Source organism: Sceloporus occidentalis, unplaced genomic scaffold (assembly GCF_023333645.1).
Source record: "Sceloporus occidentalis isolate IW3139 unplaced genomic scaffold, rSceOcc1.0.p SCAF_1, whole genome shotgun sequence".
Taxonomy (NCBI): Eukaryota; Metazoa; Chordata; class Lepidosauria; order Squamata; family Phrynosomatidae; genus Sceloporus; species Sceloporus occidentalis.
Window position 1 is genome coordinate 279,607,791 of NW_028316981.1, and position 264,927 is coordinate 279,872,717.

At 41.3% G+C, this 264,927-nt stretch overlaps 2 protein-coding genes across 5 annotated transcripts; one reads left to right on the top strand and one right to left on the bottom strand.

Annotated features, from left to right (window-relative positions):
* Positions 1 to 33,158: 33,158 nt before the first annotated feature.
* On the top strand, positions 33,159 to 94,600 carry JMY (junction mediating and regulatory protein, p53 cofactor). Of its 3 annotated transcripts, none has more exons than XR_016277747.1 (12): positions 33,159 to 35,002; positions 53,755 to 53,928; positions 58,515 to 58,665; positions 61,929 to 62,098; positions 67,472 to 67,637; positions 68,341 to 68,528; positions 72,608 to 72,688; positions 78,979 to 79,074; positions 79,882 to 80,419; positions 81,842 to 82,150; positions 87,619 to 87,949; positions 90,853 to 94,599. XR_016277747.1 is itself a non-coding variant. In XM_089494710.1 (12 exons), exons 1-12 carry the CDS (start codon positions 34,136 to 34,138, stop codon positions 87,658 to 87,660), a joined length of 2,700 nt encoding a protein of 899 aa, XP_089350836.1. In that variant the 5' UTR covers positions 33,159 to 34,135; the 3' UTR covers positions 87,661 to 94,600. The 3 variants fall into 3 exon arrangements, 2 of the variants coding, with proteins under 2 accessions (XP_089350836.1, XP_089350825.1); XM_089494710.1 differs by having other exon boundaries at positions 81,842 to 81,976; positions 82,059 to 82,150; positions 87,619 to 94,600; XM_089494699.1 differs by having other exon boundaries at positions 87,619 to 94,600.
* A 5,673-nt stretch (positions 94,601 to 100,273) lies between these two features.
* Positions 100,274 to 205,219, bottom strand: HOMER1 (homer scaffold protein 1). Of its 2 annotated transcripts, XM_089494728.1 has the most exons (9): positions 204,385 to 205,219; positions 170,917 to 171,073; positions 166,922 to 167,053; positions 164,306 to 164,398; positions 157,690 to 157,829; positions 135,385 to 135,541; positions 113,606 to 113,716; positions 109,770 to 109,850; positions 100,274 to 104,848 (listed from the first exon to the last, which is right to left on the bottom strand). In XM_089494728.1, exons 1-9 carry the CDS (start codon positions 204,387 to 204,389, stop codon positions 104,660 to 104,662), a joined length of 1,065 nt encoding a protein of 354 aa, XP_089350854.1. In that variant the 5' UTR covers positions 204,390 to 205,219; the 3' UTR covers positions 100,274 to 104,659. The 2 variants fall into 2 exon arrangements, with proteins under 2 accessions (XP_089350854.1, XP_089350848.1); XM_089494722.1 differs by lacking the exon at positions 204,385 to 205,219 and having other exon boundaries at positions 170,917 to 171,180.
* Positions 205,220 to 264,927: the final 59,708 nt, after the last annotated feature.

The following is a 264,927-nucleotide window of genomic DNA, read 5'->3' on the forward strand; positions in this document are numbered from 1 at the left end:
CACCACTTGGAACCTAATATATGTGACAGGTTCACTGTTCAGATTTCTCTCTTTTGACTACAGCCTTTGGGCTCCTATTCTTCTCTTGAACTTTTACCATTAAAAACGCTTCCTGGTACTGGTTCTGAGGCCCCCAAAATGATTCTTAAAATGGACAAGCAAATGTATTGATCACTGAATTCAGTATGATAATGTATGGCCCGTCCTCAGTGTTGTTGTGTGCCTTCAAGTCATTTCCAGCTTATGGCGACCCTAAGGGGAAAATTATCATTGGGTTTTCTGGGGCTGCGAATGTGTGACTTGCCCAAGGTCACCCAATGGGTTTTTGTGGCTGAAAGCAGAATCAAGCCCTAGTCTCTACAATTGCAGTCCAATGCTCAAGCAGCTGCACTGGCTCCTCCTTATTTATAAATAAGTGCTCCTTATTTATTCTTAATTATTTATTTATTCTTAACTTAAAACACCCAGCCAGAGATGCAGAAAGTAAAGATGTAAAGACTGTACAGTAACATGTTAAAAAAATCTTATACAAAGATTAATTATATGCATATTTTACATATATTATTATACACACATATGAAACTATATCTGATAGAGAAACAAACGTATGCTGCGAGGGAGGCAGCACACTTAGATGGGATGTAAGCCTTGGATCTTGTATAAGGAGAAAAGCAGTATACGTATAACGTAAATAAATAAGAACCAGTAGAACTGAGAAAAAAGTCTGGTGGCTTCCAGGTCCCCATGTCAAAGTGAATCCATTTCAAATTTGCATCTGAATTTTTAAGAAGGGATGTGCAACTGTGGAGGACTAGGGGATTGCATTAGACCCACCAGAAAACCTTGGAAGGCTGCATCTGCTCCCACCAGAAAACAAACAAACAAACAAACAAACAAAAAAAACAAACATACATACACACACACACACACACACACACACCAAAAAAACATATTTTTGTCCCCAAATGTCCTTTAGAGGACATAGGTGGCATTTTCACCATATTTGTGGGGCATCCTGGGCCATTTTAGATGGAGGGGGACTTTTTTAAACAATAAGAAGTGAGCAAAAATCAATTCCTGCCCATTTCCTGTGTGAAAAATGCCTCTCACAGGCTTAAATTTGCCTGGGATGTGTGCAAAGCATGATGGAATCCCTGACACACCTCTGGAGGGTATGGGTTGGGAGGAGAGATTTGGAAATATTTTGGGTTTTTTTAGGTTCTGAGAAGGATGCAAACTAGCAAGAAGAGATTTTCAGCAGCCAAGCTGCATAAGAACAAACTCATTTCAAGAGAAGGAAGAATGTGTGAACAAATGTTACCAACATTACAGGAAAAGCTGGCTAAACATAAATTTGTTCTAGTTTAAAGAAAAAAGAAATTAGAGACTTTAGACCCAAAATATGTGAAGTGACTGATAATATTTAACAACAACAATATTTAGGATGAATTATCCTAAAAATAGGCCTCAGCTAGGATTTAGATTGCTCTGCTTCCCAGCTTCTAGTTAGTGACTAATTTCATTCCGCTAAACAGGGACATAGCCAGGATTTTGGGAAGGGGGGTGTCCAGACTAAGTGCCACCATTATAATGGGGCTTGGGCACAGCAGCGTACACCGTTCATTGTATTTAATGGAAGGGGGTCTGGACCCCATGGAACCCCCCAGATACATCACTGTGCTAAAGGTTCCTGAGATGACAGCCAGTGTAGCATAGTAGTTTGAATGTTGGACAGTAAGTTGGGAGACAAGGGTTCAGTACCAAGCTCGGCCATGTAAATCCACTGAGTGACCTTGGGCAAGTCACATGCTCTCAGCCAAAGAGGAAGGTAATGGCAAACCTCCTCTAGACTAAACTTGCCAAGAAACCCCACAATGGGGCTGCCATAGGGTCATCATAAGTCGGAAACAACGTGAAGGCACACAACACATACAAAGATCCCTGACAGCCAGCACATCATAGTAGCAGTTTGAGTTTTGGATTATGCCTCTGGATAACAGGGTTTGAATCCCCACTTGGCCATGGAGACCCCCTGGATAACCTCGGGCCAATCACACTCTCTCAGTTTCAGAGGAAGGCAGAGGCAAGCCACCTCTGAACAAATCTTGCCAAGAACCACCCCCCCCCCCCAATAGGTTTGCTGTCAGAAACATCTTGAAGGCACACAAGAAAGTCCCCAGGGAACTGGTCTTAAAACAGCAGTATTATATACTTCAGCCAATGGTATCAAAGGCTGAAAGAATATAAAAAGAACAGAACATTGGCTATGTTATTTAGTAAAGAACTGTTCATTGAGAGTGTAACTAATACCAGACTCATTGCAATCACATGAATGAAAACTAGATTTAAAGTTGTCTGGTGATGAATTAGAGGGGAATGGGAGGTGGGGATGAAGAAGCCAAGTAAGAAAAGTGATTAAATTTCAGTGTGGATGGTAGGTAGAAAGAGAGCTGTAACTAGAGAAGGAAAGAGTGCCAATAGAAACCTCTTTCAGGAAAACAGTAGGGACAGTCGTATCCTTAACCAAAGTGAGGTCAACTGTAGCAGGCAATAGATTTTCAGTGCCACAGAAGAGCAACAAACTGTTGACTGTTACTGTATTTTTACTGCCATGATACTGAGATGTTTCTTGTCTAGTTTCAAGCCATTTCTGACTTGTGACAAACCTAAGGTGAACAGAGAGTGTTTACCATTGTTCTTCATTGAGAATGAGAGAGTATAACCCATGTCACTCAGTGAGTTTTCATGGCTGAGCAGGGATCTGAGCCCTGGTCTCCAGAGTTGTAGTCCAATGCTCAAACCACAAGACCAATGATTCTCAAACTGTGGAGCAAAACCCCAAGGGATGTGTGAGAGTTGCTCAAGGGGAGCACAAGATGTGAAAGTACTGACCTTTCCTCCTCTTCCTCCTAATTTACACTCTTCATTTCTTTTTTACACACTCGCATATACACAAGACAAGAAAATGACTTTTTCTATGTGGCTGTATATGTGGATGAAAAAAAAGAAAGAATGAAAGAGCATGCCTGAGTGTGTACATATTTGTGAGCACTGGTGCATGTGAGTGTGGCTGTGTATGAGACACTTACATGTAAAATTTAAACATGTTGAGTTAGGTATTGAATTTATTTAGATAAAACTGTTCTAATTTCATTTATATTTTTCCTTATAAAATGTTAAAATATATACATACAAGTGTGGACAAAAATACTAAAGAAATATTTTTTTCATATACTATGTTGTGTGTGTGTGGGGTGTGTGTGTGTTCTGACATCTGCATACAGGTGTGAAGGTAAAAAGTTTAAGAACCGCTGTACTACACCATGCTGGCTGAGAGATACTTATGAGGTTTCTTCCCGCTCAAGTAGCAAAGTAATTCAGCTGGCTTTTGATACTATACACCTTGAATTTGGTGGATGGGAGTTTGTTTTACTGTTTTGCCTCAGACAACAAGAAGCCTTGGCCTGATCCCAGACAGCAGACTAATCACAAGAGTAATAAATATTAGAATTAAATGAGAGGCTGAAAGTCAGATCCTGGGAAAAATACTTTAAAGTAGTAATTAGATATAGATACAGTTACAGTTACTGCTTCAGGAGCTCCTCAAAATAGTTGGAGGAGGGCTTGCAATTATAATTTCTGCAATTAAGAATGTAGCAATCTGCAATTTCTAAAAAAGGAATACTTACGCATTTCTCAAAAGTAACTAATAATTGTTACCTAAAACCCAGTCTAATACTATAAGCCTGCCATATTGTGAGATAAAGCTTTCTTCTCCTATCCATCTCAATATCAGTTCTGTACCTACAGCAGAGAATGGAGCTGTAGAACAAGGCACAGCACAAGGCAATACTTGAAACATGTAGGTATCCTCTTGCACCACATAAGGATAAAGTTATCCTTTCTTGCATTGTAATTGCAATACAACGGCATTACAATTACTACTGGGAAAAGTAAGCAATCGCAATACGTAGTTGATTGTAACTAGTTACATCAAAGCTCTTGTCAAAATATACACAATAGAAAAGGCAAAACAGTGAGATGGAGGAGAAGTACATAAGTAGGTAGTTCAGAAAAAGTGAAAGGGTAAATAAATGAACATTTTGCTGCCTGAGGCAAAGTACAAGACAAACACCCCAGTTCACTCATTTTTCAAAATCTAACCAGCAGTTTTACTCTTATTTCAACACTGCTGGGATGGGATAGGACAAACATTATTATTTGCATCCATGAATGAATCAAAAATGATTCAGGAATAAAAATAAATAATAAGGTTTGGATAGTAACCCATGGACATACTACTTCACTGATGCATGGTGCATCATATGTAGCTAATTACTGCTTCCTAATAATTGCATTTGTTCATAACAACAAGAATGTGGAAATATGGATGAGGCAGCATACTCATTAACACTAATAGCTTGTTCCTGCTGCAAGTGGAAGCAACTAAACAGGATGAAAGCAACAGGGAATAAATGAAGAAAATTATATTGAAGCCAAAGAAGGTTGTCCAAGATAGTTATTAGATAGTTCCTGAGGAACCAACAGGAACAGGAATTTTCACAACAAAAAACAGATCACAATGAACTCTGAACCAAAATAAAGAGGACATGCAAAAGAAACAGACATAATGAATTTAAAGTGGGAAACAGAACCAGAGTAAGGAAGGGTAGGATTGAGCAACTTTAACAAAACCAGACTTGCGTAGCAGAGACAAAAATAAGCAAAAGAATGCTAATAATAAAAGAACAGCATCCTAACCAAACATGGGAAAGTTGTAGTGGAAACAAATGCTAAGCCAAGGAGAGGGAGGGGAAAACAAAGTTGAACCCCCACCATAGCCTCAAAGCAATCCAGATGAAAATACTATCTCCTGCCTGATTCTTCCATTACTCTCAGCATCAGACTGGAATCTTTTTGCTTTACAAATATACTAACTAGACATTATAAACATAAATAAAAATTCATAAGGTGCTCTTGTGAAAATCCACTGGGAACATGTTACTGGACTTCTTCACTCCTCATCATAAGAATTGTAGGTTACCCACTTTTCCAAAAGACCTTCATGTCTTTTCAGAGCTTAGAAGAAACTTTTTACAAGTAATGACATTATCTGTAACATAAGACTGATAAGGCAAATGTATCACAAAACATGGCAGCAAGTAACACTTACATTTTGGATGCAATAAGTAATATTTACTCAACACTCCTTAAAATTGCTTTGGGGAAGTCATTTGAGATTATTTTTATATTTTTAACCTATACTTTTGATGTTTTCTACCAGGGTTCATGTAAAGATTTCTTTAAACATTTCTGCCTTCAGTCAGTGCCTTCAGCAGCTGTTTTGAAAAACCAGCCTTGTGAACCAGGATTTTTGCTTCATGTACAATTTGACAGTATATCCAGTTATCAGTTCTAAAGTCTATGAGTCATTTTTGGTATGGCACTTTTAATTTCTTCCAGTATTTTGAGGAATCAATACCCTCCAACATTTCATTGATAAAGACCAGTACATGTGAGGTCAAGCAACATCAGAGTGGGGTCAAATGGCAAAAGTTGTTAATGGGGACAAACACACAAACTAGGAGAGGCTTCAGCAGTTTGGTTTTGTCTGAATCTACTTGGTAGGGCAAAACTTGGTCTCCTCCTCTTCTTCCATTGAGATAACTCATTTTTACATATAGCATATGGAAATACCAGATGGTGATGTCTGATGATGTGTTAGGAAGACAACCTGCTCTCTCGATCCCTGTCCCTCTTGGCTAGCAGCTCAGGGGGGTGCAGCTGTAACTACTATGTTGCGCCGCATAATTAATTCATCTTTTAGGGATGGGCGCTTTCCATCCAGCTTAAAATTGGCCATTGTAAAACCGCTGATAAAAAAGCCCTCCCTAGACCCCCTGATTCACAATAATTATCGGCCTATCTCTCTGCTGCCATTCTTGGGGAAGGTGATCGAGAGGGCGGTTGCCATTCAACTTCAATTGGTCTTGGATGATACTGATTTTCTAGCCCCATTTCAAACTGGCTTTCGGGCGGGCTATGGAGTTGAGACTGCCATGGTCGCCTTGGTCGATGATCTCCGTCTCAGCCTGGATAGGGGAAGCGTGTCCCTGTTAGTGCTGTTAGATATCTCAGCGGCTTTCGATACCATTGACCATGGTATCCTTCTGGAATGCCTGAGAGAGTTAGGAATCGGGGGCACTGTGCTCCAGTGGTTCTGTTCCTACCTCTCGGGTAGATTCCAGATGGTGCAGCTGGGGGACGTGTGCTCTGATAAGAGGGCCCTTACATCTGGTGTCCCTCAAGGAGCCATTCTGTCCCCCATGCTATTCAACATTTACATGAAACCGCTGGGAGAGATCATCCGGAGACACGGGGCGCGGTGTTATCAGTACGCTGATGACACCCAAATATGTTTCTCTGTGTCTCCGACTGATGCAGGGACCAAGGATGGCATCTCTCCTCTAGATGCCTGTCTGGAGTCAGTAATGGGCTGGATGAGGAAAAACAGACTCAGCCTGAATCCAGAGAAAACGGAAGTACTTGTGATAGGTTCCCCGGGTCCAGGTTTGGAGATTTGTCCACCTGTCCTGAACGGGGTCACGCTTCCCCTGAAGGACTCTGTTCGCAGTCTGGGGGTGCTCTTGGACTCGTCGCTCCACCTTACATCTCAGGTGAGTGCGACAGTCAGGAGTACCTTTTATCAGCTTCGGCTGATATGCCAGCTGCGACCCTACCTGGGCCGGGGGGACCTTGAAACGGTGGTACATGCTCTGGTAACCTCTCAGTTGGATTTCTGTAATGCGCTCTACATGGGGCAACCCTTGTACCAAACCCGGAAGCTTCAGTTAGTGCAGAACATGGCAGCCAGACTTGTCACTGGATGTTCCTGGTCCAGCCATATAACACCTGTTCTGCGAGAGCTACATTGGCTGCCTATTCGCTTCCGGGCACAATACAAGGTGTTGGTTATAACCTATAAAGCCCTAAATGGCTTGGGCCCAGGGTACTTGGAGGACCGCCTCTCCCCATATAGTCCGCCCCGCACACTCAGGTCAACCAGGAAGCAATTTCTGAGGGTTCCACCCTCAAAACACTCTACAACTGCACAGAGGGCATTTTCTATCTCAGCCCCGCAGTTATGGAATTCGCTTCCCGAAGAGCTCCGCTCGACCCCCTCCCACGACCAATTCAGGAAGAGACTCAAAACCTTTCTCTTCGAACAAGCTTTCCCCCAGTTGTAATCACTTTTTCTCCCCCCCCCCTCCTTTTGCACCTGCACTTTGGCTAGTTTTTGTAAGGTTTTTAATCTGTATTTTTAATTCCTTGTTTTAATCTCTGATTTTTTTTTATATTGTATTGTTGATATTTATCGTTTGTTGCTCTATGATGTTGTAACCCGCCTTGATCTCATGGAAAGGCGGGCTAGAAATAAACGATTTATTATTATTATTATTATTATTATTATTATTATTATTATGCCCCATCAGGAAGACAGAGAGGAGGAGGAGGAGGAGGAGGAGGAGATCCTACGAAATCTATAACTTGTCTCTAAACAAGATCTATCTATCTATCGCTCGATCTATCATTTTCTTTGTAAAATGTTTACACAATGCTTTAGTGGTTTCTGGAAGAAACAGCAGGACAATTCTATCAGCAATTAGAGAGTGGCTAAGGAATGGCTGGTCAGTTCAAAACAAAACCAGTTTGCTAGCCAATATGTTTGGTAGTCATTTATTGCCAAAGCTTGGAATGTTACTTGGAATGCAAAAATAGCTCATTGCATTTATCATTTATTACAACAGAGGTCTATCAAAAAACACTTTGCTGCCTGAGGAAAAATACAAGATAAACACCCCAGCCCATTCAGCCTACAAAAGCTAACTGTACCAGCAGTTTGAATATTACTTCAACACTGGTGGGACAGGATAAACCTTTGTAATTCTCAACCATCAAAAATTGTTCTGAAATAAAAACAGGACAGATTTTGATGGTACCCACAGACATAATACTGCATTAGTGCATCATACATAGTTAATTGTTGCGCCTTCAAGTCATTTCCAACTTATAGCGACCCTAAAGTGACCGTATCATGAGGTTGTCTTAGCATGTTTCTTCAGAGGGGGATTGCCAGTGCCATCCTCTGAGAGAGTTTGACTTGTCCAAGGTCACCAAGTGAGCTTACATGGCTGAGCTGGGATTTGAACCCTAGTCTCTAAAGTCATAGTCCAATGCTCAAACCACTACACAAAGCTGGCTCTCTACATAGTCACTTGCTATCTCCTAACAACTGCTTTTGCAGTTAACATCACAAAAGGATGTGTTAAGTAAGCCTAACCTATTTATCCCTGTTGTAGCCATTGCTTGTCAATGTTATTATTTTAAGCTGTGTTTTATATTGTAAATTGTTTAATTGTATCTGTATGTTATGGGGAGTGGGTGAGTTTGCGGGATGTGGATTGTATGTTTTAAAGTTGAAAGCCACCCCGGTTGCATTGCACAGAGGGTGGGGTAAAAATAATAATAATAAGTATTATTATTAATGAGGAAATATGGATGAGGTAATGTATTCATTAACACTAGCTACTTGTTCCAGCTGCAAGTGGGACAACTATACAAATATTGACCTTCCATATTGCTTATTGTGATATCCATGTTTGACAAACTGTCTTGTCTTTCCCCAACAAATCAGAGAAATAAACCAAGAGCAATCTGGTTTGTTAAGGGAAGGAGAAGTCAAATTGTGTGGTTTGTACACCATAATAAACAGTCTATGGGTGGGAAGTCCACAGTTTGCCTATCTGCTTTTTCATGTAGCAAGTGTCAACAGGCAGCATGCATGATCATACATCCATATCCACCATTAGCCAGAATTGTTGTTCTGTCCAAAGGTAATAGGAATTCTGATAATAATAATACTTTATACATGGCTGACATAGCTAACCGTGAATATGTTATCTTTGACAAAAAAGTATTCAAGAGGAAAGACCCTACTTGAAGGTTTGTAGGGAAAGACCCTACAGAGAAGAGGGCTCCATCTTTGTCCAAGAGCTTAGAGTTTTTGAAGAAAGTGCCTGACACCTACTTCAGGAAGACTCTTGCTCAATCAGTTCTTCTTCTTCTTCTTCTTCTTCTTCTTCTTCTTCTTCTTCTTCTTCTTCCATTCTATCCCATATTTTCCCCAATAGTGGGACAGCAAGGAGGTTATTCCAAAGCCCGAGAGCAGCCGCTAAGAAGGTCCTGTCTACTTAGCTCTCAGGATTTTATCACACACAACATTTAAATCACCATTAAAGTTGAAACGTAACACCTTTGGTGATAGTCTTGGTCTCATCACTGCCTTGCTCTCAAAGTGTTGTTAGAGCACACATTATCATTGACAGGAAAACTTACTAATAAGCTCCAAAGGTGTTGCTGTAACATTAGTCCTCAGGTGCGATAAGTTCTTCATACAGCAGTTCCAATATTGGGCAGTTATGTGGTGTCAGTATCTCCTCCTCTCCCTCCTCCCCTTTCCTCCTCTCTATTCCAGAGCTGGCTGTTTTTTTAATTATTATTATTTTATTTTATCCCTGCCCATCCACTGCCAAAGAAGAAATGACAGGCTTCTGCTTTGAGAAAGGACTCTCATTTCTTCTTTGGTGTGGGCAGCTGGCTTTCTCATGCCTTCCCATGAAAGAAGAAATGGCAGTCCTCTCCTCCAAGAGGAATTGCAAAATTATGTCAAAGACAACTAAAAAATTTAAAAAACTGAAGGGCATGCATGTGCAGGGTAGAGCATACAGGGGCCAGAAGGAGGCATAATAATACTAACAATTATTATTATTATTATTATTATTTGTATCCCGCCTCTCCCTGTATTGGATCGAGGCGGGTAACAACAAACATAAGAACAATAAAAATAGAACACAACAAACCACAAGTAAAAAAAAAACATTGCAAAGCATATAAAATCCAATTTCCTATCTCCCTACCACCTTAAAATAGCATTAAAAACAATAATTCCCAACTGGAGAGTGAACATTCCAAGGAGGTCAATTTGGGAATGCCTGCCGGAAGAGATCTGTTTTTATTGACTTCTTAAAGGCCTCCAAAGATGTTATATGGTGGATCTCTTCCGGCAGGTCATTCCAGATTTTGGGAGCGGCAACAGAAAACGTCCTCTGGGAACGTCTGGTTTTCTTGGACTGCAAGAGATTCTTCCCAGAGGACCTGAGAGTGCAGGAAGGATTGTATGGGAGGACTACCCAAATCAGATCACCCATGGATCATCAAAGCAGAGCTAAAGCACTAATGCAGAGAATATCTGATAAAGATAGATGCAAACCCAGTATGCATCTGTTGCTAAACTAATGTGATTGTGGTAGGACAGCAGGCACATATTATCAGTCTATTCAACCTGAGAGATTCTTAAAATCCCAAGTATCCAGGATTTTGCCCACAAAGTCATATAACTTAGGGCCCTTACAGACGGGCCAAAAAAAAAAAAAAGCTACTTTGGGTCACTTTGGAGGTATGCTGTTTCAACGATGCATGTGTGTCCTAAGTGGCCAGAAGCATGCCAAAGCCATGCTTTGGTGCAACTTTTGGCCTCTTAGGGCACATGCATCATTGAAACAGCATACCTCCAAAGTGACCCAAAGCAGCTTTATTTTGGCCTGACTGTACGGGCCCTTATTCTCTTTCTTAAAACCCTAATCTGTTTTGGTTAGCTTGCCCTCTTCTTTGTACTGCTCCAACCAGGAGTACAACAAACCCAGTGTCTTTCCCAGAAGCCCAACAGAACCAGAGAGAGGTAACTTTTGTCACCCCTAAAATCTATCTTTTCTCCCCCACCTGTAAGTAACTCCTGGATCATAGAATCATAGAATCGTAGAGTTGGAAGAGACTGCAAGGGCCATCCAGTCCAACCCCCTGCCATGCAGGAAATCTAAATCAAAGCATCCCCGACAGATGGCCATCCAGCCTCTGTTTTAATTTTAGATTAAAGGTAAAGGTTTCCCCTCAACATGAATGTCTAGTATTTTCTTTTCTCCCCCACCACTAAGTAATCCCTAAATTTTAGATTAAAGGTAAAGGTTTTCCCTTGACATGAATGTCTAGTCGTAACCAGCTGTAGGGGGATGGTGCTCATCTCCATTGCTAAGCCAAAGAGCAAGCATTGTCTGAAGATGACTTCGGTGGTTATGTGGCCAGCATGGCTGGATGGAATGTTGTTACCTTCCCATCGAAGTAGTACCTATTTATCTACTTGCACTTTTACATTCTTTTCAACTGCTAGGTTGGCAGAAACTGAGAATAGTGATGGGAACTCACACCATAATGTGGCACTTGGGACTTGAACCACCAACCTTCAGACCTTACGATCAACAGAACTGGCATCTTAACCACTAAGCCACTGCTTCCCTGGATTTTTTATTATTCAGCCACAAATTTTCTCAGCCTTGTGAGTCAGATTTTCAGCATTCTAGAAATGCTGTGGCTAGTTATATGTGTTATTTATATGCTCTATGTGCTGTTTATGAAGGGCTATTATAGTATTTGCTAATCTCCAATGCAAAATTCCTTTTTAGATTGGTCTGTGAGGATGCAGCTTATTGACTCCAACCTGCCCCTATCACAAATAAGCTCTGTCTGTATGAAATGACTAATTGTTCCTTATGCTTTTAATTTATTTTTTATGTTGTGAATTTGATTTTATGGGGTCTCTGGACTGTAATAAAAAATTGATTGAATCAGACTTCTACTGCTAAAGTGACAAGATTCCATATGCATGTTTACACTCAGAACATGTATGATTTATACATATGCTCTTGAGAACATACCTATTATTATTATTATTATTATTATTAGTTATTTTGTTGTTTTTGAGTTTCTTCAAGTTTTTTTCAAAATAGAAACCCTATGGTGAATCAATCATAAGATTTTCTTGGCATGTTTTTTCATAGGAGGTTTTCCATTGCCATCCTTTGAGCCCGAGACCATGCAACTTGCCCAGGGTCATTCAGTAGGTTTCCATGGTTGAGCTGAGATTTGAACCCTGGTCTCCAGAGTCATAATCATATGCTCAAACCACTATGCCACATTGGCTCACAATAAGATATATATTGCCAGACTATTGTACAGCTAGTTCCTGGGTGTAAAATGCTTCTAGGTATTTATCTAACAACATGAGACATCTTATGAGGAAACTTTCTTCTGTACTAGTAACAGGAACATTTATGGTGAGCCAATGAATTGGTTGACACTTATGGCAATGCAAGGTTGATGCAGAATATTCAACGTATTGTCATAAAAGGTACACAGTCATAGCTGTCCTTTCCTACAGCATGATTCCGTTTTCCCCCTAATAATAATAATAATAATAATAATAATAATAATAATACATTTTATTTATAGACCGCTATTCCGCAATGATCATAGCGGTGTACAGTGAAAATTGAATACAATACAAATACAATGTGACAATTAAAGCAGGGAGAAGTCTCGTCCTTCAGACAGTCCCTGATGTTGCTGGGTCTGCCTGATGGCTCCCTCTGAGGCCGAGATGACAGTTGAGGAGGGAGGGGCCTCTTCCTTCAGGCAGTCCAAGATGTTGCTGGTCTGCCTGATGGCTCCCTCTGAGGCCAAGATGACAGTTGAGGAGGGAGGGGCCTCTTCCTTCAGACAGTCCCTGATGTTGCTGGGTCTGCCTGATGGCTCCCTCTGAGGCCAAGATGACAGTTGAGGAGGGAGGGGCCTCTTCCTTCAGGCAGTCCAAGATGTTGCTGGGTCTGCCTGATGGCTTCCTCTGAGGCCGAGATGACAGTTGAGGAGGGAGGGGCCTCTTCCTTCAGGCAGTCCAAGATGTTGCTGGTCTGCCTGATGGCTCCCTCTGAGGCCAAGATGACAGTTGAGGAGGGAGGGGCCTCTTCCTTCAGGCAGTCCAAGATGTTGCTGGTCTGCCTGATGGCTCCCTCTGAGGCCAAGATGACAGTTGAGGAGGGAGGGGCCTCTTCCTTCAGGCAGTCCAAGATGTTGCTGGTCTGCCTGATGGCTCCCTCTGAGGCCGAGATGACAGTTGAGGAGGGAGGGGCCTCTTCCTTCAGGCAGTCCAAGATGTTGCTGGTCTGCCTGATGGCTCCCTCTGAGGCCGAGATGACAGTTGAGGAGGGAGGGGCCTCTTCCTTCAGGCAGTCCAAGATGTTGCTGGTCTGCCTGATGGCTCCCTCTGAGGCCGAGATGACAGTTGAGGAGGGAGGGGCCTCTTCCTTCAGACAGTCCCTGATGTTGCTGGGTCTGCCTGATGGCTCCCTCTGAGGCCGAGATGACAGTTGAGGAGGGAGGGGCCTCTTCCTTCAGGCAGTCCAAGATGTTGCTGGGTCTGCCTGATGGCTCCCTCTGAGGCCGAGATGACAGTTGAGGAGGGAGGGGCCTCTTCCTTCAGGCAGTCCAAGATGTTGCTGGTCTGCCTGATGGCTCCCTCTGAGGCCGAGATGACAGTTGAGGAGGGAGGGGCCTCTTCCTTCAGGCAGTCCAAGATGTTGCTGGGTCTGCCTGATGGCTCCCTCTGAGGCCGAGATGACAGTTGAGGAGGGAGGGGCCTCTTCCTTCAGGCAGACCTTGATGTTGCTGGGTCTGCCTGATGGCTCCCTCTGAGGCCGAGATGACAGTTGAGGAGGGAGGGGCCTCTTCCTTCAGGCAGTCCAAGATGTTGCTGCTATGCCTGATGGCTCCCTCTGAGGCCGAGATGACAGTTGAGGAGGGAGGGGCCTCTTCCTTCAGGCAGTCCAAGATGTTGCTGGTCTGCCTGATGGCTCCCTCTGAGGCCGAGATGACAGTTGAGGAGGGAGGGGCCTCTTCCTTCAGGCAGTCCAAGATGTTGCTGGTCTGCCTGATGGCTCCCTCTGAGGCCGAGATGACAGTTGAGGAGGGAGGGGCCTCTTCCTTCAGGCAGTCCAAGATGTTGCTGGGTCTGCCTGATGGCTCCCTCTGAGGCCGAGATGACAGTTGAAGAGGGAGGGGCCTCTTCCTTCAGGCAGTCCCTGATGTTGCTGGGTCTGCCTGATGGCTCCCTCTGAGGCCGAGATGACAGTTGAGGAGGGAGGGGCCTCTTCCTTCAGGCAGTCCCTGATGTTGCTGGTCTGCCTGATGGCTCCCTCTGAGGCCGAGATGACAGTTGAGGAGGGAGGGGCCTCTTCCTTCAGGCAGTCCCTGATGTTGCTGGGTCTGCCTGATGGCTCCCTCTGAGGCCGAGATGACAGTTGAGGAGGGAGGGGCCTCTTCCTTCAGGCAGTCCAAGATGTTGCTGGTCTGCCTGATGGCTCCCTCTGAGGCCGAGATGACAGTTGAGGAGGGAGGGGCCTCTTCCTACAGGCAGTCCAAGATGTCGCTGGTCTGCCTGATGGCTCCCTCTGAGGCCAAGATGACAGTTGAGGAGAGAGGGGCCTCTTCTTTCAGGCAGTCCAAGATGTTGCTGGTCTGCCTGATGGCTCCCTCTGAGGCCGAGATGACAGTTGAGGAGGGAGAGGCCTCTTCCTTCAGGCAGTCCAAGATGTTGCTGGTCTGCCTGATGGCTCCCTCTGAGGCCAAGATGACAGTTGAGGAGGGAGGGGCCTCTTCCTTCAGGCAGTCCAAGATGTTGCTGGGTCTGCCTGATGACTCCCTCTGAGGCCGAGATGACAGTTGAGGAGGGAGGGGCCTCTTCCTTCAGGCAGTCCAAGATGTTGCTGGTCTGCCTGATGGCTCCCTCTGAGGCCGAGATGACAGTTGAGGAGGGAGGGGCCTCTTCCTTCAGGCAGTCCAAGATGTTGCTGGTCTGCCTGATGGCTCCCTCTGAGGCCGAGATGACAGTTTAGGAGGGAGGGGCCTCTTCCTTCAGACAGTCCCTGATGTTGCTGGGTCTGCCTGATGGCTCCCTCTGAGGCCGAGATGACAGTTGAGGAGGGAGGGGCCTCTTCCTTCAGGCAGTCCAAGATGTTGCTGGGTCTGCCTGATGACTCCCTCTGAGGCCGAGATGACAGTTTAGGAGGGAGGGGCCTCTTCCTTCAGGCAGTCCAAGATGTTGCTGGGTCTGCCTGATGGCTCCCTCTGAGGCCGAGATGACAGTTGAGGAGGGAGGGGCCTCTTCCTTCAGGCAGTCCAAGATGTTGCTGGTCTGCCTGATGGCTCCCTCTGAGGCCGAGATGACAGTTGAGGAGGGAGGGGCCTCTTCCTTCAGGCAGTCCAAGATGTTGCTGGTCTGCCTGATGGCTCCCTCTGAGGCCAAGATGACAGTTGAGGAGGGAGGGGCCTCTTCCTTCAGGCAGACCTTGATGTTGCTGGGTCTGCCTGATGGCTCCCTCTGAGGCCGAGATGACAGTTGAGGAGGGAGGGGCCTCTTCCTTCAGGCAGTCCAAGATGTTGCTGGTCTGCCTGATGGCTCCCTCTGAGGCCGAGATGACAGTTGAGGAGGGAGGGGCCTCTTCTTTCAGGCAGTCCAAGATGTTGCTGGTCTGCCTGATGGCTCCCTCTGAGGCCGAGATGACAGTTGAGGAGGGAGGGGCCTCTTCCTTCAGGCAGTCCAAGATGTTGCTGGTCTGCCTGATGGCTCCCTCTGAGGCCGAGATGACAGTTGAGGAGGGAGGGGCCTCTTCCTTCAGGCAGTCCAAGATGTTGCTGGTCTGCCTGATGGCTCCCTCTGAGGCCAAGATGACAGTTGAGGAGGGAGGGGCCTCTTCCTTCAGACAGTCCCTGATGTTGCTGGGTCTGCCTGATGGCTCCCTCTGAGGCCGAGATGACAGTTGAGGAGGGAGGGGCCTCTTCCTTCAGGCAGTCCAAGATGTTGCTGGTCTGCCTGATGGCTCCCTCTGAGGCCAAGATGACAGTTGAGGAGGGAGGGGCCTCTTCCTTCAGACAGTCCCTGATGTTGCTGGGTCTGCCTGATGGCTCCCTCTGAGGCCAAGATGACAGTTGAGGAGGGAGGGGCCTCTTCCTTCAGGCAGTCCAAGATGATTCAGCTTCATTCTCTGACCTGCTTTCTCCATTTAATAGAGCTTCATGTTAATCTATTCTATGCTGAAAATAATTATAATTGAGGGGAATTATGCATAAGCTTTTGTTGCATTCAATTTAGGCTGAATCAAAGCTATGCATCTGATCATTATCTATACCTTAAGAAGTTTCAGATTTAACTTTGGATATGAAAAAATCTCTGGCTTTCTCTTTGTACCATGTGTTACATTGTTAATAAGTATCATTGCATAATTATACAAATACAGTATATCAAGGTTTGTAGAATGCCATATTTTGCAGGCAAAGGTGGGGGGGGATAACTTTTCCTTGGGGGGAAAATAAGTTTTTTTTTAAATGCAGTGACATCACAGTATTTTAAAGATGTAACTTCATTCCTTTAATACTGCTACAGTACAGCTTCATAGAGTTTAGTCGAACACAGTTTTCCTAATTACATTTTTTAAAAATTGGCAACCTCAGCTGAAAACACAACAAAGGCTCTTTGTGCTATTGGTAAGGAGAGCCAAAAAGTTCTTGAAGCAAAGCTTGTTTACAAGGGCAGCAAATGTAGTACTTCTGTACAACAAACTGTCATTTCATACAATGGAAAATATAGTTCATTATACAGTATAAGGAAGGCAGAAGTATTGTGTACTAATGATGAAAAAGTACACTAATATAACCTTGTTGACAGTTCTGTCTTCAACTCAGCACAACAGTCCAATAGCTATTTTCAGAACCTTCCTTTACTATCTAGAAATGAATCTCCAGGTACTAACCAGAAGCAACACTGCAGGCATTTCCAGGTAGAGAGACTTCCAGATGACTCAGTACACCTGACACCTGCAGTTCTCATGCTGAAAGCTGCTGATCCAAACAGATTAAAAGGATCAGTGTGGGTGGCACAAAAATGGCTGCATTTCAACTATGTTAGCAGCAAATGTAGCTTTGAAATTAGGGTTGACATATCACCCAAGACTAAGAGCCAATATGGTGTAGTCCTTTTAGCATTGGACTATGACCATGGAGACCAGGGTTTGAATCCCCACTTGGCTATGGAAGCCCACTGAGTGACCTTGGGCAAGTCACAATCTCATAGCCTCAGAGGAAGGCCATAGAAAACTCCCTCTGAAAAAATCTTGTTAAGAAAATGACTTGAAGGCACACAGTAACAACAGCAACACCCAGATAACTGAGTTTCACCTAGATCCTAGGCATGCCATGTAGTGCCAATTTGAACCATCATTTGGCCCAGATTCCAAGCTCTCGTTTTAAAAAGTGTATCTCTATTCTTTGTAGAAGATGCAATGTGAGGCAAAATATGGAGGCACTCTTTTATCAAATTGCTCTGCAAAACACATGTTCACTCTGCTTTTTAGGGAAGCTAGAGAGGCAAGAGAGGGAATGGGAGAAATGGGAAAGCAAGTGGTGAGATTAGTGAAGTGCAAGAAGCAAGAGAGGGCCACAAGAGAGGTATGTACTCCAAGGGCACAAGGAGAGGTGAGACAGGAGAGTGGTGCAGTACAAGAAGCAAGGAGGCACATTGCAAGGTTTGAAGCAGGGCAAGATGAGAGAGGGAATGGGGAGGGAACAGGACAGATGGAAGAGTGAGTGGTGTGAGTGACAAAGAGTAAGAAAGAAGAGAAAAATGCATTGTGAGAGAGTGAAATGAAGTTAGGAAGAGAGAAAGAGAAATGGGTATGAGTGGAGGAAGTCCTTTGTTTATTGTTTATCCATCTCCTAGAGATAAACAGAGAAAGTATTCTTCATCTATTCCTCCTTAGCCTCCTTCCTATTCCATAGCTCTTTTATTACAGAAGAACACCTGTCTCTCAGAAGTGGGATTTGGTGTGGCTGGGGGTGTTGTGTAGAAAAACCACCTTCTTGCTACTTTTGTCATTGATTCTTTGGACACAAGCCTATTTCATAGCAAAAAATTAGCTCTTTCTGAGGCAGAGCTGTTCAGGGTGGTTAAAGAGCTAACTAGCTGGCTCCCTCCCTGAACCCTCTTTTAGAACCATCAAAAGCCTGCTGTGACTTGTTCAACAAAGTTTTTGCGGATAAAAGCTCTCAGATACGTATAAAGCCGGGCTGCCTGGTCTCCTCCTTCGCCATGCCCTCCCTTTGCCACCGGACTGCTGCTGTGAGCTGCATTTGCTGCCGGGTGGTCCTCCCGGGTTGTAGAGAGGTGTGCAACTGCCCACCGGCCCGGGAGCTGCCCACGGACTGTGAACTGGACTTGTACATCTCCAGCGTCTTTGCAGCGGCTTGTTTGGTGAGCGGACTGGGAACACCTGGGGGAAGGCAGAGAGAGGGGCGTGTCGGGGCAGCGGCACGTATAAAGCCGGGCTGCCTGGTCTCCTCCTTTGCCACCAGACTGCTGCTGTGAGCTGCATTTGCTGCCGGGCGGTCCTCCCGGGTTGTAGAGAGGTGCGCAACTGCACACCGGCCCGGGAACTGCCCACGGACTGTGAACTGGACTTGTACATCTCCAGCGTCTTTGCAGCGGCTTGTTTGGTGAGCGGACTGGGAACACCTGGGGGAAGGCAGAGAGAGGGGCGTGTCGGGGCAGCGGCACGTATAAAGCCGGGCTGCCTGGTCTCCTCCTTCGCCACGCCCTTCCTTTGCCACCAGACTGCTGCTGTGAGCTGCTTTTGCTGCCGGGCGGTCCTCCCGGGTTGTAGAGAGGTGCGCAACTGCACACCAGCCTGGGAGCCGCCCACGGACTGTGAACCGGACTTGTACATCTCCAGCGTCTTTGCAGCGGCTTGTTTGGTGAGCAGACTGGGAACACCTGGGGGAAGGCGGAGAGAGGGGCGTGTCGGGGCAGCGGCACGTATAAAGCCGGGCTGCCTGGTCTCCTCCTTCGCCACGCCCTCCCTTTGCCAGCGGACTGCTGCTGTGAGCTGCATTTGCTGCCGGGCGGTCCTCCCGGGTTGTAGAGAGGTGCGCAACTGCGCACCGGCCCGGGAGCCGCCCACGGACTGTGAACCGGACTTGTACATCTCTGCAGCTGCGCAGCTGAGCAGTTGCGTTAGTCGTGACTGCGCCAATGCAGGGGAGAGGCACCCTTGCCAGCCATCGGCAGAGAATGACTGAGGTGTCTTCTCTCTGCCTCTGGTGCTGTATTGTAGAGGGAGGAGGAGGTTATGGATGTGCGGAATGTTTTGGGTGGGGAGGCAGAGGGTAATCTCCCTGGCTCGGGCGGGGCTCCTATTGGAGTAGTGTGGGGCAGGGGGAGGTATAGCGGTAGGAGAGTGGATCAGCGTTCCAGGGGAAGGTGAGATCGATGCTTAATATCTATCTCCCCTTCCCATCCCTCTCCTAACCAAAAAGATCTGAGGGTCACTCCAACCATACCACAAACCCTGTCTCTGCTCCTGTGCAATGCCAGGTCCATCAAAAATAAGACCCACATTATCCACGGCTTGCTCGAAGACAACAACTGTGACCTGGCTTGCATTACTGAGACCTGGTTAGGGCCTGAAGGGGAAGCTGTGTGGGCTCAGGCCCTACCTGCCAGGTACTCAGTGAAGGACCAGACCAGGTTAGGTGGGCGGGGGGGGTGTTGCCTTGGTGCATAAGAACACCTTCTCTCTGACCAGAAACCATGTCCGTCAAACCTCCTATATCGAGTGTATTTACTTGACCCTGAAGGCCAGAGACAGTCTAGGGATTCTGTTGGTCTATCGGCCACCCCGTGCGCTAACAGACTCCCTTAACGAGCTGACACAGTTGGTCTCGGAGCTGATGCTGGAGTCCCCCAGGCTTTTGGTCCTGGGAGACTTCAACATCTCCCTCGCGGCCAACTATATTCCACCCGGTGCGGCTTGGGAATTCATGGATACCATGACATCCATGGGCCTGTCACAACTGGTGCTGGGGCCTACGCATTCCGCGGGTAATACACTTGATATGGTCTTTTGTTCAGACATGGAAATTCCGTGGGCGGAAATATCTAATATTTCCCCCCTGTCATGGACGGATCATTTTCTGGTAGAGGCAAAAATCAAGGCATCTACCCAGATCCCTCCCGAGGGTGGCGGACCTATTCGAATGATCCACCCTCGAAGGCTGATGGAACCCAGAAGGTTCCAGGAAGCCCTAGAGGGGTATATGGTTGGAAATGACGGCGATTCTGTTGATGCCCTGACTAACATCTGGGACACTGATCTCTCCAGGGCTATACACAGTATCGCTCCCAAGCGTCCTCTCAGGCCTGCTTCCAAAAAGAAGCCTTGGTACATGGAAGATCTCCGGGCAAGGAAGCGGGTGCTGCGACGGCTAGAGTGTGTCTGGTGGAAACACCAGCGCTTATCCGACAAGGCTCTCCTAGACCGTCTTTTTGACGACTATGGAGAGGCGGTAGATGCGGCAAAGGAATCGTTCTTTGGCGCACGTATCGCGTCCGCGGAGTCGCGTCCAGCAGAGTTGTTCAGGGTGGTGAGGGAACTAACTCAGCTCCCTCCTGCCCCGAACCCGATCCTTGAACCAACTAAGGCCTGCTGTGACCAATTTAACAACTTCTTCACGGATAAAACCTCTCGGATAAGGGAAGGTCTCGATGCCAGCGTTAGAGCAGAAACCAGAATAGAGGTGTCCAGAGCCTCCGTGGTCTCGGTTATACTGGATCATTTTGAGTCGGTGAGTACCGAGGATGTGGACAAGATCCTTAGAAGTGTTAGGAAGACAACCTGCTCCCTCGATCCCTGTCCCTCATGGCTAGCGGCTCGGGGGGACCGGTAGTAACTCAAATGTTACACCGGATTATTAATACATCTCTGAGCGATGGGCAATTTCCATTGAGCTTAAAATTGGCCACAGTAAAACCTCTGCTCAAAAAGCCATCCCTTGACCCCCTGATGCATAACAATTATCGGCCAGTTTCACTATTGCCATTTTTAGGGAAGGTGATCGAGAGGGTGGTTGCAATCCAGCTTCAATCGATCTTGGATGAAAGGGATTATCTAGACCCATTTCAAACCGGCTTTCGGGCGGGTTACGGGGTTGAGACTGCTATGGTCGCCTTGGTCGATGATCTCTGTCTGGGCATGGACAGGGGGAGCGTGTCCCTGTTAGTGCTCTTAGACATCTCAGCGGCTTTCGATACCATTGACCATGGTATCCTTCTGGAGCGCCTGGCAGAGTTGGGAATCGGGGGCACTGCGCTCCAGTGGTTCCTATCCTACCTCTCTGGGAGGTTTCAGATGGTGCAGCTGGGGGACGTGTGCTCCGACAGGAGGGCTCTTACATCTGTGGTCCCTGAAGGAGCCATTCTGTCTCCCATGCTTTTCAACATTTACATGAAACCGCTGGGAGAGATCATCCGGAGACATGGGGCGCGGGGTTATCAGTACGCTGATGACACCCAAATAGTCTTCTCTATGTCTCTGACTGATGCAGTGACCGGGGATGGCATCTCTCCTCTCGTGGCCTGTCTGGAGTCGGTAATGGGCTGGATGAGGGAAAACAGACTCAGCCTGAATCCAGAGAAAACGGAAGTACTCGTGATAGGTTCCCCTGGTCCAGGAATGGCGGTGGTTCCACCTGTCCTAAACGGGATCACGCTTCCTGTGAAGGACTCGGTACGCAGTTTGGGGGTGCTCCTTGACTCGTCGCTTCACCTTACATCTCAGGTGAGTGCGACGGTCAGGAGCACCTGTTATCAGCTTTGGCTGATACGCCAACTGCGTCCCTACCTGGGCCGGGCTGACCTAGAAACGGTGGTACATGCTCTGGTAACCTCTCGCTTGGACTTCTGCAATGCGCTCTACATGGGGCTACCCTTGTACCATACCCAGAAGCTACAATTAGTACAGAACATGGCAGCAAGGCTGGTTATTAATACACCTAGAACCAGCCATATAACACCAGTCTTAAAAGACCTCCATTGACTGCCTATTCACTTCCGGGCGCAATACAAGGTGTTGGTTGTTACCTATACAGCCCTAAATGGCTTGGGCCCAGGGTACTTAGATGACCGCCTCTCCCCGTACAATCCGCCCCGCACACTCAGATCAGCTGGGCAGCAATTGTTAAGGGTTCCAGAGGCCAGATTAGTTGCCACCACTAAGAGGGCCTTCTCCATCTCGGCCCCCAGCCTCTGGAACGCACTGCCCTTTGAGCTCCGCTCAGCCGCCTCCCTTACCCAGTTCAGGAAGGGGTTAAAAACATTCTTGTTCGAGCAAGCTTACCCCTGACTCCCTGACCCCTAAAGTATTCTCTCCTCGCCCCCTTCGTCAGCATGTCAAGCTGGCACGAATTGTGGCGCTTATTGTTTTATTGTAAAAGGTTTTTAATGCTATGTTTTGATGTTTTTATATTGCTGTATTGTTGTATGTATGTTGGAAACCGCCTTGTTCTTATAAAGGCGGTATATAAATAAACTTTTACTTACTTACTTACTAGATAAGGGATGGTCTTGATGCCAGTATTACAATAGAAACTATGAGAGAGATGTCCAGTGACTCCGTGGACTATGTTAGACTGGATCACTTTGAGCTTGTAAATACTGATGAAGTGGACAAGCTCCTTGGCTGTGTAAGGAAGACAACATGCCCCCTCGATCCCTGCCCATCTTGGTTGACCACTCAAGGAGGGGACGCAGTAACAACTTTGCTTCAGGTTATAATTAACGCATCCTTCAGGGAGGGGAAATTTCCATCCAAGCTTAAACAAGCGGTGGTTAAGCCACTTTTGAAAAAACCCTCCCTGGACCCTCTGATCAGAAACAACTACAGACTGGTCTCCTTATTACCATTACTGGCCTAGGTGATCGAGAAGGTGGTCGCCTTCCAACTCCAGGTTGTCTTGGATGAAGCCAATTATCTGGACCCATTTCAAACCGACGTCAGGGAGGGCTATGGAATTGAGACTGCCATGGTCGCCTTGGTCAATGATCTCCGTCTGGGCATCGACATGGGAAGTGTGACCTTGTTGGTGCTCTTGGACATCTCAATGGCATTCGATATCATAGAGCATGGTATCCTTCGGGAACGCCTGAGGGAGTTAGGTATCGGGGCCCTGTGCTTCATTGGTTTCGTTCCTACCTCTGAGGTAAATCCCAGCTGGTGAGGCTGGAGGATAGTTGCTCCTCTAAGAGAGAACTGACATCTGGTGTCCCTCATGGCGCCATCCTGTCCCCCAAGCTATTTAACATTTACATGAAGCCGCTGGGAGAGATCATCTGGAGGCATGGAGCGTGGTGTTATCAGTACATTGATGACACCCAAATTAAGGAAATGGTAGGGCTGCTGCGTGCAGAAGATGGCAAAATGCTAACAGGGGACAGAGAAAAGGCAGAATTACTCAACACCTTTTTTGCCTCAGTCTTCTCAAAAAAGGCAAAGGGTGCTCAACCTGAAGATAATGGAGCAGAGGACAGAATAGAGGAATTTCAGCACAGAATAAATAAAGAGATAGTACAGGAATACCTGTTTAACCTGAACGAATATAAGTCTCCAGGACCAGATGAACTACATCCAAGGGTATTAAAAGAATTGGCTAATGTAATATCGGAGCCATTGGCAATGATCTTTGAGAACTCCTGGAGAACAGGAGAAGTCCCAGCAGACTGGAAGACGGCAAACATTGTTCCCATCTTCAAAAAGGGAAAAAAGAAGATCCCAACAATTATCGTCAGTTAGTCTGACATAACCAGGAAAGATTCTGGAACAGATCATTAAACAGAGAGACTGTGAACATCTAGAAAGCAATGCCATAATCACAAAAAGTCAACACGGGTTTCAGAGAAAGAAGTCATGCCAGACAAACCTGATCTCTTTTTTTGATAAAATTACCAGCTTGGTAGATGAAACGAATGCTGTGGATATTGTATATCTTGATTTCAGTAAGGCCTTTGACAAAGTTCCCCATTACATTCTTGCAAACAAGCTTGTAGAATGTGGGCTAGACAAGGCAACTGTTACATGGATTAGTAATTGGTTGACTGGCCGAACCCAAAGGGTGCTCAACAATGGCTCCTTTTCATCCTGGAGAGAAGTGACCAGTGGGGTTCCACAGGGGTCTGTCCTGGGCCCAGTGCTATTCAACATCTTTATCAATGACTTGGAGGACAGAATTGGGGGCATACTTATCAAATTTGCAGATGACACCAAATTAGGAGGAGTAGCTAATACCCCAGAGGACAGGATCAAGATTCAAAATGACCTGAATAGACTAGAAAACTAGGCCAAAGCTAACAAAATGAAATTCAACACGGAGAAATGTAAGTTAGTTAGGGTGGAAAAATGAAATGTACAGATATAGGATGGGGGACACCTGGCTGAATGAAACTATGGGTGAAAGGGTTCTAGGAGTCTAAGTAGACCACAAGTTGAACATGAGTCAACAGTGTGATGCGGCATCTAACAAGGCCAATGCGATTTTAGGTTGCATCAATAGACGTATAGTGTGTAGATCAAGGGAAGTAATAGTGCCACTCTATTCTGCTTTGGTCAGGCCCCACTTGGAATATTGTGTCCAGTTCTGGGCACCACAATTTAAAAAGGACATTGAGAAACTGGAGCGTGTCCAAAGGAGGGTGACTAAAATGGTGAAGGGTCTGGAAACCATGTCCTATGAGGAACGACTTAGGGAACTGGGGATGTTTAGCCTGGAGAAGAGAAGGTTAAGAGGTGATATGATAGCCCTGTTTAAATATTTGAAGGGATGTCATGTTGAAGATGGAGCAAGCTTGTTTTCTGCTGCTCCAGAGACTAGGACCCGGAACAATGGATGCAAACTGCAGGAAAAGAGATTCCTCCTCAACATTAGGAGGAACTTCTTGATAGTAAGGGCTGTTCGACAGTGGAACAAACTCCCTCGGAGTGTAGTGGAATCTCCTTCCTTGTAGGTCTTCAAACAGGCTGGATGGACATCTGTCAGGGATGCTTTGATTTAGATTTCCTGCATGGCAGGGGGTTGGACTGGATGGCCCTTGCGGTCTCTTCCAGCTCTATGATTCTATGATTCTATGAATCTATTTTTCTATGCCTCTGACTCTCGCAGCGACCAAGGATGGCATCTCTCCTCTAAATGCCTGCCTTGAGTCAGAAATGGGATGGATGAAGAAAAACTCAGGTTGAATCCAGAGAAAATGGTGGTACTAGTGGTTGGATCCCTAGGCCCAGGCAAGGAACTTTGTCAACCTGTCCTGGACGGGGTCAAACTTTCCCTAAAGGATGAAATAGTTTGGGAATACTCCTAGATCTGTCTCTGCAGTTGTCATCTCAAGTGGATGCGATGGCTAGGAGTGCTTGGTACCAACTTCAGTTGATATGCCAACTGTGCCCTTACCTGGACCAAAAGGACCTTGAAGCAGTGGTACTTGCACTGGTAACCTCTCGTTTAGATTTCTGTAATGCGCTCTACGTGGGGCTACCTTTTTACCAAGTTCGGAAGCTTCAATTAATTCAAAATGCAGCAGCCAGATTGGCTACCGGGGCATCAAGGCTTGACCATATAACACCAATATTAAAATCTCTGCACTGGCTGCCGATTAGCTTCCGGGCGCAATACCAAGTGTTGGTTATTACCTTTAAAGCCCTAAATGGCTTGGGCTCGAGTTACTTGAGTGAACACCTCTCCCTACACAATCCGCCACGCACTCTCAGAATATTTGGGAAGAAATCACTAGACTACATAAATACCAGGCTAGTGACCATGTCCCACAGAGCATTTTTCGCTGTGGAATGTGGAATGATCCGCCGGAAGAGATCTGTCTTATTACTACTCTGGATGCTTTCAAGAAAGCACTAAAGATGGATCTCTTCCAGAGAGTCTATCCACCAAACCTGCTGTAGTATATCTTACCTCAGTTAGCATTGCATGCTCTTCATGGAGAACCGACCAACTGTATAGTATTGTACTGTATTGATAGTGATGTATTTTTATGCTATGTATTTTTAAGCTATGTATTTGACATGTTTTATTGTTGTAATTTGTTGATTGTTGTAATCCCACCTTGATCTGCAGGGAGAAGCGGGAAATAGAAATAAATTTTACACACACACACACACACACACAGAGAAATCTTATACATATCTACTCAGAAGTAAGTTCAGGGGACCCTAAAATTCAAGGGGCTTATTCCTTTTATCTCAGAGTAAGCCCTATTGAATTTACTTCTAAGAAAGACAAGTAGAAATCAGAAGGAGATGAGGATTGGCAAGGGCAGCTATGAAAGAATTGGACAAGATCATAAAGTCTAAAAACATAACTGTGAACACTAAAGTGAAGATAGTCCAAGATACTGTATTCACCATCATCATGTATGGATATGAAAGCTGGACAGTGAAAAAAAAAGCAATAGGAAGAAAATCAACTCATTAGAGATGAGTTACTGGAGAAAAGTACTGTACTGAGAGTATTGTGGACAGTCAAGAAGACAAACAAATGAGATCTAGAACAATCAGACCAGAACTGTCAGTGGAAGCCAAGATGACCAAATTGAGGCTGTCATACTTTGAGCACAACATGAGGAAGAATAAATCATTTAAAAAGACAATGATGCAAGGACGGGTAGAAAGCCGGGGAAAAAGAGGAAGACCACATTCTAGAAGGTTAGACTCAACCAGGGAAATCATAGCCCTGGGCCTGTAGCACCTGAGCAGAGAGGCTGTGGCCAGGGGATCTTGGAGATGTCTAATCCACAGGGTTGCCATGAGTTGAAGTCAGCTCAAGAGTAGATAACAACCACATCAACAAGACAAATAGACTTGTCTAGTAGAGCACTACAAATCATTATAAAAACAGTTCTGCACTTCTTCAAATACATTTATTAGAATATGTACTGGACTGTACAATTCTACATTTGGCATATTAAAAAGAAAGTGTCATTAATTTCCTCTCTCTCTCTCTCTCTCTCTCTCTATATATATATATATATATATATAACATGTGTGCATGTTTGTAGGAAAGAAAAGTTATTTTACAATGAAGAAATGGTAGCAATAAAATCTATCAAATTATTGAAAGCACCCAAGTTGCATTCCTGACAATAATGTTTTAAGCTAACAATAGATGCTTTAGGTGACAAATCAATATACAGTGTTTCCTGAGTCTAACCACATCAAGTCACCAAGCAGGAATGTATGACAAAAATTCTGACACACCTCGAGAAGCAAAACATTGCCAAAAGGAAGATGTTGAACCAGATTCAAAAGAAGACAAAATGACAGATTTAGAAAGACAAGCTTTTTATGACAATAAATATTTTAGGATATAAAAATGCTATTGTGGAACACCAAACGACTGGATTAGTCTATGTAAATACCATAGTAAATTAAAATCTATTCAGTTATTTTTTTCATTATGTTATAATTCCATGTGTATCCTTGATCAGTATGTATCATCAAAGAAGGAGATGAATGTTAGTTTGTTTCTGAACAAATACCATATGTGCAATTTAATAAATGATTACTAAATTATGGCCTTCAATTTTCTGGGATAGATTTTTGCATTCATGTTTTTCTGTAATGGAATGACTGAACACAATACAGTATTTCAGGCAACTAACAAGACAAAGCTTTTGAGATTCTATAGAGATCAAAGGCAGTCAGAATAACATGGAACAAAATTTTAGTATTACAAAAAAATAAGTGCACCTCTAACGAGAAATGCAAAGTGTACTGGAAGGAAGATATATAATTTATAAGCTAAGAGATCCTTGCATAGGCAAAGTTACATATAAACACATCTGAAGATCTCTTGGCCTGCATTTGAAAGAACACTGTTAGGAAGTTCAAATACATTAGAGAAGGGGTTCCTAAGTCTGGCCAGAGTGACATAGCCAAATGTTTTTTGTGATCCTGCCTACTAACTAACCCTTGAGGCACCAAATAGCTGGAGGGGAGCCTTCAGAGGTATGTCTGGGGAAGGGGCTCTGGGTCCTGTGGAAGGAGGAAAGGAATACTATCTTGGCAGTATCTCAGAAATATGCTACTAATAGGCTACCAGCTAGAGAAAGTAACTGACACACAATCTTAATGATTAGAGCTCAGTCCTGTGCATAGCCTGAAGGACAAGGAGTTTTGGTCCAGCAATTAATTTAGTAAAATGCTAAGTGATGTTACACAAAAAATGTTTAATATTAAATGAACAGGACGAAAGTGCATTAGATTAAAAGTTTTCTGGATTCCCCCCCCCCCCACCTTGTTAAGATATTCAAACTGTCTGCAGCTGATTCATTTGTTGTTGTGTGCCTTCAAGTTCTGTCTGACTTATGACAATCCTAAAATGACCCTCTTAGGGGGTTTTCTTGGCAAGATTTGCCTTCCTCTGAGGCTAGGAGAGGGTGACTTGCCCAAGGTCACCCAGTGGTTTTCAATGGCTGAGCAGGAATTCAAACCCTGGTCTCCAGAGTCATAGTCCAACATGTAAACCACAAACAATGAGGAGACAAGCTCCATGTGCTAAAAGATGGTTAGCTGTTTACTAATGTTGAAAAAGCCCAATGTGACCATAGAGATATTTTTGAGAGTATTCACAAGTCCAGTGAATTCTTTTGAAGGCCCCTGAGAAGAGCCTAGTGTGGCCGCAATGTCTTGGGCTTTATAAACAGTTGAGCATCATAATAGCATGTGGAGTTTGTCTCCTCTTTGTTTGCTGCTTGGCTACATGCTTTCAGTTCCTTACCTATACCAATTTTTAAACCACCATATAAATAGTAAAGAATTAAAAATAAACATTAATGATAATAATAAAAGCTTGTTTGGGTATTTTGCAAGTGAAAACATCCACTTGGCCTCAAATAAACACATCCACCCTGAAGGGGAGTGTAAATGGCAAATAACACCCCACAGAGTAGGGCTGGGCAACTGCAACAGGCTTGGGGGGCACACTAGTCCCGGGGAACCCTGGAGACCTACATTTCCTATGTATAGAGGCCTCCCCAAACCTGGAAGTGACTAGTCTTGCTGCTGGTTGCTTCTTGTTTTGAAAAAACAAAACAAAATGCCTTTAGAGGTACATGAAGGCATTTACAGGACTAAAAGCCCTAGAGGCTTTTGGAGATGTGATTGGCCAATTTTTAGCGAGTTTTTTGGATGGGGAGCTTGTCAGTCTGCATGCAGGGTAGAGATCCAAACTTTGTCCATCCCAGCATAGAAGACATATAATTAACACCATTGTTTTAAGATGAGTATGTGGAAACATGTCACAACATTAGTCTTCTGTTGAATGTGGGAGTGCCTTTGACGATGGTTTGGAAACTGCAGTTAATGCAGAATATGACATACAGAATAGGATCACTCACTGGGCCCAGCCATTATGAACATCATGAATACTAGTGTTTCATCTGTTAAGCGAGTACATTTGTCTGACAACCAAAGCTCCTCACTGCTAATCACCAGGATATCTGAAGGGTTGCTTATTTCCACAAGCCCTTACCTTTATAACCTTCAGTTAAGTTATAAATCTTTGGAAACAACTTTGTCTATAAAAACATTCAGACTAGCAAGGAGAGGCTCTTTTCAGTAATGGTGCTTCATTTATGCAATGCTTTCCCCAGGGACAGCCACCTGACACCAACTCAGATAATATGTTAGGAATGACTTTTTACTTTCACATGCCTTAAAATAAATAATAACAAAACCTGATGTCTGTATTTACTGGACTGCTTTTCTTTGTTTTTGTTAATATAAGTTATGGTATATGCTGTTTTTGAGCTTGCAAATTCTATACCGTCTTACCTGGGAATAAATTCCATTGAACGAAATGAGCTTATTTCTGAATAGCTATCATCAGTTTGTACTGCTAACTGTATTGTAAATTTTTGCATTGGTATTCAAAGGGATGGCTATGTTAGTTTGCTTCACCATAACGGAATCCAGTAGCACCTTTGAGACTAACTGGGAAGGACACATTTCCCACAGAAATGTTTGGGGAATCAGTTCACTTCATCAGATGCCTGGACATACCTATATACAAAGGGCGTGTGAGTGAAAAGTCATGAAAATGCAAATGTGCTGGGGTTGATATTGATTAAACAATGGCTGTCAAGCATACTTAAAGGGACTGAGAAGGGAGAAAGATTTTGCATACAAGCTCAGATAAGCAAGTAAACATAAGCATTCCGAATATGGTGGAGATGAGTCTTTTTCTACTGTGTTGGGATGTGTGCAGGACCAGAAAATATTGTCATAAAGCAGCCATGAAAAGAATCCTTTTGTGTGTGTGGCTGTGCTGAAAACTGTGTTTTAATGTATGCAGTGTGCCAGATCAAGGGAAGAAATGTTCTGCTACTTTGCTTTGGTCAAATCACACCTAGAAACTGTCCCCATTTCTGGGCACCCCAAGAATATGGAAAAAGTGGAACAAAAGTGACCAAGATGTACAAAGGTCTCCAAGCCAAGCCCTATAAGCAACAACTTAGTGAGCCATTCATGCTTGGTTGGAGAAGACTGGGAGGTGGTGTGATAGCTATCTTTAACTATTTGAAACAATATCATGTAGGAGATGAAGTGGGCAACTTTTCTGCTTCTCTGGAGACTGAAACACAAACTTATGGATTCCAATCCCAAGAAAAGACATTCCTCCAGAACATTAGGAAGAACTTGTTGATTGTAAGAGTGGTTCAGAAGTGGAATGCATGCTGGACTCTATTTCTTTGGAGATTTTTAAAGAGAAGTTGGATGACCATCTGTCGGGATTGCTTTGTGTATACCTGCAGGGCAGGGTTAAATGGCCTTGTGGTCCCTTCCAACTCTATGATTCTATGATTTCTTATACAAATGGTTTCCATTTAAAAAGGAACAAACCTGCCAGCTATTGTACAAGATTGATCTGTCATGTGGTATGTGGTTTGTGGTTTCATCCTCAGTTCCTGATTTACTGTTTTCGGGGTTTGGGCTTCCAATAGTGGTTACATAGCTATATTACTCGGTTTTCTTTCTTATTGCAGTATGTATTCCTCTTGTCTATTAAAATGATATATTGTGGCATCAGTCCATAGTATAGATTATAGATATGTATTCCAGGATAATCATGCTTCTGAAATCTCCCCATTCTGTCTGATTTGGAAGTATCTTTGTGTCCCTTTAAAACAATGAAGTGATGGCAGAATTCAAAGATATAGCCGTGTTAGTCTGTAGAATCAGTATATAGAGAGATCTTTAAATATTTAAAATTCTTTTAAAATTTTCTTTAGAAAGATCACCTCTTACCAAATTTTCACTTTAGCCATTTGAAATTATGTACATGCAAGGCTGTCCATATGATATTGTAATTTAAAGATAAAATTCTAATCTGGCTGGTTGGTGTCACAGCTACAGCCATTACATTCAGTGGCATATGGGAATTATGATTTTTGAGTAACATTAGTACAAAAACATTAGTAAAGATGTATGGTGTGGGATGCAAGTAGGTCAATGGTGTGTGTGATAGCAAGACCTGGTGGTGCTAACCTTCGTGATGCCAATGGGTATGTATTAACATGTTTATACAGTACAATTGGATCTTGCAGCACCTTTGAGACTAACTGAAATATAGAAGTTGGTAGCATGAGCTTTGGTAGGCTTGAGCCTACTTTCTCAGATGTGTAGGTTCAAGTGTATGAAAGCTCATGTTACCAACTTCTCTCTTTGTGTTAGTCTCAAAGGTGCTACTAGATCCCATTGTGTACTGATTTTCCAAACTTATTACACTGCTAGGTTTCTGAATGTTTATGCAATTTTAGTTTGTAAAGGGGGATGTTGCTTTACCAGGCAAATGGCTGACAGGAAAGGTTCCGGTTTACTACTTAAGTTCTTTCTTTCCGCAGGCAGATTTGGGAAGGAATGGTATATTAATAACCAATTCACTGTTTGATGCATTGATAAAATAATAACCCACAACTCTGCTACTGGAAGTTTCCAATGAAAGAATTCACCAAGTCCAGACAAGGCAACCTTAATAAGTGATGTGATGTTAAGACACAATGATTGCATTCATTTCAACAGTGTTTTTATCCAAAGCGCTTTCTTAAAGAAAGTTGTTGCTACTTGGTTACTAATAACGCTGAAAATTACAAAGGCATTAAAGCTGTGTCTGCACTGCAGAAATAATCTGGTCTGATATCGCTTTAATTGCCACAGCCCCATGCTATGGAATTCTGGGAACTGTAGTTTTTTTAAAAAAATGTAAAAACTATAATTCCCAGAAATCTATTGCGTGGAGCCATTGAGCCCAGGCAGCTACAGCTCTTGTGCTCTGGTGCCTCAAGAAGCTACAGTTCCCAGGTTTACATAGCATGGAGCCATAGCAGTTAAAGTGGTGTCAACCGAGATTATTTCTGCATTCAGTGAACTGTTGGAGTCCTGGGCTTTGAGTCTGTGTGGTTTCCCTCAGAGGGGAAGGCACTGGTAGCTGGCATGGCTGGGAGGATAAGCATCTTGGCTGCATCCACAGTGGAGAAATAATCTGCTTCAACAATGCTTTAACATGGCTCCATGCTGTGGAATTTGGGGAATTGTAGTTTGTCAGGGCTCCAGAGCTTTAACTGCTAAGGGCTCCATGTTATGAAATTCTGGGAATTGTAGTTTGTTGGGGCCCCAAAACTTTTACTGCCATGGCTCCCTGCTATGAAATTCTGGGAATTGTAGTTTGTTGGGGCCACATAACTTTTACTGCCATGGCTCCCTGCTATGAAATTCTGGGAATTGTAGTTTGTTGGGGCCACAGAGCTTTTATTGCCATGGCTTTGTGTTATTCTGGGAATTGTAGCTTGTTGGGGCCACATAACTTTTACTGCCATGGCTCCATGCTATGGCGTTCTGGAAATTGTAGTTTGCTGAGGCCCCAGAGCTTTAATGGCCACAGCTCCATGCTATGAAATTGTGCGAATTGTAGCTTGTTGGGCCCCCAGAGCTTTAACTGCTATGGCTCCATGTTATGGAATTCTGGGAACTGCAGTTTGTTCTACAGTCTCCAGAATGCCACAGCATGGAACCCGTGGCATTCTGGGGACTGTAGAACCGGACTGTCCCCGCAGTGGGGATATGCAGCCTTGGCCAAGTAGCGCCGACAACAGTGCTGCGGGGATACAAAAGTAACCGCTCCAGCCACAACAAGACTACAGCTCCCAGGATGCCACAGCGGGGATCCGTGGCAGTTCAAAGCAGCGTCAAACCGGATTATTCCTCAGCCCTTGTTTGTTATTGTGACTCATGAGAGAGAGAGAGAGAGAGAAGGGGAGGAGAGAAGGAAGTCTGGCAAAGAGAGAGAAACCGGAGAAAGAGGGCAATCCGGTCAGGCAGGAGAGGAAAGCAGGAGGAAGAAAAGAAAGAAAGAAAGAAAGAAAGAAAGAAAGAAAGAAAGAAAGAAGGGCGCCCTTTCTGTTCTCTCTCTCTCTGGCCTGCCCTCGCCGTCTCTCGGCCTGGGAGCCCCGGGGCTGGCTGGCGTCGGAGAGGAGGAGTCTCTTTCTGCGCCAAAGGAAGGAGGGAAGGAGGAGGAGGAGAAGGAGAGAAAGGCTTCTCGGTGGTGACTGAGGCCGCAGCAGCAGCAGCAGCAGCGGAGAGAGTCCGAAAGGCCCCAGCGCTGGCCTCCTCCTCCTCCCTCGCCCCCGAGGCTTCTCAAGGCCCCAGGGCCTCCATTTCAGCCGAGGAGGCACTTGGGAGCCCCCCCCTCCCCCGGCCTCTGCCTTGCAAGGAGCCAACAAAGCCAGGGAAGAGGGCTAAGGCAACGAGGAGGAGGACTGAGCCCCGCATCCCTCTCCTTCCCCTAAGGACTTCCGAAAATGGCTGGCGGTGGGCTCTGGTGACTCCAAGCGAGGAAAGGCTGCGGAAGGCAGAGCTCGGCCCTCAACAACACAAAGCCCAGCGAAGGAGGCCAAGGCCAGGAGGAGGAGGAGGACTGAGGCACACAACAGCCACAAGAACAACAGCCAAGGGGGTCCCCATCAGCCTCCTCGCAGCCCTCTCTCTCTCCCAAGGCAAGGCAAGGCAAAGAGGAGGAGGAGGAGGGGGGGCCTCTTGGCTGAGCCCCCGGCAGCGGCCGCATCCCTTTCCCCCAGAAAGACTTCCTAAAATGGCTGGAGGAGGGCCCTGGTGACTGCAAGCAAAGGCCTGGCTGACCTCTCCGCCGGCGCTGTCGGCATCCCTCTCTCCCCGGCCTCAAGGCCTTCCCCAAATGGCGGGGGGTGGGCTGCGGTGAGGCCGAGGCTGGGTCGTGGTCGGGCTCCGCCATGAGCGCGCCTTTCCTGGCGGTGGAGGAGGCGCTGGAGGCGGACTGGGTGGCGGTGCGCCCGCAGGCCTTCCAGGAGCGGGAGCGGCCCAAGTTCGCCTTCATCGTGGCCTGGAACGAGATCGAGGGCAAGTTCGCCCTCACCTGCCACAACCGCACCGCCCAGAGGCAGCGCAGCGGCTCCAGGGAGCTCCGCAGGGGAAGCCCCCCGGCAGCGGCCCCCTCCAAGGCGCCTCTGCGCAAAGGCCCCCCGCCGCCCCCGTCCCCGAGGAGCCAAGCCCCCGAAGCGGCCTCCCCGTCCCCTCGGAGCCCGGCCAAGGCCCCGCGGCCTCCTTGCAGCCCTGTGTCCGGCGCAGCGGAGGAGATGGAGCTCCTGGAGCTGGCCAAAGGGGAGCCCTCCAGGGGCCCTTCCTCTTCCAAAGAAACGGAGCCGCCGCCTCCACCACTGCACCCTCCTCCTCCTCCTCCATCCTCCTCCTCTCCGCCGCCTCCTGCTGCTTCTCCCTCCGGCGAGGAGTGCAGCTGGGCCGGGCTCTTCTCCTTCCAGGACCTGCGGGCCGTCCACCAGCAGCTCTGCTCGGTCAGCTCGGAGCTGGAGCCCTGCCTGCCGGCGCTGCCCGAGGAGCCTTCGGGGATGTGGACGGTGCTCTTCGGCTCCCCGGAGCTCTCCCGGGCCGAGATGGACGGCCTCTGCGCCCAGCTCCAGGTCTACCTGGGCCACTGCCTCGACACCTGCGGCTGGAAGATCCTCTCCCAGGTCCTCTTCGCCGAGGCCGACGACCCCGAGGAGTACTACCAGAGCCTCAGCGAGCTCCGGCAGAAGGGCTACGAGGAGGTCCTCCTTCGGGCCCGGAGGCGCATCCAGCAGGTGAGCAGGACCCCGGCGGCATCATCATCATCATCATCATCATCATCATCATCATCGCCATTACCAGCATTGGCCTTTTCTGCATGCACACTAGAGAAATAAACCCGTTTGGTTCTGCTCGGGGCTCCACAAGAAACGCCAACTCCCAGAATTCCATAGCCTTGAGCCAGACAACGAGTTAAAGCGGTGCCAAACCAGGTTATTTATCTATTGTGTGATGCAGGGATCTTCCTCCCACCTTCACCAAGGTCCAGAATGCAGAAACAACCCACCCTTGGGAGCACTTTCACTGCCCTGGCTCAGTGCTAGGGAATTCTAAGGACAGTAGTTTGGTCAGGTCCAAAACACACTGCAGAAATAATCCACTTTGAGACTGCTTTAACTGCTCTGGCTCAATATTTTTATGTGACATTTAGCCTTCTCTACCAGAGAGTTCTAGTGCCACAATAAAACTGAAATTCCCAGGGTGCCCTAGCACTGAGCCAGGGCGGTTAAAGCGGCCTCGAACTGGGTTGTTTCTGCCGTGTGCTTTGGATCAAATCGTCTCCCCATCCTTCCCCTCTTCCCCTTCTTCAGCTAAAAGTTAGCAGCCCAGTTTTGGGGATTCCAGCTGTTTTTGTTGTGTGCCATCAAGTCCTTTCCAATTTATGAGGACCATCTTTGTTGTTGTGCTGTGCCTTCAGGTCATTTCTGGTTTATGAGGACTATGCTATTGTTGTGTGCCTTCAAGTCCTTTCTGGCTTATGGGGTCCATCTTTGTTGTTGCTGTGTGCTTTCAGGTCATTTCTGACTTACAGGGGACCACCTTTGTTATTGTGTGCCCTCAAGACATTTCCCACTTATGGCAACCACATTTTTTGTTGTTGTGTGCCTTCAAGTTGTTTCCAACTTATGGGGACCACATTTGTTGTGTTTGTTGTTGTCTTTGTTGTTGTGTGACCTCAAGTCATTTCCAGCTTATGGTGACCACATTTGTTGTGTCCCTTCGACTCTTTTCTGGCTTCTACTGACCACCTTTGATGTTCTTGTGTGCCTTCAAGTCACCTTGCACTGGGTACATTAGCCAGGTGTGCTGTGGGACACTATTCCTAATAGTAGGAAGCAGACTGTCTTATTATGGGGTTTTCTTGGCAAGATTTACTCAGAGGAGGTTTGCCCTTGCCTCCCCCTGAGGCTGAGAGCATGTGACCTGCCCAGCGTCACCCAGTGGGTTTCATGGCCAAGTAGGGAATTGAACCTTGATCTCCAGAGTCATAGTCCAATACTCAAACCACTATGCCACAGTGGCTCACCTTGAGCATTCTTGGAAGTAAGTCACACTGAATGTAGTGTAACTTATTCTCAATATAACATCATTGGATTTCAGCCTCCTCCTTTCCCCCACAGCATATTTTTCCAATAAAATATTTATCTACAGGGGAAATAAAGTTTTATGCAGATAGCAGCTCACAGCCCACACCTCTGCATTTTTATGAGAAGTGTTTCCATTCATCCAAATTAGCAAGAGGTCAAGATTTTGGGATCAAGGACCAATTGTATCTTTCCAATACCAGCTCCCACTGGAAAGATTTTCCATATTTAAATGGCAGGATCAGAGCAAAAGAAAAGTGCCACCTTTATGGCAGCTATATTTTGGCACCTTTTGGCCTCAGTTCTATTCTTGCTCCCAACTAAAGGAGCCCCAGCCTTCACCTTGCATTTGCCAGGTATTATTCCAATTAGTAGGAAGCAGATTGTTAAAAATAAGTCAAAGCTGAAGTGTTTGGGCCAAATGTTTACATAAGAAGAGAAACTCAGGCATGCAGCCAATCCGTATTAAAAACATTCTTTAGATTCTAGTTGGTTTTAGATACATCAGATAAAAGCACTGAGTAGGTGTATGATTGTCACAATCATCCATTTGTAATAGGGCCTGAACTTCTGTAGATATTTTCCTCCACTTAGGATGAAATCTTATCTTCTCTGAGGTTAATGAGGACAGTAAATAGTGAATGGTGTGAAGTAGTAGTGTCAGAGAACAAAGGATCAAAGTTTTATCCAGATGATCTGACATAAGGGTGTTTTGTACTTTTGTGTGTAAATACTTCAATGTCTGGAGTGTTGTAGCTTTTATAAGGCTTTACATATGTTTCATAAAGAGAGATGGGGATAAATATTACTGATTGCATTAGTATTTCATGACAAGTGTTTGCTCAGCAGGCTTCTTGCATATAACTTTGAAGCACAAGATGAATGCTTGTTGAAGGACAGAAGCCATGAATGTCATGTTTGACTTGAATTGGATGTGATACACACTTCCCTACCTTGGTGGTCTCTGTGTTGGACTGCTGTTCCCACCAGCCCCAGGCAGTATGGCCAGTGATGGTGGAAACTGTAGCCCCAAATATCTAGAGGACACCAGATTGTTCAAAGTTGTTCTAGAATTCTGGTCTTCATTTACTAGACAGAGACATTGGTGTAACATGCTTCTTGAAAGCCACTTTGGACTTTTTTTTTAATAGGAAAGGGGGATAAAAATGATTGACATAATTTTTGAAAAAATATCTTGCTGTTCTGTGTGTGTGTGTGTGTGTGTGTGTGTGTGTTAGCCAGTGTCAGGGTGTTGATTTTATAGTTGACCTGGAAAAGAAGCATTGCCAAGGTATGGACCTCTTTTGTCTAAGTTCAGACTGTATTGCTTGGAACAGACAAACTCACTGTATAGAATTGTATCCCAGTACAAACCTATGATATGCAAGAAATACAGCTGGCCTTCCATATTTGCAGTTTTGACTCTTGAGGATTTGATTAATATGTTATCTCTAGAAATCTCTAGGTCCTCCAGCATGACTCTGTGGTCGACTTGTGCTGCAAGCTGACCATATTGCTGTGCTGGAGGACCTAGAGAGTCTTAGAGGAGTGCTATATGAGGTTAAAAAAATTAATTTGTAGTTTTTTCACTTTCACAGGGCTCTGTTCTCCTTTGTGCCTTCTCTATTCTGTCTAGCATAGGGGTAGGGAACGTTTGGCTCTCCAGATGTTTTAGCCCACAAATATCTGGGGGAGCCCAACACATTTGGAAGGTCAAAAACATCTCCACTGCTGCTGTACTACAGAAGGCAGCAGATGATCCCATTTTGTATTTCTTTTTTGCACTAGGATCATGTGACAGTGCAGATGTACAAATTTGCAAAACAATTTCGTCATAGGTACATTCTTATGCTATGAGTAAATACCTAGCTTCACTTATTTCTTTTGAATTGTTTCACAAAGGACCATCTAGGATGATAGAAGATGGAGCTGGGAAAATCCCAGACACTTGGTTCTCTAGGTGCCTTAAAATATGATACTGTACTGACAGTTTTTAAAGATAAATTTTGCAGTCTTGGATGACAGACATGTAAACCATATCCTCACGTCCTCAGGAAAATTCCATAAGTCTGATGTAGTTCTGAGCTATACAAACATTCTGAGAAAGAGAAAATGTGGTTACATTCATGAATAGGTGGGATGCTAAGCAAGGTAAATAGGTAGTAAAAATACCTGAGGCCAGATCCACCCTAAATAAGTGAGGTAACCTATGATGTAGATATGACCTAACTGGTAAACTATTATGCTTAAATGCATTTTAGCCATCTCATCCTGTACTTCCAGTAAAAAATATGTGATGTCAATAACTTTGTTGGTATATGCTATGTAAACTGACCTGTCCTTAATTAAAAGGTGTTTCACATTTAAGAAAGGAGATAATTTAGGTAGCTTGCTTTGTCCCTGTGGTTCTCAGGTTTCTCTTGTCTCTTTCGTGTTTGTTAGTGGCCTTCTCTGAAACAAGAAGCTCATATCTCACTTGACTAAGTTATTCCATGATAATGGAACAACAGATGACAGGCATTTAATATTAATGTGTAATCCTGATGCAGAGGTTTTCCACACTTCAGGATGGGGATTTGATTCTCTTCCTGAAATGTGAACCTGCTGAGCTCATGCGTTTCATACATATTTTCTTTCATGTTACAGTACTTTTGCCATCTGTACTTTAAAGTGGCCAGAGATGAAGGGTGAGATGTTCAATCATAGCAGTGGCATATTTAAAAACCCCACTAGGACTTTCAAAGGGGATCTAAAAGTTGATATGGTTCTAAAGTCAGTTATCTTTGAGCCCCAGTTTTGGGAAAAGAGCTGGATACAAACAACAACAACCATAATAATATCTTTTATTAGCATAAGATAAATGAAACTCTTAATTCTTATATCAAAACTTTTTATAACTGACAGATTTTGCTAGAAATTCAGTTAACTGGAATGAGGTGAGCAGAGAGACAAGCTAGACAGGAAGACTATTTTTCCTTTATATTGACACTGCTAGTCTTTTGCTAAATTGATAAAAATATAATCTATCTGAATTCCGTAAGATTTAATATTTGTTTTGGTTAGTACCGAATTGGAATTCTGTGTGTAATATTTCTAATCTTCTGCAATAATTCTGATAATGCACTAGAATCCAGAGTAAAAATGTTCTCAAAATTATTTTGAGAACTCTTTTGTACTTAGATGTTTAACTGATTTCTTAAATAATAATATGACCAACATAAATTTGCTTGAAACATCTGGTTTGACAAATGCTTCTGTGCTGAAATACTGTAGTGCTAAATGTTCTTAAATATTGTATATTCTTGACTACTCAACTATAAGTCAACCTTACGTATAATTCTCTTTCAGTGTAGCCATAAACTGAATATTCTTGACATTCTCAGTATATAACTGCTTCCATGTTATCTCTTAGATCCTGGGATTATAAGGGGTTTTCTGCTATCTAATGTACAGTCTGATATGCAAACAAACTAGCTGCCACTGAATTTGAATGAAGATGATTGATAATTGTTTGTCAGATTAGATGTTTAGTCTTCTGCAACCATCCCAAAGAAGATATTTCATGTAGGAAAAAAACAATAACCCATTGCTTTACTGTTGATATCACAGTAGAACAAGTATTTCATTTTGATGTGAAAATTATGTTGATACATATTTTAAGTCAGATAGTATGGTTTAACTGTGCCTAGATTAGAGATGGAAGATAGTAAGAAGTCCAAGAAAAAGTTTCTCCCAACAGTTTCTTTATAGTTGCATAAAGACTTGTATGTTTTTATACACTAATTAAAAAACAATTAAATTAACTATTCCATTTAAATAGTTCACCTACTGAATTTCCATGACCACTGTTTTAAAGCATATTTAAAACAGAAAACTTGAGAAAATATGAGAGATCCCAGATTTTAGTGCATTCTCCTGTGGGCAGGCAAAGGCTTTTTATTTATGAAGGCCTTGGCTTGAATCATGTGGCAAAAAGTTGTTTTCAGTGTGATGTGCTGTGCTTTTATCTTTTTAATTATGTTTTAGATATACTTTAAGAGAGTTGTTTAATTATTTTTAAATTTTTATATAGTAAAATTTTAGCTGAATTTTGAAATAGTTGTTAATTTGCCTTGAATCTTGTGCTGGGAGAAATTAGTCACCATGTGTCAAAGTTGACTTAAAGGTAGTTAACAACAACTGTAACTAAATAAATGTGTGGATGCATTCTGTAACAATGGTTTTACAGGTACGCTTACCCATATGTGTTGAATTTCACATGATTTGGATTGTAGGTTAATAGAAACCTGGCTTGCTTTTTAAACTTTCTATTTCCGAGGAGTGTAGAACCTTTATTTAGGGACTAATGTATAAATAACTGGGAAGTACTGTAGTCATCTCAGAAAGACAAAGTTTCCTCTGTTTATATTTCATAATAATTCAGACTTCTCCGTTTGGTCTACACATATAGACCATTATAATTGTTGTAGTACAATGTCTTATTCAGCTGAGCCTACACAAACTGGGTGCCTTCCAGACAAGTTGGACTATAAATCTCATGGCCCCCAGCATAGTTCTTGCTATGGATGACGGGAGCTGCAGTCCAGTATAACTAAAGGCCCCAGATTTGGGAAGATAGGATTTATTTTGAGCTGTTCAACAGTGGAATATGCTGCCTTGGAATATGGCGGAATTTCCTTTTTGCAGGTTTTTAAACAGACTGGATGGCCATCTATCAGGGGTGCTTTCATTGTGTATTCCTGCATGGCAGTGGGTTGGACTGGATGGCCCTTCTGCTCTCTTCCAATTTTGTGATTCTGTGTATTATATCAGAAGCATGCAAAAAGAGATACTTTTGTGTGTGTGCACACAGACATATGTGGGGGTTTAGCACATTTTGGTAGGCATCTGTGAGTAGTTATGAGATTGCAAGCCAGACATATGATATTGTTTTTGGAGGTGGCATAGTCAAACATAGCTACAGTGACAGTACTGTGTCATCATAGTTATGTGTAATAATACAGGATCTTGGCCTTTATTTATATGCATCTTTGGAATTTATATTTGTGGTTGTTAATGACTGAATGTGAACCCCCCCCCCCCCCAAATAAAAAGACCTACACTTTCAGCCTAGTAGCACCTCAAACAAAAGGTTTCTATGGCACTGCAGATTGGGGCACTGGGAAATTATGTCTATAGTACGCTCCCAGTTATAGGGTTCATTAAGAGAAACAGTTGCAACAAAGCCCTACGAACAATCTCTCCAGCTGTCTGTTCTCAATTTCACAAACAGAAAAACCCCGTGGACATAATTTCACAATGCTCTGATCTGAAACATCTTGGAAACTCTTTGACTGAGGCACTGTCTGGTTGTAAAGATAAGTTTTTTTGGGTGGCATTGTCAAACATAGCTACAGTGATGGAACAATGTCATCACAGTTATGTCTAATAATACGGGATCTTGGCCTTTATTTATATGCATCCTGAAAAGAACAGCCATTTCAAAGATAGCTAAGGAGACAGTGTGTGCATTTTAAACCTTTACTTCTTATTAAAGAGAGGCTACAGGCTCACCAGTTATGAAAAACAACAACATACATGACAAAAAGAAAGAGCACTGGAAAAAAAAAATATTTTAGGAAGGGCAGTGTCATGAAACCTGGGGTTCTCAGGTAATGAGCAAACAATACTGATATTAAGGTGAGAGTACTACAGCTCAACAAAAGATCTTGTGCTTTACATGTAGAAGCTCCCTGCATCAATCTCTGCTTTTTTGCAAATAAAAGATCTTAGTAGGAAGAGTAAGATTTCCACCTGGAAAGCAGCTGTTATTGCAGATAGTACCTGGCAGGATGATCTGACACACTAGGGCAAGAATAGAAAGCTACTAACAGTTGTGCACAAGACCAGGAAGGAATGTGTAAGTGAGTATTTGTAAGGCCAAACCACGTTTTGGGTTTGTGTCTGACCTGGTACAAGTTTCAAGCTGCTTGATAGTTTCATAGAAGGCAAATCAGTGGTAAGCCATTTGTGAATGCTCAGATTTGATAGTTATGTACACATACATATGAACAATGTAGCATTGAGGAAAATGTTGTAAAGTTAACAATGGTAGGATAGTACCTTGTGGTCTGATCTACATATAATTTAAGCCCCAGCAGTTGGGTTTAAGATACTTAAAGCTTTTCTATTTATTCTCTGACTCTGCTGTGCTCTTGTTGCAGCAATTGTTAGTGTAGTATGTGGGCGTACAAAATGTGTGCATACGGCATTACAGTGTTTTAATCACTCTTAATATTTTCTAATATCCTGAGTACAGTTGCTTGTTACCACTGTTGTGTGCTGTACTGTTTTAGGTAAATATAATTTTCATGACTCCCCTCTCACTAATTGGCAATTTAGTGTAATATATGTGTAGCTTTCCTGTGCATATGGTATTAAAATGTTGCTTTGAAATTTAATCTGTAGATGTTTTTTCCACAGCTAACACAACTTTAGACCTGTAATTCACTAGCGTTTCAGTCACAGAATCTAATAGCTTCCTTGACCCAGGTGTGGCCATATTAAAAATTCAAAACTTCATTTGGGAGACAAGAAAGCTAGTAAGCTTGCAAAGTTAGGCATTTCAAACTGATACTGTACATGTTTAAGGACAGTGATCTCATTTCTTTATCTTATCAGATAATAGCTGACTATACCTTTCCTCTTACTTAGACTTCCTTTCTCCCCTTGCTTAATTTTAACTTTTTAATAAATTGGTTTGTTAACAGGAAGTGTTTAGCATCTTTCTGTGCTTGAAGCCATGATGACACACACAAGTCTGACAGGCTTGGCACATCTGAGGTGTGGGATTCTGGTCTATCTGCTTGGACAGGTTTTATTATTAAAGGTGGAGCAGGTGGAGACTGCTCAGGAGAACAGTTGCCTTCTTTTCAGATTGTTTATGCATAGGAGCCAAACATGGGCTGCTCAGTAATCACATGGTTGACTCCATCTTGGGTCTTTAAAATGCTTGAATAAGAACTGTGATAAATATAACTTTAAGCTTTCCAGTATTTCCATATATTAGTTAACAATGTAACAGGTGAGAAAAGAAGTAATTTTACTTTAAACAATAATAATTGTGCTTCTTGTTTATTAGCATACTTTGTTAAAGGAACAGTACTTTTACTGAGGATTAATAATTTCATCCACACTGAAAGGAATGTAGAATACAGGCTGATGGGATATTGTAGGCCTTAGGTGTTTTTGTATAGCTTGTGTCGATCTCAGATATCCAAAATACAGATTAATTTGTTGTTGTTTCTTCAGAGTGACTGTATGTTATTCCAGGTGTTGGTGCTATCTGATATTGGTATGTGCACTCAGATTTATAACTTTTTCACACGTGGAGGAATGTAGTCCCATCCCAGAAGAAGAAGAAAGTGGGGCCAATTCGAAAATGAATGCCATTACATGCCGCCTCATCACACGCAAAGACAAATAGCATCCATCCAAAGGAGACAGCATTGCCCATATGAATGAAATCATCACATGCCTATGCTTTCTCTTGCGAATTAATGTGATGTCAGGGAGGGAGGACAGAATTGTGTCTGGGGAGGATTTTTGATTTCTGCCCTCCCCTCCAGTGACAGCTGGCCAGAAAGGAACAGGCAGGAGGCATGCTGAATATCCTCACTGCCTTTTCCTTCCTGGTTATGGGGCCAAGCAGGCGAGAGAGGCAGTCAGGGAGAGAGGTTGACTGAACTGCTCCCACCTTCCCTGGCGTCACCAGCAGAGAAGCCCTCCTTCTGGGCACGCAGACACCAGGCTAAAGAGAGGTGGAAGGAGGGAGTAAGGGGCCGGGTGCCCCCAGAAGGAGCCTTCAGCTGCCCAGAAAGAGGCAGCCTTGGTCCTCCTTTGCTGGTGCTGCTGGTGCTGCTGAAAATGTGCTCTGCTGTCCTGGGACTGGGGCAGGGAGGCAGGGAAGCTGAAGGCAGAGGTGCCCCCGCCAGGATGGAGCTGAACTGAGCTCCATTCCAGCAATGGATTTCCCCCGCAACGTGAGGCTCCCTCCAGGGGCCAGGGCTGTCCCCTGGGTCCCCCTGGGTCTACTTGGCGGGGTGAGTGGCGGTGCTGATGACGCTGAGACTTATCAGGGAATGGGCTGGTAGTGGTGGCAGTGCTGAGGTGCAGATCTTAAATTCCTCTGGAGAATACAGGGAGCAGAGCCACAGGGAGAGAAATGGCAGGGTCATGGGGTGTTTCTAGCAAAGCCAACACAAGGGTGATCCAGACATGTGTTCCATACCAGGCAAAATTGAATTGACTACAGTTTTGGAGTGGAGCAGGATTCATAACTTCAGTGTTTCTCTGAATTTACCTAAACCTGGAATAACCCTGGATTGACTCTGGAATGCATTCCGATTGCATTTTGCGAATTAATGTGAAACACCATGATTTACCCTGCATTGACTTTGGAATGACCCTGGGATAAACATCCAATTCTCCCTGTGTGAAAATGTCCTTAGTATTGTTTTCATTGTGGATTTCAAGAGCAGCTTTGAGGAAGATTACAAGGCAATGATATAAATCAGGCATATGTAATTGTGCCAGGAGTTTTAGGCGGGATACATACCACCAAAAAGAGGCGCCTCCTTGGCGCCTCTCTTTCCTGCGCAGGAGCACTGCAGCATACAAATTGCGTGGCGCTGCTGTGCAGGAAAAAAGGAGCCCAAAAAGACGGCTCTATTTGTGGCGCCACAAAGTGCCAGGGACGGGGCTGTTGCGTCGCAGCTCGCAGCGCTGTTTGGAGGCTGTGCAGCTGTGACGTAACCATAATGTGCCGCGTCTGGCAGGTGTGTTACAGCTGTGGCGCCCTCATCACATGTGAGGGCTGCCGGGCGTGTGGGCGCTCCTTAGTCTTTTTAAATACATCTAGTGTTTTCAATTCTTTATGGTTTTACACAGACTGTGGTACAAACATATTAAACAATTTAGCAAGATGAAATAGGTTAAAAGAGCAAAGGTTTTAAACCATTTATGTGGGCCACACTTTTGCAAGTGATATCACATCTAGTTTGTGCTGATTGGCAGGGGTCTATGTTAAGGAAAAACAACATCGAATTTATGTTTCCTTTGTGCTTCACGCAAACTTCCTGCAAGTCTGCTATTGGAAGGTTGTGGTGCATTTCAGGGTCCTAGGTCTGATACAGTGAGCTTTTTCTTATAATTTTTGTACAAATTATTCCTCATGTCTTGAAATAAGTGACACTTCTCCTTCCCATGACCTTTCTGGTTGCTGGTAGAAAGGCAGAGATTTCCTGACATAGCCTAAAGTTATTAATGGCTGATGCAAAGCTATACTTCTTCCATTTATCATATTTTTGAATCTAAACAGTTCTCTTCCTACACAGTGTGTAGTGCTTCAAGTTATTTATAGAATATAATTATATTCTTTTAGTCTCCTTTTTACTGAGCTACACATAGACAGCTTTTTAAATAGCGTCCCATAATTCTCCATTCCAGTGGTCATTATGGTTGCAAGGATTTTTTCCATGTTGTCATCAAGCTGTGCTAACATGCCTACTTTGGTCCAGGCACAGGGAAGTGTATTACATGGCCACCAGTCACAGTGGAACCCTCTATCTTTTGTGTGCATATGTATTATTATTATTATTATTATTATTATTATTACTACTACTACTACTATGCTTTATTTATATAGCGCTGTAGATTTGCACAACACTGTACATACAAACAATAAAATAGATACAAGTAAACCTGATGGCGTACAATCTACAAAATAGTAGTGTAATACATATAAATAATACATAGCAATACAGGAAAGGGTTCAATAAAACAGGCAACCAATTAAAAACGTCAAATAGCAAATAATAGTCACGCAGTGCCTGGGAATGTTTCTCTGAACAGGATGGTCTTCAACTCAGTTTTGAAACTAGTTAAAGAAGTGATGAGCTGTGTTCGTTGGGGAAGGAGGTTCCAGGAGTGAGGGGCAGCAAGTGAAAAGGGATGAATCCAGGACAGGGCAGAGAAAATCCTGGGCTAAGACAGCAGACCTTGACTACCAAAATGGAGGGCCTGAGTGGGAAGGTGAGGAGAAAGAAGGTTTGATAGATAAGGAAGGACCAGCCCATGGAGGGCTTTAAAAGTCAACAACAGGAGCTTATACTGAATACGGAAAGGGAGGGGGAGCCAGTGAAGGGATGCCAACAAAGGAGAGATATGGTCGGAGCGGTGGGCAGATGTAATAATGCGTGCTGCAGCTGAATGCTGGATAGAAATTAAAGGATGGAGGTGAGAAAGAGGAAGCCCAGCTAGAAGGATGTTACAGAAATCAAGTTGTGATACCACTAGGGCATGGACCAGAATCTTGGCAATAGAGGCAGAGAGATATGGTCGGATTTTGGCAATATTGTATAAAAACAATCCACATGCCTTAGCTGTGGTCTGGATCTGGGGGATACATGACAGAGAAGAATAAAAAAATAAAACCAAGACTACAGGGCCTGATGGACTGGTTGAATATAAATGTTATCAACAAAAACAGAAAAGGAGTGTTGAAGAGTAGACTTAGGTGGAAAAACGAGAAGCTCTGTTTTGGACATATTGAGCTTCATGTGTGTTTGTGTGTGGTGATGGTTTCCCCTTTTTGAGCCTAGTGGTAGCAATGCTGGTGTCAGTCAAGAAATAGTTTATTTGTATAGGATAGAAGTGGCCCTCCAATCGTTGCACCCACTTTCAACATTTGCAACCCTCAATATTGGCTGTGCTAGCCAAGACTGATGGGAGTTGCAGTTGAAGAACATATGAAAGGCTACAAATTCCCCACTTCCTGGTCTACAGACTGTTGTTGTTTCTCTGTAAAAACAAGGATTTCTCTTTAAAAACAACAAAAGTCTGATTTTTTGAAAAAAAGACACAAACTTTATTTGGTATAAGCTTTAATGGACTACAGCCTAATTTATCAGTTGTACCATATTGTTCTTTTTTGTTGCATCATTTAAAATTATTCTTTCTCTTTGCTCATCCAAGGAAAATATAGCTCTTTAGTGTAAGTGAGCTGTCATTTCTCTGAACCACATGTCTTCATCCATGGAACTGTCATTTCTTCTTTAACATTTTTGGGGTGGGTGGGTGGGGTCTAACAAAAATCAAATAAATCAAAAAGAATCTTTGGTGTCTTTCCAAGATTACCTACATTAAAATATATTATGGCTGTAGGATCTCATTTTTGGACTGTTTTGCCCCAAACTTAGCTGCTCCTGCAGTATTTAATCATGTTGTCGTGTAAGCTATTGTTCTGAAATACTGACATCTATAATATGTTTTTATATGTTAATATGAACTCCTCCAGCAAAGGCCTGTAAAAGAATTTTTTTTTTGCATAATCCTGTGTGAAGGGCAGTGATGGCACTAACAATCTTCAAGAAATATCTGTCAGTTGATTTCTTAAAGCATCCAAGGGATGGACTCCCACATTTTCCCAAGGATGCATGTATATATTGTTGCATATATTTATGAAGTACATGTGCTGCACACATATTATTTCAAGCCCTGAATGAAGGATGATTCATCCAGGGCTTCATTAATCAGGGGAAGAAATTGAAAGGAGCATTTATTCCTGAAGATGAATAAAATGGCAGTGGAGTTCTGTGTTACCTTCCACAAATATATTGAACCTTCTGTTGCTCTTTTGATTGTGGTGAGGTTGCAGTGTTGCTTGATTATAGCTTGAGTTGTACAGTTCCCCACAATTAGTTAGGAGAATGATACATTCATAATCCTGTGAATTTTCTGTGTTTTGCTAGTCAGTGTTTCCAAAGCCATGTTCAGGTGATTACAAGGAATGAAGTTTTAAAATTTATTTCAGCTCTCTTTGTGACGGTTGGTAGGAGAGATAGTACCAGTTTCCCCACAGGTTTGGAAATAATGTTCTTATACAGTCTAAGACATCACTGATCATAGATTCATGTTCAGTTTGCAGTCTATTATAACCCTTAAATGATTGTTACAAGTACTGCTGCCAATACTGTTGTCTTGTAGTTCTGGTTCTTCTTAGAGCTAGTGATGCTTCATACTTCACTGCAAGCAAGCTGTTGAAATGCAACACTATGTTTGGAATTGCAGTTCACCAGTGGGAGGATTTATATGTTCATAAAAGGATATTTGAAGAGATGGGCATATCTTGTTTCTCACATGAACAAAGTGTGCAGTTTAGAATTATCCTTAGACCATAAACTTACAAGAAATAGTAGACAATTTTAAACATTATCATTTAACAAAGAACTGTGGCTATTACAAAACAAAAGTGCACTTAGTATAAAAACCATAAATCATGGAAGTTCAATGAATGCTACTTGTTCAGTAAAATCAGGTCAAAAAGTCTAGAACTAACAATATATCAGTGTTGAATACAGCTGCTTAAGTGAATGTGCTTAGTGCCGTGCATCGGGGTTACACTATACATTTGTTTAAAGCTAATTCACACTTAATGAACAAATTGTAATTAGGGCATTGTGAACAGACTTTGGGCTTACATCATAATAATAATAATAATAATAATAATAATAGGATTTATTTATATACCGTCCAATCACTGGGAATCCGAGCAGTTTACAACAGAGGGGATAATAAACGGTTCCCTGCCTGCAGGCTTACAATCTAAAAGAAACGACACAAAAGGAGAAGGGAATGGTGAGGGGAGGAGGGGAACAGGTCCAGCATTCTTCTCTCCCTCTGAGGCCTGGACCAAGGCAGATGGACCGGAGGGAGGGCTCTTCTTCTTCAGGCTAACCCTGATGGAGCTGGGCCAGCCTATTCTCTCCCTCAAGACGGTGGCTGAAGGTAGGGCTTGTCTTCTTCCAGGCAGGCCTGTTGGAGCTGGCCTGCCTCTCTCTCTCCCTAAAGATGGAGGATGAAGGGAGGGCTTTTCTTCTTCCAGGCAGGCCTCTTGGAGCTAGCCTGCCTCTCTCTCCCTCAAGATGGAGGATGAAGGTAGGGCTTAATGTTCCTTAATGGTCTAGTTCCCTCTCTGGCTTACTTTGTTATTGTTAACTGTCCTCCAGTCGACTTTGATCCCTAGCGACACTGTAGAGGAGACATCTCCAAGACCCTCTGTTCTCAACTGGTCTGCTCAGATCCTGTAGGCATGTAGTAATCATCTGGCATGTGGTCTTCCTCTCTTTCTACTGCCTTCCATCTTTCCTAGCATCATTGTCTTTCCTAATGATTTATTTCTTCTCATGATGTGCCCAGAGTACCACATTCCCAATTTAGTTCCAATCTTGGCTTCCAGGGAGAGTTCTGGCTTGATCTGTTCTAGAATCCATTTGTTTTGTCTTTTTGGCTGTCGATTGTATCATCAGTACTTATCTCTAGCACCACATCTCAAATGAGTTGATTTTCCTTCTGTTGACTTTCTTCACTGTCCAGATCTCACATCCATACATGGTTTTACCATTGCCTCCAGATCAAAATGAGACACTCACTTCAAACTGTATGGCTTGTGCATATTTGGGAGGTTGAAGCTTGCATGCTGATAGCCATAAAATAATAATAATAATAATAATAATAATAATAATAATAATAATAATAATTTATATTTCCTACCTCTCCCTGTGGATTGAGGTGGGATTACAATGTAATAAAAATACAAAAACACTGTAGAAGATTACATTAGCCCCTAAACTCTCCCACCATTAAAAATAATAAAACATTCCAATTCGGACCTCTTCAACAAATAAAAGTTGTTGAAGAAGAAGACCAACAAAAGCCTATAGAAGATTGGAAATATACACATTGGAACTGGAGTATATCCACAAACTCCAGTCCTTTGACAGTGGGTTGAACAGAGAGCATGGTTTCCTGTCAGATTACACATATTACATCTCCATGAGAGGTCTTGCCCATTTTATCACATCTCCTTTCTGGTTCCCAGCCAGTACATACTACATCCCAATAACCCCCTTTCCCATTCATATGGTTCTCTACTAACCTAGGTTTTAGGCAACATCTTTCCTTCCACCTTTGTCCCCCAATTGTTAAAACTGAATCTGTCACTTCATCATCATACCAACAAGTTTTTCATTTCTATTACTAATCACACAGACATCCTGTTCATTCGTAGATATAAATGTCTGTCCCTAGGCACTTCATTTCATGCATTGATGAAATAGACTTAGTCTACGAAAGCATATGCTACCAATTTCCCTCTCTCAGTCTCAAAGGTGCTACAAGACAACGATGACGACGATGATACAGTAATAATATTTATTTATATTTTCTCACCTCTCCCAGGTGGACCGAGGCAGGATTACATCCCTTTGCATAGGTTGTGAGTGATCCATAATTCCTAATATATTACATTTACAAAACATGTAAAGTCAAGATCCTCATCCAGATCCTCATCCAGCTGTTAAATGTACTGGGTAATTCTCAGCAATTCTTTATTACTCAATCTTAAACTTAACCCTTAACAATTTAGTGAAGATAGAATGACACTTTAAATTCCATGAAGGACTACAAATAATGGAATATAAATGAAATTCATAATGACTCAAATGGTGCTGGCATGTTGTTGCAAGAAGAAAATATAGAACTTTTAACAGTTTTTCACCACACTATGGCCAGCATCCTGGTAGTAGACATGCACAGCCATGTGTTACACATGTGGAGTGCTTTTATTGGACATTCACAATGACCCTATCCAGCTGATGAGAATGGAAGTGGAGATCTGCATGTGGAATACACACTGAAGCGTGTGTGCATAATCCAGAATGGGACTCTCATTATTCCGTAATGGGATCTGAGACCTCATTGGGGAACTTGGAGAGGCCAGTGCAGAATATGTACTGAAGCACAACATGTTTCACCACTGCAATAGCACAACAAGTTCCTAGCCTTATGCATTTAGGAGTTATCCTCAGATTTTGAGTAATATCTAATATAAGGGTTGTATAATGTAATGCAGAACAAAGCATTGCTTGCTGGTGGTTATTTATGAAGTGCTGTAGTAAACTTGATCTATATGTGTTAAACTGGTTTAGCTAGTGCAAAAATGTTTGTGGTATCAGTAAAGGGTTGCATGAATAGTCAGTGCTATTAACATAATTGTCACTGTCTGTAGTTTTTGCATTTACTTTCCCTCTTGATCTCATTCTCTATAATCCCATCCCCAAGCTTATATATTGTATATATACCTGATATTTTGGATGGTACTTTTATGTTTCTAAAGAAATGGATTACAGTTAGCATGCTATTAATACATTTGTTGGTCTCTAAATTTTCCCTGGAGACTGTTGTTTTGCTGCAGTGGATGTAGGCAAGAATCCTGTTAGTGCAATGTGCTAGCTAGTAGTTGCATTTCTTCCCAAATTATAGGGCAGAGGCAAGTGAAAGCAGGAAAAACCATCCTGCTTTGAGCAGCCTATTTCTCTGTTTCTCTCTAGTCATGATGAAATTACTGTGCCTGCCACCAAACATCACATTGCAGTTAAGTCAGCATAGTGTACCTCTGTTCACTGACTTTAGTGCTGGTTTCTGAATTCTCTGGGAAGGGGAACTGCCCATATGAAAGAGCCATGGGTCTGCTGGATCAGATCAAGTTACCTCCTCCTCTTCTTCACACACACACACCTACCTACCTACCTACCTCAAATTATGGTCCCTGTGGTTTTCCACATAGCTGCATTTGTTGGATAGGAAGATAAAACTGCATGAATAGTTGTGATTCCAATTTGATATATATGAAGTTATGTTTTGTTTTCTTTAGTACAGACAGTTAAACAGTTCAACCATGTGTTTTCTGTTGAGGATTTTAAAATGTGATTTGCTTTATTCAGTATTGTCTGAGTTAGTCTGTTGAGATAGGAACAGAACAAAAGAGCAGAAAAGTTGTCCATTGTCTGACCAGGGCTTTGGATATGCTTGACATTGAAAGAGCCCACACTTCAAGTTCTTATGTCATATTGCAGACAAATATCCCATAGACCCATTGGATGCTACCAAAGTTTTTGGTTTTGTCTCCCCCGCCCTGAATTAAGCCAACATGGCATAGTAGTTTGAGTGTTTAGACTATGACTCTGGACCCCAGAGTTCAGTTCCCAGCTCAGCCATGAAACCCACTGGGTGACGTGGGGCAAGTTACACACTCTCAACTTCAGGGAAAGGCAGTGGCAAACCTCCTCTGAATAACTCTTGCCAAGAAAACCCCATGAGATGTTGGCTTTAGGGTTGGAAATGCCTTGAAGGCACACAACAACAAGAACAGGAAATAATTATCTAGGATTGTGATCCAGTGGAGCCTTCTTTCCCATCTCTTCCTTACCACGCTCCCCACATTCACTGCAGTGTTTCAGGCCATTACTTGGAAAGGGAAGCTCTTTTGTACAGTTCACATATTCCATTAAGTCTTGCTTGGTACAGCTTACTCATGTCCACTGTACTATGTGCATTCACTTTGGAGTGCATGAAGAGACAGTCCCCTCTGAAGTCTTGTGATAACTGGGCATGAGCAGCTAAGTCTTGGGAATGGACCCTGCTATTTATTGCTTTTTTAATTACTTGTTTAATGTAGCCTTTCTGTATGCAACAGTTCTGCTTTGCCAAATATTAGTGACAAATCTGTAGCCGTGAACATAAGAAAATAACTGTGAGATGAAAAAGGCCATTGAGACAGCTGCAGAGAAAAGGAGAGAGAAGGCTGCTGGCTCCAAGTTTCCTGTTTCTCCCATGTGTAATTTTTAGGAGCCAGTCTCTAGATCCAAGGTGCTGTGGGCAGGATGATTTTGACAGCTGACTGTCCTATAAGTCCACAGGTCGTTACACATATAGATGTGTTCCAACAACATTTCAGTCAGAAACATTTAACATAGCCTTTTCCTCCTGATCCTGCTTCTTCTGCTCCTTCTCCTCTGCTTCTTCACTTATATCCTGCCTTTTCTCCAATATTGGCACAATCTGTAGAATTAAAATGGCTTAAAAATCCATTAAAAACAGAAGATGAAAATCAATAAGACAGCACACCATTATATGTTCACTGTAGTCAATTTCTAAAAGCCCTTTGGAATGGAAAGGTTTTTGCTTCCCGGCAGAAAGCAAGCAAGGAGTGATTATATTGGATATTTATATATCAGGTTTGTAGAGATTTCTAAAGCACTTCTTCTTATTTTACAGAAATAATTAAAATAAGGCATAATATAGAAAACTATAGTACCTTTACAGAAAGTTGAGGAATCAGTATTTTCCTGGCTCCTTTTAAAGTCTTCTAAGCAAAAGTAGAGAGTAGGGATAAATGAAGTCAGCATTTCACCAGCATATGTGAGTGGCTGTTGCAAGTTACAAATGTTAGTCACTTTATATGATTTTACTTGATCACAGGGAAGTTTGATTATGTTATATTGTTTTCCTTCATTTTTGCACAGCTCCTGGAAAAGCACAAGAATACAGAAAGCATGGTAGAACTGCTTGAATTATATCAAATGGAAGATGAAGCTTACAGTAGTCTTGCTGAAGCCACCACAGAACTCTATCAGTACTTGCTGCAGCCATTCAGAGACATGAGGGAACTTGCAATGCTCAGGAGACAGCAAATTAAGGTAACAAACTAGCAGTATACATTCTAAATTTATCTAAATCAGATTTCCTGTTACCAACCTCCCTGCCACAAATAGAGAGTTGTGTACATCTAACAACATGTGTAGGGCATAGAATGGATCATGCCTATATTAATATACAGTGCTCTATTTGTTCTCTTTTGATAGCTTTCAGAAACATTTGTATCAGGGGAAAAACATTTAATTCACTTTGACCAGAAAACTTGAACTCAGACGCTCAAGTTAACACTCTAAAGTTAACAAAGGCAGGATACAGAGTGCCCCTTTGGGGCGGCCTGCACCTGCCCCTTTCCCTGATGGATCGGGGCCTCAGCTGCCACAGCGGCAGCCCCAGAGGCCCCGATCTGCCACTTTTCCTGGCCTCAGGTAAGCGGCAAAATGCTGCTTCCCTGTGGCCTGGAAAGGGGTGTCCTTGGGGCTTTATGCCCCAAGGACACCCCGACAGTGGTGGGGAAAGGGAGAAAGGGGCCTTTCTCTCTGTGTCGCTGGCACGGCTGTTTAAAGGCCACGCCAGAAATACGCGTGGCGCCACAAGCGCCCTGCAGCAGCACCCGGTCTGTGCCATGCTGTTTGACTGTGGCGCGGCCGTGACGTCATAATGGCAGAGCCCGGGTAGAAAGGGCGCCGCCATTGCCACACCACGGCTACGTACTAGGGTTGCGAGGCGTCTGGAAAGGACGCCCCGAGGCAACCATAGTACGTATCCAGGCTGGCGCTTTGCACCGGTCTGGATACTGCCAAAGCTAATGTTGATACTGAATTGACGTTGTTTGTTTTTCTCTAATTATGAATTGGGACATGTGCTGTAGAATTTGGAATGTATTAATCTGAATTCCTTGGTGCTTGTTCAGTGGCTTTCATAAAAAGTGGTCTAGATAAAACAATAATTTTCTGTTATTGTTAACCACTCTCGACTCTTGGTGACCCTGTGGATGAGACATCTCCAAGACTCCCTATCCTCCATTGCTCTGCTTAGTTCCTGCAAATTCATACCCATGACCTCCCCTATAGAATCCCTCCATCTAGCATGTGGCTTTCCTCCCTTTCTACTTCCCTCCATCTTTCTTAGCATTACTGTTTTTTTCAATGAGTTGTGCCTTCTCATGATTTGAACAAAGTACAACAGCCTCAGTTTAGTCATCTTGGCTTCCAGGGAGATTTTTCACTTGATCTGTTCTATGATCCATTTGTTTATCTTTTTGGCTCCTTGGTACTCTTCTCCAGCAGCACTCAGAAAAGAAAAGAAACAGTGGCTTTTCTCCTGCTGATTTGTAAGAATTCAAGTCTTCACACAAGTGAGGCAAGATCTTGCCACTTTGTCAAGCCTTCTACACTTGCTAGTGAGCTCAAAGAATAGGTGGCAAGGACCAATAGAGGCTTGGCTAGTAATTGAAGCTTATATCGGAGAGAGCCTGACAGTCATTTTCCAGAAGGGGAAAGGAAGCTTAGATTTCCAACTAGTGGTAGGCCAACTTGCTTGGGCCGTGGCATTTTTGCCCTGCACCAAACCTCAGCAGGTGCCATTAGCATCTTCCCCCAATTGCCATGGAAGTGGCCAAACATACATCTTGGGGACAGGACTCAACATTTTTAGGCTATTTTGTGAAACTGGGCATTTCAGATGCTTGACATAGCCTTAAAAAAGGAAAGAAATGGGAAGCAGATATTTGGCTATGTCTGTTTTTGTCTTCAAGCAATCTTATTTTATTGCATTTTTAAAAGCCTGTTTCGTAGTCTGCAACCTGTACTTTGTGCACAGATTCAGGCAGACTTTTTGGGACGACATATTTCAGAATCCCCCAGCCATCGTGGCTATTGACCATTCTGGCTGTGATTTTCTAAAACATGTTGTCCAAAAAGGTAATGTTTTCAAGTTTAGATCCTAAGGTAGGAACTTGGTGTTTTTGCTGAGTGCTAAATCACCTAATCATTTAACATTTTTCTAAACTCTGTCTGAATTTTGAGCCTTTAGCAATTCATGTCCCACATGGTGTGACATATTTCTGAAATGTTTAGAAAACTGGTAAGACTTTCATTCCAGGATACCATAAAATGTAACACTTACCATTTTGGATACTGTTTCATTTTCAGCACAATTATGGCAAGTAGCTTTCATGTACAAAGTAGCAAGTCCTGTAAAGGATACTAATATCTTTACAAGACTTTCCATAACTGATGTATAGCACCTTAATAACTTGCCAAACATGATGTTGGTGGCGAGAACCAAACATTTTTCTGTCAATCTTCAAAATACAGAGACAAAGGCAGTATGTATAGTTGCAGTATATTTTATAGCTTTGTGGTGTTTAATTTTGCTGTATTTTCCATTAGAATATACTTAAAATGTAGGCATCTTAGCATGCTAATAAAGGTCTAGAATGCAGAAACGTTGAATATAATTGTGCATAATGTTGGAAAACTATTTTTGTATTTGACATTTTATAAGTCAGTTCAGATGAGTCAAACAGATTATTGGGGAGGAAAGGGTGCTAAAATACTGCTTTTATTTAAATATAAGTAGCATATTATCTATAATAACATGCTGCTGCTCATATCCGTGTATGTAAGAGATAAATTTTGTGCAGAAAAGCAGCCTAAGGTGAAGGAGTTTCTCACTTGCTCAACAGGAAAGAGTGGTCTTTCCTTAAGACTCCAGTCTTCTGCAACAGCTTTTTGTTAAAAGCAGGAATGGACAGAGTCGCATGTAACTTGTCATCATTGCCTCCAGAATGCATTTCTGTTCCAAATTGTGATGATAAAAGAGCACACTCTTTAAGAGTTTTGATTGCTTAGAAATAGTAAGTTATTAAACTGAATTCACCCTTTCAGTTCTTGATTTGAAAAGTAACTAATGGCATGCTTCATCCTGTTACCTTCAGTCTAGTTCCTCCAATTGGTAGAAAGAAGTTGCCACAGTATGTATGAGTGTACATGTGATTGGACATGTGTCTCAGATAAGTAGAGCAATCTAAATTGTGTGTATGTGAGGGAGCCAGCTTTCAACAAACCCACTTGCAAAAAAGATTGTTTGGGGCTAGAAAGTCATTCATTTTAGCAAGAAAGAAAGCTGATACAGAGGCAGGGAGGCTGCATTAATGCAGATAAATCAGATTACCAGGAATACCTGGAGTACATTTTTGGAAGGGAGTCTGTTCTTTAGATTTGAATGCCATCTACGAGAGTATGTTTCCTTCCCCCTCTCTTCTCTTTCTTGGAATAATATACTTGCTGGATTGAAACTTAAAACCACCCAGCTCTTTCATCAATATTTTTCATGGCCAGTACAAATAATTTATGATTACTAGAACTAGAGATACTTTGTGAATGTGTGGGGGTGGGGAAATTTATGTCGCTGAGGAATCACATCTTTCTGAGTATTTCTGGATTGCTGTAGCAACCTAGTGTTTGGTGTGTGTGTGTTTTTGAAAACCCTTTTGCACTGCATCCACACTGGCAAAATAATGCAGTTTGACACTACTTTAACTGCCATGACAGTCAAGACTATGGAATTCTGGGAACTGTAATTTGTTGTGGCACCAGAGGTCTTTGAAAGAGAAGGCTAAATGTCTGTCAAAACTACAAATTCCAGAATTCCATAGCACTGAGCCATAGCAGTTAAAGTGATGTCAAACTGCATTATTTCTGCAGTGTGGATGTAGTCTAAAGTACCTTCATGCTTATGTAGTGCAAGGTTGGATCCATGGGCATACCAAGGGTAGAAGAGGCCAGTCATTCTTACGGATTCAAAAATCTCCTGATGTAGCCTTGCAGTGTTTTGCTTCAGAGACTCTTAAGCTGGTGAGAACACTGTCAGTAATGCTTCTTTGCCCCTAGCTTTCCATGGCTGTAGAGGCTTGTTGCTGGGGCAGAAGTGCCATTGTGTCTATGAACTCCTTTTCTTTGGCAGAGCAACACTTCTGATCTGTACAGTGATGCCCTCAGCCAGCTTTCAACAGAGAATTGGATTACTCTGTCCAAGAACCTTTTACTATCTCTTGAGACCTTTTAATATCTCTTGCAAAATAAGGAAGATTTACCAGGGAAACATTTTGGCCCTTCAGATGTTGTTGGTCTTCAAATCCAGCAGCCTTACCCAGCATAGCCAGTGATGAGGATACTGGGACTTGTAGTCCCACAACATCTGAAGGGCCTTATCATTCCCATCTTATCCTAACTCTCAGCTCTGTTTTTTTAAAAATATATCAAGAGCCAAAACTTCAGATAGTGATTCTCTTTTCCCTCATTCCTCAGGTTTTTTCTCCAAGCTTTAGTTCACGAAAAGCTATTACCATCCATTCATCCTTCCTAGTTATATCCTTTGTTCTTTCCCCGCTTCTCCTCATGATTTTTATATTATTTATGTGTGTGTGTTTGTGGTTTTCCTGTTTTTGATTATTTAAGTGAATGCTAAAAAGAGATGTTTGCATCAGTATTTACCAGCCTTGGCCCATATCCTCAGTATAATACTTAAAAGTGGTTAAGGGATGCTTTAACTGCTTTCCTTTCCTGAAGGTTTTTAATGCATCTCTTAATTTGAGGATGGATGTAATGGATTGATTTGCTTTCAGATTTCCATAGAAAATGATTACTTAGGACCCCGAAGAATTGAAAGCCTCCAAAAAGAAGATGCAGACTGGCAGCGGAAGGCCCAAATGGCTGTACTTTCTATACAAGATCTTACTGTGAAGTACTTTGAAATAACAGCAAAAGCACAGAAGGGTAATGGAATTAGACTTTTTCATATTTTCCGTCTAAACTTCTAAGTCTTGTTTATGTGCAACCACTCGTTTTGCTTGTCACTCACATATTTTTAAAAAAATATTTTCTAGAATCTTATATACTCAGATAAGAGATAGGACGTTTTCTTATAAATGTTATTCATTCCACATTTTATGTGAAATGTGCTTTTTAGATTTATCATCAAAACCATCCTGTTAAGTTGAATGCATTCTGTTTTGTATACAGAAATTGAAAGTTGGAGATATTTCTGTCTTTGAGTTCATGATTGTTTAATTCTTGAAACCCAGGTATTTCAGGTCTGTCCATTTGAGATTTGCTCCCGTGTAAGATAAAACAAATTCAACACTGATACAAACTATGTGGCAGTAGGTTGATGCTTTTAAAAATGATTTCCTACCTGTTTACACATTTCAAAAGTTGGGAGACTGTTGAAGACGTGAAGGAGGACCGGAGCAATATAGATTTTTGGTGTTGGGTTGCAGCAGGTGTCTGTAGTAAGCAATGAGATACAGTTTGAACTAAGGAAAAATAGGATCCTGCTCTAAATATTCCTACTGTAGTTGTCTGTGCCAGTTTACAACATGCAAAGTAAAAAACAGCAGGCTCCAGAATTCCTTATCTCTCTCCCCTGGAGGTCTGACTGGCAGCAACACACTTGTCATTTGGGCACCAAGTTAAAACTTTACTGTTCACCGAAGTCTTTAGGTGAACTTTACAACACAAAGGTGAACTCATTAATGCAACACAAATACTGTTATTTATAGTTACAAAAAATTCAAGATTTTTAAAATCTGTTTTTAACTCATTAATATTGTTTAATATATTTTTAGCTTATTTAAACTATCTTACTGTTTTTAGCCAGTTTAACTTGTTTTAATGCTATTGCAAATCATCCTGGGATCTCTTAATATAGAGTGGGCCATAAATATTTAAATAAATAAATAAATAAAGATCCATTGTCATGGGTGAGGGACTGGCATGGATCACAGTAGAAACTTTTCCTTCTTCCTGTTCCCACCTGTTTGCGTCAAAGTGTATGTGCATCGCCATAGTTGTTGTTGTGCTTTTAAGTAATTTCCAACTAATGGCAACTATAAGGTGTCCCTATTGTAATGTTTGCTTGGCATGATGTAGTCAAACAGGGTTTTCCATTGCCTTCCTTTTAGGCTGAGAGATTACGACTTGCCCAAGGTCCCAGTGAGTTTCCATGACTGAGAAGGGATTCAAACCTTGGTCTCAAAGAATCCTAGTTCAACACTCAAACCACCACACAGTAGAGTGGAAAATTTAACTGACAGAGATCAAACAGTCTTTTCAATTTTCTGATTGTCTGTGGAGACCCACAATAGAAGGAGTGGGCAGCTGTCGAGGTATAGGGGGCTGTCTTGGTCACCTGGAAACTTCAGAGAGCTAGGCACTCCCACTGCAATGTCTCCTTTTTTTAAAAAAAAGCATTATTTTCCTCCAAACACCACCTGTGCTACCTAGAGGGTGGTGGGATAATTTCACCATGTGTTTGACACCACTCTCTGGGTCATTTTAGGCTTTGAATAGTTAATTTTCCAAACAAGAAATAAATTTGAGATTGACAGAAGGTGACATCTGACAGACTTAAATTAATATTACAGGACTATATTGAAAGAGAAAAAATTGGCTTCTTACGGAAAAGAAAATTAAAAGTGATGGAATATTATGAACGGAACAATGACAAAAAATTAGGTTTGAATTTTCTGGATGCAGAAAAAGCGTTCAGTAGTGTAAATTGGAATTGTATGTTTGAAATTATGCGAAGGCTGAACTTAGGAGAAAATTTCAAAATGTGGATAGAAAGAATATATGAAGAACAGAAAGCACAGATTATAATTAATGGACACAAAACAGACTTTATTACAATTCAAAAAGGAACACGTCAAGGATGGCCACTGTCTCCTCTGCTGCAAGAATTATAATAGCACAATTTTGGAAAAATCATGAGATGCCTAGCTTGGCTGGTTAACGAAAAATTTTGAAATGTGAGAGATGGACATTTTAACAGGTCGCTTAGCATAAAAAGGCAGTACGATAATAGAGGAAGAGGGTGCAGATTACAGCGAGCCAAATGCATTCAATGTATGAATATTGTTTGTTGGGATTGGTATATTAAGATCAATACTTCGGGGATACATGAAGGTATATAGAGATAGAAAGGGAAAAAAAGAGAAGAGTAAAATTTTTACAATTTACAATGTTGAGACAAGGTTCCAAGGCAAAGAGGGAAGTAAAGGTTTATGTTTAAAGTTGTGTTGAGTATGTATTTTATTTTGTTTTATTTTAATAAAAAATATTAAAAAGTAAAAAAAAGTTGACATCTGAATTACTTCCTGTTTTTTTCTTTTTTGAAAAGGCCTCTTCTTGGCTGAAAACAGCTGAGAGTGTCACAAATATGGGATGATTGCCCCCCGTTTCTCCAAGAACATGTTGAGATACAATTTGAGGGGGGGAAATAAGAGGCCCTGGGGTCCACAGGAATGGACCTGCAGTGACAAGAATGCCTCTTGACCTGCAGTCAGTTTTCCTGACCCCTGCAGTATATCATACATGGGTTCCAAGCAGGATGGAAAATATTGACAGTGTGCCTGGTTTCCTTCCTCATTCTTTCTTGTGTTGCTCTTTCCTTGGTGTGGAAGAGATGAGGACATGACATGATGCCTTCAGAAGAAGCAAGAAATATGCATGGCAAAATTGTTCATGCAAGGAATTGAGACAGATGCTGTTAGAGAGGGTGCTTGTCTGAAGGCAAGTAAAAGAAGCCAAGAATCTGAGGTGACTGAACTCTCCCCCTGACTTAATGGATCTGTTATACCATCAGAGTAGGAAGTTTGGTATCATATGCCCCAGAGTGTAGAGAAATTCTTTTCTTTTCTTTTTTACTATCGCTTCCAGAATTACATGACCAGCAAAGACAGGTTTCTGATCTGTTGTCTCAGAGTCTGGCACTGGAAATTATTCAGCCCTTTCCACATTGGAAAGGAAGAACTTTTTAAAAAAGCGTAATATATTTGGGGTGTGATTAAAGCTGTGTATTTATAAACTGGAAAATCATGACTGAAAATGATGACAATGTTAATATCAGAAAGCCTTGAAGCTGTCATTGCTACTCCAGGCCTTCAACAAAATAAATAGGGAATTTATAAACTTATAGGACAACATTTTAAGTATTTCTGGGTAGAATAAGCCTGTTATTTCATTTCCCCCCACAACAGCTGTGTGTGATAGAATGCGAGCTGACCAGAAGAAGTTTGGTAAAGCAGCATGGGCAGTAGCAGTGGAACGAATGGAGAAACTTCAGTATGCAGTTTCTAAGGAGACTTTGCAGTTGATGCGAGCAAAAGAAATTTGTTTAGAACAGAAGAAGCATGCGTTGAAAGAAGAGGTAATTGGTTAAAGACCTGGGAATTATATTTGTACAACCCTGTACTACATTGAATGTAGATGAAAGTTCAGAATACTGTAATTGCTTGTACTGATTTATTTTTAGAGACTTAAAAGTAAAAAAAAATTGACTTGTTAATCACAATATGCCTTGGAAACATAGTATAAAATGATCAAGAATGACTATGATCTATTGAAATGTATGGATCAAATATTTTAAAGAAATGAATTTAATTTTCAAGCATGCAGAAACTAAGTGTAACATAGGTCAGGCCCCACCTGGAATATTGTGTCCAGTTCTGGGCACCACAATTTAAAAAGGATGTGGAGAAACTGGAGCATGTCCAAAGGAGAGTGACTAAAATGGTGAAGGGTCTGGAAGCCATGCTCTATGAGGAACAACTTAGGGAGCTGGGGATGTTCAGCCTGGAAAAGAGAAGGTTAAGAGGTGATATGATAGCCCTGTTTAAATATTTGAAGGGATGTCATATTGAGGAGGGAGCAAGCTTGTTTTCTGCTGCTCCAGAGAACAGGACCCAGAGCAATGGATGCAAGCTACAGCAAAAGAGAGTCCACCTCAACATTAGGAAGAACTCCCTGACAGTAAGGGCTGTTCGACAGTGGAAGACACTCCCTCGGAGTGTAGTGGAATCTCCCTCCTTGGAGGTCTTTAAACAGAGGCTGGATGGCCATTTGTTGGGGATGCTTTGATTTAGATTTCCTGCATGGCAGGGGGATGGATTAGATGGCCCTTGAGGTCTCTTCCAACTCTATTATTGTATGATTCTATAGGTTTGGTTCACTTTTATTTTCTTTTACAATTTGAAAAGCATGATAATGGAACACTTTGGGGCATGGTTTTTCTTCCATTGGAGATGATCCTTGTGTGTAAAAAGGAAATGCTTTAAAACATGCACCTGTGTAGCTGTATTATTGTTATAGTAGCCAGACATTTATTTTGTCTGAACAATTGGAACAGATCTGTACTACACATGGGGATTTTTAAAAACCGATCTGCACTGTGTAGCAGTCTTGATCAATGATTAATGGATGGATGGTGGAGAATACTCATTATCCTCACCAGATGACATCTTGAGACTTTTTGAGAAAAATAATTATAGGGCCGAAACATGCTACAGAAATAATCCAGTCTGACAAAGAAGGCTCAGTGTCCCACGGAACTAAAATTCCCAGAATTTCCTACCAATGAGCCATAGAAATTAAAGTGGTGTCAAACTGGATTATTTCTGCAGTGTGTGTTGGCCCATAATTAAACCAGTAGAAAGTTAAGTTAGGTTTGTTGTGGAGATGTGCTTTTGATTATTTGGCATTTCCTGCTCTCAGTTGAGTTACAAGATAATTGCCTTTATATTGTTGGAAGCTTTGTTTTGTGGATATTCATATTCATCAAAACAGATGCTTTAGTTCTTTGAAATATAGTGGCAAAGATTAAGGAAGGAAATGGGAAGCTTTCATTTCTTTTTTTAACTAACTAGAGTTTGGTGTTATGCTTGTGTCCAATCCTGGAGAAACTCTGGCTAGTCTTAATCATTTAATGAAGCAAGGTAATTCCAGCTCAAACTGGTTTATGAAACTGGATTGTCATTTGGAAGAGGAAATTGCAGTGGCACCACTTCAAGGCACATGACACCTTGAGTCAGCTCCCAGTGGAGTGCATTGCTCTTGTTTCTCTGTTAGGAGACCCTGCAAGTTACCAACAAAAGGTAATTAGCTGCCAGGCACAGACTGGCCTCCTGTTGGTTAACTACAAATACAGTATACCACTTGAGTCAATTGTTGTGTGATTAAATCCTGATGATTCAGTGGGTCTTCTCTTGTCAAGACTAACAGCAGAAATTAGGCCATAGTATTGAAATCACACTTGTGCCAAGGAAGGGCTGGAGCAGGGCTAAGTAAGCTGTGAGCCAGATGGCAATTCCCACCTTTAGTGTGACAGCTTAGAAGAGTGATTGATGGTTGACAAGCTGTTGTGGCCCTGACCCTAGACTGACTGCAAGGCTATGGGAACTATAGTCCAAAAACATGTCTCCAAAGTGTGGCATATACATATTTCTGATACAACAGAACACCAGTAGTAAAAGTTTCTGTTTTATATGATGCCAAAGATATTCAAACATTTTTCTTTGGTTATCTTTGAAACAGATCCTTATGATATTTTTAAAAATAAATGTTTATGTTTTTAAGCACTTGTGAACAAATACATGAAAGATTAGTGTTTATACTATGAGAGGAACAATTAAAGGTTTTCCTGAAGCCTCACCAGATGGTGCTTTGCAGTTTACTTGCCAAGCTCTTTGTCATTGTGGGTGACAACCAGAAACTCAAAATCACTGAGTACTCTTCGTATTTCTCTAAATGTGTAAAATATCTGGAATACCTAGAATGGTATCTTTTGACATTATTTTGTGGGCTGAGCTGAGAATGCAGGGAACACATTTTTGACCAAAATGTTTCCCAAAGAATCCTCATAAAGCTTACCTTTTAAAACTGATTTATAGTTATTTTCTGGCTGAGCTATCAGGAGAAATTTATTAATTTGTGTGTTTTAAAAATCACTTGCTTTCTACATTTGCACATAATTTGTCTCATTTGGTAGTATGGTGACACTGAAGAGGGCAAGTAAAACTAATTTTAGGTTCTGTTGGTGACGTTACTAGGAAGGGAAGCTGATCGTCAAACAAGAAATTGTGCCAAAGCGCCAGCCTGCTGGGACTGTGAAAAGCTCACTCTGCTATTAAAGCTGTCTGTGCCAAGTACCAAGGAAGCATAATGTATATTGCCATCCCTCAGTGTGTAGAAAGGTCCTGTGTGTGCACTAATACTTTGTGCCACTTTATGCCTCATGAAAAATTGCAAAAAGTAGGAATATATTTCATAAGTTAATGGAAGAAAAATTCACAAATTGTGTTTTGGGCTTGTGTTCAACCCTTTTCATACCAACAAGTACTTCATTATAGGAATAGACTTCTGAGGAGATATATTCTGTAGTTTTCCAAAATAATAAACTTAGTATTTATGTGGCATGTATCAGTCTTTTAAAAAGTCTTACCAGGTCGTTATTCATAGAATCGTGTTACCTTTTTTTTACTGGAGGCAATAAAACTGGAAAAAACAGTGACTACAGAATTACCTTATTTGTGTCATGGCTCTAGTGAGCTATAAGTATGAGAGCATTCAACCTACATATTTAGCTGTGATTGTGAACCAGCTGCCTTGGTTCTGTACAAAATGCTCTACTGCTACATAAATTATCTAATATGGTCTCTCTCTCCCATCTGCTTATGTATTGATTATGCTTTTAAAATTGGAGAGATTCTTCCACCCCATAATGCTAAATCTAATGTTACTCTCAAGTAGGATAGACTCTTTGAAAGGTATTAGCTAAGCATCACTTATGTACAGTAGGTCTCATTCATTTTAATAGTTCCACTCTATTTCGGATTAACATTGAGTTTAACTCCAGTTTTTACTGTGTGTTTCTCCTAGCATTGGTATTTATATATATTTATTGTTAATTTATTTCAAATTAGGGGGCTTGATAGATGGGCAGAAAGGGGTGGCAACCACACATTGGTGCACTTACATGCCATGATGATGCCCCTCATGTATACTGCCGTTTGGACGTGGTGCACGAGGCACATAGTCAGCACATGCACCGTTTGGGTGTGCATGTGCCAAGATGGTGCCTGGACAACGCAACAGGGCTCAGAAGTGTGTGGATGCTCCACTGTCCCAAGACCTAATTTTGGCCTCAGGCTATCGCATAGCGCCAGTCTGTACCGGGCCTAAGTTAAAATATGCATTTTGTGTTTTGTCAAGGGATGGGTATACAGACACTGTTAACCCTTAGTACTGTATCTAACACTGCAAGTATATAAATATTTGTTTGGGGCTGAGTTCCAGTAAATATACCGTACATTTCTTCTTACTAAACATACGTATTTAGGACTGCACTGTAAGAGAGCATTTTAAATAGCTTATATTTTGAAAAGGATGTTGGGAGATTTCCCCAGCTCCTACTGAAATTCCATGATACCCAAGCCAATACTGTCTTTTTCTTATATTTATACTTTTGGGTTGTATCTGGTGGTGTCCTTCCATTCATGGAACATATTTTGATCCAACAGAGTTCCATGAAAGAAAGGCAGGGAAGTGAATGAATGACTTTCACAGCATGGGAGATGACACAAAGGACTACAGACAGGAGAGCTAATTTGTTTCTTTGGCAAAAATCATCCCTTTCATTCATAGATGAACACAGCTTCTGTAGCCAGAGTATCATACTTAAATAATACCAACTGCAGATGTATAATGTACATTTGCTGTCACCAAACATTGCTTTTTGTTCATTCTTTTTCAAAATTGCACTTTTTCATGACACACAGCTGTGTGTGAGGTTGTTCCTAGAGATGTCAGATCAGGCTACAGTGACTTAGGGCCAGTACAGACCAGCAAAAAAGATGTGGCATTCAGACAGCAGCATTCTCCCATGCCGCTGGGAAGCTGAATGGATGGTGGCCTCAGGGCATTTCTGCGGCATAGCGTTTACACATGCTGAGTTGCAGAAACCTGCAAAAGCACCTTCTTCCCAGTGCAAAAAGGAGCTGCTTTGTGCCACTTCTTTTTGTGCTGGGAAAATGCCGTGGCCCAATCTGGTGCTCAAGGGCCAGGGAAAGGCAGGCTAATAACAGCAAAAGCAACTGTCTGGCAAAGGCTTTTAAGAGCAAAATGAAGGCAAATGAATTTTCTACAGAAATAAGCAACAGAGGACTATTTAACCATTTGTAGTAGGTCTTAATGAATTACCAGCTGTTGCCCGCCCTTTTGAGGCAATCTGTCGAGCCCCTTAGTCTATTATTAGGCCATAGCAATTGAGCTATGCTTCCAAATTAACTTTTTAAATCTCTGTGTTATTATTATGTTGCTCATTTAAATGTATTAGAAAGTGATTCATATTTGCTACCACAGTCCTTGAGCAAGAACCTTTCGAAATGTATTTATTTACAATAAATGTTTTTATTTATTGAGGTTGTGCAGCAAGGGCTCCTAGTTGATTGAACTTAGTATTTACCAGACAGCGGGGAAAGTTATCACTAACTGATGTAGAACTAACTTAAACATGCTTGCTCAGAAAGAAGACACATTGAATACAGTGAGATTCATTCCCAGGTAAAAGTATATGTTGCAGCCTAAGGAATTGTGTTTATGTAGCAATAATGTGTTTCCATTTATTTAATTTACAATATCTTTACATTATTTTCTATTTCTTGATGTGGGACTTTGGAGATATTTAATGACATTGTTGAGGTTTATTAGATCACCTTCTTGTAACTCTGTCATTTTCCCCGTTCAGATGCAAAGCTTACAAGGTGGCACAGAAGCCATAGCCCATTTGGACCAGCTTGAAGCTGATTATTATGATCTGCAACTTCAGTTGTATGAAGTGCAGTTTGAAATTTTGAAGTGTGAAGAACTACTGCTGACAGCACAGCTTGAAAGCATTAAAAGACTTATTTCAGGTGACATAGATTCACTTTACATTTTTATAGTTGAACAAATTGCTGTAGGCTGCTGTAGTGCAGATTATTCTCAGTAACCCAAATATTATTTTTTTAATCTGCAAATTTTCCTCTCTAGTTTTAGAATAAGTTGTACACTGTAATCCTTAAGATACTTACCCATAGGTGAGTTGCACTAGTTCAGTAAGGTTTATTTCCAGCTGTGTATGGAATTGAAGCCTTAAAAGTTTTACTTTGGCTTCTTTTCTCTTCATCTAGGATATTAGAGATATCAACAAAAAATAGAATTATATTGTCAGATGAATTTTTCCTTACTTTGCATAAACTCAACGGATGGGATTTCTGCACACAAGATCCAATAGATTACCCCAATATTCATATTTGAATGGCAAAATAATAAATGTAAGCATTAGGTTCAGTTACTTCTGGTGTCATTTACTTTAGATGCTTTTGTTTTCTGTTCTGGTCAGACTACAGTTGACATCTTGTGAGATGCTGGATCTACATTAGTGTGTAGTTGTTTCTTTTCTAGGGCAAGGTGAGTGTTAGGGTAATGTTTAAACCACTTCTGGTAGTGTGATTGCCATTCCCATATTACTGAACCATTTTATTGGATATCATTTTATTTATCACTTCTGAAGGCTGCTCTGCATGGTAAAGTTTGATTGTGTGTATGTTTAAAATTGTTTGTTGTTTCCAACAGAGAAAAGAGAGGAAGTAGTGTATTATGATACTTATGAAAGTATGGAAGCCATGCTTGAAAAAGAAGATATGGCAGCATCTATACACTTGCAAAGAGAAGAGTTACAGAAATTGCAACAGAAAGTCCGGCAGCTAGAAGCAAGGCGTGGGCGCATTTCAGCCAAGAAAGCCTACCTCAGAAATAAAAAGGTAAAACAGTCATGTATTCATTCACTCACTCACTTCTTAACAAACAGTTCATGAAATGGTTTATAAATGTCAGTATCAAAAAACACAGTAACAATAAAATAATAGTATTATTAATTGATTTCATTTAATAGATTTCATTTCATTTAATGGTGTACCGCATTTCTTATTTATTAAATTTTTATCCTGCTTTCCATTAAAAAGTAGTGCTGAATAAAATAAACATCACTAAAATAAAGCTAAATAATAAAATCATGTAAATCGTCACAATACTCATTGAGCATTAAAACAGTTTCAAAGTCCTGATTGATAAGTGACTTCACACTCTTTTAAAGAGCAGCAAGTGGGTTATTAAATATGCAATTGCAGTCTGATGGAACAGGTGAATCAAGTAGGTGATATATGTCTCATTGAGAGAAGATGAGACCCTTGATGAGGCTGAAATGAGACACCTATCAAAGAAACTGTTTCTTGACTCCTCTGGTTACAGTTGGCAGCTGGGACTAATGTAGGCAGACTCAAAGCTAGGTCCAGGATTGCCATGCCAACAACTGTCAACCTACTAGTAGACCACATACCAATTCTTGGGTGAAAGGTTTTCCTACCAACAGTATCTCTGTAATGTGTAGATTGTCATGGAGGAAAGGGGATGGAGCCACACACCCTAAGCCTCTTTCCCAGGTGGATGGCTGCCTGCCTTGCCTGGGCGCCAATCCGTCCCGGAAAGGGGAGGGATGGATCCACCTCCCCAAGCCTCATTCCTGGGTGGATGGCTGTCTGCCTTGCCTTGGCACTGATCTGTTTGGGAAAAGGGCATGGAGGGGGGAATGAATTCTCCCTCCCAGCCCTTTTCCTGGGCAGATGGGTGCCTGGGCAAGCAGGCAGCCATCTGCCCGAGACAGAGGTTTGCAGGGTTGGATCCATCCCCCCTCCCAGCCATTTTCCCAGGTAGATGGTGTCTGGACAAGGCAGGCAGCCATCCACCTGGGAAACGAGTAAGGAGCCAATTAAAGGGAAGGGAGGGTGGGGGAAGAAGAGGAGTGCACATTGCCTGCTCCTCTTCCTCATCCCCCCTCCCTTTAACTAGTTTCCATGTTTAGTGGGAGGGTGTTATTCGTGATTTTCCCCATTCGTGGGGGTCTTACACCCCTAACCCCTTTGAATGTGGAGAGCTGAATGTAGTTACTTCAAAACTCTGACTCTTAGCTGCTATATTGCATTATCTTCCTGGGTGTGTCTTGATCTCAGCTTGATATGGGATCACTATAAAAACAGTTTATTGTTATCCTGGTGCTTCCATCTGCTGGCTACAGAGCAATTTTCTTGGTTTCATTGGACCAAACTACTTGTATTAAAGAGGCTGATGTAGAAAAAAGAGAATCTGCTGGGAAGAAGAAGGGGATGCTCAGAATGCTGTCTTTGAGCTTTTTTCACACTAGGGGAGATTCTGCGGGAAAACGGGAATTAAATGCGATTTAAAGTACATACAAATTTAAACCAAACTTCCAAATTCAGTTAGTTTATCACACTAGGGACTGCCCAAGTGAAATAATGTGAAGTTAATCCAAACACAAAGCAGAGAAAAACGGCAGGGTTTTTTTTACTTTTGGGTTGTTCCAAAAGTAAAAAGCTGCCATTTTTCTCAGCTTTGCATTCGGATTAACTTTGCGGTATTTCATGTTAACTGCAACGTCATGTGATAAACTTTGGGCATTTCCAGGTTTTGTTGGTTTTTTTTGCTTTAAATCTCATTTAACTCTCGTTTTCCCGTGGAATCTTGCTAGTGTGATAAACTTTGGCAGAATATCTTCATGCTACAGTCATCATGTTCTGCGATGATTGTACAATGTAAATCAACACAGCAATGAATAAATATGGTCAAATACATTCTATAATATATTTAGATTTACATGCTGTTTGAATTATTTTTTTAAAATTCATTTTTAATTAAACACAAAACCCACTCTCTCTCTCTCTCTCTCTCTCTCTCTCTCTATATATATATATATATATATATAGAGAGAGAGAGAGAGAGAATAAATATATCTACTGTACACACTACAAACAACACAATTCCAACAACTAAACAACAAATCACACTAACAGACACTCCTGACTTCCCCTTCCCTAACTGATAGTTACATCCCCCTGTTAACTACACTTCCTTTAAACCTGTGATTTCCAAACTCTGGTCCTCCAGGTCTTTGCATTTCAGCTCCCACAAGCCACAGCCATCTTGTTTGGGTTTCTGGGAGCCAAAGTCCAAAACACCTGGAAGATCAGAGTTTAGGGATCACTGCTTTAAATAGTTCTATACCTTTTGCTTTACTACATAAACAAAATTCATTTTACAAAATCTAAAACTAATGTATATCCTCAATGTAATTGCAAATAAGAAATAAACATTTCCTAATCTTTTTTGTGGGTTTTTCAGGCTATGTGGCCATGTTCTAGAAAAGTTTGTTCCTGATGTTTCACCAGCATTTGTGGCTGGCATCTCCAGAGAATGCGGGCATGGAAGAGAGTAGGAGCTATACACATATATATATGTGTGTGTGTATATATGTGTGTGTGTGTGTACTGTGTGACCCTGTGTGACTGTGGTAATCTGTACATTATTCTGTTGCTGAATGGCAAGGCCCCAGGGTGCGAGGATATGCAAAAAGGATTAGTGTCTGTTTAATTAGTGATCATTGTCTGCTGGGAAACATCAGGAATAAACTCTTCTAGAACATGGGTGTTTATCACACTATACTCTTATAGTGCACTATAAGAGTATAGTGTGAATGGCCACATAGCCCGAAAAACCCACAAAATACTATGGATGCTGGTCATGATAGCTTTCGACTTCACATTTCCCAATCAGTTTGAACTTATTCAAAGATTTCTCTTTAATCAAAATTGTCAATTTGTCCATTTTGATGAGTTCAACTGTCTTCATCAGCCAATTTTCCCACACTGGAATAACAGTGTCCTTCCATCTTTGAACATAAATTATTTTCACAGCTATCATGCCAGGGACGTAGCCAGGATTTTGGGAAGGGGGGGTCCAGACTAAGTGCCACCATTATAATGGGGCTTGGGTGCAGCGGCGCAGCAGCACACACCATTCATTTTATCTTAACGGAAGGGGGGGTGGTCCGGACCCCAAGACCCCCCCCCCCCGGCTATGTCCCTGATTATGCTGTTGGAATTAATGATAATGTATGTAGTGGAAGTACTACAGATCAAATTATGATATCTCTGTAAACACTAGATTCTGAATATTGTCTAGTTGAGCTGAGGCTACAAATTCCAGAAAATGTCTACACATACACAAGACACCCCATTAGAAATACAAACACCACATCAGTATAAAAGATTCCAAAGCCATTTAGTAAGTTCAGTTGTTCAGTTTCTGTTATTTGTATATCAGTGTGTATTTCATTAAAATCTATTTCCTTTTAACTAACCTACCAAAATCAACTTGCATAGAAGATAAGGTTTCACTGTGTTCTATAGAGAAGTTACTTAAGTGCTCTCGCTTGTTCTGTTCCATACACAAAATATGTTTTTTTTATTTGCTCAAAATGACTTGCATTCTGAGCCCTTTGCCATTTTTGTGGGGGCATTTTAAGTGCTGATTGCCTAATTATCCTTAAAAAAAGGCATCCAGAACTTAACCACAAAGTGCCCTAACCATAAACTGATGTTGAATATAATGGCACTTGAACATCCCTTGTATAGCACAGCTACATTCCTAGCAATGACTTATAATATGCACATTTGGGATTTTTTTACAGAGTTTTTATTGGTAGCAACTCTCATGTATGTTGCTCATGATGTATTGCAGAAGAAGCAAGCTGGAAAAAAGCTGCTACTTTTGAAAAACTGGTAAAAACCTGGCATTATGTACACATTAACAAGGCATTTGTAATGTTGGAACTTAACATCAGCATACAGGACATCAGCATACAGGAAGCTTCAGCAACGTAGAGGTCACCTGCCAACAATAAATTGCTCCCTCACTTCATTTGGTCCTTCATCCAAACTGATGGTGAAATATATCGTACAAGTAAAAAATAATAATTGTGTTTCCACAGGAAATCTGCATTGCAAAACACAGCGAAAAATTCCTGCAGCACTTTCAGAGTGAGGAAGAGTTGCAGCATACTGCCATGTCTGTAAGTCTGGTTTCTGTTAAAACTAAAATGATGTCTGCCCAAGGATTTTTGAAAAAATTAAGCTTGTTTCACTTTTATCTTATGCTACACTGAGAAGCATAATTATACACAAGAGTGGATATTTTTTCCAACAGTCTCATGTTTTATTGCAAGCAAGTAACATTTACAGTGTTATGGTTTATTTAATATTATTTTACCCATACTAAATATTAACACCAGTTTCCTGACCTAACAAGAGAATTCCCACTTTAGCTGTCTCTTTCTCGGCATAGCTGAGGGAGTACTGTAGCACCTTTGAGACTGAATGAAAAAGGTTTATACCATAAACATCTGTTTCTTTATGGTCTCTCTGACTCTCACTAATGGGTTATCCTGTACCTGCACAGTGCCTCTTTCTAAAGCATTCTGAAGAGTTTTGGCCGTAGCCCTTCCCACCTCTGCCATCTCTATATAAGGGGCTGTAACGGACCCCCTCTTAAAGATGGCAGGTGCTTGGGCTTTACTTATCCCACAGCTTCCACCAATTATGTAATGGTTACCCCCTTTTTTTATGGCTGGCGGTAGGGTCTTTTCTTTATATAGTAGCGTGGAGCTGAGATGTATGACTGACAAACTTTTATGTAAACCAAAATATAAACTTTATTAAACAAAACGGTTGAACATCTCTTTCTTGAACTGAATAATATTATGGAACAGCTAGTTCAGGCACAGGTTACTTAGTTACATTGATATTCATTGACTCGGCTATAGTCACTTCACTTTTCCCACGTATTTCTCAATTACATAGGGACTTTTCCGACTCCGTTTAGACAAGTCCTTCTCTTAACTCAGCCACCAAGGCTAATCATATCCCACAGGATATCACACTCCAGCCTCTCCCTTTTCTAAAGGTCTGGCAGTGAAACGGTAGGGAGCCCTTTTCTCACTCGGACTCTACCCCTAACCATCCTTCTCGAGCCCTTGAACCCTCCTTCTCAGGATTCCAGCCCCTAACTCCCTCAGTCCCGCAGGAACTCCTGGACCCCAGTCCTCTCTCCCCAAGATTCTAAACCCTAACTGCCGTTCTAAATTGTCCCGGTTCCAACTGACTCCCCAACTGTCAGTTCGGAATCTTCAAAAGTTCCAGCCCACAGGCTATTGGCTGGCCCTCAGCTGCCTTCTGATTGGACAGCTGGGAGTGCTCTCCATTACAGGGGCTCCTGCCAAAACCCACCAGTTCCTTTTTGTCCACTGTTGCAGCTGCCTCGTCAGGAGTAACATTCTCATGCTCAGATTTGGAAAACGCTTTCTGTGAATAGATTGCAGTGGGCTTCAAGCCATGGGGCTTTCTTGGTACCACTGGCTTCTTTTAAAAAGTACATCAAATGCAGTGCTAAGATTCTGGGCTGAGATGGGCATTTGAGATAGCAATAGCAAGTACATCTCTGTAGTACTTATCAGTACTTCAGCACTCCCTAAGCACTGCCTGGGATCAAACTCACAACTTTGTGGGTGTGAATGGCTGCAGTACCAGCATTTAACCACTGTGCCACCAGGGCTCCCTTCAGTGTTTGGATGTGTCCCATATCATTGCCTCATGTGCACACTATGTGGTGTTCAGGCTGTAGGCCAGACACAACAGAGAATGTAGCCTTAAAATTCTTCTGTACGAACAGGGCTTGAAATCACAAGAGCCTATGCATCATCAGCAACCTTTGAAAGGTGAAGCGAGCCCTCAGCATTGCTCTTCAGCTTCAAGTCCAGCGTGGAGAAGATGGTCTCAGTCCTGACCAATATGGATACCTCTAAATGGAAGGCCCCAAGTATGGTGGTGGAGCAGTCTGTGTGGGCCTCAGATGGTACCAGGGACAAGTCATCTCATTGTCCATTGACCCCAGGTAGATCTCTTGAGACTGAAGTGCAGGCTGGCTTGAAACACAAGCATAAGAAGAAGAGATGAAAACGAGACTCTTTGCCTCAGTCTTTGTCTCATTTAGCTGAAGCTATGGCTATAGCTGAACCATCTACTGCTCTTCAGAGAGTTGCCTCAGAGATAGATTTTTATGAGGTCATTGTGTGTGAATTGCCGGCTTCTCTTAGTGTACAATGGTGATGGAGACCATCTAGAACAGAAGGTCAGACGATCATGTTTCAGAGGGAGAAATACAGGAGCCTTCTGTCATTAGAGTTACAGCTTCTTTTTCAGCTTGAGTTTTGATTTGAAAAAAAAACACCCTTTGCCAGTGATTCCATTTCTGTGTCAGCCCAGATGTTGGTATTGTTCCAGATGCCACTTCTACTCTGGATTAGACACTGATTCAGCTTCTTCCTATCGGTATACCAAAGTAAATGACATCATTATTTCCGTCCTTGGACTGTTAATGGCCATTGATACTATGGGGGCCTACAACCAACTCCTTTGGGAGAGGACACTTTAGGGACAAAGGTTGCAGAATGGCTTCTCTCCTACAATCAGAGGAATACAAGCTGGCAGGTCATCAGATCATGATTGCTCAGCACATTGTTGACTGGGGGGGGGAGGGGGGTCATGGCCAAGCTAATAGCTCTCCCTTACCATGTTTGGCTTCCATCATCCGGTCTTTCTGACCAAGCCTGAAAGGTGATAGAAGATCCTCTATTCGATGTTGCTGGCCAGATCACTTCAAAGACTGACTCCAGGCTGGATCACACTCATAAGATGCAGTTCACCATGAGGAAATTGATATTCAACCCTCTTGTCCAGTCTTCCTCTAGGTTTTAGTATGGAAGCCACAAGTATGGACAGTACTCAAAAGGGCCATACAGCCCATCGAGATCTTGGTTTTAACACAGTTACCAGCCAGCTACATAACTTGCTCAAAAATACACTGCTTATGGCCAGAAGTTCAAGTTTGGACTGATGAAGAAGAAGCCCAGTGACACCTCCAAGCACTGACTTTGACTTTTTGTCAGATAACATTGTGACCACCACGTTTCCACACTTTGTGCTGCTCATCATTCTCAACAGCCTGGTGACTCTTTTCACCAGATCATCAATGCTTCCATCCAGACCTCTCTCCATCCTTAACATCTTGGATCATCAACCCACTATTCCACCAATGCCTTCTCCTCCATTCCATGATCAACTTCAGAATTTCTCAGACATGGAACTCCATCACCATGGACTTGTGGGAAATCAACATCAAATGAAATTGAATTCAAGTTACATCCTCCATGTCCATTGTAGTTAATGCCAAGTAGCCCAGAGTAACATGACCCTGTCATGCCCTGAGATGTTACTTCTGAAGTCAGTTCAGTACCAACTTGTATAGACTGTTGAAACAGTCAAGAGGTACGAAAGTAGCCTGGACTGTGGAATCTAAGATTGCCCCATTGAACCAAATTGGATTCATCAGCTGAACATTGGACTTCTCCTTATTGAGGCAAAGTCCCAGTCTATCCAAAAGACCCAATATTATCTGTACATGCTGTAGCAACAGGATTCTAAAGGAGGTGATAACTAACCTGTGTATGGGTATGGATGACATCTTGCAGCTGAAGAAAATTCACCACAGCAGCCATCACCTTTGTAAACACTCGAGGAGCTGTGCTGAAGCTGAAAGGTAGAACTTGAAACCTGTATGCCTTTCTTCCTACAGCAGACCACAGGAAACATGTGTGATAAGGCTGAATCAAAATATGGAAGTAGGCATCTTTTAGGTCCAATGTGGCATACCAATCCCTTTCTTGTATCAATGGGAGGATGGATGATAAAGTCACCATCATGAAGCACCGAGTATGAATATATAGGTATACACCTCTCAAGTGTAGACTTGCTTTCAGACCATCATCCTTTTCAGTGATGATAAAGTACCAGGAGAAATCCCTGCAATGAACTTTGGATTGGAGTACAGACTCAACAGCTGCTTTCTGCAAAAGACCATCTATTTCTTGGGGGTAGAATGGTAGAAGAATACATGGATCAGGGCATGCCAAGGCAGGTTGCAAGGATATGCCTTCTTCTTCAGTTGCTTTGGCCTTATACTGTATGCCTTCCCTCTGTTCCTTCTGACCAGAGTCATCACCAAACTCCATCAGGACCAGGTGAGTGGCATTTTGAATGTTCAGTGGTGGCCAAGACAGCTGTGGTTCATACATCTTCTTCATCTTCAAAGACAGTATGTTTAGTTGCCATGCAGATCAGATCTCCTCACCATGTACAACAGCTGTGTCAGACACTCATCTAGATACTCTCCACCTGTTTGTATGGAGGATCCTGCTCTAGATGTCCTATTGGTTGTGGAGTTTATCAATGCTTCTCATTGACTTTCTACCAGATGGTCCTACAACTACAAGTGGAAGAAGTTTGCTGATTTCCTACGTCCACAGCTAACTGATGTGGCTGAAGCTACTGTTGCACATGTGTTGGACTTTCTCCTTTCTTTCTTGAATCAAGACCTATTTCTTGTACCTTGCTAGTCTCCCATTGTGTGAGTCACAGAGACCACAAAGAAGAATAGGTTGCATACCTGTAACTGTAGTTTTTCAGGTGGTTATCTCTGAACTCACACAATCACACACATGCTCCTCTTGTCATGTCTGCTGGTTCATATGGATGACTGCTTTGGTGTCCTATGGAACTGGTGGGTTGCAGCAGGAGCCCCTTATATAGGGCTGGCAGAAGCGGGAAGGCTACCACCAGAACACTTTCGAACACTCTGAAAGAAGCATTGCTCAGGCACAGGATAGCCCATTTGTGTGAGTTCATGGATGTCCACTCAAAGAACTATAGTTACAGGTATGCAACATGTCCATGTTCAGCTGCCTGAAGTGAAGTGCTTATAGGCAGATCTCTGTACTCATGAATGAGAAAGGTTGTGTGTGAATGGTAATAGAAATGCAAAACTTGTGAGTATGGTGATGAGGTGACAAGTTTAGGTTTAATAATGGTCATGGTGGACAAAGTTGGAAGGAAAAATATTACCTAAAGCTCAGATGAGTAGACAACCATAAGAATGGTGGAGGGAGTTCTTGGAATGTAATACGAGACTGGCTGGGAACCAGAAAGGAATTGTGATAACATGGGCAAGGGAGACCTTGTTGGACTGGATGGTCCTTATAGTCTCTTCCAACTCTAGGATTTTATGATTCTATAAGTGTATTGTGCCAGGAAATGATTTTATGTTCAACCCACTGTTGGCAGATTAGAGTTTGTGGATATATTCCAATTCTGCTGTTCCACTTTTCAATCTCTCTTGAATATTTTTCTTTTGTTCAGAGACTGTTGTTCTAAGCTCTGAAATGAAATGTCTAGGAAGATTGAAGTGTTCTGCAAATAGTTTGATTGAAATGTTCGATAACAGTCACATCTGCTAAGACCACAAGACAAAGATGCCAAATTCATGGAATTACAGCAAGCATTTCTCAAGCTACTGTAACCACCATATGAAGTAAAACAACAACAACAAATCAGCAAGGCAAGACTTATACCCAGAACTAATGTGTTACAGTACAGACCAAAGACAGGAAATGGCAGTACCCTACTAATGGTCTTATACAACTCCCAACTGAGACCACTCAGATATATCATTAGTGAACTAGAACCTATTCTGAACAATAATGTCCTCCCAGGGGTGGTGGCAGGCCTTTCCTTGCCTACAGACAGTCTCACATTCTCAGAAAGTTACTGACCTGCAGAAGGCCACACAGCATGGATGGAAAAACAGGTACAAGACATTGCCACAAATCCATATGCCAACTCTACCCATACAGTTACTTGGGAAATATCATTACAGGACTTAATCATATCATATTACACACAACATTAGAGGTACTTTCAGTTGCTTATCTTCTAATGTGGTATATGCCATCCTCTGTCAGAAAATGGGAACACACAAAAACCAGTTGCAGAACACTTCAATCTTCATAGATATTCCATCTCAGACTCAGAAGAGCAGTCCTAGAACAACAACAACAACAACAACAACAACAACAACAACAACTTCAAAAGGAGGTGAAACAACAGAATTGGGATGTATCAAGAAACTCCAGTTCATCAAAAAGAAAGCAGAAACCCCATTGCAAAAGGTGAGAAATCCTGAATTGGGTGTGAGCATTGTGAAGATAGTCCAATGTGATTATATATGTTATGTATATTATGTAATCAAGATGCAATGAGCCCAGGAAAATTGGGTGTGATCGCCCACGTAGACAAGCCACTTTTGTGGCCAGTGAGGTATGGGTATTATATAATGAGTGAAAGCTTTTCCTTGCAGATTTCTCACTTTTAAATGTAAGCTTTCATCCCCTTTTCCTTTTCTTTTTATTCTCAGAAGAGAGAGCGATTGCAAGATGAAGAAGAACGTAAAAGTTCATGGGTTAGTCAAGAACGACAGAAAACACTGGACAGACTTCGGACATTTAAACAGGTAACTTGAAGAAGGTGAACATTCTAATGATGCTTCATAAATTTTCATCTTCCAATAACTCCAATACCTTTTCACACCCCTGAATTTGTTGTAGTGCCCCATTGTGGCAAATACATGTTGTTGCTACATCATGAAGAAATCTTAGCTTTTGTCGAAAGAAAGTTTCTAGCTTTCACAGAAATAAATCCAGTTTTAGCTCTAACTAGAGTAGACTCATTGAAATCAACGGAACTTGTGTTAGTTGTATTTACTTTAATGAATGGACTAGTTGGACTAAAATTTTATTTAGCCCATGGTTTCTTAAAACAAATGAATGTAACAATTTTGATAGGGTTGGGTGATGCTTTCCCCACACAATTTATCCAGTAAATCTCTTGGACATCAAGGTAGAATATAGATGGGAGAATATAGATGAGCGGAGTGAGTTGAACAATAATATACAGTAAATTATTTTAAATGATACAGACATAGAAAGTATAAGCTTCTTTTCCACATTTCTAAAGAGATTGCATTAGAACTTGGGTAAATGTGCCCCACGTCTTCTTTTATGAAGGATTAAAAATACATTATTCTGAAATTTCAGACATATCAGTTGTATGAGATCTATGAGAAGAGATAGTTCTTATGTTGTCTTGCAGGCCTTTATCTGTATGCTCAAATAGGATTTCTAGCACTTCCAAGTGTGTGTGTAAGTTTTATTAATGGGTTGATTGGAACAAAGCATATCTGAAACCATAATTTTTGGTCAGGAAGTACAAGCGATTCTTGTATAATTTTTAACCCTTCCTAACCCTTCCCCTTCCTAAGCGCTACCCTGGACAGGTAATACTCAAATCAACCAGACTTCGACTGGCCCATGCAAGAAGAAAAAGTACAGCTTGTTCAACATCATATGCAGAACACTCCTCGTCTTCACCAACAACTATGCAGATGGACAAGTTGGCACAAGAGAAACTGATCCAGCCTTTAGTAATCCAGGAGCCTAAGAGTTTAGGACAACTTGAAGATACTTTTTTACCTCCCTGTGGTCTTACCTCTGAATTTTCTCAAACGACTTCTCTTCCAACTCTCATCAGTAATGATCTTCACCCTGATGCAGTCCAGGAGGCACCACTTCCCCCTCCTCCTCTCCCACCCCCACCTCCTCCACCTCTGCCTATCAAGGAGGAATCTACTCAGTGTGCCGACAAAAGTACGAGCCCTATTAAACAAGACAGCATGGAGAAGCCATCCCTGCTGACCACCATTGCGCCATCAGCTCATTTCTTTGATAGCAGCCAGTTAGTCAGTGCCAAGAAGAAGCTAAAGAAGACTGGTGATCTAGAAGGGATACAGAGGAGGAGAGGTAATTTGTCATTTCTGTTCAGATCCAATACTCAACAAGAAAACACTTTGTTTCTTTGCTGAATAATAATGGCAGTTAAAAATAATGGCCAAGGGCCAAAGAACTGAACTAATTCTGCACGCCAAAGAATGCTTTGGGTTTCTTAAACATAATCTCCCTAGGTCATGAGCAAAAATACTTTTGGAACTGAAGGATCTTTCAAAAGAATTTTATTACTACGGCCCAAAATTTTTCTGTTTAATGGTGGGATGGAGTGAAACCCAAAGTATATCTTTGAATTCCAGCTAATGGAACTAAGGATCACCTTGAGAATTTTATTGCTATTAGTGTTGTTATTATCTGTTCTTTTTTATTATAGATTTGTATGCCACAGTGAACAATTTTGAAAGTGGCATAGAATTAATCAAATGCATAAAGAAATAATTGACGTGTGTGTGTGAAGTGTTGGTTTTATAACTTTGAATATATATTTTCTCCATTCCTTGATTATCAGAAAAACAAATTATACAAAATAATTTGGTGCTAATTTGCATAATTTGTACAGTACCCGGACGGATTTAATTTACTTTTAGCACAACATGTTTTTTAAAAGTGCGGTTTCACACACCTAACATTAGAGAATGGTGGCTCAGCAGATTTGTCATTTTAAATGGAAAGAATAAACTTGTTTAAATGTATGTTAAAAAGGGCACATCCCAGCTCCATTCCTGCATGAAGAAATGACTGTTAAAATCTTCAGAAAGAGCCAACAGTATAGTAATTTTCATGGATTATAAAAAGGGATGGATATGAAAAGAGAATGATTAGCCAAGTTATGTATAATAATCAGGTAATCATGAGAGGCCTTTTTATTTCCAACTATGTTGAATTATCATAAAAAATGAATCTAATCACTTACAAGAAAGTTTGTAAAAAATAAAGAAAATAGTGAGAGTTTAAGATTTGCAGAACAGATGCATATTACACTCTCCTTCAAGTGATGTGGATCCTTTTCCTTTGGGTGTGAAAACTGTGCTCTTTGAAGCAAGTTTTAGATTTGTTACCAGAATTTTTTAGAAAGGCAAAAGTGAATTTTTTTTGCATATTTTTGTTATTGCATTTACGAAAGGAAAAATTACCAAAAAGGTTTACATACTGGAAGTGGAAATGGTATCTGATGTTGATATATTATAAATATAATGGTTTATATTTTAGACCTGGTTCATTTAAACAGTTTGTGTTTGAACAATAGCAATAATTTGAAGATAAAAACTTAGTAGCTGCTTGAGAATAAAAGAATTAGCAATGATAATTCTGAAATGTGTTCTTTCTTTTTTTTCTTTTTTGGTGCATGTCCCATTACATTCCATAGCACATAATATGAATATTTGTGAGTGGCAGTTATATAAAAATATGGTTGATAAATCCTCTGATTTATTGCAGTAAGTTCCCCAATGGATGAGGTATTGGCCTCCTTGAAACGAGGTAGCTTCCATTTGAGGAAAGTTGAACAGAGAAACCTCCCTCCTTTCCCTGATGAAGATGACAGCAATAACATCTTGGCGCAGATACGAAAAGGTGTGAAACTGAAGAAGGTGCAAAAAGACATTATGAGAGAGTCATTCACAATTTTACCTGATGATGACCCTTTGACCCGCAGCATCCATGAAGCTCTACGGCGAATTAAGGAGGCATCTCCAGAGTCTGAAGATGAGGAGGAGAACCTGCCTTGCACAGACTGGGAAAATTAAGGTAGCTAAAAATTTCTACTTTGCTTACTTATATTTCTACTTTACTTATACATTTTCCTTCTTTGGATACTTGTAGCACATTTAGTAATGTAGTAGTGTGTCACTACCTGTTTGCAACGAGGGAAAATGAGTATGTAGCTTAAGATCACAGCATCCATATATGCTCAAAACAAAATGATCATTTTATTTTACTTTTCTTACTAATGGATTGTGCCCAGATTTAGGTGTGTGCAACTGGCCTGGTGGAAGTAGATTTTCCTACTCTCCCCTTTCCTCCTAGCTTTGAAACTCCTGCTCAGAATGGGACATACTGGGTAGGGAGGAAGAGGAATCATCAAATTAGGCCAAAGCAGCTTCTATTAGTAGTGCTGTATTTTCAGTGGAAGGCAGATCTTGGATCCAATCCAGAAAGTTTGGACTAAAATACGGAATGAGTTTGTCCAAAATGGTAGGTTTTTCATTCCCCTTTGTCAAGTAAATGTTTACATGCTCATAATATAAAGTGGTTCACCATGGCGCTACCTTTATGTGATAGTGGGATTGTGTGCGCCTGTGAAGCAAGAGGCTAAAATGATGGTAGCAGTGCTGCTAGTAGGGTCTCCCATTTCAGACAGACCTTTGCTGAGGAGCCAGATTAAATGTGCTAAACAGCTACTGGGCACTAGCAGTAGAGGATGTGGAACATTGGTAGAGGATCTCTCAGGGACAATGACAGTGGCATCAAAGCTAACACTTGTTAGTACTGCACAGAAAGAGGCATCCCTCTGGAATGTCTTTTACTATAAAAACCCCAGTGATGAGACAATCCAAAATGAAACAAGAGATAGTATAGAAGATGAGACTCCCAGGTCAGAAGGCACTCAAAGAGCTACAGGGGAAGATCAGAGGGCAACCATGAGAGCTTTCTCATTGGCCACTCCCAAACTATGGAATGGCCTGTCAGAAGTGATACGGAATATTGCCAATCTTGACAGCTTCAAAAGGGCTGTCAAGACGGATCTCTTCCGACAGGCCTTTCCTGAATAATCCACCCGATCTCCCATGGATACAGACCATCACAGAGAACACCCAAAATGCCCACCCCCTTGCCTCTAACTGGCTGAATGTTTGATTATTTAATTTTAATCTTTAATTATTTTAATTCATGATTGTTTAATTGATATTTTATTGTAGTAAGGTTGGGAGGGAAGGACTTAAAGGGATGTATTTTAATTATATGTTGTATTTTATATGTATTTTTAACTGATGTAAGCTGCTTGATCCTGCAGGAGAGGTGGCATATAAATAAAAATTTATTATCATTATCATTATAATAATAATAATTATTATTATTATTACTGTGAGTAATGCTGTGGCTAATGATGCAACTGGACACAAGCCAAAAGGACGTTCAGCTGCTGATGTGCTCAGAGGTGAAATAAAAGTCCAAAGCTACATTACACATATTAAGGAACCTGGAATGGGTGAAGCATGAGTCAGGGGAAGCTAGGCAATAGTAAAACAAGAAATGGAAGATGTAAACATTGCAATACATGGGGTGAGCAAGCTAAAGTGGACAGGAATGGGACATTTTGAGTCAGATAAGTACACAGTGTTTTACTGAGAAATGGAGGGCACAAACAGTGAGGAAAGATGTAACAAAAGCGGTCAAGGATATACAAAGTCTGACTGATCTGTATCGGTAAGACTTCAGGAAAAACCCAACAATATAACCATAATCCAAATAAATGGGTCCTAAAGCAAATCAGGCATGAGCTTTCCCTGGAAGTCAGGATGACTAAACTGAGACTCTCGTATGCTGTGGAAATGAATAGGAAAAGAGTATGACCACATTCCAGATGGATAGACTCAATCAAGGAAGCAATGGTCCTGAGTCTGCAAGATCTGAGCAGGACTGTGGATGATAGGGTGACTTTGCGGTCTCTTATTCATTGTAAGTTGAAGTCAGCTTGACAGCAGTTGAAGACAGCAACAATATAAATCAGAACACTTCTGCACGTAGAGAGACAGATAAATAGCAAAAGTAGGAAATCATATTGATGAAGTTTTAGCTAGATGAATCTAGACTGGAAAAGATAGTTGGAAGATCTTAACATTGTGCTTTGTAAAAGTAGCCATTTCAGTTCATGGTAGAAAGATACACTTTGCCTCATTTCTTTATTTTGGCTGAATTGGACATTCTTTTCAGTGCTGATTCCTCGGAGGCCCTGTGCCAAAATGTATCTTAGCTTATACTTTTAAGTTGTGTGAAACTGAATAGGACTAAGGCCTCCTCTCTAGCTCTTAATTCATTCATTCCAATAAAGGGATTGACATGCTGGAAAGTAGACCTCTGCTATTTCTTCTAGAAAGTAGAATTCTGCTAGTGGGGCTCATGGTCTAAAAAGTTAATTAAAAAAAGAATTATCACAATTTGTTGTTGTTATATGCATCATATTCCATTGTTCTGAAAGTCGCAGGCCAACTCTACATCAGGGAAAACCCCTGAATTTCCCCTGAATCTGTGCTGATCAGGACACACTATGCAGGACCCAATCAGCAGCAAACTTGGAGTAAAAACATCTTAGTGTGAATTTTAAAAACTCATAGATGGTTATGAAATTTCCAGGAAACTTTGGTGTTTCCTGTATGTATGCTATCAATTTGTTCAGAATTTGGAAGTGGTAGTGTTGCAGGCAGGAGAGATCTTCTGGCAGATGTTTCCATTTTCAGTCAGTTGCTGCCTCTGCTGCTTTCCTACAGCTCCAGAACAGATTGATACTGGCTGCAATTTACCTTCCTGACATTAAAATAAAGATTTTTCCTGCTTGTGAGGTGTTTGGTCACTTCAGAGTGTGCCACCAGAAGCAGTTGGGGGGGGGGGCTGCCTGGAAGGATGTTTTTTCCTCCTCTGTGCCACTCCTGGCTTTGAGGTCAGTCTTTTAATTTTGTTCCAGATGGGGAAAATAAATGGCAGCTGACAATGATCTGTCCTGGAGGTGTGGTAAAGGCATTGGCAGTGGGAACTGACAGAGGACCACAGCAATATCTGCAGTATAGACAACTGCTGTGAATAAAACAGGTGTGGGGCAGAACACATGGGGATTTCCCCCAAGTGTAGACCTGCACACAGGCATACATTGCATTGTTAACTGACTCTTCCAAAATGTGTACAGTTGGATAATAGCACATTTTGGAATATCTTCATTCCAGGTAATTGTGTGCTGCTTTTTTTTAAAACATAAAAGCACTAGGAAACTATTTGGGCAAAAAATTATTCTGGACATTTTTGGTATCTGTCCTTATCTGACAATGCATTTTCAATTCACTAGAAGCTTTTTTTTTTCTTTTTTTTTTTGGAAAGTGCAATATTTCCAAGTGGATTTCAATAATTTGTGTCAGCAGAAAAAAAGAGATTGAGAAATATGATGCTCATAGATGGATTTAGTCACAGTCAAACATTGCATGAAAGTCTTAATCTGATCTCTGGGGCTGCAAGTTAAACATATGTTTCATTAGTGGAAGTAAGATTTGTTCTCATCATGGTTGTTATCAATTTGACAGAGATGGCCCTACAGAATTAATATATGAATTGGCATGCCAGTAACTAATTGCAGATAAATTTAATTAAAAGGAAGGTCAATTTCCAAGACTGTAAGGCAACTTCTTCAGTAAAAAGAAAATCAATTTTATATTGTAGCTTATTTAAAGGGTGAAATTACTGATTTTCTGTGCAAATCAACCTGTTGTTAAAATGTGTAGAAAAAATATGAAAGATCGAAGTATTTTCCTTGTTCATAGATGTTCAAATGCTGTAGTACGAAGTATGAGTGTGCCGTATACTACTACTGAGGAGAGTGTGGTTAGGATCTTGATGGTTGCATGACCAGTAGAGAATTTCGAGCTCCACAGTGACAACAACAAAAAAAGTTGTGGCAAGTGACCAACTTAACATCAGCCTAATTTACCAGCAGGATGCCAGCCAACAGCTCACCCACTAGTTCACCATAGTTCCTGACACTTCTCAGCACCAGGTGAGAAGACTATAAAAGAGGCAAGCTACAGGAAAAGAGATTCCACCTCAACATTAGGTGGAACTTCCTGACAGTGAGGGCTGTTCAACAGTGGAACACACTCCCTCGGAGTGTAGTGGAGTCTCTATGATTCTATGATAGGTGCCTCCAATGCCGACTAGCTGGGCTCCTATAAGAATTTTAAAATCTCTTGCCTTCTTGCGGTGAGAGATGCACTGAGTGGCTGCAGTAGGACATACCAGGCACCCAAGTGAGCCTCCATTTTAATCTCATTTTTAAAAAAATAGGAATCACTTTGCACATTGCAGCTGTTCATCTGGGGAGGGGAGAGGAATAATGGTATCTGTAGAAAATACTACACTGTGTGCATGGAGCAACTCTCCATGTTGCTGCAGCATTTTAAAGAAAATGTACCTGAATATATTAGCTGTGGCTTACATACCAAAATGTACAGGTAGGAGAATACTGAAATTCAATCTGTTGGGTATTGAACCTTACTAGATACTATGGTGATTTAAATTGTACTGGAAAGTTATAGAATTTAAATATTTGCTGTTGTAAAATGAATTTGGTTTCTAAACATAGTAGAGCTGTAATGTTTAATCAGTCATCTTTAAATGACCCAAACAGTCTTTTAAAAACGCAAATGTACTGCTGAAAATTGTACAGTTTAAACATAATTTTCAAAAGGCATGAGCTAGTATGCCTGATTATCTTTATTAAGAGGTCCTATGTGCAATATGGGTGTGTATCATTTGAATGCTTCTTACTTTCTAACAGTTCTTTAATTATATGCAAATTTAATCAGTTGATTAATTAACTAAACTTTATAGAAATAATTGCATTCAAGATTTTTTAAATTGCCTGAAAATCCTAACAATTAGCAATTTGTTTGTAGTTTTCTTACTTTTTAGCAATAAATAAATAAATAAATATTTAATTTTTTTACAAAAATCCTTATCTGATATGAAATTTTATTGGAATTTTAGGATGCTGGTATATCTTTGTGTCATTATTTCCTAAGCCAACATCTCGAAGGATCCACAGAAATTGATGAACCGGTGGAGTGACCTATTTCACGGGAAGATTGAGAAACATTTAACAACTTTATCTAATTCATGTCATTATATGCAATAATCACTAGAAAATGCTAACTTTTCATTGAGATCAGAAATGCCCAGCATATACTCAGATTAATGGCAAAGTTGTTTTCAGTTGTGTGATATTAATTCTCTGATTTGTAGCTTCATGCTGGTGTGTTTCTTTGGTGTTACAAAAAGCAGCATGAAATGAAATATGGTGCTGGCATAGATTCCGAGATACCTATGGCAGCTACAATAGGAAATCTAAGGGACACATAATAGATGTGCTTAAAGCTAACAGATTTCCATTTAGAAAGCTAGAATTTGAGTTAAAAGCAAATTTGCAGTTTATTTTTTATCTTTTTTTAAAATAGGTCAAAGGATTCCATGAAACAGATCCAAGGATTCCACAGTGATTACCTTTTCACCGCTGAAAATTGATCACCACCTTCAATGCAGGAAAAGGCTTTCTCTGATAAAGCATTCTGATATTTGCATTTAGAGCTGGGGTAACCTTTTGAAATTCATGATAGAAGTTTCTGGTTGGACCAAAACCCATCTTATTTAAGTATACGTTTTGCTTAACTTTGAGGACAGGGGACCTTTTCAGATATGTTCTGATTCTTCATTCACTTTCTACATTTGTGTGAAGCAACAATTCAGCAGCTATGACAGCAAAGCTTCATTCTAGTGTTACCAGGACAGGTATGAAATCTTGCCTTTGGTTCACTGAAGATTTTGCCACTGAAAACTCAAAATGCAACTTTCCCATTCACTAATTTATCCAATTGAAGGAATTCACTTAAAATGCTTCCTTTCTTACCATATTTTCCATACAGGAAGTGGTTTTCAGAGAGAAGAGGCATTGGTTAATTATTCATAGAAAAGAATACAAATTAATTTGAAAATGAGAACATGTACAGAATAACGGAAAGTACCCTAAGAGAGGAACACATAAGAATGTATTTGTTTACAGTCTAGAACATTTAAAACAGTATATAACAACCCTTTAGAAGGCCATGTATACTGTGTACATCTTATATTTTTAAATTAGATTTCTCTGTGCTTTATTAATAGTAACATTTTAATTGCAGGGCTGGGTTATAATAAAATTACATAAATTTTTATTTATAGAAGCAATATTTTGTAACGAGAATACTTAAAATTATTTTGTCTATTAGTTTAATTGTTCTTTGATTACTCTAAGGAAACTTTATTTAAGAAGAATGAAAAACTGACATAAGATTTTGCTTTTAAGTTGGACATTAATGATATTTTTTCTGTTTTCATTATTCCTAGTCATTGTTAGACATATTTGAATTACATAACACCCTGCTTATTTGAAAATATGCTTCCTGTTAACCCTGGTTGTATAATGGTCTAAAAGAAGGCACTGCCTTCAGTAAAGTGAATATCTAAAGCAACGTAATCCCAAACAGCATGACTAATAGCTGCAGGCAGCTCGTTTTATAATAACAAAATACTGAACATTATTTCTACATCAGGGCTAATATTGCCGTTATTAAAACTCATGATGAAAAACTACTTGTAGGAGAATCTTGAGCTTGGCCAGTTTCTTATTTTAAATACACTTTAATGTATACTTCACTTGAGAATTGATTATTCATTATATGGGGAAGCAATCTATTTTAAAACAATTTACTGTACTCATTCACTGTTACAAGCCGCTTCCATGAACTTTGTATATTAGAAAGATCACATAGAGTAATCTGACAAGGTTAAACGTATTGCCCTTTTCTTTTTAAAAAATAGTTGGAGAACTGAGAATACTGGTTGATATACATTGCATAACTTAGTCCTCCTGAAGCCCTGGGTCTGCAACAATAACCACTTTAACCAATAATAATAGCACTACCCAATATTTTCATGGAGCACTGGCCATACTTCTGGCAGGTGTATGTTTTCTTAAGCTTATTGCCTTATATTGTCTGAAATGTTGTCCTTTTCTAAAGAAAAGCTTGAGAACAGCATGAGCTCAGTTAATACAGGAGAGACTTTTTGCTGGGAGAAGAAAAAGTACACCAGTTGCATCATGTATTGAACATTATTTCCCCAAAGAACAGATATCACAACTTTATTTCCAAATTACTGCATATTAACCCAAATTGCATTATTGTATGTGGTTCTAATCCCAAATAATGCAGGGTTTGGTGGCAATAATTAAATAGCTGCAAACTGTATCTGTTAACCTTTTGCATAAACCATAATGTATGTAGTTGCTGTGCCTTTGCTGTTTAGTCACCTACACTCCAGATTTCCACTATATATTGTGTTTGAACTCTCAGCCATGGCAGAAAACATGGACTTCTAAAAATTAGGATGGCATGTAGACCATGTAAAGTTTTGCACAATCGTAGCAGGAGCTTCAAGAAACACATTTCAGTAGGCAGTCCATTGAATATATTAGCAAAACCTCTAAACATGAAGACACAGCTTGTTGAAAACAAGGAACACCACTCCTTCCTTTTGCACTGTTTTGCATCCACAAATTTTGAATTCACGTGAGAAGTTTATGAAGCTCTCAAAATGATTGTACAGTGTTCAGGCTTTATATATCTGAAATCTTTGCCTTGAAAACTGCATGGTATTTTTTAAAAAACAAACACACAACTGTTTGACAGTTGAATTACTGCAAGAATATGAAACTGGCTTGGATTTGTAAAATGGCTTATTCATAGGAACATATTTTATATATATTGGCTGCTGTACAGTGGTTGATCTCATATCCAGAGTTTTCCTTTTAAACATATGTTTTTTTCATGATCTGTTAAGAAGAAGAGATTAACCTGGCTGTCATTTAACACTGAACAGCATTTTACACAAATCTGTCAGATCCTAGGACTTTGTCTCTCCAGCTGCAATTCCTTACTAAATTTCCAAGCTTTTTAGAATAATAATTTTACGTTGTCGCACCACGGCATTCCAAAGCTCCCTACTGGTTACAGTCCTTGAGTCTGCACATTGCCCAGAACAGGCTTGGAAAATACATGGGCAGTTAAGAAGAGATATTGGTTAAATGTTTGAAGTGAGGAAAGTTCAAAGCTGTGCAACTGACAAATGTGCATGAAAAATGCATTTCAGTTTTTTATGTGCAGTTTGCCATACTGTACTGCAGTAGTATGTTATTTGGCTGTTCACTATTTGTAATTACTTTCTGATCAATGTTACAATCTGTATTTGAAACTGGGTGTATTTCGGATCTAGTTGGATGTTCCTGAAATTGGATTTGTACTTTTGCAAGGGACAATAAATACCAGGAGATAAGTGGTGTGGTTTAGCAATTGTGTATGTAATAAGGGGTCCAAAGCACAGAGACATTTATTTCCACTAAAAAACCTTATTAAGTTGAAGGGGAACAGCATCATTTATTGAAGTGGTTTCATCTTCTGATGAATGATCCCATGAGTCTTTAATTTTAGTTGCTTGGTTTATTTATATAAGTAACTTTAATATTCTTTAATATAGATAGATTTGTTTCTTAATTCAATCATTTATTCACCAAGCTTTTCAAAACAGAACAACTGATATAATTTAAAAAGTGAGATAACCAGGAAAAAAATTAACAGCATTAAAATCATGTCTTGCAGGGCGAGAGGGAATGAATCACCATAAAGAGCCTTTGCTCTTGAGTTTTATCTTACGTTGACACTTCCCTGCAGAACATAACTGCATTTTTGTAATGCAGTCCTGTGAAAAGAAGAAATTCACTTATTGTCAGCATTTTTATTTTTATTTGCACTGATTTTAAAGAGTGAATTGTAAATTAAAGCTATTTGGATTTATGAGCACATTTTATTTTCACTGTAATGTGTTTGTAGTTCAGTCACCTGTATTTGTCATAATGCCCTCAGAAGCATGAAAAAGATATCTAATGTTGGTAACTTGTCAAGCAAATGGGCTTATGGGGAGGAGATGCTTATTGCAAGAGATGGAAGCACCTTACTGAGAACTTTTGAGATATTTACATGCTAATAGAGTTGCTAGATAATAGAGTGCTATCAGCATTGACCCTTGTCCAGCAAGAAATACCTTTGGGTACGCAAAGCGGAAGTAAATATCAGAATCTAATATGGCGTCCTGTTTCCTCGCTGGTTTCAAAAATACATGAGGCAGTTGGAATCCTTTTTTCTGCTCTCAGAATTCCATGGATTGGGTTTTTATTAATATGTCTTTTTTTAATAGAGAAATACTGTGTAATGGTTTGGAAAATACCAGACGCTATTTTATCCTATAAATATATCAAATTTTTTAAAAAATCCAGCAAAACCAAGTATTTTGCGACATAAAATCTTATGAAATTAAAATGATTTGGGGCATGGTGGTCATTACACTAGTATCATTTGGAAAAATGTTTTCTGATGTTTTGTACAATCCTCTGTTTTTAAAGATAATCCACATGAAACTTCTAGTTTTGGACTTAAAGATAAACAGCATACATATAAATCCCCTTTTCTGTTTGGCACTTAAAGACCTTAATAGGTCTACAATTTTTCCAGGCATTGCACCCTAAAAATGTATTTATTCATTATCTCCAGCAGAGATGTTTGCACTGACTCTGATGATGAAAGTGATTGAGGGTCTATTTCAGGAAATATCTTGCCCTCAGGTTTGTACCTGGTTGAAATGCGAGTTGACTGAAATGATCACCTCCCACTATCAATTGTAAGGAGAACCTTCTCTGAGCTGATTCTGTCTTGCTAATTTAGAGATCATGTGTTCAAATAATTGTGGGATTGCATACTCAGGCTCACCAAATACAATTATCATGGCAATTATCATAGCCGCCTCGATTGTATTTTGTAGAGAGGCGGGATATAAATAAATTTTATTATTATTTTTATTATCTGTAATTCTGGCTGCCAGCAGATCTTACAAGATTTCATCTAAATGTTGGGTGGGGTATTCTGGGAGTAGAACAAAAAGAACCTTCCCAGAGGGATCTTGTTCTGTGCCAATTTATGGTCAGTTTAACATTATAGAAATAAGCTGGGAAGCTTCAAGATTCCATGCTCTTCTTGCATCACAAGGTTTTGGAAGCATGCCCATTCTGCTGATTTGTTTAAAGTAGGTTTACTGGAAAAAGCAAAACAAAATTAAACTATGGTTTATGGTGCTTACATATCTACTGTTTATTAAAAATTCTTGCTTGGACATAAACCATTTTTTCAGTGAACTCTTACCGTTACCATTTAGTATTATGTCTGAACTGGGTGCAGAATGTTTGTTTGTTTTAAATGGGCCAGGCTATATCTTGAGCTTGGAAGCAACCCTTGTCAGGATTTGGAAGGGATGTTACTGTGAACATCCATCATCTATTGCTACTTCTCTGTAAATATTCCTCACCAATTGGTCCCAATCGCTTTTGCTCCTGTGACTTGGAGCAAGCAAGGCAGTTGTATTGGCTAGTAAAAACAATGATTGGCTACCATGTCCAACCATGTCCAGTGTCTGAATCCTTTCTCAGCAAGACTGACTTACAGTGATGGAACTAGGAGAGTATCTGTTAACCCAATCTTATCTTGGGTACAATCTTGGGAGGTGTGGTATTGCTTGAACTAATTGAATTTGTTGGTGACTTCAGAGAGTATATGCAGTGTACTGTGGATGACACCGGGCTGACCAGCCATGGGCATTTATTACAATTAGATCCATCCATCTGGTGCTTCTGTTCTCTGCATCCTTACTATATACCTCCTGTAGTATTTTTGGGTGGCTCAGCCCACAGAATAGAAAGAGTGATAACAGAAATTCTGCACTGAATGACCTTTATGCAGAGATGAGTTCTCAAATGTGTGGGTTAGTACAAAATAATCACAGCAAGAGTTTTCATTACATTCAATTTTTGATAGTGTGTTTCACTTTAAAAATGGTAATAAAATGTGCAATTTTCAGGATGTGTAAATGAAGTCATGTGTTTACTGGGTTTTACCACTTGCTTAAAATGTCATTTACTACCCATATGGTTTTAATCATGATGGTTCAGTTTCTTAGTATATTTGATGGCAAGTTGTGATATGAATTTAGATGCAAACTTCCTTCCATTCTGCTGTTCCCTTTCATTTTTGTAAAGGAGTACATGCAGTATACATGTGTCACTTTCAATGCTGATTCAAATTGGAAAAAACACTATCTTGTATAGTCCTTCTTGGCTGTTTCACTTAAGACTACAAGTGAGAAATATGTTCTCCCCTATATGCAGTAAACTAGTGGATTAGAGAAGCAGCAAAGCTGAAATTCTTATCTTGGACATGCTAGTTTGTAGGGAGTTTTAAAAAATCTGTACAGGAACAACATTCAAAATGTGTAACCTGGTACATGCAGTACGAAGTGGTACAATTCAGTAATGACTATCACATATTATGCCTATGCACTTGAATTGGGCAATGTAAAACATGATATTGGGAGATGCAGTAGATTTTGTAGTGTTTGTTCTGTTTTTAAGATTAATATCCTCATCTGAAACTTGATTCCCTTGCAGGGAAAGCCTAGAGGCAGGTACCAATACAGAAAGTGACAGTTTCATAGAAGATGATGTTAAAATGAAAAAGTGATGTATGTGTTAAACAAATTGGAATTATGGTCCCAATCTAGTTCTTCCTTTCTCACTGTTTGCGTCTGCTTTTTCCCCGAAAAAGGCAGAAGATCCACTGACCAATCTCCCAGTGTCATGTGTTTCCCAGTCCTTATGTTTTACATTCATTTTTCTACAGCCTGCATAACACTTGTACCATTTTATGGGCTGCTGAGAATAGAGCTGTGTTAATATGTTTGCTGAAATGGAGAAAGCTGTTGATTATGTTGCATGGATAAACCTTGTTCAGTGTTAATGGAACATTTTGTTTTTGAAAGCTAAAAAAAATAAAAAAAGAAATTTGATTCACCATTCACTTAGGTGCAAAGAGTAGACTAAAATCAATACACTGTGCTACACTTCTTTAACACAATTGTATTTAATAGACACTGTAAATGGACATTACATTTCTAAAATACTCCTGCAACTTGCAATACCTTTATAATGCTCAGTGTTCTCAAGTATTAAGCAAGAAGCATAAACTAAATGAGCATCAGCAATATTTTGCATTTTTTTACCTGTTTGCCTTTTTGCTCCTCCCTCTCTTTAGTGCAGTCTTTCTGCAAATTTATTGTATTGCTTCGTACTTCAGAATATTTTTAAACTACCATGGCTTCAAAATTCAAACCTGTACCCAAAGTCCTGAATGATTTGTCTCTTGTACATGCAGTGTAACAACATACTTTAAACGTTTTTGGTGCTTAAAATGTTCCTTTGTTTTCTTTAATAAAGGATATTTATTTGAAGAAATTATTTCATCATTTCTTAGAAATTATTGCATTTATGTAAAAGGCCTTGACTGCTCATTTCTTCAAAACAGCTATGCCAAGTAAGGTTCAAAGGTTGCAAAAATTACTTTTTTGGACTGTAGTTCTCAGAATCTCAGCCAGCAAGGCCAGTACATGGCCTTGGTTATATTTTGCACTAGCAGTCTTTGCTCACCTACCTTTTCTGCTCATGTGCAGAATTTTGAAGATTATTTCACTAGAGCCAAAGCATCTCTTGGGCCCAAGACAGATGGGCCAAAAGGGGTGTGGCAGCGGTGATACTAGGGTTCCAGACCATGCAGCAACCACACAGTCCAGAACCCTAGTATGTAATGGCGGCCTGATGGCGGCATCCCACCCACATAGCCTCCGCTATTTTCACGTTACAGATGCATAGTATTCGCACATTGCAGCACTTGCAACATAACCCGGGTGCCAGTAAAAACCTGGAAAAAACGGGTTCTTTTAACTCTGGAGGGAAGTTGCGTGGTCTAGCAGCTGCTGCGTCCCTCCGGAGTTAAAATGGGTACCTGCAGACCCCCATTTTTGGGTGGTCTTTACTGGGCCTTGGAGTCCTTATCATTTCACTTTCCCATGCAAAATGAAACGCTGCCTGCCTTGCGCACAAAATTCTGCTGTGGATATGTAGAATATATATGCAGTGGCATTCATCTGAAATGTTGAAAGCAAATCTTAGAAACTTCAGCTGTGAGCCATAGGTGAACTTAAATAACTCAGGTAATGCCTTTAGAACAGAAGGTAAAAGTCCTTGTTTTTTAAGTTTAAAGGTGAAGAATAACCCATCCACCTTGAAGGGGTTTGTGATTATAAGAACTCTGAAGAAAAAGAAACAGAAATTTTGTTAATTATGAAATTGTTAGTGGAACCATTTTGTTCTCAGTAGATCCATATCATAGAATCATAGAATCGTAGAGTTGGAAGAGACCACAAGGGCCATCCAGTCCAACCCCATGCCATGCAGGAACTCTCATTCAAAGCATCCCTGACAGATGGCCATCCAGCCTCTGCTTAAAGATCTCCAAAGAAGGAGACTCCACTACACTCCATGGGAGTGTGTTCCACTGTCGAACAGCCCTTACTGTCAGGACGTTCTTCCTAATGTTGATGTGGAATCTCTTTTCCTGCAGCTTGCACCCATTGCTCCGCGTCCTGTTCTCTGGAACAGCAGAAAACAAGCTTGCTCCCTCCTCAATATGACATCCCTTCAAATATTTAAACAGGGCTATCATATCACCTCTTAACCTTCTTTTCTCCAGGCTAAACATTCCCAGCTCCCTAAGTCGTTCCTCATAGGACGTAGTTTCCAGACCCTTCACCATTTTAGTCGCCCTCCTTTGGACACACTCCAGTTTCTCCATGTCCTTTTTGAATTGTGGTGCCCAGAACTGGACACAATATTCCAGGTGGGGCCTGACCAAAGCAGAATATAGTAGCACTATTACTTCCCTTGATCTAGACACTATACTTTTATTGATGCAGCCTAAAATTGCATTGGCCTTTTTAGCTGCTGCATCACACTGTTGACTCATGTTCAATTTGTGGTCTGCTTGGACTCCTAGTTCCCTTTCACATGTAGTCTCGTTCAGCCAGGTGTTCCCCATCCTATATCTGTGCATTTCATTTTTTCCACCCTAAGTGCAGTACCTTACATTTCTCTGTGTTGAATTTCATTTTGTTAGCTTTGGCCCAGCTTACTCCTAATTTGGTGTCAGCTGCAAATTTGATGAGTATGCCCCCAATTCTGTCATCCAAGTCATTGATAAAGATGTTGAATAACACTGGCCCCAGGACAGAGCCCTATGGGACCCCACTGGTCACTTCACTCCAGGATGAAAAGGAGCCAATGTTGCGCACCCTTTGGCTTCGGCCAGTCAACCAATTACAAATCTATGGCCTGATACAGACAGGCCAAAATAAAGCTGCTTCGGGTCTCTTTGGAGGTATGCTGTTTAAATGATGCATGTGTCCTAAGAGTCTGGAAGCTGCTGCTTAGGATTGGAGTGTGGCTTTGGTGCAACTTCCAGACTCTTAGGACCCATGCATCATTTAAACAGCATACCTCCAAAGAGACCCAAAGCAGCTTTATTTTGGCCTGTCTGTATTGGGCCTATGTAACAGTTACCTTTTCTAAGCCACATTTTACAAGCTTGTTTGCAAGAATGTCTCATATATAGCAACAGGACTCCTGTCTAGTTTCTTGGCATTTTAATGGTTTGATTTCACACCCATCCACCCAGTACCTTTCTTTGTGGACCTGTCTCACCCTGGTGTGCAGATGTTCCTCTCCTCTCTCCTAGCTCATTGTGCCTGTGACACTAGCAGTGCCTCTGTGAAAGAATTAGCAGTTACCAGCCTGCCAAATATCCACAAAAGTGCTACATTGGTCACAATCTGGCATTTGAGCTTCAGCCTTTATAAGAACGCATAAATTGGGGGGGGGGGCAGTATTTTTCACTTTTGCAGTGATCAGCCTTCATACACTGGATTTTTAAATTTTGTTCATTTTGTTTTTATGCCTACCTACCTTTTACATCATTCCTCCTTCTCTGGCCAACCACTCATGTTGTTTCAGTTCTTTAGGATGCTGGTGCTTTCGCCAGTAGAGAACATAAATGTCTTGTTTCTTGACACACTGGAGAAAAAATCCTGTTGCAAAGACCAAGGGCCTGTACACATGGGTAAAAATGGTTTCTATATAAAATTGTTGCTTAACTTTTTGTATATGATGTAAGTAGTGGGTGGATGGGTGGGGGGTTGAGAAGAATGTAGTGTTGAAGTGAATGCCGACTGGTGGAATGTTTGAGATTTGCATGAAGCAGTTGGTGAATGACAGGTAGATTTTTCGGTTGGACTGAAAGTCAGTTCAGCCTGTGGTTTGGGAAGAGTGCAGTAAGAAAAAGTGAGGGGTTTGAGCTAAGACTAGGGTTGGAGTGAAAGAAAAGAGTTTGAGATGAATGGTTAGTAATGGTCTGATTTAGACTGAGGTTGTTTCAAATGTTTAAATGGGTTTTTTTAAATATATATAATTAAGGTACTGTTTATTTACTTCTTTAAAAAAAAGTTTCACATTTTTTAAATATGCTTTTGACCTCTGGAATTGCAATCATTTTGAGATCCTGGTTTCAAACAAGGCGTCTATAGTGGCAGTACTGAAGATAGCAAAGTGGAGTCCTGTTGGAGATTTAAAAATAGTGTAAATCCTCATAGGAGCCTCGAGAACATTTAGATTGACCCCACAGTTGCTGTCATACAAGGGGGACAAGAAGAAGTCCTTATGTGTGATGGAGGTGGAGATCAGGAAAAGCCCTCACACTGTTCGCAGAAAACACAGGCAAGTGAAGTCGAAGGCTATCATGGCCGGCATCCATGTTTTTTTGTGGGTTTTTCAGGCTATGTAGCCATGTTCTAAAAATTTTTCTAGAACATGGCCACATAGCCCGCAAAACCCACAAAAAACCAACACAGGCAAGGTTTTACATTTGGTGGGTTGAGTACAAAGACTCCCACATTTAGCATAGTGGTGGGATTGCCAGAGAGGAATCCTCACCATTGCTGACAGTAGTAGGATATAAACAGAGATCGCTGCAGGCCTCCTCTACTCATTTCTCACCAGCAGGCTAAGCCCTTTCTGTTTACTCAAGCCTTAGAGTTTGAACTAACAGAATTGTGAGTTCGTTTTATTTGCATGTTGTTTTCATTCATACTGTGAGCCACCTTGTGTCCTGTATTGTGACAAACATGGAATAATAAATATTTATTTATTTATGATTTATTTATTTAGGTATTTATATCCCGCCCTTCAGCCCTAATGGCTATCAGGGCGGCTTACATTTATTATTACTTTTAACCAGACAAATATGACAATCGGAATCCTTTATGGGAGATATGTATGCATAAGCCCCGTAGTTATGGTGCTGTGCAGTAAACCCCATCCCAACCCCTCCAGTCCCCACTTCCTGGGAAGAGCTGCTGTGATCGATGTTTGCTTGTTTCCTGCCATTTCCACCTCTTTAGTGCAACAGGTAGAAAGAAGAAGGATCTCTGTTGTAATTCTCCCTCATGCCAGAGACTGCTCCCACGAGAGAGGGTGGGAACATTGTCCAGCTGCTTTCCAATAGACAAGCGAATAGATCCCTGTCAATTGTAGCAGCTGCTACCTTGAAAGTAGATTTTGGGGGACTTTTACAGTCCCTACATAGTCCCTAAACTAGAGGCTACATGGTTGGTTGGATATGTGCCTTCAAGTCCTTCCTGACTTATGGCGACCCCAAGATGACCTGAGCTTTTCTTGGTAAGGTTTGTTCAGAGCAGGTTTGCCATTGCCATCCTCTGAGACTAAGAAAGTGTGACTTGCCCAAGGTGAGCCATTGGGTTTCCATGACTGAGTTGGGAATTGAACTCTGGTCTCCAGAGTCATAGTCCACACTCAAACCACTACGCATAGGGATACACATAGGGATAATGTATGCATAACAGTCACAAATGCATAAGCGCAGGTTGAACATTTGTAACTGACATAGAGGATTCTGGGCAACAGTATCTTAAGACTAAATTAAAAAGCCTCATCTGGATGCTATTTTGAAAAAAATGATGGCTGGCTACCTGGAAATCTAAACAGGAACACCACATGGGAATCTTGTAGCAAAGCCTATTAGTACTAATTTTTAGTATACTAAATTATATTAACTTACCATAAGTATACTTTTTCTGTGTGTAAGCTACGAGGACATTAATATACATCAACACAAGATGGAATGTATTAGTCTACAGAAGTGACACTGAACTTGTAGGTTCCCCTCTCTCATCTAGCTTTGGCAAAATGAGACAGTAATGTATTTAGCTTCTTTTCATCTCTAGATGGCTATCCTAGCAGGAGGGCTTAGCTAGGTACAGTAGTTTTTGTATTCTCCTAATATCAAAAACCAATTTTCAAATTCTTGTATTGAAGCAAAAACAGATGAACTACTGATATAGTTAATGAATCCTGTTCTGCACAACCAACCAACCAACCAACCCAGTATTTAGTCTAAAGCACTGATTATCCCCAAGTCCTGGAAGTATTTTGGTCCAAGATTATTCACAGAATTCCCTCACTATTATTCCTATCAATTGGACACTGCTCATATTCTCAAAACTATCATGGAAACAGTTATCTTTTTATTTATGTTTTCCAAAAGGAACCTTATTTTTCTAGAGGCCTAACAAAAGAAGGAAGAAAGCTAATTGGTAATCCAAGCCTATTAAGATGTTTACTTGAAAAAAACTCCCACACAGTTCACTAGCACTTTGCAAAACCAAAGTTGGCATTCTGTTAGTGACATGTGAATGCATAAAGCATACCATGGCAAACTATTCACCAAAGTGCAACCGATGTATTCTGCTGACAGTGGTGGAAGCAGAATTACACATACATTGATGATTCATACTGTATTTATCGGTTCTCCAATGCACATTTCAGTTGTGCACTGCAGTTGAACATTGTGGTTGTGGACTGCACATTCTGTTTGTGTATTATAGCTCCACATTGCACAACAGCATCCAGTCATTGATATGTTTTGCACAATGCTGCTTGGAGTGATGCTGTGTAGAGCTGGTTGGTTCAGCATCTCTCTGCACATGGATATTTACACTAGGCTAAGGGAATGTTTGTAAAACCACAGCCTCCTCAATTTAAAACAAGATGTTACTATTCCTTTGTGTAAGAATGTTTACAATAACTGTGGCTTGGATTTATAATTCCTGTGATGGTCCTACTGGAGGCAATGGGGGTTACTTCAGATGATCCATCATGGAGCTAACTGTGTGAGCCCTGCAGGGTGACCAGGTGCCCTCCTTTTCCAGGACATGTCCTACATTTCAACCTTTTATCCAGGAAGAATTACAAGATGTCCTCCATTTTCAGAATGACTAAGAAGTCCATTGAGTAATACTGCATTTGCTGATCCCCCTTGAAAAACTAATCTACTTGGCAGCCTGTCCTGACTGCAAACAGGGGGATAAGATTGATCCTTCCAGAGTTCTTTTTTTCCTAGGAACAGCAACAGAAAATATGTGCCCCGAGGGCTCAGGGTGCATTTGTTTCGTGTAGAGGAAAAAAGCAGCAAACATGGCAATGGGCTGCTTCAGGACACAATGCAAATGTTGGACGGGTTTTTCCCTTAACGTACAATGGACAAATGAAAGCAATAATTTAAATGTAGATTCAGCCACAGGTTTGTTGCTAGTAAGTACAATTTTAAGCGTTTGTCTTGCTCAGAGTTCTATAAGTATCTTGCAAGCCAACAAGGCATTTTGACAAAACTAAGTTCTTCAGAAAAATACGGCTGAATACATAATAAAATATAGTATATGTAAAATAAGCTGGAAATAAACCATACAACATATGTCATATAAGCTGGAAATGAATTTATCTTTATATTAGTGTTTTTATTTTGTAATATCCTACATTTTTCTTGACTGCCCAACATTTTGTGGTACCCATTCCTCCTTTGTAGTATGACATCTGGTCACCCTGGAACCCTGAAAATTTGCTGTTCTGAAAACTCTCTGGAATATTGAGAGAAATAATATGTGAAGCTGCAGAGGGAAGGAAAATACAGCCAAAATTGCTTCACTTTGCTTCCTCCAGCAGATTTCAGACCTTTCTGCAAACGAAAGAAGTTTTTCTGTTTATGGGAGGACAATTCTGATTCCAGCCATATAATTATGATCCCATTAGAGATGTCACAAAGATGCAGATAGAAAATGGACTTCTTATAAATTCTAATTTATTTGCATAATGTGTTTCTTAGAAAATTAGCGAACTATGTTTACATTTTCTCTTGCTTACTAAAGTTGCAGTTCCAAGCATATTTATTAGAGAGGAATCCTCACCAGACAAAGAGTGGCTTAACTTTGAGTAAAGATGCACAGGACTGAGCTGCAGTCAAGCAACTGTGCTGGTTATCCTCACTGGCTGAATCCTATGCTCTGGGAGCAACTAATTCTGGAGTTGGTGCTGGATGAATCAAGTGGCTACAACATTCTTGGACAGAGTTATAAGTAAGAGGCTGCAATAACCAGCTTCCAAACAGGGATATACTTAGAAAACCATTTTATGTCAAAATCAGAATTGCACAACATGACACTCTAATTGAAAACCCAGTAGCACCTGAAGGATTAAGGTAAATGCTGCCATCCATTCAACAGTTCTGTAATACTTAAAAAGAGTTCAAGAAGAAAATAAATGAGTAAATTACATTCTCCGGAACAACAACTGTATTTCAAAATAAAAACTGTATTTTGTTGGGTTTTAAAAGTTTTTTTTAAAACAAGATTCCATACTTGTCATATACCGTTATACACAATGTGATTGTTCTTCTATGCAAGTTCTTTGCATGTTTCAGAAGTCTATAATACCCAACATTATTTTCTTGCATGTATATATCCCCACAGTTTATCTTATGATAAATACAATACATAATATCTGTTTCTGAGAAACAGCATAACCTTTTCCCATATGCCAATTATTTTCTTAATACAGAAGTATCGAACCTACAGTAGGTATGAACACCTAATTAGGAACTTCAGAGTACAATTCCTAGAGTACAATTTCTAAATGCCCACCTACTGTAAAATGATCCTTAAAATATTCTTAACAATAGGATTTCATTTATATGTGCACTTAAGTCCACCTTATCCCATATACATATTAGATGACTTTTTTGGGAAATTCAATGGTGCAGCCCTCATAGATTTTATTTTTTTACAAACATAAGAACCCAAAGTCAAGCATCTTAATATACATGAGAAAAGAAATTCTCAAATATTGATTTCCAATTTTTAAATTTAATTTCAATAGGAAAATATTAAAAATGTGCACATTTAAATTTTTTCCATGTATTGTATATATACATATGTGTGTGTACATATACAAAGAAATTTTTTGTACCACACATATACACAGCATTTAAGTGGAAATATTTTGTAAACTGTTTTCCCACCTGGTAAATGTTGTATTAAAAGTTTTGATCTCATTAAAAATAATGTTACTTTTTTTGCCATCGAATTTTTGTTCTAACTTGTTATAATTAAGAACACTCAGCATGTACATACTTCATTCCTTTCACAATTACACCAATTTTATACTTTGCTGAAGATGTTTCCAATTGACACTCATATAGTAAGAGAATCAGGTACAAACGTCTCCAGGTAAATTAAAATCAGGTAATCACGACTGTCCTGGACCTCATAAAATTACACATCATCAACATCTAACTATTAAGTTTAAAAAAGAAAAAACAACTCACCATAGAAAGCTTTTACCTATGAATGTGATGAAAAATATTTTCCCCAATAATAAATAAATAAAGTGATAAAATAGTCTAAAATAGGGATGAAATGTAAATGATGTGTACAGTACATACAGTATAATACATGATAATTTAGTGGTTCATTAAACAGTAATCCTGACATTTCAGGAGACACCTGTTAGATTACAGATAAAGAAAATGGCATTTTACAAATTAAACCATGTATCTTCTCCCACTTTGAATACAAATCAGAATGCGTGTATTATACATTATATACATACAGTACACACATAAAAAACCCGACTTATATTATCTAGTTTTGAATAGCAGTCCTTAAGTGGAAAAATTGCCTTTTGTACAGAGTTTATATTGAAGCTGGATTTTGTATTTAACATTCAAATTAATTTGGGTGTAAATAAAAAGGTCAGTGCATCTTTGTGGTTGATTCTTTTTCATTCCTATTTTAAAATCCTCTCCAATATTAGACAGTTTACAGCAAGACTGTCCCATAATGCAGTTTCCCATTCAGTAAGCAGAAATCTGACACTTGGCTTACTTTTCAGGTTTTTTTCTTTTTAAATTAAAAAAATATATAAAGAAATACATGTTTGGCAAAAGTCTTTTGTAAATTACATCAAAACAACTTTAAAACATGTTCACTGAGGATAACTGAATTCAGTTCCTGTTTTGAATTCAGTATATTGCCTGGTGTGGTTTTTTGATAAGACGTGAAGATCCCAACACATAGAAAACGAGAGAGAGAGAAATCCTGTATCAATTTCTTACCATTCTACTGGGTCTTAAAAGAGAAAGTGACTGAGCAAGGGAGGTCAACATAAAGAGAATGCTCTGTCTATGACTCTATTTCTACAGCATTAAGGTTTTTTGCTAAATAAATTATTAAAATGTATCTCAGTAACAGCATGAAATAAACCCATGTGACATTTAAAAAGACTACATTGACCCTTATACTTATCTGTGTATAGGGAATTTGAAAATACTTTTGAGGGACTCACCTGTCTTCACAGATTGGCTTCAAAATGTGTAACAAAATGGAATACAGAACTTCTACATACATGGACTAAAAGCAGGGAAAAGTAAACCTTACACTGGACAATATTGTTAAACACCAGAGTGAACATCATAAATAAATACAGTATCTTCCAGTATAAAAAAGGGAAGAACTCTATACAAGCAGTTATTCACTAGGCTTTAATTAAAGATGCAAAGCTCTCTCACTCCTGGCAAGAATTAATTGTTAATGCACTGTTTCTCAACAGTGCAAAATATCCTGAGAAATGATTAAGATTACAACAAAAGACAGGGCTGTCATCACAAAGTTCTTGCACAAAACACAGCTATTAGGTACCTTGATCAAGAAAATAAAATAAAACAGATCTACATTGTGTCTAACACTAGAAGGTATGCCATTTGGGGTACTTCTCATTATTTCACTGTCTAATAATTAGAAAAGGATTGCATTCAATTACTGTTAATATCTTTCGAGTTATCTATGGCCAATTATATACAAGGAGGTAATTTGTAATTCAAGTTATTTTTTTTCCAACTAGCTACAAGCTGAATTCTAAAATTTTACACTGAAATATACTGTTGAAAATTTAAAACAGGCCCTCCTGGAAGAGCATTTTCCTAATTTTGTGCAACTTTGATGCAGAGCCCAACAAAGTCCTATGAAGAGAGACAGTGCATCTTTAAGAAGGTTGGCACTGAATTCCCATTTCCTTTAGCTGCATTCTATTAGCTTGGCCAGGTTATCTCGTAGTTCTGTTAGTTCAAAGATTTTGCCATCAAGAATTTCTAAAAGTGTTTTCAAGTTATTGCGAAAAGCTTCTTGTTCACTCTGACTTTTCTCCAGACGCTGCTCCAGATCAGATAGTTGTCCTTCCAGGTCTTTGTTTCGCACTTCCACTTCCTTGAAGACAAAGAGGGAGAGGGTATGATTTGCCAAGACAGTACTACATTTTAAAAGTTTTCTGTTTATGTGGCACTGGGGCAAGCCTGATAGAAAATACGCTACAGTGTGGGACCAGAATCGTGTCTGTCCTGCATTAAGTTGGAAGATTGGCAAGCTGTTGAACAGGGATCGTCAAACTTGTGGCCTTGCAAATGTTACAGTGCATCTCCTATCAAGCTGGGCTAGCCTGGGCCCATGGGAGTTTCAATTGCAGAGCAAGGTTTATCTGCCCCTCCCCTTGAAAGTAGTTGCATTTTGGACACCTTTTTCTAAAAAACAAAATAAAAACTCTCTAGTCCCTCTAGCTATTTAAAGGCAGAAATACTGCAAGCCATAGCCCTCAGTCCCAAATCATTCTCTCCAAAAGGATGCCATGTTCACTGCATTAAAAGCTGTGAGATCAGAGAGAATAAATAGGTCTCTCCCCAACACAGATGACTGCATATTGGGACCAAGGCAAGCTGTTGTATCAAAAGCCAGTTCTTGCATCAGAACCCTGAACTCCAAATAAAATTAAGCCAGACAAATGGCTTCATCCAATGGTGTCTGGAACTGGTCTGTAACCTTCCACTTATGGATCTTGCCCAAGAAAGGGACATTTGCCACTAGTCTCAATATATTAAAAGATTTTATGGCTTCAGGTGATAAGGCCTTAAGAATGGTCTTACCACCATCTTTTTAAGGCATCAATGGCCACCTTCCCTCATAAAAAGCCAATAATCACCTCCCTGGCCCAGCTGCCTATCTTTCCCTACTGATTTGAAAGAAAGATGAGGATCAAGGAGCCAATACATAGGTAGTCGCACAAGCATTACTAAGAACCCTGTCCATTTGATGAGGTTTCACCAGCTGAAACTCATCCAAGGAAAGATAGACAAGACAACATGCTATAGGGTGGGTAGTAGGGACCAAAAAAGTGCTTTTCTCACTGCTTCTGGTGCAGTTAGGAAGGGAATACAGGTGAGTGGGCTGCCTGAGAGGATTTTGTATACTCTCCCTCCTTACCATCATAGTAACCTATGCCTGAAACCTATTGTTCGTTCCAACCAGAATACAGTCACTGAAGCAACAAGATGTACCCATGTGTTGACCACTAGTCAACACTTTTTTCAATGAGCCTCTTCTAGTTAGAACTAATAAAAAGAATATAAGTCACATATTTTAATCTATTTTGAAAGAATTCCATTATAAGAGAGTTTTAGAAGCCAGATTTTGCTTTTGGCAGGATCTGGGTTTAGGTTGTTTTTAACAGGATGGTTAAAATTTAATATGCTGAATGCTCTTTCACTTAACAATGGACTTTTTTTTTACATAAAAGAAAGCATCACCTCATAAAACAGTTTTGCAAAGGATTATTTCATTCCACATATTTATGAATCCATTTTAGATGTTCCTCAAGGGCACACCTCCCACTGAATGGTATCACATGTCAAACTAAAATGTACAGTGCAGTATCTTGCTAATAATAGACTATGACATCATGTATACATGACTATCATTCCTCTGCTTATTTCCAAGTAATTTGACCATGCAACCGTAAGAACTCAAGTGTGAAAATTTAAAGGCAATAAAGTGCTAACAAAAATGCTCATTTGAAGAGATGAAAGACATCACTGCCTATAACAAGTTGCTAAAAATGCAACTCTGAATGCTGTGAATATGAAATTTCCTACCATGTCCTACCATAAATTTTAACAGGTATATAAGAAAAGTGTTTTTTATGTGGCAACTGTGTTTCAGCAAACATTCATCCTAGCTTCCTCTCCAAGTCTGGTTTTCTCCTATAGAGAAGCAAGATAAAATGAAGTCCAAGGTCTGGAGTAAAAAAGCTCAGACTTTTTTTTAAAGCAGAAATGTACAGTAGTACTAGGGGCTGCCATGTCAGTAGGGTGGTGAGTCCATGCCAAGTTTTAGACCAGACTTTAAAAGCACTATCCAATTCAATAAACCCTATCCCGAAAATAGGGCTGACCCTATTTTGAGGATAGAGTTTATGAAATTGGATAGTGCTTTTAAAGTCCGGTCTAAAACTTGGCATGGACTCACCACTCTGCTGACATGGCAGCCACCAGGCACTGCTGGTAGGAAATTTCATATTCACAGCATTCAGAGCATCTTGGATAACCCCCATAAGGTTCAAACCAAAACCCACAGTGAATTTACTGCCTCACTGACAAGGGACTGCCCAACCACCACTGAAGAAAAATTGATGTAATTTCCTCTGTTTTTCACACATGCACACATTCAAACACACACGCCTACCTTTAGCCAACACAGACTCTGGCATGGAAAGTTTTTCAATGTTTCTTCACTTCACTTTTGACAAATGTGCTATTTTTGGACACTTTACCCAGAAGGCACTAGGGTGTATATAGGCCTCCCTTAGGCTTTATGTGGAGTTTCAATTTAAAACATCATTTCTCAACATTTGTTTTTCATGCCCCTGCAACAATGAAAGGGCACTACTGACTGCCAAGTGGGCATAGCTCCCTATCAAAGAAGGATGCATAAATTGCCCACCTCATTCTCCCCCATGCAAGTGCACACATACTTGACTGCCCTTTATTTCCATTTTCTCTCTCATCCGAGTATGTTATACCAGTTGCCAGTTATTTGCACCTGGGCAAAAGCAAGGGCAGGGTGTAGGTGTCAGAGTCATGCATTGGATTTCCCAAGCAGGCCCTTAGCAAAGAACAACACCCCATGGAGCACTTTGCTAGGCTTCCCTGTCTGGGAATGGATTGTGCCCTACAACCTGCAATTCTCTACTAGCCTTCAGGTAATTTGCACACGTAGCTTTTGCCCTTTTCTTGCTTTTTTGGTCATATGTTCTGCATAATGTTTAGTATTTGTTATAACCAAGCAAACCTGGTTTTCAGGCTTTCACCATTCGTTAAGTGATAACCCCAACACTATCTGAAGACGTGTCACAAGAATTCCTGTGAGAGAGATGACCTACTAGGCAGTGCCTTTGATCTCACTGTTGAAATGAGGCCATAGCCACCCTCCCCCATTGTGATCTTGGAACTACTTTTAAGGTTATTTGTTAGCCACTCTATCAGAGCTTAACTAGATGCGATGCCATCTATGCAACTTGTGAGTCTGTCACTTGTATATTTTAATGCACAGGCGGTTGATCCAGATTGGGAGCCTGGAAGGTGGTTAGGGACATTTAACCGTAGAATCATAGAATAATAGAGTTGGAAGAGACCACAAGGGTCATCCAGTCCAACTCCCTGCCATACAGGAAATCACAATCAAAGCATCCCCGACAGATGGCCATCCAGCCTCTGCTTAAAGACCTCCAAGGAAGGAGACTCCACCACTCTCTGAGGGAGTGTGTTCCACTGTCGAACAGCCCTCACTGTCAGGAAGTTCCTCCTAATGTTGAGATGGAATCTCTTTTCCTGTAGCTTGCATCCATTGCTCCGGGTCCTAGTCTCTGGAGCAGCAGAAAACAAGCTTGCTCCCTCCTCAATATGACATCCCTTCAAATATTTAAACAGGGCTATCATATCACCTCTTAACCGTCTCTTCTCCAGGCTAAACATCCCCAGCTCCCTAAGTCATTCCTCATAGGGCATGGTTTCCAGACCTTTCACCATTTTGGTTTCCCTCCTTTGGACACGCTCCAGTTTCTCAACATCCTTTTTGAATTGTGTGTCCAGAACTGGACACAGTATTCCAGGTGGGGTCTGACCAAAGCAGAATAGAGTGGCACTATTACTTCCCTTGATCTAGACACTATACTTTTTCATGCAGCCTAAAATTGCATTGGCCTTTTTTAGCTGCCACATCGCACTGTTGACTCATGTTCAACTTGTAGTTTAATTGGACTCCTAGATCCCTTTCACGCGTCGTTTCATTCAGCCAGGTGTCCCCCATCCCATATCTGTGCATTTCATTTTTCCACCCTAAGTGTAGTACCTTACATTTCTCACCACTGAAGTTCATTTTGTTAGCTTTGGCCCAGCTTTCTAGTCTATTCAGGTCATTTTGAATTGTTATCCTGTCTTCTCAGGTTTTAGCTATTCCTCCTAATTTAGTGTCATCAGCAAATTTGATAAGTATGCCCCCAATTCTGTCATCCAAGTCATTGATAAAGATGTTGAACAGCACTGGGCCCATGGGAGAACCCTGTGGGACCCCACTGGTCACTTCTCTCAAGGATGGAAAGGAACCACACCGCTAACCCTCTGCTGTGCACAGAGTACCTGTATCATTCTGTCACAACTCTTTTACTGACATGAAGAGAACTTTTCCTTCCAGTGAAAAGAGCAGGTGGAAGGTGGGGTTAGTGATGTGGACTGCAACTGCAGTGAGGACCCCCACTTACCCCCAAAGTCAGGGTCCCCATCCTGATCAGTTTCTCTCATTTTTAATGGTTTTAAAAACTTTTAAAAAACCATTTTCACATTTGCCAGTTGTGCAAATCATGGCTCCCCTAGTTTAGTGGTCAGCTTGGTATGGAGTACCGGCTCCTCTGCTCTGCTCCAAGAGTGCACAATCAACCCTTTAATAAAAACAAAATGGCATTCAACCAACTCTGCACCCCCACCAGTGTTGATCACTTCAGCTTTTGACTTTTGGGAAGATTTGTGTTCTTCTCCTCTGGTGCTATAACTGTGTACTCATTTAGTAGAGTCAAACAAAGCTTTCCCTTGAACTATGACAAAGCTTCTCTTCTTTCAGTACATGACAATGATCATACCACTGTTGTAGGAACAGAGATGGCACCTCCAAAGCAGCAAGTGGGAAATTACTGCCACTGGTACCTCCAAATGGCATTCTGCACAAGATTCAAAGATCCCCAATTGTCCACCGTTCTTCCACACCTTTAGATTTATACAGACACAGCCCTGCCGATCTGGATACTTACTTGTAGCTTCTGCGTTAAGGAGTCCCTCTGTGCCTGAAGCTCTCTTGCATTATCAATTTCTTTTCTCAGTTTTTCTATTTCCTAAGGGGAATAAAATACTGCATTACCCAAACTGACCCTTAATGGAGACACTAATTTATGTTCTAGACAAATGAACCTTATTGTATCAGAACTGACATCAAACATCTGGTTACTGTAACAATAAGACCTGGAATCAGCAACTCCATTCCATGATTTACCTGCCAACAATGAGCAGTACATGCTGCACAGTTCAACTTGGGTAATGAATTTACATAAATGTCTGTGCTGCTGAATAAACGCAGGGAAAGAATGTCATTGTGGCTTTAGGTCTTTTATAGTCTAGTATGCCATATTTGATCATTACCTTGAAGAAATATTCTTTGCACATCAATATGTAACAACATAATCCCATGCCAGCGCACAGAAAATATGGCTTAGCATTGCCAATGCTGCAGCAAGTACGTGTGCAGCGCAAGAAGGAGGTGACTGAGGGCCAGACTGCTGCCATCTCTCTTAAAATGTCACCCTAAGAGCCACTTGGGCAGCATTATGGACTTGAAAACACACAAACACTCATTTTCGAGAAGGGAGCACCACTTCTACTCTAGGACCATAGGGCTGTTGGTGATTATGTAGCAGTGACAGGAGCTGATTCATCAGGAGCCAGCTGTCAAAACAGCCAGTTTTTCAGCACATTCTGCTAATGATGGAGACACCTTGCCAAAAAAAAAAAAAAAGCTTTTGAGGATAAGGACATGATTTTTAGATTAGCTGGGACTGGGGAAATTTAAACCAGGGCAACATGCAGAGTGTGGAAATGCTCTTTTCTTGAGGGGGGGGGATGCATACCACCCAAAATCACCTAGCCTGTATCTGGCTAGTGCATTCTGGGAACTGTGATCATCCCCCTCTCCCCAAGTTCTGGCCCAAGGAAGCCTATGTTAGTATGCAAATATAAGAATGAATGAGACAGAAGATTAAGGTCTAATGTAGAGAGATGAGAAACATGCAGCCTTCCAGATGCTGTTGAATTGCAGCTCTCATTATACATCACAACTAGCCACATAGTCCAACAACATCTGGAGAGCCACTCCTGTCTAAAGCAATAGTGAAATCACATAGGCAAATATAATGCTGATATTACTGTGCTTTGCATAATGTCTGGTAGACTCATTTCTAGACTGTACTTCTGGGATACAAAGTTTAAAATGAATGACAGAAGTAGGAGACATTTTTAAAGGATTTAAAGCTCTGGAGATAAAATGGCAAGGACTGCAACATTTAAAGTAGATGTTCATGGAAGCACCACTTCTCAGTGTAATAAAATTCTACCAGTTAGGTGACTAGGAAGAATTTTCCACAAAAGCAAGTTATATTGGAACTGCAGTGAGGTATCTTGACCTTTCCTCTGAATCATCTGGTGCCAATTACTGACAGAAAAAGAATAATATGCTTCTGAGACTACAGATATGATATAAATGGTAATCCCTACCTATTATTCACTCTTTGGGGAAGTGAGTGTGCTTCACTAGAGGCAGCACAGAGGCTTTTTGAATTTCCTACCACTGCATGGCCCCATACTGTAAGGGTCATTCTGTCATTCATAATCTCTAGAGAAAGTGCCTCTAATTCAAATACAGCAGACATTCCAGATACTTAAAACCAGAATATAAAAGCAATCTGTTGGAAACAGGTTAAGGTCTGCCCGTTTGTCAGTATGCTTTCATATTTTTAAGAAGATCACACTGATCTGCTGCCTTTTGAAATAAGATTAAATCTTATGATTAATCATTTGTCATTCTGAAACATCAAGAACCAAATCTGCTTCTCAGTAAATACATAATGTTGCTTTCTGTCACATGCACTTGTTTGCCTGATGAAGAAGCGGTGTGACTTCGAAAGCTTGCAACATGTAATTGTGCATTTTGTTTGGCCCAATAAAGATATAATTGTTTGGATATTATTGGATTTGCTATATGGCCAACATATGGCCTGTAGATGCACCTGTATAGTTAATTTGATTCATTAATTTGCCCACTGAGGTCATGTTTGTCTTTTATCTTACCAAGCTACTTCTTATAGATCAAATGTATTTTCCAAGTCTGAACTATAACTTACTGGCTATTCTAGATGCAGTCAGACAGCGATAATAACTCCGGATAGCAAACTCAAGTGGTCATGTCAACAAAACCATAGCCAAAATGTAGTCAACTTGGAAACAGGGATGGGTCAGTTTATTTGGGGAACCCAGAGGTTTGCAGAAACAAAGAGGTCTGCTTTCAGTGCTTTAAGCCAACATATATTTGGCCAATTGGCTCTTACCTGAGCCCTGGATACTATTCAGGGTGGGACTAATGTGAAGGGGGGTGGGAAAGGGGGATGTCATCTTCACACCATGCCAAAGTTGGGGATGGTTTCATATACATTGATGGCCAAGAAGAAGCATCTGAGTCCTCCTTTCCCAGTTTTGCTCCTGAATATTTTGTCAGGGATGATGGGAGTTGTAGCTCTTCACCTCTGGCTTGAACTCACCACCTTGTTACGCACCGGCGCTGACCAGTTTTGGCCAGTGGTTAAAGCTTTGCTCTAAAGCAGCAGAGTTACAGAGAATAGGCTGAAGACCCTGACAAACTCTCCAAGCCTTCTCACTCTTGCTTCCACAGAAGTCTTCCCACTTCTTCAAGATCCAGCTGGCTCTTGTATCTTCACTCAAGACACCAGACAACTCAGTAGTCTTGTATAAAAGATCTACTTTATTCTACTATATACAAGCTCCAAAACTATCCAATACAACTCCTCACTACTATCCACTACTACCCACAAAATACATTGGGATTCATAGCCATTATTATAGTCATTGCAAAATACCACCCACTGTTGTCTGTTTCCACCCAGTGGGCATGTACATCCACTCTCATTGGTTCTCTTGGTTTAACCCACAATTAATGATTTCATCATCTCAGCCTTGACCACTTAACAATTCTCAGGTGTGTTCAATTATCCACTTTACATTTCTGTCCTTGGCATTTAGGACTTGTTAATTCCATTACCTTTTACACCTGTGTGGCTTCTAATTGCTTCTGCTGAGTCACCCTGACTCTCACATACGTGTTTTATTTCATTCACTGTATATCCCATGTTGCTTTTTCCTTAACAAATTTTTCTCCTACTTTTTTTCCCTGGCAGTAGTGCACAGTATTCTCTAGCCACATGATCACAGAGTAGTCTCTGACAACACTGGCTCTTTGGCTTAGTATGGTCAAACACGGCTTGACAACCTTGTCAACAGGGAATAGCTTTACATTTACCTTTTAGTGCATAGTAGTAACAAAAGAAAAAAGAGATTAAATTGGAAAAGTTGCTTTTTTTGGAACACATATCTCAGAATCTCCCAGTTAGCATGTCCAGTCAAAAAAAAAAGGGGGGGGGGCAGGGAGTGTCACAGCACAGAAGGAAGCCTTCCCTCCCTTGCTGCAACCTCCCCGAATTCTCCTCATTCAGCCATTAGACTTTTAAAAACTCCCACTGACAAAAGCCTAAGTGTTTAGGTGGAGCGAGGCTGGACTTTAGGAGGGGACACTGCAGGTTCGATATTTGCCACAAATTTCTGATGAATGTCCAGCTTGCATTAAGAAACTGATTGATGATTTTTTATTATGATCAGTCCCAGACTGAAATATTGATTCTTCTTTATTACTCAATAAAAGAATGCATTCCAACTTCTATAACCATTTTAACACTTAACACTATGAAAAGTATAAATGACACATACTGCAGGCTATTACATAAGGTAATGTACAAAAGAAAGCAAGTACCTCTTCTTTTTTCTTCAGCGTTGCTTCTAATTCTTGTATTGTCTGGTTTAACTCTGTTTTGTGAGTATGGACAGCATTTGCTTGACTACTCACACACTCCAGCTCAGTCACCTATAAAAAATAGATAGACAGTAAATATACATTTAAATGACAATTTTTTTGTTTTCTCTAATGCTTGTTTGAAAAAATGAGCATATGTGAAATTATGTTTAAGTAAGTATGTTAAATAGCCTTGCATGGCATCTCGATAAGATATGTGAAGCATTCTTTATTTATTGTGGCTAAATCCAACTTTTATAAAATTGAGAGGATCTGAATCTAAAACAGCACCAAACAGCCACTGCAATGTTCCTTCCCAACGGTCACAGAAAACGCTTACTTGTTTTTGCAGACTATCTCCAAATGAAAATTTTGCAGATACTGTGCCATTTAACACAGCAGATCTTAGAGATCATCATTAAGAAGTGATCCCATTTAACAGCAGCTCTGTGGGTTTTTCCCCAACCCATAACCCACCAAATTCCACTTGGGAAATCTCATTAGTACCACCAGTCATGAGCAAACCCATCACTGTGGCCAAATGTGGGGCTCCAATCCTTCAGCCCACCAAATGTGAAGACTTCCATGGTGATCACTGCAATAACCAAGAGTGAAGGCTTTTCCTGATCCCCGCTCCTGTCATAATGTAACTAACAGCTTCCTCCTGTCCCACAGATGGTTTGACACCAACTGTGGGGACCATCTAAATTCCTTCAAGGTACATACGATGATTTTATTCAACTTCTTTCCTCAATGACCACTACCTCTCTGTTTTCAATGTTGCTAAAACAGACACCTTGCCTGAATCTGGTGTTCATTCCACCAACAGTTCCTTACTTTATTCTCTAATATTCAAATCATTAAATTAAACTACATTTGATTTGCAATAAATCAAACTCCAAATACAACTTCATGACACCACAAGCTAATGTTTAGGTACAGTCTCCATAAGGACTAGACTCACAGGAGTCCTCCAAATTTTCTGAGAACATTTATTATGTATGGGAGGAACATAGAAACAATGCATTATTTTAGTGGAATGCTTTTAAAAATAAGTGTGACAAATCTGTGTATTAAGATAAACACACATAAAAATCCTTACTGATAAAGGAAAAGGATTAAACAAAGTGAAATTTGGAAAATCAGAAACTGAATAAAACCCCAAGCATCAGGATCTAATCTGTTTTAGGGAACAATTTTTCCTTACAAACAGTCAAAAGAAACAACTATACTATCAAATTGTTTTGGGTTTCTCATGAGAACTACGCTTCATGTTTCCCCACAGAGAACTACGCTTCATGTTTCCCCACAGAGAAGAGCAGGATCCCCAGCACTCCTCCTTATGAGTGGCTAAAAAAGCCAATAGGATTCTAGGCTGCATCAATAGAAGTATAGTGGCTAGACGGAGGGAAATAATAGTACCACTCTGTTCTGCTTTGGTCAGACCTCACCTGGAATACTGTGTCCAGTTCTGGGCACCTCAATTGTATGTGGACAAGCTGGAGCATATCCAGAAGAGGGCGATTAAAATGGTGAAAGGTATGGAAACCATGCCCTATGAAGAGTGTAACAATCTTCCTTCTATATGATGATGTAACAAAAGCACAAATCTCTAGCCTCAAATATGTAGATGGTAACGTGTTTAAAACTCATCACTTAGGCCAAGCAGATTGATTGAAAATCAATAAAATAAGTTTATTTTAGAAACAGAACAGAATAAAAGATTGTCAATAATAAGCTGTTGTGAACTTGTCTCTTAATAAATTAGTTGCAGAGGTTTACAGAAACTCTTATATCAGATGCGACCCTTTTCCTAATCTTTCGGCCTTCTCTTGGTCTAAAAGCTCAAATTTCCTCGTTTAACACACTGTACCCTCAGAGACTTCAAGACTATAGCCCTTCTCGGGACTAGTCTTTTCCCCAGTTTTCTTTTCACTGTATTGGGACTTTCGCATCCCTTTGTGACAATTCCTTTTCCTATTTCCGCCCCTAGGCTAACAACATCTCTTATGATCTAATATAACCACAACCCCCTGTTAGAGTTTGGCTATTCTGAGCCTCTCTTCCCTAGACTCATCAATCTAATCCAGTCCCTCTCTGGACCTAGCAGTTCTCCTAACTAACACTATCCCGCAGGATATTCTACTCCAGGCACTCTCTTTTCTAGAGCCCTGGCAGCATAATGGTAGGGAGCCCTTTTCCATTCAGACTCTACCCCTAACCATCTTTCTCTAACCCCTGAAAACCCTTCTTCTCTGGATTCCAGGTCCTAACTCCTCAACATTCCAACCCCCAACTGAACCTTCTCCTGCCTGAGTCCCAACTGACTCCCCAACTGACCGTTCGGAATTTTCAAACGTTCCAGCCCACAGGCGATTGGCTGGCCCTCAGCTGCCTTCTGATTGGACAGCTGGGAGTGCTTCTCTGTTACAAAGAGAAACTTAGGGAGCTGATTATGTTTAGCCTGAAGAAGAGGAGGTTAAGAGGTGATAGGGTGGCCCTGTTTAAATATTCGAAAGGATGTCATACTGAAGATAGAGCAAGTTTGTTTTCCGAAGCTCCAGGGAATAGGACCTGGATCAATGGATTCAAACTACAGGAAAAGAGATTCCCCCAAAACATTAGGAAAAGCATCCTGACAGCAAGAGCTGGTTGACAGTGGAGTATGTTGGAGTCTCCTTCTTCGGAGGTTTTTAAACAGAGGCTGGATGGCCATCTGTTGGGGATGCTTTGACTGTATCTTCCTGCATGCCAGGAAGTTGGACATGATGGCCTTTGAGGTCTCTTCCAATTCTATGATTCTATTATTCTAAAATTCTAGACTTGACCACATTTAACAGATTGATAAACATCCAGTGTGCTAAAATCATCCTAGCAAAATAACCCTATGCTTTAGTAATTCATTAACATACAGTGTCCACAGTTTTCCCTGAAGATGGCAATTAATATGACTGTGTTTTCCTATCTGTAGAGTGAAGAAAAATCAATTTAATTACATCTTTGTGATTTTAGCTTCACTGCCTGAAATCTTGAAGACCGTGCACATGTTTTCACAAATCAATGCAACTAAGATGTGCTAAACTTTCTCTAGTTAGGACTATCAAATGAGACATAAGCAAACAAATGATATTATCTCAACAGCATGCTTGATTTCATTTGAACTATGTCCAATGATAATTTTTTCTCTGCCCTTTTGTGGCAAGACACAACATATGCGCATGAGATGAACCAAGGTCCATCTAATCAAGCAACTATAGGCCTCCAGAAAGCCAACTAGCAGAGCACAAAGGCAACAAGACCTGGTATTCAGTGGCATACTGCCTTTCACACTGGAGATTCCATTTAACTATCAACATTCCTTCTAACAATCAAAAGAAATTGTTGAAAATCAAATATCAAAGCCAGGAGTGCTACATATTTGTAGATTCCTCAGGTATGCAATTTATGTAAACAAAAATCTGGAAAATCTAATCAAAATGGATGTTAAAAATTAAAACTCCCACCAAGACTCTGTCAGATTACAGAATGCTGATGGCAACTACATCTAAACAGAGGAGAAAAAGTCTATAGAAACTGGAATTAAAACAGACTGTAGGCCTCTATGTGGCTCTCTATGTAAAAAGGTTTCTTACAAGTAAAAGATAATGATAATCCAGTAATCTACCTCCTTGCACCTACACCCTTAGTTTCCTTACACAAAGCAAAGGTCTGAAGGAGATGCTGGCTGAACTGTTCCTGGATTACCATGCAATGCAAGGTCCTATGTGGAAAAGCCTTCACAAATATAGCCTTAGGCCTGTTACAGACTGCCAAAATAAAGCTGCTTTGGGTCTCTTTGGAGGTATGCTATTTAAATGATGCATGGGTCCTAAAGAGTCTGGAGGTCGCGCCAAAGCCACACTCCAGTCCTAAGCACTGGAGTGCAGCTTTGGTGCAGCTTCCGGATTCTTAGGGTGCATGCATCATTTAAACAGCATACCTCCAAAGAGACCCAAAGCAGCTTTATTTTGGCAGTCTGTAACAGGCCTTATTCCCCTTCACACAATACACAGAAGTCTGGAAGAGCAGGTGCACTGTAGGAGGTGGGGCACAATATGGTCAGCAGCACAGTTATACTTTTTTGTGTATGGAACCCATTCTTGTGGTTCGTGCATGAAAGGACCTTGTGTGAGTCTATCCATTAAGTCTGTGGCCAAGAGAAGTTGATACTGGGAATAATATTGTTGCGTGCCTTCAATTCCTTTCTGACCTATAGTGGTCCCATCACAGGGTTTTCTTGGCAAGATTTGTTCAGAGAAGGTTTGCCATTGCCTTCCCTGAGGCTGAGGGCATGTGATTTGCCTAAGGTCACCTAGTGGGTTTTGTGTGGGTGGCCGAGCTGGGAACTGAACCCTGGTCTCCAACGTTGTAGTCCAACTCTCAAACCACTACACCGCATAGGCTCTCAGTCAGTGCCTGAAGCAGGAGGGGATTAGGGACTGTGGGGATGTGTTCCATGAGGTTAAGAACCCCCTCACGCTTTGCAGGTCTGTTTCAGGAGAATAGAAAGAGCATGCTTCCCCTTTCTCACACTTCAGACAACCCCCTTGGTTAGACAGGAAGAATGGGCAAGCTTTTTGCCCCTGAGGTCTATGGGCATCAGGTCAGGGGCCACCTATTTTGGCCAGAGTTGACAGTGGATGGGGCCTGGGGCCCTACCATCCCTGCATGGAGAGAGAGAGAAACACTAGTGAGAAAAAAGGAATGAAAGGTAGGAGAGAGAAAACAAAAATGCAGAGGGAATGATGAACAGCAGCACAGGGTGGGTGAAAACAGAATGATCACCTGTTTCCCAATGGAGGTAAGGAGAGAGTAAGAATACTTGAGTTTGGAGGTGAAAGAGCATGGAGCCAGTGCTTAGCGGGAAAGGAGGGAAAGAGAACTGCAGGCAGGGCTAAGGGGTTTCTAACTCATATGAAACTGGGGTCTCTATTAGTATTTTTTAAAATCTAACATAGCAAATGAGAAACCCAGAACAATCTAAGCACTGTAGATCAAATATGTATCTTCTATAGGAACAACATAACAGAAATTATGGGGTTATTCAGACAGTGTAGATAATCCTGGTAGAATGTGGGTTGAATCTGTGTTGTTCACATCAATTTTGAATGCATCCGATTAAGTGGGGGGGGGGACTGTCAAAACCCCTCACAAATCCCACGGTAATCGATTTCATTCCCCCCCCTGCATTTTTCTGAAAGATTCACACTGTCACCTGTGTGAATAACTAATGCGGATAGACCTGGGATAAAACTCTGCATGTCTTGAATGTGTTTCGAATACATCCACATCATCGACTCCATCTTTATTTGCAGTGCTGACACATGCTGGCAAAAGAATTTGCAGAGATATTCAGAGACACTGTTCAAATGAAATTATTCGAATAGCCACATTGCAAAATAAAATGTGTAGATAATCCCCAGGTCAGATACCGGCTGTCTAAATCCAATGCTGTGCTAGACAATGGCCACTAGCACAAAGGGACCTTCTTCCCATTTTTCCTGCAACCCTCTATTCTTGGCCAACTGCTCCTCCTGGCAATTTTAGAGCATTGCCCAGCTAGCCAAGGGCCAATAATTCAATAAAAATGGACTCCACTGTAACAATGGAAACCAGAAACATCAGAATATCTAATCACAGATTTCATTTCCCATCTAGTTTGGTTAGTTAGTAAAAGGAATTGTTATTGTTACTTTTTTTGTTAGACACAGAGAAAGAGTCTCTCACAACGTCTCTGATGGAGACAGGTCTAAATACAACAAATACTTTTAACTCTAGTACCTGTTTTTAAACACACAAATCTCCTCTTCTTTTCAGTCAAGTAGAATTTGGGGCTGAGGGACAAAATCACTTCAGATGTCAAGTGTACTTGAGTAGATGGTGAGGCTTTTATAGCCATCTTTTAAAATAGCACTTTAAAGATACACACCCAGTTGCTACTAGCTTATTAAAACCTAAGTTTAGAAGCACAAGTAACACTCCACATCACTACCAATGGTTTTTCTGACCTTCAGCAGATTTTTGTGATAGTATGAAATGCGAACAACAAAAAACATAGTGGAAATGGAAATCTCTCATGATAAATGAGTGTGGGTTGTTTTCCCCTTCAACTCTACCACCAGCTGCAGTTCCAGACCAAGATTTCCTGTCTGCCAGAGAATTGGTCAAAGAAATGTGTGCTGTTGCAAGGGAGGGGGAAGTGAGGATGGAGGTAAACCACCAATCTTTTTTCCATTTCCATTGTCATGTACAGGAACCACTTAGTTCAGAAATACACATTTCAGAGGTGAAAATAAAGGAAACCTTTATTCAAAAAAACTACACTTTATTGTCAGCAAGTGTTAGCAAAGCTTAATTAAAGCACACACAATTTCAACTCTTAAGTTGGCTACTTCCTCATTCATCAAAACATTCTTTGCTCTTCTTTTTCTCAGGGGCATCCCTCTCCTTTTCTCACCACAAATGTTTCCAAGAGAATGACCATGGATCTGCCTACCCCAGTCTCTACTTTCTTTCCATCTGTTCAATAATCACCAAGGAATGTGGACAACAGTTCTAGCAATTAACCAGCATTGAGGCCATGCTATTGAGGACGCAGCTGCGCTGGGCAGGACGCATTTCCAGGATGGAGGACCATCACCTCCCAAAAATAATACTCTACGGTGAACTCGCCACGGGTCAGCGTAAGAGGGGCGCTCCAAATAAGAGATACAAGGACTCCCTGAAACAACATCTCAGGCTTGGCCAAATTGATCACCAAAAATGGTCTGCCCTGGCCTCGCATCAGGAGGCATGGAGACGCACTATCCACGATGCTGCAGCTTTTTTCGAAATCTCACGCCGAACAAGTCTTGAAGAGAAACGACAATGCAGAAAGAACCGCAACCCAGAAACATCACCCAAGGAGACTTTCCACTGTGCTTTCTGCAACAGGACCTGTTTGTCCTGGACTGGCCTTTTTAGTCACCAACGCGCTTGTACAAAGTGCGGGATGAGTCCTTCCTGAATCTTTGTTCACAAAGCAAAGCCAGAGAGACATTATCCATCACTTTGCAGCATCCCTATCTAAAATAATATATTGATGTTATGTGCCTTCAAGTAGCTTTTTACTTATGGCGACCCGAAGGTGAACCTATCATGGGGGTTTCTTGGAAAGTTCCTTCAGAGAGGGTTTGCTATTGCCATCCCCTGAGGCTGAGAGAATGTGCCATGCCAAGGTCACCCAATGGATTTCATGGCTGAGCTCAAATTTGAACTCTGGTCTCCAATACTCAAACCACTACATCATGCTGGCTCACTAATATAATATACCAACAAATGCTAAGCAGGTGAAATAACCCATTTAACCAATGGCAGGGAGCTGGAAGACGCAGCTCCTGACATCCACCTACAAAGCCCCAATGTCCACGCACACACACACACACACACACACACACACACACACACCCTCTATGCAATAGAGAAATGGCTGGGCTTCTGCAAATGCCAGTTAGCTAGTTAATATTTCAGACATAAGATGTCAGGACTTCATGCAAGCAACTTCTCCATTGCATACTTAGTTTTTTAAATCCTGTGAGTAGCAGCTATTTCTTTGTCTGTTTAAGTAACTGTGCTTCTTCTACTAGGCAGGGACTGACTATGCAGCTATTCAAATAACCAGTCAAAAGAGGTCAGCCAAGCTCTGCTGCTGCCTGAGGGGAAGAAAATCACTGCCATCCTTGTGGTCCCAATAACTTTTGCCAGTACCCCCTCCCCCCCTTTTGTGTCTGCAATGAAATCACCACCTCCTGTAAGATCAGGTAGGAAAGTGAAGGAACTGGGTGCTCAAGCAATGTTTCATCTCTCTCCCCTGATTAAAGGTCCAAGTTGGGGAAGGAAGGTACTGAAAATGGTCAGCTAGCTACATATAAGGATTGTATGGACTGTAGATCTCCTTGTGGATGATGGGGAGTACCTCTTGTGGACTACAAGCAGTATTTGGGGGGGGGGGGGGGTCAGGAGCTTTGCAAACCTGATAAAGAGGGCTTCAAACAGATTCCTGGGGAGAGAGAATGGGGAAAAGCTTAGAACTCAGATTTGAGATAAGAAGTTTCTAAGAAAACAACAACAAAAAGGGCAAAGGCAGGAGCAAGGCAGTGGAAGTGCAGCTCTGTAATTTGAAGGTGGAACTAGGAAGATGAAACATCCATGTGCTGTGATGTCTGTAAGTATTAACGCACAGAGCACAGAAAATGAACAGAATGAATCTGAAATCCTAATGCTAGAAAATCCTGGACAAGGAAGAAATACTTCTTCACACACTGTAGGGGAGCCACTGCCACAGATGTAGCAGTTCTAAAAAGGAATTAGAGGTTAGGGGGGTTAGGATCACCAATGGTTACTAGTCCATATGGCTAAATTAGCATTAAAAGCAATATGTTTTTGTTTAACAATTGCTGATGAGTGCAAGATAGAAGGTGTGGTTATGCTCCTGTTGACAAGTTTCCCATAGGTAACATCTGCCTTAAATCCTGTGCTGGGAGAAAGGTGGGGATAAAATAAATATAGAAATAAAATAAACTGGTTAGCCACTGTGTGAATGGATTGAAGGCTTTTATGTTCTTATCTGGGGGGAAATAAGATGGTGCCTCCTCTCCTTGCCTGATTTTATGTACAAAAACTGATCAGTCTGGCAGTTGAATCTTATTTCAAGAGTAATAACAGAACAGTGTCTCTTACTGCACCTGTGAGTAGTAGGGCATCTTAGAGAATGCAAAGCAAGATGTGTGGCACCACTGATTTAGTAGTACATTCTGAAGTGCAGGCTCTCACCAGAACGGAACACTCCACAGAGGATCCAAATTGCAAGTAGTTGTGTTGATCTAAAACCATATTTATCACTTTCTATCTCTGTTAGGAGAAGGTATTTTGTAAAATGAATGGGTCTTGCCAATTCTAAAATCAAGCCATCCTCAAATGCTCTGGATTACAACCGCTCATAAGTGTATGCTTTTGCTAGGAAAATCCATTTCTTCTCTGGTTACTTTGGCGACTGCACTGAAGCCCAGGAAGAACAAGGGAACAAGTCAAGGGGGCTGATAGATGGAGTTTATTGTAAATCAAAAACTCCTGGGGCTGAGACTCTGTGAGCCCTGGCTCCTCTGTAGCACTGTGTGGCACATACAGCTCTACCCTATGTATGTCCTTCAGCATGTCCTGCCTATGGTGGCCGCCTCACTTCAACTGCTAGTGGCAGCAGGTGGCTTCTCTGTTACTACAGTTGTTAATCCATTTCATACTTTAAAGTTGAACTTTAAGGGAGCTGTCTAAGGTTCCAAAATAACTACAAAATAGGTTCAGCATCTCAGATAGCGCTTTTAAAAGTCTGGACTGAAAAAGAATGGATTTACTCACAATGGCACGGAAGCCACCAGTGCTTCTCGCTGATGATAAAAACTGTCTTGCCAATGCTAAAACCTCTACAGAGACAAGCAATAGCAGAAAGGGAGATTTCAACTATCTTGACATCTGCTGAAAGTCTAACTCAATTAAGGATGGAACATTCAGTAAGTCTTGCTGACAAGTACTGTAGATGGAAGAAGTTGGAAGAGGATCTGCAGTCCTAAACTTAATCCTCACCAAAGGAAAATATGATAGCTGAAGTAAAAATGACAGTAACTTTAGGGAAAACTGTCCACGTTATCATGGATTTTGAGACAGAAAGTGCTTTGGAAACTGTATTCAATCAGGCCTGTATCTTTTATGGTAAGAAAGCACATTTGAAAACACTCACAAAGAAATTGGGTGGGATCCTGTGGCTATACATTCTCAAAGGAAACCCCCCACAAGTGGTACGATGTGTCTTTCCTAAGAAAAGTGCTCACATTAAGTTGGAACCCAGTATTTCATTTGAAAAGAAAGAATGAGGCACCAACAGATTAAACTCATAAACCCCAATCTGGAGAGGGTTGTTTTACAACCCCTTAATCATGAAAGCAGTACTTCAAGCTGCTTTTTAATTCTCCTTTATTAAAACAGCAACAACAAGATACAATGAAATACTTAATTAAAAGTAAATAAATGCATGGTAGGTGTTATTAGTCCATTATCAAAAAGAGCACAGAGGACTGGAACCCCTATATATAAATATACATTTTCTTCGTTTTAAACTGACTGACATAATTTCTTCTATGGATCTCCAGGAGCAGAGGTCTTCTGGCTTATTAAATTTATGGATCAGGTTGCTAGGTATCCAGAAAGAAACACTCAGTCCAAACTATACATGGGAGATAATCTTCATAATTCTGCAAAATAATGAGCTAAAAAAACCATCAAGGATGAAAGGATGAAACTGGAGAAATCAGAAAAGAAACAAGCAAAAAAAAAAAAAAGGGGGGGGGATGACTTCAGGCAAAATGTATGGGTAAGAATTTATTGCTGCCATTTCCTTTGCTTCATTTTAAAGTTAATGGGTCTTGCCATTTTTTGTTATCACTAATGGGGGAGGAACTGTTAAAATAATATCCTCTGTCCTGGAAAGTCTATGATTTGTAGACAAGAAGCTGGAGCAGGAGCTGGGATAAAATGAGGAGTATTTATAGTCTCTACAAAGACATGAATTATCATTTAAACTAGAGAAAATAACAACATTGCCATGTAGCAAAAGTGTGATTTTGTGGATGAAACAACATTACATTTTAAACATTTAATGGTGAAAACACTGGAGAGGCCATATTCCCAATACTTCTGGCTTTTAGCTCTACCTCCCATCTGAAAGAAAATAAATACCTGTTACCACTGACAGATACATGTATTTGCTCACCTTAACAACCATATCCTTGTAGAAGATTGTAGCTTTTATGGTATCTTGCAGAAGGAGGCAGCATACAGAACTGTTACAAGGTGTACTAGTTTGTACTTCAGACAATGATAGCTATTCACTTTTTCAATACTAAAATGTCACCAACAATTAGTTTCATGCAAATTGTACAGTTGTAATGGACTTGTGTAACTTTAAAATCTACAGTCCCAGTTTATACCAAATAACAAAAAAAGAACCAAGGGTCAAACACTTTTTCATGGCATGTTTTTCAGTAATGCATACAGGAATATGGATAAAGATGCACCTTTTCTTACTAACTGGATTGGGCGAGTAGAATAGCAAAGAAAGGACAGGTTGCTTACCTCTAACTGTAGTTCTTCAAGTGGTCATCTGCAAATCCACATAAATGGGTTATTCTGCGCCTGCGCAGCATTTCCGGATTCTACTGGAATCGCTAGGGAAGACTTTTTGGTGGTAGCTCCACCCACCCTCTATATAGGCAGGACATCTTCCTGCCCTTTCTCAGTTCCAAAAAAGATCCGCCATAAGAGCAGACAAGGAAGAGAGAAGGACACAAGAGAGGGGAGGATGGGCGGGATTTGTGTGGATTCGCAGATGACAACTCGAAGAACTACAGTTACAGGTAAGTAATCTGTCCTTCTTCTTTGTGGTCTCTGCGAAGCACACAAATGGGTTAGACTGGCAAGCTTAGTCCTCTGTGGAGGAGGAAGTGTCCTGGTAACAAAATAAAATATTAAATCAGAAAAACAGTGTGATTGTCAGTTATTTGACAGGTGCCAACTAACCTTAATGTATGCTGGAAAGGAGAACAGCTCTGCTAAAGTCTGCTTCGCGTCGGTGTCTGGTATCAAGTCTGTCATGCTTGATAAAGGTCAAAGGTTGTGACCAAGGAGGGGGGCGAGCCACAGCTGTCTCAGACTCCAAGGAGTGATCAGGATCACATCTGATCTGCTGGTGCGTAGTTTAGCTATCACTCTGGTGATTAGAGGAAACAGGGAGAAGGCGTAAAGCTTTTTGCTGGACCACTGGAAGTGGAAGGCATCCCCTCAGGACCGAGGTGAAGGGATCCTGGAGCAGAAGTGGTTGCAGTGAGTGTTGAAATGCGAGGCAAAAAGTTCAAGTCTGGGGTTCCCCACAGAGAGAAGAGACGGAGGACAACTTGAGGATTTAGTTGCCACTCATGACAAGCGTCTGGAGCCCTGCTCAGCTTGTCTGCAAGCTCGTTTTCCACTCCAGGGAGATGTATGGCTGACAAGGTGATCCAGTTTCAGATGCACCAGTTCTAAATTTGAAGGGTGAGGCTGAGAAAGGTGGCCAACCTCGTACCGCCCTGTTTGTTGATGTAATACATCATTGTTGTGTTGTCCGTGAGGAGGAGGATGACCTGGTTTCGAAGGCCTTCAGTGCTTTCTGTACAGCTAACATCTTGAGAGTGTTGATGTGGAGCTGCTGTTCTTTGGGAGACTATCTCCCATGGATAGAGAGGTCATTGAAATGGGCTCCCCAGTCTGCATTTGAGGCATCAGTGGTCAGTGAAGTCTGAGATTGTGGCGGTAAAAGAGCACACCCACCAGCGGAGAGAGTTGGCCACTGGCCTTGGAACGATGATCCACTTCTGTAGAGTGTCGAAGGCAGGGTTGAAGACTGAGAGGAGCCATGAATGGAAGGGACATATGCGAAAACGGGCCCACAGCGTGACATATGTCGTGGATGCCATATGGCCGAGGGCGACCTGAGCTGTTTGCGCTGTAATGCGCCTGAAGGCAAGATAGCGTTGGATTGCAGACCTGAAGTTGAGGAACCTGTTGTGAGGAAGGTATGCTCTGCAGGTCGTGGAATCTAACATGGCCCCTATGAAGCACACCCACTGGTTTGGGCAAAGGGTGGACTTTTCTCTGTTGATCATGAGTCCCAAGTAGCGAAGAAGGGAAAGTGCAGATTTGAGATGGGAGAGGAGCATCTGTCTGGAGGGGGCCACGAACAACCAATTGTTGAGGTAAGGAAAGACTATGATGTTTTGTTGGTGGAAGTATGCTGCTACAAAAGTCATGCATTTTGTGAAAACTCTTGGTACAGTGGAAAGTCCAAACAGCAGTACTTGGTACCGAAAACAATTGGGACCGATGGAGAAGGCGAGTAGGTCCCGGTGGTCCTCCCGAATGCTGATGTGGAAGTAGTCATCCAGAAGATCAAAAGTGGCGAACCAGTCTGACTCCTGCAGGAGAGGCAAGATGGAGGCCAAGGTTACCATACGGAAACATCTATAGACAATAAAAGAGTTGAGAAAACGCAAGTCCAGGATGGGATGGAGGCCACCTGTGGCTTTCAAGACAATGAAGTATCGAGAGAAGAGGCAATGTCAGGTTCGGGATGGAGGGACGGGCTCGATGGCCCCTTTTTGAAGAAGAGAGCACGCTTCATCAAAAAGGGTGTCTAAGGGGGGAGTGGTGAGTATGATATCCCTTGGGGGAGAAGACTGGAGCTCCAGGGCACAATCCCTACAGACGATAGAAAGCACCCAGGAGTCAGATATTACAGAGGCCCAAGAGGGTGGAAGTGGGCCAGGCAATCCCCAAAGAGAGTTGGAGAAGCGAAGTGCGCTGGGGAGCTTCAGAAGCGGTGTTTGCCTTGTTCTGCATCCTTCTTATGGAAGGGTTGCTTATATTTTTGTTTTTGCTGGTGCTTCCCTTGCTGTTGGGGAGGGAAGCGTTGTTGGTGGTAGTCCGAAGACTGGTTGGATCTACCCTGGTTGGGGAGGTAGGGAGGTCTCTGCCATCCCAAACAGCATTGAGACAAAGGAGGGCGAGAAGTCAAGGAAGAAGACATACCGTATTTACAGGCTGTGTTCTTCATTTTGTTTTTGAAGTCCAACTTCTCGTCAGTTTCCTTATGGAAGTGTCCCATAGTGTCAAAGCGGAGCTCTTCGATGGCCTGTTTGGCTTGAGGCGTTAGGTCCGAAGACCTTAGCCAGGTGTGGCATCAGAGGACCAGGGCGCCGAGAGTTGGCAGGAAGCACAGTCAGCTGAGTGTTGGGCCACTGAGATCTGGTGTGAGGCCAGTGCATGAACTTTTGCATGGATGGCCATGGCTGTCCGTTTCTTGTTGTCAGGGAGGTCTTCATATAGGGGAAGAACTTTCTCCCAAAGCTGCTGTTGGTAGGCAGCTATACACGCTGAGTAGTTCTGGATCTTGAGGTCCAGGAATGCAGAGGCATAGGCTTTCCGTGCCATGGTGTCAAGCTTATGACCCTCCTTGTCATTGGGGGTGAGAGCTGTCTTTGGGGCCGAGGGGACCTGGGAGGCTTCCACAGTTGCCAAATTTGAGCGAGGATGTTCAAACAACCAAATCTCTTCCAAGAGTGTGATGCAGTAGAGATTGTCAAGGTTTCTGGTGGAAGGCTGGGCCAAAGACAAAGTAGTCCAAGAGCTCTTTGCAATCTTGGACATAGACGGCAGAAAGGCAATGGAGACTGGTGTTGGGACCTTGTCACGAACCCTCTCATCAATCAGGTCAAGAGCCTGGGAGTCTGCATGGAGAACTTCAATGTTCAGGGCTTTGCCCATTCGAATAATTTGTTCTGAGAAGGAAAAAATGTAATCTGAAGGAGAGGGAGCATCGAGCACAGCGAGAGACTGTGACTGCTGAGCATGAGTGTAGTCAGAGTCAGAGTGATCTGCGGATTCAGCCGAAGCTGGCCTGGTCCTGGTGTGGGTTGAGAGAGCCTGAGTAGTTACCAGTACCGGTAACAAAGGGCGCACCTGCAGGGAGACGGCTGAAGTTGACTGTATGGGTCGGACTGGTTCCGCTCGGGAAGCCAAGGAAAGGCGAGACCAAGATGGGATGGATGCAGCTGAAGACCTTGGAGGAGGCAAAAGAGGTTCACCTGGTTGAAAGGTGGAGACAAAACGACTTCCACGGACTTCTGAAGGGTCAAGAGGAAAAAAATAAGTGCCTGTAGCTTGATCAAAAACAACATCCCGTCTGGGGGGTTCCGCTAGGACAGAGGATGTGTCTTAGTCTTGTTCGACCTCGAAACAAACAATGTCTGAAGTCTGGAGAGCTGGTCCAGTATCACCACTTGGGTGAAAGGGGAGGCTTCCTCTTCACCCTCCGAGAATTGGTAGGGTTCAGACAGTGAATGTAAGAAGGTGGTGTGTCTGGTCGGGCCCGGGAGTTGGGACGAGGAGACAACTGAGGTTGAGGTGCTGGCTGTGCACACAGTACTGAGCCCAGTTTGGTGTTGGCGGGCTGGGTGGCTGCGTTGGTACGGGACCGGTGGTCGGAGTCGGAGTCCGGGCAGGGATGGGGCCTTTTCCCAGAGTGATGGGAGGAGTCCTTGGACTTGTCCCGAGACTTGTGCTTTCTCTTCCCTGGTTTGGAGGAATCTCAGGACTTCTTCCACTTTGGTGAGGAAGGGTGGACCTTTGTTTGTCTAGGGTTGGTGACTCAGAAATTTCTGAAGAGGGTTTGCCCTCGGCAGCAGTAGCCTTGGCAGGGACCCCTGAAGCCAAATATGAGAGCTTGCCCTTGGCGGCGGTATCCTTGGCAGTGGCTCTAGAGGTGGAGGCTTCAAGATCTGCATATAGAGCATGGATCTAAGGTGTATCTCCCTATTTTTCCTGGCCTTTGGTGTGAAGGCCATGCAATGAGGGCAGGTAGCGGGAGCGTGGCCCTCGCCCAAGCAAAAGAGGCACAAGGAGTGTCCGTCGAGTGCCGGGATATTCATCCCACATTCAGTGCACTTTTTAAAAGAGTGCGCAGACATCTTTAGACCAAAACCAGAGGATGGAGAGGGAGAATGGTCAACAAGCCGAGTGTTACCGTTAGTCAGAGTCCAAAGCCAAGTCCAAATAACAATACAAGAGAGAAGTCAGAGTCAAACAAAGTCGGAGCAGACGCAGTGAAACGAAAGCAAAAGCTAAGGAAGGAGCAATTCTAAGAGAGATTCCTATTGCTGCTCACGCGGTGACGAAAGGAACTGAGAAAGGGTGGGAAACATCCTACTAATATAGAGGGTGGGTGGAGCTACCACCAAAAAGTATTCCCTAGCGATTCCAGTAGGATCTGGAAATGCTGCGCAGGTGCAGAATAACCCATTTGCGTGCTTCGCAGAGACAACAAAGAAGAAGTATAATTTCACGTATCGATTTCTACATGGTTCTGAATCTCAGCTGGGATTTATTAAGATGGAAAAGGGATAGATATATGGAATAAATAAAATAGATAAAGTTGTAGAAAGAAATGAACTAAAGTTGCAGATAAGATGCACACTTACCTGGGTATAAATTCCCAATGGGGCTTATTTTTGAGTAAACCTATACAGGTCTACTATATATATTCATGTATAAGTCTAGAAATGTTAAAACCATCCTTTTCTGTAAGTGATGGAAAAGCAAGAACTTAGGCCATCCTGGGAGCACCTAAAAGAATAACCAATCCCGTTGACTCTCTCATCCATCCAGCCTTTGGGACTAACACCAGGGAGCCCTGGTGGCGCAGTGGTTAAATGCCTGTACTGCAGCCATTCACTCAAAACCACAAGGTTGCGAGTTCAAGACCAGCAAAAGGGCCCAAGCTCGACTCAGGCTTGCATTCTTCCGAGGTCGCTAAAATGAGTACCCAGACTGTTGGGGGCAAATTAGCTTACTTGCTAATTAGCTTACTTGCTGTTCACCGTTATGATATTTGGAATAGCGGTATATAAAAACAAAAAACAAACAAACAACACAAAAAGGCATGCCTGACAGAATTTTCTAAGTTCTTTGACATCATTTTCCTTTGCTTCATCCTTTACATTCATTGTTACACGTCCCTAGCTTTTACCCTCAACCTATCCATGGGTCTGATCAAAATCCATAATTTTGGCCCCAAAACCTGCCCCTGCCTTATACATGAAGTCAACCTATAGTCAAGTATATATGGTATATTGCAATTTAGTGAAAGATTGACGTTTTACTGATGGGGAAAGGGGTGGGGCTGAAAAGAAAATGCCATTACAATATCTTTTGGTAAAAATTCCCTATCATCTTCCTTCATCAAACATTTGTGAAGACCAAGTATCCCATGAAGAATTAAGGTGAGTGGGCCAAAATGACATATCATTGTGAAGGTCAAAGTGATCCAGGTTCATATCATTCCAAGGCATAATAATTACCTGGGTTACTAAATAAATGACAGCAATTCAGGGCATACTGTTGGCTTTACTTGACCATAAGTTATGGCAGAACATGCATTGCATTCAAAGCCATGCTGGCACATGTTGCCTGAAGAACAAAAGCAAAAGAGGATGGGAAGTTCATAGAATTTTAAAGATGGAAGGCATGAAAAAGCCCATCCAGTCCATCTCCCTGCCATGCAGGAATGCACAACCAAAGAACTTCAGAATGATGCCCATCCAATCTCTGTTTAAAAATCTTCAAAAATGGAAAGGTCACCACCTCCCGAAGCAATATATTCCATTTTCAAATAGCTCTTAAAAAAAGAAGTTTTCTAATATCTAGGCGGTTTTGCCAGTTTTTGAGCTGACATTTCATTTAATTAAACTTTTGCTCAGTTTAAGTAGCTTGCAGGGATATGCCAATGAATTTTGGCAGAGACCCCTTTAAGGCAAGCAAAATGCTGGATTTTGGCAGCAGGCAGTACAAGCTGAATCGGAGGGGGGGGGGGGGCGGCAGGAGGACAGTTGACCAAGACTGAATCCCAAGGGAGCAAAATAGCCTCCCAGACCTACTGAAGTCCCCCACACTTTATTCAGTCTTTACTCTCAAGTTCTACACCAACTTTGAGTCTACAAAATTTCATGGCCCCTTGGACCCCCTCCTAGGGATCACAGGACTGTGCCTGTTCCTTGCTCTGAGCCTTAAAATTAATGGACAATTTTTTTAAAAGTACGAATATAATCACAATAACTAACAACACAAATAATTACAAGCAAATACTTATTTTCTTTCATCGTTGGCTTTCTCTGCTATCTTTCTTAGTAATTTCACTTTGAAGAAGAAACTACATATGCTTGTAGCCATTTAGTGCCATAACTGCTGGGTTGGGGCTTTCAAGTTTAACTCCGCATGATTTATAATCACAATGCATTCTTGTGGCACAGTTCAGCTGGCAGGGTGCTACACTACATCTGTTGCCCTCCCATGATCATATTCAAGTTTCATAGATGCCTGAAGACAAAATTCTTGTTCATTTTCTTGACCTCTGAAGATAAAGAGTGTAACAACGACATCTAAAATAGGAAGCAAATAATAATTTAAAAGACTATTCCTTGAATCCATTTTCTAAATAAATAGCTATGATTGGTTCCTGGTTACTTTTTTTTTTTTTTGGTTCCTGGTTACTTATGACAACATTTCAGCAAAATAAAAGAATATATAGATTTTTGAAGCAATTGGTATACATCAACTATAAAATAATAATAAAAAAATGTTTTCAGTAGATTTACTATCCAAGAGCTTGGCTGTATTCAACAGCTATGATTCTTTTTTCTTTTCTTTTTTTTAAGAGAGCGGGAATGTGAATGAGGTAAAACAGTGTGTGCTCTGCCTTTTATAGGAACAAGAACACTGATTACCTGATTCTATCTTGATCTGCAGCTATCAGTGTAACTGCAAACTGAAATTGATTTGTAAATTCAAAAGTATTACATACTCCCGTACTAGATAGGATTTATTAGTTCAACCATGTCTATCAACTATGCTTAGTAAATCCCAAAGAGAACAGTGCACTACATGAGCTTTCACTGTTGTTATTTATGGCAATTTTTTTTTTTTGGGTGGGGGAGACCTCATCATAACATGCAGTCAACTTCATAACTAACTTTCAGTGATTATAATTTATGTCAGTAATTTTAGAGAATGAGAGAGGACTCAAAGCCACAGTACTAGCTAATGGAGCACAGAAACCATGTAGAGAAGAATTACAAACAGAACATGCCACCCACAGGTCCATATTTCACAAAACAACTTTTTCATTTGATGATCAGCAGAGGCAGAGCAGGCTATTACAGCTGTAGGGAGGGAAATACCCACCCCAAGAGTAACTGAGGGGTGAAGCAAATGAGTGGCTTGGAACGGCTTTTTGCCATTCCAGCTGCAATTGTTCCAGTATCGTGGTGACTGGATGGCATGGTCCTGAATGGGTCACCAGCAAGGAGTGGCTTTTTGCTGTCCTTTTTGGGCTGGCTTCAGGCGGTCTCAGAGCATTGGAGGCATGTATTGTCTGCATCTTATGTCCTGAAGCAGCCGTAGGCGGCATCTTTTGGCCCATCTGTTTCAGACCTAGGTGACCTTTGCAGAGCCAACTATGACTAGTGACATAATCTCTGAGAAACCAACTGTAGAATATTGAATGGAACCTTCTGCCACATTGAAGAAAAACAGAACAGGCTATTTTCAGCAAAGGGTCAGTAGGCTGGGAGGAATAATAATAATAATAATAATAATAATGTTTGTTTATATTCCGCTTAATCACTTGGAATCCAAGCGGATTACAACAACAGGTGTGCACTTTAACCCCCTCTCCAATAACATAGATTCTCCCTTTCCAACACAGGCTACCAGTTTCTGCCCCCTAGAATGAGGGCTCCAAGGAAGCATCTGTCTGTATCTGGAACCCCATGGGCACTATTTGGAACAGAAAAAATGGCTATCAGGAAAAAGGTGAAGCCTGCTCTTCCACATTACTACTTAAAATACGGCCTTTCTGAAGTGACTTTTCTTCAGAAAAAGCAGCTGTCATTACCTTTGTTTACATCAATTTGCATATGATGTGTTCTTTACCCTTCAAGACAGCTTCAGAATTTCCCTCCTCCATCCCCCAAAAGGTTCTTATCAGTATGGCATGCTGTGATAAATACTTTCCTGTTATCCTCCCCAGAGAACAGAATATAGGATAGAAAAATCTTTTGCATCCAGTGATGTTGTGCTTCAACAGATTTACATACAAAATATGTTTCTCTATTTTGTATAATCATCATCCACCCAAAATAACAGAATTAAAAAAAATATTTTTAAGCTGAAAGTTTGTAGCAAAACAGTGTCAAGACTACAAAGGGAGTAGGTGAGCCAAACAGGACAGACAAGATGTGGAAACAGGAGCCAGAAATAGTTCTCAACCTGAAATGCCAGATGTGACTACCAGAAAACAGTCTGATACTTTAGGAACAACTTTCCTGCCCTTCCCCACAACATTCCTCCCCACACGTGCCATTCTTTCATCACTTAATTTAATTTTTTTCTAATGGTTTTAAGTTACAGGAGAGTAGATTTCAACTGAACATTAGAAGAAACTTCTGGACAGTAAGAGTAGTTCAGCAATAAAACCAATTGCCCTGAGAGCTGGCGGAGTCTCCTTCTCTAGATATCTACAAAAAGAGGCTGGATATATACCTGCTAGGAATGTTCTAGTAGAGATCATCAAAGAGCAGGGAATTGGACTCAATGGTCCCTTTCACCTCTATGGTTCTAAAAAACAACTCTAGGAGGGAGGGAGCAGGTTTCTCACAGTGACATCAAGAGGACCAGGCACTGAGTATAATATGCTGATGCTTTTTACCTTGTCTTTGCAAAACTGTTTCTTTTCTAGACATCAAAACTGATAGGCATTATCTCCAGTAAATGTAGTGATGGGTGCTATGTGTGTCATTTCCATTACACCATCTTACCCATGCAGGTTCTAATCTTGCCTCAATTTATTTTATTGACAGATCTGCTAAAGAAGATGCTTTAAGCTTGGTTGAGTGGATCAATGAAACAACAGGATAATTTTGAATGTCCACACTTATCTACCTTATACATTTACCAATTTAATGCTGCACTGAAGATGAGCTAAAGCTGAATCAAAAGTGGAGGGGTTGTGCTTGCTGCAATTTAATATAAACACATATAGACAAAATTCTTTAAGTCCATATTCTATTCCATCATCTTGGTTCCCACTAGTATCTAAGTTCATTTGCCCTTGTGCCTCCCCCATTGTGCCCTGGTGGCGCAGTGGTTAAATGCCTGTACTGCAGCCATTCACTCAAAACCACAAGGTTGCGAGTTCAAGACCAGCAAAAGGGCCCAAGCTCGACTCAGGCTTGCATCCTTCCGAGGTCGCTAAAATGAGTACCCAGACTGTTGGGGGCAAATTAGCTTACTTGCTAATTAGCTTATTTGCTGTTCACCGCTATGATCTTTGGAATAGCAGTATATAAATAAAACAAATTATTATTATTATTATTATTATTATTATTATTATTATCTTCATGAAGTCAAGCATAGGAAATTTATTTTCTAGCTTATTTATGTTGATTTTAATTATATCAACATGCATAACCACAAAAATATGTTAGATTGTAGCCATGGTTTGCACACTAAGCAGCAATTAGGATAAGCAATTAGATACAAATTTCAAGTGCTACGGATCATTCTGGTATATAATAAAGCAGTGTCAAGAGTGCAGTGCCTACAAGCTCATGAAGCACAGGACACAGACTCACTTTTACATGAACCTCTCCTTTGTCCTTGTTGTACAATTTCTCTCAAAGTCTGGCTAGGTGTGCCAGACTAATCACCCAGGTTTTGTACCACAGACAAAGCATAATAGACATTCCTTAGTAATGCATATTAAAATTCTGGAGTGATTCATCAGTTAAATCTCATTGTATATGTAATAATAGCACAGTAGACATTTCTTATAACAGAGGAGGTCATGGAGCAGAATCATTAAACAAGCTTACATATATTTCATTTCATGAACTTAAAATTGGCCTGCATGAATCGTTGTTAGAGGAAAGGGTAGCTTATTAAGACAATACTGTTTACAGAATTTCCTCTTAGCTCATAACAAGATGGCCAATTCACCAATTCTGCATATTCAAATCTTGTAAACTCACTCGTTTATGCAGACGTTCTGCTTCCTCTTGATATGCAGCAAGCTGTTGTTTCCATTGTTTCACATTGGCAGTGGACTCAAGCAGAGCTGCTGTAAGCTTGGCGTTGTTACCCTTGAGTGTGGCAAGTTCTGCCTCCCAGTGCTTGCTGATTGCTGAGCTATGGACAAAACGAGAGAGTTATCATAATAGTGGGAATGGTAGCACTGGGTTGTTTTTGTTTTCTGACTCATTACATCTTCTCCATTAAAAAGAATCTCAATTAACAAGGGTAGAAAAGGCGCTCAGGGTAATTGAGATACCAGAGAACCACTGCCCAACAGAATAGGCATAAGTGGGCTTGACAGATCAAGTGGTTTTACTCAGATATTGAAAAAAAAGTATTTTCTGAACTGCAGCTTCCAGAATCCCCCAGTCATAATGGTTTCTGACCAAAAAGTAACATTTCAAAGCTCTCATTTACCTCAGTATAACTTGAGTAACTTTGCTTGTTGAAAAGCTCTTTATAAAAATACTTGGTTAAAAAAAAGTTTATTATGAATACATAAATGATCTTCTGCATTTTCATGGCATATAAAGATAGTAAATGGGGATAAATAACCTGGGGCCCTCCAGATGTATCTGACTACAGTTCCGATATCTGCCTGATCATTGTTCATATAGCCTTATTATTTATCACTATGTAACTAACAAGACAGAACTTCTGCAGATATCAAGTAAGTACACCAAGAAGCGGAAGAAGCCAGAGTTCTTCTTTTTTTTTAACCAAAGTTCTGGCTTGTGGTTACACGAGAAACTGGAACTTTATTAACAAACAAGTAATTCAGCATTTGCTGCTGACTTGTTTAGCAACTGAACAGACTTTCCTATAAACTACTGTTCTGCATTTACATGTACTGACAAGCCAGAATTCTAGTTTGTTCCTCTTCCTGGTCATAAAGTGGGGTGGGGGGAGAAAAATCACAAGGTTCAAACAGGTGCCTTTCTTCTCATACATATAGACCTAAATCATGTTGTAATGTTATGCGATACTGTTAAATGAATAAAGTAATTATGAATAATAAACACCCATCACCATTTTCCACAGGATAGCTCAGTTTTATACAAAAAAATAATCAAAATGTTGCAATTTAGATTTACTATATTGTCACTATCATGTTCACTCAATTAATAGGTGTCTAAAACAACCCTTCTCAATCATTTTTATCCTGAAGGAACCTTGAAATATTTTTTCAGTCTTAGGGAACCCTTGTATAATAATTATTATATCGATATTATAAAGAAGGTTAAATTTTTCCCAGTCACAATCTTTGTGGAACCATTAGCACTATCCCAAGGAACTCCAGGGTTCCGTGGAATCCTAATTGAGAAACCCTGGTCTACAACATAAACAGAGGAATAGAACGGGAATATGGCTACAATCCAGACATTTTAAAACAGATTCTCTTGATATACCCTCAAAAACATGAAATAGCATTGAGAAACTCTATTGAAGTCAGTGGCAGTTTCCCTATAGTTTTGTATAGGAAATCCATTACAGTCGGCCCTTCTTATACATGGATTTTTTTATACACAGATTCAAGCACCCATGGTTTGAAAATGTTAAAAAAAAGTATAAATTTCAAATCTCAAACCTTGATTTTTCAATTTTTATAAGGGACACCATTTTGCTATGTTGTATTTAATGGGACTTGAGCATACACAAATTTTGTTATACACAGGGGATCTTGGAACGAAATCCCAGCATATATCAAGAGTCCACTGTATATTGCTTGTACTCATCACAACTGCACATATACCGATCCCAGATGAAAAGGTGCTGCTGATTTCAGACCTCTCCTAGTTGTGAAGGAGCTATAAAATGAATTATGAGGATTCTGCTTCAGATCTATCATATGTGTGTTTATTTGGAAATGACTCCCATGCACTGGGATCCAATGAACCGCTCCCTTAGTTCTGCATGCCAAGGAGAACTTAGATATTGTGTGTCTCAAGCAGCTGCCTGCCATGCTGCATGATAACCACTTTAGAATCTGAAGGAACTTTGAGAAGCAATTTGCGAACAAGCTATTCAAAGAAATAAAAGAAAAGAACCACAAATTAAGTGCTTTAATTCTTGGGTGTCTTGAAGTAGTTTTCTTTATCCCCGCCACTGTATTAGACTAGGCATATTTCCAGGTAAGTATGCATAGTACTGAAGACTTTGACAGACAATTGCTTCATATATCATCTTTCAAATGTTATAGTCACATTGTGACTCTTAAAAATATTTCACGAGTTAGATGTTCAAGAGGAAAGCAAGTCATTCACTGACTATAATTGGAACCCCTCCCCCAATGGCTGCCACTTTCTTTTTTGCTTGAACTGAAGTGAATTTACAGACATACTGTGGGCCCTTGGTATCTGTCTGGTTTGGTTCCAGGACCGCCATGAATACCAAAATCCATGGATGCTCAAATAATAATAATAATAATAATAATAATAATAATAATAATATACGATTTATTTATATTCCACCTTTTCCTTGTGGAATCAAGGCGGATTATAAAGCAAATGGAGAAAAATACAAAATACAAAGTACATCCCCCACCACCAATTACATCACAGCAAACGTAATGCAATAGATTAATTATACAAGAAGTCAAAAATACATAGAAAACTACAAAGTACAAAAAATCCAAAATACATGACACAGCATAATAATCGAACATAATATAGCATAATAAGCTAAACGACACTCCCCAACTCTCTCCTAGCAGCAAAACAATAATCTATTAACAATTACATGTCTAAAATAATTATCCTCTAGGTTGGTGCAGCCAGGTGTTCTAGGGGCGTTGGAGTCAGCATAAAATACACTGCTGCTCTCCTCCGCATCCTTCTCTGGGCCAATGTAGCCAGGTGGTCCAGGAGGGGGCCCAGGAGCCGGCATCTCCCAATTAGCTGCCCCAGGTCCACTGGCTTCAGGTGGTCTTTTAAAAAACAGTCTGTAAACATTTTTGTTGTTTTTGGATATCACATTGGGTCCTGCCCTTCACTGTTCTCTCTCTCTCTCACAGCTGGAGCCGGAGGTCTTTCTCCACTGGGGCTGCCTTGGTGTTGTTTTGGGAAGGAAGAGCAGGCTTTATACCTTCACCACTATGTACAAAGTACCATTATATACAATGGCATAGTAAAATCATGTGCCTTATATAAAATGGCAAAATCAAAGTTTGCCTTTTTGGAATTTATATATATTTCAATATTGTCAAGCTGTGGATGGCTGGACTCATGGATAAAGAATCCATAGATATGGAGGTACAACTGTGCTAGACCCTTAAGCTGAAAAACAGTTGCAGAGGTTCTTGTGCTACGTGACTTTGAAATTTTGTGGGTATTATTTAAAAAAAAGAAAAAAGAACTGCAAAAATGCTTTATCTTATCAGAATTTGTAATACATGGTTCCCTCCTCTGAGAGAAAGCTAGCTGCCAAATTTCAGAGTAACAATGGCATGAATTTCTGTGTGAGTGCAGCCTTTAGCTATAAAAGAAAAGAAGAAAAAAACCAAATTCTTATCCACATAAGTTCCCTTTGGACCACTGTCCTGAAATGACAGACAGCATAGGAAGACTACTGCATTTTCAAGATAGATGCAATGTTTTTGTATCCTCCCATTCCTGCAACAGCTTTTCACTTCTCTTTTGTCCCCCTCCCCCGCGCACACGTGTGTGTTTGCAACAACAGTTAATTACTATATGAATGTGAACACAAACACGAACACACACTAGAAGAACTCAGTTTAAACAAATAATTTCCTGTTTGTAACTAGGAGAAGGAAGGCTAAGGTTATAACTTAAATTCTATGCAGTACATGAATGCACAAATGCACAAGCACACAAAAAGACTAAGACCTAAAGCAACTGCACAGCTAAGTATCTGATAACTAATAACATCAAGTTTTTCCACTACTAAGAAGCTGCCTGAACATTACTGAAATTAGTTGAGGAAGGAAAGGATTTTCAATAAGGAAACTTGAAAGTACCACTAAACAACACTGAAATGTTTCTTACTCACTAACGAATAACATGGCTACAGATCTTGGGGAAGTTTTTTTTAGGGGGGACAACAATTCTCAAGATCTCTCAACCAGCCTGCCCAGTGACCAGTCCAAACACTGCAGTGTGATGGGCAGGTACTAACAAAACTCTATGTGGGGCAGAAGCGTTCAGTCACAAAAGAATGTGATTCTTTCTCAGGGGTGTAACTAGTGGGGTGTGGGCTGCTCTGGGTGACACTCTAAGGGCTGTGTGACAATACTGCTCCCCAAATGTCTGCATTTTGGCAGAAATGGGCTGTGACATTCACCCACGTCCCTTTAAAACCCGGAGGCTCAGCAGAAGAGAAGACGTGAGTGAGGCAAGGCTCAGTGGCTCCTTTCTTCCTTAGAGGAAGGAGAGGACTTAGGGGTTTTAAAATGTTTTAAAAACTCTTTCATCACATCTTCCCAATTTTTTACTTTAGCAACATTAAACTATATAAACGTAAATATATTTAGGCTGTGTGTAAGATATAGCAATTTAAAGGTAAAATTGTAATTTTGCTAGTTGTTTATGTCACAACTACTGTCATGAAAATCATTACTAAGGATTTTATATGGTATAGTATAGGAGGAGGTCAATGGTGTGTGTGACACCAACCCTAGTGACACTACTTGCTCTTTCTTGTTGTTATATACCTTCAAGTTGAATCCTATTTATGGGAATCGTATCCTGGGGACTTATTGGAAAGATTTATTCAGAGGAGGTTTACCCATGCCTTCCCTTTATGCTAAAAAAGTGGGACACAGAGTCCTAGTCCAACACTCAAACTACTACACCATGTGGAATCTACTTAAATTCTACACAAACTTTAATTTTGGATACAGAAGCAGCTTTTTCTTACATACCTTCTGAATATGTGCACCCACTGAGAAGAACAGTGTGCAAACTAAGCATTTTCCAGTAAGAATTCCAGAAATTATTGAATTGATGGCAGCACTTTTTTTAGCCTCTCCCTCTGTGAAGACTATTATTTGCTTTTATCACTAATTCTATTCTTTTAAAATAAATGTGACAATTGACCTCTGAAATATAAACTGAAGGAATGTGTGCAGTTTTCATAAATTATGTAATGTATATGGATTTGTAACATATGGCTCTGGGATCCCTGATTTCTGCCCCTGTAATAGGATTTACTGAGATGTGGTGATGGCTTGCTTGATTCAAATAACTTTTTCTTACTGTCTTACAAGCCAAGCAAGGACACTGTGGACAGGGAAAACAATGTCCTTCATGTCCCATTTTGAGATTACAGATGACATGAACATTGCTTTAGGGTGTAGTTTAAGATTAAAAAGCACTGACTTCTGCCAACCATCATGGACAGATGCTTGGTTGACAGGGAATGGTTCATTTGTGTGTGTATGTTTATACCTCAATTCCAGAACTTTTTGCCCTGGGAGGCTCAGCTGTCCCTTTTTCTCAAAGTATTTTGCTGCATGGCACAAACCTTTCTGTTTAGACAGACATTGTTTTTTTCAGTAAGGTGAATTTTTGTCTGATGCTTCTGTTTTATCTGATCCACCTATGTGGTACATAAGCACTGAAATTTCAAGATGTCTGGATCAGCCTCTCCCCATATAATCCGCCCCGCACACTCAGGTCAGCAGGGAAAAATTTGCTGGAGGTCCCAACTGTGCGATATGTGAGGACCTTGCAACGGGCCTTTTCCATCTCAGCCCCAAGAATATGGAACAATCTCCCTGATGAGCTCCGCTCCACCACGTCTTTAGACCTTTTAAAGAAGAATCTCAAAACCTTCTTCTTTTCCCAAGCTTTCCCCCCATGAGATGTGACTTTGGTTATTTTCCCCTCTATCTTGGTATTGACTGTGACATGTTTCTGGATTCCCCCACTCAGCTGGCTGAGTATTAGGTTTTTATATGCTGTTTTTATATATAGTTTTATTGATTGTACTGATTATTATGTATTTTATATGAATTTTGTACGCCGCTTTGATCAAATTGGAAAAGCGGGATAGAAATAAACTTTTTTATTATTATTATTAGTCTAGGCTGGAAAAATAATGAGTTGAGCCAAAGATGATGATTTTAATTAATACTTTTGTCAGCACTGAAATTATCCCCTGGGTTTTTGGTTTTGTTTGTTTGTTGTTGTTTTGTGGTTTTCCACTAATGTGTTCACCTGTTGAAGAAGCACAGTCCTAAATAAATGTAATTTGATCTCCTGTTCCTGATGATTATGTGATTAAACTAAGAAAACAGTTCCCTTACTCTAAATCAGCTGTATTTGTTCTCAGTGATGCCATCAGTTAGAATAATGCTGTCATTCCATTGAATATAAGATGAGCTTGAACCACTTTCCTAATCAAACAAAATATGGTGCAGTGCTAACAGCAGATTGCAAAAACAAGGTCAGTAAATGAGTGTGAGGGAAAGCAAACACTTGGGGACATGGGGACTGGCGAGAGTTAGTAGCCCCAAAGAATCACGCTTTCCTTGAAAATTAATATGGGTATGTGATTAGACAAGATGAAGACCTACCATTTCTATCTTTGAATGCTTTAAATTCTTTGTTATTAGAAACCTGGTATTAGAAAATAGTGAGAGGGAATTTGTGATTGTCATCTGGCTGTCTGATAATGTTTGATGTGATGTGATCTGCTTTTATATTTGATGTTTTTAATTTGTCTTTTCTTTTCTACATGGTAATTTTATCTATTCCTCTATTTAACTGTTATTATCTTAGAGTGTACGCCTTGGGCAGGCTTTTATATACTCCTTAATTTTACCGACTTTGTACAGCGCTGTGTATAATTACAGTGCTCTAGAAATAAAGTTTAATAACAATAATAAATAAAGAAGCATGTGCAAAAAGCCGTATGAAGTGAGATTTTAGCCACCTACAGTCCCCAAAATACATGTCTCTGCAGGACTCTCCTGAACCATGTGGGCCAGCTGCAGTGTTCATGTGGTATCACCAAAGATCAGATGGAAGCACCAACACACACAAATGCACCATCCTTACTCCCAACTCCAGTCTCCACACTAGGGGAGTCTGACAATATTCAATACAAGCTGTTCCAGGAATAAAAGGGCAGCAGTGGAATGGAAGAGGAGGAAATCCTCCACTACTTGAGTGCAATTTAGAATTCACACACGTGTCCCTTTGCCCTCACTTCGCTTGCTGCTGTACAATGTAGCTCTACAATTCCCACCTCACACCTCTTTTCTTTCCACTGGGGTTGCCAAATGAAAAACCAGACTGTTCTCCTGTATCTATAATAACTGTGTAGGAGAGGGGATTTTAGCAGCTGGAAAAACATTATTCTATAGAACCATTAAAGCAGGGATTTCCAACCTGGGGTTCCTGCAAACCCAGGGAGTGTGATAAAGAGTGGTTTGTGTTCTTGATGACAAGTCAGAGTCATCATTCAGCCAGCTCCCAGTTTGCCTTGTGAAGTGGTAGGAGGTGGTTGTGTTGCATAGATAGTAGTCTCATTGTTTATTTAATCAAAAGGAGAGAATTTTAAAATTTACAACAGTTTACCATTTTTTTCTGAATTAGAATCTACTTGCTCAGTTTAGATTGGCTTTTATGCACTGAATAAAAAGCTTATTTTAAGTTCAGTTTGTTCACCCAGAATGTAACATGTGGTTCAGTTTGTGGTTTAAAAATTAGAAATTAAACTTCCTCATCTTCAAATGTGATATTAGTTTTGAGAACCAGTGGTGTAGTGTGAAATGGCTCTAAGTAAACAGGAACATCTGCCTTCATTTCTCAGAAAATGTGGAATATGTTATTCTAATCATGTGTGATTTTGAAAACAAGTTTGACTGATGAAGAAATGTTGGTTTCAAAAGCTAACATCAAAATTTTTGTGCGTTTTTCATTAGGTTAATAAAGCTGTTACAATATAGGCTCTGGAATTTGTCTTATGGATGATATGGTTAACCTGCATTTTTACTGATATCCTTTTATTGCTATTTTTTGATATTTTAGAAGCTTAGAACAAATTGATCAAATTTAGGCTTTTTATAAACACAAAGTAAAGGTTTTTGTTCAAAGCTATAAGTAACTTTGTAGAACTAGTGAGCATAGGGATGAGAGATAAAAGTTAGTAAAATACAGGCCGTGTGAAATGTTCATTTTTCTATTCTACCTTTCTGATTGGTGTTTCCTCTCCTCCTTTATCTATTCTATCCCTCCTTCTTCATGACTCCTATATCTATCCTTCCCTCTGTTTTCTGTTTTTCAGTTTAATCCTGAGCAAAAGTGGGTAGCACAGTTTTCTTTCAGCCATTCAACGTCTGACATTTTATCCTTGGCATCCCTGTTCCAAGCCTTCTAGGACCTCTTGTCACTCAGCTTTTCAGTCCTTTGCTTCTTTCTGCATCCCAGCCTGTGTGAAGCTCTCTCATGATCAAGGGGATTTTTCACTTCACTTGGAGGAAGTGAAATGCATGAATAATCTATCACTGGGTTTGTACTTCACAAGTATAAATGCTCATTAATATCCTCACAGATCACAACAGGACAGAAAGTGCCCGAGGAAACAGGGAGCAATAAGATTTTGAGATAGATGAGTACATTTCTTTGCCAAATATATATTTGACAGAGAGCTAGTGTGGTGTAATGTCTTGCGTGTTAGACCAGAACTCTGAGAGACTAGCATTCAAATTCCCACTCTGCCATAGAAACCTACTGTGAGGTCTTGGGTAAGACACACTCTCCCAGCCTCAGAATAAATCTCGCCAAGAAAAGTCCATAATAGGTTCACCTTAGGGTTGCTATAAATCAGAAGTAATGTGAAGGCACACAACAACAACGTTGGATCCTATGAAACACTATGTTTTTTCCTGGATAGTGTGCAAGCCATCTTTTGTACCAGCAGTGTAATACAAATTGCAGTTGGCTCTTCCCTTCCGTGGAGCATCTGCGGATGGCTCTACCCTGTTCTCCCCGATGGCAGTGCATGAATGCAGCCATGCCAATGCGGTCGTGTGCACGTTGCACCACCATTGAGATAGCAGGATTTGAGGTCCCATGAAATTTGCTATCTGCATGGGGTGGGAGTACAGAACAGAACTCCCATGGATACAAAGAGCTGACTGTATCTTATTTCTGAAACTCACTGCCAAATATCCTATGCTTATTTTCTATTGGATATTCTTTTCTGAGATGCTGTTCTTTAGGACCTTAAAGGTAGCACTGAGAAGTATAGCCCTGCACACTCATTAGAGATGTAGAAACAAGCCTCACATTGTTGTGACTCTCAATCTGTGCACTGACTATTTTCAATGAACTGATTTCTTCAATTGAACATTTGTTTGTGAACAAATCATCTTCACATATTCCATTCACCTTAATGAAGGGGATGGACAGATAATTTGGTTGAAGTCTCTCTACATGCATGTGCATAACAGAATGCCTACAAGACATTTGGGGTGAATCCAGATTTTAAGTCATCCTTCTCAAAGTATAACTTCTCGATGTATGACTAAATTTGGATCCAATCCACTATATACTTAGGATAGGGGGCTGAGTGCAAGGCCAAGAATTCCTGCACCCTCCACTCTGTTTGGGGCCTGTACATCAAAGCATGTTGCAAACACTTAAAATAGCTTTTTATTTAGTTTCTGAATTGCACTGTGACACTGACTGAGGATCTTAATTTCATCACTGTGAACACACAAAGCTGAGTTGCCTGTGCTGAGTTTTATAGGTGATTAGCCAAAGAAGGAGAAAAGAGATTTTTGAAGAATAATCTTTATTTATAGCAAGGACAACTGCCTTGGAGGTGGGGGCCCATTTTTGCTCCTACAGACACACACAACAGGCCACAACACTCCAAAACTGGCAAAAAATAATAATAATCTGCTCTAGAGGTTGCATCCAGTTCCCATTTCTAATTCCCCCCCCTGGGGTGGGTGTCATTCACTACTCTTGTAGAGATCCCCAGAGTGACAATAGACCATTTCTGGCTATTCCCCCCCCCCCCCGCAACTTTTTTGTTTTGTATTGTATTTTGCGGAGCGTGGGGGCCTTGGGAAAAGCTACATACTGTCTGTGAGCCACAATTTCCCCACCACTGATTTAAGATGTACACAGATAACTGTTCTTCCAATATATACGTATAACAGAGAACTTATTGCAAAAAGGCTCAGCCCAATATATTTAATACAGCCTAAGAATATAATTCTCTAAATTTGCTAATTGGATAAGGCAAAAGAATTCAAATTTTCATTGTGCCAGCATCAGATCTGAGCTAACATCAGATCAGGATTACTGGGTCAGGATAACTTAGGTAATAAAAATATATGATTTAATTACCATTATTTTTCATTCTACTAAAATTGTTAAAATGAAAGGAAACACTGTTGTAGCATTTTAGGTACCTTCTTTGTGAACTGTATTTGGTAATTGGTAATCTGTGTGATCAAGTTCGTAATTTCCCTTTCCTGCACAGCAGAATCAAATCTGGGTTAATTTTTGGTGGTGTTCTTTAAAATGTATGGTTTATGTGAAAGATACCTGCCAAGGCTTTTACTATGAGTACAGGTTGACTCTCCTGTATCCAGAATTCCAAATTCCAAAATATTACAAAATCCAAACTGTCCACATAGATGGCTGAGCATGTTTTCTTTCTGATGTTTCAATGTACACAAACTTTGTTTCATGCACAAAATTATTACATTTATTGTGTATAAAATTGCCTTCAGGCTATGAGTGCAAGGTGTGTATGAAACATGAATTACTTTCACATTTTTGAGGGGATATCGTGAAGTTTTAATTATCATCTTTAAAAAAATTTGACAGAAAGATTGTTTTGATTTGTAGTTGTTAACTAATCTCTACATAGTCACACCATCCAGATTTACGCATTTTCCCCAGCGTTTCTTGATCCTCCAAATACCTAATATTGTAGAAGTCTGCAGATTGCGCCTTATGAAGGGGTATTGTAAAGTAATAATTATCACCCGAAAGTTATTGTGGTATATTGATGAAATTTTGTCAGTGTCATCATTGGTCCCTAAGTGCATGATGTTGAGAAAATCAGCTCATTGTGTCCTTTATTTTTGTGACAGTTTGTGCCAGAAGTGACTAAAGTGTAAAATTCTCGTAAGGCACAATCTGCAGACTTCTACAATAACGGTATCCAGAGGGTCAAGAAATGCTAGGAAAAATGTGTAAACCTGGATGGTGACTATGCAGAGACAAGTTAACAACTACAAATCAAAACAAACTTTCTGTCAATTCTGTTTCTGTCAATGGGTTTCCACAGCTAAGCAGGGATTCAAAGGCTGGTCTACCCAGAATCCTGGGCCAGCACTCAAAGCACTAGACCATGCTGGCTCTCAATCTGTGTGATATTATCTGTAATATGAACATATAACACTTCCTACATGTGAACTATTTGCTTTTTAAAAAAAATCAAGGCAGTGTTCTATTTTGTTGGACCATTCCTAGCTCTTCAACAACAACCTGCTATCACTGGAGCATTATTATTAAGAGTGTAAGTGTGTGGAGAAAACCATATTGTTCAGTTCTGATAAAATGTCTGGTAAAGCAATAGATAGGGCATATATAATGGTGGCTTTCCTGAAAGCTGACATATCTATTGCTATTATTAGTGCCATACTGAGTGTGGCTGCACAAGAATCACTTACACCTGTTTGATAGTGCATCTGACAATGGAAAAGACAGAGGTCATACTCATATTTCTTCATTGCTAATTGATTATATTATGTGATTTCTGGAAAGTTATTCATTATGTCTTCAAAATTAGCACTTTTCTGGCTGAAACAACACCTTTTGCTGCCTGAGGCAAATGGTGACATATACAAGTTATTTTGGCATCTCCAGAAGAAAATCTCATCAGTGTCACACTCTTACTTGCTGGCAGTAAAAATATGAACATAATAAATGGAATAATTTGACAACAATTTACTGATCTTTCACAACACTGTCAAATCTGCTGCCTAAGGCCACTTGCTCTTTCTAATGGTAGGGTCAGCTTTGCCTGCTGTTTCCATCTTCTATTTATTTTGGAGGAATTTATGTAGCCACTTGTCAAAGAAAAAACAATGGCAAAAAGAAACAAAGCTACTCCTTCCGCTATAATTTTCTCAAACTTTTTTGGTTTACTTCTTTGAAAGCTTTGTCTAAACATGAATGTTTTTATCACTTGATACTTTTTGGTTGCAAGGTACCTCCTCTAACAAGAATTCCCTTTTCTTTATGATTATGGTGATAATGGTGGGTAGACATCTGTGCTTGGTACTAGTTTTACTAAAGGAAGACCTGCAGCAAAATGTCACCATGTTCCTTTCATATCTCCAAATAAGTCTTCCCATCATTGAACCATGGTTTCTTACTAGACTGACTCTATGGGTTGACTGTCAGAAGTTCGGCTGATGACACCCAGCTCTATTTCTTCTTGTTAACAAAGTCAGGAAAAGCTCCATGGATGCTGAAGTACTGTCAGGAGTCAGCCATGTGCTTAACTATGGCAAATGAACAGAAACTGAATTCTAACAAGATGACAGCCCTGTGTGGTCCTGTTCCCAACTGGGTTGCACTGACTCCAAAAGAGTTATTGTGTAGCAGTGTATGTGAAAGGAAGTACTTTCTTCATCCAGCAGTGCCAGTTTAGACATCCTTGGCCAGTCAGAGCTATGAACATTCCTGAATACCCTGGCCCACATTGGCTTCTACTGCCATATCTCCCAAGTGGATTACTGAAATGTGTGGTATGTGGGACTATTCTCAAAAGTGATCAAGAAGCTTCAATTAGTTCAGAATACAAGAGTTGGATGTGTAACTGCTGTTTCCAGACAGAATCAAATTACACAGATTCTAAAAGAGCTATACTGGCTGTCTATTGGCTTCTAAGCAAACCCTTTAGGGACCTTTGTGGATATAGTACCCTGAACATGGCATAAAGTCCTCAGAATAAGGTCTTCCCCAAATACCTGAATCATGCTGCATACAGATACAGAGCATGTTCAGCTGTAGAGTCACAACTATACAAACACCACCTGATGAAGACTGAACTAGCAGCAAAACTACAATTACTATGACATCAGCTGGAAACCTGCCTGTTAGCTCTGCCTGGCATTTTAATTACCTGTTTCTTTTTACACTGTTGTTGCTTCAATTATAGTTGTACACCCCCTTAGTTAAAGAGGAGGAATGGTTTTAAAATGTGTTAAATAAATCACATCAGTTCTATGTATGTTGGTCCAAATGTGTTTGAGTTTTGTAAAGGACAATGCTGGGTGATATATATTTTACTGTAGAGGTCAACAAGCATTTACTCAAATATAGTCTATGGATCCAACAAGGAAGACAGCTGATTACTTCTATCTTTCCATTGTGCTAAGCATTTGTAAATAGCATACACTTACGTTGCAAATGATTAATCGAAAGTAATAAGCTTTTAATGCTTGAGAAATATAACTTTCATGTGATTATTTCCATTTTCAAAACTGATCTGAGTACAATCTTTACTATGAAGAACAATTTAAGTTCTGTATTGACATAGTACAAAGTAAAATTCCAGTATATAAAGTTGTTCCCTGGTAAATTGGCCAACTGAATAAAAAATGAACATCTGGTAGGTATTTATATAACAGAAGTATCAGATGACTCCAGACTAACCTTATAAGCAATAAATAACTTTCCTCACTGATTCCAAGCTCAGCTACATTTAGGGTGCAACTAATTTATTATATCTTACAGCTCTAGACAAAGCACAATCTGTGTAACACACTCTGAATATTTATCATTTCAATTTTTCTTGGTGTAGGTCAGGAGCACATAACTTTGTTGCATTTCATAGACAGTCTTTTTATAAGTGAACAATAAATATCAAAGAATGCTGGTGATACATTGCATTCACTGTATTTGAAAGGAAGGTACCAAATTCACAGTATTAATGACCTAATTTAAGGAACATATTGTGACTCATAAGATCTAAATTGTGGTGAGCTTGATATAGAGAAGAAGAAGCAGCTTTAGGCAGCAGACTGGAGAGGCAGTGCTGACAAGATAAGAAACTTGAGTGGAAAGGCATTATGTGTGTATCTACATGCCTTCCTCTTTATATAGAAACAGATCACACATAGCCAAGGATGTTTATCATCGGCATGGAAGTAGGAAGAGAAACGGGACATAAGCAGATGCTGGCTCTGCATCAAAATAACTGATGGAAGTTGGAGAAGTAAGTTGGGGTACAGGTGTTCGAAGCAACAGTATGTAAATGGGAAAAATAGAACTGAAGAAAAGAGGTCCAGTAAAAAGTAGAGATGGAATTGTTGCTTCTCCTCCCCCAGCAATGATTCCATGCCTTTACATATTTTGCCAATTTCTTTAAAGCAAAATTAAATTATACACACATGTATGTGCCCAAACATTAGAAAACATTTGTATTCAAATTCATGTTATTTCCATATGACCTAATTAAAGGAACATATTGTGTTAATACTTTCATTTTAAAGGTTTGCTTCAATGTAGCGTTGTGAATATTGAAGTACAAGTGTAGTACAACAAAATGCAAGTCAGTCTATATAAAAGGTAAATTTCTGCATACATTCTTTAATGATAGCAGTATGTTTCTTGTTACAATGATATATTATATACACACACAGCACTGTTCAATGGTTTGTTATACAGAGAAAATTAAAAATTAAAATTAAAATAAACTACTGAAATAAATAAATGAATAAATAAAATAAAATAAAGGAGCCATCCCAATGAGTCAATAAATCAAAATTTGGATGCCATAACTTTGTACAAAAAAGCAATTATTTTAATAGGCAAGCAATTACAGAACTATAAATCTCTACTGGTCTATAATGTATTTTCTAAACCACTGCATTGGGTCTATAGTCTCAGGGATGAGCACCGCAATGGGCTGTTCTGCCCAGAATATTCCCACTGCTTGAAGTGGGGGGAGACACTTTTTGCTGATCTCCCCCTGTCTCTGGAGTCTCTAGTGTTAATTCCCACTTTGTGCTAGAAACACCCCCCACCCCCCAAAAATTATCTAGAGTAGATTTTCAGGGAACACAGGAGACTACAAGGACAGGGGAAAGAATCTGAAAGACTGCCTCTTTATCAGTCTGAGCAGCAGAATACACTTCACTGGATCAAAAAACTTTCTGCTGACAGAAGAAGTCTTACATCTGTTGGATAGTTTTGCTGGATCCAACTCACTGAATAGATAGTCTAACAAAAGTTAAGGCAAAGGTTTATGATACTGAAATGTATTTAGCAGACATCTTCGAGTCACTGATGAGATGCAATTTCAGGAGGTCATTCCAAATGGCCAAGAAGTCATCTTCCATCTGTTCATTAATTCCCAGTTTCTAAATGATAGAAAGTGACAGACTCCACTTTTTTCAACCAGTGGGCTACTTTTCTTACAAAAACAAATAAACAAACAAAAAACAACCCCATACTAATTTATAAACTGATTTAAATCAGAAACAGTTTATCAATTTGGCTGGCATTCTAGCAAAATCCTATAAACTTTCGTTATAAAAGAGTGCAATATGCTCATGGCAAAGAGTTAAACATTTAAGATGTTATATCTTTTCCTCTGCATATAATATTTTCCGAATGCTTTTCACTATATTCAGAAATCCAGTAACACTTTTTTTTGCCATGGTTATATTATCAGGAAAATAATATTTTGAGATTTTTAGTTTTTAAAATATAACAGGGCAGGAGATAATGAAAATCTTTAGCATGTAACACCCATGAAATCTTTCTGTTATTTGCAACATATTCTATGGAAATATTTTGACCACAATCCAAATGTAACACATTTAAGCATCAACATATCCTGACAAAAGAGATTTGAATAGTATTGTGCATGCTGCCAATTTTGCATTAATCATATTCTTTACATTAGTATATCAAATTATTTTTATAATTTAAGACAGAAATATGACACATTCTATAGATACAGGGGAACTCATTCTCTGATCTGACAATAGGAAGGGTATTTGCCTTGTAAAAATTTGTTGCTGCTGTTTCTCCACTAGTGAAACTCCAACAGTAGTGAAGGCAAAAACATGATGTCCTGGGGCAAGACTGGAAAACAATTTGCCCTCAGAATGGTGACCTTAATGAAAGCTCACAAAAAAGTGACCTGGTCACCAAGGATTTTCCACCATCCTGCCTTGTTCCAAATTCCTTTGTCCAAGTCCAATTCTGAACCTATCTAGTCATATTTGAGTTTTATTGAACTAAGGTATAGGCATGTGCAATTGACAGGTGAGTGAGCTTTATGTTAACAAATTAAAATGAAGTATGATGCTGAGCTACAATGAATGCATAATTTCTAAGTGACAGAAAAATCAATATTGTAAATCTAGCATTAAATTCATTCTTATTACAAAGCAAAAGTCAATAATGGCAGGTAAAAGGGTCTTCTAGTTCAGAAAAGTAGAGAAACTAGAGGCTTCACTAACAGTTAGAAAGTGAATTATATTTCTTACAGACCTATTCTCCACTTCAACAAAATACAGTCTTTGCTATATTCCACGTTACTGACTTCTCAATATTCTTTTTTGCACTTTCCCCATTCATTTGCTAGTGAATCATCCCTTTAAAAAAATCCATGCTCTTAATGACTCAAATTTAAAGGGACATCTAGATGATGAAGCACATTCTGTTTCACCCTGAAAACCTAGCAACCCATCTTCTTTACAAGAAAATTACTGCATCATGAGTGATTTGCTTTGAAGTGGAGGGGGGCACCTTACCAAGAAATGGTGGAATGAGGCCCTCCACTTTGGCCATGAAGGGGGAAATAAGCAGGTGGTGGAACATGCCTAGATCCTGTTCTCATTGTATCATTCTTCACCTGGAATGTCCCTTGCAAGACAGGATTGCAGTCTATGTGTTCAAGGGGGAAATGTATCTGGAAGCACAGCTGGAGGAAAAGTGACTGGACTAATAGCCAGCTTTAATCTCCTGGGAGTGCAGCACAAGCATAATCTTTACAACATTCACATGCAAATGTTATTTCCGGCATAATTTCTGAAGACCCAAATTTACTATACAATTAGTGGAACATCTGCTAACAATTTCAGAGTAGAGGAGTAGGTTAAAATAGATCACACTTTCTTAGAAGATCAAAGCAAAAAAAAAGCCCTTTGTTGTGCTAACATTGTAGTGCTACATGTACGCTTTATTTCTTCACACCATTTTAGAACATTTAAGTTTATATTCAGGAAGTGCATAATATGAAATAATAGTTCTATAATCTTCAGCAAAATGTACAACACAGGAAGACACTCCTCTTGAGATGTTGAAGTTGGCCATGCTTACTAATTTCCCACAAGCAGTCCCTCCCCTCATGCTGTTCTCTTCTTGGAAAACAGCTTCTGCTCTATCTTCTCCTTGCCTCTTCCACACCAAAAAATTGCAAATAATTGATTTGGACCTATAGGAAAATTTTCACTGAAGACATGATATGGGTGGATAGAAGGGTGAAGTACTTCCAATTCCTCTAACAATGGTTCTCCAATTTTATTGGAAGGGATTCTATTTTAAGCTTCAAAAATTAGAGTCATAAGTTGTTGTTGTTTTTTACATAATGTGCAGTTTAGTCTTTATTTGAAAAACTATGCATCTGATCAAAGCATTAGTTATCAAGTAGGTAGCGACATCTGACAGCTGGAGGGTAGCAGGATATAATTATATTAGTATATATTAATTATATCCTTAGTATATAATTATCAAGAGGGCCCTTGGTATCCACCAGGATTTGATTCCAGGACTCCCTGTAGATATTAAAATCCGTGAATGCTCAAGTCCCATTATATACAGTGGTGTAGTAAAACAGTGTCCTTCATATAAATAGACAAAATTAAAGTTTGCTTTTTGGATCTTTTATGTGTGTGAATATTTTTGAACTCTGGTTGGTTGAATCAGTGGATTCAGAATCAATGGATATGGAGGACCAACTGTATATTAAGTATTTATTTACTGAGTTTTGAGATTAGCATTTTTCCAAAGGAAATACCAGCATAATGCCTTATAAAGAGTGATGAAAACCTCAGAAATAGTTTTGAGTTCTGCCATCCACATAATGCTTGTATCGCTCAACCACACCATACTGCTATCAGACTTTATCAGGGCCACAGCTCAATGGTACAGCCACTATAATGCCTGCTCAGAATGCCAGGTTCAGTTGTTGACACTGCTGAATTAGAGATTCTGGCAGGTTAGCCTCCTTCAAGACAAAGGTCTAAACTACACCACATTACTTGATTCTTATTTTAAACTTTAAATAGCAGCCAAAAGAGGAGGGAATCAGAATAAGAACCAGAGCAACCGGGAGAAGCTGCAGATCTTTTACTTTGCACCTCAGTTCCTAAGAAACTGCCCCATCAAAAGATTCCATAAGCATTGTGAGGCAAATACTCTCCCAATGCAAATTGCAGCTTCAGTTGAGACATCCTTGGAGCTACTGCATGGAGATTAAAAGTTATAAAGCCCCTCTGTATATATTGTGGTCCTCATCATATCTCCTCTCACTATTACTGAAAATGAAAAAAGGGACATCATAGTACCAAAGCACAATGTTAACATAGCATGTACTCTAGCCCTAAGAAAATTGGTGTCAAAATAGATGGGCCACTGGTTTAACTCTGAGTGAGACCATTCTTTATGGTATGTTCATCTTTAAAATACCATAAAGAATTGTTGTTAACTGCCCTTGAGTCAGCCCTGACTCATGGTGATCCCATGAATGAGACATCTCCAAGCTACCCTATCCTCCACTACTCTGTTCAAGCCCTGTAGATTCATGCCCATGACCTTCCTAATTGAGTCTATCTGTCTGGACTTCTTCTCTTTCTACTGCCCTCCACCTTTCTCAAGCACTAATATCTTTTTGAATGAGTACCCTAGTTGAATGTCTCAGCTTCACTGAATGAAGACAGTCAGCTAGGAGGCTCTTCATGTGCCAATTACAAAAAGTATGCTGACCTAGGAGCAGTAATCAAAACTTGCATTACAAATAGCACCACTCAATGGCCTTAGCTCTTCAACGTTGCTCAGACTTATAACTAGAGCTTGGTTTCAGGGAATTAGTAACTAGGTGCAGTATTATAGCCATTAATCCACCCACTACCTCAACCATGTTTTTATTCTGTGCAGTTATGGCACACTTGGGTTAAATTAAAAAGGGAAACACTTATTCCTGGATGTAAACAGAAGTCTCTCACTAAGCTTAGAGCATACCATACCTGTGTTTTACTTTACTAGGTGAGCAACTGCCACATGTATAATGAAATGCACGATCTAGACGGCCTATAGCGTGCCCTCGTCATGTGCTAGGGGTTGACCGAGGGCACACCACCCATACGTGCCTCAACCCTAGCATGTGACAAGGGCGTCAAAATGGCGGCGCCCTGTACACATGGGCGCCGCCATTTTGACATGATGGACGCTTAGCGTCTGATGTCACGCCCCCTTGTGATGTCGCAAGTACGCCATTGGTGCACTGCAGCATCATAATGGTTCCGCAGAAAGAACCCGCTTTTTGCAGGTTATTTTTGCTGTGCGAGGGAGCGGCGCGGTTTGTCCACTGTGGCTCCCTTGAACAGCAAAACAAGGCGCTGGCAGACTGCTCTTTTTGGATGGTCTGTACCCCGCCAAACAGAGTAGACAAAAGCAAAAAGAAGTAATGTGTTTTAGGAAGCAGGGTCCTTAAACTTGAACTAGGTCTATAAATGCTGGTTTTAGTTCTGTGTCTCCAGATCCAAGACTATGGGGAAGGCAGAAAGGAAGAAAAGCAGGGCATGTATTTCCTTCTTCAATATACATTTTTATCTACCAAGATATCAATGCAATCCATTCCAGATTTGCATTTAAAGATAAGGGTTACACATTTATCAAACAAACCAGAACTATTTGTGTGTGAACAACAGTATCAAAATATTTAAACCCATGAACAGTACCAAAAATATTATCTCAGTCTTCCTGACAACACAGATTTCATAAAAAAGATAAGAGCCTCTAAAAATCTACTAATTCTCTCCATGGAGAATAGAGAATAACAAAAGAGTTGCCTATAGAATGCAACTCAACATAATCTATCATAGATTACAAGACTATTTTCTCTGCATGCTAACTCACAACTTGCTGGTAAATTTTAGCTATAATTGAATTACAGATGACATCCAGGAAATAAATATACTTTTCTTTCAGCAGAAGATTCAGTACTGGAAGGCAAACTCAGGACTATAAAATCAAGCAGAAGTATTCTGTAAAAGATTCTATGTGGGTTTGAAAACTCAGAGTTCTGCTACTGCCAATATAGAAATTTGCAAATGTAAGCAGTAGTACAATTGCTCATTTTCAGAAATATGCAAATTATCTGCTCTTAGTCTGAGTGACAAATCATCCACTTTATATCAAAAAGCACATAATATACAGTACTATAAATAGGTTATCTTGTAATATTCAAGAACAGAGTTTATGAACCAATCACAATCACTGCAGTTAGCCACATCTGTACATACAATTCAGCATTCAAATACTCATGAATTCTAGATTAGCTGCTCTGATGGCTAGAGCAGTCAATATGTTTCAGGGGAAAATGGGATGTTTACTTGAATTATGGTCAGGATTTCCATATCAAACACTTAGGTTGAATGCATAGTTCTCATCATATGTCAGTCATTTCCATCATATGCCAATAATCTCTTTAAGATAGGAGCGGGAAAGCAACATTGGTTCCCTTCTCCCATTTCATAAGGGATTTATATTATTTAACCAGGTAGAGAGATATCCTTACAGGCATCTTACAATTAGAACCTGCTCTCATGTTTCAAGATCTTTCTGCTGTAGTCCTGAAACACACATCCCAAACAGCAACATCCATGCACAATATGGTAGTATCAGCAGGTCTAGAAAAATCCAAACAATCCACAAGGAATGTGGGAATGTTTAGTGGCAGTTGCAGAGTTTAAGTGGGGAATCAGAAAATGAGAAAAAGACTGAACAAACTGTCTTGGAAAAGGCCATAACTGGCCAGCACCCTAAACAGGAGCATAAAAAGTTGCAGCAATCTGTTGCAGGTACTACTTGTTTTAAAAAATCTGAAAGGTAATTAGAGGCAGTCCTTTAATCTCACTGCAGGTTAAGTATCCCTTATCTGAAATGCTTGGGATCAGAAGTGCTTCAGATTTCTGAATTTTTCAGATTTTGGAATACAGTATTTGCATATACATAAGGTGAACAAATGAGCACAAATGCTACAGCTGCTGCCTTGAAGACAGAGGCAGGTGGCTGGCAGGCTCCCCTGAAAAGGGGAGCCTGAAGAATGTGTGCCTCGTGTCTGGGCTTACCTCCACCTCAGCTGAAGGCCTACACCATTTTATATATAAGGACTTCAGCATCTGTGTTTGTTTTTGCATCTTTGTGGGCATCTGGAACCAACCCCCCTTCAGATACAGTAGGCCCTCTGTACAGGTATCACAACTGAAGGGGACTGGGAGGGTCTTTTTTTTTCCTTGGGGACATTGAATAAACTTTTTATCATGCACCTGCATTTTAATTATAACCCATCACATGAAGTCACATGTGGAATTTTCCACTTGTAGTGTCATGTCATTGCTCAAAAAGTTTCAAATTTGGGAGCATTTCAGATTTTGGATTTTCAGATTAGGGGTGCTCAACCTGTAAAGCCCATACAAAGAACAAAAATAAAACAAAGGAAATACAGTAGTTGCTTCCAATCTCCAGGAATTTGATTCCAACCCCTGGGTGGGGAAAAATGTGGATGGTCAGACCCCATTTTATTCGATGGTGGCAATGTGTGCACGGCTGTGCTAGCATGTCTGGCATGCATGCACCACCACTGAATAAAATGGGATGTGCCAATTCATGGGCACTCATATCCATGGATAGATAGCCCATCGATATGGCAGGCCCACTGTAGTTTCCAAGGGAAGCACCTTTAAACTGAAAAAAAAACCAGCCATTCCACCACATTCCATTGAGTTTGTGACTGTGCTACCACTGAGATACACAGGAAGGACATGCATACAAGAGAGAGACGCCATCCATACTTGAGGGGCTAAACAGATGTGCTGCAGTCATTTCCTCTACCAAAGAGACAAAAACAGAAAGAAAAGACAGTTGCTTGCATTGCATCTTCACTGCCGCTTCTTTTTATGCGTATGCCCATATAGTAAAGTACATGACTATTACTTAATAAGGATATGTGTATGGAATCTGTACCTATGAGCAAATGGCAATGCATTCTGGGTTGGTTCAGCCCTTGGTTCTGAGTTTTGCGTCACTTCAGGGGTAGTCCTTTCATCGTCTGTTCCATTAATGCTCTCAGGTGTAAGAGGAGATTGAATATCACCTGCAGATTCCTTAAAGAAAGTAAGTTATGATTACAAACGGAACTTTCTATACAATATATTTTCAATAGAGAATACAGAGTTTTATAGGTATTGTGCACTTTGTAGGCACAGTGGGGAAATCAGCAACATATTCCAATTGAGTATTAATAAAATTTAGAAACTGAAATGACAACTAGAAATTGATGAACTATCTTTCTGCTCTCCCACCTATCCATCCAATAAGAATACTATTGGGAGAAACCAAATATCTTCTTCTTTATTAGCTTGCACACTCCAATGCTCAAAGTGAAACGGTTTATATTTGCTGCCTTCAATGTGTTCAAAATGTTACATAATAGGCATAAATTCAAATAATTATTCCATTGCCAAATGGAAATGAAGTTTTATACATTAGCTTAAAACAGGCATAGCAAACTGGATTTATGAATATCAGCAACCCATGTTTGGACTCACACAGTGTATGTAGAGTGTTTGACTTCAACTTTTACACAGTATAGATATTTTGAACCAAGTGATATCAAAAAGCTGTCACACTTGAATAAAAATCACATTAACTGGAAAAAATGTTTCCATCTTACTGCAGTATATTTAAGATACTGTTACCCATGCTGCTCGATATAAATTTTGGAATCCATGATAACCCTTAATGACCCCTGGATGAACTCTAGCAGCCTGTCCTCCATTACTAGCAAAGCGAGAGGACATGTACACCTCCCCTAAGGGAGCACCCATATTAACATCTCAGAGGGTCCGGGGAAGTCGCATGAAGGGATTATCTCAAGGTTGGGAAGAGTAAAAGGATTGCCTTCCCTGAAGCTATCAACCTCCTCCTCGAACCTATTGTCCGAGAGGCATAAGCCCTTTATACTATCTAAAGCAGACATCCAGGTGAAAAGAAAATCTTTAGAACACCTTTGTTTCGGCCAAGCCAGCCTCTTTGCCTCAGGCCAGATTTGGCCTATAAAAAGTCCCCACTTTGGCTGCTCAGCGCGCCATTGTCAAGGTCTACTTGCTCCACGTCAGTCAGACCTCTGTTTTGGTAGCCGGCATTTCTGCTCACTCCCAGGTTGCGGAGCAGACTTGTCTCACTGTCCAGCACCCCATTCGCTCCCCGGAGGGAATCTACATTCTGGTAAGCATCTCCATTAGTAATGCCTGAAATCTGTTCCCATTTTCCAACCCTAATTTTCCTGAGTCCTGAGTGTGTGTGTGAGTGTATGCGCAACACATGTGTTTGTCCCCTATTTCAATAAATTAGACATCTAGTTATTAATATCCGTCTCAGCTTTATTTATTGGGATCCCCTGGTCTACTCCGTATACATATCGGGAGGGCGATTTCGGTGGGCTTTCGTAGCCAGCCCCCTCTTGCAATATTTGAGCTAATAACAACATAATAAAATTCCCCTAAACGGACCCTTGGCTACAATACTTATCAGCTACAAAAGTAATGTTTGAATCAAGTGGGAGCTGCATATACACACACATACATCAGTGCCTGAGAATTCATAGAGTGTTCAGTAATCCATCTATTTAGAATACACAAATTAAGCCAAAAGTTACATGTGAATATATTTGTTACTAACTGAAAGATGTTTAGGGATTGGGAATGCAGATCCTCAATTGGCAGGACAAAATGATGCTGTCAAAGGTGCCTGTGCTAGTTATCGCTGCCACATGCTGGTATTTAACATTTAATTGCTTTTATGACTAATTAGAAAATAATACTTTAGCTAAAAAGGAAACTCTCAGATGTTAGAAAACACTGCAATTAAAATTGCATAGCACCATCTTTCTTAAGTATTTTATAATATGGTAATTCAGGGGCATAAATATTTCTCTGGGTCCCTAAGTCACTTCAGTCACTCACTGTCCTTTAAAGCAGAGTGATCCAGGCTGCCAGACAAGGACAGTTAGTGTTTACATAGCATCCTAAATATTGCTTAGAGTTACTAAAACTTTGCACCAAGATACTCTCTCTCTCAAAGAGGTCATCTGAACCAGAGAACCAAAATAAGGTGAATAGGAACTGAGTGATTTTTGTATCCCAAATAGATCAGTATGGAATGTGTCATTTTGTGCAGTCCAAATTCTGTTGGAAATCAACTCCCAGCACTTCTAGTTAGCAGGGCTCATGCTTGGGGTGATGGGAATTACACTTGTGCTCACATGTCCATCTTTTATCGATGTTTGAATAGGCTTGGGTAATTTATATGGTTTAGCTTTAATTGTGGAACTCTATGTCTGGTTTTAGAACTCTTTATTGGTACTGAAGCTGCTATAGTCTATAGTTGTCACCAGGCTGTACATGTTATTTTAAGTTGTGGCACACTGTCATGCTGTACTCCCTGTAGGCTGGTGTTGATCTTGTTTTGTAGTATAGAATAGATCACTAGCATTTTGTTGATGAAACTTTTATATAATTGTCAATTGTTTATTTGCTGCTGAAACAATTACTGTATATAATTGTCACTTCCTTATTTATGGCCTTATATGTTGTCATATATTGTTACATTATATTGCCTATAAGCCTCCATTGCTCTGTATCCCTCATGTTTTTCACAGTATTACTTATTGTTCTAGTAAAACACACACACACACACACACACACAGAGAGAGAGAGAGAGAGAGAGAGAGAATCTGGAGTATCCCTCCCCCCTAATTTTTGTTTGATGTTCTGCTTGTTTAAAGACCCTCTTTTGTTTTCTCTTGTTTGGGAATTACAGGCCAACATCTTGAGTGCCAGAGTTTCAAATCTTGGAGTGGAGAAACTGGGTAAATCCCAAATGATTACTGCAGTATGGTTAGTAAGTGCCAGAACAGTTTTAAAATGTTATTCTATTAGGATTCTATGCATTTAAGTTGCCTGCATTTTAAATATTTCCTCTGTAACTATAACAACTAGAATGTGTTCAATGAAAGCCAAAAGCAAACTCTTAAAGAATTGTTGAAAACATGGAACTGTATTTTAACTTAAGGCTTTATAATTTCTATAGGACATGTATAGCTTTCATTTCAAAGAAGTTTGAATGAACTACTAATCTGATGCTTAGAAGGTACATGAGAAAACTAATTGGAGCAAAGATTTTGTAATTTTCACTCTGCATATTCAATAGCTTTCCTCCAAGCTTTTCAATAATTATTCTTAAGCAGGCAATGCCAGACCACTTCCAAATAATAAAGGTAAAGGGTGCACACAGCTGACAGATATAAGAATATAATGAGCCCATCTCAAGTTGTCAAATTATATAGCAAGTAAAATGTAAAGAATGAGAGACAATAATCTCACCATTCCTTCCAACAAAATTAAGCAGAAAATATGGCACTACAAATTCCAGTATATATACACTCACACACATATATACAAAGTCCTCCATTTTGTAGTAGCTTTTAGATTTTGTCTGAATATAGTTTGATAAAATTGCTTAGATATTATTTTCCATACAGAAGAAATCAGAGCACATTAAAATAGAAATACCACCCGTATGATCACATATATAAATACCATCCATCTGATCACATATCTGACAAAGAGGGTGGGAGCTGGTTTACAATCTATATGTAATATTGCAATCTTGGCTCTGAATTTCCTATGCACTTGTAATATTTTTTTCCCTTCTAACTGAAGGATTTCTATGGCGCGTTACAGACCGCCCCTTTAGGGCGGCCTGTACCTACCCCTTTCCCCGACGGATCGCTTCCCGCTGCCTGGAAAGGGGTGTCCTTGGGGCTTCAAGCCCCAAGGACACCCCAACAGCAGCAGAGAAAGGAGAAAGGGGCCGCTCAGCCCCTTTCTCTTTTGTGACGCTGGCGCAGCCATGTAAAAGCTGCGCTAGTGCCACAAACCCAAGAAGGAGCTCTGTTTCAGAGCTCCTTCCTGTGCCTCGGAAAGGGCACCACAGGCGCCCTTCCACGGCGCCAGGACATCACATCCGTGCTGCCCCATTTGGAGGCAGCGCGGCTGTGATGTCCTAATGGTGGTGCCCATGTAGTATGGGCGCCGCCATTTTGTACATACTGTGTACGTACTAGGGTTGGGGGCATCTGAAAGAGACACCCCCGGGCAATCCTACTATGTACACAGTACGTACTAAAAGGCCCTTCTGGAAAGGGCATATGTAGAATTGTGCCCTTGGAAACTACTTGCCAATGGGGTAACATGCATTCATGCCAGAGGATTGTGGGGGATTGTGACCTGTGAACAGAGATGATGATGATGATGATCCCACACCTCTACAAAATGCAATTGGGATGGCTTACAAAGATTAAAAAATATACAATCCAAAACCCTCAATCCCCCCTTAAAATACTATTAAACAATGTAAGAATTAAAACATACTTAAAAATTAATACAGTAACAATAGACCGTGACTGAGGTGAGGTCAGAGTTCAGCAGTTAGATTTCTTTTAGTGGCCGGGGAGCTATTCAGGAAAGGAGCTAAACTTTCATAGAATTTATACTTCTAATGAAGGGGCTTTAGAGGAACAAAACACAGTTTCAGGTGGAAATCAAGTCAATGAGTGAACTGGAACAAAGACAATTTGTAACAAGTGAAGTGATGTACACATCATAACAACAAGCCTTGAGAACCAACTGCCAAAAAGATACTATCATTGGTTCTGCTTGTAAATAAAAGTTATTTCTCTTCTTGTTCACAAGGGAGTGGATTGAGGTGATTATTTTTATTTTTATTTTATTTTATTGATAAAAGACAAACATTATACAACTAATATAACTAACTTACTAACATACAATATAACTAAACATATCTACCAAACACTCATACATACATATATACATATTTACATACAAACATAAAAAAGAAATACTATATAGTTTATATTATGCTTTTGAAACTTCCCTTATCAAGTGTGTTCACCTTCTCTTATTATTATTTTTTTAACTCTGTTTTCCTTTATAGATTTTTCTATTCATAAACTCTAGTTCCCATATTTTATACTTTTTTCTAGAATATAAACAGCATATGGAGAAATATATATATATTTCCAAACATCAACAAATTTTATAAGGAATAACATCAACAGCACGCTACAAGAATATTATAACACTTAATAGAAAAGGATACTGGGAGCCCATCCCTAAGACACTTAGTAAAAGGATGTATTTAGGAGAAAACTGGGACCAGTAGAAGGGCCAGGTGTTGAATATATAGTTCTGAAGGAAGAAAAGCCTCAAACTATATATTGTAAGATAGGAGAGGAATCCTGTGTTACCCGGTGGTCACAGTGACCTTACTTCATCCAGGACAACTCTTCATACAAAATATCTACTACTATCTTTCCTACTGGCTACCTGCTAGAGGAAATGTATTTAATAGTGGCTTTCACCATAATCTTTGGAGGTAAATTTCTGTTGAAAAGTAAATGGAGACAAGATAAATACAATCCCATCACCTTTCCACAAATCTTTTCTTAGGGATGCTGATGGAACAAAGAATCAGAGAAAGTCCAAAACACACATACGAATTCTAGAAAATCTAGATTCTACATATTATGTGAAGTAATCTAGCATGGAAAGTGTTGGTACATGTTGTGTATCCCTTTTCTGGAATTCCAAATTTAAAATACTCCAGAATCCAGATTTTTCTCCCCATAAATGTCTAAAATAATAACACATTTGCTTTCTGATGGTTCAGTGTACAGAAAACTTGTTTTATGCCCAAAGTTATTTTAAAATATTATAGATAAAATTACTTTCTGGCTATGTGTATAAGGTGTATAAGAAACATAAATGAATTTCATGTTTAGACTTGGGTCTCATCTCCAAGACATCTCATTATGTATATGCAAATATTCCAAAATCCAAAAAAATCCAAAATCCCAAACACTGGTCCTAAGCATTTTGGATAAGGGAGCGTCAACCTGTATTTCATTCAGAATGTCAAGCTCCACAAATATGACTTAAGGAAATTCTCAATTATACAAAAAAGAAAGGGTCTAACACTTTGAAATACTAATGGAGTTACATAGATGTAGTGTAGGCAGGAACAGCCACCTATTACTTTATTTTCATCTTTATCTTACACACTTACAAAATTGACTAGTTCACACCAATCATCTTGTTGGTCTATAGTTTACTGCAGTGCTTCTCAGGATATGAGATGTGAGGAACTGGCAATTATTTTTTCCCCAAAGTGCCAGGCCTCAGCACCATATTTGTATCCATTGGCTATAATATTTCTCTTTTTCCTGGAAATCTGCCAGAGACCAGCAGTCAGTGGCTCAGGGATTGGTAAGGGTCCAAGGACCACCACATTGAGCAGTATTGGTTTACTGCTTCTTCAGCAGTTGATACAGAACCAAGGATACACAGAGCATTCCCCAATATATAATGATCATGCCAAACATAGAAGTGAGCGGGCAGTTATGAACCTGACCTTCCCAGTCTTCACACAGTGAATGGATCAAGGCTTAAAAATAGTTGGTAATATCCACAATGCAATATGAACAGAGACTTGAACACACCTGTGAGGGTGTACTTGTTAATTCCATCTTTTCCTGGGATTTTTCTTTAGCTAGTCGTGCAGCTTCTTTGAATTCCTGAAATTTTTCTGCAAACTGAAAGTAAAGACTTTATGATTATACATTGCACAAAGTACTGGTATCTCTGGGGAGAGAGCCAACCTATATTCATGGTAACATGTGCCATATGTTTTGTAAAAAAAACCCTCCAAAAAACTGTTTACACTGCCAAATTTTTTATATACTAGTTAAAGTGAATCAGTACATGAGATCTTAGAGACCCAGTGTTATCTAAACCATTTTAGTATGGTGGGATTTTTCCCCCATAGACAAGATGCTTCGAAGCTTCTGGAACATATATGCTGGGTTTTGTTTGTTTGTTTTTTTATTCACTGTCAAACTGGGTATCTGCTGAAGTATGAAAGAACCTGTTGTTATGGAACTGGCTAATTATTTCTGCCTAGTGAGTGAACAGCCACCATTACTATCACACAAGATTCTTCTTCAGCTTTCCAGTATTAATAATAAATAATAATGTATTTTTGGGAAATAGCTTGCTGATCAGTTAATTTTCAGCAATAATAATATCAAGATTCCCCAACCCTCCCAAATCTGATACAAATTATTTTAAATAACCCATTACTTCTAATCATCAGTTGCTTGGTCTGGATCCAAGTTTCATTTCTCTGCTGGAGAAAGGCTCCTTCTCATTGAGGAAATGAACCTCTGAACCTTGTCATTATGCATACGGGGAAATTGTCCACATTTTTTTACCACCTGCTATTATGATTTTCTATTATTCCTATTTACATCTGTCTGCAGCTATTGCTTGGTCCAGTAAAGAAAGCTAAGAGACAAAAACACTTGCAGAAAATTTGCAACAAGACAATGTTCTATAGGCGTGATTTCCATCAATGAAAAATATGTCCACCTACAATCTTATGCTCAATACAACTTGAATATTTTGCAACCTTTAGCATGGACGTAGTGTTTTAGTATTAAAAGTATTTCTAATAAATAAAAACTTTATTGTATTTTCCTTCCAAATCCAATTCCCAGTACTGCGTTAAGGTATGGAATGATGACTATGTTTTTGTAAGTTGCAATCATCACACAGTTTTATTCATATGTCCAATAGCTAGAGAAAGGATTTGTGTATTTCCTGCTAGTTTATGATTGCTGGAGTAGAAGAACAGTAAAAAATACTCAAAGAAATTTATAGCTAGAATTTGTCCTGAAGCACTGGACACAGACAAAATACTGGTAGAAAGTCATAGAAACTGTGCCATTTTAATTTTGAGGGACTACAACCCAGTAGAAGAGCAGTTATTTTGCATAAAGAAGGTTCCAGATTCAAAGCCAGGGATTCCCAATTTAAGGGGTAGGTGGGTAAAGAGATGTCTGTACTTCAGCCACTCACTCACAAACTATAAGGTTGCGAGTTCAATACCAGCCAAGGGCTCAAGCTCTACTCAGGCTTGCATCTTTCCATAGGTCACAAAAATGAGTACCCAGCTTGTTGGGGGCAATTAGCTTAGACACTGTAAACCGCTTAGGGAGTGCTTAAGTGCACTGATAAGCAGTATATAAATGTACTTGCTATTGCTATTTTGCCCACTTTTTGGCTAGTTTAGGTCAGACAGCTCCCCCGCCTCCCAAAATAAGAAGTTACTGGCATAAATGCAAGGTTCATTTCACTAATCAAGGAGGCATGTCTTGCTTGTTGCATTTGAAACCAGCTACAGAAAGTACTGTATTACAGTAATTCAATACAATAATGAAGAAAATATAATCTTCAGGTCCAATGACTTGGTTAATATCCTAATTTTGTATCTAGTCAATACAAAAAACTCACCATTGACCAATGAAATTTATATTGGCTTGAAAACACCATACAAAAGATTACCTTCTATATCTTTCTAGCATATTATCCAAAACAGCTAAGACACAACAAGAATTATAGCCAGTGATTGCCTTTGACTCTGGAATGTACCAGTTTAGAAAAGCAGGTTTCAAAAGCCTGTAGGGCAAATGGCCCTCCAGATATTGCTGGACTACAACTGTCATCATCCCCCACCATTGACTAAGCTGACTTTTTGTAATCCAAAAACTTCTAATGAGCTATACATTTTCCCCATACTTTAGGGACTGCTTATGTTACATTTTTAATTTTTTTTTTAAATTGAAGAATAACTTATTGGAAATCTTTTACTTATGCCCAATTATTCATCTCAAACTTGCTTTGCTGCTGTATGTCTTCAAGTCACATCTGACTTATGGAAACCCTGGGGGAAACTTGTCACAGGGCTTTCTTAGCAAGATTTGTTCAGAAGGGGTTTGACACTGCTTTCCTTTGAGGCTGAGAGAGTGTGAGTTGTCCCAGGGCACCCACGGTGTTTCCATGGCTGAGTGACAATTCGAAACCTGATCTCCCAGAGTCCTAGACCAAGAAAGGAAACCACTGTACCACACTGGCTCTCACTTTGCTTTTACCTATTACTTTGCTTTTATTGAAATGAACTGGAGGAAAACAATGGTAACTTCAAGTTTTGTTTGAGAAATATCTTCCTTATGGCAGCATTTTCTCAAGTAATCAAATAGTTGCATACTTTTACTTACTTTCGACAGATGATGTTCAGAGGAAAATCCCAAGCCATAAACAGTATTTGCTCTGCTATCTGCCCACTGACCAAACTTCTGTGATGTTTTTGTGAATGTCATGTTGGGAGTGATGGTACTATTTATTATTGCCTGTACAAAAAGAAATTATGGACTGAATTAAACAAACCAGTCTAATGGTAACCTTTGAAATGCTATCTGGCCATTGTAAGATGGGGGTATAAATTTTAGGAAATAAAAGAGTTCATTACATTACTAAAAGAAACAAATCCCAGACACACAGAGATATTTGTAACTGTCACAAAATCCACGAGCTGCTCCTCTAGCAAACTTAAATACAATCTGCTAATTAATAATGAAATCCATTACTAACAGTGGAAAATTATTATGACAGACTGCTCCCCACCCAAAAAATGTTACATTACCATTACGCCTTATGAGGTCATTTTGCTCTGTGTGACTATCATCACATGATAAACAGTGATGCTACATCTTGCTCCCACAGTTTTTGGAGGAATGTGGAATGTGTGTATGACTCCCTTCTCTGATTTAGAAACCTGTATGATCGGGATAAGAGCATAGCAGGCATACCCACTACAGACACTTAGGAATATTATGTTTCTCTGAGCAGCTGTCAACTCCTTATGGGAGTCACAACTTTAAAGTAAATGGACACCAGTGGAGAAAGGTAGAAATTTTTATGAGAAATTTATTTCCCCTACATTTTTGCACAAAGAGACTGAAAGCTAAGAAACATTACATCAACCGTATTGATGGCGAGGAGGGAGTAGGACTAGTAACATTATACAAAAATTCTGTGGTTACATCTTCTAATATTAGTTTTTGCTTTAAATGAACAGGAAGAAAATTCCATTATTTTCCTCTTCCACGATTTCCTCTTTCATATTTTCCCAATGGAGATCATTCATCTATGGAGTTTATCACACAGGAGGAATTTCTCTTAATTTCGAATGAAAAGAAAGTGGGGTCAGAATGTATTCACATGAATTCACTAGTTCAGCAAATTTACGTGATTTGAATTCGAACTGACTTCCCATTGCCCGAAAATAGCTTGCCATTGCCCGAAATTGCGTGTGATCACCTCACGCAATAACGTGAAACCCCATGATTGCATCCAGACTGACTTCCTATTGCCCGAAATTGCATGTGGTAGTCTATCACACAATAACGTGAAATCCCATAATTGCGTTTGGATTGCCATTGGATTATACATCCAGTTTCCCTTGTCTGATAAACTCCCCTGTAACTTGGTAACTCAGAGAGGATGTGGAAAAGGAGAGTTGCAAATATTCCCCTTTCTGCAGGGCTAACAGCAGCTTTGAGTAGTGGTACACAATCTAAATCATCAATGGGATAAGTAGCCCCTCATATCACACCATCAAATTTTGAGCACTCTTACAACTTGCACCAAAGTCAAACAAGAACTAGGAAGTCTAGTTCGTGTGTAACGTTTATCTCTTTGTGTAATGTGCCCTCACATTTAACTGGTCAAATGAAACTGCACATGTCAGACTGTGAAACTATGCACATCACCAGAATTTGTAGGCACAGGCTAGAAGGGATCATTAATATCTTTGCTTCTGTAATTCAATAATAAAATGGGCATACAGCCCCATATTTAATTTATTCCAAAAGCCTCAATGGATAAAGCCAACTTAATTAGTGGATCTCTGTCAGAAAATGAATTCAGTGTTTTTCAAGTGTTTCCAAGAACTGTTTGCATACTGCATATGTAACCTGTAATAAACTACAGCACAGAAACAAGGGAAGGCTAATTTTAAAGCAATAATTAGCCCTGAATTTAGATCAGAGTCATGGGAAGTTTGACACTTATAGCCAGATCAATTCCTGAATCCAAAGGTCATCTTCCCTGAGATTAGAAACTGAGACTTACCAAAGGAGCATGAGATCTGCCACTCAGCAAAAGTGGAGAAAGGAACACTTGTTTAGAGCTTGATAACTCTAAATCTGTAGTTAATTCTAAGGAATAGATTTTCAAAATGGACAAGTGACATTGAACCACCTTGAAATCCTAATTAAAACACTAGGTCAGAAGTTCACATTTTGGGCAATGGCCATAGCTCACTTTTATATAAATGAGGAGTTGCTACTATTTGATGAAAAATTGAGATTTGAAGGAAAGAAGAACAGGTGGACTGAAAACTTTAGACCTTCACTTAAATGACATTCAAGTCATCCAGTTGGTGGTGCTGGATAATTATGTTAACTATTTCTGACATGAAATACCATATGGTTTCCTCCTCCCCTGATATCTGCAAGAGCCCACTACAGTATGAATGGCATTGGGTATCAGCATCAATATCTTCAGAAGACTTCTTTGTGCTTTACCAACAGACTTCAATAGAGGAATTGTTTGATCTTATAGTGTTTGAATTATATCATATAGTATCGCTAACTGCTCTGCATATTGGCAGCAATTAGCCCTTTTGACTTAGGAGACTGATTATAATGAAAGAATAAAAAGTACCTATAATAATGCGAACCAGGCAACTTGATTTTCTATGCAGCAGAACAATAAATTAGCAAAACTTTGAGAACCCTCATCTCCAAAGATGTAGGTCAATTAACTAGTGTTTTTTTAAAAGAAGCAATTTCTTTACACCTCAAAGCAGACAAAGCAGATGTTCTAAAGTCATCCTCAGCCTCCTGTTCTGGGTATTGATGTAATACCACAGTTTCAGTCTCATTACACTTGCCTCATTCCCTCTTTGCTGTAACTTTTACAGTCAAAAGGCAGACTGTAAGGTCACTGGGCAAGGAATCCTTTTGCACCACATATCTGAACGCAAAGGGAACTTGTAGATCCTTTGAGAATGAACTGAATGAAAGAAGTTGTAGCATAAGCTTTGGTAGCCTTTGTCTAGTTCTCACTCACTTACTCTCAAAGGTGCTATAAGATCCCTTTGCATACTGATATTCCAAATGAGCAGAGTTACATTTCTGAATTGCACCCAAATAGTTGAATGACTTTAAAAATATACATGAAAGTGGACAAGAAGCTGCTTGTGCTCCAGATTCTTCATTGCAGTCAGAATGGATGGATTCTGGAGCCAGTAAACTAAACAAGTGAAAAAAACAACTTTGATAAGCACAGAGCTACAATTCATCTATTTGGTCTGTAGTGTTTTCAAAAAAGACTCAAAGGCAAAGAAATCATACTAGTGAAGTTATCATGGCATTCTTTTGCCAGATGACATTCTGTCTCATTTGCTCATAAGATCACATATTTAGTAAATACATCAGATCCCTTCCCCTCAATATGTAACCGAGGAAGCATCGTTCACACTGATACACCCATCACCTAACTGAAAACCTTTCTCCATCCTTCCAGTGTTAAAACTCTTCTTTGTTCAAAGCCAAACTGAGAAAGACAAGCTCTTAATTTCTAGGGAGACTTTAATTCAACTTAATATAAAACATTACAGCAAAATATGGCTACATTTTCCATTTGAAACTGAATCATATGTTAATGCAATTTTTTAAAAAATATGATTACTTGATGATATCTGCTATATCAACTAGAATTGATTTTAATACAAAAGCATACATATATGCTCCTATATTATCCTATATTATACACAAACTTCATATATTATGCATATGCAAACACACATCATATATTATGAAACACACTTATATTATAACACACACTCTAAGTGTTATGTCATCTAGCCTCTTGCAACATTTATCATGAATTTCAGAGATATGCCAAAAAGAAGCAGACTCTGAACAACTGCCATTAGTTTATTAATGGGTGTTTTGAAATGTAATGATAAAGTATTCTCTTCTATGCCAAAAGTCAAGAATTGTTCGCTCATTGTAAATCACACTTTAATCCAACAGACTGTGTTGAGTTGTACTATACATTAAGAGATTAAAATAGGAACATTTATATTTAACAATCAATAAACTTCTAGTAGTTTACTTGAGCTTTAAAAAGTCATACAGCTTACCTTTGAGCCATCCAAGCTGATTATCCTATAGACATTTCTTGTGCTGTCATAGAAGTAGGACACTGTAACAGCATGCTTGCTGGTGGGAACCCAGTTTTTCTTCGTGTTAGGGTCAATCTGGAAGACATGAGCTCGGGTGCTGTAGATGGGTTGTTCCCTGAAGGGCAAAAAGTAAAAGTGATGGATCTGATTTGGACGTAGTATGGTCGTACACAAGTCATTTGGATATTCCATCCATGGGCCCCTCTGGACTTCACTCTGCATGAATAATGTACTTGCCCCCTCCCCAACAGGTTTATGTGCATTGAGTGCAATATAGCTGTGCAGCACATGGAAAGTACTCACAGGAAAGAGAAGCACAGGTCCTTTAAAACAAATCGAGTGGCCAGCTGTACAGTCAGATAAAAGAGACATATCTAAATATAGAGGCACTACTGATCTACCACATTCCCCTCCCCCATCCTCCATCTGTCAACCTTTTTAACAGTGGCTGTCAATAATAAAAGTGTAATTTTCTTTCAGTTGAAAGACAACAATCTCCTTCTAAAAATTCTTAGTAGATGCCTTCAATTGTTCAGTAAATCACAGCTTATGAAAAAAAAAATCAAAACTTGTATATTTTCATCTCAAATATTTAAAGTGGTACATTATAACTACTGTCTTCCTTAGCCATACTTTACAGTCAAACGTTGTGGTAACATATGTTTGCCATTTAACATATGTTAAATTATTTACTTCCATTATCCTAGAGAAAATAATAAGAAATGTGAGCTATGTATTAACATCAAGGATTATGTAATTTCTGTGGTTAGGAATACAGCATCAAAAGCTACACAATTTTTGCCTCATATTCTTTTCTCATGGTGCAGATTTCAAATTGAACTTGAACACCAACTTGTAGATTCAGTTAATACAGGCTCATACCTTCCAGCTCAGCTGTCTGCTGGTTCTTTCAAAAAACAAGTTGTTAATACTTTTATTAATAATCTTTCTAGTCATCATAATGTTTAGTCTCTTCCCATATGGGCCAGCACATGGCAATTGACATTTGGTCACAATGCAATAGCTATGAATTAAGCAGTGATGTAAACAAACCCCTGCCCTTCTATCCCCTCAGCTACAATTTACAGATGTCAGCTCAAACACAATGCAGTACTGAGTAGTGAAGATCTTTCATATAACATGTCAGGAAATTTTTTTCAGTATGTTGTATAGTCAGGTGATGAGATACCAGCTGAAGTGCTATATGTGGGAAGTTATCCTTTAGGTCAAATTTCTGCTCAACCTCAAAGCTTACAGAGAGGCTCAGATTAAGCTGTAGACCAATTCTAGCCTGCTTCACAGGATTACAGCATAAACAAACGTTACTCAAAGTAGAATTCAAAAAGGTATTCAAAGTGAATGCCCTTGCTGTGGGCTGCTGTAAATATCTGGGAGAAAAGGAGAAAGAAACCACTGTTGCCAATGGACGCAAATATGCCACTGAATTCTAGCATAACTTGAGATGCACTGCCCTAAGTCATGATGTAGACTTAAAAGGTCTGAGCTATAGCATTAATGCCCACAAGCTGTACTTCTAGACTCCTTTAATACTGAAAAACACTTGATTTCAGTAAGACCTTTGATAAGGTTCTCCATGACAGTCTTGTAAACAAGCTAGTAATATGTGGGTTAGACAAGGCAACGGTTAAATTGATTTCTAATTGGTTGACTGGCTGAACCCACAGGGTGCTCAGCAATGGCTCCTCTTCATCATGGAGATAAATGACTAGTGGGGTGCCACAGGGTCCTGTCCTGGAGCTAGTGATATTCAACATCTTTATCAATGACTTGGATGAAAGAATAAAGGGCATGCTTATCAAATTTGCATATGACACTAAATTAGGAGTAGCAGCTAATATCCCAGAGGACAGGATCAAAATTCAAGATGACCTTAATAGATTAGAAAGCTGGTCAAAAGCTAACAAAATTAATTTACCCATGGAGAAATGTAAGGTACTGCACTTAGGGCAGAAAAATGAAATGCATAGGTGGCTTAATTAAACTACCTGTGAAAAGTTTGCCTTGGCAGGTGATCTTGTTGCCTTGGCTGGTGATTATGGGAAACTTGGAGTGAATCTGACCAAACACAGGCTAGAGCACATTGGATAGCTTATGCCATGGTGAGGATGGCAGTGAAAAAATCATAGTTCACTGCCACCACTGTCATTCAGCAGAGCTGTCTCAAGTGATCAGAAGTCTTTTAAATTGTGCCCTGCAAAAAGCAAACACAGACCATTCAATAATCCACTGTGAAGAATTTTCAAGACACTTTGCTGACAAAATCCTTCAGATTTGCTCTGACGTAGAACTATAGTTGATACAGATCTGGTGGCTGTAACCTTAGCTCCTGCTTATTAGATACCTTTCAATTTGTGCAGCCTGAGGATATGAACAGGATCACTTGAGATATGAGAGCCTACACATGAGTACTGGACACTTGCCCTTCCCCTTAAATGTAGCCATAGGGAGATTAGCCAAAAGTGTGAATGCCTCACTGCAAGAAGACAGCATTCCTTCCTGCCTAAAAGAGACTGTTATAAGGCCATTACTGGGGGGGGGGGGGGATTATATCCCTGAACTCCACCATATTAGAGAATTACAGGCCAATCTCCAATATTCATTCCTTGGGCAAGGTTCTTGAATATGTTATGGCCTCCCAGCTCCATGGGTTCCTGGAGCAGCCAACTTGTTGGGGGCAATTAGTTTACAGTTTGAAACCGCTTAGAGACTGCTTAATGCGGTATGAAGCAGTATATAAATGAACCTGCTATTGCTATTGTTCTGTAACTTCAAGCCATTTCCAACTTAAGAGCCCCTAAGGCAAACCTATCACAAGGTTTTATTGGCAAGATTTGATAAGAGGCGTTTGCCTTTGCCTTCCTCTGAGGCTGAGCATATGCAGCTTGCCCAGGGTCACCCAGTGGTTTCCTATGGTTAACAGAGCATTTGAACCCTGGTCAAGTCCAACACTCAAACCACTACAGAACACTTGTTCATGAAACAGATTACTTATATCCATTTCAGTCTGGCTGCAGGCCTGGCTCTGGAAAAGAGACAGAACTGTTTGCCTTGGTAGATGACCTAGGCTGGGAACTGGACAGGAGAGTGGGTCCTTATTAGTTCTGCTGGACTTCTCAACAGCTTTTGATCCCATTGACCATGGTATCTTTCTGGGATAGGACTTGAAAACTCTGTTTCACAGTGGTTCTAGTCCTTCTTGGAGAAGTGAACTGAGAAGGTGGACATTAAGATATTAAGTCTAAACAGGTTGTAATCAAGAGATATGTTACCATAGACCAGTGGTCCCCAAACCTTTTTGGGCTTCCACCCCCATTCCTCTTGGACAACAACCCTAGTGCTCCTCCAATACCTATTTCATGATATTAGATTCACTAATCTACTGCAAATTAAAAACAACCAATTGGTCACTGCTCCCTTTGCACCCAGTCACCTTTGGAACAGCAACTCAGGAGCTGGCTCATTTCTGCCCAGTCACCTATGCTGAACATCTGTAAGCAGCCTAAGACATCAGGAAACAATGAACTTAAAATGAGTTCCAATCTCAGTGAAACTTCATTGCCTTTCAGTAAAACACTCATTGGTACACTATAGAAGGATAATTTCTCTGCTTTAGTGGTAACCCCAATTCTCAGTCAACAACATCCCCTTTGGTATTGACTTTGTGCAAAGAAATATCAAAGGTTGTGGTTCATTAATTTACTGAAAGCACAACAAAGATTTTTTTTGTTCAACCCTGCAATTGTTTTACTTATATAGGCAGGATACAGACCACCCAAAAAGGGCAGTTTCCCGCCGCCCTGGTTTGCTGCACAAGGGAGCCGCAGCGGACAAACTGCGTGGCTCCCTCATGCAGCAAAAAGAACCTGCAAAAAGCGGGTTTTCTGCGGCATCACAAGGGTGCTGAGACATACGGACGCTAGGCGTCCATCACGTCAAAATGGTAGCGCCCGTATGTACAGGGTGCCACCATTTTGATGCCCTCGTCACGTGCGAGGGGTGTCTGAAAGCGCCACCACTTGCACGTCACGATGACGCCCCATAGGGCCCGTCTATCCAGCGCCATAGGTTCTTTTAAAAATATTATAGTTGTGTAATTAAACAAGCACTTGTTAAAGGAAAAATCAAAATCCAACAATCACCAGAAATATCAGGAGACTGTGACCCACATTTGGTCTCCCATCTTGTTTTGGCTTGGTGGGCTGCTGGGTTGATTTTTCTGATTTCCATTTGTACTAAACAGCTACTGTGCTATCTGAGGTCATGTTAAGAGAAACATCAAATACTTCCACCCTATTTGGCATTAGTAAAGATAAAGCTGGATTACTGTGTACACTTTGGGTAACTTTAAGATGAATAGTGTTATGTACACAGATGACGCTATAGTTAAAGACAGAAAGACTAGAAAAGGTTCCAAAAGTAGAAGGGAAAAAACCCAGAGAAAATATGAAGAGAGAAGACTGAAGAAAACCAAAGCAATGATTAGTAAATTCATTCATTATTTACATGTTTAAATCCATTAATTTCTGAGGTTGGAAGTTCTGTCTTGGAAAGAGAGATCCAGCTTCTCCAGTTAATGGTGGGCCCATGGACATATGGTTGTAGATGGAATACTTGTAGCAGTTTAGGAACACAATGAACATCAAATAAAGAGAGTTCAAAATTGTCTAAAGGCACCTTGTGCCATAATCTTTCTAGGGAAACTGTGCTAAGAGAATGGATTAGTTGTCTCCAGTTATGCTTTACTTGGGTATTTATAATTAAAACCATTCCCAAAATGTCCCATTCTCCCTCTATACCAAAGAAAACACACATCCAGTCATGCCATTCTTAGAATTTCTCACAGCTCATGGAAGCAGGGAGCATACAATAGTATATTCATGAAACTGTGTGCTATCTGGTAATGGTTTGAACTAGAGAAAAACTAATGGCCAGCTGACAGAAATAGCAATACTGGTGCTACTGTGTATACAATTCCTTCCTTCCTTCCTTCCTTCCTTCCTTCCCTCCTTCCTCTCTCCCTCCGAATCAGAGTTGGAATGAGCCCCATAGACCTACCCCCGCTCAGTGCAGGAAAGCCACCTAGAGACTCCCCAGTAGACAACTGTCTTGCCTTTTTCTTTTCTTTTTTTTTTTTTTTTTTTTTTTGAAGATGTCCAGAGAAAGAGACTACACATCTCTCTAAATAATTGGTACCATTGCAGAACCACTCTTACTGTCAAGAAGTTCCTTCCAATATTCAATCAAAACTACCCTCCTACAACTTAAAACCATTAGACCTGGTCCTACCTGGGGCAGCAGAAAACAAACTTACACCTGTCTCTCTCTCACAGTGCTTTAGATTATTAAATAGGGCAATCATATCACCCCTCAGTCTTCTCTTCCCCAGGCTGATCATACCCAACTCCTCAACATTTCCTCGTCTATTTTATGCTCCATACCTTTTATCATCCTTGTTGACCTTCTCTGAACCTAGTCCAACTTGTTAATATCCTTCTTAAAGTGAGGCTCCCAGAAATGAATGGAGTACAGTCGCTCCTCCGTTCTTGCAGATTTGAGATCTGTGGTCTTGAATATTCACTGAGAGGTGACCTCCGTTAATTTCAATGGGGCATGCCCCTGTGGCACACCCCCATGCGCACTCGCAGGCATGCATCCCGTTCAAGCCTATGGGGCTTGAACATCAGTGAGTGTCCATTTTCACGGGGCGGGGAGAACAGATCCCCCGCAAAAATGGAGAGCCGACTGTGTTCCAGACAAGACCTGACATAGTATGTGTCATGAGCTGCTATTCAAGTTAGGTTGCTGGAAAATATTTTTTTCTATACTATACTTTGCTTTACCGATGAAAAGGAGGAAAGTTAGTCCTCTTTTTTGCTCAGTACAATAGACTGCTGGCTCAACATCTCTATCAGTAGTAGAGAAAATGTGCAGAGAGCACAAACTGAAGCAGCTAATACATGCACTTGGATGCAGAAGTATTTTTCATATCTCTCAGTCTATTACCATTTGCCATGCCAATACAATGAATTCAGCCAATATCAAACATGACAAACAGTGCTCACTGTAATCATCCTGGTAAACAGGACACTCCTCGGTTGTTAAGGTCACTGTGACACAGACATACACACCATGCATTTGTTTGCTCCCTTTATTTTGTTACATGTTAGACTACATGTAATGCACCAAGGCCTTTAAAAATGTAATTTCAGAAACATCATTTAGTATTCAGACGTAAAAGGGAGATTAGAACTGAAAGGGAATCCTTTTCAAGTATAGTATAGAAAGAATCTGACTGGCCAGTTAATATTAAAGCTTTTTTTAAAAGACTGTAGTTCAGTTACAACTGTACTCTCCTCTTCATTTCACACTAAATGCAGAAGATGCTCAAGAGATGCTCAGATTTAAATCTGAATAACATCTTTTAAATTATGTTGCATAGTGTTTATCTATTTTGAGAACTTGCTTTTTAGAACAGTAGTATAGTCGATACTGCCCTCTTGCTACTTAACTTTGAAATAACTTTAGTGAACACATGGTCACTAATCATGTTATATTCCTCCTTCTATTTAGAGTGTTCTGTAACCTGGCTGGACAAAAATGACACTCCTGGGGGGGATATAACCACAGTATTTTGAGAGAATAGTTTATAAAACTGTCACTTAATTATGCACATTTGTGTGGTTAGTGAGGACTCGGGAGACAGCCTTCTCTGTGGTTGTTCCCAGATTGTGGGAGGTCAGGTTGACCCCCACCCTGCTCTCTTTTTGCTGGCAGCTGAAGACTTTTTTTTATTTAAACAGGCATTTGGTGGATGAATTTTACTTCTGCTGTGCTGTGTGCTGTCAGTGTTTTATGGCGTCTTCTACTTTTAACTATGTGTTTTTAATTTACGTTCTAATATTAATAATATTTAATTATTTTTTAACTTTTGTAATCAATGTTTTTAACGTCTGTCTTTTTAAATTATTGTAACTTACATTGAATCTCATTTGTGGGAGAAAGTTGGGCTATAAATCCTTGAAATAAATAAATAAATATACTTTTTAAAATTAATGGCATACTCTGGATACTGTATTAAAAGGTATGGAGGCTTGAATGTCTCCAGTTTATCCTCCAGGCACTGGAACTTAAAGATTTCTTCGCATTACCAGAAATAGTTGCCAGTTTTACTGGTCATCCAACACCTCTCTAGAACAGATCCCTGAGCTGGTTTCCAAGACATCAATTCTTGTTCTGTAGAACTGCAGCACATATGGAAAACAATTCTGCAGAACTAACTTATGACCAAGTGACTTCTTGCACAGCTATGGGTTTCCATCAGGCCAGCAAAGGAAGCAGGAGATAATATGTGAATGGTTTAATACTGGACTGATTACTGTACATATGGTGGAAGACATTTTTATGGTTAGATTATTACTAGCAATTATAGGTTCCTGCTCCTTCCTATTCTTCTAATGATCAACAAATTTAACTTGCACTCATACTAAGAGCCAACTGAATTTTAGGAGATGTCTGTGGTAACTTGAAAGCTACTGCTTAACTCAATTCAAAGATGACTGTTTGATATAAAAATAATTTTTTTAAAGTAACACCAAAATATTTTTCTGAGACTAGAGAAGCTTCAGATGAGCTGCACATAATTTATTGCATGAGTTGACAAATTGTGTCCAGTGGGTCCCACATACCCCTTGGGACTTTATGTGTGGCCCCAGAAGCCACCAAAGCTCCCAGATCCCCCCCCCCCCAAATTTTTAAATGACAGTGGGTCCTTGGTATCTCCTGGGGTTTGGTTCCAGGACCCTCTGTGGCTACCAAAATCTGTGGATACTCAGGTCCTGTTATATACAATGGCATAGTAAAATGGTGTTCCTTATATAAAATGGTAAAATCAATGTTTGCTTTTTGGTTTTATTAAAAAATATTTTCATCCCATAGATGGTTGAATCCATGGATACAGAATCTGTAGATATGGGAGGACTGGCTGTATATTTAGGCAATTTTGGGGGGGTGAGGTTTTTGCTTTTTTATTGTTTTTTGTTTGTCCAAAGCCACCAAAACCTCTTTAAAATGTGGTAAATATACCTAAAATAGCAGCTGGGAGTGATGTTGCATCACTTTAGGTGTGCTAAAATGTGTGTGCGTTGCCAACCAGGTGGGTGCAGGAGAGGAATTGGTCCCTACTCCCTCTGCAGTTGCCATTTCTGATTTATTGTATTTATACTTCACCTTTTTCCCCAAAAGATGACAAACAAGATTGCTTCAAACAGCTTTGAATATATTAAGTTTCCAGGCTTAATACATGCAATTTCTAGTTAAAGGGGATCAAACAGTAATCAAGAAAGACAGTCCAGACTCTGGAGAACTATTGTGACACATACTGTAGGTCTGACCAAAATAGAGAAATAGCCTAAGTCTGGTAACATTTTGTTCTAATTCAGAAGAGACCACTGATATAAACCAATCCATGAGCAATTAGATGTCATGACAACTATTACTGAGCCAGCTCTCAGTGGAGACTATGGATGCAAGACCACTCTTCTTCGGGTCAAAATAAGAGCATCAGAACAATGAACTTCATTTCATGTTTGAATGTAATTACATTCAATACCTTAAAGAGATGTGCTCAAACATGTGCATGCTCCTTATGAAGTACGTTAGTCCAATAATTTTTCATTCTCCCAACAGGTTAAAAACATTTCCAATAGGCTTATCCTGCCCCTTCTCAGAAAATGAGCAGCAGGAAGTAATGAAATACTTTGTTCATGTGAACTGTGGAAAAATATACAATAGGGAAAGAGCATTGCATAAATGTAAAAGTGAATGGCATAAAATTAATTCTAAGGAATGTAGTGAAAAGGAGTTGTTACATTATACGGCTAGTGTCAAAAACAGGCAATCCATTCTGCTAATTTTATATAGAGTGGGCCCGCCATAATGATGGGCTCCTGACACACAATTCTGTCCACCTATGGATCACCTCATATGGCAGCGACATGAACGAGTACATGCTGAAGCATTCACATTCTAGTCATTACCACTGAATAATAAGGGGCATGATCGTCCATGTTTTTGGCATCTGGGGGCGGGTGGATACCCTGCCAATATAGAGGGCTCGTTGTACACCCTTTCCTTCAAAGCCCTATAGACACCATATAAGGTTGCCTGCCTCTCACATTTTATTGTTATAGGAATCCTGAAAGATACATTAAACTGAAAGATCATAATTGGCCCAAGGGACTACCACAGACCAGTGTCATGGATTTTCTCAGTTGCTTATCTAAAGTTACTAAACAGTTACACTGTAGAGAGGAACATGAGCAGCAGCAAAATGAAAATTTAAATAATCATTACCAACTAAAAAATAACCAGCTCTTGGAACACTAATACTGTATTACAGTAGAGTTTGTTCTTCAGAAGCATAATTTACTACAGATATTATGTCAGGTTTATTTATTAATCTACTTAATGTAGAAAATATGCCCATAAACTGGTAAAGTGCAGTCTATATGCTGCACGTGGCCCATGGGACCACTGAAACACCCCATTAAGAAAAACTAGGGGAGCTGATTTGGGGGCAATTTCCCAAAATTTGTTTCTCCTAATTCCCCAGAGCCCTCAAACCTTTAAAAAATCAACCAAAAAGGCATCCAGAAGTGATGTTGCATCGCTCCTGCTGTGCCAAAATCCACCAATGAGGCCTGCTGGGTGGGTGCAGGAGAGCATGGACCATACCTCCTCTGCAGTTGCCCACCCTTGCCATAAACCATGGTTACAGAGTAGCTTTCAGCATACATACAAATACAAAAAGGGATTGTCTAGAACAGAAATGGGCAATTTATGGCCTTCCAGATGTTGAGCTACAATTCCCATCATGCCTAGACAGCATTGCTAATGGGAAGGGACAATATAAGTTGTAGTCCAACAACATCTGAAGGCTATACATTCTGCATCACTAATATAGGGAATGTAGGGCATATTGAGTGTAATTAACAACAAAACAGCTACCGGCCTATTCCAGCCTGAGACCTCAGCCTGACATCTATCAGTTTCAATCAATAAATTTATCTTTTATGTTTCTCTTTCTTCCTTCCTTCTTCTTTCCTTTTTGTCCTTGATTTTAATTCCTTGTCTTCATTTTCTTTCATTGTATGACTTATCCATTTTATTACATTCTATTAATTCAATATTTTTTCAAGTTCCATTTACTTCAGCTATTCAATTTTTTCTCTTCCCCCCCCCCCCCTCCTATTGAGGATGTTCTGTGAGACAAATTAGTTAAGGGTAGGGAGAAAAGTGCAGTAGTGGATCATAATGCTTTTTTCAACTGGAAGTCCAGTGTTTTTCTTTTCTTTTTTTTCCTTACTTCCGTATCTTCATGTTTTTGAAGGTTTTTTTTTCTTTCCTTAAGTGTTTTGGAGGAGGGAATTGTGGGCACTTTTCATTTTTATTTTACTTTCAGTCACCTGAGGTGTTTCTTCCACTCTCTCTCTGTATGTATGTATATGTGTGTGTGTGTGTATGGAATAGATACATATACACACACAAACACAAACAAACAATTTTATTCACTTATGTGATTTTATAAAGTTTCTCAGAGTTCATAGGATTACCATAAGCAGTGAAGTGATGACTCATGGAATTAATAACTACAGATCACAGTTTAGGAAATATATGCTATTTTGTGCGAACATTTTTTTTAATCAAGTTCTGTAATACTGGAAATCATGGGTATGATGTAGATGCTAAAATGTACTAGTGGCTTAATGCTTAATGTAATTTCACAGACTGTCAAAGGGCTGCAAGATGTAAACAAAAGTGCTTTCTCAGTTAAAAGAATTTAATGCTGGCATTGCATTCCTACAAGAAACCCATTTCATGACACAGGATGCAAACATCCTTCAGGAAAAAATGGGTTGGTTAGGTCTGTTACAAATGTTTCTAGATGGTATAAAGGTGTGGCATTCCTAAACCACAAATATCTATTTTAGTACAGTGGGCAGTAATAGATCCAGATGGCATTTAAAAAATTATTTGTAAGATATTTTGAAAAATTAATTTTTTTGATTAATGTTTATGGACCTAATAGTGATGTGCCAGAGATGTTTATAACAGTTTTAGCAACATTGTTGAGTTAGATAAGATTATTTGATCTCTGGATCCTTTGCTAGATAGAAATATACTTCCGACAAGGTAAAAAATCCATGGTGAGAGCTACTTTCATAGAATCATAGAATCATAGAGTTGGAAGAGACCGCAATGGCCATCCAGTCCAACCCCCTGCCATGCAGGAAATCCAAATCAAAGCATCCCTAGCAGATAGACATCTAGCCTCTGCTTAAAGACCTCCAAGGAGCTACTTTACAGGCATATATGTATGAATATGGTTAAATTGATGCATGGAGAACTATACACCCATGAGACAGATACCTTTATCTCTTTGGTCTACTGTTTCAGATTAGATTATTTTTTAATTTCTATACCTTTGTTTAGTAACATAAACATATGCAAAATTGAATCCTTGATAACAATAGACCATAATCCAGTTTATCTAGAATTGTACTTTTCTAATGCTCTAGCCCCATGGTGTTGAATCTATTGCACACATGCCCTTTCTGGCATGCAAAGCCATTTCTGAGGACACAGAGAGACGGGAGGGTGAAGGAAGAGTAGGAACAGATGCGTTCCTGTTCCTCATCTTCCCCCACCCTCCTGTGACTTTAGCTGCCTCTCTGGAAACAGCTAAAGGCCTGGGAGGGTGGGCAATAGGAGGAACAGGCGCACGCCTGCTCCTCTTCTTCCCCTTTGCCCTCCCATGCTTTTAGCTGTCTGCAGGGAAGTCCCACCCCTGGAAGGCAGACATCCTGCCCCCAGAAGGCAGAAGTCCCACCCTAAAATCCCATTCCCCCCTGGAAGTCCTGCCCCCCAGAACTGGGTAAACACTCGGTGCAGGAACTCCTTTGACTTTGGGCACTCCGCCTCTAAAAAGCTCACCATCACTGCTCTAGTCTATACTCTTTAGTCTCTGGCAATATAATATTTAACTTCTCAATGGCAAGTTACAGGCTGCCCAAAACGGGCGGTTTACCGCTGCCGGCGGTTGTTGCGTCCGGAAACCGCAGCGGCCAAACCGCGCGGTTCCCAGGTGCAGCAAGAAAGAAGCACCGAAATGGCACTTCTTTCAGCGACCCAGAAGTGGTGCCGCAAGGCGCTAGTCGCGCACTTGCAGCGTCACTTCCACCGTGCAACATCCGGATGTCAAAATGGCGCCCCCGTGTGGATGGAAGGGACGCCCCTTCTCAACCCTAACACGCCCCTTCCTAACCCTAATACGCCCCTTCGGCGCGTCTGTAACGCACCAATGATGCACAGTTTAGGTCTCAAATATCAGTAGATCTGGCAGAATATTTTAAAATAAATGACTACTCTGCAAGTTCTTACACTGTTGAATGGGAAGCATGCAAAGCGTTCAGGGCAGAATCACTGCTTATTCTTATAAATAAAGGTTTAAAATTTTAGAAAGTAATTACTGAACAAGCAGCTGAAAGTTCTGGTATCCCGGTTGACTGTTTCTCCATATGAACAACTTTAACAAGAATTGCAAAAAGTTAAATATGAATGAAATAATATTATCTCACAACAAATGGAACGGACTATGGCAAGCATGTCGGGAAAATGGGAAGTATCCGAACAAGATTCTGGTACAGCGCCTTAAGCATAAACAGCAATGTAATGTTATTTGAGCCACCAAAGATGAATAACAATAATGGATATGCATCACCCACAGATATGCACCTGCAATTTTTGAAGTTTTATGCAGATATTTATAGCTTCAGTAATGAAATGCATCAACAGGATATGGAGGCCTAGTTTTGTCATATTGACCTTTCCCATCTTAGCATATCACAGCAACAATTTCTTTCAGAACCTTTACACTTAGGGGAAATTATCAATATTATAGTAAATATGAAATGTGAAAAGTCTCCTGGCGCTGGTGAATTTCCACATGAATTGTACAATTTGTTTTCTATTTTGTTAGCAACCAGACTGCTCCAGCATTACAAACATATCTTAGAATCTAGCTCCTTCTCTTAATTGTTAAATGAACCATATATTACAGCGATACCTAAACCTAGTAAGGATCATATTCATTGTGTTAACTACCATCCTATATCCTTAGTTAATAATCTTATCAGGAGCCCTGGTAGTGCAAATGCCGGTACTGTGGCCACTCACAGCCACAAGGTTGTGAGTTGAATCCCAGGCAGAGCTCCAGGGTCCACTCAACCTTCCATCCTTTCGTAGGTTGGTAAAATGAGTACCTAGCTTGTTTGGGGCAATTGGCTTATACATTTTAAACTGCTAAGGGAGTGCTAGTTCACTGATAAGAAGTACAGAAATGTACTTGCTATTTCTATTGCTTTATCAAACTATTTACAGCTATTTTAGCTAACAGATGAGAAGAAGTCATTTGATCTTTGGTACATCCTGACCAGCTGGAATTTATTACAAAAAACAGAATGTTAGCTGATAATATTTGATTGGTTGTGGACTTGATTGCTTTAAAACCTAACCACAGCCAACTTTCTATACACAACTTTGACCAAGAGAATATTCTGCTTAAAACCAAAATTACAGTATTTTACATATTTGTCAGAATTCTAAACTATAAAAATTATGTAGAAGATCCCTACAAACACATGCTGCTATTAACTGCCATTAAGGAGCTAGTATTAAGGTTACAATATTATTCTAGTCTCCCCCAGACTGATGTGCACCAGATGTTTTAGACTACAACTTCCATCATCCTCAGACAGCATAGCAAACAGATGCACTGGAAATGCATCGGCAATCGAAACCATCTGGGGGTCATCAGATTAGAAAACCCTGATCTAAGGACTTGCTCAGGGGGCGCTGCTTCTTTTTATGCTCAGGAAGTCGAGGAATAGGGAACACTAGGGGAAGGTATGACTATTTATCTTTGATTATAGACAAGATTAAGAAGGAAGTCAGCTTTCTGTCCACACACCCATTTGAGGAAAAGAGAAGAGCACCTTCACAGTCTTGTCAAAAACACTCTTGAAAGATATCCAAGTCTGTGGGAGGTGACGCACATGTTTTTGAACAACCAGAGTTGCCCTACGGTTAGAAAGGCCAGATATAATGTAGAAAGGTGTTGTCAATCCCCATTTGCTTCAAGGCTTTATAAGCCTACAAGTACCAACACGCCAGGGCTGATGTGTGGCATGCTGGAAGTCAGAGGATGTGAGAGAGAAAACTCCCAGCTTCAGTCACCAGACAGCTGTTTCTGTGCCTGGACAACAAGAGAAATTGCTATCTTTCAACGAACTGGCCAGAAAGCTAAACAACTTTTGTTAGTACAATTTCAAATTTCAGGTGACTTGCCTGCTGAGTTTAATGTGTAAATTCTCTTTCCATGACTCCAGGAGGGAGCCAATTTCCTTAGTCTTCCTCTTCTAGTCATGCTGCACTGCTGAAAATTAAGAAGATAAGAGCCCTACTGGACCAGAACAAAGTCCTATCTCATCTACAATTCTGATCATTCAGTGACCAGCAAGATGCCTATAAAAGGCTCACAAATTGGACATGGGTGCAATATCACTCTTTTACTGTAAATCAGGGGTCAGCAACCTCCGGCCCGTGGGCCGGATGCGGCCCGCGGAGGCCTTTCGGCCGGCCCCTAGCTGCCGCTGCCGCCGCCACCACCGCCAATTGCGGCTTTTCGCCGCTCCGGGCGCCACCATTTCCCCCCCGAAATGGCGGTGAAGTTTCACGCGACCTTCCCCGCCATTTTGGGGGAGGAAATGGCGGCGGCCTAGAGGCAAAGTCTCGTGTGACCTCAGGGAAGGTTGCGTGAGACTTCGCCGCCATTGGCGGCGGCCTCTAAGAGGCCAGCTGCGGTCGCCAGAGCCCTCGAACAGGGCTCTGGCGGGAGCAGCGGGCCTCTGGGAGGCCCGCTGCCGTCTCCAGGGGCCTCCAGGAGGGCTCCTGCGGCGGCAGGGGGCCTCTGGGAGGCCGGTTGCTGTCGCCAGGAACCTCCAAGAGGGCTCCGGCGGGGGCAGCGGGCCTCTGGGAGGCCCACTGCCATCGCCGGGGGCCTCCAGGAGGGCTCCGGAGGGGGCAGGGGGTCTCTGGAGGCCGGTTGCCGTCGCTGGGGCCCTGAAAGAGGGCTCCGGCGGCGGCAGGGGGCCTCTGGGAGGCCGGTTGCCTTCGCTGGGGCCCTGAAAGAGGGCTCCGGCGGCGGCAGGGGGCCTTTGGGAGGCCGGTTGCCTTTGCTGGGGCCCTCCAAGAGGGCCCCAGCAATGGCAAAAGGGCCTCCCAGAGGCCCGCTGCCGCCACCGGAGCCCTCTGGGAGGGCCGATGCCTTCGCCGGCGCCCTCCAGGAGGGCCTCAGCAGTGGCAGCGGGCCTCTGGGAGGCCGGTTGCCATCGCTGGGGCCCTCCAAGAGGGCCCCGGCAATGGCAAAAGGGCCTCCCAGAGGCCCGCTGCCGCCACTGGAGCCCTCTTGGAGGGCCCCAGTGACGGCAAAAGGGCCGGCAAAGAGGGGGAGGCCTCCAGCGCTGGCAGCCCCCACCGGCTTTTTTGCCGGCCTCTGATGGGGCCTGGGGCCCCGTCAGGGGCTGGCAAAGAGGAGGAGGCCTGGCTCCCAGAGGGTGGAAGCTCCACCCCCGGCACACGCCCCCGCCCCCGGAGGGTGGAAGCTCCACCCCCGGCTTCGGCCCCCCAGTCGCCTGAGGGACAGCAACCCGGCCCCCGGCTCAAAAAGTTTGCCTACCCCTGCTGTAAATGCTGTTTAGAGGCCTCCTGATACTAGTGAATGTTGCCTTCTAATCAAATATTCTCTCTTTAGGGAAACAAATACTGGGGTACTTTTTTTTTACTTGGAGTAATAGGTAAGATACTAGGACCATAAATGAGCCTATGTTCTCAATTAATATATGGGGGGGGGGGATCTGTAGTCTGCATTTCCTTGATTTGTATGGTATAATCCAACAATAACCTTTTGCTTCAAACAAAAGTTTTTTTTTCCTCTTTGGGAATTTCCTCTCCTTTTTTAAACACAGGGAGACATAAGAGTAAAATAACTGAGGACAAACTTCTCCTTTCTTCACAGAATTCTAGGTTTTGTGCATTCAAAGGTATTATCATGTTCTTGTTTTGAACAACTGCCCTTCTGTGCTCTGCCTCAGCTGAAATGAAAGTCACTCCTGTTCCACCCCACTCTTGCAAATAGAGGGGGGAAAGCATTACATATAGATGTGTCTCCCCCATAGTATGGTCTGTTGTTAAAAGAAATCCATTTCCAGCTAAAATTGTCCTGTCAAAAGCTAGTTCTAACTATGTGAGAATAGAAAACTACAATTTCCACCACATCACTGCCACTTTACACTATCAATTTGGGTAAAAGGGCTTCTTACGTTCAAAGAATAACAGGATTGAGAGGTGGACCTCAGTCATCAATAAATAACCTCAGTAAATAAAAGGGAGGTCAAAAAGAAAGACAAAGGTACAGTCTTCTTTTTATTCTTTTTTGTTTTGTTTTGTGTTTAGGGAGGCAATGGGGAAATCTTTCATCAACCATTAATTAACTACAGTATATGGGGGCTAGAGCCAGAGTATAAAGGACAACAATAGCAAGTACATTTCTGTACCACTGATCAGTGAACTAAGCAGTTTACAATGTGTAAGCTAATGGTTTTCAACAAACTGGGTACACATTTTAGTGACCTACTGGAGGATACAAGGCTGAGTAGATCTTGGAGCCCTTGGGATCGATCTCACAACATTGTGGCTTGCTGTATAAGCATTTAACCACTGTGACAGCAAGAATAAAGGATAATAAATCCACTTGCATTTCTACTGGATTAGGAATTGAGACTCTCTGCAACTGATGAAGACTTTTCAACATAATTTTGATCACGGCAGACCTATAAGAAACAAACTTTTGTGTAGTTATGATTTTAGCCTATTTTGAATGGAGTATTATTTGACACAAAAGCATATGAAAACTGCTTTCCAGACAAAAGTACAGTGGACCCTTGCTTTATGCGGAGGATCCATTCTGGACCCCCCCCCCCCCGCGTAAGGCTAATTCCGCGTATGCTTGAGCCCATTCATTTGAATGGGGCTCGTGTGAATGGTGACGTGGCGGTGGCACAGGAGCGTGCGGGGCGCCATGGGCACACACCCCATTCATTTGAATGGGACGCGCCGCCCCTTGCACCCCGCACGCTCCCTGAAGCTTGAGCGCGTATGCTCAAGTCCACGTATAGCGTGGCCGCATATAACGTGGGCGCACTGTAATCTGGCATTATATATTCTTCTGTTGTAGTTTAAGATATGGTGTACTTTTTTAAACAAAAAAGAAGATAGCATCAAAGTGGGAAAAGTTTCATATATCTTCCAGAACACATTATTTAGTTAACATGAAGACAGGGTTCATTACAGATCTTCAACTTTGGTAAGAAACCAAGCTTATCATTCACTACAATTCTTTTGTTTTTAACATCATAATATGTCTGTGTCAACTATCATTTGCTGAGAGATGTTTTAAGCAAAATCTATTGTTCTGTTCCTAAACCGAAGGCACAGTTCTGTGTCATTTATTGCACATTTTTACCAAAACAGAACAAAATAGTACAAAAAGCAATTTCAGTAGCCAATAGTGTTTAGCATTCAGGAGCTCCTGGGCCTTCTGGGTTGATCAGCTTTAACAAGTTACAGTGCTACTGTTTTATTTAACATTTATTTATATTTATTGTTCAAGCACTTCTCTGAAGCCCTTAATTTCTCAAAAAATGAGGTGTAACATAGTTCTCTAAAAGGCGAATTCATTAGAACAGCACCACTGTAACTGCCTGTCCCACTTGACTCATGGTCTGCTGGCTTTTCAATCTGTTTTGTCCCTGGGAAAAAGTGGCATTAAGAAGAGTTAAGTCTTCTATTTCTAGGTTTATTTCATATAGGTTAGCTCCTATATGAAATAAACTAAGACATGATCTGTCAGACCCAAATTACAAGCCCCCCCCCCCATGAAAAACAGCCTGCTAGACTCCTATCAGAAGGGAGAGAAAGGCAACTTGAATATTTGTCTTTCTGAAGCTTGCTTCCTCAAAAATGGACTCCAACCTCTTATTTTTCCCCACAGGTGGGAAAAAAGGTATAGCCAGTATAATGTGAGACTTCAAGTGAGGGCTTAAATAACTGAGGGCTCTACCACGCAAAGAATTCATACAGAAAAGGTAAGCAAGAAGGTTCTAGGTTAAGCTTTGTTCAAGCTGGATACAGAATGTGTAGAACTCAGGACAAGCAAATGGCCTGCTGCCATTCCTGATCTAAACCCAAGCACTCCTCATTGCTTTGGGAATGGATCTTAAGAGACTTAGCACATGAAAAAAGAAAGCCAAAGCAGATTGGGAGAGTAGCAGCTTTCTCTATGCCTCTCCACATGCCGCCAAAGCACTTCTGTTCTCTTCCTAAGGGAGACTTTGGTAAAAGTATCTCTTTTGTTGTGCTGGAAAAATCCACTTGGCAAAAGGCACATTTTATGACTCTCTTCCTTGAGAAGGAGAATGGATGTGCTATCACAGCATGCAAAGAGGCAAGAAGAAAACCATTACTCTCCTGATCTGTTTTAGCTTTCTTTTCTCCTGTGATAAGGCTCTAAATCATGCTCATCCACTTATCAAGCTCCTTCTCCTTTGCCCAAACCATCTAGTACAGTTGGCCCTTGGTATTCACTGGGATTTGGTTCCAGGACTCCCAATGGATATCAAAATATATGGATGCTAAAGTCCCATTATATACAGTGGTGTAGTAAAATGGTTTCCCTTGATTTTTGGATTTTTAAAACATATTTTCAAGCTGTTGATGTTTGAATCCATGGATATGGAGAGCCCACTGTACCTCCTTACTTCACAAAATCAACCCATAATAAAAAGATAAGCTGTTATGGAAGGCAAGAAATAGTCCTCTTCCAGTACATACACTAGGAGGATTTCCTTCTCCTTGTCCAAACTATCCATTAACTGCAAACCCAAGCCTGTGCATACTTACAGTCCTTTCTCTGACAAGTACTGCAAATTCTCATGGGCCCTCATTTGTTAAATAATACATTTATAGCATATTTTAAAGGTCTTTACTAACTTTTAATTATCTTGATCAGTCTAATAATATCAGGTCTGCAATGTTCTCAGGATGCAGAAAACTTTTTAAATGTATGCTCAAGACTTAAGTATAGTCTAAATCAAGCTAAAATCCTAATTCAGGTCTTTCATATCTAGCATCCAATTTACTGTAGCATGCAGGTCCTTTTAATCTAACTTGTGGTTTCATGAAACTGGTTTCAACTGTTGTTACCATCCTTCACAGAGAATGTTTCTACTGTAGCTAATCTAAAAAGCTCACAAAAACATACATCTAAAATATATTTAGAAATGAGCATTACACAGCTGTTTCTGAATATTTGATCCTAAAGCAACCCTATCATGGGACTTTTTGGCTAAATTTCTTCATAGGAGGTTGCCTTCCTCTGAGACAGAGTGTGTAACTTGTCCAAGATCACCCAGTGGGTTTCCACAGCTGAGTGAGGATTCAAACTTTGGTCTCTGGAGTTGTAATGCTCAAACTACTCCATCACACTAGCTTTCTTCTGAATACTACTGTGGGTTTAATCAGAACTGACAAAATAAGACAGGGTTATACCTATGTATTCCAAAGGCCCAGCTCAGTAATAAAGAACACTGCCAGGGATAGGTCTTGGTTAGTCTAGCTGAATAAACAACTAGCCTAAGCAGCAAACTAAAGCCAATGCCATATTCAGTTTTGGTATTGGTGTGGTATTTGTTGCAAGCAGGTATTTCTGATTACAAAAGCAGCAACTATTTCATTCAGCTTCAACAAACTCAAAGAGGTGATGGCATCTTAGAATGCTAATTAATTTATTATGGTGCAAGTTTTTCTGAACTATATCTGATTTCATCTGGTGAAACTTATCCAATAAAAACTTATAATAAATTTGTTAGTCTTTAAGGTGCCACAAGGCAGTGGGTTTTACTTTTTTTCATGTCACCCTTCCACAAAAGGGGATATTTCAGAGGTTGATTTGTTCAGGCGCACAAACAGAATGTTCCTGTGAAAAGTTTAAGGTTATTGTTTTAACCATAAACATCTTTGATATACCAGTTCAAGACTGTCAAATTAGACTCATTCAAGTTTACGCATAGCTCACTTTGACAGTGTTCATTTGCTCCCTGCCATCATGACTCTCCAACATCAAACTCCTGGAAAATCTGGGGAGGTAGTATGTGTGAATCAAACGACAAGACAAACTCTGCTTGCTACATTCTTGCTATATCAGCATTTTCAATACATCCCACACACACTGCAGCAGACAAGATAACTCATCCACAATGTCTTCGTAGTCTCCTTTTCCCAACACCACTTGAAAGCTCACAGCTTTAAGTGAATTATGGCAGTTTCTACACCGTGAAAGAATCTGCCACTGCATTTAAAGGCTACATTCCCTGAAAAAAAACTGGAATATGATTTGACTTTGGGCCAGGTCACACAACAAAACTGGCATGGTGAAAACAGGGAGTTTTGTTCAATTAGGTACATCACAAGAAGTTGTACTTCACTGCACATTTTATTTCAAACTCCACCTGCTACCACACCAAAAAAAATCTTATATGACACACATCTACCATCTCAGTTACAAGCTGGGACATGGCAAAAATTTAATTTCCATTCCTATGCCACAAGGCAAATTAAAGACAGATAAGCATGCCTGCTTAGTCATGTGAACAAGCTGCAAACCTGACTACACAAACCTGTCTCCAACATCAAGTCACATGTATATGCAGTATATATGCAGGAGGCCTGTCAATTTCACAATCATGCTGTTAAACAGAAAACCTTTACCTTTCTTCCAGGGCAAGACTTATATTCATTAAACCCAAGGCTGAGCCTTCACCTTCCATCTTTGCCACTCTAAAGTAAAATAACGCAGGTAAGTATGCTCCAAGATACTCAATTCATCTTGAACCACAAGTAGAGTGACATCGGATGACCTGGTAATTGACCCAGCTTGAAGTGCCAAGTGATTGCTCTTATATGCCAGTTAAATCATGTGGCTGGATTGTGCCTCAGCTCAAGCTAGATACAGAGCTACTCTGCCGTGTGCCCATGAGGAACAGCATGTTTATTTTTGCACTTCCAACAGATGGATTTACAGTCTCCCTATGATACCATAGCAGTTGCAAAATTTTCTTCACTCTTAAAAGTACCATTCTTCCTCTACGGAGATATATTTGGATGGTGTATTTTACAAAGTGAGCATGTCTCTTGGCACCTTTAATAGTACATAATGAAGAGCATCAAATTCACTAAATATCCACTCTAACTAATCTCATATTACCAATGGCAATGGGATTTCACGTCTCTATTGGGCAAGTCAGACTTAAGCCATATAACTCTGAGGCATGTAGGTGAGACAACCCAGCAAAAGGGCCCATATACACGATGGATGCTCCTATCAGATCTAGAACTCCTAGTGCTACCACTGCATTATGCAAAGCAGCCATTCTGTTCCCTCTCCTAAGAAGACTTTCTGTGGTAAAACAGACAGAAACAGTTATGGAAAAACATGGAAGGTTAAAAATGAAAGACAACATTGGCTCATTTGGAATGTCATGATTTATGATTTTAGTTTGCTACCAGAGCAACAAGCCAGTAGTGCTGGTTCAGACACAACACTACAAAAACCATACACAGAAGCTCCCTGATTTGAACATCACAATACACTTCTTGAGTTGCTTTTTGAGGTGAAGCTCAAAACAGAAGTGACTATACTGAAGGAAAAGCACATTGCTCACTTATAGTAAGTCAGGTCTCCTGGCTTAAAATTACATGTGAATACAGCTACTTTGTTTAAAATAAATAAATCTACTTTTGAATGCAAAGAATAGATGTTGGAGAAAATATTTGTTGTGAGTTTGACACACACATGAAACTGACAGAATGACATAGGTGCTTGAAGCCAGTATCTACAGTCGTCCCTCCACATTCGCTAAGGTTAGGGGCACAGGACCCCCATGAATGTGGAAAACCACAAGTAACAAAAACACTATGTTTTTACCTGGGAGAACACCTCTCTAGAAATCACTAGGTCCTCCAGTGCAACTCTGTGGTCAACGTCTGTCAGACACTGACCACAGAATTGCACTGTAGGAGCTACAAATGCCTAGTGGAATGTTCTCTCTAGGAATTTCTAAGTTCTTTCGTGCAACTTTTGGTTAAAGTTGACCATAGAGTTGCACTGGAGAACCTAGATATTCCTAAAGAGAACATGTTACCGTATTTTCCGGCGTATAAGACGACTGGGCATATAAGACGACCCCAACTTTTCCAGTTAAAATATAGAGCTTGGGATATACTCACCGTATAAAACTACCCCTCTTCCAACGCACACCAAATAAAATTTGTAAAAACATCAGATTTGATTTCAATATGGTAATTTTAATTCAAATGCTTATGACATGCAGGTACTTAGCAGGAAAACATGTTCTTATACAAAGCCTGCTTGAACTGGTCAGCTCTCCCTGCCTGCCCAGCCCTCACTGTCTCCAAGACTATCAGAGCGGTAGTGCAAACACGGCTCTTTTTTCCATACCCCGGGCATTCCGGAAGCCTGCAGCTTGCTCCGCCCGTCACTTACACCTTTCTGGTGAGGCGCCCCCTCACCTCGCCATCAGAACTGCGTTAAGTCACTTCTTTCCATGAATCCTTGTGAGTGGATTTTCTTCTACCATACCTGTACAGCGCCACCCTTGCTGCTTTCATACGGTTGCTGCATACGGCGGGGATGCGGCTGTGGCCGTTTTTGAGCTCCCCCCACCATATGCGGCGACCACAGATTCTCCAGTCCAGCTCAGAAGTTTCAGCGCCTGCCCTATAAGATGATACCTGGCATATAAGATGACCCTCGACTTTTGAGAAGATTTTCCTAGTTTAAAAAGTAGTCATATGCCAGAAAATACATAATAACATTCGTGAATAATCAAATCTGCAAAAAGTCAACACTGCAAATGTGGAAGGATGAGTGTAGTTCCAAGAGACCCTAACTTGTATATTTTGCAAGAACAACCCACCAAGCCCACATTAAGCCAGCTCAGATTCCTATGCCTTCTAGTGACTGAGCTTTGCTGATTGTTAATACTTGTGACTCCCTGACAAACTTCCTATCCTCAAGGAAAAACCTGGTTCTTGATAAAAATCAGGTTCTTGATTTTAGAATGTTTTAGGCACTTGTTCTGCTACACAATATCCTGGTCTACAATCCTCAATATGTACTAACAAAAGTGTTACGTATTGCAATAAAAATATGACATATGATGTCTCCTGTACACATCACTTTCTACTTAACTTTTGGGGCAACATGACACAAATGATAATATTTCCTAAGTTAATCTAAATATTTCATTACACTCAAGCTTAAATGTGTTTCCCCTAAGTGGCATGATGACTATTTAACTGCAAATTTGTTTTAATATGTATGTCAAATGATTATTTCCTCACCAGATGTGTTTACTATATGGAGCATATGAAACAGGAATACTGATTTTAAAATTGTGGGATTTAACTGAGTTGATGCCAAACGATCTATCCTATCATTCACAGCTGCCATAAGCTCTACTACTTTAACATCTCTATGCATTACCCAATTATTGGAGATTATCGCACTGCGTTCTGAGAACGTTCTCATCACGTGATGAGAACGGAACGCATTTGAGTATACCGCACGTATGTGTTCCAATCGGGTTCTCAGAACGTTTAAATGTGTTCCAAATGTGTTCCAGGAGGGTACAGATATGAATGTGTTCCCAGAGAGCTGAAACGTGATGAGAACGTTCCAACAGAGGTGTGTGCGATATTCTTATCTGTTCTCAAATCCGTTCTCTCATTCCTCCGTCTCCTGATTGGCTGAAAGAATGACAGGCAGGGAGGGAGGCAGGCAGGCGAGCGACTGCAGTGAGGGAAGGTGTGTGTGTGTGAGGGGGGAAAGAAGGAGGGAGGGAAGGGAGGAAAGTTGGGACAAGTGAGAGAAGAGGAAAGAAGGGAAAGAGAGAGAAAGAGAGAGGGAAACAGGGGGGCCAGAGCAGAGAGCAAGAGGGAGAGGGTCTGGCTGCTTCTGCGGGGGCCTCTAGTGTCATGTCCAGCGGGGCTCCTGTGCTGGCAGCCTGCAGGAGGCAAGGATGGCAGGGATGCCCAGGACCTTCTTCTCCTTCCCTCCAGGAAGGAACCCACAAAAGCTCCTCTGTTTGGAGCAACACACAAAAGCAAGCAAACAACTCCCAGAATTCCATAGCAAAGAGCCAGACAAGAATTAAAGCGGGGAGGGAAGCTCACAGGCCCCACCTGGAATATTGTGTCCAGTTCTGGGCACCACAATTCAAAAAGGAGCGTGTCCAAAGGAGGGCGACTAAAATGGTGAAAGGTCTGGAAACCATGCCCTACAAGGAACGACTTAGGGAGCTGGGGATGTTTAGCCTGGAGAAGAGAAGATTAAGAGGTGATATGATAGCCCTGTTTAAATATTTGAAGGGATGTCACATTGATGAGGGAGCAAGCTTGTTTTCTGCTGCTCCAGAGACTAGGACCCGGAGCAATGGATGCAAGCTCCAGGAAAAGAGATCCCACTTCAATATTAGGAGGAACTTCCTGAGAGTAAGGGCTGTTCGACAGTGGAACACACTCTTTCCTCAGAGTGTAATGGAGTCTCCTTCCTTGGAGGTCTTTAAGCAGAGGCTGGATGGCCATCTGTTGGGGATGCTTTGATTGTGATTTCCTGCATGGCAGAATGGGGTTGGACTGGATGGCCCTTGTGGTCTCTTCCAACTCTATGATTCTATGAAGGCACACATTACATGCGCACACACACAGGAGGCAAAAGGCTGACAAGCAGCCAAAATGGGGAATTGGGATGACAGCAGAGGACTCTTCTTTTCTAACCGGTTTAAAGAGCTGCTATGGCTGCCGGGGCTCTGCCCTTGGCCCAGTCCCCTCCCTGGTAACTTGCTTTTCTTCGGCTTGAAGAGACCTGCATGGAGCTCCTCCTTCTTCCCAATCTTGCAAAGGAGGTTTGGGATGTAACTTGCAAGGCTCATCTCTCCCCATTTCTCTTTCTCCCTGCCTTCCTCCCGATCCCTCCTTCTTCCCTCCCTTCCCTCCCTCCTCCTTTCCCCCCTCTCTCTCACACACACACCCCTTCCCTCACTGCAGTCGCTCGCCTGCCTGCTTCCCTGCCTCCCTGCCTGTCATTCTTTCAGCCGATCAGGAGACGGAGGCGGCCTTGGTGGAATATGTTCTCGGAACGGTTTCAGGAATCGCTGTGCGGTAAAATGCAGTTCTGATCACGTTCTGATCACGTTCTAGTTTACTAATGCAGTAATATCTGTTCCAGGAACGTTCTCATCACGTGATGATAGGAACGTTCTCAGAACGCAGTGCGATAATCTCCATTGTTTCCTACTATCAATAATGCTGTATCTTGTCCTTTCTCCAATCATCTTAAGCTATTGTAAATGGAGGTAACCTCATTTTATCCTCATAGCAACTGTGAGTTCTGTTGGTTATACTATAGAGGGGAAAACATCAGATTGAGCCAAGATAACATTTATGGCTCAGCAGTCTGTACACAGTTTTTCCCAGTAAGAGTCAATACTAACTATTACATCATACTGGTTGTTTGATTCTATTATCCACAATTTCATACTAGAACTTGAACATATGATTCAAGTGCTTCTTCTCAGAACCCATTTGTTTCATGAAGCCATTGCTTAACCTGCTGTTTCCATTCCCAGTCCTAAACTGATGTCACTGTAATCCCTAACGCTCTTTCTTCTTTCCTGTCACCTTCCTCTCTGTTCTGCTAGCTCCTCTCTGCCAAATTTTATGTTGGAGATAAGACAGCCAACATCGCTGACAGTGAGCAAGTTACTACAAACTTGCTGGAATAGATTATTGACAAAGAATGACAATATTTGAAATAAGAAGTTCAGGTAAACGGGAGTGCTATTAACAAGAGCTCTGCACTCAAGGCATGCCAGCTAGATAACTGAAGTTTCAGATATTTAACAACAGGTACTGGCATAGGAATCAAAGAGTATTTGACAAGAATAGAGAAAGGTTCAAGACATCAAACCTTTCTGCAAAACAGTAGCCCATGTTTGCTTTTAAAGAGAACTTTGCCCCATTTTTGTGCAAGTATCAGTGTTTAATAGTAACTATTGGGTTTAAGAGAAAAGTAAGCTTATTGAGTAGTAATGTGCTGTTCTTTTCTCCCCCAATTCTCTTCAGTCTTCACAAGGAAGTATATAATTGTCTTACTTGGTGATAAATCTAAATACTAAACAGATGTCCATGAAAATATTTCTAAATTAGTTACTCCCAAGTAAATGACCTAATAGTATAAGATTATATTAATAAACCATAGTTTAGAGTAGACAGTCACTTTGTCACACCAATTAACTCAGGGTAGAAGAAGAGAGAAGAAGCACAGCAGTGTCACAGACAAATCACTCTCTTGGCATTGTAAGAAAGGGTCATACTAGATGTGATGGTGGTAATTAATTGCATTCAAACACAGAATTGATCCAACTGCATAGAAAACACGTGGGCAGGGTCCAATGTTAAGGGGGGAAAGAACTACTAGGGCTGCCAAAGCTTTGTATACACACACGTTCACGCCTTCAAGTCCCCTGTTGACCTATGGCAATACCATGAATTTCTTTTCTAAGGCAAGGGATACCAGTTCTTTCCTGGGATTTGTTGTTGGTCTCCTATCCAAGTACTAACCAGAGCTGACCCTGATTAGCTTCCAAGATATGGGATCTGGTGCCTTTAAGATAGCACCTCAAATAAATTCAACGGAGTATGTCATGTTTTGTATTGCTGTTCAGCAAAGAAAGCACTTAGAGGGGAATGTACTGCATGAAAGGAAGATGCATAAAGCGCTTATCAAAACACACAGTCATAACTCAAACTCCAAGTCCCCTTTTTCCACGTTGCTGGGGCACTTCGCTTGTGGTTTAAAAACATATTATACCTAGTTTTCCAATCTGATAGTATACTTTTAGAGCTTTGACCAATCTACTCTGTACAGACATGAAGTGTTAGCCAACTGCTAGGTCAGTAGCAGCTGGATATCATGTATACCTGAGTCAAAATTAGAGAAACCCAATGACTGATGGGAATCAGGCCAGGTGCCATGAGAAGCTCAGCCAAAACTTAAAACGCAACATGTTGTAGACATATACTTCCATTTGTATTAGCTTCTTGTACACACATGGTCTATGAAATCTCTCTAGAGAGCACATGTTAACTGCTGGCTCACGGAGGTAACGACAAGTTTTCTGGCTAAGAGTAGTGAAAAAAACAGGAATAACACCAACAACACCACTCACATTTCTGGTTAATTGTTATTCTTCTCTCAATAGTACCAGTGTCAGAAGATGTTTAGGGAGCCAGTGTGGTGTAGTGGATTGAGTGTTGGAGTAGGACACTGGGAGACCGGGGTTTGAATCCTCGCTTGGCCATGAAAACCCACTGGGTTACCTTGGGCAAATCGTACTCTCTCAGCCTCAGAAGAAAGCAAGGGCAACCCCCTTCTGAACAAATTCTGCCCCCCCCCAAAAAAAAAGACTCCATGATAGGTTCATCTTAAGGTCAGCATAAATTAGAAATGACTTGAGGGCACACAAGAACAGCAACAGCAACATAATTTTTTTTTTAAAAAAATTATTCCCAAGCTTCCCAAAAACATGGACAAGATCCAAAGCATGTAATAAAACAAGGTCTGGTTCATGAAAGTACACACCACAAATAAATGTTTCAAGGGCTAAATCAAACCTAAACCCTACTTCTTGTTGTTGTGTGCCTCCAAGTCATTTTTAACTTACAATGACCCTAAGACAAACCTATCACAGGATTATATTGGCAAGATTTGTTCAGAGAGGGGTTTGCCATGTTTTTTCTCTGAGGCTGTGAGAATTTGACTTGCCCAAAGTCACCCAGTGGGTTTCCATGATCAAGTGGGAATTTAAACCCTGGTCTCCAGAGTCATCGTCCAACACCAAAACCACTACAACACACTGACTCTTATTAACTCCACCAACAGTACAGCAATGAAAAGAACAGAACTTCTTAGCCACCAGTTAGTTCAGTTGCCTAAATGCAACTGCTAGACCTAACGAGAATAGAACTATGAATTAATTCCTGAATAATAAATCAGCATAAAAATAAATCCCACTGAGTCAATGGGATGATTCTAATTAGAACTAGCTAATGGGTTTAGGGCAATGGGCTTGCTCTAGGTAGGAAATGTAGTGTTAAGCCTTTAAGGTGCTACAGCATTCTGTACCTACAGTGGCAGTAAGGGAAGTAGAAATCAAAGTGAAGTGCAGATGTAAATATGTATTTCAACAAGCCAGGGATTACAGGAGAGGCTTGAAAATTAATTCACTCACACACAGCTCACCTGGCCAATTTATCTCTCTTCAAAGCCTGAATAAAAACAAACATTTGTGGTGTCAAGAAAGATCAACACATTGCTACAGGAAAAAGCTGTAAAGTTTGGGGTACAGGAGGTCAGCCCAAGAAGAACACTTGAGTGTTGCATCTCATGTGCCAAATATGACAACTTAGCCACCTTTGTGTATTATATATGCTGACTTTAGGTATCATTTTTGTGTTCTGCCTCTAGCAGCAGAATATCTTGAGCAAGTTCGTTGTTGTCTTAAGATCTGGGACCCAAATTTGGGAACCAGTAGACAGCCACAGGTCACATCCACAATTTGTCAATGTGAAATCACATTGATTTACACATATATGTGTTACCACAAATGGAATGGAGTATTCTGCAAAATGACAAAAGCCTGGCAACCTGACCGACACTTCCATGTCTATAAGCACAGGTGGGCAACATTCTGTCTCTGGGACTCTGAGGGCTGCATGGGTTTCCAAAAACGAGAAGCAAAAAACCAAACCATGACTAGTTTGAAATCCACTTCTCATTTTGAAAAATGGAATTTTAAAAATATTAAACAGCACGGCGGTGGTGGTGATGGTAGTATATGTACATGACTTCAATTTGCCTGCTGACTTATGGTGACCCCATGAATTTCACAGTGTTTTCTTAGGCAAGGAATACTCAGAGGTAGTTTTACCAGTTACTTCTTCTGAAATACAGCCTATAGCAGCTTGTATTCATTGGTGGACTTCCATCTAAGTACTAATCAGGGCTGACCATTCTTAGCTTCTAAAACCAGACAGGATCTGGTGCCTCTAGTGTATTTAGGCCACAGTGGTGGTAAAACCTATTTTAAAAGATGAATTGCTGCTCCTGGAGGATTCCGTGAGATACAGTTAACCTCCTCCCCATCAAAAAAAGTGACCTGAAGGACCTGGAGCCAGGAAAAACAGAGCTGGGAGGGGGGTCATAGTTGGTGTCAAGACCACACTTGCCCATTCCGATCTATAATAATTAAAGCATTGCTTTAGCATTTGTACATATAACTTAACAATGAAAGATTTATAGTTATGTATCTGAAAAGTCTTGATCTGTAAATTTACCAGTGACAGTTCTAGAGAACTAGGTACCCATGTAAGCTAAACAAGACTTCAGATGCATGTGGTATCCTTTACAAGACTAACAATTTCACAAAGAATATGCACTTGAATCATACTACTGCATTTTTTCACAGTCCTGGGTATATGCCTTCTTTCCACACTTGATGTAAATGAGTAAAGTTCAACCAAGGTGCTCATATAGTCCAATGATCTTGTTTCCAATGGTTGTTACAAACAGAAAACATGCTGATTTAATCACAACTCTTGGCATGGGATTTTGAGCAATAGTTATGCCAAGAATGATAACTCTTTTTGTAACTGTGTAACTTTGTTGGTATTTCAAACTGAGTGCTTTAATGGCTATTCCTCTCCTCTCGATGCCTGCCTGGAGGCAGTAATGGGCTGGATGAGGAAAAACAAACTTAGATTGAATCCAGAGAAAACAGAGGTACTCATGATAGGTTCCCCAAGTCTGGGCAGGGAAATTTGTCATCCTGTCCTAGACGGGGTTAAACTTCCCATAAAGGATACAGTTCGTAGCTTGGGAGTACTCCTGGATCCATCTCTACAATTATCGTCTCAAGTAGATGCGATGGCCAGGAGTGCTTGGTACCAGCTTTGGCTGATACGCCAACTACGTCCCTGTCTGGATCGAAAGGACCTAGAAAATGTAGTACATGCACTGGTAACCTCTTGTTTGGATTTCTGCAATGCGCTCTACATGGGGCTACCTTTGTATCAGGTTCGGAAACTTCAATTGATTCAGAACGCTGCAGCCAGATTAATTACAGGGGCAGCCAGATCTGACCACATAACACCCGTATTAAAATCTCTTCACTGGCTGCCAATTCGTTTCCGGTCCCAGTACAAAGTGTTGGTCATTACCTTTAAAGCCCTAAATGGCTTGGGCCCGGGTTACTTGGGGGAACGCTTCTCCCTACATAATCCACCCCGCACACTCAGAACATCAGGAAAACTGTTACTTAACTATCCTAAGGTGAGACTGGTGACTACTCATCAATGGGCTTTTTCAGCAGTAGCGCCTTCTGTCTGGAATGTTTTACCAGAAGAGATCCGCCTTAGAGGAACAGTGGAAGCCTTTAAAAAGGCATTAAAAACCTATCTCTTCCTACAAGCTTACCCTCCCAACTCTTTGTAATAAAAGCCTTCCCCTATTGACTACGATCTATATATACCCTTGTTTTTAAGATCTTTGAATGTATGTTTTTAGATAATGTTACTGGTTTTTAAAATGTATGATGTATGCTAATTTATGCCTTAATGTGCTATTTTATCTTTTAGTGTATTCATTCCTTTGATTGTAAACCGCTTTGATCTATTGGAAAAGCGGTCTATAAATAAACAATTTATTATTTATTATTTATTATTATCTCCATATCACACCAACTTTATCAGAGGTATCAGTGAAAAGCTTCAAAGCCTTTTGGTAAAGGGAAAATTTAATCTGGGTTTTTCTTGTCTCTCAGATTTTCTACAGCCTTATACATCAATACTTTGTGCACCCATATTATAAACATGCTTCACTAAAATCAATGGAACATACTTCTAAGATTTAGGAAACACATTAACGTAAATGTTACATACAAATAGATACAAATACAAACGTAAAGCCCAACAATCATTTTCTCTTTCCCTGGAATAAACGGTTTCGAGAAGCAGGGAAATCATCAGGCCATGTACGAAATATATTTAGGCCCTTCAATTTGAGACATGAGTTTCTTCAAGACCAGAGAGCAGATTTTCAAAAACAGAAGAAATGTAAACCATGTGGCAAAATATGGGCCCATATCCAAACAACGCAAAATCAAAAGCCATAATCCCATAAAAAGAAAAAAGTTATTCCAGTGAAGAAATCTAAACATACACTCTCTGGCTTCAAAGTGCTTGGAAGCTGGCACACTACCATAAAGACAAAGCCCACTAAGACTCAAACTTACACATTAAACTGAGTTCCAAAATTATTTCGTCTGCTTAAAAAATTCAAAAGCCACCTTGAGACTGACTGTATCTGGGCTGGAAATGGCTATTTAGTCCATTCTGCTGTTTTTCAGATTTAAAAAAAAAATCACTTTTCCTAATTTCCTTTTCTACTAGAATAGTCCTGGATCTGCCCATGTAGATGGAGAAGCTCAAAAAGGGGTATTTTAAGCTGAAAAACAGCATTTCCCCCCTTATCCACCCTTATTCCTCTCAGATGCCTCTGGTTGGCTGTGATGGAACAGACTGCACAACTCAACACTGCACAGTTGGAGCCTATGGAAGCAACACCTATCAGGCTCTACTTATGTCTCTGGCACCTACTAACACCTTCTTCATGCGTGGGAACCTGGAACTAAATACAATCCCTGACAATTCACATGAGCACAACTGTATAAGACAGTTGTATATTTTACTTTCCAGACCTGTACAAAAACTATTTCATGCAGAATGATTGCTTTGGTTGGGTCCCATCCACCTCTGAATATGAACCTGGGCTTTGCAGATTCATTATGCATAGCTGGACATACAGTGGAATCTAGTAACTAAGGATGGTGGGTCACTCCCTACTCCAAAATGCAGCATGGTTTGCCCAGATGCTAAGTGAAGACAAGGATATTGCACATCCAATATTTGGATTTGCTATATGGCCAACACGGCTACCCTTAGATGTTTTTAGGGTACTGCAAGTTATACTTGAGATGACAGAACTTGACAGCAGGGGGATGTGGTTTAAGATGTTGACCTTTCCACCTTCCACTGGTTTACTGAATTGCTGCTCCAGAACAATTTGTTAATGGTGAGAAGATCACACAAGACCACCCTGGAAGCCAGTGAAGTCGTACATCTTGCTTTCTATGAGTCGCTGGTGAAGGGTTTTATCAGAAAAGGTGACAGTCTTTAACACAGAAAGAAGTGTCAACACCACTCACCATTTTTAAAAGCACACACATTCTAAACAGTGTAAATCTTACATGCCGGTTACACAAAAGGCCAAAACAATGTTGGGGAGGTTTTTCAGAAACGGCGTCTAGCAGTATCATTTTGTCACCCTCGAACCACAGAATAGTGAGAACTTTGGAACAGCTACTCCTCAAGCTCATAAACTGGTTTAGGAACCATTCCCCTACACAATTTTGAGGGCAGCCAAGAGGACTAAAGAAGAAAGAGCAGGAATTGTTCAACTATGTTGGCTACCGAGGACATTTTAGAGCGGGCATGTGCTAGCAGAAAAGAGAGGCTGTGGACCACTTTGGGCAGCATCTACAGAAAAGAGGACCAGGGATCAAAGGCGAGTGGGCATTAAGAAAGCAACAAATGGGCTCTGCTCTGTGGTTCAAACTATCCAGAAGGATGTTAACCTTACTAGTGCCCATGCCTTACTATTCAGTTGGATTCATTAATCCTGTCCCATTTAAGTGCTGCTGACCCAGCAAGACATTTTAGGAACATACCCTGAAGTTAAGCTACAGATTACCGGATATTCACCTGTTTGGTTTGTGACATCTTGCCTGATGGAGAAGCCCAGGAAGCCTCCAAAGCTTGCAACCAATATATTGTGCATTTCGGCTGGCCAATAAAGGCATCACTGATGGGTTTTTGTTCCCGGGATGTTTTTGGATATTCACCCATTTGTGATGCTCCTTTAGAGAGGCACCGGGCAACGATTTGGCCTGCCTTCCAGAAAGCCAAGCATCCCAAAGGGGGAAAGGCAGAGGCTTCGCCCTTTCCCAACTCCCCAGATCTAGTAAGAATCCTTACCCCATGATGACCAAGGAGGCTTGCGGCGTGGGTTGCTTGGCTGGCCAATTCCTCCAAGGATATCCTTTATTTCACTTTATCCCCCCAATGCCTGGGGGAAGAGGGGGTGGCAGTTAACAAGGCTCGATCTTCCTCCTCTTCTTCTTCTTCTTCCTCTTCCTCCTCTTCCTCCTCGGTTGGCAATCCTTTGCCTTCCGCCGTGGTCTCTCTGCCAGGTGTTTCCAGGAAATCCAGGTGGCCTTGCTCAGCGATGGGGTTTACAGGCAGACGCCTCCAGGCATGAGGGAGCAGAGCCGGGGGTGGAAATAGAGATATGGGTGTGGATAAATAGATGTCTCTCTTACAACCCGGAGTAGTCAGTCGCCCAGGGCGTGTGTGCCTAGGGAGCCAGTCCGAGGAGCCTCTCCCCCATGGCCTCCTCTCCCGGCTCCTCTGCGCTACAGAACCAGCAGCAAGGAGAAGAAGGAGCAGCACAATCCTCGGTCTGCAGGGAGAAGGGGAGCCCTCGCCAGCCTCTGGCCCAGAGGAGGATCGGGGGAGGGAAAGAGAAATACTGTAGAAACAAGAAGAACAAATCCTGGAGCAAGAGCAGCAGCAGCAGCAGCAGCAGCAGCAGCAGGAGCAGCCCTTGCCCAGCGCCCGGCGGCTGCTCCTGGCTCAGGGGCAGAGGGGGCCGGCGGAGTGCGCAGCCCGGGCGCCTTCTCCTGCTAACACCCCCGCCGTCGGAGGCAGCAGCACCCGGAGGAAGAGGGGGGCCCTCGCCTCATTTCCCCAACAAGCAGAAGGGGCTGGAAGGAGGCGAAGAGGAGGAAGCAGCAGCAGCAGCAGCAGCAGCAGCAGCAGCAGGAGCCCTTGGGCCGGCGCTGACATCGGGCTCCTGGAGGAGGAGGGCGGCTGTGGCGAGGCACCGGCCGCGCATCCCCTCCGCAAGGAGCCGAGGAGGGAGATGGAGACAGAGATGCAAGCTCCCCGGGGCTGGAGAGGGAGAGAGGCCCCGCTGCCGCTGCCTGTCCTTCTTCTTATCCCGGCGGGGAGGAGGCGAGGCGAGGCCAGCCCCCCTCATTCACGCCCGCGGCTTCTTCTGCAGCGGGGGCCAGCCTTCTTCCATCTGCTGGCCCCGGGCACCGCCATCAATCAGCCCCAGCAGCAGAAAGAGAGAGAGAGGGGGGGGGGCAGCAGGAGGAGTGGCAGCGGCAGCCACGGAGCCCCTCGCCCCCTCGGCTGCTTCTGCCTCTTCTTCTTCTGCAGCAGCAGCGGAGGAGCCACAGCTTGGGCTGCCGCTGCGGAGAAAACGGGAGGGAAGAGGAGGAAGAGGAGGGAGGGAGGGAGGGAGAGGAGGAAAAGGAGAAGGAAGAGGGAGGGAGGAAAAGGAGGGAGGAGGAAGAGGAGGGAGGGCGAAGAGGAGGATTAGCAGGAGGGAAGAGGAGGAGGAGGAGGGGGGAGTCCTGCTTTGCCCCCAGCCCCTCAGGCCTCCTCCTCAGGCGGGGGCTTCCAAGCCCAGGGTTCAATCCGTGCTCGGCTCCTGAGCCTCCGCCGCCTCCTCTCTTCCTCAAGCTTCCTCCTCCTCCTCCTCCTCCTCCTCACACCTCCCTCCTCTCCCTCGGCTCCCGCGCACACGCCTCTGCCTCAGGCGGCCAGTCAGTCAGTCCCTCCGTCCGTCCCTCTCCCGCTCAGCCAGGCAGCAAGGCAGGCAGAGGGCCGCTGAGGCTGCTGCGCCTCCTCCCGCTCTCCTCGGGGCCTGGGAGGACAGAGGGAGGGATGGAGAAGGCACCCGACTCTCTCTCTCTCTCTCTCTCTCTCTCTGGCTTGCTCCTGCCGTCCCTTCCTCTGCGCCCACCGCCAGAATGAAAGGATGATGGAGGGGAAGAGAGGGTGCCAAGGCTGCCTCAGCGCATGGAGCGGCCCTTCAGCTGGGCAGCTTTGCTCGAGGAGGGCTATGTTTCTGCCTGGTGCCAGGGCTCTCAGCTTATCCCACAGCCTCCCTCTCCCTCCTCTGCCTCCTCTGCCTCTTCCCAGGGCGCGCGCGGCAGGAGCGCCTGGCTAATCTGCCTCCATCCTCCACTTGAGGGACCTTTAAATAGGAGACGTCACCACGCTCCCCTACGCACTGACGTCACACACAGACACACACACACACACACTCCTTGCGCTGACGTCACCGGGGTGCGGGGGATGATGTCAGAGAGTGGTCCAGGCCCGCCGGAAGCGCTTCTATAATAGGGAATGGAGGCGAGGAGGATGCTGCTGGGGCCACCTGGGTTTCTGCCTTGGCTTTCACCCAAACCCTCCCTTTATGGGCTTCCAAAAATACATGCCCAGAAGCCTCCTAAGGCGACCGGCCAAGTCCTCTTTTTCCAAGGCATGTCCTAGATTTCATCATCATCATTACTATGGAAAACATTCAGGGGTAGCTGTGTTAGCCAACACAGCTACTCCTTCATGCTTTCAGTCTTGTAGTTGCAACAGGGGAACCAGGAAGAGTAAGGAGCCTGTGGACTGGGACTTCAACCAAGGTAAAACTATTTTTCTTCTTCTTAACTTTGGACTGAATTCACATGTTTTACCTCTCTGTCACCAAAATGTTCTTGGTGCAAAAACATGGAGACTTTCTTTTTTTTAAAAAAAAAAAAGTTTTATTAATAATAATAATAACAACAATAATAAATTTTATTTATATCCCACCTCTCCCAATAGGATCGAGGCAGGTCACAACACAAAAATACACCATAAAATACAAAATATATATGTACTTAAAATTTACATAATCCCCTTATTCCCCCATTTAAAACTAAAAAACCCAATTATAAAATGCAGATTAAAATCAGTTAAAACAGATGTAATTGAGCAAGACTTCTAGGGCAGTCAATGAGCAATCCGTATCAATGGACTGGGAGGATCAGTCAGGGAAGGCCTGCCAGAAGAGATCCGTCTTGACAGCCTTTTTAAAGGCACAAAGAGTGGTGATATGTCAGATCTCCTCCAGCAGGCCATTCCATAATTTAGGAGCGGAAGATGAAAAGGCCCTCTGGATAATCGCAGCCAACCTGGGACTTTATCACACGGGAGGAATTTCTCTTAATTTCTAATGAAAAGAAAGTGGGGCCAGAATGCATTTACATGAATTCACTAGTTCAGCAAATTTACGTGAATTCAAACTGCATTCGAACTGACTTCCCATTGCCTGAAAATAGCATGTCATTGCCCAAATTTGCATGTGGTAGTCTATCACGCAATAACGTGAAACCCCATGATTGCATTCGTATTGCCATTGGATTATACTTCCAATTTCCCTTGTCTGATAACGCCCCTGGTCTTCCTTGGCTGCAGCAGGTTTCTCCCAGAGGACCTGAGAGTGCCGAGTGGATTGTATGGAGGAAGGCGCTTCAGCAAGTAATCTGGACCTAAACCATGAAGGGCTTTAAAGGTTATTACCAACTGTGTCCAGAAACTAATAGGCAGCCAATGAAGAGATTTTAAGATTGGTGTTATGTGGTCGCCTCTAGATTTTCCGGCAATCAGCCTGGCTGCCATATCCTGAACCAACGGAAGTTTCTGAACTTGGCAAGGGTAGGCCCATGTAGAGCGCGTTGCAGAAGTCGAGACGTGAGGTTACCAGCGCAGGCCCCACTGCTTCTAGGTCCCCCGGCTGCAGCTTATTAAATTATTTTTAAAAAGAAAAAAAATAACAATAACAAAGTTCAGCCATATCCATGCAATCTTATATTAACATCTACTGCTGTATCTTACCCTGTACATATTTTCTTGTTATATTTTCTTTATGTACGTATTTAAACAACCATTCTGCATCTTTATTTGACTGAAGTATTACTTTTGTTGTTACTTCTCTTTGTCTCCCACAGATTAGCTATTTTTCCACCCATTTTCATAAACTTTTAGTGTCTTATTACTTGGGTGCTTTGATCATTTGTCCATCTGTGCCATTTCCACTAGTTTTAAGATCCACTCTTCCATAATCAGAATTCTTTAATCTTTCCATTTCTTAGGGTAAATCATTCTCGCAGCTGTTACTGCATATAAAAGGATACACTCAATTTTCTTCCCTTTCTGATTTTCTAAACCAATCGGTATATTTAATAGGTAAGTTTCTGGAGTTAAAGGGAAATTTTTTTTAATGTTTCTGTTATTCTTTTATGTATTTTCCTCCAGTAGTCTTTGGCCTTCTCACACTTCCACCACATATAGTAGAAAGTGCCATTCAGCAAAAACATGGAGACTTCTTGAGAAGTCCATTATTCTCTGCCTCCAAAGAGGCCTGTGACCTCACTGGAATGGAGACATATTGGACTGCAAAAGAAGGGTCCCTATTGAGATGCAAATGGACTTTAAATTTCCTGGACTTTGAAAATCTCCTTATTGCCTCATGGCCAGAAGGAGGAGGAGCCTGCCTGCAAAAGATATCCTCCCCAGCATACCATCTTTACTAAGGACTGAAACAACATGCAGGCATTTAACTAATATCTACAATTGTTTTTCCCCCCCTCTGGTTAGGTTTGTAACTTCTTGCCTGATGAAGAAGCCCATGGAGCTTTGAAAGCTTGCAACAAGTTTATTGTGCAATAAAAGGTATTTTTGTTTGTATTATTATTATTATTATTATTATTATTAGACTAGTTGCAAACCACAGTTAAGCAAACCACAGACAAACGTCCCTGACATCACAACAAAATACACAAATAAAATTATTAACTTCTATCTCTGTGTTGTGCTTCTTATTACATAGAACATTTCTTACTCAACACTTATTTTAAAAAAAAAGACATAACACTTATGCCCTACATTTCAGGAATTCTAAAATGTCTTCCCATCATTTTGAGCATGACTGGGAAGCATGGGTTTACATGAATATGAGTCTTTGGAGTTTGTCACTCTGGGGCTAATTTCGGCATGTAAAGCATCCCGCAAATAAAGCAAAAATGGCAAGTAATTGCATTAATGATTATCAGCTTTGTAGCTTTTATTTGGAAATGTCCGACAGTTTTCTTGAATGTCCTACATTCTGGCAGTGCCTTGTCCTCTTGTGGTGAGGACATCTGGTCACCCTGTTTTCCAGGGCCTCATCTACATTTCAAAAAAATGTCTTCCATTATTTTCAGCATGACTGAGAAGCATGAATTTACATTTATATTAGCAGACTGTCACATGGGGGGAAATCAAGAGATTAAAAAGGCATTTAACCAGGAAATTCATGCGATCACAGTGAAGATTTTCAGACGATGAACCAGGAATGCTGCAGCAACAAACCATTCATGGGACTTCCCCATAAATGGTTTGTTGCTGGAGCATACCTGGTTCTTCCAAGGACAAGTCCTGTCAGATCACAATGTGTGTGAAAATCTTTGCCACGATCACACAACTTTCCTGGGAGAATGCCTTTTTAATCCCCTAATTTCCCCCCATGTGATAGTCTCCTTATAGTGGTTTTAGCTTTTATTTGGGCATCATGTCCTACAGTTTTCCTGAATATCATGCATTTTGGGGTGCCTTATCCTCCTTGGAGGTGATGACATCAGGTCACCCTGCAAGAAGCAGGAGTCACATCTTCATTGAGAGCATAGCTTTCCAAAATTGAAAACACTGGAGAAGAGTGCTGAGGATACCATGGATGTCCAAGAAGATATATAAATGGGTTCTAGACAGGGTGACCAGATGTCCTTTTTTTCCAGGAAATAATAATAATAATAATAATAATAATAATTTTTATTTATAGACCGCTATTCCGCAATGATCATAGCGGTGTACAGTAAAATTGCAATACAATACAAAAAATTGCAAGGCCTCTTTCCCCCTCAAGATGGTGGTTGGAGGAGGGCTCTTTGTCTTCCAGGCCAGGCCTCTCTCCCCCTCAAGATGGTGGTTGGAGGAGGGCTCTTTGTCTTCCAGGCCAGGAATAGTGGCTCTTGAGGTCCCACTGACCACTCTGGCAGCTGCACGTCAACCTTCTGCTCAGGAGGAATTCCAAAATGTCCTCTATTTAGAGCACAACTAAGAAGCCTGAATTTATATGAGTGTTTTTAGCTTTTATTTGCAAATGTCCTACATTTTCCTTGAACTTCCTACATTTTGCAGTGCCTTATCCTCCGTGGCAATGACATCTGGTCAACCTGGTCCTAGAAAAGATCAAGCCCAGACTCTCCCTTGGAAGCCAAGAAGACCGCATTGAGGCTGTCATTCTTTGTTCACATTATGAGGAAAAATGAATCATTAGACAAAGCTATGATGCTAGCAAAGATGGAGGCAATAGAAAGACAGGAAGACCACATAACAGATGGAGGTCATGGGCTTGAGTGTGTAGGACTTGAGCAGAGTGGTAGATCAAGGAGTCTTGGAGATGTCTCATCCACAGGGTCACCATGGGTTGGAAGTACACTGGAGGTCAATTAACAACAATAACAATCATGAAAATACCAAGTATGTCCTCCTGCAGTAAGCTTCCTGCTTTGATACTACAATTTGGTGTTGCGGTCAACCACAAATTAATTATTCAGCAATCTTATTGTGAAATGCATGCCGGGTTCCCACCACCACCCTGAAACTGCTGGTGTGACATGGAAGCTTCCCTACAGAGAGAAATACCGTCATGTGCTATAACCTTCTAAATAAAATGGGTGTATTGTCCACCTGTATGTTTTTTGGCTAGAAAAAGCAATTTGCAGCTAATTAAACCACCTCTGAGTATTCCTTGGCTAAGAGAACCCTATGAAATTTATAGGGTCGCTATATGTCAACCAGCAACTTGAAGGCAGAAACACATACAGTACACCCACCCAATAAGCAAATGAAATATGGCTCATTCCTAAATCTAAGGTCAAAGGAGAAGGTATTAAAGCACTCATAGGAGAACCCTACAAAGCTTTGTTTCTACAGTGAGTTTGTATTATTATATACATTAGAACTTAGGATGGAAAAACTATCAAATGTTTAGAAACAAGTATGAAAAACCATGGTTAATTTAAATTTCTGGATATTTATCTCTGAATTTTGTTTGAGGATTTCCGTAATCCAAAGACCACTGAACAGCTATTAATAACAACAAAAGTTTTATTTTGCATTTCAGCCTTTTAAAAAATACCCTTGTTTTCACTCCCTTGTTTCTGTATATCCTACAAGTCATTATTATTATTATTTTTCCTGGGAACTATAAGTACAGCGACTTACTGAAAAATATTTCTGTATTGAAATCCTTTAGTGTTAAATATTTGGATATAAAAAACCAGGGTTGAATCCAACCTTAGTTCTGTTTAGACTAATCTCACAGCCATGGAAACCCACTGGGTCAGCCTTGGGCCAGTCGCACTTACTCAGCCTCAGAGAAAGGCAAAGGCTCTTTGAACAAATTTTGCCAAGAAAACCCTATGATAGGGTCTCCATAAGTAAGAAACAATTTGAAAGCACACAACAACAACAGCAACACTGAAATCAAAGTTAAATTAGTAATCATTAACTCAATTACCATGTACTGCTTTTTTATTTAGTATACTAAAGAGAAACTTGAAATTTTACAATTCATCTCTTACATAACACATCTTAACATATGACACTTATACTACAATTGCACTGTGTTATGAGTTTATCAAATGGGAGGAATTTCTCTTAAATTTGAATGAAAAGAAAGTGGGGCCAGAACGCATTCACTTAAAGTCGCTAGTTTAGCGCAATTACGTGAATGCACATTGCCATTGGATTATACTTCCAATTTTCCTTGTCTGATAAACTCCTTAGTCTCATGTTTGCCTGGAGCTTATTGCATTATGTAGTAGCTCTCCTGATGCTGTACCACGGTTGGATCATTTGGAAATCAGTTTTTCCCACTTGAAATAATCTTTTAACGAACCCCGATCCCACTATGATTTAGTAACCACTTTGAGTGTGAATGTCCCATTCTGCTTCATTCTAATATTGGTAGCATAGTGGGTGTGAGGTGGAGTGGGTATGGTTTCATTGTTTGGGATTTCCAAGGCTTTCCAGTAGGGAAACCCCAGACTACTTCCAGTCGCAGGGCTGAGAAGACACTGGGTTCCCAAGAGAACCCTTGTATGTTTCTTCTCTGTTTTCAGGAATTTTTAAAACCTTATCTTAATTTTTTAAAATTATTGGAGTAGTACTGTAGTTCAATTCTGGTATCTAAGTGTGTATTGTTCCATAATAGCCTCACTATGTAATGATGGAATTGCAGCTTCCCATTTTTACACCAGTTACGGCGCAGGAGGTGAAGCAAATAGAACAGCATAAATTGTATTTGTCATATTTTGCACCCTGAAACAAGAGACTAAAGTGATACACACCTTAATGTCACAGGTTTATCTGTCATTTTCAGTAGCTAATACTGTGGGTGCTCAAGTACCATTAAATACAGTGGCATAGTACAATGGTGTCCCTTATATAAAATGGCAAAATCAAGGTTTGCTATTTTGCGATAGACTACAAAGCATTGGATGGATGTGTGAAGCAATATTAGATCCACCTCCAGTTTTGAGTTACAGTTAAGTCCTGTTGTGGTTTTCTGACATAACAGAAAATCTCATTCCTGGAAATGTAGGATTAACTGTCATACATGCTTGCTGCACAAATTTTATAGGTAGAATTGTGGTAAGTCCCATAAATAACGTAAATAGAATAATGTAAGAAAATAATATTCATGAACAAAATCTTAAGTTACCCATTTTAATGCAATAGACAAATTAATCAGTTGCTTTTTAAAACTAGGTATCGTTTACAATCAGCCCTTCATATCCACAGATTCTTTATCCATGGATTCAAGCATCCACATCTTGAAATTACTTAAAAATAATATATATTCCAAACAGCAAACGTAGTTTTGTCATTTTATATAAGGGTCACATTCCCAGGAATTAGATTTTCTATTATGTCACAAAACCACCACAATAGAACTTAACTGTAACTCAAAATTGGTGATGGTTCTAATATTACTACACACATCAATCCAATGCTTTGTAGTCTGGCTACAATGCTACCATACCTGGCCAAATGTTTCCCTCAAGCAACATTGATGCAGAACACAAAATGGTGTACAAAACAAATCTGTAGCTACAAAGCAACATACTAGATATTCTTACTGGAGAATGGTATCACATGTTAATTATTTTATTGACAATTATTATGTACTCACATCCAGTACACATCAAATAAATGGTCAGGGAAGTTTGAAGATATATATATTAATATGGTTCACCCACAACTCATTCCCTAAATTCTCTTTCCCTTTTCTGCTTGACTTCAAGTAATCTAATAATAATAATAATAATTCCACTTAATCTCGAGGAATCCAAACAGATTACAGCAGTAAAATAAGATAAAATTAAAAGAAAAAAGTATTAAAAATTCCAAGATCCCCACCCCTCCCCCCTGTCATAAAAGCATAATAAACGCTAAAAAGAGATTAAACCAAAAAAGAAGTTTAAAACAATGGTGTACAATAACAATTAAAATGAGATAAAATTTCAAGCGGAGACTGGGTAAAGTAAAAGGTAAAGATGGAGAATAATGGGAGGAGGGAGAGGAGAGGCAGCTCAACAAGGATGCTCTAGTTTGAAAAGGCCTTCCGGAAGAGAGCTGTCTTAATAGCCTTCTTAAAGGTTTCCAAGGTGGTAATCTGACGGATCTCGTTCGGCAGATCGTTCCAGAGTCTAGAAGCAGCTGCTGAAAAGGATCACTGGGTCACTGCAGAAAGTCTAGTCCTCTGGTTGAAGCAGATTCTTCCCAGCGGAATGGAGAGTGTGGGGAGGGTGATATGGGAGAAGGCGCCATGCAGGGCTTTAAGGGTTAAAACCAACACTTTGTATTTTGCCTGGAAACTAATAGGCAGCCAGTGAAGGGATTTTAAAACAGGAGTGATATGGGCAAATCTAGGTGTGCCAGTAACCAGCCTTGCTGCCATATCCTGTACCAATTGAAGTTTCTGAACTTGACACAAAGGTAGCCCCATTTAGAGCGCATTACAGAAGTCGAGCTGAGGGGAAGGAGTGCAGCTGGCATATCAGCCAAAGCTGATAACAAGTGCTCCTGACCGTCGTGTCCACCTGAGCCGGCAGATAGAGAGATGAGTCCAGGAGTACTCCCAGATTGTGAATGCAGTCCTTTAGGAGAAGTGTGACCCTGTCCAGAACTGGCTGACATAACGTCATTCCCGGAATGGGAGTCCCTATTACAAGTACCTCCATCTTACCTGGATTCAACTTGAGTTTGTCTTCCCTCATCCGGTCCATTACCGCATTAAGACAGGCATTCAGAGGAGAGATGCCCTCTTTAGTCACTGCAGCAGTCTGAGACATACAGAAATATATTTGGGTGTCATCAGCATACTGATAATACCCCTCCCCATGTCTCCGGATGATGTCACCCAGTGGCTTCATGTAAATGTTGAACAGCATTGGGGATACCCGACCTGAGCTCCCTCTTGGCCGAATAACTGTCCCCAAGCAACACCATCTGGAATCTACCCGAGAGGTAGGACCTGAACCACTGCAACACAGTGCCCCCAATATCTAACTCCCTCAGACACTCCAGAAGGATACTGTGGTCAATGGTATTTTAGGCCTCTGAGAGGTCCAAGAGCACCAGCAGGGTCACACTTCCCCTGTCGGTGCCCAGACAGAGATCATTGACTAATGTGACCAAGGCTGCCTCAACTCCGTAGCCCGCCCTAAATCCGGTTTGAAAAGGATCTAGAAAATCCGTTTCTTCCAAGACTGCTTGGAGTTGAATGGCAACTCAATTACCTTGCCTAAGAATGGTAACAATGAAACAGGCCTATAGTTGTTTCTGTCCAGGGGGTCAAGTTAACCACTGCCTCCTTAAGGCAGGGTGAGAGGTAGCCTTCCCTAAAGAAAGCATTCATTATGATCTGCAATAATAACTTGATGGTGTCACCCCCCTGGACGGCCAGCCAGGACGGGCAAGGATCGAGAAAGCAAGTCATCTTTTTCATACAACCAAGAAACTTGTCCACATCCTTGGTACTAACCAACTCAAATTGATTCAGAATAACATTATAGACGGAGGCGCTGGATGCCTCTCCTAATGATTGTTTTAAAGCCGGCATCCAAGTCAGCTCTTACCTGAGAGATTTTGTCTATGAAGTGCTTATTAAAAGTGTCACAGCAGGCTTTTGTACATTCTAACAGAGGATTCAGGGTGGGGGGTAACTGAGTTAAATCTCTGACCACCCTGAATAGCTCTGCTGGATGAGACTTCGCAGATGCAATAGATGCAGAATAGAAAGACTTCTTGGCTGCATCTATTGCCACACCATAGGATTTAAGATAAATCCCATAACGTGTCCTGTCAGATATGATTCAAGATCTTTGCCAGTCATGCTCAGGTCCTTGTCCAACCTGCTTCATTCTTCTGAGATCTTCAGTATACCAGGGGTTATGATTAGAAGCAGGCTGGAAAGGACACTTGGGAGTGATAGTGTCTATAGCCCTGTTGAGGTTGTTGTTCCAAGTGTTAACCAAGGCTTCAACAGTATCGCCATCACTACCAGCCATTAAACCCCCTAGGGCCTCTTGGAACCTAGTGGGTTCCATCAGCCTTCGAAGGTGGACCATACAAATAGGTCCTCCACCCCCGACGGGGAGAATAGTGGTCTTCATCCCAACCTTCACCAGGAAATGATCCGTCCATGACAGCGCTGAGATATTAATTACCTGCCCTGTACAGAAGACCGCATCAAGAGTATGACCTGCGCAATGTGTGGGCTCAGAAACTATCTGGGAAAGGCCCATGTTTGTCATGGTGACCATGAACTCCTGAGCTGCACCACATAGATTTGTCAAACCGGTCTCAAGGGGGATGTCGAGGTCGCCCAGGACTAAAAGCCTAGACAACTCCAACAGAATTCCCAGACTTTCCCTAGTCATAAGGCCAAGGTAAATACACTCTATTGTCTTTGGACTAAAACTCCCAGAATGCCAGCACAACTACTGGAACAGGAATTAAACAAAACAAAACATATAGTAGTCTGTAGGAGAGTAAACAGTTTTTAAAAAATTAAAATTTAAGGACAAATTTATCTTTTCCTACCTGTGCTTCAGTGACCAAAAGGTTTCCTTTCATTAAAAAACAAAACCATTTCTCATTCTTTGCTTATATTTGATCATGATTTACATCAGGGGTAGGCAACCTGTGGCCCGCGGGCCGGATGTGGCCCAGCAAGGCCTTGGGACCCGCCCCAGCCCAGTCCTGCCGCCGATTGCTGCCGGAGCCTTTGGTCTATCAGGAGGAGGTGGGCAAGGGGGGGGCAACTGGCAGGCAAGGGGGGCAAGCGGTGGGCAAGGGGGGCAATTGTCTATAGAAGCCTCCGAAACATGCATTTATATTAACATTTTTTAAAAAATCAGCAAATTTTTTAGCATGTCCTCCGTTTTTCTATAAAAGTGTCCTCCATTTGAAAATTTCGTCCTACATTTGCCCCAGTTTATTTATTTATATAATTTTTTAAAAAATTATTTAATTATTTATTTTTGGGCTTTGGCCCCCCAGTTGTCTGAGGGACAGCAAACCGGCCCCCGGCTCAAAAAGGTTGCCTACCCCTGATTTACATTATATGTTATTTGCTCACATTTACACTTCTTTGATGTGGTTTAATTAATATAGTCCTATCTGATGTACTCTTGTGATGTTCTGGTTTACATACTACAAATTTGTCAGACATTTCAGAAACCTAATAGGGTCAGCTGCAATCCCCATGAAAACTTCTAGAACAGGGGTCGGCAACCTCCGGCCCGCGGGCTGGATGCGGCCCGCGGAGACCTTTCTGCCGGCCCCTGCCTTCCCCTGCTGCCGCCGCCGATTGCGGCTTTTGCTGCTCCTGGCCGCCGCCATTTTTTTTCAAAATGGCGGTGAAATCTCGCGCGACCTCCCCCGTGGTCGCGCAAGACTTTGCTGCCATTTTGAAAAAAATGGCGGCGCCTAGAGGTGAAGTCTCGCGCGACCACAAGTAAGGTCGCACGAGACTTTGCCGCCATTGGAGGTGGCCTCTGGGAGGCCGGTTGCCGTCACTGGCGCCCTCCAAGAGGGCCCCGACGGCGGCATGGGGCCTCTGGGAGGCCGATTGCCATTGTCGGCGCACTCCAAGAGGGCCCCGGCGACGGCAAAAGGGCCGGCAAAGAGGAGGAGGCCTCCAGCACTGGCGTCCCCCGACGGCTTTTTTGCCGGCCTGGGGCCCCGTTAGGGGCCTGCAAAGAGGGGGAGGCCTCCAGCGCTGGCGGCCCCCGCCGGCTTTTTTGCCGGTTTCTGATGGGGCCTGGGGCCCCATCAGGGGCATGCAAAGAAGAGGAGGCCTGGCCCCCAGAGGGTGGAAGCTCCACTGCCGGCACGCAGCTCTGCCCCCGGAGGGTAGAAGCTCCACCCCCCGCCTTCGGCCCCCCAGTTGCCTGAGGGGCAGCAACCTGGCCCCCAGCTCAAAAAGGTTGCCTACCCCTGTTCTAGAACATTATGATTCCAGAAGCAAAGAGGGGTCATAGTTCATAAAATCATCTTATTTGAGACAACTTAAGGATAGCACATTTCAAATGAGACAAGGAAAATATTCAAATTATCTTTATAAACACTATCAGCCAAAATGGGAAGAAGCAGATTTTACTTAACTTTAGAGCTCCAAGTTCTGATTACCTAATGAAAGCCAAAAAGTCTCACAGGAAACATTCACACCACTATTTATAGACCTGTTTTCCCTGAAGTGTTCAGAAGTGTAAAAGAACCAACAAAGAAAATAAGATGGTAAACCAGCTTTCAAGCTTCAGTGCAATCTGAATGAACTACACTTTTAATAGTATTAAATGTGCTTCTTTACTTCACCATGCATGCATTCAACTTTTTAACAACCACAGTAGTCCATGCGTATCCATAGGTTCACTTTCTGCAGTATTAGTTACCCACAATCAGCCATGGTCTGAAAATATTACATAGTCTCCCCTTATCCATGGGTTCTCTCTCCACAATTTTCAGTTACCTGTGGTCAATTGCAGTCCAAAAACATCACTAGTATAGGGTTTTGTACTATCTGCTGTTTCAGACATCCACAACGAGTCTTAGAACGTACCCCTTATGGACAAAGGTGGAATACTGTATATAGGTCTCACTTACATTACCAAAGTATTTGGTATTCAGATACTACTTCACATGGGTCCATATCCTCTCAAGCAATTATACTGATTTTCCTAGAGAAGTGCTAGCTACTTAAGGACATACTGAAGTGTGTACAGTCTGCCCTTGATATCTGCTGTGGTTTGGTTCCAGAACCCCCTGTTGATACCAAAATATATGGATGTTCAAGTTCCATTAAATCGAATGGATAGTAAAATGGTGACCTTTATATAAAATGGCAAAATCAAGGTTTGCATTTTGGAATTTATATATTTTTAAAAATATTTTCAAGCCATGGATGCTTGAATCTGTGGTTATGGAGGGCTGACTGTATTAATTTTAATTTTAAATGGGTGTGACACATAGTGTTTACCACAAACAGTTTTGTGAATGGAAAATACTAGTAAGGTAGTTGTCACTATCAATAGCTTTCTGCATTGGATTTTCTCTGACCTCACTCAATAATCTCACTCTGATCTCACTTTGTATACATAGCTCTGAAGAGCATTTCATGCATCTCATGCATTTGGCTATGGTCCATAAAAGCTCATGCTCTGATGCACAGGTTCATTTTTAAGGTTCTACAGGACACACTGTTTTAATTTGATGAAAGAGTTAGTTGTATGTTTAAATCTCTTCCATTGGAACCAAATTTGAACGTTTTGATTTGAGGAGAATTGTGTTTAATATGTCTAAAATTCAGTTCTGGCAGAATCACTCCTAATACCACAAACAGTTTCACTCCTAATACCCTGGATTCTGTTAAGAGCTAATTAAAGAGGCTGATAACCAGAGGTGCATATATTCTATGCGTATAAATACAGAACACACACAGTTTTGAAGCATAAAACATGGCTTTTTTGATTTTTGTAATCATGTTGAGGGTATCATGTGGATTTAAGTTGTTAGCCTTCAGCTGTGTTTATGGATCTTTGGAGAAAAATAAAGGTCTCTGGTTCCTGAACTGGTGACATGCCAGGCAATACCAATTAATCAATCATAATTTGGAAAAAGAGGTTTGTTGTGAATATGATGCCTCTCTTCCTTTTTGGGATAGATTTGCAAATAAAGAGGGTTTCACCCAAGACAATTATAGCATTTTGATATCACTTTAACTGCCATGGCTCCATCCTTTGGAATCCTGAGATCTGTCTTTTTTTGTGTGAAGTATTTAGAATTCTGTGCCAGAGAGCTCTAGTTCCTGGTCAAATTACAAATTCCAGGATTCATTCTGGTGTTGCCATGACAGATGAAGTGATATCAAAGTGCTATGATTGTTTCATGTGAAAGACACATCAGAGCTGGTCTACCTGCAAGTGTACAATACGCGTTGCTGCAGATTTTCACACATTCGCAATGGTGTTTAATTGTCTTCACCTTCCTGCACAAATTTATATCTATTTGCATCTATTCACCGCCATTTGCAAAAAATGTGCAGCCATCTGAATTAATATGCAGTGGACAGCTACATATGTGATAATGTGTATTTCTGCAGATTTATGTGGATTTCTGTGGGTTGTGTGCCTTCAAGTAGTTTCTGACTTCTGGCAACCCTAAGGTGAGCCTGTTATGGGCTTTTTCTTGGTAAGGTTTGTTCAGAGGGGGGTTGCCATTGCTTTCCTCTGAGGCTGAGAGTGTGTGACTTGCCCAAGGTTACCCATTAGTTTTCATGGCTGAATTGGGAATGGAGCCCTGGTCTCCAGAGGCTTAATCTGACACTCAAACCACTTTGCCACACTGGCTCCCATGAAAAACTGTGAAACCTTTTGCTCTGGAGTTTAAGAAGTTCCTACCCTCCACCCATCACACACACACAGACACACACACACACAAAAGCCCAGATTCCTGTAAATCACATGTGCCCAGATCACATTCTGGTCAACTAGAATTAGGAGTATTTTAATCTTGTAGACAAGCTCTAAATCTCTGTTAACAGCATTCCGTTGTTATCATAAACCATTGGTTAGCTGGAGCTTTTCTATTATCATTTACTCTTCCTAGACAGCATCTCATTATTTCAGGTAATTGATTACAATACCTCTTTCCATCTTTCAGGAAAATCATTTTCTTTCACAAGATTGCTTTTCTTGTACCCTTTCTTCTTGGCTGGAATCAGGACTCTACAAGCAGACTGACAATGGCATGCTAACGTAAAGTTCTACACCCAATAGCATTTTGATTCTGTCCATATAGTTGGAAATAAAACATTAAGCCAAAATTTAATTGCTAGTCCCAGCTACAGTACATCCATTGAATCAAGTGCTGAATAGTAAGTCAACTTTCATGTAAATCTTATTGATTCAATATACTATATCTGGGACAACTGGATATAGGTCACTGATGTTATTTATGCCCACCAACTAAACCCCTATCCCACTTACCTGGGATTCAGTTTCCTTAGAAGGGTGTAACTAGAGGCTTAATGGCCTTTCTTTAATGTAAAATTTATTTAAATACCTATGCACAGGCCTAACATATGATGAGTGTTCATAGCATTAACACACTGATTCTCGCTCCTCATCTGATATCTAGCGAAACATGCTGCAGGATTTTCTATACATAACAAAATTATTTCTCTGCCCCCAGATCCAGTTCTAGTATGCTGGCTCAAAACCACGGAGCTATTATTCCTCATAAAATGGTAAGAAGAAAATAAAACATATGCTGAATTACAACATGAGGGAAAATGTTTATAAGATGCAGCATAGATAGCATTTTACACTGGCTAAATTGGCAAAAATAAACCAAAATAATCAAAATCAGTGGTGGAAGTGTAAAAAAGAGAAGGGAACCTTTCTTCACATGTGGTGGTCCTGCTCTATAGCTCAAAGTTTTTGGTCCCAAATACATAAGGAACTACAGGAGATCTTACAAAAAAAGTCAAGAAAGATCCCAAAATATTTCTTTTAGGAATAATAGATGAAGAATTAGAAAAAATGTGTGGTAGGAAAATATTCTACCTTCTAGTTGCAGCCATGTGGAAGACTCATAGAACACCCCAAATATTGGAATGGTACGAAAAAATATTAGACCTTATTGAAATGGATAAATTGACAAGTTTGTTGAGAAATAAATCAGATGACAAGTTAAATGAAGAATGGTTGACAGCGATAAATATAATACAGGACAGATTATTACAGAAAGGTAATTCAAAATAAGACAAGTTTTAATATATGAGAATTTTGCTAAAGATGATTCAATGGTGCTGGTTTAAATTTATTGTGGGAGAATATTGGTGGTTAAATGAAAAATTAGAGATATAAACTTTAAGTTAAATATAGAAAAAAGGAACTGTATAAGTTAATCTTAAAAGATATAAAATTTAGGTAAATATAGAAATAAAAAATTTATATGGAAATATAAATATTACCTCTGCATAAGAACTAGACAGTTATATTAATAGATGAAAGATCAAATTCTAAGCACAGGAAACTTTAGATTAGTCACTTGGAAGTCTGTAATATCTAGTAATATTTAATCATCCCATACATCGAACATGTATGGGATGTTCGATGTATCTTCTCTTGTTGTTGTGACCGTGGGTGTAGGTTGTTTCTGGGTTTTTGTATTTGTAGATGATGTATGTAATGTACGTTATTGTATGTCAATAAATTTAAACAAACAAAAAAGAAAGAAAATGGGGAGAGAGAAGTAAGTAATCAATGGGGCATTACTAGGGTTAGAGTCACCCAGTGTGGTAACTCATGGTGTCCACCCCCATTGCACTTCTCCCATACAATGCCATAAAAAAAAAATCTTAGTAATGTTTTTGTACAAATGTTGCTCATAAATCATAATTCATGTATATCACTATATGTAATGGTAATAGTTGTGACATAAACAAGTAGCAAAATTAAAATTAAGCCTTTAAATTACAATATCATACACACAGCCTAAATGTATTTACATGTACATAGTTTCATGTGTTTAAACTGAAAATTTGGTAAACTGATGTTTTTAAAGAAAATGTAAAATGTGTGTGTCTCTGTGTATATACATTTTTAAATTTAAAATTTCAGTTTTTAAAAACCTGGAGAATTTCCTTTCTCCTTCCAATGAACCACATCAACTCTTGAGCATTTTAAAGGGAGATAGGCAAACATCACAGCCTATTTTGCCAAAAGGCAAATGCTTGGGGAGCAGAGATGTCACCTTCTTGGGGTGTCACCTGGCACAGCCCACACCCTCCTAATGATGCCCCCAAGTAATCTCTAGCCACAACCTATGCCTTTTTGTGCCATCCCATGACCCATGAAAATGCACCAATTGACCATGTATGGGCTATTGCAGAAGGGGTGGGAGACCAAATAACCCAACCAAGAAGCTCTTTGTGAGCAAGATGTAAAAAGGCTACAGCCCTTGATGTCATTTGGTCACCTGGAGCCAGCTTTCCTGTGCCTAGGGCTGCATCTGCACTGCAGTTTGACCACGCTTTCACTGCCATGGCAGTTTTCTGGGATTTCTAGTTTGTTGTGGCACCAGAGTCCTCTGACAGAGATCACTAAATATCTTACAAAACTACAAATCCCAGAATTCCATAGCATTGAGCTACAGCAGTTAAAGAAGTGTTAAGGTGCATTATTTCTGCAGTGCAGATGCAGCTTGGGTTTTTCCTGGAAAGGGGAGTCATGCAGTCAGTCATGACACATATTAACGGGAGCATCCTGTGATGCTCCTGTCTTTTTTCCCAATGTGATAAACTGTGTATAGTGTCATACTTAGGTGCATTACACACCACCTGTAAAAGGCAGGCTGGAGCCACCACTCATTCCTGCGCAGCGTTACTACAGCAACCAAATATTGCGGTGCTGCTGCACAACAAAAAAGGAGCAAGCAGAAGCAGCTCCAGTTTGCTGCACTGCTGCGATGCCACAAGCGCTGTAGGACAGCGCAGTTATGTCACAGCTGTGCCACACCATTTGGACGTGGCGCAGCTGCAACATCACCAACACGTGCAACATGTGGTCAGGGTCACGCAATCATGGCACCCCCACACACATACTAGGGTTAAGGACTGTGCGATTGCCACGTGGTCCCTAACCCTAAAATCGGTACCAGCACGGCGCAAAAAGTTGATCTGTACCACGCCTTAGATTGTAAGTCTGAGGTCAGGCTAACTAATTGTAAGCTACTCTGGGAATCTTTGAGGTTGAGCAGCAGAGTATAAATATTCTAAATAAATAAATAATGCATTTATTGTGGCATAAGCTTTCAGGAGTCAGAGAACCTGACTTGACAGAAGCATAAAGTGCTTCCCTGAATGAATGAATGAATGAATGAATGAATGAATGCACAAGCAAGAGCATGTGCAAGATGTTTTCTGTGATACTGTGCTATGACTTGGGAGTGGTAACAAGAAGTGGTAACCAGGGCCAAGGCCATTCCTCAGAAGCCCAGTTGTTTTTGGTGCTAGTGGGTTTACTGGTAAAGAGTGATGGAAGGCTTTTGTCATGTTGGTCTGACAAAAGCCTTCCATCACTCTTTACTAGTAAACCCACTAGCACCAAAAACATCTGGGCTTCTGAGGAATGGCCTTGGCCCTGGTTACCACTTTCCATATGCCTCAGTCCATATTTTTCACCATTGTGGATACACTCTGTCCAAAAATACAGAAGCAAGACAAAATCATGAGGCATCCAACCCCATGGGAAAAAAGAGTCTCTCTTACTGTTTGGAAACAGTTGTGTTTATTGTCTTGCAGCCCATCAGTTTGGTGTTGGTCACTCAACAGGTGCAGAAATTTCATAGAAGTGTGCTTGGCAATGGAATTGGTGTTTCTGCCCCACACTGTTTTCCTGGGAAATGTTTGAGAGGTATGTATTGTAATGGAAACATTTCTTGGCAGATAATGGTGAGCCCTGCCGGACAGCTACACTTCATCCAGCTGTTCGCTTGGCCAAACACAGAAAAAACAAAGCATTCAAGAACATGCAGGACAATGCTAACCATTTGATCGGACATACCACAGCTCAGATGAGGGAGCTGCTCCATTATTTTGAGAGGGTGGACAAGGAGTACCTTGACTGTATGAGGATGGAGAATGAGTGTGCTAGCAGAGACTGTGTTACATGGATGCAAATGCTTGACTGGGCGAGAGTAATGGGAACTGTAATCCTAGCTCCCATTAGTCTCTATTAATTTAACTGCTGCATCACAGTGCCTCAGAGTCCATTCATAGGTGACAGCTTGGTTTAGTGGGCTGGGTGCTGGAGGGGGAATGGGGAGACCAGGGTTCAAATGTACACTTGGCTATGGAAAGCCACTGGGTGACCTTGGACAAGTCACACAATATATGCCCCAAAGAAAGGAAATGCCACATCATGACTGAGCAAATACTGCCAGTGGGACCCCCTTCATAACACCACATTAGCATCACCAAGAGTAATTAATTAAAGACAGAAATGTCATTAATTGGCCTCTTCCCTACTATGTGTCTGTGGTTATCCAGATAGTGGAGGTGGTAACATATTTCTTACTGATGCTGCCAACTGACCTGGTGGATAGTGATCCCGCGAACTGGACCCACTTGTCCTCACCCACAGGGCATGCAGCCTTTTGAAGAAGGGAAGGCAAAAATGAGGGGGGGGGGGTTGTAGTCCTCAAAAAAAAAAAAAAGAAAGAAAAAAGGAGGGCTTCAGAGCATTAAGATTTGTACAGCACATGGCTGCATTCTTGTTAAAGCCCTATTGTCTCAGGGCCTGGACAGCAGCCACAAAAAAGCACTGGTTCCTCATGTTGGTGCTCCTCATGACACACCGATCAGTACCAAACTCCAGTGGGCAGTTCAGCATGATGCCAGTCTTACTGGATGATGAATTCTCCTTGTGTTCTGTCCATGACGTCCTCCTGTTCTGTCATGCATTGAAGAAATATGACATTTAGCTGTAGTGCACTGACCTTCTCTTCCAAGACAGCTACCAATTTACACTTGCTGCAGATGCAGCTGGTGATGTTCTCTGGCAAGAAGACAAACATTGCATATACTTTGTAGCAAACAATTGTAGATCTTTCTGCCTCCATCTCTGCAGTTATTTCTCACCTCTTGCTTCCTTCTTTACAGAGTTGCATTGCCTCTCAGTTTTTCCTGTACCACTTCAAACTTTCTTCCAAGGCTATGCTGCCATTCCCATGAAGTTTAGAAGCATCGACCCAATTGCTCTGGGCCTGCCCCAGCATTATTTCTGGGGTGGGCCAGGGCCTGTGCTCCCTGATAGTCTCCATTGCCATGATGACAACAGGGGTCAAATTGGTGGAGGTCGTTGTGGCAGTGGGCTAGAGCTGAGGCTGCTCTTGCCTCTGCCTCTGCCTCTGCCACTGCCAGCTCCCTCCTCACTGCCACTGGGACACCACTGCCATAATTCTGCTCCCCTCTGATGTCAGCTACAACCTGCACCAACAATACATTTTTCAAAACAGTTGGCCTTCCATATCCACAGATTCTGCATCCATGGATTCACCCATCCATATCTTGAAAATATATATTTTTTAAAATGCCAAAAGCAAACCTTGTTTTTGCCATTATATATAAGGGACACCATTTTATTTATGTCATTACTAATCAGATTTGAGCATCCATGGATTTTGGAATCTATAATGGTGTCCTGGAACCAAACCCTAGCAGATAGCAAGAGCCCACTTTCAGGGCAACTGGTTCTTTCAGGGTAGCTTGCTCTTTGTATTAGAATCGTGGAACATAAATTTGGAAGAGACCTCAAGAGCTATCAAGTCCAACTCCCTGCAATGCAGGAAGACACAAATAAATCACTCCTGACAGATGATCATCCAGCCTCTGTTTAAAAACCTCCAAAGAATGAGACTCCACCACTCTCCAAGGGAGTGTGTTCCACTGTCAAACAGCTCTTGATAAAAATACCAGCTTGTTAGATGAAGGGAATGCTGTGGAAATAGTATATCTTGATTTCAGTAAGGCTTTTGACAGAGTTCCTCATGACATTCTTGCAAACAAGCTAGTGAAATGTGGGCTAGACAATGTAACTGTTACATGGATTTGTAATTGGTTGACCAGCTGAACCCAAAGGGTGCTCAGCAATGGCTCCTTTTCATCTTGGAGAGAAGTGATAAGTGGGGTCCCACAGGGTTCTGTCCTGAGCCCAGTGCTGTTCAACATGTTTATCAATGACTTGGATGACAGAATTGGGAGTATACTTACTGAGTATACTTATCAAATTTGCAGATGATGCCAAATTAGGAGGAATAGCTAATACCCCTGAGGACAGGATCAAAATTCAAAGCACTTCTGACCGTCGCATCTACTTGAGATGTCAACTGCAGGGACAAGTCCAGAAGTACTCCTAAGCTGCGAACTTCGTCCTTCAGGGGAAGTGTGACCCCATTCAGGACAGGTGGATAAATTTCCTTCCCCAGGCTTGGAGCCCTATTCCCTGGAACAGCAAAAAAGAAGCTTGTTCCATCCTCAATTTGACACCCTTTCAAATACTTAAACAGGGCTTTCATATCATCTCTTAACCTTCTTGTCTCCAAGCTAACCATACCCTAAGTCACTCCTCACAGGGCACAGTTTCCAGATCTTTCACAATTTTGGTTGCCTTCCTCTGGACATTGCCCTCTTGTGGTATTGCACCACCTTTTCCTCAGTTTCCCCCCGTATTTCTTGAAACTTTATTCCACAGCACCTCTGTCATTCCCATGAAGTTTAGCAGCAGCAACCCAATTGCTTCAGGACTGCCCCAGTATCATCTGTGCTACCCATCTCACCATGGACACACTTATCTGCACTGATCTTGTTATCTCTGAAGAGGGATTTCTTTGTGGAGGTGAAGGGAATCAAGGGACGAGGGGGAAAGATATGAAAATCTATTGGTCCTGACTGTTGATTCTGTGAGGTAGTCACCAGCATCCCAGCACCGCTACTATGCTTGCCTGGTCTTGAATTCTTTCTCTGTGTGTGCTCCTCACCACCTCACCATCGCTTTGAGAACTTTCTTTCCCCATTGCAAATTCATACCTTTACATCTTCCCCACCTTTTTACAGCTTGTTGACTAAAGTCTTACTTCAATGGAGTAAGGAGGCTAATAATGTAATGTAAAGTTGACTAAAGTCTGACAGTACAAGTGGTACAGTGAATCTACCATATATATTCAACTATAAGCCAACCTCATGAATAACTTGTGGGCAAGTTTGGGGCCAAAATTATGGATTTTGATATGACCCGTGGATAAGTCGAGGGTAAGCAAAGGATCCAAAGGATGAAGCAAAGCAAAACAATGTCAAAGAACAGGGGTAGGCAACCCTTTTGAGACGGGGGCCGGGTTGCTGTCCCTCAGACAACTGGGGGGCCGAAGCCAAAAAATAAATAATTAAATAATTTTTTAAAAAAATTAAATAAATAAATAAACCAGGACAAATGTAGGACAAAATTTTCAAATGGAGGGCACTTTTAAAATAAAAAATGGAGGACATGCGAAAAAATTTGCTGATTTTTAAAAAAATGTTAAGATAAATGCATGTTTCTGAGGCTTCTATAGACAATTGCCCCACCATGCCCCTCGCGCGAGACGCCAAAGGCCCCGGTGGCAATCAGCGGCAGGAACGGGCTGGGGCCGGTCCCAAGGCCTCGCCAGGCCGCACCCGGCCCGCAGGCCGCAGGTTGCCTACCCCTGTCAAAGAACCTACAAAATTCCAGCAAACATAACTTTGTGCTTACTCTTAAGGCTGACTGGATGAGAGAGTAGAGGGTCTCAGTGCTTCCAGAACAGATTATATTCTCGTTTTTCACCAGGGGATGGTTCCTTCTTTAAGGAATTAAGGCACAGTACATACATTGACCCATAGATAAATCGACTCAGGTTTTTTGGGGTCAATTTTTGACCTAAATTTCTAGACTTATACATGATTTTATACAGTATATTCCAAATATGGGACAGCTATGCTTCTGTAGTCAAACCTTCCAGATTTGTCCAATAGTCAGTAATTTCTATGTAAACAGCAGCTAGTATCATAGTTATTTTAGCTTTATACAATATAGTCCCATTACTTCAATGGAGTAAGGAGGCTAATAATGTAATGTAATAAAGTAATGTTTTTAACGATGTGCTGTATAGTATTTTTTTTGGGGGGGGATGGGGATATTTGTTGTTGGGGATATGTATTATGTTTTTTATTGTATTAATGTTGTTAACCGCTATGATCTAATGTTGGAATAGCGGTATACAAATTATTATTATTATTATTATTATTATTATTATTATTATTATCCATTGTAGTAGATTCACTGTCTAATTATTTTCACATACAATTCAACTAGTTTCCAGAGTTTATAATTACTGGACAGTCTACCTACATATGGATAAACAAACCACGTTGCCCCCATCTACTCTAACACAATGCTGATAACAAATTATCAAGTTGGTGTTCTAGATTTCATTGGCACTAGCACCTTTGTGTTCTCTCTCAGTTGTATTGAGATAGAGGTAAATAGAACTCACACTCATAAAGGGTCTCTCTTGCAGTGTGGTGTATCAAGATCAGGCTTTCAAACTAGTTTTGACTTTGTTGCTTCCCCATACCAACTATCTGCCAACCAACCGTATATTTTAAAGGTCTACCCACTGGTAACACTAGAGGATGCTACACAAATTTCTTCACAAAACATTAATACAGAAGACCCTTGGGTGTGTTTTATATAAATAAGAAAGGCTTATGTCCACAATTCTTGAAACCAGCTAACATCAACATCCTGGAGTTCAGATTTTAAAGACTTGTGAATAATTGGGCTTTATTAAATAAATTGTCCAGGGGAGTAGAAGTTCAAGTTCATTTTCCTTTATTATGATCCAACAATCTGACATAAATTACATAAAAGCATAAAATATTATATTCAACATAGAAAACAAAGCATATAAATATATAAAAGCATAAAACAAGTATGCACAAAATGTTTAAAAAGATAAAAAAACAATAAGACAATTACAGACATCTTTTATATAATGATTACAGAGCTGTGATCTTGGCTGTCTCTGAAAGAAATTTAACTGCTCTTCCAATAAGAGCCTAACAAAAATATTATCTGAATTTTCTGGGAATTTACTAATAATAACATGACAGACTTTATTATAAAGGCAGCAAGACAAAAGGATATGTTTAATTGACTCAACTTCTGTATCACTGCAAGGGCACCCTCTTTCCAAAAAAGGTACTCCAGCAAATCTGCCTTGGTGTATTTCACTCAAATAAATGTCATGTTGGCCTGGGGGGGGGGGGATCTGTGGTAATTAACAATCATCAGATTCTTTAAATTATCAGCTATTTCAAAGGCCTGACATAATAATCTATTCCAGGGGCTCCTCCTCTTAAAATGATGAATTAATTCAATTACTTCCTCCTTATAAACTGGGATCTAGGAAAGGAGAGATGAGGCAAATAGAAATAAGGATGATTTAGGAATGGGCAAAATGGAGATAGGACAGGACTCAAAGCTTTTATGCAGAGCTTTCAAGTTCAGTATGTTCTTGCCAATAATGTGTTGGTCAGTTTTTTCACCTTGTAGTTACAAAAGTGAAGAAGCGGATGGACACAGTGCAGCTGTTCATAGCCCTCTAATTCCATATCTATCATTGTCCTTGATTCTGTGAATTAATTCCTTTTAGTGGAATGATTGGAAATACGATCTGAAATAGAGGATTGCTAATCTTCCACAAAATGTAGGCACATAGAAGGTCTTTTTTTTGTAAACATAACTCCCTACCCCTATCAAGCCCTTTAACTTTTTGCCATTTAGAAACCAAAGCGTCTGCCAATGGAATCAGTAGTTTTTGAAACAAGAACAAGAATTTGGTAATGATGAACATTTTAACTATAAATATACTTCCAGTAATGAAAGCTTAGGTTCTTTCCAGGATTTGAGCTTAGTCCTAAACCATCTATCCAGAAGCTTATAGTTTCCAGGAATGAGCTGAAGGCGATATTTAGGGAGCACAGCTTTCGGTTGTTTGTGGCTAGAATACCTCAGGATCATCTATCTTTTGTAAATCTTGTGGTAACTGTAGTGGAGTGTTGATGCAGAGTTGCTCTGACTCAAGAGAAGTTATTTTTCTACACTGAGTGGGTTTGGAAGAGTTCTAGCATCTGTTTCAAAGCCAGGATAGTTTTAGTTTGAGCTTGGTTGGGGAAAGGGTGGGATAGAATGTGTGTGTGTGTATTCAACCTGTGGGTGGTTGAATTCATGGATAAGGAATCCATGGATACAGAGGTCTGACAGTATATACATCTCTAGGGACAGCCTCCTGGGTACCCCACAACAAAGTTTTAGGGAACCCTAATGAATATTACTTAATTAAAAAATTCACTCATTTTATTCTTATGCTACCTTTCCCTCAGAACTGGGACTCAAGCTCAATCACAACTTTACAAAAATATAATGCAAATAAAAATACAAACGATTACCATTAAAATGTAATTAAATTATCCATAAACTATTTAAAAAATTTAAAGCATGTATTTTTATATATATATATTATTTATTTTATATGCCACCTAACTTCTGTAGTGGGATTCAATGTGGGTCACAGAAGGAAAGGTTATTTAAAAAAAATAACCACGCAATTAAATAATCATAATTAAAGCAATATAAAATAATTTTAAAAACATATAACAGTTAAATAAATAAAACACACATACTAATTTTTTTTTTTTAAAAAAAAGCCTCCCTGGCACAATTAGCATGGTTAAACAAAAAGCAGAACTGAATTCTGGAGTATCCACAAGCTGGGAACCAGCATCTTCTAAGGGAATGTAATGCCATCCAGTAAAAACTAAAAAATTGCAAGAGGCTTGCCATTGCCTTCCTTTAAGATTGACATGACCAAGGTCACTGAGTAGGTTTCAATGGCTGAAAGGTGAGAATCTGCACTGAGCCATTGGAACCTACTAGATAACGAAGAGCAGGCATCGGCAACCTACAGCCTGCGGGCTGGATCAGGCCCACTGAGGCCTTCGGACTGGCCCCAGACCAGTCCTGCCGCCGCCGCTGCCGCCGCCATAACTACGGCGGTGCCTTTGGCTGCTTATGTGGCCAGCCAGCCGGCCGGCCGGCCATCCACCCACCTCCTCCACCTCCACAGCCCCCGGGAGTTCCTTGCCTGCCCAGCTTGTGTGTGCACGCACGCATGCACGGGGCTCACAAAGAGCAGCTCCTTCCCTTGAGGCTGGCCGGCCAATAGGAAAAGGCTGGGGACGGGGCTGTTTCCAGCCCCAGTTGACCATTGGCCAGCCTCAATGGGAAGATGAGGCTTCCCAGGAGGAGGAGAAAGAGGAGGAGCACTGAGCTCAAGCCTCTCCTGGGCAAGCGGGAGGGAAAAGGGCCATTTCCAGGTGCTGTTTGGCGCCAAAAATGAAAAGGAAGAGAAGGAGGTAGGTAGCCATTTCCAACATGTATCTTCCTCTCCTGTATTGTTGTTGAGTGGGTTCTTGGCCCCATCTCTGTGTGTGCCTTTTTCTTTTCCTGCCCTGTGTATTGTTGTTGTGGTTGTGGTTGTGGTTGAGTGGGTTCTTGGCCCCATCTGTGTGTGTGCCTTTTTCTTTTCCTGCCCTGTGTATTGTTGTTGTGGTTGTGGTTGAGTGGGTTCTTGGCCCCATCTGTGTGCATTTATTTTCCCTTTTCTGTATTTTTATTAACCGAGGGCAAATCCACTTCTTGTTAAACCACCTTGACATGTTCAATATGCATATGCAATAAGCCTCTCTGTCAGGGATGCTTTGATTGAGAGTTCCTGAATGGCAGGGGGTTGGACTGGATGGCCCTTGCGTCTCTTCCGACTCTATAATTTTATGATTCTATTAAATTTGCAAGAACCCATGGTAAATAAAGCCATGTGAAATGCTCAAATGCGCTGTCATGTGTGTTTTGGAATGGGGGAGGGGGGTTGGCCAGAAAGGGAAGTACATTTCTGCCATCTGTCTAGGAATAATGCCAAAATGTCCTCCATTTTGATCATGCCTAAAAAAGCAGCAACTTTTTTTGCATGTCCTCCATTTTAAAAATATATCCTACATTTGGAAAATGACCTACATCTGTCCTACATTTGTCCCGGTTTGGAGACAAATTTTTTGGCTTCAGCCCTCCAGTTGTCTGAGGGACAGCAACCCGGCCCCCAGCTCAAAAAGGTTGCCTACCCCTGACGTAGAGCAAGTCAAGTCTCTCAGCCTTAAAAGAAGGCAATGGCAACCCTCCTGTGAATTAATCTTGCTAAGAAAACCCTATGATAGTGTCGCCATAAGTCTGAGTCTACTTGAAGGCACATGGCAATAACAACAGGCTGTTTGACTGGTAACATTCCAAGCCATCCCTCTACATGTCAAAATGTGTGTTAAAATGGATTCAAACATGCATGGCAAGGGGTTAGACTGGATGGCCCTTGTGGTCTCTTCCAACTCTATGATCCTATGACCCATGTATCAGAAGTTGAAATGTACGTGTTACTGGTGATAAATTACCTATTTAGGCAGTAGGGAGTATGGAGAATTTAGAGTTGTTCCCCAAACAGGCTTCATATTGCTCAAGAACACTGACAAAATTACAGAACATATTCAGAGAGTATAGAGGAAAAGAATTGCTGTTTGTTATCTACCCACTGCAAAACCTGCATTGCAAATACAACTCTCAAAAGCACCAGTTTATGACAATATTTTAATTTGTTTTGGCCCATTTCATATTCTAATGGCATCCTTTAATTCTCTTGGTTGTTGTTTTTAGAGCCTTCGGGAGCACAGGATATATTGTGTGCATCAAGGCTCTTGGCATGAGGCTCCATTAATGGATTCGTGTTTGGAAAACACTTCAACCACTACAAAAGAATCCACATCTTGTTTGCAACAGGAATGCAGATTCTGCATTTTTGCAAGTTTTACATGCTATAATAGTTCTATTTCTAGTGAATTGATGAACCTCTGAGACTGATTGCTGAACAGTCAAGTCAACATACTTTATCTGGAAGGTTTAGAATGCCACACTTCAACGTGCTAATAGACAAGTATTATGTATGCAAGACATATGATCACAAATCAACTTCAGAGTACCAGAGACCATATATTAACATGGCTGGACTTGTATTGTTCCGTGATAATGTAGGCCTAGCAGATTGTGAAGCAGCTCAGTCCCATCCAGTCATGACTCTTGAACTGGTCACTCATTGAGAAGCCCTTGATTCATGATGTCTGGAGGCCCTAAAGAGGTGCCCTCAGGGAACCACCTTTCTGTCCAGAAGCTGGAAGGCCATTTCACCCAGCCTGATAATGTCACCAAAATAGTGGGTGCTCAAGCAAGACAACAGCCTCAGTTTGAGAAGGAGGTTGGTGCTGGAGGTCCACAAAAGTGGCTGGCTTTAAAGTTTAAAGGAGATCAGGAGATGGAAGCAGAGAGGATGGGATCTTCTATGGATGGGCAGCCCTTGGAGAAGGCAACACAGGGTTGGGACTTGACATGTGTGAAGTCACACCACATTTGCTATTGTCCTCACTCTCCTGAAGACCAAATCAGTTCTCTAGGAAACATATTGCATTCAAATACTTGTGGCATGAAGCTGCTGCTTTCTCATAACATGCTGTCACCACCACTTGGGAGGGGTTGGGGTCTCTTCAGGTTGCAGCTATTAGGGAGTGGATTGAGGACACTGTCTTCCCAATGAAATTTTCTAACATTGCAGAGAGTGAAAAACTGAAAATTGCTTACACCTAGAACTCTGATATTTGCTAATATTTTCTAATATTAGATGCAGTTAATCTTGCAACTGGAAAGATCCCAGCAACTCTTGTACTCAGCAAATATTTGTGCTTAGGATTGCTCTGCCTGATGTCAATACAGTACAGAACAGCCTCAAATGCAATTTATATCAAGGCAGAATCTAAAAGGAAACACCTTGGGACTACAGTTCTGTACTTGTTTACCTTGAAGAAAGTCTCAGGAGTAGGCTTCTTGTTGTGTGCCTTCAAGTTGTTTCTGACTTATGGTGACCCTATCATCTGTTTTTCTTGGTAAGAATTATTCAAAGGGTGTTTGCCTTTGCCATCCTCTGAGGCTGACAAAGTGTGACCTGCCCAAGGTCACCCAGTGGATTTCCATGGCCAAGCAGGGGCTTGAACTCTGGTTTTCATAAAGAATGATTTGTTTCATTTACAGCATGTTGGTTGTGAAGTTGATCTGGCTGTGACGTCTGTTACCCCATTGATCATGAGGGTTGACTTGACCAATCTGGCTGGCTAGGTGGTGGTCCCCTTCTTCTCTCACCTCTCCATGTCCTTCCCTTCTGAAGCTGGACATTCAGTGGAAGAGGATAACACCCAGACAGAAAGAGTGTGCCATTTTTCGGCCAAAAGTACATAATAATAATAATAATAATGATAATAATAATAATAATAATAATAATATAATATTTCTATTTCCTGACTCTCCCAATGGATCGAGGCAGAATCACAGCCGATAAAATACATACAGAGCATATAAATTTACAACGTTAAAACCTCATAAAAATAACCCTCAAGTTACAAAACATACAAAATAATATAATACAATACAGGTCAAATACAATAGCTGAACCCGAGTTAGGGTTCGTATCTTATGTAGTCGGGGATAGGGAGAAGGATAGATATATAGCTCATATCAGCTCTGGTGGGAAGGCCTGCCGGAAGAGAGCCATCTTAGTGGCTTTCTTTAAAGCATCCAAGGTGGTAATATGGCAGCGCTCCTCCTGCAAATCCTTCCAGAATTTTGGAGCAATTGAAGTAGAAGATCTCTGGGAGGTAGATGTTAATCTAGTTTTTTGTGTCTGTAGTAGAATCTTCCCAGATGTTCTGAGAGTGCAGGGTGGACTATATGGGGAGAGGTTTTCCTGCAGGTAGGGCTTTAAAAGTAATAACCAACAACTTGTACTGCGCCTGGCAGCTAATCGACAGCCAATGAAGATTTTTTAATACAGGTGTTATGCGGTCAGTCCTAGGAGTACGGTGACCAATCTGGCTGTCATGTCTTGAATCAACTGAAGCTTCTGAATTTGGCACAAGGGTAGCCCCATGTAGAGCACGTTGCAGAAATCAAGATGGGAGGTTATCAGAGCATGTACCAATGCTTCAAGGTCTTCCTGATCCAGGTAGAGTCGCAGCTGGCGAATCAACTGAAGTTGATAACAAGCACTCCTGGCTGTTGCCTACACCTGAGGTGCCAGCTGGAGGGACGAATCCAGGAGTACTCCCAGACTGCGAACGCAGTCCTTTAGGGGAAGTGTGACCCTGTCCAGGGCTGTTTGACAAAACCCCTTCCCCGGACCCGGGTTTCCTATCACAAGTACCTCCATTTTCCCTGGATTCAACTTGAGTTTGCTTTACCTCATTCAGTCCATTACCGACGCAAGACAGTTATTCAGAGGAGAAATGCCATCCTTAGTCACTTCTGCAGTCAGGGACATAGAGAAACATATTTGGGTGTCATCAGCGTACTGATAACACCATGCCCCATGTCTCCGGTTGATCTTGCCCAGCGGCTTCATGTAAATGTTAAACAGCATTGGGGACAGAATAGCACCCTGAGGGATGCCCGACTTGAGCTCCCTCTTGGACAAATAACTGTCCCCAAGCGACAACATCTGGAACCTGCCTGAAAGGTAGGACTAGAACCACTGCAAAGCAGTGCCACCAAGTGCTACCTCTCTCAAGCGTTCCAGAAGGATACCATGGTCGATAGTACTGAAGGCCACTGAAAGGTCCAAGAGGACCAGCAGGGTCACACCTCCCCTGTCGATGCCCAGATGGAGATCATCGGCTAAGGCGACCATGGCCTTAGCTGTGCTCTGCTGCTAAAGAATGATTTATTTCATTACAGGGTGCTTATACTAAAATTTGATCTCTGAGAATATGCAGAATATTTTTCTGCACAATTGAATTGATGCATCCTTTCTGCCTCTGCTCCTGAATGGAACACTTCCATTCAAGAAGTATGTTCTGCACAGATCAGTGGCAGAGAACAGGTATTGATTTTAAAAAACAAAAGTTAAAACACAAGTTCACTAACCATGCCTCATTCATTAATGCTGCTTAGGGCCCAAAGAGACAGGCCAAAATAAATCTGCTCTGGGTCACTTTGGAGGTATGTTGTTTAAATGATGCATGATGCATGCATCCTAAGAGTCCGGAAGCTGCGCCAAAGCCACACTCCAGTCCTAAGGACTTGAGCGCAGCTTTGGCACAGCTTTCGGACTCTTAGGACACATGCATCATTTAAACAGCATACCTCCAAAGTGACCCGAAGCAGCTTTATTTTGGCAGTCTGTATGGGGCCATAGTTACCCATTTGTAACTAAGGATGCATCTACACTGTAGAAATAATGCAGTTTGACACTACTTTGCTGTAGCTCGATCCTCTGGAATCCAGGGATTTGTAGTTTTATAAGGTATTTAGCCTTCTCTGTAAAAGTGTTCTGGTGTCTTGCAAAACTACAAGTCCCAAGATTCTGTAGGATGGGGCCATGGCAATTAAAGTGGTGTCAAAGTACATTATTTCTACAGTGTAGATGTAACCTAAGCAGGTGATGTAAAATATGGGCCAATGTAAACCAACTAAAGTAATTTATAAGAAGAATGAATGAGAGAATTGTTTCATACAGAAAGGAGAACTAATGTCCCCTTCTCTGTGTGTGTTGTGGAAGGGATGATACCATGGACTCTGAAGAAAAAGATAGAGCAGGTTACAAGAACTACCTTTACTACTAGCCCAGGTTGACCCCACTCCTGTAGAAGCCCAGCAGCAAGAACCTTCAATGACTCCACTGCTACTGTCCTCACTTTCAAAGAACTCTTTCTCAGAAAATGATGGCAGAGACAGAGCCCTCCCAGCAACATCAAAGTCAACATCTTTGAAAGCAGAAGAACAGACTTGTATACAATTGTACAGAGTATAGCTGTTACAATTTCTTTTTTGTCAAGGACAGAAATGTAGTTTCTGTACACTATACGCTGTGAGGAGTAACACAGAATTCACATGGCACTCGAAAGGAAACTAAGGCGGGATACAGACGGGCAAAAAGGGGTGTATTCATGACGTCATGAAGGTAGAGCCTTCAGACGGCCCTTACCTGAATGCCGCCATGAACACGCCCCCCGCACGCCCCAAGCGGGAAGAGGCGGCATTAAAAAGGTGCTGCTTTTTTCCGCTTCTTTTTGATTTGCGGCGTACGTGCGCAGCTCCGTATGTAAGCTGCTGCACCGGTACGTCAGAATTGCTACGCCGCAAATATAAGTTGCCCATTTAAAAGCTCCGTGTCAGCTGCGTCGCATAATGGGTCGGGGTCCGGGACATGCGTGGTTTGCAGTCGGGCTTTAATTGCAACATCCGCTGCCATGCAGCTGTGGAAGCTGCGGCACAGCTGCGGCGCATTTTAAGGCTCGTAACCCTAACCCTAGAGCTCCATGTGTGCATGCGTTGCTGGAACCGCGGGAAGTTGTAAGTTTTGCCGGCGGATGTTTTGGTTGTAGAAAGTGATAAGGGAAAGTTTGGAATTTAAAGTGACCCCCTACACACATTCCTGCGCCATTTTCACCTGGGAACGGGCACAGTTCGGCTGCTCCTGGCACAGCTGTGCGGCGGCTCCCCTTTGGCACCAGGCAGGATGGCTCAGCCATCCACCAGCACCCCGAAAAAAGGCAGGGGGACGTCTTGGTCTCATGCGGAGACAGCTGACCTTATAGCTATATGGTCCCAGCCAAACATTTTGCAGAAACTGGAGCAGTCTTACCTGAATGCTGACACATATCGAGAAGTGGAAGAAGCCATGAGAGCTGCTGCACCGGTACACCAGAATTGCTACGCCGCTAATTTAAGTTGCCCATTTAAAAGCTCCGTGTCTGCTGCGTCGCATAATGAGTTGGGGTCTTGGAACATGCGCAGTTTGCAGTCAGGCTTTAATTGCAGCGTCCGCTGCCATGCAACTGTGGAAGCTGCGGCACAGCTGCGGCGCATTTTAAGACTCCTAACCCTAACCCTAACCCTAACCCTAACCCTAGAGCAACATGTACGCATGCGCTGCTTGGAAAGTTTGGACTTTAAAGTGAGCCCCTACACACATTCCTGTGCCATTTTCACCTAACAATAAAAACCGCTAAAACTGTAAATATTTACATATATACAAGGGAGGTGATGGGGGATGGCAGGGGGACAGCAGTGGCAGCGGAGACAGCTGTGGCTGTGCATTGCAGATTCAGCAGGAGCGCGGGGACCAAAGGAGAGGAGGCATCCATGATGCTGGTGACACTGGCAAAGTGCAAGAGGACAAGGATGCCAACACCAGCTGATCACCAGCTGGCAGGAGACCACTATTGTTCTTGGGCAGAGCGGGGGGAAAAGTTTTAAAGGGGTTTGGGCGCTTTAAATGTGCCCATAGGCTTTCTGCCTCCGCTGCTTAGCGCTGCAGCTGCGCAGCTGCACATCCGCCAGCCGGCAAAGGAAAAAAAAAAGCCGCGGTTTGGGCCGCCCGTGCGGAAGCTGCCCCTTTCTTTGCGGCGTCCTCCAAGGCGGCGGTATAGAAGCTACGGGTCCGAAACGGACCCAGGTGAGGCGTCTTCACTGCCCCCCGTGTGGAAGCCCCGACACCTGAAGCACGTCCCTGGGGCGGGCAGTCTGGAGGCTCCGTATTCAGCAGAATACACCTCCAAGACATCTTCCCCTGCCCGTCTGTATCCCGCCTAAAAGACAAATTTTGTTCCTCTTGTTGATGAAGTGGTTCCCAACTAGATTTTGTTAACTAGATTTTAAGGAGAAAATTCAGTACAGCTGATGTTTTCTATTGTGCTTAGGTAAGTCCATGTCTCATATAGCTTTCTTTCCCCCAGTGATCTCAAAACATTATTTCAGAAAACAAAGTCAACAGCAGAACCGGGGGGGGGGGGGGTGTTATTATACAGGCTCTAGTCCAATCAAAAAAGTTACCTACTGGGCCATAACATGATCTTTTGTATTTTATAGCACAAAGATTTTATTTATTGTGTTTCCAGACAGACATTTCATTTTGTGTGTTTTTTTCAGTCTGGAACTGTATCCTAAGACAACATCCCTCCTAAGAATCTGCAAAACTGATGGGGTGTTCTAAAGTTCTAAGTTACTTCAGATGGTTTCACATCCACCAATGGTGACCCATCATCACTCTTGCCTTGGTTCTTGAAGATCGTGGATAATAGCAACTCCTGACTGAAATCCTTGTCCCACCAGTGCAAGTGCTTGGACACTTGTGTTACCCCCAGGTCCAGTCCTCCTTCACTCCAAGTCAACTTTTGATATCAAATTAATATTAAAAAGGGATGTTTTAGGCAGCTAGCCAAGAGGGCCCCTTCAGTGCTGAAAGCTAGCCACGCCATAGATCCTGCTGGCCCAGCATGGGGGAAGCTCAAGGGCATTTAGCCAGGTCAGATCAGTTAAAATTGTAATCTGCCTAATCCAGTGCTTCTCAATTATTTTCTGTCATGCCCCCCCTAGGAAGAAGAAAACATTTCATGCCCCCCGCGCGACTGTAAATAGTATCATTTGTCTATAAAATTGTTATAAGTACACCTCTGTATAACACTGTATCCTGAGCCTCGCACCCCCCTTTATGGAGCCTTGCGCCCCCCCTGGGGGGCCCGCCCCACTATTTGAGAAGTACTGGCCTAATCCCTTTACATAGGAGTGTGATGGTGAGTAATAGAGCAGGTGTTTGTCAAAAAGCTGGGAATCAAAGGACGCTTCCCCCTGGAGATGACACCTCTTTATGTGAAACATTTGCATTAACTGCTGTGCCATTTACACACATCTCTGCCTCCTCTTTCTCCTGGAAAATCCACTCAACTCCTGATAAACTGCCTCATTACATGTTTCTTCCTATAAATATGCCCACTTGGGCACCTCAAATTCAGTCTGGTTAGAATCAGGCAGAAACTCTGTCAGATTCAAGCTTGACCCCTCAGTACTACTGGCTTTGCCACAAGGCAGAGTACTGAGCTGGATTCAACTCACAATCTTCCCCCAGACTGGAGCTCCAATTCTGGAACTGATAAAGCATCACCCACTGCAGTCCTTTAATTCGCTGTCTGCTACCACCTTTTAAATCTTAGTTTGTTTGTGTGTGTGTGTGTGTATGAGAGAGAGAGAGTTATGTGAACATGTTGATTTTCCTTTTTATCAATAAATTAATACTGTTTATTTTTTGTTTAATACTGTTTATTTTTTGTAGGTCAACAGCAGAACTGGGGGGGGGGGGAGTCTCATAATTAAAGTCTCATAATTAAAATAATTTGGAACCTGTCTCTGATTTTCTTGGGTTCAGAAGTGTTATACATAGGCTTGTATCCTGGCTTTAGAGTTGTCTGGCGCCCTCTCACTGCTTTTTATTGAGTTAAATCAATTCTTCCATTGAATATAATTGTGGCTTCCCTCCCAGAACCCTAGCATTTTGGGTAACAGTTGTTGAAGTGGGAATATCTGTCCCTCTCCAGTGTAATAGCAGAGAGGCCTATGAGTCTACTATTTGTAGATTCAGCACTTTGAAAATAAATTGTGTAGTAGAACTTATTTTCCCTGGAATACAATCACAAACAGGATTCCTTTGCTTAAGAAAAGAGAAAACTAATGTTTATTAACAGAAAAGCACTGGGATAGCAAAGTTATGGGAAAGGCATTGCTGCTGCAAGAGGGTAAAATGAGACCATTGCCCCCTGAATGAAATTGTGCTTCAGTCTCCAAATTTCTAGCATTAAAGGAACTCAAAACTGTTGCAGAGCATTTCAAAATACAGTTAAGGGTTCTAAAGAGAAAGGGCAGCAAACTTAACAGGGGATGTAAACACAGCAAAGAGAAGAACTGAACAATTTTCAGTTTTTTACTCAGTGTGATGATAGATGTTTGGGTAATTAAGAAAAATATCATTACTGGAACACAATTCTTATTTTAAGGGGCAATGCCCTCATTTTGCCCTCCACACCACCCCTGGATATGGGAAATCATAGGTCTAACTAGCTAAGTGGGAGGTGTAAGGACTCCTACTTCTCTTACCTCATGATAGCCAAGATGTCTCCTCCCTGAGACAGGGCTAAGAATAAAAGGTCCCATTTTTAAGGTGTATCACTCTAGTTCAGAAGGAAGGTCACCACAAGAAAGAATTGACAAAACAGAGTCAAGGACACAAGAAGGAGTTTATTCCCCTTCCTCTATACAAATTCAAACCTCGTCAGTGCAAGCTGAGTTGTATCTCTGGAGTTTATCACACCGATTTCTCTTAATTTTGAATCAAAGTAAGCGGGGCCAGAGTGCATTCATGTGAATTTGCTAGTTCAGCAAATTTACGTTGAATTCAAATTGCGTTCCAACTGACTTCCCATTGCCCGAAATTGTCTGTGATCACCTCTCACGCAATAATGTTAAACCCCATGATTGTGTTCGGATTGCCATTGGATTATACTTCCACTTTCCCTTGTCTGATAAACTCCTCTGTCACCTCCAACACTCAGGATCTTCCTCTGCTTCCACTCTCTGGCACAGCAAAGCTGGCTGTTGGATACCAGTCCAGACAGGGCTAGCCCTACTGTTAGGCAGATTGAGGTTGGTTCCTCAGACAGCATATTCAGTGTATTGTGAAAATGCAACAAGTTATTAGTTTTTATATATTCCACAGGATTTCTCAGTGCTAGAAAGATGTGCTTGTGAGAATTTCTGCCACAAATGGCAAACAAATTTGCCTGGCTTTGAGTACAGTGAGTCCTTGGTATCTGCTGGTATTTATTCCCAGGGATCCTCCTCCTCCTCCCCTCCTTGGATACCAAAATCCATGGATGCTCAAGTCTCATTATATATAGTGACATAGGCGGGATACAAACCGCCATCTTGTACGTATAGGATACGTACTAGGGTTAGGAAGGGGCGGTGCTTCCGCACCCCCCTAACCCTAGTACGTATCCTATACGTACAAGATGGCGGCGCCCCTTCTACATGGGCGCCGCCATCTTTACGTACTGGACGCATAGCATCCAGACGTGTCACGGCGCCTATGATGTCGCGAGTCTGCGCCAGGCGCCTCGCAACGTCATAGAGGCGCCACAAGAAGAAGCTCCGAAATGGAGCTTCTTTTTTGCTCCGCGCAGGAGCCGCGCGGTTTGACTGCTGCAGCTCCCGCGCGGAGCAAACGGCGGCGGCGGGGAAGCGCCGCAAAGCGGCGGTTTGTATCCCGCCCATAATAAAATAGTGTCTCTTATATAAAATGGCAAATTTGCTATTTAGAAGTTATTTTTTTAAAAAATTCCAAGCTGTTGATGGTTGAATTTGTAGATATGGAGGGCCGGCTGTACTATGCATTATGACTAAGGGTAGTCACCATTTGCTGCTTTGCATCAGGAGACAAAACATGCCCAAACCTGCGATTCAAAGTAATACTGAACTGGGCTGCACATCTTTTTATAAATGATTAATCCAGTATTTACTCCCAATGTGTCCATTGGCTGTTCTTACCACCAACATATTTTCAAACAGGAATCTCAGTTTTCTGAGTGCTGGTTTTTATGAAGCCAGAACAACATTGTCAACACACAAGATGAAGATACCAGCAGGTTTTCAGAAAACATAGGCTTTAATGAAGTAGACCATGTACTACAGGTAGAACAGAAAAATACTGTGGGAGGAGATCCCTCCAAAATAGTGTGATGGGGACAGTGGGCACAAAATGCTGGCTGGCTGTTGGTCAAAAATAGAAAATAGGGTGGGAGGATGAATAGAACTAAATATCCTGGAAAAAGGCATGCCTGACTCACTGAAACACTAAACAGGAGCATTCCACGAGGCACCATTAGTTGCAAGTTTCACTTGTGTCCTTAAAATAATGCTAGTTATTGCAGTGCCTGGTATGCTGCCATGCTTATTACTCACTGTGTTAGACATACAATTCATGTCCACAGAATGAACACAACTATTCATGGTTATCTAAGCTTTTGAGCATCGTACAGATTTTAAAAATGCAAAATTGTCCATCATGAACAAAGATCTACAGAATAATATGTCAAAGTAATTAAAACATAATAGTGTGAATGGTATGTTTGTTGATCAATAAAGGGAGTAATTAAACACACAGCACATTGCATATATTAAAAGCTCAAGTTAAGGTTGCTATAGAAACCTTAACTTTGAGTTATTTTCTGCTTGCAGGTTTAAATTTTAGTCGCAGTGTTGCATTAATAAAGGGGTTATTTTTTAGCAAATACATTTGCCAATTGAAGATTATTTAGGAGCATGACATTTCTAATATGTCCAACATTGCATTCAATTTGCTGATCAACAACTGAAATTACAAAGAGTAGAAGTATATATACTCTGCTCACAAAGCATCCAAATAATCTGTCTTTGAAGTATTTCTGTAAAGATGGTAGCCATTTTAAGAGTTCAGTTGTACTAACTTCATGGAGGAACTTTTTTTCCTTTCCATTTCCATTTAAATTGAAGAAGCATAAAACTTTAAAACCACTCAGCTGAAGCTAAAGTGGAAAAAATAATAAGCATGTACTATAAATTCAAAAAGCAGAAAGCAAACAAATGTGTAGAGTATGTAGGAAGTCTCATAATTTTAGGCAAATTTTATACCTGTAGGTTATACTGTGTTTTCTCCTAGAACCTTGTGGTCCATAAGTCTGGTGTTAAAGATGCACAACAGAACTCAAGAATTTTGAGACCAGCAATTTGTTTCAAGAATCAGAATTTATATCAGAATTTGGGATGCGGTGGCTCAGTGATTAAGACACCAGTTCTGACGATCATAATGTCGAAAGATTGGCAGTTTGAGGCCAAAGTGCTGCATGACGGAGTGAGCTCCCATCACTAGCCCCAGATTCTGCTAACCTAGGAATGTGCAATGGAAATGTCAGATCTGGCTACAGTGATGCACACTTTGATTACATTCTGTTTGGATTACTATAATGTAGTCTACATGAGGCTGTTTTTGGAAACTGTTTCAACATTCTAGCAGGTCCAAAATGACTACTGAATGGCTTGTTACAGATAGGGTTGCCATAAATGAGGAACTCCGAACCGGGACAAATGTAGGACAAGGCTTAAAAATGTAGGACCATTTTTTTTAAAGGTCCTACATTTTAAAACCTTGTCCTCCTCCTCCTTCCTGGCTTGGGAGGAAGCCTCGGCCTCCTCTCAGGCCGGGAAGGATGCAAGGGCTGCTCCTCATCACGGCGATCACCGCAGTGGGAAGCAGCCTCCTCCCGGCCCCCACTCCCTTTCCCGGCCTCTGTGGAGGCTTGGGCCTCCATAGAGGCCGGGAAGGAGGGAGGAGAGCGCCCGCGATCGCTGCGATCGCGGGCGGCCCCCACTCCCTTTCCCGGCCTCTGTGGAGGCTTGGGCCTCCATAGAGGCCGGGAAGGAGGGAGGAGAGCGCCCGCGATCGGCGCGATCGCGGACGGCCCCCACTCCCTTTCCCGGCCTCTGTGAAGGCTTGGGCCTCCATAGGGGCCGGGAAGGAGAGAGGAGAGCGCCTGCAATCGCCATGATCGCAGCGATCGCGGGCGGCCCCCACTCCCTTTCCCGGCCTCTGTGAAGGCTTGGGCCTCCATAGGGGCCGGGAAGGAGGGAGAAGAGCGCCCGCGATCGCCGCGATCGCCACGATCGCGGGCGGCCCCCACTCCCTTTCCCGGCCTCTGTGGAGGCTTGGGCCTCCATAGGGGCTGGGAAGGAGGGAGGAGAGTGCCCGCGATCGGCGCGATCGCGGACGGCCCCCACTCCCTTTCCCGGCCTCTGTGAAGGTTTGGGCCTCCATAGGGGCCGGGAAGGAGGGAGGAGAGCGCCCGTGATTGCCGCGATCGCCGCGATCGCGGGCAGCCCCCACTCCCTTTCCCGGCCTCTGTGAAGGCTTGGGCCTCCATAGGGGCCGGGAAGGAGGGAGAAGAGCGCCCGCGATCGCCGTGATCGCTGCGATCGCGGGCGGCCCCCACTCCCTTTCCCGGCCTCTGGGAAGGCTTGGGCCTCCATAGGGGCCGGGAAGGAGGGAGAAGAGCACCCGCGATAGCCGCGATCGCGGCGATCGCGGGCGGCCCCCACTCCCTTTCCCGGCCTCTGTGGAGGCTTGGGCCTCCATAGGGGCTGGGAAGGAGGGAGGAGAGTGCCCGCGATCGGCGCGATCGCGGACGGCCCCCACTCCCTTTCCCGGCCTCTGTGAAGGTTTGGGCCTCCATAGGGGCCGGGAAGGAGGGAGGAGAGCGCCCGTGATTGCCGCGATCGCCGCGATCGCGGGCAGCCCCCACTCCCTTTCCCGGCCTCTGTGAAGGCTTGGGCCTCCATAGGGGCCGGGAAGGAGGGAGAAGAGCGCCCGCGATCGCCGTGATCGCTGCGATCGCGGGCGGCCCCCACTCCCTTTCCCGGCCTCTGGGAAGGCTTGGGCCTCCATAGGGGCCGGGAAGGAGGGAGGAGAGCGCCCGCGATCGCCACGATCGCCGCGATCGCGGGCGGCCCCCACTCCCTTTCCCGGCCTCTGTGGAGGCCCAAGCCTCCACAGAGGCCGGGAAGGAGGGCCAGGGCCGCCTGTCATCGCGGCGATCACCACCGTGGCAAACGGCCTCCCCCTCCTTCCTGGCCTGGGAGGAAGCCTCGGCCTGCTCCCAGGCCGGGAAGGAGGCGGAGGCCGCCCCTCATCGCGGTGATTGCCGCGGTGGGAAGCAGCCTCCTCCTCCTCTCGGTCTGGGAGCAAGCCTCGGCCGGCTCCCAGGCTGGGAAGGAGGCGGAGGGCGCCCCTCATCGCGGTGATTGCCGCGGTGGGAAGCGGCCGCCTCCTCTCGGTCTGGGAGCAAGCCTCGGCCGGCTCCCAGGCCGGGAAGGAGGCGGAGGCCGCCCCTCATCGCGGTGATCGCCGCGGTGGGAAGCGGCCGCCTCCTCCTCCTCCTCCCTGGCCTCGCTGGGGCCCGGGAGGGAGCATCTCCACAGCTGGAGCTCCAACCGCGGAGAGCCCTCCCAGGCCTCAGCAAGGCCTTGGAGCCGCCGCGGCGGCTGAGGTGGCCGCGGTGGGCAGGGCCGTCCCGGTTTGGGCGCCAAACCGGACCGGGACGGGGATGGCACCGCCCAAACCGGGATTGTCCCGCCCCCCGGCGGGATATGGCAACCCTAGTTACAGATAACATATAACTTCCTTATGGGGCTTGTTACAGATAACGTATAACTTCCTTATTCACTGGCTACTGTTCATTTCCAGGAACAATTCAAAGTGCTGGCTGTGTGACCTATAATGTTCAATATGGCTTGAGTCCCAACTACCTGAAAGACTGTCTCCCTAAATGAGCCTGCCTGAATTTTAAGATCCACAGTGGATGGCTTTTTCTCACCGCTGTCAGGGGCATGTCTGATGAGGTGGCTGCTTCCAGAGGTGAAACCGGAGGCTAAGCTGGCTCTCTCTCTGCTCTCCTTCTGCAAACAGGCAAGTACCATTTTATTTAGACTGGCATTTGGTGATTAAATGGCTACTGAAGAAGGATCTCTTAATGTATGTGTGCGTGTGTGCGTGCATGTGCATGCATATTGTTTTAAATACTTTCCAACTGTTTAAAATTGGTGCTGTTTTTAATAGGATTTCTGTTTTTTAAACTATTTTATTATAATCAGTGTGTTTTACTTGTACTTTGATTTAATGTGTAAATTGATATTTCATGGGGCCCCTATTAGGAAAAAGGTGGGCACATTAATTAATTCTTTTGGTAATGCTATTGGAGAAATCCAGTGTGGTACAGTAGGTTGTGCACTGGGCTACAGCTCTGGAAACCAGGGTTCAAATCCTGCTCATCCATGGAAACCTGCCAGGTGACTTTTGGCAAATTGAACTTCCTGAGGCTCAGAGGAAGGCAAAAGCAGCCCCCCTCTGAATAAATCTTGCCAAAAAACCCCTCTGTGATTGGGTTGCCTTAAGGTTGCCATAAGTCACAACAGCAAGTTGCGATTGGGAATCTCAGATATGACGTGATTTAAGGCTTCAGCATATTTTAACCAAATCCTTCCTCCAGTGGCATTTCAACATTACAGCAGCTGTGCCTGGATCAGGCCTAATTCTGTCTAACACAGGATCCACAGTGCCCACCACCACATGCGTTCTTGCAGCCCATGCAAGGCAACAGACATCCTCCTTTTCTTTGATGCTGACCCTCTCCCCCCCAACTGCTGCCAGAAAGGCTTCTAAGGAATAATCAAAGTAAGGGTTACCATATTTTAAAAAGGTGACTACTTCAAAACAATCATCGCTATGACAACTCTCATTTTTAAAACCCCTACTATTGAAGGTGTGTTCATTGCTAATAGAAATATTCCTAACCCTCATTATATTTAAATAACAATTGTGCCTTCTCTTTCCCCCTCCACCACCCCTTTTGACAGTCACCACACCTGCTCTACCTGTTTTGTCATCTATATGCAGCCAGAGGCTCCCTCTGATGCCTTGTTCGGCCACTTTGCCTTCCACCTCTGGGTCTCTCTCTTTTCTCCTCTTATTTCTAAATCACTCTCTCTCTCTCTCTCTGTCTCTCTGTGTGCTCCACTAAGCTGTCCTGCATCCCTTCTCCTAGTGGAGCTCTCAATGGAGTTGGTGAGATGATGATGAGGAGGTGAAGTAAGTGAGCAGAAAGTGAAGCAGCTGTAACATTTTTTAAAAATAGCAATAGCATTTAAAATCCACCTGGACAGAAATTTTAGCTCTAAAAAAGAGGACATGTCCAGGAAAAGAAGGATGTATGAAAGTCCTACTTTGAAGGGATGGGAGAAGAAACAGACCAGAGTCTGATTAAGACAAGCATGTGTACATACTTTCAAGTCCCCTGTTGATTTATGGCAACACCATAAATTCCATAGGGGTTTCTTAGGCAAGGAATCGTGAAGAAGTGGTTTTGCCAGTTTCTTCCTCAAAAATAGCCCCTAGGATGTCTGAGGACAGGTTTAGGAAGTCTTAAAGCATTGCTAAAATATGTGTTATTCTAACAGGGTTTGGGCTTTTGGTTTTTTTATTCATAAAGGCCCCTCATAATTTTAGGCCTCAAATAGTAGTTTACTTTTAGAGTTGAGAGACATCACCATGTTAGTATGACATATCAGTATGCAAAGGGATCTTCTAGCCCCTTTGAGAACTATGTAGAAGAAATTGTAGCATAAGCTTTCATAGACTTAATCTGCTTCCCCAGATGTACCAGGTTTATGAAAGCTTATGATTTAACTTCTACAAAGTTAGTCTCAAAGGTGCTACCAGTTTACTTAGGCCCTTATCACACATGAAAATTGGAACTCCAATTCAAAGCCATTCCAAAGAGAAAGGGAAGTAGATTCAATTTAAATCCAGGCCAGTTCATGTGATTAATTATCACATGTGAAGAGCGAAATTGTGGTCATTCCTGAGGCAAAGCTGAATGAATGCAAGATAGGTTATCACACCAGTACATATCATGCGGATTCAACAATTCAACTTGGCACCCTTGTGCATGCTCAGTGGGGCTCTGAACGCATCGAGAACTTTTACGCTTCTGTGGTGAAGAAGGGGGCCACTTCCTGTTTCCTGTTTCTGGTGAATGCTAGCCTCATGTGAATGATTGCTTCACGTTTCTTCTTCCCTTCTATTTTATTCTATTTCAACAATTTAGCAATGCCTGCAACTCCCGCCATGTGTGGTCTCGAGTATACATACATGTGTATGTATATATGTGTACATGTATGTCTATATATGTTTGTACATATACATATATAAAAACATATATATATATATATATATATATATATATATACATACCCCTCCGTTCTTCTGCCTTCCGATTGCCCCCTCCGTTCTTGTCATCCCTCCCAGCCACCTCCGATTGCCCCCTCCGTTCTTCTCCTGCTTCCCAGCCACTTCCGGTTGCCCCCTCCATTCTTCTCCTGCTTCCCAGCCACTTCCGGTTGCCCCCTCCGTTCTTCTCCTGCTTCCCAGCCACTTCCGGTTGCCCCCTCCGTTCTTCTCCTGCTTCCCAGCCACTTCCGGTTGCCCCCTCCGTTCTTCTCCTGCTTCCCAGCCACCTCCGATTGCCCCCTCAGTTCTTCTCCTGCTTCCCAGCTACCTCCAAGCAGATGTGGTGATCCCATCCAGCTCTTCCAACTGCCTCTGGAATTGCCTTTGAAGAATCAAAATGGGAAGAAAATAAGTTTGAACTCATCCTCAGAAAGCAAAAGGACAAGAGAAGCAGCCAAAAGGAAGAAAGAAAAGAAAAACAAAGCAGTAAGGAATATACCAGCCAGAAGGGGAATATACACAGCACAAAACTGAGTAACATTTGGCTCCAGAACGGACAGCAGGCAATCTACCACCACCATTGTTTTTTCTGCCCTTCCTTCCCAGTTCTTTCTGGCTTGTGTATTTTACATTGTAAAGTCTAATTATTGATATTTTAAAACCATTCCGGGAGATGTTTATGGCTGAAGAGCCAAATATTCTATAGATAAACATTCAGTGGTCTGGTGCTTCTGAATGTGGAGATTTTGTTTAGTTATAAAGATAGCCTGTTCTTTTTTAAACCATCCAAGTATTTTTCTCTCAGCTATCTGAAATCTGCTTTAATTTTTGTCCCACAGTTCTTTTTTTAAATCAGGCTCATCCCCCAGGCTTAATTCTTTATCATGTTTTGTCCTTACTCATCCTCTTTATTCACTAACTATTGTCTGAATTCTATTGGTAATTTCAACTAGAGTGGACTCATTGAATCAGTGGGATAAATATGTGATTTAGGACCTTCACATGAACTTTAAAACCAGCTCAAGCCTCCCAGGCTGCAGCCAAGACACAGGATGGAAGTGGGGATTATCGCATGCTAAATCGCTGCCTAATCGCTGGCTGCCATCAGCCCAGGGTCCCAGCCACGCTCCACCAGCACTTTTTAGAAGCCGGAAAGGTTCCAGTTTTGAAAAAGTGCTGGCAGAGCACAGTTGGAACTCAGCTTGGACCTGGGCTGATGGTGGCTGGCAATTAGGCGCCAATTTAGCATGTGATAATCCCCACCTCCATCCTATGTCCTGGCAGCAGCCCAGGAGACTTGAGCCAGTTTTAAAATTCATGCAATAATCTCCTCTCTTCAGTCAATCTACTCCAGTTGGAACTATCTACAGGACACAGGCTTTACCATCCCATACACCCAGATCCTCTAGTGGACATTTACTTTACCAAGCCAGGTCTAGACAGGAAACTGTCCCCTAGAGGACTTTTTCATCAGCTGCCCCTAGACTACATTTCATTTATTACATTTCCTTCCCCTAGGCTGTGAAATGAACTGCCGGGAGAGATTCAACAGCTAAATATGTTGTCTAAATTTAAAAGAATATTAAAGACCTATCTCTTCCAGCAGGCCTACCCAGTCAATTTTAAACTACGAATTTCAAATTAAGATATTTTAATTATGCTGAATGATTTTAATGTGTCTTATCTTTATGTGTTTTAACAGTGTTTTAACAGGATTTAAGTGATTTTATGTATTTTAATCTATGTTATATCTCGCCTCAAGCCTTGGGGAGAGGCAGGTAAGAAAACAACAACAGTTTACCCTTTCTTCATAGAAGGGTGCTCTTGTTCCTAGTTCTAGCCTACAGAATCCTTCCTAAAATAGGAGGACCATAACTGTACACAATATAACACACACTATCTTTTCTATTCCTTTCTCAGTAAATCATTTTTCACTAGTGCTGTACAGTGAATTGCCATTTTCATTAAACTGTCCACCATAAAACAAAAAAAATCTATCTGGGATATCAATAGGGAATTCAGACTGCAGTGGTGTGAAGCTGGGATTCTTTTTGCCCCATTGTACCATATTTTACACATATTTAACACTGGCTGCTGTCCCAGAAGGAAAACTGAATCTTCATTGTAATTGTTTTTTCTGCATTTTGCAGGATCAAAAGTACTTTGCCATGGCCAGATATTCTCAGAACTTTAAAAGTTCATCCTGGAGATAGCTAAGCATTATATATGAGATTTAACTGGTCATAACAAAGTTCTTATTCCCTTTGATCTTTCAGCAATGTGGCTAGGCCTCTCGAAGAAATATTATATCACAACAAATAAATAAATGCAATGCAGAATAATATGATTAACAAAACACAGTAAACTCATGGAGTAGTATAACACTTCAAAACGGAGACGCAGTAGTAACAGTGTAAATACGATACTCTGCAGAACTGGGGGAAATAGTTAATTTGTTTCATTAAGCAGTTAATTTGTTCGATCCCTTTGACTGAACTCCACAAGATTGTCTGCTTTTGTAGCTAACAATGCAGTTATTCCTACACTTTGATAAATTGGTTTTTTTTTAGGTTGTTAGAATTCATTTGGAGGTGCAGTGGCTGTCTCTGCAAGATAAAATAAAAGAGGAGGGCTTCATGATATGGATTAGGACTGGAAGAAATGCATCATTTGGCTCTAAGATTGCTGGCTTGTTTTTATTTTTTTAAGCAACAGAATAGGAGAGGAAGGGTAATCATCAGCCTGAAATGAAAGAATGCAGTGTGTGTGTGTGTGCATTTTGTTTACTTGACAGCAGGCCCTGAAGCAGACAGGGCTCTTTTGGAATGTCAGGGACTGTCAAAGAAATCAAAATAGTTAAAGATTTCCCATACCTTGGATCAAACATTAATCAGAACAGAGATTTCAGTCAAAAAAAGCAGGAGAAGATTAGGAATGGGAAGGGCAGCTATGAAAGAACTAGACAAGATCCTAAGTGTAAAGATATACAACTGGATGCAAAGCCAGAATTGTCCAAGCCATTGTATTCCCCATTACCGTGTATAGATTTTGGAGCTCGACAGTGAAGAAAGCAGATAGGAAGAAGAAAATCACCTCATTTGAGATGTGGTACTGGAGAAGAGTGCTGGTCAAAAAGACAAACAAATGGGTCCTTGAATAAATCAAGCCTGAACTCTCTCTGGAAGCCAAGATGACTAAACTGAGGCTGTCACACTTTGGCCATATCATAAGATGGTATGATTCATTAGAAAAGACAACAGGGCTGGGAAAGATAGAGGGTAGCAGAAAGAAAGTAAGACCACATGTGAGACAGCTAAACTCAATGAAGATGTTCACAGGCCTGAACCTGGAAGACATGAGCAGAGAGAGTGAGAGTAAGGGGTCTCATTCATGGGTTTGGCATGAGGCAGCTAACAACAATACTCAGAGTCAGCTAACAACAACAAACAACAGGCTGCTTTCTCCCCATGCCTTGCTCCAAACAAGTCTGTATAAAATATACTGAAATCTTTCTGTGGAGAGAAGGGGAAGGCTGTGAGTAACTTCAATTCTGCTCTAATTTTTATAGAGTTTCTGTTATGCTTTTGTATATTATTATTGGGGATGAGCTGCAATAAAGCCCTTTTATCCTTTTAGTATGTTTATTGGTCACACGATACTTAAGTAAAAGGTGTTCCACAATCCCATCTCCATGATGTTCTCTCTTGGCCTCTCCCTTTTTTTCTACCCCTGTTCTGCTTTACAGTCACCTCTTGCTTTAGGGCTTTGAGGAGTTTGATCTCAGTTCTGAATGGCTTTGGAGCAAAAACAAAAAACCAAATGCCTCGCATCTACCTTGCATATGCCTTTCATTAAAAACAACAACAACAAAATACTCTGAGTCTTATACCATACTCACTTCTGTGGGAGTAATCCTCTATGAAGTCAGTGTGCCAGAGTAGACATTGTTTCTGAGTAAACAATTTCTCGTCCTTTTTCTAGAAAGTTGATGAAATTATTATAAATTCTATAATCAATTCTATTTTATAATACAGATTTCTACTAAGAAATGTCCTATTAACTTCAGTTAGACATATGTGGGTGTAGGAATGTTGCCTCTGTTCCTAATTTTCTTAGCTAATAAGAGGGAGAAGTCAGCATATTTTAGAGAATCACCAAAGCCAGATTGTTGGAGAAGATGTTTGGGGGCTGTTTTAACAGGCATAAATTAACTGGCCTTGGACTACTTTGATTCCTTACTCAGCCATTGCTGTAAGATATTTCATCTATGTGATATGAAACAGAGACAGATAACCAAACGATGAGTATAAACATCACTTTATTTCATTAGCCTTACAGTGCAAGGTTAAGAGACTTAAATAAATACTAAAGGAAGACTGGTGCGTAGAATAATATACAAAATCTCTTATACTTGAAATATCATGGATTAAATTAGATCCCTGACTCTTGCATGCAAAACTTGCATTCTGCCACTAATTATTGCAGCCTACACTTTTTTATTGTTAATAGGCGATCAAGGAGGATGCAGTTTTGCATATTCTTGGAGCCACTCAAAACTTTTCCAACTGAGTATTCCCTGTCCTTGATTCATTGACTGATCTTTGTCTTTATAGCTGCACTTTCAGTATATCAGTGTCCTCTAACTGAAATATATTATTCCTTACTAACCTTTAACAAGTAAAGTGTTGGAAGGGTGTGTGAAATGTACATTAAAAAAAGAAAAGAAACTATGGTGGGATACAGACCGCCCAAAAGGGCGGTCTGCCACCACCCTAGTTTGCTGTGCTAGGGAGCTGCAGCGGACAAACCGCGCGGCTTCCTCACGCAGCAAAAAGAACCTGCAAAAAGCAGGTTCTTTTTGCAGCGCCGTTGTGATGCCGCAAGGCTCCAATGGCACACTTGCAGCGTCATAAATGCACCTGAGATGTGCGGATGCTAGGCGTCCGTCACGTCAAAATGGCGGCACCCGTATGTACAGGGCGCCACCATTTTGATGCCCTCGTCACGTGCGAGGGGCGTCTGAAAGTGCTGGTCCTCGCACGTGATGACGGCGCCCATAGGGCCCGTCTATCAAGCACCTATGTTACATTTTCCTGAAAAGATAATGACAGTAAGAACAAATCACAATAAGTACATCAAGAATCATTAAATCTCATGTACCTGCAGATGGGACAGGGATGGTAGTGTCGGGGAGAGATGAGCAATTCATTAAAACATTTAATTGAATAGGCTGTCAGAATCACATCCATTGCTTTAGGACAGCTTTTCCCACCCTGACAGTCTCCCGACCTGCTGGATTCCCATCATCTCAAATCAACAACTGTTCATCTGAAAAATGTACCTGGTTGGGAGAGGCAAATTTAAAAGAACAAAAAGAACACCTTTGAATGAATTGGTTTTAAGACTGACTGCCCTTGAGTCAGTCTCAACTAATGGTGACCCTGTGGATGAGACATCTCCAAGACTCCTTGTACTCAATTGCTCTGCTTAGGTCCTGCAAATTCAGACCTGTGGCCTCCCTGATTGAGTCTAGCAATCAGGTGTGCAGTCGTCCTCTCTTTCTGCTGCCTTCTACCTTTCCTAGCATTATCATCTCTTTAAGTGAGTCTTCCGGAGACTCCCAAAGAAAAAGCAAATATAGAGGAATTATGGAAAGTTTTTCTATCTGATTTTTGTGAATACAACTATCATTATGGTTTTAACTTTAAGGTGCAATTGGCAATATGTGGGACATGGGCCACATACAGCCCCTGTGGTTGTTTCTGCACAAATTGTATGATAGATTTGAGCAGCAAACTGTGAATATAGCCCGAAAAACCCACAAAAAAACTATAAAATGTGAATAATAATAATAATAATAATATATTAGTAATAATAATATAGATTTATTTATATCCCACCCAGCCACAGGGAAAACAGGTGACTAACAACAGTAAAAAAGGTACAATACAAAAAAGTGCAATAAGGCCCCATACAGACAGACCAAAATAAAGCTGTTTCGGGTCACTTTGGAGGTATGCTGTTTCAATAATGCATGCATCCTAAGAGTCCGGAAGCTTAGGACTGGACTGTGGCTTTGACGTGGCTTCCAGACCCTTAGGACGCATGCATCACTTTAACAGCATACCTCCAATGTGACTCGAAGCAGCTTTATTTTGGCCTGTCTGTATGGGATACAAATTAACTCAGTCCCAATCCCCTGACCAATACAAAACAACAAAAACAATAAACAATATAAATAAGATAGCAATCAAACAAAAACATAAACATTACAATCAAATAGAGTTCATAAATAATCCCTTTCCCAGTCCCTCAATGCAAATTCAAGTCAAAACAATATTATATGAATTAAATGCAAAGCATAACATAATACCCGGGAAAAAATATAGGAATACAATATATCATAATCCTAATACCTTAGCAACAGTATTAAATACCATTTGTCCCAATTACATTAAAAAAACAACTAGAACAAATTCAGAATTCATAAAAGGAGCCCAGGTGAAATAGGATGTAAAAGCCCAGGTGGAAAACACCGGTCTCTGAGCTTCCCAAAGTTAGCTGTGGATCTGCTCCCAGCAGTTTCTCTCTCTCTCTCTTGGCCCAAAGAGAGCTTGGATGGGTTGAAGGCTGCAAAAACAACTGCCAAAATTTGGTAGTCATGTGTTCTGGGATGGTGAGAACTGCTTCCAGACCTGCCAAAGCTGCCAGCCCCTGCCTTAAAGCAGTATCTTGCCACAGTGTTGGATTTGTCAAGGAGAGTTAATATCCTGGTATATTCTGGTGATGCCTCTCCATGAAAATCAGTTGTTAAAATACTGTTTCTTGATATAAGACTACTCTGGTATATCTGATTAGCAAACAAACAATCAGAGAAGAAACATGGACAGCATACATCATACACCAAACTAAGGATGAAATTAATTTCAGAGGAAGAAATTAATTAATCAGGTTTCAGAGCAGAGACAAAAAGAACTGAGGGCCTGAACATACAGGCCAAAATAAAGCTGCTTCGGGACACTTTGAAGGTATGCTGTTTAAATGCTGCATGCGTCTTAAGAGACCAGAAGCTGCGCCAAAGCCACACTCCAGTCCTAAGGATTAGAATGCAGCTTTGATGCAGCTTTTAGCCTTTTACGATGTGTGTGCCATTTAAACAGCATACCTTCAAAGTTATTCCAGGCTAATTTGATATCTCTCTTTTTTTTAGATAAAATTACCAACTTGGTAGATGGAGGGAATGCTGTAGATATAGTATATCTTGATTTCAGTAAGGTCTTTGACAAGGTTCCCCATGACATTCTTGCAAACTAGTAAAATGTGTTCTAGACAATGCAGCTGTTAGGTGGATTTGTAATTGGCTGACTGGTCAAACCCATAGGGTGCTCAGCAATGCCTCCTCTTCCTCCTGGAGAGAAGTGACCATTGGGGTGATACAGGGTTATGTTCTGGCCTGGTGCTATTCAACATCTTTATCAATAACTTGGGAATAGAGGGCATGCTTATCAAATTATCAGATTTGCAGCTGACACCAAATTAGGAAGAGTAGCTAATACCCCAGAGGAGAGGATCAAAATTCAAAATCACCTTTATACATTAGAAAGCTGGGCCAAAGCTAACAAAATAAATTTCAACACAGAGAAATGTAAGGTACTGCACTTAGGGTGGAAGACTAAAATGGGAGACACCTAGTTTAACAAGACCACATGTGAACTAGGAGTCCTAGTAAACCACAAGTTAAACATGAGTCAACAGTGTGATGCAGCAGCTAAAATGGTCAATGCGATTCTAGACTGCATCAATAAAAGTACAGTGTCTAGATCAAGGGAAGTAATAGTGTCACTCTATTCTGCTCTGGTCAGGCTCCACCTGGAATATTGTGTCCAGTTTTGGGCACCACAATTTAAAAAGGATGTGGAGAAACTGGAGCATGTCCAAAGGAGGGTGGCTAAAATGGTGAAGGGTTTGGAAACCATGCCCTATGAGAAACGCCTTAGGGAGCTGGGGATGTTTAGCCTGGAGAAGAGAAGGTTAAGAGGTGATATGATAGCCCTGTTTAAATGTTTGGAGGGATTGAGTATGGAGCAAGCTTGTTTTCTGCTGCTCCAGAGAATAGGACACAGAACAATATATGCAAGCTACAGGAAAAGAGATTCCACTTCCCTAGTGTAGGGGAGATATATTGTTTTTCTGTTTAAAAGTAACATATATAGATAGATTAGCATATGAGTTTCATGCAAAACCATGTTCATTTTGTCTTCCTTCTTAGTGATGCATAAATGGCAGCCTATATAGCATTATTTATTTGCTGATAAAGCAGGGCAGTCATGGATCTTTCCCTATTAACAACTGTTCCTATTTTACTGTTATGAAATGCTGCTATAGTGCACCTTCTGTGGTATCCTATAAGCCTACATCGTCTACAAGAGAGGCATAGAATGGAATCAATTTGTGCTGTCCAGTACCTGAGCAAGAGGCTAAAGCAAGCTATTGGGTTCCTCCCGGGCATGCCTGGGTGCAAAGAAGTTCTCCAATTCTCCCAGTTACTGATGTCAGTCTTATTAGGTTGTTTTCCCAAACAGTTGCTCCACAGCACAGCTTGGTAAATTTACATTTGCTGACTACAACTCCCAAAATGTCCCTATCCACATGGCCAGTGGCTATACTGACTGGGGCATTCTGAGAACTGTAGTCCAAAAATTAATTTTCCTGGTTGTACCCTTGAGTCAAAGGTTAATCTTTGGGTTTCATTCTATTTCAACTGGGTTCCAATTCAATACTGTAGCTATTTTTTAAAACCTTACTTGTTTAAGTACAAGTGCGGGTAAATCTCTGCAGCAGTTCTATCAACACTAATTTTCCATCTCACATGATGCAGCCAGATTTACAATGCATAGAAGTGCTTTAAGTTTAGGATCACATGCACAATGCTTACTCATGAAGAATGTATCAATATGCCTCATTATGGACTAGACATTTGATCCACTCAGGACTATGCCATTGACTTTAAGTGGTAGTGATGACTTTCCAGCTCAGAGGCTCAGGTACAGACCACCAGGAAGCGGCGTCCTGGTGGAGATAGTAGGGCTCGGGAGCACGCACCAAGCACACAGTCCCGAGCTCTACTACGTGCGGGCGGCGCCATTATTGAGTAGCACTGCCCACACGGGGGGAGTGTTGATGACATGTGGGCATCTGAGTGCCCACACGTCTCTTCCAGCAAGTGGCATCGTAAGGGCTGTGATGCAGCTCTTACAACGTCACAAAAAGAAGTCACTCTGGATGGCTCCTTTTTTGCTGCGCAGCGGTGCCTCACAGTTTGGTTGCTGCGGGTGGCAACACTACACAGCAAAAAGGGGCAACCGTCTGTCTCGACCCAAAATCTGCCAGTTCTGAGCAACCTATTTCTCCACCGCTATGCTTCTTTCTTAGGGCTAGTTTACACTAGCCTATTTGTACTATGCAAATTTCTGCAGATTTTCACTCATCCACATCAGTGCTTCACTTTCCTGCCCAAATTTGCGTCTGTTTGCCCCCCCCTCTGCCAAAAATGCACAGCCATGCAAATATATGCTAATCTGTGTGAAGCAGACAGACAGATATGGTTGATGATCCACACATCCTTGCAGATATTCCGGTAAAAATTGCAAATCCTTTTTCAGTGGAGTTGATGAGTTTTTCATATGGACTTCCCCTGCCCTGCAAAAATTCCTCCAAATTGCGTGTGTCTGGATTGCAGTCTATTCAATTTTATTCAATGAGTATTTTAATCATGTGAACAAACCCATAGCCTCTGCACCCTCAGTTTCCCTCTCTGTTGCTACTACCTACACTAACATAGCTCAAGTGCCCAGGCTACCTGTTTCTGCATCAGATGCAGTGACAGGGGGCTTCTCAGTAGAAGTGATGGAGCAAAAAGGTATGGAGTGTGTGCCAGTAGTGGATCCTTGGGGATGGGCGTGTAAACACCCATCTGTCCTCATGCTGGCCCAGGGACTGACCTGGGTGAGCACCCAGCCAGAATAGCATGGGCTCAGCCCATGCTTTCCTGGCCTGTCTGCTCAGGGCTTTTGTAAGTAAAAGTGTTATCTAGCTGGTGATAGTCATATCCTACTAAAGAAATATCCTGCCAGTTGTCTTACCAACTGTGGTTTAGAACTTGTTTCTTTATGTTTGTTCATTGTTACCGCTGATAATTATTTGGCCTCCTTAGCTATGCTTAACCTAGATTAATTATAAGCATCTTGACTGCAGATGATTTGATATGCAGTTTCAGCATATTTGGGGGATAATAAATTGGAGAAAGGACATAGTCTCTATCATACAGCAGAGATAGGAAGGTGTTGTGATCAGGGTGCAGGTTGCTCCACCTGGAACCAATATGGTGGGCTAGATGACATGTGAGATGTTCAGTCATGTCCCCTCCTCTTATAGTTACAGTGGGCACTTGGTATCTACTGAGGTCTGGTTCCAGGACCCACTATGTGCCTTCAAGTTACCTATTGACTTATGGTGACCCATGAATTTCATAGTTTTGTTAAGCAAAGAATGCTCAAAGGTAGGTTGCCATTGCCTTCCTCTGAAAATTGGAATGGAGAATTCCCTTCTTGAACCCCTCATTACTCCCCTGTTGCACAAAGTGAAGCCCCATTATCACCCAAAGCTGGTCCGAGGATGATTCCCTCCTATCTTGCCTCTATTCCAAATGAGTAAAGAGGTGAATGAATGTGGTATGGTGGAATCCTGCTGTTATCTCTGATCAAAGATAACAGCAGGATTCCTCCTAATTATGATAGCCTTCCCAATTTATAAAGGCTAGTGGCTCATGGTAAGAATTTCCCACACTCCAGGGGATGGAGCTTTAAGTAGAGATTTTTCAGAAGATGGCATGGATCTGGATTGTCTTTAGGCTGAATTAGGCCTGTGGGAAGGAGCTTCCTCCGCTACTGACATTAAAAAAAACAAAGGTTAGTTACTGATTGCCAGTCATCCTTTCCTCACATCTAACTATGGACCATGTACACAGCACAGTTAGTTTAATTCATTCATGTTTAATCAACTAATTAATACATCTTTGGTATGGCTAAAGTGCTTGTCTATACTGCAGCAAAAATAAAGGATCTAGCGGCTCCTAAAACATGAACAATTTTACAATTGTGAAAGCTCCTGTCGACTACTACAGCCCATTTCAGCAGAGGCATGTAGTATTATCTAGAATACAAAGTATCTACATACTACACACAGTATAGGAAGCAAGAGAAATCTGAGGGAAATGAAAGGCAAAAGCATTTTGAAACAGTGAAAATAAAATTATTTTTAATGACCAGTTTTTACAGAACGGGCTGCAACTCGCCCTTCCTTTGTACCTTATACTTGACATTCTAGGTACATCTGATGAAGTGGTCTGTCAGCTACAAGATCTTATGCTTGCCCAAAGTCACCCAGTAGGTTTCATGGCTGAGCTGGGAATTCAGCCCTGGTCTCCAGAGTTTTAGTCCAGTGCTCAAACCACTACACCATGCGGGCTCTCAAGGTGCATCTACACTGTAGAAATACTGCAATTTGACACCACTCCATCCACTGTCATCCTGGTATTTGTAGTTACACAAGGTTTTTAGCCTTCTCTGCCAAAGAGTGCTGATGTCTCACAAAAACTACAAATCCCAGGATTTTGTAGGATGAAGCCATGGCAGTTAAAGTTGTGTCAAACTGCATTATTTCTACAGTATAGATGCACACTAACACGTTTATTACCCACATTATTTATGTAGTGTAAATGCACCCACCCAAAGTCTATTAAGTATTGTGACAGTATTTGAGGGGGGAGTCTTACTCCAAAAATATATCATCAGTCAGGAGCCCTGATGGCATAGTGGTTAAATGCCTGTACTACAGCCACAAGGTGAGTTCGATCCCAGGGCTCCAGGTTTGGCTCAGACTTGCATCTTCCATAAATCGCTAAAATGAGTACCCAGCTTGTTGGGGGCAATTAGCTTACACATTATAAACTGCTTAGAGAGTGCCTAGTTAAGTATGAAGTGGTATAGAAATGTAATTGTTATTGCTATTACTATCAGTCACTCTTCTATCAGCTTTCTAAGGGATACCTATACCATTAGGTTTAAACCCTGTCTATTTAACCTTTGTGCCAAAAACATAATAATAATAATAATAATAATAATAATAATAATAATAATAATTTATATTTTACTTTTCACAGGGAATCAAAGTGGATTACAAGAGTAAAATGACACAGCATACAATTAAAAGTACAAAAAGACAGATCCAAAAAACCCAGCCCTCCCCCCAATTGTAAAAGCATAAGTTCAAGCCATAAAATAGGATTAAACAGCAGAAAGTATAAAACATGCCAATACAAGTATAATAAAAAAGAAAAGAAAAAACTTGTGGGTGAATTGTGCAGAAGAGGTTATCCTATAGGAGAGAGGGGACAGGGATGGTGATATTGGTACCAATGTAAATATCAATATTAGGAGCAGTAGAAATAACAGCAACAGTAATAGTAGTAGTAGTAGCAGGGAGAGGCAGGTCAAGGAGGCTGATCTGGGAAGGCATGCCAGAAGAGATCCGTCTTGATTGCCTTTTTTAAAGGCTTCCAAGGTGGTAAGATGATGGATCTCGTCCTGCAGGTCATTCCAGAGCCTGGGAGCAGCAGAGGAAAAGGTGCTCTGGGTCACCACAGACAACCTAGTCTTCTTAGGTTGTAGCAGATTCTTCCCAGAGGCCCACAGTATGCGGGGTGGATTATATGGAAGGAGGTGGTCCCTCATGTAGTATGGACCCAAGCCATGTAGGGCTTTAATGGTTACAACCAACACCTTGTATCTTGCCCGGATACAAAAAGCAGGACTGGACTCAGAGGAGGAAGGCATGAAAATTGGACAAAGGAACATCAACAATCTAAGATATGCAGGTGACACCATGATACGAGCAGAAAATATTAGAGGTATAGAAAAATTATTGGAGAAAGTCAGGGCAAAAAACACAAGAGCAGGTTTACAGCTGAACCAAGCTATGTAGAGAAATTTAAAGTTATGTACAGATCAGGGCAGAGACTGTAGTCAAGAAATGAGAAGAAGACTAAGACTTGGAAAGGCAACTACGAAGGAACTAGACAAGATCCTGAAGTGTAAAGATATTTCATTCAATACTAAAGTTCAGTGTATTCCAGTCTTTTACTCCAAGTCTCAAGTCAAGTCTCTACCTCCAAGCCTCAAGTTATGTTTCAAGTCCTTGGAAGATACTTTCATGTCAACTCTCAAGATGAATCTCAAGTTTGGGAGCCAACTTTTAACAGAAAAAATGTGAGGTGTGTTTCTCATAGGCATTAGGCAATGGGCATTAGGTGAGGTTTGCTCAGCCACCTGTTCCTTCTGCACATCAGCAGAGCCTTCTTAAGCTTTTCAAAAACTTTAGAAGGATCCAGTTCAAGTCCTTTCTGAAAAATGTATGCTGCACTTTGGGGACAGATCTTGCCTGCTGCTCAAAGCAAATGACCCCAACAAGTCAGTCCCTAAAAATTCTCAAGTCAAGTTGCATCAGCATGTCATTTTTACCAAATCAAGTCAACTCATTGAAGTGATTTGAGTCCAACTTAAGCCTGAGTCAATCAACTCAAGTCTACATCACTGCTAAAGTTAGGATTCACACTTCTATGTATGTTTGTGAGAGCTGGATAGTGAAGAAAGCTGATAAGAAGAAACCATCTAATTTGAGATCTGGTGCTGGAGAAGAGTGCTGAGAATACCGTGGACAACCCAAAAGACCAATGGATGGGTTCTAGAGCAGATCAGGCCCAAACTCTCCCTGGAAGCAAAAATGACTAAACTGAATTCAAAGATATAGCTGTGTTAGTCTGTAGAATCAGTATGTAGAGAGATCTTGTAGCACCTTTCAGACTCACTGAAAGAAAAAGGTTGGCACCATGAGCTTTCCTAGGCTTCAGTCTCCTTCCTAAGATGCAGACTGACGTCTACAAAAGCTCATGCTAACAATTTATTTCTTTCAGTTAGTCTCAAAAGTGCTATAAGAGCTGCCTACAAAATGACTAAACTGAGGTTGTCGTATTTTGGCCATATCACGTGAAGAAAGGACTCACTAAAAGTGATTATAATATGTACTTGGCAAAGTGGAGGGCAGTAAGAAAAGAGGAAGGCCCAGGATGACCAGGCATCCTCCTTTTCTAGGACATGCCCTCCATTTCAATCTTCTGTTTGGAGTAAAGTCAAAATGTCCTCCATTTTGAGCATAACTAAAAAGCATGAATTTACATTTGTATGTTTTTTTAGCTTTTGTTTGGTAGCGTCTTCCGTTGTTTCTCAAACGCCCTCCATTTTGAAGCCACCCACCCTCCTTTGCAATGAGGACATCTGGTCACCCTGGGAATACCACACTCCAGGTGGATAGCCTCCATCAAGGAAAACAGGGCCATGAGTCTGCAGGAGCTGAGCAGAGTGGTTGAGGTTAGGGCGACTTCAGTCCAAAACACGCTGCAGAAATAATCCAGTTTGAGACCGTTTTAACTGCCCTGGCTCAGTGCTAGGGAATCCTGGGAACTGTAGTTTTTGTGAGACATGTAACCTTCTCTATCAGAGATAGTTGTGGTGCCACAACAAACTACTGTTCCTAGGATTCTCTAGCACTGAGCCAGGGCAGTTAAAGCGTCTCAAACTGGATTACTTCTGCAGTGTGTTTTGGTCCTTAGAGGCCTCTCGTTCACAGGGCCTAAGTCCATTTGAAGGCAGTTAACAACAAAAACAACCAGTACCATCAAGTGTTTTATTTTTTTTTATTTTGTGTATGTGAAAAAAATGCAACAAACCAACTGATATTTTATTTATTTATTTATTTAAGCACTATTTCTTGAAGGCAACATCGATTCCCATCCCTTAGAAAAATCCCCACCAAATTATGCCCCTCTCAGCGTAAACTGCTACTCTCTTGCCACATTACCGCACTACATTCTTATACACTCATCCCTCCATATTTGTGGCTTTGATATTTGCGGATTTGATTCATATGTTCTCTAGGAATATCTAAGTCCTCCAGGGCAACTCTATGGTCCACTTTAACTAAAAGTTGCAGTACTCTACTAGGCCTTTGTAGCTCCTCCAGTGCAGTTCTATGGTCAGTGTCTGTTGGATGTTGACCACAGAGTTGCACTGGAGGACCTAGAGAGTCCTAGAGGTGTCCTCTGAGGAAAAAAATATAGTATTTTTGTTATTTGGGGTTTTTCCATATTCATGGGGGTCTTGTGCCCCTAACCCTAGCAAATATGGAGGGACAAGTGTAGTGCTCCATCAACTGCCCATCTGCTTGATTTTGTTTATTATTATTTGTCTTGAATTTTAAATTTGAGGGCAGGTGAGTCTTTGTGTTATAGGTTTTTTAAAATGATATTATTATTTTGTATTTTAATGTATTTTAAATGCTGTTTTAATGCTGTCAGCCGCCGCAATCCAACTGGAGAGGTGGGATATCAATAAATAATAATAATGCAACAGGAGGCAGCCAGAGCAGTAAAAGTGGAATAGCAGCAATAAAATAATAATATTTATTATTATTATTATTATTATTATTATTTAGTTTACTACTACTACCACTACTACTATTATTATTAGTGCTGCTGTTCCACTT

What these genes read in the sequence shown, in the direction of transcription:
- HOMER1 (XM_089494722.1), bottom strand. Translation starts at nt 171,180, where the DNA reads ATGCAGAGTGAAGTCCAGAGGGGCCCATGGATGGAATATCCAAATGAC. An exon ending in TCAGCTTGGATGGCTCAAAG is followed by an intron (nt 167,054 to 170,916) that starts GTAAGCTGTATG and finishes CTTTTTGTACAG; the next exon opens with GCAATAATAAATAGTACCAT. An exon ending in TAACAAGTACACCCTCACAG is followed by an intron (nt 157,830 to 164,305) that starts GTGTGTTCAAGT and finishes ACTTTCTTTAAG; the next exon opens with GAATCTGCAGGTGATATTCA.
- JMY (XM_089494699.1), top strand. Translation starts at nt 34,136, where the DNA reads ATGAGCGCGCCTTTCCTGGCGGTGGAGGAGGCGCTGGAGGCGGACTGG. An exon ending in TCAGGAGACAGCAAATTAAG is followed by an intron (nt 53,929 to 58,514) that starts GTAACAAACTAG and finishes ATTTGCTTTCAG; the next exon opens with ATTTCCATAGAAAATGATTA. An exon ending in AGGGATACAGAGGAGGAGAG is followed by an intron (nt 80,420 to 81,841) that starts GTAATTTGTCAT and finishes GATTTATTGCAG; the next exon opens with TAAGTTCCCCAATGGATGAG.